The sequence below is a fragment of the Ixodes scapularis genome, unplaced genomic scaffold, assembly GCF_016920785.2.
Source record: "Ixodes scapularis isolate PalLabHiFi unplaced genomic scaffold, ASM1692078v2 PGA_scaffold6__148_contigs__length_123643588, whole genome shotgun sequence".
NCBI classification, from domain to species: Eukaryota; Metazoa; Arthropoda; class Arachnida; order Ixodida; family Ixodidae; genus Ixodes; species Ixodes scapularis.
In genome coordinates this window covers 77,566,627-77,812,286 of record NW_024609881.1, presented here as the reverse complement: position 1 = coordinate 77,812,286, position 245,660 = coordinate 77,566,627, and the positions used below count along the sequence as shown (strand labels likewise).

Genomic DNA, 245,660 nt, shown 5'->3' with positions numbered 1-245,660 from the left:
ATGTATCGCGATAGTTTTTCAGAAATACATTTTGTATCAGTATTTCTGTATCGCGATACCTTTTTTTCACCAGTATCTGTATTCCTGTATTGAAATACATTTTGAATGTTCCTTTGTATCGCGATACAATCAGAGTGAAATGTATTTCGTTAGATTTCTTGAGAAATAACCCCCCCCCCCCCCCCCCCCCCCCCCCCCCCCCCCCAAAAAAAAAAAAAATACAAATCCGATTTTTTTTTTTTTTTTACTTTTGAGGACATTAGGGACAAGGAGATGCTGGGGCATTGTTACCATGCTGACCAAGGTTCCTTCCGATTCTCCAAACTATTTTTCAGTGCGTACTCTTCTCTCTTCTGAGAAGTGTTGCGTAGTCGGGGACTCGAACCAGGTGGCGTGCCAGGAGTGGAGTCCGAGCATCTTGTGCCGGAGGTCCTTAGGTAGGGGTTTCTTGAGTCATTGTTTGCTGGCATCCAAAGCCCGCTGCTAACCGTCTCTTTTGCCTTAGCGTACACAGTACACCCAGCCGGCAAAGCTCATTCACAGTCCATTGCAGCACGAGCCGAGCGGTGGTTGACTTGAAATAGTAGGATGACCCACGCAGTGAAGTTCAACACATATTCGAATGCGTCTGCGGCTGCGCCCGTAATATTGCACGGCTCAATGGTACGTCATCAGCCGACGTGAAAATGACCCGCTGCTCTGGTGATCCGAAACCACCGTGTCCGAAACCCAGGACGGAGGTCAGACGTGGCCTCGCTGTGCCGACCCAGACTTCGTACACCTGCGACTTGCCTCGAGCGCACTGTTTCTCGGAGAGCTCGCACCTGTGCCGGCAATATCAGGTCGCAATCCACGAGGTCTCTATCTGGAGTATGCAAGACGAAACTTGAGGACTGCAATCCATGCGTCGGTGGCGGAGGTTCGGTAGGAAGGACCTTCACAACAGGGATGCCACCGTATCATTTTATCAACCGTAACGGAAGACATGTGTTCCAGGATGCTTCAGGTGGTCCACTATTCTCTAAAATTCCAAATGACACTGCCTGGATGATCTTCAGCGAAGGTAACCTACAACGAAAGCACGTATTGTCCTTTCATACAACAGCGAAGTAAAGTTTCATGTTCAAGGCCACACCTACAGACAAAGAATACCAGTTCATTCCGCCGTGACGTCATATGATAAATGTTGACAGGGGCGTCCTTATTAGACAGGGGCATGGTGACATTTTGATGGAATTTAGGATGACATAGAATTTATATAGAAGTCGAAGTCTTTTCGCATCCCTCGTCAGACAGACAGGATGTCAGGGAAGGGACCGCGGTCAGTCTTTGATGGAACGTTTTTTTGAGTCCCCTGAGGACTACTCGTCGTCCGAAATCACTACCTTCAAGGCAAAGTGCCAAGCCTACGGGAAAGTAATTTCAGAATCAAAAACTTCCACTTCCAACTTCAAGCTTCATCTCATTTGGCATCTCAAACAAATTTGAATGATGTATTGCTGTATCAGTATTTCTGTATTTGTATTTCTGCCCTCCCCTAAAATGTATTCCTGTATTTGTATTTCCAAATACTTTTTGCCTCTATTTAAAATGTATTTCCAATACGTATCGCGATACACTTTTATAGATATATTTCAGTATCAGTATTTTAGCTACCATTTTAATGTATCCCAGTATTTGTATTTCCAAATGCATTTTTGCATTTGGAAATACAATACCTCTTCTCCTCGAGCAAAACAAAAATATTTATTATTAACCGACTTTGCTATTGATAAGTAGAAAGAAAGGGAAATGGTACAAATATATAAAGAGTGTTTCACGAAAGGTGGACAAAATTCGACATTGCGAAAACTATGCGTCGCAAAAAAAAAGGGTTGTGTTGTTTTAGTTTTGCGCCAGGGGGGCCTATTTAGGAAAATTATTAAAGTCCGGGATAATTAAGTTGTTAATTATCTTTGCGTAATGTAACCTTTTTAATATTGTGTTGTTTCAATTATAAAATTGCTCAGCATCATCGAAAAACACTAAATCAACAAATTGCAGAACGATAGAAGGCACGCGAAGCATTTTACTGCTTTCTGAAAAACCGCACAAATTCGACGGGTTTCAAGTTTCGGTTTGCTATCGGAGCGCATCTCGGCCCCGACGGCACCGTGCCCCATGGAGAAACACAATATTAAAGAAGTTAATTACGCAAAAAATAATCAACAATCCAATTATCCGGACTTGTATAATTTTCCTAAATTGGACCCTGACCCAGGACCAAAACGACACAAGTCCTTTTTTTTTGTTGCGACGCGTAGTTTTCGCAATATCGAATTTGTCCAACTTGCGTGAAACACCCTGAATATTTCACAGCGTCCCTACTCACCGTATACTCTGTTTCATTTTACTTGGGTCAGAGCACAGTCGAAGACTCTAACACAGGCACGTAGCCAGGCCCCCCCCCCCCCCCCCCCCCCCCCCCCCCCCCCCCCCCATTTTTTTCTTTTTGCTGGGACCTCCTCTCCCCCCTCTCCCTCATACAGCATTTTTTTTTTTTTTATTGGCGGGCCCCTTTTCGAGACAAAATCCTGGCTACGTGCAACTACGAACACGCATAGTAAAAGCATAAGTCACGGGCCATTCGTTGTACTTGATCGCTTTAGTCGATGAAAGAACACGCACAGGAAGATAGACGAATGCCATGATGTCGCGCTTTGACGCCGTTTGGTTGGTCTCATTGACTCGCAGCGTCGGCTGCGCTTCGAATTAAGGTGGAAAAAAAGGTTTAGATACTGCCCGCCAACTGCGCGGAAGGGCGGGGTGCGCATTTTGATTGATATACATATTTTAGCTGATATGCTGGTTTGAGGGGGGGGGGCGCGCATTTTTATTGATAGACATACTTTAGCTGATATGTTGGTTTTCGCAGTTTTTTTTACAGAAATTATATTTGCCGGCTAAGTAAACTGTCTGGTGTAAAAATAAGAGGGGACCGAGGCTTTATACCAGCTGAAGTGGTTCGCCATATCATTCATGTTGCAACAATTTTTTGAGTACCCATTTCAAATGGAACCTACTCTGACTAAAGCCTTATTTCTAAAAAAAAAAAAAAAAAAAAAATAAGGTTCTGTGTTCCTCTCGTACCCTATCATAGATGGACTTTGCGATGCTATCACTTTTTCATTTTCGAGTGATGTGCTAACAGATTTTGGCTTCCTCTCCAAAAGCGTCGGCGGCTGTTCCAAACTAGTATCTTGCCTGTTACAGAACCTGCTACAAAAAATCAAATGCCGCTTCCATCAGGAAAAAAAAAAAAAAAAAAATGGCAAAGAACATATATTTCGCGGCGTCTCTACTTACCATAGGTACCATTCGCTCGTCTACCTCGCTGGCCACTTCATAGTCTGAACTTCCAGATGATAATGTTGGCGATGTCACGTCATAAAGCTAAAAGTCGCGAGAAATAAAAACAAATAATAATATATAAGACGGTGATATGGCAGTTAATTGCTGTGGTGAGACAGAACCAGGCCGGGTCTTATACTCCTGATGAGATAGGTTGATTTGCATCCCAGCCGTATGCCTCCACGCCGTGGCACCATCGCCGCTGGGTGTCGCCCTTTACCACCTCGTACTGGCGCGTGCGCGTGGAGCTTCACCGCGTTGCACCGGTGTGTTAGGAGTAGTGGCTTTCGCGGGGGATCACTTATGGATGAGCGCGGTCGGCTCGGAAATTATGCTCAGTGTAACAAAATAAAAAGGCGGAACTATATTTGACCGAAGAGTCAAGGAAGTTCCCGCGCAACAGTCGATCGAAAAGGCTACGAACTAACTTTAATTTTTGTTAATAGCTTAATATCGGGGGGGGGGGGGGGGGGGGGGGGGGGGGGGTTGCAGTATATGATATTCGATGTTCGAGTTTTGTAGGCTCTTAAATCTTGGTGGAACATATTTTTCATTGGTCGACGCTTCAACGGATGTGCTAGTTTTTTTTTGGGTTTTTTTTTCGTAATCCTAAGTATAAACGAAACGAACTTCCCCCAGTCTTATTTCACAAAAACAGTTGTGTGTCATGTACGTTTTTATGAGTATTTATACTATGTCATGTAATTACAAAAGGTAATAAGTTATATACTTCAATATTGCAATATGACCACTAACTTGTTATCAAAGTTTGTCTCCTTTAGTGACGCAATCACCGTTTAAGTTTCAAGTGATGTGCTAACACATTCGGGCTCTGCTCCGAAAGGGTCAATATGGCTGCTCTAAACCAACATTATGCCTGCTACAAAAAGTCAAATGCCGCTTCCATCACTGTTTTTATTACCCTTGTGCAAAACGGTTACTTCAACTTTCTGCGCCTTGACAGGAAAAACACATCTTTTTAAACACAGATTAAAAATGTACCATAAACATGGTAAAATAAATGTTTCGTAAACGATAACATATTTAACCGGTCATATTTGCAAATGATTGACTTATATTTTAAAATTAAATTCACAGAATACTTTTGTGTGTTTGAAATCAGCAACGATGTACGAAAAAATCTCTTGCAACTTTTTCTTATATATATATAAAAAGTACTTATCAAAGTAACGTAATCTCGAGGGAAACTTTGATCACAATAGGCATGTTCGCAACATCCGCAACAACAAACGAATGTCTAAAGCTCAGTTTCGTACAATTTCTATAACAAAACTTTTCCGACTTTTTTTTTTTTTTCCTGCCAGAGCCATTTTGGTAGCCCATTTTTTTCAGCATACGTAATCACACGGTATGACGAAAACGGGCAGAAAAAAAAAAAAGAATATTATTTGGAGAATGCCGATAAGGCTATTTTCCGCATCGTTTCGGACTTCCTCAAAATGGTTGCCACGCCGAAAATAAAACAGATAAACAAAAATATTCCTTCAGCACCGCATTCTCTTATCTCGGCAATTGCTGTTCTTCATTTCCTCAAAGAGCCAAGCATTTGATGCGTTTGTCTGTGTACGTTTTTTTTTTTTTGTTTAAGTTGCTAAATTTAGAATTACGGCCAAGACGTCTTTTTTATTTTTTTTTATTTTTTCTTTTACATTTTGTCGTTTGGTTAAGCGTCGAAATGGCTTTTTTGGCGTACTAAACTGAACGCAAACCATTCTTTTCAGAAGCAACGGTGAGGGTCGAGGCTTACTGGTGTAACTTGAGCATAGTTGTGAACCCAAGATTTGGTTTTCGATGTTTCCTTGTTTTTGTTTTCTTTTGTTTTACACAAAGCCCTTTAAAGCTAAGGTTTCATAAAAAGAAATAATTTATTAGCTTCCCCGCTTGTAGATTTGACAGGCAAATTGACGTCACGTGATCCGACGTAACGTGACATCAAGGTAACACATGACACCAGGACTTGACGTAACGGTGACACATGACCTGACATCAGGTCACGTGATATTGATTTCCTAGCAAAGATTTGCGGGAAAATTAACGTCATGTGATCCGACGTCATGTGGCGTGACGTCGTCAAGTCGTCTTTCGCGTGGTACCATGGCATTGCGTGTCTCTTGATTAAATCCATATGATTAAGATTATTAAAATGTATTTAAGGTTGCGATCCTTCCCAGTGGCGTCAACAAAGCAGCACCACGCCTGCGCCTTTCGTATAAATCATAGACCGCCTATGTTCATCTCCAACTTGAGTGCATTGCCCTACTCTACACACTATTAGGAATGGTTTGAGACAGAACAGTATAAATATAAAAGTTGCTGGAGAAAACAAACAAACAAACAATAAAAAAAGCCGCTAACGCGTTTGTGCTAGTTCTGTCCTGGTCTGTACAATTAGATACGTTATCTCTTGATACGCAAAAATTCTTTTTGCGGCCATTTGGGCGCGAAGTATATCACACGAAGGAGTAATTAAATAACAAATAAGAAAACATTTCTCAAAAAAATTTATATAGCGTATTTCGTTTATGTTTTTATAATTAATATTTTAGTTGCTTTATTAAATTACTGGTTTCATGCATGTTCTCACATAGTATACATTATTTTCGGGACCTGTTTTACTTTACAAACTCTTTCGAAATATTAAAAATCGAGAAATCGTCTGTGACAACCTTGTGGCACGTCAACCATTCCTGGCACTTCTAGCCATTGCAAATTCGGAATGTATTGTTATCTTGATGGGGGACACTCCGGCCTCAAGAAGGCGTAACTTCGTTTTCGAGAAAGTAAACAACAACTTACCACCTCATTCGGTAAGCAGAGTAGCTGGCAAACGCTCAGTTATAAAACCCCGAAAGAAAGAAAAAAAAAGGGTGTGTGTGTGTGTGTGTGGGGGGGGGGGGGGGGGGGGGGGGGGGAGGGGAGGAGTTAAGGGACAACCCAAAGAAATCTTTTCGTCGTTGTGTTGTCCTTTTTTTTGTGCTTGTCTCGGGGTTTTTTAAGTATGATCGACATACCTCCTGTAATAAGTCCACATTACTCAACTTAACGTACATTCGTTTTTTTTTTATAAAAAGTTGTGCACGAAACAATTTGGGGAAAAAAATTAACAAGTGCCGGAGAAGGAAACACAATTTCAGCTATAGTATTGTCATATATACAAGTTAAGAATGCTCCAGAAGCTCCTCCCACACCCTGATTACCGCCAACCAGTGTTACTCCGCGATGCGCAAATAGTCCATGAAAGCGCCGCGCTGACGTCATAACTCGTCGTGGCGGCCACAGCCTTTCCTGGTTGGTCCGCGGAGCGATTCGATGCTGCGGGTTGTAAGTGGTGGGATTTACTTGGTGCATTCTTATTTTGTATCCGATTATATAACAAAAAGAACGAGTTTACGCTTGTTCGGCTTCTTTTATTGCTCTTTCGCGCACTCCACTCTTTAGCACACACGGACAAAAAAAGATCACGCCACGCAATTCGTTTTGCCGACGCTGAGTATACAAGCGTCATTACGTGCATCTGGAGCGGAAAGCTGAAACGCGCTGCAGTGCGTCGAACCAAAACCGCTGAGAAGACGAGGCCGGCTCGTGACGTCATTAGTAGTGGACCCCCGATTTCCGCCTCGTGACGTCACAGGAGTGTCGTGCCGTCGCCGGTCGCGATCCTGGCGGCGTGTCCCAGCAGCGGTGGTGGACGCTGCAGAGACGCCAAGTTTCGCTGCGGTTCACCTTAGCTGCGGGTCGCTCTCCAGTGTGACAGTCCACGGAGGCTTCGGCAGCCGGGAGTTGGGACGCCGTGACGACAGCGACACTCTCGTTCGCTCGTGCTTTTCTTCGACTGCATTCTACGACCAACCGACAGGATCGCGAGACATCCGGCAGCATTGCCACTCCGGCTTCTATGACGTCATTTGTTGCCACTTTGGGACCACTTTCGATGCACGGGCTGCAGGGGACGCTAAACACACCAGTCGGAGACGCGCTCCAGGTACCATAGCGTTGCTTTCCATGTGAGACGCTGCAAGACACGCTGGTGGCGACGCTGCGTTGTCCACTAGCGATGATGTGTAAGGGCCAAGGCGAAGCCTCGTCTTCTAGGGGATATTGGTCGAGCGCGTGCGTGTTCATCACGCACACCATGGACAAAACACCTCTTCTCATCCGCTCATCTCCACATAGTAGACCACTTACCAAATAGAGATTAGCAAATATACCCTTCACTTAACAACGAACGATTGTTGCTGGCTCGATTAATCGGTCTCTGGAGTAATGATTCGAAAAGTTCGCACGAGGAAGAGACCCGCGACCCGGTGTCGTCTGCTTCGGTCTTTGGAAGCAGACGACGCGTAACGGAGCAGAGATGCGTATACGCTTATCTGAATCTGGGCATCGAGGAAGAGATCGGGTTGTGTCGCACGCCTGGAGAGTTATTTTTGAAAGTCCCGTAAGCCATTGCCGTATCGCGCTTTTTCCCTCGGGGTGGTTGTTGTTGGATGGACGGCTGTGCTCTTTCACGTTTGAACGTGGCGGGCGCTACTATTTTAGAAACATTAAATAAGTTATCGCCACTCCACATTCTCCGATTACCTGGTGGGTGCTCCGCCATTTTGGTGTTCCTGAGCTCTACATACCATGTCAAAGAGCTTAGGCGATACCGTTCTTTTTTTTTATGTCCCGGATTGTTTTAAACTTTCTGGAGGACGGAAAAGTGTTTCATGCGATTTCAGATAAGGCTTCAGATAAGTGTCAACAATGACTTTAAGCAACAAGATGGCTGTCGTTACATCGAAGCGTAGGTTATGTTCTGGCTCTCTGTCACCAGACTAACAAACAATGACTCTGAAGGCATTTTAGCATTCGTCATGATTCGGCAGTCGCGGAACGCTAATGCCATGAATCATGTCTTCATAGCCTCGCAACGCTGAAATAACGGCGTTCTAAATACTCTAAATTCAGCTATAAGGAGCATATGTAGAGATCAACTAATGTCCGACATATACGTTCAACGTCCGGTTAGCAATATACAGACACAAGGTAAAAAGATAAACTGGCTTTCTCGACGAACCGCACGTGTGGCTTGCAAGTGACGTCATTATACTGCGATGATACATGGCCATTCTCATTTGGTTCTTGGCAAGAAAAAAAATATTGGGTGTTCCAAAATGTCTGTTGCAGAAGGAACGCGCTCCGCAGTAAGGCCCATCACAATGGCTGCTTGTGTGACGTCAATGCAAGCCTCGTACAAAACGAATCGTCGACGTACGCCACACCGCGAGTCAGTTAATCACTGCATTAATAGCAATTATCCTGATTAGGGGGAAAAACACTGCTTAATTGTGGACTCAAAATTGAAATTAGAAAAACAAGAGGGAAATGTCACAGGGGCACTCTTCCAGCTGGATAATGTCCTTTCATGTCTTTGAGAGCATCACTCCACGGCGTGGCAGCTGTCACAGCATGGCTCATAAGTCACAAGGTCACACTTTCGGGGAGGAAAAAATAGCCGCCTCGCGCGTGTCCTCCCGAGTTTTGATCAATGCCTGATGTGTGAACATGTACTCCAAGAGAAAATAAAAACGCCCACCAAGTTCACATCTTGCCAAACAGTTTTTTTTCTTCTTAAGGACATTAACATAAAAATGTGAATGTCCTTAAGAAAATTTAAACAGCATCCACGATCACGTATAATCTCGAATAGACCTTCCTTTGCCTGTATCCTGATATCCGCACACGCTGATGACCGGTTTGGTAAGTGTCTCCACATTTTGCTACAAATCAATTGTGAAAAGGTTATTTTCCGGCGTCCTCCGACTTATGAAAGATTTAAATAACCTGGGGACTGCCTAAACATCACCGCAGCCGCCCGCGCCAACCTTAAAAAAATACTGTCTCAATGGTTGTCAGTGACCGTCCCCAGGACAACCATCAGAGTAAAGCAGTTAATTGTAATTGTTATTGGTGCTATATATCGTCATGGGCCTTACACAAACCCTGAGAACGAACGTCTTGGGTAAAGTCTTGAGGGTACACTACGCGTGAGCTGCCAGTCCATTCACATAACACGAAGCTCCGAAAGCCATCTTGGGATTACCCTGGTGAGCCTTTATGGTGCCCTTGACCAAAGCCTGTCAACAGCACTGACAACAGCTTTGAAGGTCTTAAGGCTCCATGTGCTTCGAGCAGTGGCGTCACAAGTAGGGTGCGGGGAGGGGGGAAGGGGGGGCGGGCCGCCACGGGTGCAGCACTCAGGGGTGTGTCGCGGCGGGCGACGAGAGGAGGTGGGGGGGGGGGGGGGCTCACTGCGGGCCACGCGAGAGCAGGTGGTGGGCGGGGGGGGGGGGGGGGGGGAGGGGGAGTCGCAACGGGGCACGCGAGAGAGGGGGAGGGGGGTGTCTCGGCAGGCCACCGCCCCGGGTGCCGCTGACCCTAGTAACACCACTGGCTTTGAGGGCTGTCTTATAGATGAGTCTTGATGAGGAAAGTCATGAACGCTGTCTCTTTGAGACTCGAGAAAATCCGCGGAACGAGCTGCCTCGATGAGTCTTATCTGGTGACCTTGAGGACGACAGACCTCAAACCAAAGAAAAGATTGGAACGGTGATGTTGGCCAGCATCTCCCTGCCAAACGTGATGGCCTGCGCCTCGGCCACAGGAATGACGTTCCACGGGTCATGATTTAGTATAGTGGTTAATAACATGGACAAGGCAGCGGTGTAATTGCCCAGGCCTTTGAGTAAGACCTGGGCCTTGCCCATCCTCCAGATGCGCACCACGTCGAGCCTGTTGTTGCCGTTGGCCAACTGACTGATCTGAATCCAGACCACGGTGCCGGAGAGTTTGATGTCTGCGTCGCCGTTGAAGAGCAGGTGGGTGTGGTCGGTGATGACGCGGTACTTGGCTGTGGCCAGGATGTTGTCGATGTTGATGACCAGACCCACGGTGACGTCGCCGTGATGGCAAATGACGTAGGCGGGCTTGCGCCGAGAAAGCGTGTAGACGTTCCGCGCCTGTACGTCGTACAGGAAAACCTGCGTGGAAATGTTGAAGCGGGAAGACTCGTAAATAGAGAAAATTGGCAGTATATATATATATCACTTTCATCAGCTATCGTTCAATTTGTTTCGAAGACATTAAACACTCGTTTGAGGAAGTGGGGAACATATCGTTTATTAATTGACGTCGGGTGGCCCGACATGAAGCGACGTCGAAGTGTCACGTGATATTGTGACGTCATGCAGCAAAATCCCGCGTGACTTCACGTTCCGTGACACCACGACATCAGGTACAAACCCAGATTAAGAGATTTCGGGCCCTAATCTAAGGTTGCTTCTGAGGCCCATCAGGATGATAATCACCATGACGACAACAACGACGATGATGAATATGACTGGCTAACAGTGCTTTTTTGGAAAGTCTAAGTTATTTTTATATTTTAGGGGCGAAGCTCCTTAGGCTCTAGCCTTTTCCGTCTATCCGTCCTGCGTCCGTGCTCACACAAAAAGAAAAAATGTTTGCGAAGTCGACAGGATTCGAACCTGTGCGGGGAGACCCCAATAGATTTCTAGTCCATCGCCTTCACCACTCGGCCACGACTGCGGGACGAGTAGGGGGCTCTGAGATGTGGTAGTAACTCAAGAGCTGGGGTTTCTGTCATGGATGAAACGTTGCATGTAGCCGCTGAACGTCTATACAGGAGAGGGCGCTGCGGTCAAATGCGTATATAATCGCGTTAAACTTTGCATGCATTGCGGTCAAATGCTCAAAATGCGTATATAACCACGTTCCATACCACACATTCTCTTTCTGGCATGGACTGTTGACTTAAGCGGTGGAGATGCGTTCCCACGGCTTCTAGCGGATCCAAGCTGATCCGCCAGAAGAACCACTGGCTCTGCATTTCACCGACCATAAATCAGTAACAATGAAGTCGAAACGCAACCCGGAACTCAGCACTATCTATGAGCAATAAAATTAGTATCATCAGCACCACCAGAGCTTCGCCCCAATCAACATCATTCACCACGTGGAGATGCGGTCATTATTTTTTTTTTTTATTATTATGCCTTGAGCAATGCCATCGCTCAAAAAAGGGTCCAATTTTGTGGTCACTTCAAGTAGATTACTATATATAGACGATTGCAAGCTGGGCGACTGGCCGCCGCCATGTCGCTGCTCGAGCAGGCACGCCCGTGCGATTACGAGCTTGCCAAAGCCACGTTCATCCGCGCGTTGCACGCGCTTGCACGCATGGGGCACCACTTGTGGCGCCATGCTTGCAATTGTCTATAGGCTAACAAAACGCGGTTACCTAATGACTGTCACGACTCGCTCGGTCTTCGGTAAGCGCTTTGGGTTAGAAGTGTTGAACTATTTTTTTTTTTGCCATTCTCCGTGGCTATGACGGCGGATTGTAAGGGGACCCGTGGCAGGCGCTCACACATAGTAGTTAGCGGGAAGGACATAGCAGACGGACCATCATCTAGACCAGTCTCTCTGGCATGATCGATGGATTGCACTCGGTAGTCATTGTCTATTGATTCACTTGACAGTGTTCACAACAGATCTGCACGCTTCATACTGGTCAATTAGAACCGCACCGCAAGCGTAACATCAATGAAAAATAGTTCGTTGCCCCCAAGCCTCGCACATTGTAGCAGTTTCTCATATTTGTCTTTTTCATAAAATCTATCACCAAATAGCTCAGCTCAAATCACAACTAATCATCCCCCCTATCTTGTTTAAGCACACCTTGCTCATCGCCACGAAGTCAGTGCCCCATTTTGCCACTCTAACGTTTATTATGACTTTTATTCCCAGAACTTCCAAAGACTGGAACCGCTTACCCGCATCACTCACGTCAATTAATGAGCACGCACTTGTTCGCACCTCTCTTACCAATTTCATGTTCCCTTTTGTTTAACTATTGCATATATTGTTCCTTTTGTATTATAATTTCTATTGTTCACACTACCATCTGTAATGCCTTGTGCCCTGAGTGTAAAATAAATTACTAAATAAACAAATGGATTTTTTTATGACCCAGGTGGCAGTCCTCATTGAATGTCTTGTGACAACTCGTTGCATATTTAGTCAGCTGCGGCAGCGTTCCTCGCTTCCTTCTTTTTTGAACTCGGTTCACCACTTAAAACCTCCCCCCCCCCCCTTCCCCGCCCCCCCTTCCTCCAATCAGATGCGTATGACCGACATTCAAACTAAAAATGAAAAATAACTGCGCGACCGGAAGTGCAAGGCCTTGTCATATTGCCCGTTTTCGTGACTCTAACCAAAGCACTAAGATGGATACGAGTGAAGTGACCTGGTTGGCTACCTTTTACTTTCACTCTCTGGTTCGACAAGATCAGCCACTCAGAGGCAGAAAGATGAAACCCAGTAAATAGAAATGTCCATTTGTTGTTTCTTGTGCAGTCTCCTCTTCATTTTTATTTTTGTTGTAAATTTTAAGAAGTAATTTAATATGTGTCTTCTTTTTTCTTTTTCTTTTTTTCCTAGAAGGCCGAAGACATCTTTTCTGGCTCGTAATAGTCAGGAACATTCTGAACTCATTGTTATAGAGAAAGCGTTCTCCATAATGCTCACAGGTTTAATACGAATACAGTGAGTATATCGAGAAGCTTTCAGCGTAAACAGACAGGCCCACTAGTGTTCCTGGAACGGAGGCGAAAAATTACACCATAAAAAAGGAGAAAGGTTCAGGTCTCCTTTCTACTTCATTTTGGGCATACTTCACTGAGACTACCGCGGAGGCGGCAACTCCGATCTTTTCGCTAGGGAGCATCGAAGGCCGCGCTTCATAAATATGTGTTTGCACGCAGTATAACACTTGCCACAAGCTTCAGTAGGACAGAGAAAGAAGACATTGACGATATTTCCCTCTTCCTTCTGTAAAAAGGAATGAAAAACTCCAGAAGGCTGAGGGCCCCTCCGCGTTTTGTTTTGCTCAAGGCCATTTTGAAAAGAACGCGAAGGAGTAGCATAAGGTGCCGGTCCCATGTCACATTTTTCGAGCCATTCTTTACACTGGCCAAAGAAGCTCGCCGCGCAGTGTGTCTTTTGGATTCGCTTGCACTGCCATTATCTTTGTCATGCCTCTCTTCTCGAATGCTGTGGAAATATTTTCAAAAATATTTTGTTTTGTACATATATCGGAAAATATATTTTTCTGTTTCATTTTCGCTATAAAACATTTTTTGTTAGCCCGTTAGCCCTTAGCCCGTACCTTAATCCGACCCTGTATGCAGCCTTGTATGTTTCACATGCCCAATTTTTACGGTTGAACTGGAAACCTCAAAGATTATTTTTCGGTTTCACTATATGTTTGAGGGACCGAGCGGTTGTCCGGGGACTCTGGGGACGGCAGGGAGCCGAGCCAGGGCAGGAACCCATGTAACCCCCCATTCACACTGGAAGCGGATCCGCGTTCGCGAAGCGGTTGCGAAAGCGGTTGTATAAAGATCCAGTGCAATTGCACGCGCATTTGATGTCATCGTGTGCGCGTGCAATTGTACTGAATCCTTATACAACCGCGTTTGCAACCGCTTTGCGAACGCGGATCCGCTTTCAGTGTGAATGAGCCCTAAAGGCCGTACTCGGGAAGGACCAGGGAGCAGGAGGTTACATCATTTGACGGGCGAGCGCTTCAGAGCGCTCGAGAACACTGTCGAGAACACTGTTGAGAACACACGCTAGCAGCGGCCTGCTGCTCATTTTATAAGGTCACCTTTCCCCACAATATACACCATTTAAGTTTTCTTACGCTAAGTTTAACGGAAAACGTTTTTCGCCTGGCCAGTAGCGCGTAACACGAATTAAATTGGTGAATTTATACACCACTTTGGCGTGGAAATACATTGACGGGCGGACGGACGGACACGTTTTTTTTTTTATTAGGGGTAATGCGAGGATGTATTTCATGTTTTAAAAACTTAACGGTACTAAAGAGAACGTCAGTAGCACTAATCGCTTTGTTTGTCTCGTGTTGCTTGTCCTTGAGGCTAGTACGCCTCGACGGGTGACTTGTCTCTTAGCTGCAGATGAGAAATTTAGCCATTGCGAGACAACGGCTAACCTGGGGTCTTTAACGAGCACCACGCTGTAGCGATTACACGAACGCGTGCCGATACGAAACTCATCCAGACGGAAACGGGCAGGGGGCGGGGATCGAGTCCAGGAAGTTGTGCAACGCAAGCTCTCGCTCCAGGCTCCGAGCGGAGACGCGTTAGCCCACTCGGCCACCGATCCCCCATCGCTTTACCTGTCCCGTTCCCTGGCGCTTTTATTTTCGTTTCATTGTCCCTTCCCGCCTCTCCTCCCCCGCCCCCTTTTTTCGAAAATAAAGAAAGTGTTGTGCTGATTCGCCACAAACCAAGGCCGGGCGTGTCGCCGATAGCTCGCACCCTATTCACGCCGCGAAATTATGATTTTTTTTTCTATCAAAAGGTGATTCAGGAAGACTTTGGATAATGTCGCGCTCAAGCCCTACGTCTTGTAAAGTGCTTTCCGTGCTTCATTCTACCTCACGCAGTTTAAATTTGAACTTTTATGGCACAAAGTTGGTTCTGGGAAGGGGCAGTAAGAAAGGAAAGTAGAGTAATGCTACAGCTGTAGTTTTAAACACACGATCGAACTTGTCGTTCACAGATAATAACTGTGGTCGTGACGTCATAGCTAAGAACCATAAGAGGGCGCCACCGAAAGCCCCAGAGCAGTGTACAGGAGGCGCCTCGGTCGGTTGCTGCACCCTGTTCACCCTAGCGGAGACTGCGGCCTATGGCACAAGCACGAGGGCTCGAGGTCGCAGCTTTGAAGCGTTCTTCCGCAGAACGAGCACCCACCTGTAGGTGTTCTTCAATGTAGATGGTGAAGTTGGGTCCCTGGATGGGTTCCATGGCACGGATGAGCCTGGTGGCAAAGCGGAACAAATAGTCCACGTAGTCGTCCAGCTCGGTGCCGTTGTTGCACGGCACCTGGCGCTTGCTCAGCCGGTGGCTGTGCGGGGAGTAGGTGCGCGGGACCTCCGAGTGTGGGCTCGGAGCCACCATGGCCTCCAGCAGGTCGTGCATCTCGCCGTGGGCGCTGGACACCGCCTGGAAAGTATCGCATCTTCGTTTGATCGCATAGGTTTGTCGTGGCATCTTTCAATATGGTGACGCCTAACAAGCCTCAAGTGCCATCATTAATACATAGGCTTCCATGTGACGCCCTTCTGCACTGCATGTCTTGAGGTAACAGTCTAATAGCGTAAAATTGGCATGCTAAAGAGTACGTTGGTCGTAGCACAAAATCGCGTCAATGCGACTTATATTCAAAATGTTAGATAGGTTGCATCGACGGTGCAACCTCTCTATGTTATCCATTGGTTCCTGTGGGACACGTGGCAGTTATTTTGTACTCACGAAGATCAGACATTTACACTGAGATAAAACGTATATAAACTTGTGAGCACGAGAAATTATCCGCGCAAGCCTAGTTATCTCGGTGCGCAAGTAAAAACTTTGGAAGCGTCTTCCAAGGCTTTGACTTTGTATTTTTAACCTTGGCTGGAGTGCGAGCACTAAAACGAATCGTAATAGGTTCTGAATTTCACCGCAGCACGCGTGGCGGTCAAACTTAGGGGTTCAAGCGGAAGCATCCAGATGACGTCAATCTGACATCTGGTATGGCACGATTTCTTACGATACTACGAGTAACGGCGCCTGGAACGCGTCTTCGACTGGTGTGTTTAGCTTCCTATACGGGTAGAAACTGGGAGAGAGGAGGCGATGAGAACGCACGAAGACTCCAGTGCGCCTAGCTCTGGTTGGAACGATTAGTGAGAAGACGCAAAGCTCGACTCACTGTTCAAACTCGATCGAAAGCTAAACGCCGGCGTCCGGCGTCCGGTGGTCGCTTTCGAACAGTGAGATAGAGACAAAAGCACCTATAGTTTATGTCTATCCACCATCTTTCCATTCAGAACTCCGCGCGCTGGCGTCCCCGCACCACTCTCATTTCCTTTTCTCCCTCAGTTGCTACCGGCATTCCGCCAATGCATCAAAAGTGGTCTTGCGAAGTGCCAAGAAATGACGTCACAAAAACCGGGGTGTCATGCTTACGGATGTCGCGATCCTGGCGGAAAAACGTAAAAGTTTTGTAGAAAAAAAAAAAAACACGGGAAAGCGCTGTCGTCACGACGTCCCGACTCCTGGCTGCCGGAGCTTCCGTGAACTGTCACGCTAGAAGGCGACCTGCGGCAGAACAGACATCTGCCAGATTAACCCTTGCTGTTGTGACGCCGCCAGGATCGCGACAGGCGACAGCAGGACACTTCTATGACGTCATCAGGCGAGAAGCGAGGGACCTCTTCTGAGAACGCGGTACACACACCAGACAGAGACGCGTTCGGGCAGCCCACCTTCCCAGTTAACTTACCTTAGTGATGACGCGGTCGAGTTTCTCTTCCACCATATGTCGGACGTGGTCCACGATGCTGGCGCCGATGACGTCCAGAACTTCGTGGTCCAACGCCCGTGACGCGTTCTTCCGGGACGAGCGGAAGCTCCTCTTGGCCACGTCGTCCACGTGGGTCCTCAGTCCCGTCTGCGCGACCAGGAGGTCGTCCTTGTCGACGTGCAAGACCCGAGCGTACCAGGACATGGCGGCGCGTTCCAGGACAGCCTCGAACTGACCGCTGTCTTCGAGAACCCGCGATTCTTTCTGGTCGTCGCTGTTCAGGTAGCCCTGCAGAACAAACACGAAAGTCATAACTTAGGACAATCGTCTTGAACACCCGAGACTTAGTGAGAAAAAGAAAAGTGGACAACAGACACACAGGTCTAAAAAAATTGGGTTGTGTGTATGTTTATACAGCCTAGAACTTGGTCTGCCTCAACGGGCGACGAGTCTCCCAGCTGTAGATGAGAAATTTAGCCAGTGCAGTACAACCGCTAGCCTGGTGTCCTTAACGTGCACCACGCAGTAGTGATACACGACCGCACGCCGGTACGATGCTCATCCAGATCGAAACGGGCAGGGATGGGGATTGAGCCCAGGATACTGGGTTCTGCAGCGTGAGCTTTCGCTCCACGTGCTCTGAGCTGGTGTGCGCTAGACCACTCGACCACCGATCCCCCACCCACAGGTCTCGAGACACTTGTGTGTGTGTGTGTGTTGTCCACTGTTTTGTTCCTAACTCTCGGGCGTTCAAGATGTTGAAACTTCACAGCTCGCCCGCATGTTCTCTGTTATTTTGATCTCTATAACATACGGGAAGAGATTCAACCGTCGCAACCCTAGCGGCTAAGCTGAGAACTAAACTCATGGGGACAGGACAACAACGACATGAATTATTCGTTTCTGTTTCTGACGCAAACGGATCGGCTGACGTATACATGAACGCTGCGTCAGCCTTCGGCATTGGGGGGGAGGGAGGGGGGGGGGGGTCGTGAACAATCAGTGAAGCAGCAATTGAAGACGAATCCCAGCCAAGCGCTGAAGCAGCACTCGCATCCAATCAGTGCCCTGCACTCGATCGAGGTAGATGACGTAAAGAATTAAGTCCATGGGCCTTGTATAGGTAAAATCATTGGATCATGGGAAAGTAACGTTATTGCCGTCCCCGTCTGCTAATCGGACAGAGGCATATGTACTAACTTACAGACGACCGAAATTTCGCAATGCGACTGACTTATCCGCCTCTGTTGCCATGGCAATCGCCATTTCAGTTCTTTTCAAATCCACGAGGGAGAAATCCCAGGGATTTCTCCCCGGCGCGCGCGCACCACGAGACGAAAACGCGAGGCTTTTGCACATCGCAAAGCCTGACGTTTTCGTCGCGGGATGCGCGTGCCGTGGAGAAATCCCCGGGATTTCTCCCTCGTGTGAATACCCCTTCAGCTTCCAAATGTCATCGTACTAAAAGCGTTCCTGCCATGATACGTGTCTTTGGCACTGTGTATGTGATCAGCCTACCAATCGTGATTATCTCCATAGATCTCTTACAGTGATATTGTTCTTTCTTATTTTAAAACAGGGAAATCATTTTAAAGCGATATTAAAGCGATAGCTTTATGGGCGACACTTTGCAAAGATTTCGTCCTCGTCGCTTGTCGTCGCGGCGCGCGCGGGGAAAATGGGAAAACCCTTGTTCTCTTCCCTCTCGCCGCGAGGAGGGGGAAGTCAGGACTTCCCGTGCGCGGTGCCGCGCGCAGAGAGCGAAGAGGGCAGCCCTGGTGCCCTGGCGTCCCGCCAAAAAATTGAACAACGAAGGGAGATTCGTCGTGTCGTCTGCTTGAAAGACTCGCTTTCCAACATTACTCGCGTTATGCCTAACTCCGCTTTCGCAGTATCCAGTTTCTACGCGTAATGTCGGATGGTTTTAGAAACTTCCACCGTGCTTACCTACTTCACGGATCACTGGTGGCAGTCGTCAGTGGCATCCACGACGTTAACCACGACGGCTATGGGAATTAACCATGTCGCACCTCCATCTAGCAGGTACCTGACGGCACCCTTCCACCCGCATTGCGCGACCGTGCTACTGCTATAGCTTTCGTTTCTTCGCACATTGTGGGAAAAGAAATACGATTTTCTTTTTCATTGCCGGCAAGGATTGACGCCGCAAGTGGTGGAGGTGCGGCATGTGCGCTTGGCGAATTTGGATCGTCTCACCGAGAATTGAGAGCTCAGAAAGGAACTGCTCGTTCCATGTACCGAAATGGCGACCACAAGGGATCTTGGCGCCACTGTCCCAGTATCCGGTGACTTCATAGATCGGTTAGCACTGAGCTGGTGGGAAACCAGGCCTGGTCAGATCTCCTCTCCAATACTTCTGGGTAAACTGGGACTCCGAAGTTCGAACCGACGGAGCCTAAAAACCACTGTAAATATATCGGCTTTCTGTCTAAGTGCCTTTATAGTTCCACTGTGTCATAATAGCTGATATTCACTGGCGGACATAGCTGAGCCCGTTGCAGCGAAATGTTCCCAACTCATGCCGACGGAGAGCTATTGCTACGCAATATGCTGTGAGCAACCTTTGAGATAGTTATCGCGCCTTCGCAGTTAATACACGACAGCAAAACTAAAGTTACACATAGTTACGAGGAAAACAACGCTTGCCTTGATTCTGTAAGAACAGATGACTTCGACCCGGGGTAGCCTGAGGAGTACACTGGCCCGCATGGCTGCGTTGTTGCTCGCCACATCCCGCACTGTGAAGTCGGACAGGCCCTTGACGACCACCTGCAAGTCGAAATGGCGTCGAAAAGTCGGTCCACATACAGAAAGGCGTACGAGTTTGGTTCTTATTCAAATCTCAGACTGGCACGGCACACACTTCTAAAAGTACGGGCTCATATCTAAAGCCAGACACCACCGTATTTCGAAGCAACGCGGGTGAATAGATGGTTTTGAAGCGTCAATATATTAGTCTTATATGATCCAGATATGAACCTTGTATACAGCCTTATAGGAAAAATCTTTCTTCTTTGACTAGCACCGACTGGATAAAAAAGAAATGATCTAACCCATTTTTGTCCAGTTTAGCTGTTGCGATGCAGATTTGAATGGATGTATGTCGCAAATAAAAGAAGCGAAGTCTTCGGATATTCTGGCCGGAGGCTGTCCTGCGCATTATCCCCCGCCACCTGCACACTACACGGCAATCCCGTGTAGTGTGCAGGTAGCGCTCGCTTTCAATAAAGTCAGGGCGAGAGTTGCTGGTACTATGAGTAACTCAGTAATTTCCGATCGGAGTTTTACAAGAAGGGTCAAGCATTTAACTACCTCGTGAGGTTTATGTTTGGCCGTACGTTTAAGAAACATGATACACGTTTGCGTTCCCTACACGGGGAGTCATTCAGGGAACGCTATACTCGGTGACAGGTTAAGGGTTTAGGGGAAGCTTCTCCCACCTCTTTTCGCTTTAGCAGCTTGCACTTTACTCTGAACCTGTCACCGACTATAGCGCGAAACAAAGTGGCCATCAAGGTTTGTACCTTGAGCTGGTTGTATAATCTTGCATTCATATATAGTTTTCTGTTTAACTGGACATCGATGAGCCGTGGAAGCGTATTTTCCATCACATAGAGTTTGCCACTATACCACGAAGAAAAACCTTTTTCTTTCCTCGAGAGCCCAAGTCCATTTCATAAAATTCATATCTGTTCGCGTAAACTTGGTGGCCTGATCCGTTTGTAGTGTAAGTTTCAATCCTCCATAGGCAATATAATGACTGTTCCAGACGAAATGGTGTGTTAAAGCTAAAAACGTACATTTGAAAGCATATCTTGTACTCCGGTCATCCCTGGGCTGAGACTGAGGTGGAGGCTACACACTTGCCCATTTAAAATGATATCACATTTAAAATAGACGTATGACTTGTTTAACGAGCACATGTCTTCCACCTCATTGTCAGGCTAGGGGTGAACGGAGTATAGTATCGACGCTTACAGTGCCTATCACCAAGGCGAATAGTGATGCCTGCAGTCACTCGGGTTGTGGACGCAGGTGGGCGTACGCAATATTTCGCATATGCCTGGAACACAATCCAGAGCCCAGTAAACAAACATGGCTCCATGCAGAAGGGAGTATTGCAATGATCTGATAACCTTTTCGCAGACCCGATTTGGAGCACTTTACTCTATACTTCGCTTCACCTTAAAGTGGCCCTGCAATCCTACTTAAGCGTCTATCTTTTTGCGGTTTCCGCGTCTCTTGTGGTTCAGGGAACCCAGCGGGCACGGAGAGAGTAACTAAATATCAGTGCGTCATATTTTAACCGGACGACGCGGAAACCTCGTCCTCCTACGGGGGCCCCCCGTGGTGTCGAACGCGCGCGGCATGTGACGAAATCGTGACGTTGTTGGTTCTGGTCAGCCTATTAGAGAGAAAGCTGCCCCGTTCCCGGGCAGCTCTCTCACCTCGGCCGCACCTCCTTTCTCCGTCTTCCCCTCCCCCTATTTTTTTGCTTGTTTTTGTAATTTTATTATGCCTATAACTTTTAAAATAAAACGAATTTCGAGAAAGGAAAAAAAAAAATCACTAAGTTACTACGTTCGGTGCGCTCAGGTCCGGTGCAAGCTAAAAACACAGCAAAAAAGTCGTTGCGGGGCCCCTGTAAAGTCTGCAAGAAGTGTAGCGAAAAGAGCGACGAATTTCGCCCGGCGGCTTTCACTTTGCACGTGGAATCAAAACAGTGGCTGCCGCGCCGCGCGAAATTCGTGAACTTTTCGACGCATTTTCGCTTAAGTGAGTTCAGCCTTTAGTCCAAACACAACCGACGCTACGAGCTGCTGACAAATCAAACAGCGTTAAAAACGCACATATTTCTTTACGTGATTTATCATCGCTGAACCAATCATAAACAAACAAAACAAAAAATTGTAGAGACCATCCACTTCACGTGAAGATGAAGGACCAGCGAAGCCGTTATCTTTCCGACAACTTTCCGACATCTATGCAATTTACACGTGATTGCAATGAAGGCACGTACCCGACTTCGTTGTTTAATTTTCTCTATTTAGTTCTTAGCGACTAAAGTGATCATTGCCTTATGGTCACTATAAGTAAACCGCCATTGGTTGTATCAATTGACTTCGGATACGTTCTTGCTAAACGTGAGGTCGATACACGCTCTGTTGTTGGTCGTTCGCACATCCGCTCGTTCCAACATGAACGATGTTATCATCCTTCCCTCGGGTCTACCGATATCGATATTAAAGTCTCCCACCACGACGATTGGCGCGTCGTTATCGAACGCAGCCCAACCAAAGACGTCGGTCACAAACGTTTCTCTCGATTCGGTGTCGCCGGATGAATGTATACACCATAGCAAAGACTGTGCCACCATGTAGCCTGACGGCGCAAACATCAGCACAATCCGACACGGTAGGGGGCATGTCAAACGATGCGGCGTCAATTTTTTTTTTTTTTTTTTTGGGGGGGGGGGGGGGGGGGAGGAAGGGGCTGAAGAGATGCTCCGGCACGCAATCGTTAACGCAAGCGAACCGGAGCACAACACCTTTGAGCAAAGACTCTCGACACGTTCCCCGTATACGGGCACTCGCTCCACGCTTTCAGTTGGCACTCACTGCCGCAGGACCGTGGCGGCGCATTCACGCTGAACATCGTAACGCAAGCCGGAGATGGTGGATAGGTGTCCGGCGAACCACAGGCGATCGCAAACACCACACGGGTAACCGACCAAACGGGGTTCCGACAAACTCTCGTTGAAATCTTGCCGCAGCTCCGGGAAAGCGCTCGTCTGAGTTGTATCCAAGCCGACAGACGTTTTCGGCCTCCCGATACTGAAGATTCTGACGGGCAATGCGTTTCCGCTTGGCATCGGCGGCCCGATCTTCGTCGGTCATTTTCACCCGGTGACGATGTTCACACTCCCGCTTCTGTTGCCGCTGACGCTCTAGACGGGCACGTTCTTCGGAGGTGAGTGGAGGATCAATCAAACGAAACCTAAGGACCCACACCATCGGCCGCACCACGATGGGCCGCTGCGTGTTCGGCTTCTCGACGTTTTCGCACACATTCGCGCTGTTGAGCGTGCTAACGATCCCCGCAGGCGCGCTCTCCCTCTTCAGAACGAGCAACACGCGGCCTGCCCATGCATGGCGAGTCCAAAGGGCAACTGATAACGTCGCTATAGGAAATGGCTACGTCAAGAGACAAAGGAACACAGCCATTGGTTGATAGCAATTTTAGGTTTTACAGCGACGTTACAGCGAATTGCTATATTGATATAGACACATACATACCATAAAGGTGATGACCTCTTTCAATACACGACGTTGTAAGTTCTAACCCCAATTTTTCGAGGTACACCTCGAGGGCAGTTTTTTTCTGATTGAGCCCGAGTCTCTTTATCAGCATCGCGGAAGCGAAAGAAAAGTTAGATCGTCGCGTTCTGCCCCCAGCCTCGTCACAGCGCACTCTCAGCTGAGATAAGTCGGTGACCGTAGATGACCACGAGGGATCAGGACCTCATTATCTAATAATGCCAAATTAGGCTGACTCACGCGGGTCGCCCTCTCCTTTTATTTATACTTGCCACGACCAATCGGAACGAAGGAGCGCCGTTTAAACGGGAGTTTTTTGTTAACATCCATGGACGCATATTCTTCCAGATCCTAGCACCTAACAGCTTGGCTGTAAAAAGGCCTCGTGACCTGCACTTTTGACGCTGCTTGAGTGGCCCCATTACCTCGTAACGTCGGCTGCGTCTGGACTTAAGCTGAAACGAAGTTATAGATCGTCTATTCCACACTTCGATTGCCAAGCAGCCCGTTATTGCTGCGCATGTGGTCATGCGTCAGCTTCCCGTTTCTTTCCGTCGCGTCATCTCTGCTGGGTGGCATCGCACGCTCTAGAGTCGCCTATGACACGAGTGCAAGTCGTCTGCTTCCTGTGCAGGACTTCGGTGACGTCATAACGACGCCGAGTTCTGATTGGCTTTAATCGGAAAGATAGTGGGTAGACCTCAAAGCTAGATGCATTGAAGTACGTTTACCTACTATTTCTTTGTCAATCAGCCAATAAGAGCTCGGCGTTCTGACATCATCGCAACCCCTGTGCAAGAAGCAGATGAACTTGCGCTCCCCATAGGACCTAAATTTTAAGAGAGGGTGCAACCTCAAACCACGGAGAGCGTTTGCAATTTAATGGCCTTGCGCAGATTTGTTGCTCGTGCGCATGCGTAAGGTGGCCGTGTGGCGAGGTAAGATGGTGGGCAAAGAGGCTAAGCAAAGCTTCGAGGCAGTCGCAGACAGTCGACGCTTTCGCCCGCCCCTCGCAGCTTGCATTGCGAACGTGACCCACGGACCCCGATCGAGCAGTTGGAAACGTTCTGAAATCTAGGTGCACTAGGAGCATCCTGTTCATCAGTCGGTATACATCGATAAACCCCGAAAATTAAAACGCCCATGCCGGGTATTTTCCAAAATCGAAAGAAACCGCGAAAAAGGGGAAAAGGAAAGAAAAAATAATTGGGCTGTCTTTCAAAGAAAAACTCAAGATACCAGAAGAAGAAAAAAGAATTGTTCAACTACAAGCTTATTTTGTGTTTACTTTGAACACAGCCGCACTGAACTGTCAGCGAGGCTTCTTTCTTCCAGAACCAGACCCTCATCTTTTTTTCTTTTTTTTTGATATTGGGACGTTTCTCAGGTATTCAGATCACGCACCAGTTCTCTGGAGGTTGAGAAATTCAACGCCCCTGTCGTGTTGTTTAAGACCCGACAAACACCGATTTCTTGTCCGACCGTCGAGAATCACCGACTCTATGGGGAAAAAAAATGGACCGAAATCGCTGCTGCCGCTACGTCGATTCTCAAAGAAATGCGCTAGCATTTCGCGCAGCGATTACATATAACTAAGCATGGTCAATGCAGCCTCTCAACACTCTTCCGCGGGTTGAACGTTCCCGAAACCCCTCCTCTCCCTGGTGCAAGAAATCAGTTCACTAAGCGTGTACATGAAGGACGTGAGCGCGATCCGCGGAAAATGACAGAGCCATTTCGTTGTGCGCATTTATTCACCCCCAACGTGCGTTTTATCCTGCGGCGGACAGATCATGCACATGAGCGGCCTGTGCAACGTGAAGTATGAGACATATGCCGCCGTTTGAATGTTATGTACGTGGCGACTGGGGAAGATCAAATCTATAGACGCTTTCGGGAAGCTGTGCATAGGAGCCGCCATAACCGACGTTCAGTTTTTGTTTCCTGTTATTCCGTTCGCTTCACTTCATCATTGCCACAGCAGGACAGGTTATCGCCACTTTAGAAGCTACTGCGTCCTTCTCCCCAGCATCGGCCCCTGTGGAGGCTCATTAACGCCCGCTTCAGTGGCTCGGCATTTCGGTAGAACAAGAGAAGGTCGGCTATGGCGGCTCAATTTGGCGCGTTTTTAAAGCGTCTATAGTGGTACCGTTGTGCGATGTGGCTTCGTTAGCGTTTGTGCACAACGTTAGTCCGCACTGAGACAGCATGTGCTCTAGCAGCCACTGGTTGTGTCAGCTTCTAACGTTAACGCTGAAGTTTCCCATCACGACGAGCGGCATTGCATGCTGTCCTACATAAGTTTGGCTGACAGACATCCGTTGGATCGAAGAACGGAACCGCAGCCCGTGTACGCCCACAGGTGTCCAAAGCCGACGGCAGGAGCTTCCGAGGACGTCCAAAGCGCGCACCCGCAACCCTCCCGCCATCTCTCGGTTCTTGCAGAAGTTGCTTCCTGGCCAGTTGCCACAGCCGGTGCAGCCGTGGCGCCATCCCGTGGCGACGTTGCGAACTTTGGTTAGTCGAAACCCGTCAGAGGTCAGCGCTTGTACCAGGGCACTAATGCTAACGCATTAAAAACTAAACCCCGAAAACACAAAACCCTCATCATGGCCCATGGGTCATGATTAGGACAAGAAGCTACCTGAGCTTGACTGCAGTCAAGCAAGCTTCTGGTAGCTTCTTGTCTGGTGTCCTCAGCACACGAGTGAAAGAAACAGGTTGAAGATGTGGTGGTCTAGTACGACTCAGTTACCTTGGTGAGGGACACGTTGACGTAGGCTCCCGGCTCCTGGATCAGGATTCCTAAGGCTCCGGCCCGGAAAGGGTCCAAGTCCTTCCGTATCAGCTCCCTGGCCTTCTCCAGCTTCCTCTTGAGCAGGGCGTGCAGAGCCCGCACCTGGACCTCGTCCATAGACCGCATGTTTCCTGCGCCAGGAACCGCACCACCCACCATTGCGCATCGGGTGCAGATGGCGCTGTCTAGTGCTCACTTCTCGCAGCACATCTGCTAACAGGAGCACATAGCAAAACAAAAAGTCAGATTAACTGTACGGAGGTTTAGAGAACGGGAAGTTACCTAGTTTGCCTTAATATGGTGTTTGGTACCTCCGCTGTAGATGGGCAATGTAGACAGTGCAGCAGCGCGATTGCTGGTTAATTTGGTATGTTAAAGTGCATCACTCTGAAGTGATTACTGATGCTGAAAAGGGGGAATGGCCGAGACCAGATTCCTACTAGAGGCTGTGAAGTTGCGAGTCTGAAGAAACAAAATGGCATTGCTGTCGCTGTGTTCTTTGTCTGGAATTCATTCCATTGACATTTTTCACCTATACAGACGACCGCAAGCGGCAACAACGCAAACTACGTTTGGCGTCCGGAACGAGAGCTGCGCTACCTCTCCTGCCTCGTCCGCAACATATGCTCCTTCTTTAAAAAAAAAAAAAAGGTATATTTTTTTGGTGCGGCGGCGCGTTTTCGAGCGTCGGGCTAAGCCAATAAACGTATATAAACAAACATACATTTTTAGCCTCAAAATGAGGAATAATGTAGTTGTAAAAGTCCGCCTGGGGGCCTCAATCGGTGCGGCACATGACTTAATTGTCATTTTGTACGTAATACGTTAACATCACGAACCTCGGCCCAAACTTTATGCGTTCTAGCGGCAGGAATGTCTAAAAGAGTTCCACAGGACACTGTGGAACGTTAAGCCATGGTCGCGCTGCTGGCAGCACGCGCGTGACCTAACGGTTATCGTACCAGGCTCCCACGCGAAAAGCCAGGGCTCAATTCCTGGGAGCGGCGCATCTTTTTGTTTATTCCTGCAGACTAGTATTCTGATAAATTCGAGAATCCTGTTGCTTCTTCGAGGTCCGAATGTTCTACGCGTCGAACTTTCTACGCCGATTATTCCAGAAGACCACGCATGTACATAAGGGGCTCCGCGTGGCGAGCCACGGTCAGTTTCGCCTCAGCGTTCGATCTATAGCTGCTTCGCCGCCTTCGACGCCCACGACGCTCTGTTGTTATCTTTCTTTCCCTTTTTATTTTTGGGCACAAGTTCGCCCCATTAAACGTTCCGTTTACTCAGTCCTTCGCCGCCTCGTCACTTGTCATCCGTGACAATATACACTACATTGTTTTAGGGAACCAGAATAAAACACGGCTGATAGACCAAACGAACGGTACCTCGGATCGGGAGCTCGAACCGATCGTTTTCCATAAAACGGCATTTAGAGAACCACGTTTTTAGGAGTTTTAGAGAACCGTGTCTGCACATCTGATACGGCACGGCGGGCCCTCCGGTACGAACAGCGCACAAGGGAGTCTTCTGTGGTAGCGCGCATGCGCAGTTCGTACCTGAATGCCCATCGTACCGCACCGGGTGTGCAAGAACGGTTCCCTGAAACTCCCTAACTTTGTGATCATGTCCGCTGCGAACACCTTGTCCTTTGTACGGTGTATGAGCAGGCTGACTGCGGCTTTAGGACATCAGGAGAATCGTATCGGGGCTCCCAGGGTAAGCAAGGATATATGAGGACTCGTTTTCTTCTTACCTGTACGCAAACAAGAAAGCATGAGAATCTCTTGACAAAATATTAGAATACTGCAAACCCCAACGTGTGTCCCAGTGAAGATTATGGTTACAGCTCGAGCTATGACCGGAAAATGTTTCGTTGCTGGAGGTCTACACACGTCATATATATGACCGGAAAATGTTTCGGAATACTCGATAACAAGGCTACATAACATATTCATTTTTAGCTTATTCCTATTTTGTTCACTTATAAGCTGAACACATTTAGAAGCTGAACACATATAAAAACAGAACTCTTTGCCGGGCGTTTTATTTTAAGTTCAGCTTTACGCTTGTTTATGGACGCTAATTTGCACACGCGTCAGATTACAGCCGCCATTGCTGACCTTCTCTTGTCTTCACCGAGATATCGAGCCACTGAAGCGGGCTTTGACGGGCATCCACAAAGGCCAATGCTGGGGAAAAGGACACAGTCGGATCTAAAATGTCAATAACCTGTCCTGCTGTGGTAGTGATGGAGCAGAGCGATCAAAATAATAGGAAACAAAACTGAAGGTCCGTTATGGCGGCGCCCATGCACAGCGGCCGCACAGCGTCTATGAATCAGCACGCTGTTCACAAACACGTGCGTATTTGACCACACCAAACGTAACACTGTGCAGGCGCACTGAAACCAGATTCACGTCAGATGAATCGTCTCTGCACGCGGCGTGCTGACGGCCCCGCGTTGGTGCACAAGGATGTGACGTTTCCTCTGTTGTAAAACACAAATCCTTACCATATTGAAGAATTCCTATCGCCAAAAAAGGTAAAAGAAAAAAATTGATGTTTTTAAAGAAGAGTGGCACACTTTAACCGTCGATAGTCTTACCAAACGGTTCACTGCGCTCGAGGTTTTTTTTTTTTTTTTTTTTTTTTCCCTTCCTTTTGATTTTTGTTTGCTTATAAGCTCGTTCGAGGGACATATCTCTTGAAGCTCAGGAAAAAAAGCGTCGACTTGAGAGACCAGCAGCGCGATCCCAATCCCCTCCGCAAATAAAACCCCAAAAAGGGGGCGCCAAACCGATGGCCTGTTCGACCTAACCCCCGGCAACGCGTGACTAGAGATAAACCTCTCTTCCAGTCGGAATCGTACGCATAAGGACGACAGTTTACGCCAGGTAAGGCCCGGGAATATAACTCGGCTCCCGGAAAGAACCGGAAGTCTTCGCGTGCGCGTCGCGTTTACGTCTGCGACCGACTTCCGGCCCGGGTCGTCTGCCACGAAAAACACCTTCCAGCGGCGCAGCGTATCGTTATAGATTACCTGTCTCTTGGAGGAAGAACGTCGGGAAAGAAAAACGTCGGGCTCTCGAGCACGAGACCGGAATTAGTAGCAATGCCGCGGGCTGCTGGCTGCGACAGGCGACAAACTCGGATGTTGCTCGTTTCCGCCATCTTGCCACAAGCTCAGACTTCATTTTCGATCCTCCGCTCAATTTTGCGATATCCCGAAGCGAGACACTTCGCAAGACATCTGCGGCCATCGGTTCAGTTTATTTCCGATATTTAAAGCCAACTCCTACCGTCACAGGAGATCGGAGGCGCCATTTCCGGTGACTTAAAACTTCGTGTGAACTGCTGGACTCAGGGAGGTGTCCATCAGAGCCACTAAACAAGTCGCCTAGAGTGTCGGCCTGCCTTTCCTCAATTTTCTCATGGGCGCCGCCATTTGTTTTATCTTTAGTGCAGAGCGGGCGTAATCGGCGATCGCATGCGACTAAAAAAAAGCGATGTCCAGAGCTTTGGATTTATGGTGCCAGAAAACGCGGGCAATATATATAGCTTTGCTCTGTCACGGACTGTTTTACCTGCGATTTTAGATAACTGGCAAAAATGATTTTAAGCGCCAAGATACCTGATATGTAGTTGCATTAAAGCGCGTATAGCTTATTATGTGCCACCATACTGTCCACAATTAGGGATGTGCGATGTCGATGCTTTGTGACTCTTCTCCTAGTTCAGGCAACATCTATCAAATACTTTACTAAGGGAATACAGCTCAGTCCGTACAGCCTGTCTTGTCTGTTTGTCTTCAATTCCTCTCTTTCTTTATCGTACATTAGAAATCCAATGTCCTTTGTGCGAACAGGTTTTGCGCTATTGGAACGGCTGGATGCGCCGCAGTCTCGGGGTTTTCCACTAAATCAAATCGATTTACTTTCTGTCATATGGTTGAAAAAGGCACTTGACAACAGAGTACTGAGATAAGAAGCTGTTCCACGGCAATCTGACGAAGGTTCCGGCCCCCATGCAGTTGGTAACGGCGTCTAAAGCTTACGAAAAATAGAAAAAATAAAAACGCAATCATCGAATAATGAGAACAACACACATATACAGAGTGTTTGATTTCAATTCGAACAGACCCTTTTAAAAAGAAGGAGTGATTGTCACACGCTGGGGCCGCCCCACTATACTATATATGCATTGGCTCGGCGGATATTATACTCCGTTTCACCTTATGTTGTACCACAGCGAAGACTAGAAGCGTGAGCTCACTGCGTTGGCAGTTGCTCTTAATGGACGAGAGGTTGTGCCGCCAAGATGTGCCCTAGGGCAAGGAGCTCGTGGTACATCATAAGGTGAAACAGAGTATAGATGGGAAGATAACCGTCATAATGACGAAGGTAACCAACTAATATCTGCTAATCAATTAATTCAAATATTGGAGTCATGCAGAATATAAAAGTCATTTTTTACAAACAAAATAAATAAGATGTTTGATTTAAATTATAGCATCTAGGAAATAGTAATTATTTATTGCTAGATGTACTTTTAAACATGGCAGATTGTTTGGTAAATCCGTCCGATCACTGAAAAAAAAAACGCCAAAGAAAGAATAACTGTAAGTTTAAAGTACAGTCTAATTAAGTGCTTTCTATCCTTGTTGTCCCGCCATGCTAGAACAAAAATTTTATTTAAATTTTCCTTTGTGTTATGATATGCTTGCAATAGGGCATTATGTAACAGACCACCAACACAGTGAAAGATAGAAAAAAAGCTAAACGTTCCGATTTGCTAAAAAAAAAAAGCGTCGCCTCTTGCTTGTGTTCAGCATATATACATATTTCTGGATTCATTTTTTTTTTAAATTTTAAATGCAAAACGAATGCCAACAGAAAACGTAAAACGATAAACAAACAATAAATAAAAATATTCTTTTGGTTATTTCTGCGGCAAAAGTTTGATTTAAGAAGACGATCAAAATAATGTGCAGGCCAAATTAATATAGTTCAATGTTCAATAAATAAGTGTTGCTTTATTATCTCTGCGCATGCAGGGAGAATGCTTGTTTTGCGTTCAAAACATAACCACACGCTCAAAATCTTTGAAAATAAGGGGAATCCAGAAAACAGGTGTCTGATAAAAGCTGCCCGGCATAGGGAAAAATAAAAAGAAAAATTTCATAGCCCACATACTTTATTCTTTACGTTTTGAATATTTTTAACAGTTCGTAAAGATGCACGACGAGATCATTTTCATATATCTGACAGGGCTAGCAGATCATCAATATACAGTTTTTTTTTTTTAGTTTTTTTTTTTTTAAGCTTTACAGGTTTGTTTAAAAATGTCGTGAAAGCTACACTTGCGTGGTTTTCGCGGGTGAGTTATTCGGCCAGGGGGACATAAAATAGGGGGTTAATCATAACGATCAGTAAGCTAATGAAGTATAATTTGTTAATTAACTTTTTTTTAATTTGTGAAAATATACATCTGGTTCCAATTAGAAACTTGCTAAGCATCATCGAAAATCACTAAATCAACTCTTTTTAAAACTGTAAAGATAAAAAAAAAAAAAACTTGTATAAGCGTTTTTGGATTGCTGCTGAACCATAAACATACTCTACATTCCTTTCGATCGTTATTTTGCTCAGAATCGTCGCTATTCTTTACACACCTTCTGTGGAACACGGGTTTTGGCCTGAAATGTGGCGCAGTTTACCATTGTTAGTGACGAATAAAAATGCTGTCACTAAAGCAAATACACTTTTACAATGTTAATAAAAGTACATACTATTGGTTAAGATCCAAATCCCAAAAGTGATGCATGTTATTTTCCGGCGAAGAGACAAAATGCACGCACGTTTTCCCTTAGGAATGCACAAGAGGACCGCAAAAGTAGACTGGTTGCTTATCATGTTGCAACCTAACCCGAGACCGGAGTATGAAATAGAAACTTAAAGGTAGAAGGGACAGAAACAGGGATGTATCGGGTTAAGTTGCAGCATGACAAACGTCCACCAGCTCGCCTGTACTTTAACTGTTTGTGGTTGCTGTCTGCTGTCTGCTTTTGTTTGCTGTCTGCATCTCGGAAGTTGCAGAGACTATAGCGCCAGTAGAACCTCTAGCGTACGTTATAATAATTCTGTGGATGCGAATGGACGGAGTAGAATTTATTTTCTCTACTAAAGTATTTGTATCTATGATGGACGAACGTTACACTGGCATCCTCATCCTGTCTTGCCGGTCCGCTTTTAACAAACTCGTAGCAGACCGCGGCCGCGGTAACGGTCACTTTGTGACTGTTTGTAGATCTTTGGGCTCCAGTTAATTTTGTAGGGACGAAATTTCGTCTGCTAATTGCATCTGCAGATCAGACCAGACATTCCGGCAATAAGCACATGTGGCACCTGCACTGTCCGCTTGATGCGTTATGACGATCCGATCCACGACACGTGAAAGATTTACCCAGAAAGAGACGTTTATGTTGGTATACTAGTTTGTGATTTCAAAACGCAAAAAAAGGCACAAAAAAACAGAGTCTACGTTAGTGCTTTCCGAACTCTTCTGCCCTGTGACTCGTCCAATATATCAAATATCGAGTCAACCCCCACACCACCGCACCCCCGGCTGTTCGCGATGCCGCAGGCTTTTCCATTTTAATGTATGACCAGTAACGCACAAAATTCAAGCTGAAATTTTATTTGCCTGTAATATAGTCAAGGCACATCAACCGAACTAAAAACTCGCGCAAACAATAATAAAAAACGCGTGCCAGCAGGAATTACTGTTTCTAATGACTAAAATGAGGTTATATATCTTAGAGCGCTCCTGTCAAAAGCGCCTTCCAAGAAATTAGAGCAGAGAGGCAACGCGAATGCATGCTGTATCAGATCCGATACATGTTTTTTTTTTTGTTTTTTTTGCCATCTGTCTCAAAGATACTCCTCCAGATGGAGCCATTTGGCTTCCATCTGGAGGAGCCATTTGGCTTCCACCTTTTCTTCCTCTTTTTTTTAACAATCGCTTCGCGACTCGTCACTGAACCTGTCGCGACACACATCTTCGGAAACACTGGAGTGCGTGTTAACTTTCTGCTGGTTCTGTTTTGCTTGTGCTTTGAACTCCAAGGGATAAAAGAGAATGGATGGAAAAAAAAATGGTTTGCTCTTTATGTTTATACAGCCTTGATGGAGATGCGCCTCAACGGGTAATCGGTCTCTTAGCTGTAGATGAGAAATTTGGCCAGTGCGGTACAACCGCTAACCTGGGGTTTTTAACGTGCATCACGCAGTAGTGATCACACGAACGTGTGCCGGTACGAAACTCATCCAGATCGAAACGGGCGGCAGCGGCGGGGATCGAACCCAGAAGGTTCCCAGCGGAAGCTTTCGCTCCACGCTCCGAGCTGAGACGCGTTAGCCCACTCGACCACTTCCTCCCCTTAAGATAATGGATTGTGCCGCTTCCAGGGTATATACGAAGCGTCTGAACTGGCTCGAGCGTACCTCGCAGAACAAACCCCACTACTCCCTTCGCTGCGCAGTGCAATGCGGAGATAACCGCGAGGTTTCCGGGGATTCTCCGGAAAGTTCCATTCACAATGTTGACGTGCGTACCCATCAAAAAGTATTCCCCGACCGACTACAGAGTAACCGTTATACGCAGAGCGCAAGTTCGTCTGGTTGTTGCACAGGGGCTGCGATGATGTCAGAACGTCCAACTGTTATTGGCTAAATGAAAAAAAAAAAAAGAAAAATAGTGGGTAGGTTTCGAGGCATCTAGCACTGAGGTCTACCCAGCATCCTTCCAATCAAAGCCATTCAGAACTTGGCGTAGTTTTGACGTCACTGCAACCCCTGCGCAAGAAGCAGATGACTTGCTCTCCGTATACAGTCACTGAGAGCTTGACAAACGCAGGGCGTGGCGAATCCCAAGCATTTCATCGTGGCCTCGCAGCCATTGAGGATGCGACTCTAGCCGACGGGAACGCCGGACAACCAATCAGCACGATGCAAGAAGCGTAAACAAAATAAGTCACACCCCCGCGTATATCACGCTGTCAGCGATCAGGATTGTTTCCTGCCCTCTAATAAATCTTGCGCGCCTATACGTTCCCACAAAGCACTCGGGGAGAGCCAATAGAAACTTTTCAAAAGTTCGCCCCATCGCCCGTCTGTTATTGCTTTATCACTCATTCTGAGCACGCATTGGACACGAGCGCTGGCGTCAGCGTTCGGCAGGAACTCGGATCCAATCACGCGCTTCGTGTCCAAGCAATGGCGACGGCCAATGTTGCTCGATGGACTTTCGAAAAAAATCTATCGAACGACGAGGCTGAAAAAAAAAATGTTTCGACCTATAAAATAACAGTACGCGTTGTGGCACTGAGCATCGCGTGAGCAAGTGAAGCGTCATGCGCATATGTCACTGCGTAGACAGTTTTTTTTTCTTCAAATATTTTTTCAGCATCACCGAGTTCCCTCCATAGATTGCCGCAATAGACCCCTTTCGAAACCCAATCTGGCAACATTGGGCGGTTGCCATTTCTCGGGCACGAAGCGTGTGATTGGATGATTTGGATCCGAGTCTCAGCCGAACGCCGACGAGACCCTCGTGCCCAAGGCATGCTCAGAGTATACCTGCCCCCAAACTATGGCGAACTCGGATTGTTAGCGCCGAAAAGCGGCGCTCCCTCTGGATCTAGAGCTGTGTGGTAAACAAACCCTCTGACCGATGTCATTAGTGCATTCACTGCCATGGAAGACGATGACGCAAGGCTCATAAAAGGCATCTAACACTATTCTTTTCTAATAAACGCAAATATATATAGAAGTAATCTAGTTCCCTCTTGCGTTCAATGTCACCGAAGTCCTCTTGAAAGGCAAAACAAGCGCATGTGTGGTCATGCGCGGGCGTGCCGGGCCAGCCGCGCCGTGTCGGCCGCGCGCGCTGAATCGTGCGTGGTCGGCGCAGCGTCCATGTCTTTTTTAATGATTCACGAAACACGCACTTCTACTTTTCAGTTAGCCTGTCTCTCGTGACAATCATAGGCCACATAGGCGAAAGCAAGGATGTCTCATTGAGGGAGAGGACGTGCTCAACTACGATCATATCATCGAGTGAAGCGGTGCTTAGAGTCGACGTTCGAAGCTTGCTGCCGACAGAAAACCCAGGAAAACTTATACCCGGTTCAAAAGCATGCTTCGATCACTGTGGTACGCAGCAAGTTCGCACCATATCGCTATAAAACAAATATGCAGCGAGTCCATAAACGATGCGACGATACGCTAGGTGAGTGTTGACGTCGGAGTTGTTTGCCACACAGCGATTGTGTGTGGTGATGATGATGATAATGAAATTGCGCCCCCTATAGTTCGATCTCCTCGCCAATACTATACTCGTTTTCATCTCAAAAACCATAAAAAAAATTAAAAAAATTGTGTTCTTTGCGTCGCATTTTTAATTTCCCTGCTAGATACATGTTATCGCATCAACACGTACACCTTTCAGACGCCAAAAATATCTCTTGTTCCTTTGATGACCAAATCTTTTAAGAATTACTTCGCGCGGCATATAAATAATGCGCAAAACTCTTTTTTTTTTTCTTCTTTTGGTGAAAACGATTATAGATGGCGCGCACTTGTGAAAATGGTCTATGCCCTCCCGAGTGCATTGCAAAAATGTAACCACAACATATTTTTTTATATATATATTAGGATGTATAACGTTGCATTAGTGTCAGGCCACCGCTCAATTAATAATTTTTACCTGCAGGATTTATGGAGTCGGCCTTCGTAATACTTACGCTTCGTGGATTCTGTTGCTTTTATTGAGGAAAATATTCTGGGTTTTGTGTGTCCTCATGGCACGTGACCAAGGAAACGATTTTTTTTAAGAAAAAAAAAAAACTGAATTTTGAATAGCAAATATTTCCTCTTCATTACTGGGCCCTTACGCATGCATAAGTGCCTTGTCCGAAAACGTACGATTCCAATTTTTATGTACCTTCGAAAAATCAAAATGTTAATATTTCCGTTCAAAAAAAAAAAAAGGAAAAACCTTTTATTACAAATCGTAACTATGGCGAAACTTCGATCGTTATCGCTTCATAAGATGCAATGAATGCACACAGGCATACCATATCCGATATGCGAGCGTACGTTTCCAAGGTACACAAGAAGTGGAGTTAGATTTGCGAGTCCATCAGCCACCGCGCATTATGGTAATCGGGAACACGTCTATCGAGCAAGAATCAATGTTTTAGGACGCATGCCAGGTGCTTGAACGTACCGGCGAACCCCCATACAAGCTAAAACACACAATTCAACCTTTTTTTTTTTTTTTGCGTTCTGCGGTTTTTAAATGTTTTAAAATCTTTCGACGTGTAAGTCCGAAGAACGAGACCCCAACTTTGCATTCCATTCGCACGAAGCACGAAGGACTTCTTCAGCCCATATTGTCCACGATATCGGTTAGGTGTATGTTACCCTAACAGCTTTTTTTTTTAGTCGCTCTATGCAGTTTTTTAGGCGTGGTGTTAAAAAAGCGCGCAAAAATGGCAGCTGAAATTAGCCCAGAAGTTTCCCGCTAAAAATACTGGAAAAAAAAAAAAAAACATTCGAGAGCTTCTGTTGACGAAAAGACGCCGAAACTGCGCATGCGCGCTTGCCCAATGCAGAGTTCTGGATCTCCTATAGCGGGCAGCCCGCTAGGAAATCCGTCAGAACGTCGCGATGTCATGTGACAACACGTGACGTGATGTCGCACCGTGACGCGACCTCAAGGTGACCGACGTCATGTCACGTGAACCATCGTGGCAAAAATCACGTGACCTTTGTACGTGTTCTAGCTCAGAAGGATGGTCAGATATCACACGACAGAAAGTGCTGCCTATATTTTAACGAGTATAAACCAAGCAAAAACATTAAAGCGGAAGTCACGCACATCATGCGAAAGTTGGCTGCGGACATGATGCAAGAATAATTTGCGCACACACCTCGAGCATCTTCGAAGTATGCTAGCTCCGTGCATATATAAGCTTCCAACATACAGATATATAGACTTCTGAAACAGCGTCATAAGCCAACGAAACACAACCGTCGAGTCTATATGTCCTTATCGTTCTACGTATATATGCCGACGGGATTCATCGAGTCGCCGAAGAAGTAAAATAAAGTCTTTGGGTTTTTTGGGCAAAGAGGAGCGCGCGGCTTCCGGTGAAATAAAAACGCCGGCGCGGGGGGCTTCGTCGATTGGCATCGGCCCTTCCGCGTTCTGCTTGGTCCACCTCATCGATAGGGGGAAGCAAAATCAAAAGAAACAAAGACGGCAAAAGAAAAACTGGTTTGCAGCGATTTCTGTCTTGTGACAGCTATCGGAACTTCCCGCAGCTCGGGGACGTGCGTGTAGACGCGTTTACGCGCGCTCAATTCATTGGTCTTCAGGTATGCGAGTGTGGACCCCACTCCAGTTTTAAACCAAGGATGACGTCACGCGCGTGATCGTTGTCAAAAACTAAGCTACGATCGGATGGAGAACCAAATCAGGCAGTGCCAAAAGTGCGTCGTCAAGGCGCTCAACTTCTTCGTGCGTTATATATGCTACAGAGATATCTATCCAGCATAAATAACGCAGTGCTGTGACATCAGAGAGTTGAGACCAACTCAACTCTCTGACGCCACACCACTGCGGTGGCGCTGCTGTCGGTACTGGGCATGCGCAGATGCTTCGCCTTGCGCGAATCTGGTTTCTGTGCCCGCGCAGTGCCCACACCGGGGATGTTCAAACGCTGTCTTGTTTGTAAACAGTGTTCATGGTCGATAACCTATTAAACCTATCAGACACAATAAATGCTCCGTGACCCTGCGCATTTTTTTTTTAATTCTTGCGCGCTATTGGTTTAGGCGGAGGTATATGGTGTACTCAAATTCTTGGACACCATATATACTCAATTTTGGGTAAGTTATTTTCAAAAAAAAAAAATTACTTATAGTTACTTTCAGATACAAGTAGCGAAGTTATTACCGTTACAGTTACCGCAACGAGAAATTAATTCGTTACAGCTACAGTTACTCTTAATGATGAAAGGCGTTAGATTTGTTACATTTCTTAAGATTACATATAGAGGTAAAAAGTATAACATGACCCCCTTTCTCCACAAGTTTATTACAGGAAGCGCAAGTATAAAATTGACGCAACTCGGCACGAGGTGAGTATGACACAAAAAATATCGAAACACGTAATTAAAAAAAAAAAAGGTATAAGGAGTGGCTATTGCCCAAGAAACCGCGAAAAGTAACGACAAGAGGTAACGTCGTCACTCTCGCCGTTACTTGAGAAAAACAGTTACGTTTCGAAAAGGTAGCGCGTCACACTTAAACGTTCCTAAAAAAAGTAACAAAGTTGACGTAACGCGTTACTTCTAACGTGCTTACATATTCAAGACCGGCGATTACAAACCCACAAAAAACGAGCGCCGTGACGATGCACTTTTGGTGCTGCTTGATTGACTACATCAGACCGTATACCGTCTCGGCTGCGGACGGAGCATACGGCGGGCAAGTGTCCCAAAAAGGCGTCTTTGGCGCACGAGAACACAATGGAGGGGCAGGCCAATCAAACAGCAAACCTAGAGAACAGGCGACGACAAGGCAGCCGAGCGCGTGCAGTCCTTGGTCAAGGTCGCGGGGAAACAAAATAACGTGGAGACATCAGGGGGGGGGGGGGGGGACGAACGCACGAAGTGCGCAGGAGGCAGAGCCCCTAAATATGCTGCGCATGGAGCATTGACACTCTGTATCCCTATTATCTTGTGCGTCTCGCCATTTTGTAGCGTATAGTCGGTTACAGGTTAATTAAAACACGACCGTGCTAGAAGGAAGATGCGCCCTCTTTTTCGCTGTCTAACCTGGCCACGGTTGAGAGGTGCTCCGCCCACAGCGCCAGCTTTCCGGCTTTGATAACACGTCTGCGCAAGCGCATCCAAAGCTCGGCGGAAGGCAAGGAGGGAGTACTGGAGCCAGAGCTATATACTCTAGAATTATACGCATCATCCCGCTTTGTGTTTTGATTTATGCTCCGCGGCTTCCACTGGTCGTGTTTTCTTTTAGTTGAGTGTATGAAAGGTAATGCACTCAAGTGCGCCATTCACTAATATTGTATGCTGTGACTGCTGTAGCGTTGGAAAGGGGGTGGGAGCCTCGTCAGGTGACATGGGCCACCTTTTGATTCACCCATCGAGGCACGGTTGTCTAAAATAAACGTAATTCGCGCACTGGCTAGAGTGCCTATTAAGAACAACTCAAACCTCGTGATAACGTTTGAAATTTATTGGGTCGCAATTCTCGTGATGACTGATGGCTCATGCGCCTGTGTGTGTTGTCGTATGGCGAGGGCCTGACGAAATCAGATACTTTACTGGGTTATCTGTCCAAAGCTTTAATATTTAATATGGTATTTCTCTAAATACTGCACTAGGACATCTGTCCAAAGCTTTAATATCGTGTTTTTCTAAATATTGAACTAGTGCATCTGTCCAAGGCTTTAATGTGGTATTTCTCTTAATACTTCACTAGGGCATCTGTAGAAAGATTCACTATGGTATTTGTATAAATACCTCACTGGGGCATCTGTCTAAAGTTCTATATTTGTCTAAATACTTTACTAGAGTCTGTCTAAAGCATTACTAGAGTATTTCTTTAAATACTATGCTATCCAAACCTTTGCTGTAGTATTTGTCCAAATACTTCACTATGGTATCTGTCAAAAACTTTAGTGCGTTATTTGTCGAAATATTTCGCTAGGGTATTTAACGAAACCATATCTTTACTGTGATATTTGTTTAAATACTTCACTGGGGTATCTGTCCGAAGCTTTACAGGGGTATTTGTTCAAATACTTTACACATGTGGAAAGTCTTACTATGGTACTTGTCTAAATACTTCACTAGAATATCTGTCCAAAGCTTTACCGAGGTATTTGTCTAAATACTTCACAAGGATACTATGTCCAAGGTATTTGTCTAATTACTTCACTAAGCTCTTTGTCTAAATACTTCACGAGAGTACCTTTCCAAAGGTTTACTAGGGTATTTGTCTAAATACGTCCCCATGGTATTTGTTCTAAGCTTTACTGGAGTATTTATTTGAATGCCCCAGTAGGGTTAATGTCCAAAGCTTTACTGTGGTATTTTTCTAAGTACCTCACTAGGGTATCTGTCCAAAGATTTACTAGAATACTTTTCTAAATACTTCCCCAAATTATCTATCCAACGCTTCATATAGTATTTGCCTAAATACTTCACTAGGCTATATGTCCAAATATGTATTAGAGTATTTGTCCAAATACTTCTCTAGGATATTTGACCAAAGAGTAGCTAGGATAATTGTCTAAATACCTCTCTAGGGTACCTGTCTGAACCTTTACTAAGGTATTTGTCCAAATACTTTACTAGAGTATACAATTGCAAAGCTTTACTAGGGTATTTGTCCAAATACTTCACCGGGATACCAGTCCAAACCTGTACTAGGCCGTTTGTCTAAATATTTCACGAGGCTATCCATCCAAAACTTTACTCGGGGATTTTTGTAACTGCTTCACTATGCTATCTATCCAAAGCTTTACTAGGATATTTGATCAAACACTTTACTAGGGTATCTGTCCAAATACTTCACAAATATGTATTAGGGTATTTGTACATATACTTTACTAGAGTATACATGTGCAAAGCTTTACAAGGGTATTTGTCTAAATACTTCACTAGGATACCTGTCCAGAGCTTTACTAGGATATTTGATCAATCACTTCACTAGGGTATCTGTCCAAATATGTATTAGAGTATTTGTCCAAATACTTGTCTAGGGTATTTGACCAAAAAGTAGCTAGGATAATTGTCTAAATACTTCTCTAGGGTACCTCTCTGAACCTTTACTAGGGTATTTGTCCTAATACTTTACTAGAGTATACATGTGCAAAGCTTTACTATGGTATTTGTCCAAACTGTTTCACCGGGATACCATTCCAAACCTTTACTAGGCCGTTTGTCTAAATACTCCACGAGGCTATCAGTCCAAAGTTTTACTTGGGAATTTTTGCAACTACTTCACTATGCTATCTATCCAAAGCTTTACTAGGATATTTGTTCAAACACTTTACTAGGGTATTTGTCCAAATACTTCAAAAATATTTATTAGGGTATTTGTCCATATACTTTACTAGAGTATACATGTGCAAAGCTTTACTAGGGTATTTGTCTAAATACTTCACTAGGATACCTGTCCAAAGATTTACTAGAGTATTTGATCAAACACTTCACTAGGGTATCTGTCCAAATATGTATTAGGGTATTTGTCGAAATGCTTCTTTAGGGTATTTGACCAAAGAGTAACTAGGATAATTGTCAAAATATTTCTCTAGGGTATCTGTCTAAACCTTTACTACAGTATTTTATTCAAATACTTTACTAGAGTATACATGTGCAAAGCTTTACTAGGGTATTTGTCTAAATACTTGACTAGGATACCTGTCCAAAGCTTTACTAGGATATTTGATCAATCACTTCACTAGGGTATCTGTCCAAATATGTATTAGAGTATTTGTCCAAATACTTCTCTAGGGTATTTGACCAAAGAGTAGCTAGGATAATAGTCTAAATACTTCTCTAGGGTATCTGCCTAAACCTTTACTAGGGTATATGTCCAAATACTTTAAAGTATACATGTGCAAAGCTTTACTAGGGTACTTGTCCAAATACTTCACTGGGATACCTATCCAAAGCTTTACTATGATATTTGATCAATCACTTCACTAGGGTATCTGTCCAAATACTTCTCTAGCGTATTTGACCAAAGCGTAGCTAGGATATTGTCTAAATACTTCTCTAGGGTATCTGTCTAAACTTTTACTAGGGTATTTGTCCAAATGCTTTACTAGAGTATACATGTGTAAAGCTTTACTGGGATACCTGTTGAAACCTTTATTAGGCCGTTTGTCTAAATACTTCACGAGGCTATCCGTCCAAAGCTTTACTCGGGTATTTTTGTAACTACTTCATTATGCTACCTATCTAAAGCTTTACTAGGATATTTGATCAAACACTTTACTAGGGTATCTGTCCAAATGCTCCACAAATATGTGTTAGGGTATTTGTCCATATACTTTCTAGAGTATACATGTGCAAAGCTTTACAAGGGTATTTGCTTAAATACTTCACTGGGATACCTGTCCAAAGCTTTACTAGGGTATTTGTCGAAATACCTCATGATGCTATCTGTCCAAAGCGTTACTAGGGTTATGATTATAATGCAATTAAATGCAAAGGTGCAAGCGAGCTGGAGAAGAATGATGAAAATAATCTCTGGAGAAGGGGAACAAGAGGGACAAAGGACAAACACAAATCTCCAAACACAGCTAGGGGACTGGTGCGCGACCCGGACCAGGCGAATTTTTTTCGATCGCGCACCAGTCACCTAGCTGTGTTTGGAGATTTGTGTTTGTCCTTTGTCCCTCTTGTTCCCCTTCTCCAGAGATTATTTTCATCGTTACTAGGGTATTTTTTAACTACTTCTCTATATTATCTGCACACAGCTTTATTATAGTATTTGTCTAAATGTGGTCTAAATACTTCACCAGGGTATCTATCCAGAGCTTTACGAGTGTATTTTCCTAGATGCTTTACAAGGGTATCTGTCCAAAGCTTTAGGACATTTATCCAAATTCTTCACTAAGGTATCTGACCAAAGCATGGAGACGGTTGCAGACGATCGACACGTGATCGAGCAGTCGGAAACACTCTCAAATCTAAGCACGCTAGAACTTTAGTACAGATGGCATATTATTAGCGCCGTTTGTTTATAGCCGCGGTAAAGGAAAACGCACTCGTTACGAATTTCTAACCAGAACGTCGGTTTCGTCGAATGTTTACATGTAATTTGTGGAGAAAGGCACATTTACAAATTGTAGGGGGAAAAGAGGGCAGCATATTGACTCCCCATAGGATAAAACAGATGACGTAAACGAACGAAAACAACAATCGAAGTAGGTTCTCTGTTCGTGAATAAAAGATGTGACAACGTACCCTCAAAAACAGCACACACACAAAAACAAACCAGGTTCTTTGCCGTGTTTGCAAATGAGCAGAGGCGACAGCCGAAGCGCTGAATGCTCCGCTGCACACGGACTATACGTACAATCATTCTCCACCACCATTCAACATTTGGCAGAGGTGCAGAAATTGCATTGTCCCGTGACGTTATAAGTTTCCCGCTAAACGTAGCGCGGAATTTTCTCCAAGCTTAACGGGGAAACGCTTCGCGATGGTGTAGCTTCGCAACACGTCACAGTGTCGTACGCCACTGTGATTGCCCGCTAAATTTAGGGGGGAGCGTTTTCCCCTAAATTTAGCGGGCCACAGCATACACACACGCCTGATCCGCTGCGAAACTTCGCCAATAACGGCTATCGACGAAAAAAAAAAAAGGGAAAGAGTTGCGCACAATTTAAAATAAAAGAATTCCAAGTAGAAATCAGACGTCCTGAAACTCGAGCGACAAGTCGACCGTCTGCATGGGGATAATGCGGAAGTTTCAGATACGGAAGACGCATGCCTCGTCGCATTTGAATAAACGGATGATTCGCTGTCCGAGACCGCGATGCCTTCCTCCTGACCTCTGCAGAGGTCGTACTTTCTTCTTTGGAGGTTATATAGAAGACACTCTTGACAGAGGCGCCCGATTGCCATCGACGTCTTCCGTCTTGTAACAACCACTTGTGACGCCCCGTTTGTTTTAGTTCTTCTCTCCGAGTCGCTCCTCGTGTTCTTGTTGGCTTTGTTACAAGTAACAATGAATTTTTAAGGAAGTACTTTATATTGTATATGCACGTTTTGATTTTCTAAGCTCGTGCGAAGGGTACTGTGTTTTCGGAGTTCATTTTATTCTCGCTGTTGAAACTCGGAGGGTCTCTTTGTTTTGTTTTCGGAGGTCACTTTTATCGCAAATCCTATCGGCGCTAATTGAAGTTTACATTTGTTGAATACAATCGAAAAACCTTCGGCATTTGTAAAAAGTCTACACCTGTTCAATTATGAAATACCAGAGGTCGTAGTTTATAGAACTTTTACCCTGCCATATTCTGAATTCACCAAAAATATGAATAAAGAAGAAGTTATACCCACAAATAAACACATAAAAAACATGAAAAAATAATTTTAATTGTGAGCAAAATTTACAAAAAATCTGCGACTAGTGACTTCCACTGTTATAAAACATCGTTTCCACAGTAAGAGACACAAAATGGTATTAGACTGAACTCAAAACAGTCACATACTAGATTGGGTTCTTCTAATCTAGCAATAAGGCAACCTCGATCCGTTCTTTCTGAACGTACGTTGACGGCGAACCCTCATTTGTTTACCGTGCAAGGTTAGAAAGGAGGACTGACCTGTTCTCAGGACCAGACGCTATGACACTAATAGGACGTGTCATCAAGCTCTCGAAGAACCAAGTTTTTCCGATAAATCCTATAGTGGATAAAAAGTTCCCCGGCTAATGTTTGTCGATTTTTTTTTCCTTTAGTTTTATCCAAAAACCATACAGGGCGGCGCCTCCATTTTCCTGCTGTTTCGTATACACCAACTCGACTCTATGACGTCACGCCACACCGGTGGCGCTGCAGCAGGCACAGCGCACGCGCACACGCTTCACTTCTCCCGAATCTGGTTTCCACAGCTGGTGTGGGCAAAGACTGACTTGTTTGTTAACAATGGTCTATCTGGTGAGACACTGAGGGCGCACAGACGTCAGAGCTCCGAGCTCTGATATTGGAAGGACAGACCAAAGGCTCCTGTTTTTTGCCGTAAGGCATTTTACCTCGGCCGTTAGTACGTCCAACTTGACGACTAATTTGTCTATAGCACACTCGCCCAACCAGGAGATAAATCCGGCGCTGCATTCATATTGGGGAGTTCCGTTTCGTTACCCGACTCAGAATCTTCTGATGTTGCATCCAAAGCAGGCACATCTTCAGTCAATTTATACAGTGACGACGAGTACACCCACTGCATTTGTAGGCGCTCTTTTCTCGGTTTCATTAGGGCGTTGTATTCTTCCAGGCCCACCTTGATGCATCTGCAGTGAAATCGCTTCTTGCAGCCACCTGAGCAGGCGATAAATTGCTGCTTGCCGACAATTTGACTGGAGCAGCTGCCACACTCAACGTTTTTCTTCGGTGGCATGACGACGAACGATATCGTCCGATGATAGCAAGGGAGCGCGTGAGCATGCGACTGCCCTCATTCAGTGCGCAGCGCTGAATGAGGGCAGTTGAACCGCGACGGACGCTATCACCCATCAGAGCCAATCCAATACCGTGTAAGTGTCACGTGCCCTTGAGGAGGGGCGCAGCCAAGCTGGCCAAGCGCGGTACATTGATAGCGCTAGATTGGCTGGTCTTGCTGCTGCGGTCCATCGGAATTTGAAACGGAGTATATATAGTTTGAAGCATCATTCAGAGGCACATCCGCGGAGGCCTCGGCCAAACGACGTTTCGCTAGGTCTGCTGGTGAGATGTCGTCAGTCACACTGGGGCCTAATTTCATTTCATTTATAATACCCTTAAGCGCCCCCGAGGACTTAACGATGAAGGTTATTATTCGACTCCTGCATTTTCGAGAATTCCCGCCATATAGAAAAGAACTAGATGAAACACCTTTTTCATTAATTTGGCTAAGAATACGCTCTTAGCGTAAAGCATATGGCGCAGGAATGCCACACAGATGGGCCGGGCCGTACGACAGACGACAACATCGAGAGTGTGTGGAGTGCCACATACACGCTGAGAAAGACAGTTATATATCGTGGTACCATTGTGGAAACCGTTTGGTAGACGTCTGCCGCCTTATCAGTAATTTCTTATTTATTTACGTAACACCTACAGCGCCTCGTAGGCATTATCGTAAAGAGGGCAGGAAAAACAGGACATTTCAACTGACGTGACAAAGTTCACAAACGGAACAAAAAATACATCGTTGCCCGTAATGGTGACCTAACTCTTGTGGTAACGTGTTCCAATCTCTTGTTTTCTTTAGAAGAATAGAAGGAATTACCAGGATAGTTTTTCGTGCAGTTTTTATAAACTTCAAGGTCACTCGATTTGATGTCCCCTTGCCCAGCATCTTGCGTTGCAAACATATGAACCATTTTCCTTTAAAAGAAGGTTTTTGTGTGTCTGTGTGTGTGTGTGTGTGTGTGTGTGCGTGCGTGCGTGTGTGTGGGGGGGGGGGGGAGCGTCTAGTTGCTACCGTCGCATGTTGGTGCGTTTGGGCCGAGTGCTACGCTCAACTATATTGAGGCTACAGATTAAGGCACCCTGAATGAGTGTTGCACAGGACGGCGTTCCAAGGAATGACGTTCGTGGAACGCGTTCCCTTTAGGAGGAACCAAAAAACGAGAACGCGTCCGTTCCTATTTTCGAAACGTTACCGGAACGCGTTCCTTTCGAACCTTTGGAACTCGTAACGCGAACTCGTTCCAAGATTGAGAAAAAACAAACTTTCGTTCCTGTTGTGGGGGGAACGTGGACAACACTTCAATCGATCAATCCTGTTTACGCTCTCAAACCAAGGCGGATAGCTCGTCCCCTGGTGGGCTGCGACTTCGAAAATTTCGTCCGCCATGTTACCCTGCGCGGCATTAAGTTCGCGTGCTAAGAGCGCGAGTTCCGTCGAATTCTCACCATAATTTGTCGTCCGCCTCAGCAGAAAATGAGTGGCGTCGATGAAAAACGTACATCAAGAGGGCGGAGTCGACGTCACGTGACGTACTGCTCGTTCTAACGCTCCGCGTTTATGGCAAGGACCATCCGCCTATCGGTGGCGCGGCGACTCTCAATAGACCCGATGATGACGATGACCCTTTCCAGGCGGGGCGCGCCATCTAGTAGGTGCAGCTGCGTCAATTTATACGAGTCACGCCATTGTTTAAGCACGTACTCTGAGCATGTATAGACGGAGGCTCCGAAAGCGTTCGGCGAGGACTCGGATCCAATCACAAGCTTCGTGCACCCCAAATATGGCGACCGCCAATGTTGCTAGATGGGGTCTTTAAAAAATCTAATAGGCCTTTTTTTTTCTTTTTTTTTTTTTTAACGACTTGCACTTTTGGTATTCTGTGTTAATTGCAAGTAGCAAAATTGTAGCGGCCGGCTGGTTAGGAAACATCGGCGTCTAAATCATAGCATAACGGACACCAGGACACAAAATCTCAAAATTTTGTGTCGTGTCGTTCGCTATTTTATTTATCCGTGTCCCAGATCTTACATTGTGCCGTTTTCTTTGTCATTATGAGTAGCCACTCAAAAGCGCGCTTGCCGCTTCCTTCCCTCCCTCGAGATCGATATACAGACATTACGAATTACGCTATCAAAAACACCCCTCGGCGGCGGAGAGGGGGGGGGGGGGGGGGGGGGACGTGTGTACACGCACACGGAAAAACCTACCGACGACGGGTTCCACTTGTCCCACCTTGTCCTCCTAGCCTGTCATTGACAATAAAGTTCTGCTACACCGGCTGGCGGTTTGTAAGTACAATGCTCAGCCACCCTAATAATGCATCGTAGAAATCGGAGGACGATGATGATTTTGCTTCTACTTAATAATAGTTTAACGGAATTTAAAAAAAAAAAAAAACTATTTTGGCTATGTTTTTGAGGTGTTTCACTGCAGGCTACTTGACTGCTTGTCTTCTATGAAGGTTTGCTTTATCCCTCATACTCAGCAATTCGTCGCTTCTGTTCAACTAATTCCTCTCCAATCCGTTTCTTTCTCTTAGCGTTTGCGCGGGACAGTGACGTTATTCTCCCGCGCATGCGCCTCGATGTGACGAGCAATGTTTTTCAGTGAAAAAAAAATGGCTTAAAAAATTTAAAAAAAATTTCAACGACCAGCGTGGGCATTGCTGAAACTTCAACAGTAGAAAGAACGAAAAGAGAGCGAGAAAAATTATGTTAGCTTTTATTGTGACATGCGAGGAAGAGAAGGATGAGGTATTGAGCAGTATTCAGTCGGAATTAAAACCATTATCAGTCATTGTCAGGTTATGTGTTTTCTCCTGGCCATGACAATGAACCCTGACATTATTTAACAGGCATCCTTGAGGTATTCGTTCTGGTATGGTTGTGGAATATATTTTAAACAGGTACAGTTTTGCTCTTCAAATTAGTTTAAAGAAAAGCGTCAGTTAAAAACAACCTCGATGATCACAAATAGGAAAACGTATTTTCCTCTCGTACAAAGAATGAAAAAAGCAACAAAAAAAAAGTGTTGCGTGGTTTGAGCTTTTAACAAAGTGAGGTTAGTCGGTCTTCAAATGGACTGGTGTATTTTGTTGTTAATGGGTAATTTGACCAGCAAGTGAGACCGCTAGCAATCTATTTCGTGCGTCACGCCTGAGAGGTTGCACGCGACCGCAAGCCGCAACGATGCTCATCGGACCAAAAACGCCACGGGCAGTAAAAAGATAAAGAAGAAAGTGCGGCTATTTATGTTTTCTCTAGAAATGCATAAGAACTGACAGACCACATTTTCATTACGGTGAATACGTTTTCGCAACCTATTGAACCCGACAGTCTACTGACGATAGCAAGAAATATTAAAAATGCTTACGTGTATATACACTAAAATTGAGCAGGAATAAAAGAAATGTATACCTACTAAATCTGATATGTCCTTTCCTCGTCTGAAGCGTCTTTCTTTCAAAGCCTGACCCAAGACTTTAACGGTCTGACTTAATTAAACGAATTAGGCGCTGTTTTGTCCGCTAGCTCCATTTTGTCTCTTCTAGGCTTGGCCTTCCTTCCAAAGTGTTCTCCGCTGCGTAGGTGGAGCTGCCTTCTGCCGGTCGGCAGAAGGCAGCTCCACCTTTCAGGGCAACGGCATACAGATTGGACCTATGAGAGCCTAACTAGGCTTTTTTCTCTAGAACTAGACAAAGTTAAGAGTAAACGTAAGGGGAAGCAAGGACATAGACCAAAAAGTTGGTGGGACAAAGAAGTGAAGCAAGCGATACAAAAACGTCAGGAAGCCTCTAGAGAACACAGGTATTCCAAGCGTAGTGGGGAGTCCGAAACGGAAGTAAAAAGAAAATGGGACAATTTTGTAACATGTCGCCGAGAGGCATCCAGTTTGATCAATGCGAAAATTCAGAGAAAGGGTGAGGAATGGATGAGTAATGTAAGTAAGAAAGATAGAAATGCTGCCAAGAAGTTTTGGGAGCACTTGAACTCACTCGGTGAAACAACGCAAGCTAGACAGAGGTTCATACTCTCGCATCAGGGAGATCAATTAGAGGGAGATGATGCGATACAATATATAGGAGCAGTGATGGAGGAGAAATTTCGGGAACGGGTACATGTGGAAGATAGGAGAACCGAAGGAAGTAGCAGTCCAGTTTGTGACATCGCGGATTTTGGACAAAGAGAATGGGAAAAGGCGGAACGAAGAGTCCCTAGTGGCACGTCGACAGGCACAGATGGTATCCCTATCAAGCTGGTGAAGAATTTGGGTCCTAAATCTAAGGCAAAACTAAGGGAGGTAGTGAGTACCATGATAACAAAAGGAAATATTCCAGATGAATGGAGGCTTAGTAGGATGAGTATGATATATAAGGGAAAGGGAGATAAGTCTGATATTAGGAATTATCGTCCTATAACCGTGACACCGGTTATTTACAGGTAGGTAATGCAGATTATAAAGAACAGACTGGAGGAATGGGTAGATTGCGAGGGCATACTGGGCGAGTTACAGAACGGGTTTCGAAAACAAAGAAGGTTGGAGGACAACTTATTTTCTCTAACACAGTGTATAGAAATAGCGCAAAAAGAAAACAGACAGCTCTGGCTGGCATTTCTGGATATCAAGGGTGCCTATGACAATGTGAACCAAAGAAACCTGTGGGACATAATGGAGAACTTAAATCTAGATGAAGGACTAACAGCACTATTAAGGAACATTTACAAAGATAACAAGGTGATTATAACATGGGAAGGAAAGGCGACAGGGAAAATAGAGATAAGACGAGGCCTTAGGCAGGGGTGCCCGTTATCGCCTTTGCTGTTTATGTTGTATCTGAGAGGATTGGAGGATAGACTAGAGAAGAGTGGGCTTGGGTTCAACCTTTCTTACAGTAAGCTAGGCCAAAAAATTCAGCAATCCTTACCGGGATTGATGTATGCGGATGATATTGTACTAATGGCTAACAACAGGACAGAGTTGCAAGAATTAATGAGCATCTGTGGTAGGGAAGGAGAGGAATTAGGTATAGAATTCAGTAGCGAAAAATCGGCAGTCATGATTTTTAACGAGGATGAAGTTGAGAGGCTGAAGATACAGAATATTACAGTTGAGAGAGCTAGTAAATACAAGTACCTAGGAGTATGGATATGTGATGGTGCAGAATATCTCAGAGACCATGAAAAGTATATAATAGGTAAGGGCAACAGAAATGCAGCTGTAATGAAAAATAGAGCACTTTGGAATTACAACAGGTATGAGGTGGTGAGAGAGATTTGGAAAGGGGTCATGGTGCCTGGCTTGACTTTTGGAAACGCAGTGCTATGCATGAAATCCGAAGTGCATGCGAAACTAGAAATAAAACAGCGCGGAGTAGGTAGACTGGCTTTGGGGGCGCATTGCAAAACGCCAAACCAGGGAGTACAAGGAGACATGGGATGGGCATCATTTGAGAGCAGGGAAGCGGTGAGCAAGGTAGAATTTGAGGATAGGTTGAGGCTAATGGATGGGGAGCAATGGGCGCGAAAGGTTTTCAGCTATTTATACATGAGGAGTGTTGACACAAAGTGGAGACAGCGCACTAGGAAATTAAGAGGAAAGTTTTTGGGCTATAGCGAAGATACGGAAGAGCAAGTCTCAGTTAAGAAGAAAGTTAAGGCCACAGAAAGAGATCGGTGGCTAGAGGGAATGCAGACAAAGACTGCTCTGGAAAGCTATAGATTAAACAAAAGAGTTATTGCCAAAGAAAGCATTTATGACAATTCTAGGGGAAGCTCATTGCTGTTTGAGGCAAGAACGGGTGTTCTGCGAACCACACTCTAAGAAAAAAGGGAGGAGAAAGGTAGCAAAAGCGACTGTTCCTCCTTGTTGCGGACAAGTTGCCCAGAGAAGGGAGGAACGGCAGTTCAGATGAAAGGAGGAGGGTGAGTTCCTCCTTGTTCAGTTGGCGCAGGGGTAGAACATCGCGCTACTGACCAAGTGGTCAACGGTTCAATCCCCAGGAAAGTGTTTTTTTTTTTTTTTATTTTTGTTTACCAAAACACACATAAACAAACCCAGACCGATGAAAGGAAAATTAAAGTCCTTATTATTCTCCGAGACGTTTTCCTCCTCCAGGCAGACCGGAGAAAGCTTTCGCCCTCCCGACCAATCTTCTTTCGGTTTCGTTTTTCGAGCACATCGCGCACGTTGTTTAATAAATTAATGTTGAGTTGATTGAGCTTCAGCGGCAGCGAAGGCCGCCTGTAATTTCGTCTTCTAGTCCAAACGTGCAGAACATTTCGGTTGCATTGACGTTTTTACCACTAATTTGATCAAATGAGCTAACGAAGCCGCTAGAAACAGCGAAGTTCCGGAGCAGTGCCAGCAGTGCTACATACACTGGGTAAGACGGCCGTCTCCAATTTGCGGGACACACGCGGAACTACAGAAGTGAAACCACGAGGAACTGTGTCGACGTTTTCGACGTTATGGAAATCGCGGGAACTGCGTCCAAGGAAGGCAGGTTTCCCTGCCGGCTGCCTGGGTGCCTTCCGTGCTGAGTTCGGTTCCGTTGTCCCGTGCCGAGTGCCAACCGGCGTTCAACGTGATTCTTCTGCGTGTCAGCAACATCGTCAACGTGGTTCTGTATTTCTTCGTGTCAGCGACATCGTGATGGCAGTGTTGTGGGTTGTGAACAGAAGACTGGAATTATCGCCGATGTGACCGTGTGTTCGCGTATCAGTGGTGTAACCAGTGTAACAACAAGATGAGATGACGTAAACTGTCGGGCATTGATGCCGCTGGTCGGGCCGTTATCGGAGGGGCCGGGGTGTCGCAGGATGACATTCCGCTTTACATTAAAGAGTTTAAAACCACTTGAGGGATTAGGTGCAGTCGATCGACGTGTGGATAGTCATGTTGGAACGCTGGTCTGAACGGTAAGCTCCTATCGTACAGTGGCCAATGTGACTGTCGGTCCCCGAGAGCGATTGCGCTCTGGGGAAAAGACAACACTACGAAAGTATGACGGAAAGTACGTATATTTATAATGGAAGTTTAGCATAAAAAAAAAGACAGGCAAAAATCGAAAAAAAAAAAACGCTATCCTTTATTTTACTGTTTAAATATATTACGGTTCCTGTAGAAACTGCCCTCTAAGTGGCGCGCTGGGATGAGCGCTAGAAGTTTTCGAGCTCGCAACGTCGCAGCTCCGTACACTTAACAGTTGTCGGAAGTCGCGGCTTTGACTGCATTCAAGTTGATCGAAAAGCGATTTCTGTGCCCGTGAAGCATCACTTCCAGCTGAGTGGATATCCGCTCTACAGAGATTAATTCAAGACGGCAATTGCAGCTTTGCGCGAACAGCACAAATAGAAAAACGAACACTACAATATAAATACTGGCTACGAAGGGCCATGCGGGAAAACAAACTCATGGCTTGGAACCACATTGGAGCGGCTCGATTTATTGGCTTTCAAATAATTATGGCATGATTGAGCGTCTTCTTTTTAATAAGAGATTCATCCCCTGAGCCATTAAAAATAGCCTCAGATGTATGACATTGCTGGAAAAGAATGAATATGTTCGGAATATTTTTTTTTGCTTAGGGAGTCACCGAAAAATTCCGCACGTTCAAAACGACCACTATAAAACACGGAAACGCAGGGATCGCTAGTAGTGATCGGGGTAGTGTGCTGTTGTATTGATGTTTGTATGTGCGATGCCTGTGTATGCGTTCAATATATGTTGACCTGATGTTTGTAGTGTGCGCAACGTGTCTACATGTGTTAGAGATTCCGAAGAAAAGGAAACGCAATTGTGGCGTAAGAAAATAAAAATATTTTTTTGTAAAACATGAATTGGGCGGTGCCTAGCGCCACCTAGCCTAGCTACGTGCGATTACTCTGCTTGACCCTGCCATCTGGTGGCAAGCGATTTAACATCCTTTTACGCTACGCGGCTACGCCATAATTTCGTGTTACCGTGCTGAGATAAGCCAAGAGGTTGCTTCGGATTTGCTTTTTTTTGAGAGCGGCTTTTGGTTTTGCGGGCGAATGATTTTCACTCCTCCGTGATGTGCGGTTGACGCTACGGTTGACGAAGGAATTGTGGCTCGAGGAATAGCAAAGGTAGGACATAAAGTGCGCGAACTGAGTGCCGGTTGTCTCCGTTGAACATCGCAGTGCTGACGATGAGAAGACTGAGTGACTGCATGCTTTCGAAACGCAAGTTTCTTTACCTGCAGGGGTAAAGAAACTTCGGAAATAAATACAGTTCGCGGAAAGCTCGTGTCACGTTTTTATTTCCTGCTCCTCTCGCTTCGTGCAATAGACTTAGTGTTCTCGTTAAGCCTTACCGAGCTCGATTTGCTCGATTCGTGGCCGCCATAATGCGATGCAGTCGACGGAGGAACTTTTCCTCCCCTGCTTAAGGGACGAAAGTTTCTCCCTTTCTGAAGGAACATATGTGTCAAGAGCGTTCCTCCCTTTAGGGAGGACTATACTGACCCTTTTTTCTAAGAGTGTAGAACATACAGAGTGAAGTACCAGGAAATTGATACAGTGTGCACTGCTTGTGGAGAGGAGGACGAGACGGCTGAGCACTTGATACTCTACTGTAAAGGGCTTCACCCCATGCCTACCGAAGACAACATAGATTTAATAAAGTCATTGGGTTTTAGAGACAGCGAAGGGAGAGTGGATTTCAAGACTGTAGAGATTACCAAGCAAAGATTAAGTGAATGGTGGCAGAAATCGAGAGAAAACTAGGTATTTTCTTATTCACTGATGGCAAGGGGGTTTCATAGCCTCACTTTCTTTGCACTGCGGAGTGAATATATTTCACATTTAAATATTCTAAGCTTAAATGGTAAAACAAAATGGCTAGGTGGCGTAAGCTACCGCCCGATCCAAAGGGCTCAGCCGTATTCATCCATCATCCATCCATCCGGCGACACTAAAGTCACTGACAGCCTAAAACACGCAAGGCGCGGTGAGTCGCGTACATCTTCTAATCACTCCGCAGGTGCTGAAATTGCGGCATTGACCTGTAAGAACGCCGCAAGGCGAATCCCGAAGCAGGGCACGTAAATATAAGAAGCCACGCCCCGAGCTTCTTAGACTCTCGGCAGTTCAGTTGGGAAACTGCCCCTTCTCTGAAAAAGTGGCACCGATCCGTACTCGAGAACCGGGCTAATGGCGATCGCAACGCCGCCTTTCCTCCCGCAAAGGCCACTCGGGGAACTGAACGGCTGCTTGTATTGGTTCTGAGGTATCGCATTCGATAACGTCCACTGTGTCAGTTCTATTTTGGCTTTAATCGGCCACTTTGGCGCCGAAACATATACGGTGGACGTAGTTTAAGGAATGCTAACCCCCGACTCCCAAGCGGACGCACCGCGTATTACTACTGAAGTTAGGACGCGCCCAAGTCGGGACGCGCAACCTGAAATCCCAGGTGAGACATGGTTGTATAAAAACAATATTAATTGCGCCAGAAAACCTTGTAAACTAAAGATTTTAGAAAACATCACGCGCCTGTTATTTTGTACTAATCTCCAATACAAGTTCCTACAAACAGAATATTTTCTGTTTGTTTTTACGCAAAAACATACTTTCTAAAATCTCCAGGTGACCACAGTAAAGAAAAAGGATTGAGCCGCCATCTTGGCACCTCGAGCGTGGGAGCATTCAGTGACTCTAGTAGTAGCCATAATAGGCAACTTTCGTGTTTCAACTCGTCGCTAAAGGGTGGCGCTGTTATCGTATTAAGCTCGGTCTCGGTGGAGGCCAGCGGCCCATGTTTCGAAGGTGACTTTCTCAACTGAGTGTTCTAGTAACATTCGCTGTCGGTGGCCTTAGAACATAGCGGGTCGTGTGGTGAACGCATGAATAGGCCGCTTACCAAACTTGCAACCATGCAAAAAAAAAAAAAATATATATACAGGGCGTTCCCGAGTAAAGAAAACCGTGTTCTTCGGCACGTCTAAATAAACTATGACTCGTAGAAAGGTCAAACTGCGTGAGAATGTGACGCTAGCGGTTGTGATAGAACGCGAATGGTTGAGGACATGACGTATTCCTCGATGAAAATATAAGTGAGAAAGACGAAATTTCTTTCTATGAGCCGACGCCCACCTAAGCGTAATATCGTCAAAACGGGAAATTACATTGTGGGCGCTATCGCAATGAAAGAAACTTGTCAGTAAGAAAGAAAACAGTATTCTATTTCTTGCCGACAAGTGTTTTTCACTGGAACAGGTACTTCAGGCAACCACGATGTCATTACCTGTTTTGACGACATTTGGCTTATGTGGACGTCGTCGACTCATGGGGAAATTTTATCTTTCTCACTTATATTTTGATCCAGAGAACGTCATGTCCTCAAACTTTCGCGTTCTATCCCAATCGCTAGTGTAACATTGTCACGGAGTTTGAGCCTTTTGTGATGCATAATTTATTTACCCGGACCAAAAAAAAAAAAAAAAGCACTGTTCTCTTTTCTTGGGAACTCCCTGTACATCACTTGCACGTGACGCCATCGCGCCATACTCGTAGTCATTCGTACTGTTTCTTGCCAAGAGAAACAAATTTGGTTGTGCAAAATGTATGTTCCAGAAGGTAAACTCGTTCAGCAGCAAAGCCACCACGATGACTGCTGGTGTGACGGACCAGTGCTTCATGTATGGTTTCCCGAAAAGTGTGTCAATGCCACTTTGCGCCAATGTCAATGGCGCAAAACTGGAAGAGGACGTATATGTTTGAGCGAGAGATGGTTAACAAGCAATGACTCACCTGTCACATTGTGGATAGCAGGTGGAACAACCGGGGGTTCGTCAGCGGCAGCCTCAGGAGCAACTGGAGGTACGGCTTTAGGAGTAGTCGGTACGACGTCTTCACCGGAGGTGGCGATCTTGACGATGCACACCGCAATAACCGCTAGGCACAGTTCCTTGGCAATCATCGTGCTGGCCGAAGGCTAGCTGCTAGTCATTCAAAACCTTTTTTTTTTCAACACTTCAATTTGTCTCGTGGACGGTCTGTTTGCCGTTTTCTCGCTTGTCGATTTACTAATGACGTAACGGTGTGTTACTACCTCCTGCTAATTGTAACTACCTGCTACTGTTCTTCTTTGGGGTTATGCCCTTCTTTTGTAGTAAATCTGGTTTTGTGAGCCGTCTTATTGGCAAACGCGTTTGATATGTCTATCAGAAATTAGTCAGAGCGCGTGTCCTTCAAATTACTATGTTCCGAGTTTTCACTACGGTAGCACCTGTGAGTAAAAATTAGAAAATCTAAGAAAACAAATGCTGGGCTTCCGATGCTGATATCAGATATCTAGTCGCAGTAGCCAACACATAAAGTAGTTAAGCTCTATGACAGCGGATCGGATAACGTGTGACGAATCGTAAAGAAGCTATCTAGACTTCTAGTCTGTTTAGCTCTCCTAGTCAAGGTTAAGGGAGACAAAAAACGCCGTTGCGTTATTTCTATCCTATCAATGAACACGGTATGTTTGGCCAGTATTTTACAATCCAAGTAGGCCAATGAGACACTATGCTTACATTTTAAAGAAAGTCCCTCAAACACCAGGAGCTAACGTTTATATACTAAAAGTCGGGCAGGGTCCTAGCTTTTAGAGGGGTACCAATCACGCACGTACCGCGCAGGCAACTGTCTGGGCATCAGTCACGTGCGGCAGCTTTTCAAATGCACGACAGACGAACACAGGTGACTGACGAGCGATCACACTTCTTCACCCGAGTTTACGATGCTCTTGGCGATTCTTGGAAACGGTACAAGCACTTGAGGAAGTTTGCTCTTTGCCGCACCGGGACACTGCGCGGACACTTCCTGGGGGTTATTGAATAATGCAGAATCACGTGCTGGTACCTTGGTCTCGTGGTCTTCTTGCTGTCTGAACTTAGGTCGCGCTGTAGCTTCCCAAACGGAAGACAACAAACAGTCTGGAAGACTTGAACCTTCACCTTATTCCTCCACTATAAAAGATGCGCGTCTTGAAGTCAGGGTGACATTCTGAAGTCGACAAGCTGTCCGGCGATCACAATCTCCATGTTCTTGTCGGCGGTCATCCGGTAGTCCCACAGCCGAAGAGCAAAAAGCGACAAGCGGCCGGCGACGTCCTTCCACGAGGGACACGACGAGGAGGAGCGAGTTCAGAGTCCGCGGACGACTTCTGGATCCGACGGTGTCACTGACGCTCCCGCTACTCGCGCGGACCGACCACGGTATGGTGACCACTTTTGCCGTGGCTCCGCACACAGAAAGAAGAAAAACAACTAAATGTGGGCTAGGAAACTAACGCTGGCACGAGGCGAGGAGGCCAGGTCCGGAAGAAAGCTGCCGCTTGCCTCAGATGTAGGTCAGACGTTTCGGCTTTCTGCACATCGCTCCCCTCCCCCTCTTTTCCTTTCCCTTTCGTTCTCCTCTCCAGGAGCCACTTTCCCTGGCTCTCAGCGTCACAGACTTTACTTTTGGTTGATGGGGGGCCCCCCGATCATTTGGAAGGAGTGTCTTCGAGCAACCACGGACTGGGGAAATGGCGTTCCTCCTACAACACAGACATTTTTTAGTTACTGTAACGAGTTTCTACCCTTAAGCTTTTGAGCAATAATGGAAAAAAAAAAAAGAACTAAGCAGTAAGATTTCTAAGAAAGCTAATTTTAACGAAAGATTCATCCTGGTCGGCGCATTCCTTGCACACAAAAAAACTCTGCGGCTTGATTTGGCTCCAAGAGGTGTTAGGAGCGCTTTCTGCGTCCGTTTGGAGGCGCATGCACGTCTGCTCGGAATGGTTATTGACCTGGCCTGGGTCTTCGCCCTTCTTTTTCAGCCTTTTAAAATGTTTTTACTTCTTTTCCTCGTGTCGAAATTGGCTCGGCCCGTCGTGAGGAGGGATTGCGCCACACTTTCCTTTTGAAAATTGCTGTGCCGTTAAAGTCAACGCACGCGCGTAATATAATTAGATTTATGAGTTTCCGCGCGTCCAACGATCGCTCCGAGCGTCAATGATCGCCCTGAGCGTGATCCGTGAGTGCCATAAAGCAAATATGTAAAAGTTACTCTTAAAAAGTAATTAAGTTGCACATTGTTATTCCGAGCTACAGCGTAATTATAGGTTACAAACATGGCTGTAGAATCAATCGACTAGCCAACCGAATAATCGACTGATATATTAATCGCTGACAAATTCCTTGGGCGATTATTCGGACAAAAGTGGGCTGTTTTATGGGTTTGTCATGGACACCATTTTGTCATGATTATACATGGCTTGCACTGACGTCACATCGCGTATTTTAGCCACCATAAAAGAGAGAGAGAGAGAGAGACGAAAGCTGCTTTTGTAGAAATTCTGAGGGACGGGTTAATCTTCTATAATCTTCTGGCGGGAGAATAGCGACGTCTAGGCTAGTGCCACTAAATAAGCTAAGCAGGCTAGTACCACTAAATAAGTGCCACTAAATAAGCTAAGCGCAGCTCATTTAGTGGCCCTAGTCTAGGCAAATCTGGGAGACACAAAAGATGGTAAGAGGGAAGCTCCTTCTGCCTCTCTTCTCTGGCCATCGGAGCGCTCTTTGGATGAAGTCTTGTGCAAGCCCTGTTTGTTATATTTGTAAAAGGAAATCAGTGAAATGTAATTTATTATTTTTTTAACCGGCGTTTTTTTTTTTTTTTTTTTTTTTTTTGCTATTTATATATATTATATATATATTCGGAATAATCGGGCTTTACGCTTCCCGGCACGCCATCTATTACCTCTAAATTAAAAATAGCCATTGAGATAACGGCAAATAAAGGTTATGCTAAAAATAACATTCAAATTTTCTCGTGGCCGTCCAGTGACTGTTTTGAATTCTTTTTCTTTTAGACAGGTCATTTAGAAAAAAAAATAAAAAAAACGAGTATTTTTCGGATTTTGTGTTGTTTCGCTGGCACGAGTTTTTTTAGCTTTCATTTCACACCATCAAACTTCCCGTCGGGAAGACGCTGTAGTGCCCGTTCTCAGTGCTGCCAGTAAAGGCTCTCGAACCAAATTTGAAACTTCAGTAACTTCGCGAGAGAAAAGAAAATATTGTGACTTGTAATGGCTGTACCTAACATCAGGCTGGAGTTCAAACTCGGTTTAAAATCGCGACATTTTGGAAATTTCAAGCGCAAATGCGCGGATTGTGATATCCAAGTTATCGTGTAACGCTATGCCCGACAAAAAAGACCAACCGGGCCCAACTGCGCTGTTACTTGCGTACAAAAAAAAAAAAAAAAAAAAAACTAAGGGTAAACTTTGTCAGAATGGCCGGTCTCTCCATAGCTTTTTTTCTTTTTTTTTCTTTTCTTATTATACAAAGTTTGTACTGGTGTAGGCCTTTAGCGAAAATGAGGGACGGTCTCGAATAATAAATAAAAACGTGCTCTCCTGAAGGCAATAGACGCGGTGGTTGAGGGCAGTACTGCCGGCTGACCGCAATAGGGAGTTTTCGTGGACCGTTTTCGCCGTCCCGCAAGGCCCTCCGCAACCCGCTACGATAGCGGGAACTCCACAGTCAAGGCTATCGGCGCGCAGGCGCAGTAGCAACTTCTTCGTTGCGGACACCGTAGCGGAGGGGGCAACGCGGTCTACGAAAACTCCCTAATGATATTGAAGTAACGGAACAAAGATACGCTAGTTGATCATTTACTGAAATAAAACCACAAAGCACTATAGGCTGATATTGGAGTAGCCATAAATATTCTAAGAACGCGAACCGTTTCACAACGGCAGCCACGAGCCACGGTGCCACGAGCGAGAGCTCGATGTTGAGTACAGCCCGCCGGTATCAGCTCAAAGATGGAGAACGGCAACCTCCCGGTTTGTCGTTTGCTAACGGAATTGGGCGCGTGCCCTCTCTCTCGCTTTACCCCGCCGAACCTGCTGAACTTCCCGGATATATGGAGAGGGCGCTGCGGTCAAACAAAATGGCGGCGCCCTGAGAGCGCTAAATGGAATGAATGAACAGGAGGCGCATTGGTCGGTTGCTAAAGTCAGCGCGGCTGGTGGCCAAAAAGGACAACTTTACGAAGTCCATGTCACCGAGCGATTGGACACGAACTCTTCGTCACAGTTCGAAACGGCGCTCGTAGATTCGAGCTCAAGATCGGGTCCAACGATCGCGGCTGCGAGCCGTCTCAGAGTTGCGAAAATTCCCCGTAAGATGGCGTCATTTGTCAAACCAAACTTTATTGCCCAGTGTGCATTAAAGGAACACTGACACCTCCCCAAGAACTTTTTTTTATTATTTTTTTGTCAGGTGTTTTATTATGGTGTCAGAAATGACACCCCCCAAAAAACCTTTTGTTCTATCTTTTTGCCAGGCGATTCGATATGGTTGTCAGAAGACTACCCAATCAATATTTTGCTAGAGCGTCACGTATATGTTTTTAGTAAAGTTTAAAAAACTTAACTGCTCTCAATCGAAGCTGGGCTGGGGAGGAAGAAGAAATATAAAGATACCGACATTGCACGTCGCTGTGCAACTTTTTTTTTCTTCAATCAATAAATTTGCGTCTCTTCAGAAACTGCAAAAGCTGGGTATTATATGTTTCCCTATTTTCAATATTGGGTGTGTGCCTTCGATGACCGACGACTTTGATTAAATTTGGTGGTCGCGTCGAAACCTTAGAAAACGGCCCGTGACCACGGAAAAGAGAGTGAGGGCGACTCAGACCGGCCAGTTCTCGATCGGCGGTTTTCGGGCGGAAAGAAACCGAATTTCGAACCGCAAATTCTCTTCTGGGTAATTGGGCTCTCATATGTCACGTACAACTAAAAACCTCGGCGAGCATGAATACCCTGTCGGTGTCCCTTCAATGGGAGGCGAGCAGGAGGGGCATAGCCCCCTCTACTTACCTTCCCCTCCTCCTCCTCAAGGGCTGCGCTCTAATTCGACGTTACAGGGAGTTGTAAAAGGCTTTCATTTTTTCTCTCCAACGAAATTGCAGCTTTTTAGAAGCCACAAAAAATGGGTATCATATTTCTTTTCCATTCTTAAAGGGACCATGAAAAGACCTTTTTACTTTTTCCAGATAACTTTTACATTAACCCGTCAATGTTCACTGAATGTCGAACAGGCATCCGTTTTCGTCTCGGTTTATTAACTTCTACACAAAAAATTAATGAAATATCGACTTTTTCTTTCTCTCCAACTGACCGCAAAACAAGCCGTGACGTACGCTGTTTCCGGAACCGGAAGTTTTCTCGGCAGTAGGAGAATGGGAGCGTTAGCGGCGACGAGTTGGGGTGCGCCGGTAGGTTTTACTGCGCTGATGTCGCCGACGTATTTTCTGAATCGGCGCCTCTCATCGCCGCATCGCAGCTGAGGGAAATTCAATGAGATATGTTGCGCTACAGCGACAGCATGGGACTATACTCCGCGACAACTTTTCTTGGGAGGAGAGCCTGCGTACACTCAAAATGGGAGAGGGGACGCGGGCCTGTACCTTCCACTGCATTGCCAAGAAAAGTTGTCGCGGAGTATAGTCCCATACGCCGGTATGCCTGTTGGGAAGTGCAGCGAGTCTTCCGGTGAAGACTCCAGAAGTCAACCCAACTGTCATTGTTGGTAAAAGGCGGCCCGTGTCAGTCGTTTGCAAAGCGACGTAGATGGAAACAAATTGCCGCGGCGTTTTTCGCGGCCTCGGAGATGCAGGAGCGAGCCGACGTTAGAAAAGATACGTTTGAACTACGAGTGTCAGCAAGAGCCACGTAAATACCTGCCCAAACTCGGAGCGGACGCGCGCGTTTGATGGAAGTGCCGTATTCGCGCTGTTGGTAAGCGCTTCGGGACCGATCTTTTACGATTGCAACTCGTTACTGACGCGACACTCGGCAAAGAAAGGTTGGACCGGCATTGCACGTATACCTCCCACGAACTGTTATAGCTCGACAGTGACGTGCAGTCTGTCAGAATAAAAATGGCATACCAATAACAAAGTGTACATACAGTGTTACGAAGGTAATCCATACGGCGTTTATTTCAGCTCTATATCACACAAACAAGAAGATAGAATCGACGAGAGTCCCTTTTCGACGAGTGTTCGTCAACACTGCCTCGGAAAACAAGGGGAAGAGATTGACCTCACCTCTTAATCTAAAATTGAGGTCAGCGATCAAACTATAATACGGGAAGGGTCCACAAGGGTAGCGCGGGCATATTCCATTCAGCACGCCAGCCGGTCGTAGGCAGACGGTCTTGCGACGAAGCAACGCTGCGCCGAGTCGGAGTGCCTGCTAGGCCTATATTCTGAGCAGCTCGCTTCGTCGGAGTCGGTGGATTCGTCGCCGTTGTCGCTTTTCTCGGGTGTTTGTGGATCCAGCGTTCTTGTTCGTCGTGGTCTGTTTTAAGTACTTTTTTTCTTGCTGCTTGAAGTCGGCACGCGCGAGAAGAACACGTAGAAAAATAAACGTTCAGTCAGTCAGAGTTTTGAGAGGAAGGAAACCAAAGGAAATAACCGTTCGTCGGTCGTCGCGACCCAAGCAACTGAAGTCGGCCCTGCCCTAGTGCGCACGCGCAGTAGTTGCTTCGTTTACCACACGATAGATGGCGCTTGGCACTCAGCATTATTAAATTAGACAATTTTCGCCACACATCTCTAATTATATATGCTACAAAATGTGGATCTGAATATTATTTAACAAAACTTTTAGGAAACATTCGCCGGCTATTTACTGTTTACGATCACGGTGCTGGTGAGGTAGGCTCTTACCCAATAGGCGACGTGGATTCGGCTGACGTGCCCCGTTTCCGCGGATGCATCGTAGTGAAAAGGCAGCGAGCTTTCGAAGGAAAGAAGGCGCAGAAGAGTCCAGTTTTCTTTTAAAAGTTCTATAGCAAATAATTTTTTTTAGCTCCCTATTTTTGTGTTTCTTTTCACACCTTTTACGACGAGCGGTGGATGAAATTCGATTTTAAAATCATTTCATGGTCCCTTTAATATCGTGTGTGTGCCTACGATGACCAACGACTTTGATTACATTTGGTGGTTGTGTCTAAACCATAGATACGGCTCGTGACCACGAAGAAGAGAGTGAGCGTGTCTCAAACCGGTCAGTTCTCGATCGGCGGTTTTCGGGCGGAAAGAAACCGAATTTCGAGCCACGAATTGTTTTCTGTGTACTTGGGCTCTTACATGTCATGTACACATAAAACTCTTGGCGAGCATAAATACACTCTCAGTGTCCCTTAAAGGGTCAAACTACAGCGCGGACCAAGATTAACTTCCTGAAACTCGCGAAAAGCGTCGTTTGTGGTTTCGCGACCTTCCCCCCTTCTCTTCTGTGAAAAAAACGCCCGCCAAATCTTGTGATTACGCCCGCTGAAACGCGCGTAAATTCGTCGAGAATACGCCCATGTGGGTCGGCCATTAGTCGCCTGTTTCCGGCTTGAGCGGCGTCGCCGTCGGCCTAACCGCGCGTTACATTAGAGAGTTTTAGCAGATCGTTTTTTCGCCCCGATAACGATACCTCCTCTCCCCTCCGGCCTTCGATGACCAACGACTTTGATTACATTTGGTGGTTGTGTCTAAACCATAGAAAACTGCTTGTGACCACGGAGAAGAGAGTGAGCGTGACTCGAATCGCCCAGTTCTCGATCGGGGGTTTCCGGGCGAAATGAAAACGAATTTTGAGCCGCAAATTGTTTTCTGGGAAGTTGGGCTCTCGTATGTCATGTACAAATAAAAACCTTGGCGAGCATAAATACCCCCTCAGTGTCCGTTTTAGATGAACTAAATAATCACGGTGCCGCAACAACATGATGAATGAATGAGGACGTGAAAATATCTTACTGATGTGCAATTTACCTCGTCAAAAAAAAAAACTGAACGCAAAACATGTTTTTGTGCGAGACTTGTAGTGAGACCCCCGGACTGGAATAAATTTATAAAATAAAAAATTGCCACAAGTCACCTAAGGAAAGCTGTCTATTGCTGTTTAATTTTTATTTGTTAATAAAAAAAAAAGCTTATCCAAATCTCATAACACACATCGAATTTGATTACTATGGCGCGATGGTCCACAAAATTCATTCTCACGCCTGCCAAATACTAATCTACGCTCATCGCCTACCACTCGAAAACAAAAAAAAAAAAAAAAATATTCATAGCAAATCACTGGGCTTCAAGCGTTGCACTTGAAGCATGTGGTTAGAGTCCCAATTCCTCTCGGATTGACATCTACGCTTTCGGCGCTCTTCATCGCATAGTTTCGCTACTGGCTTAACGCGTTGCATGTACACTCGATAGCAATTCCTAGAGTGGAGGACACCGGCGCTAACCCGGGTTTTAAACCCCTAGAGCTCTTCCAGAACCTGAATCAGCCATGAGTGTCGAGCTAGGGTGTGACGTCATCACCTGGTTCAGTCAATCAGCGGCTTTACGAATTTCCATACTCCTTTTCACCTCCAGAACCGCAGTAAAAAGTCCGGCTCCTGGCCGGACTTTCCCCTTTTACGTGGAGAATAAGATGAATGCAGGTGCATTTTAGATTAGATATATGTTATCTTATCAAGACGTAAACGTTTCTAAAGCCAATGGCATCTCTTCTTCCTTCGACAACCAAATCTCGTAAGAACTAGTTTGCGCGGCGTATCAACAATGCGCAACACTTGCTTTTTTCTTGAGGTGAAAACTAGCATAGGCACCCCCTTGACGAGACAAAGCACGTTTCACGTGAAAACTTTGGTCGCGCTAACAAGTCGGGCAAAACGTCAATATTGCGCAAACAGTATCGAGGTTCTGTTCAGCAGAAGTTCAAATTCCCCCAAAACACAAATTGATAAGATTTCCGCGTAGGTTCTCCACCAATAACATCTTAAAAGTATAACAAGCCATTTGTCCGAACACACGCCCACCTGAACAACTTTATTCCGTGCCTTCGCCGACATTCCTTGCTGAAGTGTAGTAGGGTCGCACTTCGCCTTCACGCTTTCGAGGCTTCTCAACATAACTGATACATTTATGCTTTCGCCTGCTAAAAAAAAAAAAAAAAAATTCACAGATTGCGGATTCTGCGGATCCGGTGCAACCTGGGCACGGCAGCCTGATTGCAACCAGGCGCAATGCCCCGATCCTCTATTTTAGATGAAGGAAGGAATGCGAGCACGACGTTCAAGGCACCAGCTTTTCAGGGGTCTTCGACGTCGTTGATGGGCAACGAGGGCGCGGCTGGCGCTGGCTGGCGTGCACCACCAGCATACCTCAGCCAGAGGATGTCAGGAGCTGTCGCCATTAGCGCCGCCCTCAGTTTCTCCAATTCTGTGGACGATGCAGGAGGAACCGACTCGCAGGGGTCGAAGGAGCGGAGGTCCCTCCTCTCAGTCCCAGGCTCGTCAACCGAGACCTGTGGCACCGAAGCAGCAGGCTTTTCCGCTGCAAAAACAGTTATAACATTGAATGCGCTTTGTCAGACGATTTCCCAGGGGTTCTGTAAAGTCTTATAATAATAATAATAATAATCATCTTTATTTTGGGATGCCCAAAAACAACCACATTGGTCTTCTTATTGGTGCACCAACACAACAAGCAAAATGAGCAAGCAAGTTACATAGGCTCTAAACATTTACTTAAAAAAAAATAATAAAACATCCAAGACAAACATAATGCTAAGGGGCTAGAATAATTTCCTTTAAATCGCGACGGTACATAGAAATTGATGCAGATATATCAAGGTGGGGTGGAGCGAAGGTATTATATAATGACTGAATCCGTAAGAGAGGTGAGGTGTTACACGGCGAGCGAACATCAAAACAAACAAAATGTCTAGTTACTCGGAATGGAATATGAAAGTTCACTTTTGCAGGGAGTTGAGCCGAATCAACAGCACCATCCGCAACCTTGTGCAGAAAAATTAAATCACGAACAGTCCTTCTTTTAGACAATAGAGAAAGAGATAACATGTTCATTATATATTCATACCTATAATAAAAGCGTCGCTCAAAGTATCTATCATAAACGATCCGGACAAGTCTTTTCTGAACATTTTCTATGCTCATAGCCTGTGTGTTAGAAATCGAGTTCCATACGACAGAAGCAAACTCCAGTCGTGACCTCACTAAAGAGTTAAAAAGGTTAACCATTGAATGAGGGTTTCTAAAATTACGCGTCAAACGAGAAATTACCCCTAACGCTCTAAAAGCATTGCCCACGACCAATGACACGTGATTTCTAAAAGATAAAGCACTGTCAAAACACACACCAAGGTACTTTAAGATTGATACACGCTGTATAGGCGATCCATCGAGATAATAAGTAGACTAAAAAACAGAATCCCTACGGCAAAAAGAAATCACTTTTGTTTTTTGGGGGTTTAACAGCAGTTGATTATTTTTACACCACTGAAGAACGCTGGTAACGTCACCTTGCAGGACATCGCAATCTTTAAGACTATTAATGCTTTTGAACAACTTAAAGGAGCTGTGCAACGATATTCGATTGGGATGTTTTTCTCTCTACACGAGCTTACTGGCACACCTGGGACTCAAGGATACTCACACGCAACGCCATTGGTGAAGAAACTCCTTTGTTGCGGTGTAATTTCAAGGACAAAAGCGATCATTTTCATTCAATCTCTCCTTTGCAAAATTTGATGACGTAACTCGGGGATCGCAGTACACCCAAGTGACGATATTTGAATGCGGTTCATAGATTGGAGCCGAGCATTGCGTGGGCACTCGACTTGGGCTCGTGACAATTGCTAGCTCGAGAAGCATTCGGGTTGTGACCCTTGTCCAATCGCTGCAACGACGACAACAGCCGAGCCATAACAATGTCTGGAACTCAGCGCGTGTCCTGCGCTTTGCCAACCCAGCGCGTGGCTATGATCAACACTGGCGGCATATAATCGGCTCCAGATCACGTGGCCGCTTGTTCTGGCTGCGAGTTGAGGGGGTGAACGCTGCTCGTTTTTCTTAAATTTTTTTCTGGGACTTCCATTGCGTGGGGTGAAAAACGAACGCGTGTTTCATAGGTCATTAACGTTAGGGATCCGTTTTAAGCGGTATTTGTGCACAGTACAAAAATTGTTGCATCGCTCCTTTAAGGTCATCAGCAAAAAGAAGTAGTTCGGAACTGTTTACGCAAGACACAATATCATTTATGAAGATCAAGAACAAAAGAGGGCCCAGTATTGATCCCAGGGGAACTCCGGACGACGAAAAAAAATTTTCAGAGAAACAGTCACCAATCCGAACAGAGTTTGGGCGCAGTGACAGATAGCTGTCAAACCATTCGCATAATTCAAGACACACTCCATATGAAGACAGTTTACGCAAGAGTAATTTATGGCTCACTTTGTCGAACGCTTTAGACATATCAAAACATATTGAGTCGACTTGTCCTCTGCTAGCCACAACTGGGGCAGAAAAGTCTAAAAATGTACATAAATTAGTCTCGACTGACCGACCACTCAAAAAACCATGCTGCAATGAAGTTATTTTTTGTCGGAAATAAAGTAGCATTCTCTTACGGATGACAAGCTCGAAAACTTTTGAAAAGCCACAAAGCAAGGAAATTGGGCGATAATTTGTAACAAGGGACGCATCGCCATTTTTTAGAACCGGAACGACCACCGATCTTTTCCAAAGAGACGGAAATGTTCTCGAACTAAGAGAAAGATTGAAGATATGCTTTCGAATCGGAACGAACAGTTCACTGCATCCTTTGATAATAAAACTTGGTATCCCATCCGCGCCACTGGAAAACTTCGGTTTCAGCTTTTTAATCGCTTCGGTGATTTCAGCTGAATCAACACGCACTGAAGACGAAGAATCATGACAGTATAGGAAATTGTCACCAGGATGATAAGATTGGTTATCGAAAGAAAAACAATTTTTAAAATAATCTGCGAACATATTTGCAACCTCAGAGGGTGCAGATTGATAACAAGGAGCATTATCTGATCCATCACGCAGGCAGATAGTGCGACTAGCCTCACGTGTATGAAGTTTCACAAACTTCCAAAACGTCTTCGGTCGACGATTTACACTATTTTCTACGTTGTCATGATGTAGGCGTTTATCACGCTTGAACCGTTTTTTCACTAAGGAACGATATATGCTAAATTTGGCGTACCAAAGATCAGAACCGGTCTTTTTATAAAGTCAGTGAAAGTGATCCTTTTTTCTTAGGTTAAGCCTTAATTCTTTAGAAAACCAGTTAGGAAATATCGACGGCTTGTTGTAGCACTTAGGAATAACTTTCTCGATGGCACTTTTTACAACTGTAGTAAGCGTTTCGGTGGCAAGATCAACATTTGACATAGAAAGAACACAACCCCAATCAAAATGTTCGATGTGTCTATAAAGACTTAAATAGTCACCTTTAGAAAAGCAGTAATTTGATGAGTAACACGGAACTCTCGCTTTGTACGGGAGAGAAAACTCAACAGTAAAAGGTGGATGGAAACCATCAATTTGAACCAAAGGATTCACAGCACGCTTTAGACTTAAAATTGGCATGTTACAAAGAGCAAGATCTAAAACGTTTCCGGCCTCATTTACGATCGTATTGTGTTGCTGAAGACCACAGAAGTTTATAAAAGATAACAAAGAATGCACCTTGGTACATGTGTTTGTGTTGCTTTTTACCGTTTCCGCAAACCAGACAACACCCGGTAGATTAAAATCGCCGTAGATTTGAACACGACACTTTTCGAAATTAATCTGCTTACTAATTGCATCAAAATACTCGATAAAAACTGTTTGGTCTGAAAGGGGCGGGAAGTAATAGGTACCTATTAGGTAACTGAAGCCATCACTGGCCTTAATTTCAACCCAAACACATTCAGAATAGGATTCGAGGTCAAATCTTCGATGCGAGACAAGGGAACATTCAACCGCCATAAGGACACCCCCGCCTAGCTTCTGTCCTGTACAGGAGTACTCTCTATCTCGGCGATATACATTGTACTTATGGCAAAAATAATTTTCATCTGGAATCCCGTTACAAAGCCACGTTTCAGACAGACAAATGATATCGTGATTGGAAACAATTAAATTCGACATGAACTCGTCGGCCTTCGTACGTAGGCCCCGTACGTTTTGATAAAACACTTTAACCTTGTTCACCATCTTCATTTCCAATCACGCTCACACATTTGCCACCCCTTAGGACCGAGTGCCTTGAAACTTCTTAAAATCTCTTATGACGAGAGAGACGAGAGGACATACTGGCACCACCAGTCGGGTAGCCATGGCATACTTGGCAATCGCAAAATTTCCTTTTTTTTTTTGCACAATTTTTCGGGGGTTTTGAAAAACTTTTGGCAATGTTATAAGTAGGGTTCCGCGTTTTCGGTTTTTATTTTATCGAAATTCGGCGTACTTTTTTCGGTGTTTATTTTAAAATTCAATTTTCGGTTTTTTTCGGCGTATATTTATTCCCAAAACAGTTTACCGGTTTCTTTCGGTGAATATAAAAAAAAGCACCATCGGCCCTTGTAGCTGTGATATTTGCTATTACTCAAAGAATAACGACACATACATACGTAGTCCTCGCTACAACTCCCGTCAGGACACACCTCAAAATCCCGGAATTCACGGGCATAATCTTCAGTGCGCTTATTTTTCCTTCCCACTCTGACGACGTGACCGTCTGAGGTGATGACCGTACAAAAACTAGCGGAATGTCAAAAAAAAAAAAAAAAAAAAAAAAATCCATGGTGTTTATGTTTTTAAGAACGGGGAGGTGTGAGAGAGTGTGTTAAGAAAGGTATTGACGGCTTTCCTCCATGTCCTTTGAAGTGCATGAAGCGAAAAACCTGATACTAGCCCACATCCGAACTTTTTTTTTTTTTTCGGGACCTGAAATTTGACACACTAAGCCCGATCACAGAAAAGACACAGATGTCCCGCGAAGGCCAATCCAAGACCTATTTGGTTGCATGTTGAACCTTGGAAGAGGGCAATCACGAAGACGTCACACAATGTCGAACCTCGCAAAGGTCTCTCTCTCTCTCTCCCTCCGCCAACCACCTCAGCGCGGCCCTAAAAAACGGAACTTTTTCGGTTAAAACCGAATTCTAGAAAACGGATTGGACGTACTTTTATCGGTTTAAACCGAAAACGCCGAATCTACAAACTGACCTTTTTCGGTTAAAACCGAATTTCCGAAAATGGATTCGGCGTACTTTTATCGGTGTTTATCGGTTTAAACCGAAAACTCCGAACCCTAGTTATAAGCAACTATTTCTCATAGGTATGTATGTAGACTTGACCTCGCAAATGGCACAAAACCTTTGTTCTATAGGGCCAGGGTAGAGCCACTAAATGAGCTAGAGTATCGGCACTCTGCTCCCCGGTATTGTTGTGGGTGCCGCCATCTTGGTGCTTAGTGCAGAGCAGACGCAAGTGCTGATCGTCGTGAATCAAAAGTGTGACTTCCTTGGCATTGGATTTGGTGTTGGGACGTTCACGTAATATTGCTTTGCTCTGTCGCGAACTGTTTAAACATTTCTGGAGGACGGCAAAGCGTTTTTCGTGATCTAAGATAAAGGTGCAGATAACTGGCAACCATGCTTTTAAGCCCCAAGATGGGTGAGTGTCGTTACTCTGAAGCGTAACTTATTTAGTGGCTCTAGTGCAGGGGTCTCCAAGCTTTTTTTGGCTAACGGGACGGATCGATCTATCGCGATCTCTAGGGCTGGAAAAGAGAGTAATTATAAAACAAAACTAAGTAAACCAACCTAGATAAACATTTCAACACAAAAATAAATGCTATAGAGACTATTAAAAAAAGCCTAAGGTGGATGAATACATGTACTTAAATTGAAATTTAATATTTAGCTAATTACGACATTACACGACAATTGGCCAAGAAAACACCCCAGACATGAAGCAAAGCGCATGGGATCTTTGGCACATTCGCGCAGGGCAAAAGTCTTATGAGAATGATAAAACTAATTCATCAATATGCGGCAGTTCTGACAGAGGACATGTACATGAGAGCACAATGGGATTTTAACATAATTACGCAGACATGAAGCCGGGGGCTAAGAATGGTAATGCTAGGGATGACAATGTTTGAGTAATAATATGGCGATAGGATCATGTTGCAATGCAATTTCTCTCGTTCTTTGTGGTATCTTAGCTTGCTCATTTAGAGCACATTGCGGCACCGTTTCTTTGCGTGCGCTTTTTGCACCGCTAGCACCGGGTCTGCTAGAAACGGGCCGAGAGCTGGGCTTCATTGGAAAGACCGCGGTTAGGCACGGGCTGGTTTAAAGACTTCCGCGGGCAAGATCTGACCCACGGGCCGGGGTTTGGACACCCGGCCCACGGTCCGAAGGAGTCGCAAGTTTGTGACCGGGCCTTAACATTTTACTGTAACGACCGGCTGCAACAGCCGGCTGTGACGGAAAACCGACACCGAAAAATGTTCCGCCCATGGGAAACCATATCAAGACTTCGGTTTCCGGCAGGATTTGAACTCACCACCCAAGCGCTATCAGTAAGGAATACCCCCTCGGGCAATTTAGCTATTCACTGCGATAGATGCCCTTGCACCCCAGAATTAGAAAAAAGCTAAATTCTGATAAAGCTAAGGAGCAAAATCTCGAGAGAGCTGTACGAGTCATTCAACATTAGATTGCAGGGGGATGACATACGCATAAGACCTTCGACAGTCCATCTAACGGAAAGGAGTTTGAATTCCTGTTTGAGAAGCCCGATTGGGTGTATAAATAGTGTGTATTGTTTCAATAAACATTTAGTTGAAAGTAGCGCTTCGAGTTATCTCCCTTACTCTGTCCCTGTCTTGCGGCGTATTTTGTCAAAAGAGATCATGTACCAACAGGCCCATCTGTCACTATTGATATTTCCTGCCTGCATGCCCTATAAATAGGATTTCGTAATTTCAGAGTTTATTTTTCACTGGAAATTCGAGGTTTATTAGAGTTTACTTTTGTTACATTCCCAATTCTCAAAAATGTGGGGCTTAATTTTACTCTGTTCTTTTTTTTTCTCTAAATAAAAATAATGTTTGGACAAAAATGTACACTAAATTAATAAAACAAGTCAATGGTCTCGAAAGATACTTCTGTGGCTGCATTCGGCATTGGTGCCCTTGCGATTGGCAATACTGTCCCATGACAAATCATAAAAACAAACACTTTGGCCCATTGTGCAAAATGGGCCTTGACGAGATAAATGGTAAACTCCCTTTTGTCAATAGTCCAAGATAAAAGAACTGAATTGGCCTTTTCCTAGAACTATCAGCTCTGTGCAATGAGAAACTTTATTCGTAAACTATTGTCTTTTTAGCTTTTTATTTTGCCATTGGGACCACAAAATTAAGTTTTCAGATAAATTCTAATTGTTTAAAATATTACTGGTGACTGTTTTTCAGAGTTTATCGAATTTATCCGAATACACGAGTCCATACCTACAAATTGTTAAAGCCGACTTCCCCTGCGTTTTCTCCTCCCATATCCCGCTCGTCCTCATATACAGGTATTTAGAGATTTAATGTACTCACCGTGTCTTCCATGTCTTTGGTCAAAATTGATTTTACTCAATACCTCTCTGCTCTCATACGATGAAGCGAAACATAGAAACTCTAACCAAAAATTTAATAAACATTTACCCGACGTTTCGGGACCAGTTCGGTCCCTTGTTCACGGGTGAGTGACCTCACCTAACCAGGCAGAGGGCTGCCGAACGTTTACCTTCAACTCTCAAACGATGGCCTGCACTCCCTTGTTCAAAGTATTCCCATACTTTACACTATCCTGCTATTCTGGCAATGCTCCTTTGTCCTACCTCTAAACTTGCCTGGACTTCAGAACTCATGCACAAGACTGCATTACCAAAGGTTAATCCTGGTACCCTTACCCCTTTCCATACACCCCTCACCACTTCATATCAACTAAAGTTCCATAGCACATTGTGTTTTATAATGTCCAAATTCATTTTACCTTTATGTATTCCTTCCCTCCATTAATCCACATTCCACATTCGTCTAAAGTTTCTACCATTCTACTTCTGACCCTGGACTTAGGGCCATTGAGCTTTAATAAAGTTTTCTCCTCCTTCTTCTCTATCTCAATGCTCTGTATTTTTAAAGGGTCCCTCTTGATGTTGTTAATTAACATGACCTCAATTTTTGTTCCACTGAACCTGAATCTGAGAACACACTCTTCCTCACCACGGATTCCAATCGATTTCTGCAACTCATCCCGGTCAGAGATACGGCTCTGATCCCGGTTATCTGCTAAGAGTAGAATGTCATCTACATGCACCAGACATGGTAGTTTCTGCCTCACTGTTGTCTCTCTCTCCATATATGAGACATTGAAACCTAATTCCCTCTGCTCTAGCCTCGGCAGCAGACAACCCTGCATAAGCACCTGCCTTATTGCTGCTGGCTGTGTGGTTTCAGCCTCCCATGTTATAGTTACTGTATTGTTCATGTACACTCCCTGTAAGAACTTCACCAATTTCACATTCAGACCCAATTTCTTTAGCTCTGCCTGAAGAATTTTGTGATTTACGTTGTCATACGCTCCCTGTATGTCCAAAAATGTCATCCACAACGGTTGTTGGCTTGTCTGCACTATTTCTATACATTTTGTGACTGTAAACTTTATCTAGTCTCCTTTTCTTAGGAAAACCATTCAGGAGCTCTCCCAACATTTCTTGTTTCTGCCAATTCTCCTAATCTATCCTTCACCACCTGCATAGCTGGTTTGTATAGGACAGAACTCAACATTAAGGCACAGTAGGACAAGCAGAGACGTAGCCGGGGGGGGGGGGGGGGGGGGGGGGGAGGGGGGGGGGGGGGCATAGAGCTCCCTTCTCCCTCCCTCCCTCTCTCCCCCCCCCCGAAACAAAATCCTGACTACGTGCCTGCGTACAAGTGAATAATTTTACAGGGTAGTGATAATGCAAACATACCTTCAGATGGTGCGATCCCAGCACCGGGTGCGTCGTCAGCGCAAAAGGTCCTATTGCCACTGCAGATTTCTTGTGCTTTCAGAAGCAATGCTGCAACATGTCGGCATCTCTGGCTTTTGCTGCATAGTGGAGAGAATACAATAATTTAAATAAATATATTTCTAGCAGTTTCACTTCTAACTGTTCACCATGTAACGCCCATTAAAATGTAAACAATTTTGAAAAAAAAAAAAAAATAAATATATATATATATCTTTTTTTTACAGCATTGTGTATGTGTTGCTGCAAAGTCGCTCACATTAAGATTCGACCGCATGACTCCGCAAAGATGAGACTCAATTAGACCTCATAATCTGAAAAAGTTGTATGCAGTGCTGTCAAATAGGGCACAAGTGCATAGCTTTATCACGGGTGGCTCTCGCTCATGATTAAGCTCCCGCGTGTTCAAGGGAGTGACGCACTATCAAAATGCACGCAGAAATAACACGGCCGATAGACACTGGTCAAATGCTGAGTGACTCACCCATCTTTGCACCCGCAATCGGCACCCTCCACCGAGCCGGTCCTCCAGTTGAACCACGCGGTCACGGTGTAGGGAATACCCTTATTCCAAGAAAGAACGATGGACCGAACAAGACACATGTTCGAGTCTGCTGGCCAGTTCCACATCACGTCCTTCACGTGCCCTGCATCTTTCATGGTCCATCCGAAATGCACTGGGCGCAACGACGCCTTGTCCCTCCGTAGGTAGGGCCACACATGGTCATGGCAAAGGTTCGCAACGTCGGGGGGACCTCGAAACCAGCGATCGGCCTCAAATGCGAACGGGATCTCCTCGTCACGAAACATCGCGACTCGAAAGCTTCGATATGCGGCGAATGAATGTATGCGCGAAAAGCTAATCGTACCGCTCAAACAAACGTTGTAAGCGCGTCGTTTTCAAGTCAAGAACTCTCGAACCCAGTGAGGAAACTGGATAGATGGATCGAATGGATATGGCTCTGGATATACGGCTCTGAAATGGATCACGGCTTTGGATTCTGGAATGGATCAGAGCAATGGATGGGCAGAGCTTCTGTGGGATGAGCGTAACGTCTATCCATTCGTAGAGGTAGTAAACGAAACTGAACGTGAGCAGAAAAGATAGGACGAGGATCATGCCGCCAACTTCCCTGTTGTGACTGTCGAAACGAAGTTATTAAATCAGTTACAAACATGAGCTCCCGGAAACGCGGTGCTGCCAAGAAGCTAGACGCCAGTGGGCCTGCGGTCGCGGCCACGAGCACCCAATTTGCGGATGAACCGTTTACGAAGACGCCGATCGTGTCCACGAGACGCATCGTGACCCGAGCTGCGCTGTCGCTGGCTCTGGTCGGCGTGCTGTACATCTCGGCCAAATGGAAACCTCAGTCCACGTCGGCGAGCTTGGCAGGCGTGGCAGAGAGCCTTACCCTGAGATCCCAAGCGGTGCCCTGTTCGGAGGACTACGTGGAAGAGCGAAAGCTTTTCAGCGGTAAGGAAGTTTATCCGTGTCTGCCGTTCATTTCTCAGCTGAGACTGCAGTGGAAACTACGTCCTCGTTGGACCAGTCACTGTGGGACCAGTTATACGCCTCTCTTCAGCCACGTCATCACACTCCCGGCCATACCCAGTGAACGGAGTACAATGACTCAGCATTTTCCTCTCGTCTCCCAGTCGGCTTGATAGCCCACTCGCAGCCACGCCTGAACAGCTGCATAATTGTGTTGCAAATAAGTTCAGCAAAATTACCAGGATTTTAGGAACATATATAATCCAAATTTCTCGAAAGTTTCATGCTTTTATTGTCAGTTGAATTGACCCTCACTGTTACTATAGATCAAAGTCCATTCACCCTTTAACTTGGCTGCTCAGAGCTTCTGAGTGTGAACGCGGTCATCCACACTATAGCGTATATGCCTATCCCCTTGAATGTTTCATGACCATTGTATACATTGTCCTATTCCAATTAAGTAAATTTCCGTTACTGGCATATTGGTTTTGGTTCTAACATTACAGTCATACACCGCCTACAAAATTTTGGTACAGTTCTCACACACACCTACTGCTTATAGAGCATCATACCAGGTGTCCAAAAAATGTTTTTCTCACAAAAAATAAAAGGCATTATTAAACTTCCAGTCTTTGTCCAAATGTAGTGCTAGCGAACGTCCATGTTTCAGAACCTGACCGTTATCTGATTAAAAAGTTATAAGCACATTTCGAAAATTTTTGCTGAGAAAACAGTAGCCCACGAAGTCCATGAATGAAGATTGTAGGCTTATAACTTCCTAATCAAATGGAAAGGTTTGAAATTGTGGCATCTACCGTAGTATCCCGAGAGATGTCCCACCCCCGAAAGATAACCCGCCCCTATTTTCAACTTGCTTTGCTATATTTCTTAAACACGGAAAGGTAGCTCGCTCTAGTAATCACAGTGTTTGAATCAATGATGGCTTTGACGTAAATGCGACTATTTAGCTATGGCGGGATATAAGCAAACGTTGCTGACTGGGAAGTCATCTTTGCTTCATTGCCCCTCACCATAATAACAAGTTTGGCAGATAGCGAGTTTGTTTTCCGGCACTCGTGCCCACGCGTGCCCACTTGCAGCGTAGAGCGGTTTCGTTTTTGGTCGGCACTCTATGAGCGGTTGCACTCTGAGTTTGTTTCAGTGCCACCACCCCACGCGTGCATGCACTCGCTGCACCGAAAAAAGAGAGCGTACCCCAAAATGCAATCCCGTCACGCCTCGTTCCAGCGAGGAGCGGGAGCAGACGACGAGGGTTCGTCTGCTACGATGTGTCATTCGTACAGCGGAACCAAAACGAAAAGAAAAAAAATATTTTCTGATGGAAATCGTGTCCCGCGGGTAACGAAATCAAACTCAAGCTTGAATTATGAGCGTCTACTATTTCATGAAGGAAGCAATTGACAACCCGTGCTTTATTTGCAAGATTTTAGTCGTTCTGTCGCTGTACAGACGCTGAAATATACCACTGTCTAAAGAAATGCTCAGAACATATGCATCAGCAACCCCCGAGATCTTTATCACCATCCGTGTGTGGGTGAAAAATTGGAACACTTGTCGACAAAGCTCTCTCAGCAGAAACCTGTGACTGCGCAATGCGCATCCGAGAAAGCTAAACATAGTTACTTTACCCGAGGCTTGGGCTACATCATCATGTTTAACATAATTACCTACGTCAGCTATATCGTGCGTAGTCGTATTTTGTTTGAGAATGCTCTTGTTCTCGACGCCCTCACCAAGGCTGAGATCTGATCCATCTGTTACGACGATCGAAATCGAAAGTCCCATGAAACATTTTTTTCCTGGATATTCCAACAGACTACGTTTTAAGCCGTACCCTTTCAGTGTTTAACGCATAACATCACATTCAAACGGATCAAGCTTCTGCGCGGACAGCATCATCAGTTTTCTCCAGTGTAAACGGTTATAAGAATTGAAAGATCGCAACCAGCTGCTTTGTAGTCAGCTGGTTGCAGAAATTTGCACTGTCTGTAAATATCTCTACAACAGCCGAGTTGCTTGAAGTCATCACAAATATACAATACAGGTTGCAGCGACCAACGTTTATAGATGAACGTTGACAGCGACTGCACTCTCGGATTCCCACCCATCACGTTGAACAGAAAGGCGCTAGTTTCGGTTTGAAGTCGGAAATCTTTCTACAACATAGATGGTGACAGCATCAGTCATGCACCATAGATTTATTATTATAATAACTCTATGATCTGCCCTCGGTGCATTTGGCAAGTTTGTTTGAGGCCAGTTCTCTGTGCGACACTCCGCGAGTGCGATGCATTCTAGAAGAGAACTCGAACGGTGCCAGTGCGTGTTAAACAAACTCGCTAAGAAACAGATAACCAAAAATTAGCATTTTTGTTTTTCAACTTTTCTTGGTCGCGATTTGAAATTCAGCCCTTGCCTTTTTTTAACCCGATTTGCTCTTTATTTGAGGTGGGCTATCTCTTGGAATATTACAATACTTTGGACCGCTATAGCACTACACTTAGGTGGAGGCTGAGCATTCGACGATGCATAGTTTAATTTTTCAGTGAAAAAAAAAAACATGACACTTTTTCTGAGCACCTAGTACTTTCGGGATGATTGAAACAGAGCCTTAACAGAGAAACATATGCGAGTTTAGATCACTCGCTGACTCATCTCATTGGCCAAGGTGCTTCGTCAGAATCTCAGGTTAGGTCTACTAAATGCTTGGAACTGGCTTCAGGTGTTGATAGAATAATGGAATCTGAGCTAAAACGGGAGGAATGTTTCTACCCTCTTTACCAATGCAGAATGTGCACCCAGGAAGTGCGGAAGGGTGGTTTCAGACAGCGTGGTGACAGCCAATGAAGTTCTTGTTCTCCTCAGGTAATAAAATCTTGTCCTCACTGGTCAAGTGGATGAACTCGTGGGACCTTTTTGATTCTTTGTGCTTTCTTTGTTCACATCAGGATTGCACAAAGGGGCCTTTCTCTGGGGCGATCCGACGGAGGTGCATCCATCTTGGATCTTCATTCTGGGTCTGTTTCGCGGGGAAAGAAATTTGCCAACGTTTATACGTATGTGTTGTTTGCTTCTTGTCCTCGACTAACTTTGCTGTGGTTAACGGAAACTTCCCTGCCGTTCTTATCCCGACTATAGTTTGCTACTTGTTGTATGCTACTTACCATATGCCATTGCCATATTCCTACTTTCCACATGCTTCGTACGCCACTTGTCATTTCCTAACCATGTGTTCCTTTTTGTTGGCTGCTATTTGTCTACCTTACTTACCATTGAGATGGCATGCTTTGTCAGAAGCAGTTTGCTTGTCTTGTGACTGACTCTGCTCATCTGATATGACTACAGCTGTCTGCTTCTTGTCTGCAGTGTATGCAACAATTAATTGTGTTGTGGCAGTGATGTCGTCTGCTAGCACTTGCTTTGAAGATTAATTCTGTCCACTGGCTTTGACTTTGCAACAACGTAGGTGCTGTCTCCTAGCTCAACTCTTGAAGCAAAAGCTGATTCTGCTGGAAAATTGACCTAGCCAATGCTTGCGGCAGTTATTTTGAGTCAGACCCACTGATTATCTGAACAGCCCTGGCCCACTTCCAGCTTTGGTCAAGCGACAAATGCAATTTTTTAGTTCCATCATCTGCCTCCATGGCCGCATGTGACTGCACCCAGCCTCGAAATGGCCTACTGTACTTTTAGTATACAGAATTTTTCTTTTTTTCTGCTAGCATTAAATTTAGTTAGCGTTATCACTGTTTCTTGTTAAATTACTTGAGCAGTGATGTCTTCACATACTTTTCGCTGTGCACACCAGCGCTGTAGCCATACATTTTTATTGGGGGGGTCAAAGTGCATCTTTATATTATAGGGTCGGCTGGATTTCGGTGGTGGGGCTGAAGCCCTATGAGCCTAGACGCTGGTTACGCCACTGGTACATGCTACTACACTGTTAATGTAAATGCCAAATCTCAACATCATTTACTTATACTCGTTATTTGGCATTGAATGCTAAAAGTTGTGATCCATTTACGAGTGTCGCAGAAACATAATTTGCTTCCCTAATATTTTTAGCAGTTACAGCTAAACAAGAACATTTAATACCTCACTGCCTGATTCACAGATTGCACGAGATCTTTTGCGGTCTCACAAGCAGTTAACCCGTACGCAGTAGCCTGGCTGGTTCAATATATAAAACAATAAATTGCTCAGAAAAGCCAGCAATAAACAGGACAAGCCTCAAGTGCAGGAGGCAATATTATATGAGGAATTGCTCCGCTTTAAAACATTGAACGCATAGTTTAAGTTACCATTCTATTTTCAGTCAGATGAGCCAAATGGAGCTAACAGGGAACTGCAAAATTGTGGAACTGACAGCATCTCTGGCAGCGTACAAGCTGCTGTAGCCCAGTCACTTTGTTTCTATAAATAAGCCATCAGGACAGCTTGGCAAACCTTGTTCTTTTAATGACTCCCCTTCCCCTAAAGGCTCCTCAAGCAGAAGGGCAAGTTACTGTTTACGGAGGAAGACATCAAGGTGTACAGGTGAGGTTTCATTCACAGAACTTTGCTTGTCAACCATGTCGCTCGAGAATTGAGAAAAAGAAAAATTTAAGTTGGCCTGAAATACTACCTGCAGCTTTTTCGCCTGTGGGATCTGCTGTCCCAGTTGACTGGATCCTGCCTGCTGAGAAATTCTCTCTTGCACTCTGCACAGGTTGTTTGGACTTGAGGAATCTTTGAACTGCCATGCTAATTAAAGTCTCATGAAACATGCTGATTTAAGTATATGCTACTCGTGAGAGAGCATGCCAGTGCAAGCCTGTTTTCATTATAAGTGGTTAATGAAAGAACAAAATGTTTGTGCAGGGAGGAGCCTCAGTTGAAAAATGTCTCTTGGGTTTCTGTACTTTCTTGCAGGCGTTGTTTTGCAGCTTCAAGGGTTTCCTCCCGATCATAACTGTTTTTAGTCATTTGTGGGCATTTGTAGATCCTTACATTTTTCAGGACTTATTATTCTTTGTACACTTCATGTATTCCTCACTTAAATGGCAAGCAGCACAGCAGCTATTCGTGTGTTTTTATAAATCGCCCTTTGTCACAGATTTTGAAACAATTATTTTGTGAAAAGGAAATCGCTCACTGTTTGATGGAACAAACTGTTTTACACGGTGCTTCCCCTATACCCAGCCTACACTGACCCATCGCCTATACGCTTCACAACAGTGTGGCCCGTTGTCTGTTAATGATTGTCCCCCCCCCCCCATCTTAACTGCCTAGGCGAGGTCAGTATGGCCTTGCCTAGCTTGCTGGCCAGTGGTCAGTATGTTGTCTGTTTTCATACTATCAACATACGAACAGCGAGAATCCGGTACTCCGGCCTTCGCTCCTTCAGAGAGGCGATGAGATGCTCAAGTGCTCTCTCGACGGTACAAACAGTATGGCACAAACGTTTGAGGGTATTCCTCCTTGTGTTGACACGACTGTACAACTCCGCTCGAGAAAAACTCAACCGTGGCAGCGCCTTGCATCCTTTGAACAATCTGCACTCGCTAAAGCGAAAGGGTGCAACGAAACGTCATCTTTATTTTTGAGACTTGAAAGTCTTTCGGTGCCGATCACGTCGGTGCCCCTCGAAGTCCACACATATCCGAGTTTACAGATGGTGGCGCATCCATGGTGTTTCTGCCTTGCAGGCAGGTGAAGATTAAGATCCGCAGCCTGATTGCGTTCCAGTTCGGAGCGACGCCCGAGAGCCTGCACCTGACGCATCCGACCTTCTTCTCCGAGATGACAGATCGTCCGGCCCTGACCGTTCATGACCAGTACTGGCACGTCCACGTCGACAAGGTAACCTCCCTCGCTCATTGAACACAAAGGTGTACGATAGACCAGACAGTTGCCCGCTGTACAATCTGTTTCACCTTACGATGGACTGCAGAAAATGCTACAGTTCATCCCAGCCAATCCACCACATTGACACAGGACTATGCTTCGCTGTGCCCCTCTCGAAGGTCATGTGACACTCACAGGGTATCACATGACCCTCTCTAAGATCACTTTACACTCACAGCATTGACTTCGACAGCTAGGAGAATCCTCTGCTGTCCCATAAGGTGAAATGAAGCCTCACTCCACTGTACCGGTTCCAAAAGAGGACACATTTCAGAATATTTGGGTATCCAGTCAGAGTGGCAAAAATTGCCACTCGCATTTGCTGGTACAGACCACACTACGAACCTGCTTATTTTTTGGCCTGTTCCAGAAAACATATGGGTCGTTCCATTACACGTCGTTGCTCTACCTGTCCGACTACGCTACGGACTTCGACGGCGGACGCCTGGTGTTTGTGGACGGAGCCTCCGGCAACGTCACCGTAGAACCGAAGAAAGGTGCTCCTGACTTCATATTCCAAGTCGGACCAGTACCTCGCTGTCTAAACATGCATGCAACAAATTTGGTATTGGTCTTTAAGGCCCGTTCACACTCTTGCGACCGAGTACGACTGAGAGAGACGAGATCTCTTACAATTTCTTAAATGTTTCTAGAATGAGGTGACCCACTGACATTGTGGCGCCATCTATGCGGTGACCCTAGAACTGCATTTCACAAAAGCGAAGGTTTTGCGGGATTTCCGAGGTCAAATGTGCGTAATACCCATAGAAAGGCTCGTTTATAACATTGACAAAAGTTTTTCGAGCCAAAAAAGAAAGGATATTGCGCGAGAAATAAAAAAAAATATGCCGGACCGCCGAGTTTACACTGCTTCCCAATAGATGGCGCCAGTGTGTTCTCTGGTTTAAGAAGTTTTAAGGAACCCAGGTTTAAGAGGTCGCAAGCAGTTGCAAGAGTGTGAACGGGCCTTTAGAGTGACAACTGCCATGGAGCATTGATCGGAGAGACAGATAGTCGGGAAGTGGCTCTTGTCTCGGGAACTAGACTGGAGGCAAGACACATGCAGTCTTTGCTTTGAGGAATTTTGTGGGAATGAGGGAAAAACATGTTTCCATCTTTATTAAAACGTGAAACACATAACAGAGGTGTCACGACGGTCTTGGAGAACGGGTTTAGGATCCTGACACCACCACTTTATGGTTTGACCGAGATGCTGGGCTCAGCACTTGACGACGAAGATTGTTTATGTCTTTAGGAAATGAAACAGCCATGGTTGTGTATTCTCTCAGGCTTGTTACTTCTTGCTTTTTCTAGGAATACGTTTAGAAAATAAAAATAAAATAATGTGTCCTAAATAAGACACGGCCATCATTACAGTGAAAAACGATGTGCACGTCGAGGTAACCTAACGCCACACTTTAAGCAACTCCGTGAGTGGTTAAGGCTGATTCACGCACTTGCACGAGTCCGGCCGAATGCGACTGCTACGATTGTATCGTTTTGCCATGTAGTGGTCAACGGAGTAGTTTAATTTGTCCTTCGAAATCTGAACCCCGAGACATGGAGACACATCTTGTCTGTTATTTTATTTCTTAGTGCCTTGGGGAGTACAATGTTTCCTAACCAGCTCTCGAGCATACTTTTGCTTCACTTAATTTGTTGTTTGCTTTTTCTTGTTCATTCCGCTACCCTCATCAGGTCGACTCTTGGCATTCACGTCTGGTTCCGAGAATCCCCACAGAGTGGAGCCAGTGGAGAGAGGTGTTCGGTACGCACTGACCGTGTCCTTCTCCTGTGATCCTTCAAAGGCCGTCGCCGACCCCGGAACGTCGTCAGCGGCACAGGCCCAAAATAAGCGACAGGAACTTTGATGCAAAAGGTTCCTCGAGGACTGTTCGTTGGCATCTTGCTGACGTTGTACTGTTTTTCAACTTTGCAATCGTATGTTTGCCGACGTGGAAGCCGGTAGTCCACTGTGGTGCTGGTGGTGTACCAGGGCACTCCAGATGTTACTGGGTGTCTCGTTCGGAAGAAAGCGACGGTTTGTTGAGCTATAAATTGTGTCGCGCGACGGAACATGCAGTAATTTTGTCAAAGTGTGCATCCTCTTGGTTGTCACAACATCCTAGGCTGGGAAAGAGCAGCTTGAAGGAAGCGTAAAGATAAGCTCAAAAGACTTCACCGATCTATGGATCGCTGGCACCAGAACAACATCATTAAAGTCCCCTAGGCTACAGCGCATAGGTTGTGCCGGGAGCTCACACGAAAACTGACAAACAAGTTCCTCTTGTGAGGGCAGAGTATTTTACAGAGAGTAATAATCAGTTCCGTTCATCCAGAATCTCCGTAACACAGATATGTACACTCAGCAATACTGTGATCAGGAACATGCCATCATCTATTTTTTCTTTTTTTTTATTAGTATTGAACGACTATCATCAAAACTACTATAGTGGTGGAAAGTGCTCGGTTAAAGTATTAACTGAAGTGGCAAGTTTTGATAGCCCCCAGTACCCTTTCAAAATAAAATGTGAAAAAAACGTCGAAGTCGTGTGCGCTAACAGTGCTATGCGGTGTACCTTTTTCATTGGCAGTTCAAATTCTCATTCTGCATCCTTTTACGGGCCAGGTATGCAAAAAAGTATAATGGTGGGGTCCCAATTTGGAAGTAGAAACTTAGCATACCTGTCACCAAGTGACGTAGCCAGGAATTGTTTTCAGGGGGAGCCGAGGTGGCTGGGATGTCCATGACGGGGGGTGCGGTGCGGGGGGGGGGGGGGGGGGTCAAATTGCACATTTTTTTATAGTCGGGTTGACTTCTGAAGGGGGCTGAAGGCCCCCCCCCCCCCCCCCAGAAATCCAGCAGACCCTATAAAAAGTTTAGTTTTAACCAAGGCAAAACTTCAGCCGTGACCAGACTTTGGCCGAAAAGGAACCGATGATGTGACTAACCAAATGGAAGTGTTGACCTGAACTGTGATACAACCAAAACTGCAGGCCCAACCGACCGGTGTGATATTTAAGCTGGGCTTAATCGGTCTGTTGAGAACTAGTCGGAATGGTGCTACTTATTCCCACCAGCCGTTGGGTTGTGGAAAAACAAATTTTTAAGATGAAGTCTAGCAAGTGATCAATGGGACCATATGCCTGCATTATTCTTTCTTTCAGCAACATATGTATTTACAACTCCTTCGACGGTATTATTCTAAATGTTGGGGGAGAAAGGCATCCTCACTATTGTCATGACCTCTGCACAAGTGTTGGTCGTACATTGTCACCACTCTACCTTTTGACTCGTGGCCTCTGCTTTTGACTTATTTTTGAAGCTTACCAAAGCCTGTACAAAATGTTGTGAACTGTTTTTTTTGGGGGGAATAAAGGTTTCTACTCGTTTTCAAAGTTTCCATTGCTTCTGAAATGGTTATTTAACTGAATGCCAGGTATCAACTTGCAAGGCATTGCCCGAGCATTTCATCCACGTTGATCCATGCGCTTCTCTGCATTTTGCATGCATACCCCAAAGAAACTCGCTTCTATATAAAATTGTGTGAATCCTGAAGATGAAGAAAAATGCAGCTGTGCACTACAAGGAGGCATATTCATAGCCACTCCCCTTATTTGTATTTGATGGGAACAAACTATATAGAGTATTTTCTGTCCATCAGCAAACGTTTGATTTCTAACTACCTATACAAATTGCAATATGTAGTGAAGATTGGGAGTGTTTATAAAAAGGTAATACAGTAAAACCTCGTTATAACAAAGTTGAAGGAGCGATCATAATTATTTCGTTATAACCATTAGTTTGTTATAGCTAGGGTTCCGCGTTTTCGGTTTCTATTTTTTCAAAATTCGGCGTACTTTTTTCGGTGTTTATTTTAATATACAATTTTCGTTTTTTTTCGGCGGATATTTATGCCCACAAAAGTTTATCGGCTTCTTTCGGTGAATATAAAATAAACACCAACGGACACCGGATCAGTTGATCCTTGTACGTAGCTCTGATGTTTGTGATCACTCAAAGAAGAACGGCACAGATACATTGAAAAAGAAATGGACACTTCGTTTGGCAAATATGTGCAACTGTAAAAGAAACAAGAAAAAAACCATAGAAGTACAAACAAGTCAGATATGAAGCCTATGCCCAATAAACATGGAACTTCACTTTCTGTACATCAGGATTACGCAATCTCATTATAGTACACACACATGTACTTGCCAAGGTTCTTCTCCTTAATCCGCACTATTTCTCTTTTTTTAATATGCCCCTGAGCTTCGAGAATGCCCTCTCAACGCTAACACCGGACACGGACAGGCTGAGGAGATGAAGCGCTGCCTGAGCCAGCATCGGCCCATCAACCAGTTGTGACCGCCGAAAAAGGCACGGTGCGACATTTTAAAGCACAACACAACATGCAGAGCTTGGATCACGTCAGTCTTCCTTACAACGAGTTTGAAAGCATGCTCGTACATGGCGAAGTCATGGGGCATTTCGGACTTCACGTTCCGATCAATGATGCGCACATTAAACCAAAACGTTGCGATGCCATTCGTGTATCCCATACTTTCTGACACGTTTCGATAGACACTGTCGTTCCACTTTTTTGCCACGGCTCTGTTGTACGACTGGAAGGTCAAAGTGACCTTTTCCGGTTAACACTGAATTTTAGAAAATGGACTGGACGAACTTTTATCGGTTTAAATCGAAAATGCCGAACCTAAAAACTGACCTTTTTCGGTTAAAACCGAATTTCCAAAAATGAATTCGGCATACTTTTATCGGTCTTTATCGGTTTAAACCGAAAACTCCGAACCCTAATTATAGCCAATGTCCATTTCTTCCCTAATAGCAAGCAAGGGGAATTATGATTGCTTTGTTATATCCATTAGTTTGTTATATCCCATTTTTTTATAACGAGGTTTTACTGTAATTGTAATTTTTTTTTTTTTTTTTCAGTTGGGATAGAAAAATGTAAAATAAGGAAACCACTAGCTTTTACATAGCATGTTTCCTAAAATATTCTCGAATATCAAAAAAAGTTATTGTAAAATCCATAACCTCATATTCTAAGTGGTTCACTCAGTTTCTACCCGACTCGTCTTCGAAGACCTCATATGGAATTTCAACTTCGTCAAAATAATAGCATTATGTCTCGACCCTGAGAAAGTCTAGGCATATAAAATATTTTCATACATATGCTCCGCCCTTCCTTGGGGTGGTTTGACAACAGATGTCTCGGTGCAAAGGCCGAGGAAATTGCTTTGTGGCAACAATACCAAAAAGCATTCTCATCATACCATAACAGGTGAAAGTAAATGTAAAAAAAAAAAAAGAACATGCACTTTTTTTTTCATACGCACTTTGTGTACAAAGAAAACCAATGCACCTAGGTTTCTTAGAGGGCCAGCATTAGTAATCAATTTTAACAAGGCTAAAATCCCATTTAGAAGCCTATGCTGAGTACCCATCAAATTATGATTTGAACCCATCAGCTGAACAGATCAATATTAAGAAAAACTTGAGGGACGCTGACGTATCACCCCCTAGCAACAAGCATGCGGGGAGAAAACATAGTTCGCTGGTTTTGGAGCGATAATTGCGGACTATGTTTCCCGCACCACAATCAGTTTGCGTTTTTCTCAAACTAATTTACAATAAGCTTAAAAAGTGTTGCAATAATAACGTTTGCATTCACCGCGAGATGCAGCATTTCCATTGGTCCAGTTTTAGCGATGGGCAGGGAATGGGGGATTGTCTTCCAAGAGAAAATAGTCCGGATATACTTCTGCCATCGGCTTAATAAACGGTTTTGTAATCTAAAACTTTGTATACATATTAACTTGCACCTACTACGCAATATAACAACATAAACAGACGATCGCAGAAAGCTCCGGAGGGCAATCCGACAGCATTATTGGGCCCCGCTCACATCGCCTTCCCATTCGCTGTGCAAGCGTGCCGAACGTGGGTTAGAATTCCACCTAAAATTCTCCATATTTTTCTTTAATTAAGGCAAACAAATTATTTTACAAAGCGAAATCATTTGAGACATGTGGCAACAATTAATTCACATTACATGTCATGTTCTTTTTTTAATTTTCTTTTCACGCGCGACGTCACGTTTCACGTGAGCATTGTTTGAAATTTCCGCGCGAGGTCATAGTGTGTGGCGTCGTGACCCTATCGACCAATGAGAATTCGTCACTGTAAAGCCACTAATGCCGGCTTTACAGCGACCAAGCTTATTAACGCTATCGCGTTAATAAGTTAATATGTGCCGCCCCCCATCAGGTCTGTTTTCCAACTTCCCGAAATCTGTACAGACACTGGACGGATGGCATAAATTGCATACTGTCGTTAACAGGACATGACCCAAAACAACAAGTACAGAGCAAGTAGTAAACTTTAATAATAATGAACATGGCAAACTGTGCCAACATCCACAATAAAAAGAAAGGCCAGCCCATCATTAGTCTCCAGCATGTGCACACTAATCAAGCAATAGTTTCCACCACCCCCGCTACAGCACTTAAAAATATAATGGATGCATACCAATCAACTGCAGAGTTGTCCACTTGGAACAAGGTTTCCACAAATGACCACTGAGAAAGTGCCCTCAAAGCAGACCACGCAACACAGTCACCTTCGTTTCACCAAGCAGCGAGCCAGTAGAAAGTAGTCGTATCAATCTCCATAATTTAGCGAAACTGCAATCACGGCTGGGTGATGATTCTCAGAACTACTTTTCTTTTCCTTTTGAATGATCTGCAGCAAAAGCTGGAAAAAAACCGGAGTTCGAAATATTCTTTGCCTGCAATGCTACCAAAGGAAACAACCAGCCTCAATAACATTGCACTTATCAATACGACCCAGCAGCTTTGGTCCTGGACCCAAATGGCGTTCCCAGTTTGACTCTTGGCATTATTACTTGCCACAAACAACTGCTATTCCATAAATAGTGACAAGAGCCATCATTGTTTTGAAGCCACTGCAACACCCTTTTACGTGGGACCAGACACCGTTGCAGACTGCCTCCAGTACTTTCTGCAACAATGTTCGGTAGAAATGTTTGCTAAAATTTTCTAAAACTGATTAGTGTTTGTGAAGAGCATATAGTGACAGATCCACCACAGGCCATCCGCAAACCAGAAGCCCGGCGGCAGACGACAGGCGGTCGTGGTATTTAGGCGTTTTTCGGGCGTTGTTGCACACTGATAGCATAAAAAAAAAAAGGAACAGCACAGCTTGCAAATGACTACGTTTTCACGAAAGACAGAACCACCGTTTAAAGAAAGGCTTCAAGAACACAAGGCCAATCGCCAAACAGCAGACGACAAAGCCTCCCTATCCATCGTATGCAGCGAAACGTCCTCTGGGCCCGTATGGCAGCAGCCTTTCAGCGTACTGTGGGCTAAAGCATGAAGCTGAAGGTCGGCTACGGATCGTCTGTGCGTCTGCTCCAAGTGGGCTGGAGTAGGTCACAGGCCAGGATCCAGACAAAGCACTTGAGTTTCCTCGAAGTCCATTGCAGGTTGGTCATCCCCTCAAATTGAACAGCATGCCGATAATCGCCCAGGAAGACTGCGGCCCTCTAATGCAGCAGCAACTAAATATCACTGACACGAGGGCATCAGACCGTCACCAAGTCGACCGGGTCAACCGCGCACTACTTCAGACTGGCTGGAAGTCGGCTCCAAAAAGGCAACCAACGCAAGTCCCAGGAAAAATCCAGTACTACATGCGGTGGTCACATTTAAGCCACCAGCAAATGGGCTCCAGGTCGGCCACACGATGGCACCAGACCGGTACCAAGCCGGCCCGGTGAACCACACACGGCATCAAACCGGCTGGAAGTCGGCTAAGAGGAGGCGACCAATGCAAGTCCAAGGAAAAATCCAGAGCCACATGCGGTGGTCAACTCTAGGCCACCACCAAGCTGACTGTAGGTCTGCTACATGTCAGGAGCAGGTCGGGGGGCCACTCTAAGTAAAGCACTGAGACTGTTTGCGGGGATCAGCTGGTCCACGATCCACACAAAACCCGGGTTCCATTGCTCGTGAAGGCTTGGAAGAATTCAATGCGGTAGGATCAGTCGAAACTGATGAGGGCAGCCTCCTGCACCGGTGGGGGCGCCACTGGCATTTGCTCGTGTGATGGCATGCTGGTGGGGACGTGGTGACCCTGCTGCTGTGGTGACGTCGGGTGTGCCATGTGGTTCGAATGGTGTTGCTGCATGCTCTGTGGCAGAGGTACTCCCAGGGGCATGGCTGCAAAGAATGAATCATACACTGCTTGTAGATAACATACAACTGACAAAAAGTGTTGACCACACCTGAAATTTATTATGTTAAAACCCCTGAAATTTCTTTTTATTCTGTTTCTTTTTTGAAAATTTCTAAATATAGAGGAAAGGCCGTTTAGAAATATCCGATTACTTGTGAAGTGAAAATATTGAATTTTGAGGTAGATTCTTATGCAAAGTTTGCATTGAGGTAGTACAGCTAGCATTTCCCAACTCTAATTTAAGCCAAGTTCCCTAACAAGAACAGCATTTCTTTTCACGATTCAATCATATTCTGCACATTGTGGAAGAATACTTACATAATAATCACTGAGACAGACAAACCAAAACAGAAAATTATTTAGGATTTGATTTTAAAGAATGAAACCAAATTTTTGTTTGGTACAGTCAAATCTCGCTAATTCAAACTCGAGGGGGACCGAAAATTTGTTTGAATAAAGCCAAGTTTAAATTACCGGGAGTTTCCTCCCATAGATATGCATAGGATGGGACCTGCATGTTAGTCTGAATTATCCGTATGTTTGAATGAAGAGAGTTTGAATTAATGAGGATCGACTGTACCAAGCCCAAACGAAAGAAAAAACTTGACCAGTAATGAATAAACAATAATTCAGCAACAAACCCACAAATAATAAGCGTACAGCTTGACACACTGCCTCCAAAGGCTATAGAAATCTGTAGGCTACACAGACCCCAGACAAGTGATGCCAACTGGACAAATAATTCGAGACTCCTGTCAAACTTCGCTGACCTCTTTTCAATGCTTCAGCTTTTCATCATCAGATGCTCTGAATTTCTGGGGAATGTTCCATGTGCTCCTCACTGGGCATTGTCTTAGCTTCATGGCAAAGCAAGATGATGTGACAATAAATACTGTCTAGGGCAGGTGTTCCCAAGCCTTCGAATCGTGAAGGCACCTGGCTATCATGTATCACAGCTGCAGCAACCCCTCCTACTTTCAGCATTGTTTGAATCAAGAGAGAGAAAGAGCCTGAACCATGGAAGTATATCACTTACACTGCAGGGCATATGCCTGAAACTCCATGGGATGTGGCAGCATGTGCGGCAGGGTCATGCTTCCGTACTGCGGCCCCCCGACCATGTTCTGGGGGGGCATCATGTACGGCATGCCTGCGGCATGTGTGGGAGACCGGTACGGTCCAGGTACGCCGGCCATGGAACCCATCTGCTGCGGCATCGGGCCTCGCTGCATCATGGGCCCTGGTTGTTGCTGTGGTGGTGGTGGTGCGTGTCCTTGCGGTAGGCGCATCCCTGCTGGAAGAGGTCCTTGATGCATCTGTCCTTGTTGAGGAAGCATTGTGCCAGGTGGCAGCCCTTGTCCTGGATGCACCACTTGTCCTGGCTGAGGATGCATGGTGCCTGGTTGCCCCGGATGAACCACTTGTCCATGCTGTGGATGCCCTGTTCCTTGCGGGACCTGGCCCGGTTGTGGCATTGGGACTTGGTGTGAATGTATCGTCAGTGGCGCTTGCTGGGGATGCACTTGTCCTTGCTGAGTATGCATCTGCCCTTGCTGAGGTGGCATCTGTCCTTGCTGAGGTGGCATCTGCCCTTGCTGGGGTGGCATCTGCCCTTGCTGGGGTGGCATCTGCCCTTGCTGAGGTGGCATCTGACCCGGCTGAGGTGGCATCTGACCCGGCTGAGGTGGCATCTGCCCCTGCTGAGGTGGCATCTGCCCCTGCTGAGGTGGCATATGTCCTTGTTGAGAAGGCATCTGCCCTTGCTGGGGGTGCATCTGAGGATGCACCTGTCCTGGTTGTGGAGGCACTGCTCCAGGATGATGTGGAATGGAATTTGGAGGCAGACTGCCTGGTTGGCCTGCCATGGAGACCATCTGGGGAGGCAGGCTTCCAGGCTGGCCTGGGAAGCCTGGTGTGGTGGTGTTAATGTGGTGGTACTGTAGCTGCTGCTTTTGCAGTTCATGCCGCATCTGCAGCTCCCTTTCTTGCTCTTGCATGCGTTGCAGTGCCAACTGGTGCTGGTACTGAAGATACTCCTGCGAGACATCAAGAGAATAAAATCTTGTCAGGACAACAACTACCATGCTGCATTAATGATCATGCTAATTAGCCCTATCTATTAGTCTTTCTGGATTGAATAATGTAGACAGTTATTAGAAAAAATGAATCAGCATGCAATAGACAAAAAATTCCAGTATCCAGTAACTACCATCCAAGGAATGGTGGTTACCACTAGATCCAAGGAATGACATGTAAACGACAAAGAGAAACACAAATACTGAATGGGCGGCATAACTTAGTGTTTGCTTTAAATCTAGTTTACAGGTATTGTAGTAAAAAGCAGAATGGAATGGCACAACACAAAAGCTGAATCCTAACATCCTCAATCCTCTCATTTCTTTTTTTTCTTCAAAGATGCAGTCTTAAAATTGGAACATCAAGCCCAACAGAGTGCCGAATGTAACGCCATTTTTCAATTGGTGTTTGCAATGAGGATAATCGTCAACTACAACGAGAGTCCGACAAGAAAACGGTTTGCTTTTACATTCTAGGCAGAATCTCATCTTGTCGTTGAAGCCCAGCTCTCAATACCCCAATTCTAGTTAAATCACATCTAACATAACCACAAGGATGTAACCTCACCAACATCCCTGTGACTTCGAACGATGCACATCACTTGCCACCGGTTGCAAGCGTTCAAACATTTGTGTGGGAGATGGCGGGCAGTGGTGGAACTACTGCAATCACTCAACTAATAGCCGCACTGTTTACAAGAACATCAGCAACCCTCAAAAAGTCCCAAACCCCCCCCCCCCCCCCCCCCCCTTTATTTCCGACTGAAAACGCGGGGCAATAAAGGCATTTAGACAGTGAACAAGAGTTCATTGCACAGACAGAATAAGGCAAAATGGAGGACTACAGACAGAATAAGAAGGCAGAGCTGTTAACTTGGGGCACAATGTAAAATATATATACATATTAGTGCGAAGGGTGAGGTTGCTTTGTCCGCAACACAAACTCAATCCATGGCTCAGTCCGTGGGAGGTTAAACTAGGAGGGGGCGGGGGGCACTGCAATTTCGTTGCTCGTTAAACCCATGCGACCAGCTCGCGAAACCCCTGTCTTTGCGGAACCCAGATTGGGAACCCCTCTTTAAAGCTACTATTTCTCATAATGCATAGATATGATCTTGCAAATACTGCAAAAATCCCCTCGTGACCAGGGTAAGTCACCCGAAATACGACGAATAGCTGCACGCGAGCTCTGCGGAAGAAACAAAACTGCACGGTGGACGAACGTTGACGGCTGTACCTTGTATAACGAGCGGTAGCTAGCGCCACCTGGCGCGCGCCCTGTTCGTGAACGGTAAGGCCGTCGCTCGAGCAAGCGCAGCAAAGTGTCCCACCTGCTTCTTCTGCCGCATGATGTGCAGCTTCTGGGCCATCTGGATCTGGCGCTGCCGCTCGGCCTCCTCGGCGTCCCTCCGGAGCTGTTCGCGGTGCTCCTCCCGGAGGGCGTCCAGGGCGCCACGCGCGTCCCGAATCTGCGCCAGCTTGTCCTGCAGGCCCTCGTAGTACTCTGCCCGAGAAATGGAGACCCAACAAAACGTCGGCACACATTCTCCTCGGCGGCGGCGCCCAAGAAGGCTACGGTAATTCGCTCCCGGAACGCGACAAGTCGTCAAAAACGTTGGGCAACTCCGGCTCCAAAGTCCCCTGTTTTTCGGACCACACGGGTAGAAATGGAGGGGAAGGAGTCGAAAGTGCGCAGACGTAAGTGCGCCGAGCTCTGGTTTGGAAGATGCAAAGCTGGCAGCCCTTGTCTCTACTCGCTGTTCGAACAGAAACGCCAAACGCTGCTGGCATTCAAACGCATTTGAATGGTGAGTAGAGAGAAAGGCAGTAAGTTCTGTGTCTACCCACCGGTCGCTCCAACCAAAGCCTTCCCCGCACGCTCTCATCTCCTCTCCCGCACTTTCTACCTGTGCACATGTACAGTGCTCAGCAAACTTATCTGGAACACATGCTAAGCCTACTCTTGGCTTGTTCTATTTTATTTGTTTTTTCATGCGAGCGTGCATAGCTGGCGCTAGCCCTAAGCTATTTCTCTTTGTGTCCCACTATGTCCGTAGCATACCTTCAGTTCACGTAAATATGCACAGTTCTCTCATATTTTATCTTTTTTCTGCATTCAATATTCCACAAGTGTTCCGTATAAGTTTGACAACTGTACATCGCAAGTTTGGTGCAATGGCGTACATATCGACCTCTCCTGTAATGGCCTTCGAAAAAAAAAAAAAACTGACAGTATTGATAAAAACAAATTTTTTTTTTATATTATACAAATTTAATTTTTTGCCGGTGCGGACTTCTATTTACAGGTGCAGACTACGGAAGAATTTGCTTTCCTAGCTAGTTCATTATGACGAGTTGCGACGAATTTCGTGAATAACAAAATATGTCAATGATGATTTATGTATAATACAAGCTTCTTTGTCAGGTAATAAAGCAGGCATTTGTTAAGTTCTCTGTATGTTCATTTTATATGTGCAGAGTAGGCAGCTCATGCGTACTGTGCACGGACTGTGCCGAGGGAGAGGGCTGCCACCGATGCAACAAAACACCGGATTCACAGAGACAGCTGAAACGGCAGCCACCACTCTTCATTCAAAGGGGAAAACGTTGAGGCTGTGTGCATCCAGCCGTTCTAACTGAGCAAAAGCTGTCAGCTTTTAGATCATTAGATATTCGCGAAGTAAGATGTGTTCCCTAGTGAAGTGCTTGGTAGAGACAAACAGACTAGAAGGAGACGGTAGAGAGAGAGAGAGAAAGAATTGAGAGAAGGCAGAGAGAGAGTTGAGGGAGAGGGAAGTGGAGAGAGTAGAAAGAAAAGGTAGAGGGAGAGTTGAGAGAGGGTAGAGTGAGAAGGTAGAGTCGAAGAGGAGAAAGAAAAAGTAAATAGGGTTGAGATATAGTAAAGTGGAGAGAGAGATTCATTAAATGCGGAAGGAAAGTTCGTCTGCTTTTTGCGCAGGGGGTAGTGGTGACGTCGGAACGCCGAGCCCTGATTGGCTGATCGCGACCCTCTATCTGAGCGTCGTCTGCTCCTTTGCAACGTCGTCTGCGTCTGTCTTACCTTTCCTACGACTTTCGGAAGCGCAGGTCTTTACAAGCGAGCTTGACTTCGCCTTTTCGAGAGGGCAGATGAAATAACTCGAGAGGTACGATGCATTTTTGTCTAACAACTAGCAGACGCGCACCAAGGAGAAATGTCAACAGACTCAATGGCGAGGTGTGCCGAGGCTTGTTTGCTAAGAATGGAGAGTGAGGGTGGCTAGCGTCCGCAAGTTCCCTCCCAAATACCTTTTCCCTCCTTTCGTGTGCGGCAAGACTCCTGCCTCTTTAACGGCGTTGGCGGGTTGGCACGGTTGGCACAGTTAACGTCGTCTGCTTTACGTCTGCTAGTCAAAGCGATGGCTGCTTTACCTTTCCTGCGTCTGTCGGAGATTCACCGCTCTCTGAAAGGCGAAGTCAAGCTCGCTCGTAAAGACCTGCACTTCCGGAAGTCGCAGGAAAGGTAAAACAGACGCAGAAGACGTTGCAAAGCAGCGGACGACGCTCAGATAGGGGGTCGCGATAAGCCAACCAGGGCTCGGCGTTCCGACATCACCGCTACCTCATGCGCAAAAAGCAGACGAAGTTGCCCTCCGCATAGGTAGAAAAAGTGAAGAGAGTCGAGAGAGAAAGTAGAGAATAGGGAGAAGATAATCGAGAAAGGGAGAAATTAAAAAGTAGAGAGAAGGTAGAGAGAGAGCTATAATCAGGGTGTCCAGCAAATTATTTTTTTTTAAATTCCCCGACTTTTCCAGGTTTTCCCTGACCACTCTAGAGGCGGTTAAATATATAAGACCATTACAACACAAGGCATTGAGCATTGAGAACAGCGAGGATTGTTTTGCACGGGCCTAATCTAACTTGCATATTCCGAAATATTTGGGTTTATCCAGTCCGAATTAAACAAACCCTTTCTCGCCGCTGACGTCGTCAGTGAAGAGGCCACTTCCGGAAACATGATGAAAACACGACGCTCAACCACACACGTCAATAACCAAATGGCAATATGGCCGCCAGATGCACTTTCGGATACTTTCGGCTTGGATTGGAGTCTGCGGCTTTCCCACTTGTTACTAAATCTAGTAGTTCTAACTGGATCTAGTTTAGTGTTGCACTCTCAATCCAATCCAATCCAAAGCTTGGACTGGATTTTTCGGCTGTTCCCTTTGCATCGAGTAGCACACTCTATATTGGGTGAGCAGAGCCCACAGTCTGCTCTAGGCAGAACTTATTGCATACATTTCTGCCCCTAAGTCCTCAAGTCTTTGCTCAGGGCACTCGGTGGCATTTCCGGCTCATTTTCTCCGACTGCGATCACTTTTCGACAATATCCCTGATAATTCCCCGATTTCTCCCGGTCATTAAAATTTCCCTGACAATTCCTGGTTTTCCCAGTCGCTAGACACCCTGTATAATAGAGGGAATGTAAAGAGAGTAGAAAGAGGGTAAAGTCGAGAAAGAGAGAGAGAAATCAAAGAGAGTAGTGCGAGAATGTAGACGAAGAGTCAAGAGAGAGAAAGTAAGGAGAGTCGAGAGAGGGAGAGAAATAAATTGGAGAGTTCAAAGAGAAGGTAGAAGAGTCGATAGAGATAGTAAAGGTAGTCGGGGGAGAGGATGTAAAGAGAGTAGAGAGAAGGTAGTCGAAAAACGGAGATCAAAAAGAATAGAAAGAAAAGGTGGCGGAAGAGTTGAAAGAGAAAAAGAGAGAAATTAAAGTACAGTGAGAAGGTAGAGGAAGAGTCAGTAGAGATAGAGAAATAAAGAGAGTCGAAAAAAAGAAAGTAAAGAAAGTAGAGAGAAGGCACAGTCGAAAAAAAAAGAAATTGGAGAGCAGAGAAACAAAGTAGAGGAACAGTCGATAGAGACAGAGAAAGGTAAGGGAGTAGAAAGAAGGTAGTCGAGAAACAAGAGAAAATAAAGTAGAGAGAAAAGGTTGAGGGAGAGTTGATAGAGAGAAAGCAAAGAGAGTAGAGAGACGTGTTAAAGAGAGTAGAGAGAGAGAGAGAGAGAGAGACATTAAACAGAGTAGAGAAGATAGAGGGAGAGTTGAGAGAGAGAAAAAGTAAAGAGAGTATATAGAGGGGGTGCACCCACCCCTGAGGTCCTCCTGGTGCTGGAGGTGCTGCACCAGCTGGGTGTGCATGCTGCTCACTGAGAGGAACAGGTTCTGCACATGCGAGTCATTGGCCACGGGGCGGCCCCGGGCCGCGTTGCTCTGCAGCCGGTTCACAAACACCTCCAGCGTCGTGCGCAGCTGGGCCACAAACTCCTCCAGCTGCGAGTCGGACTCCGTCGCCGAACCCAAGGACACGGACACCGTGACACCGCCGCTGTCTGCTTTCTGTGAGAACGACGTGGCGTTTTTCAGGCGGGGAGCGGCGAGGGTGTAACAATCTTAGTGATGTGGCTGGAAGCGTGTCCCACTACAGAGGGTAGTGCTTGAAGTCAGGGGGGTCTCGGACCCTTCACAGACTTGGATGAGGGGTGCGAGACGCTCGCACCCTAGCTTCAGCGTAACTGCGGCAAATGACACAGAAACGTGTTGTCTACACACATTTTTCCCTGGCGGACGATGAAAAAGCATGCCATCGTCCACACAAATGACACAGAAATGTGTAGTTGTCTACACACATTTTCTCCCGGCGGGCGAATCAAGAATGTGCCGTTGTCTGCACACCGTCATCCGCACGAACATTTCTGCAACATACGACAGAAATGTGTCGTTTGCACAAAAATTTCGATGGCAGATGGCGCGCAAGTACACTGCCCTGCACTTTTCTGCACCGTGCTACGCTTTGTGAACCGGTGTAGGCTAGGGCAGGTAAATCGAATGATCCCAGTGCATGCCACTACTGAAGCCGGTGGTTACCCCTCCAGGATTTTTACAAGAGTTCTGAAGCACCCTCGCCATAGCTCCAGCATAGCCGCGGCAGACGATGCAGAAATGTGCAGTCGTTCGCACACTTTTCCTCGGGAAGACGACACCCAAAAGGGACGTCAGCTGAACAAACATCTCTGTGGCAGACGATTTGGAAATACTCCATTGCCAGCCCAAACCTTTCTGTTGCAGACAGTGCAGGAATGAGCAATCATCTGCAAGCAGCTTTCTTCGGCAGACATGCCGTCATCTGCACAAACATTTTCATGGCAGACAACAAAAAAATGCGCCGTTGCCTACACAAACATTTCTGATTCAGACGAAGCGTAAATGCGCCGTCGTCTCCAGAAACATTTTTGTGGCAGATGACGCAGAAATGTGCCACTACACGCATCTTTTCTCGGCAGACGACACAACAGGTATGTCCCATGGCCCGCACCAACATTTCAGCGGCAGACAACGGCGCACTTGCCTCGATCGCCTTGACAGTGGAATAGGGCGACCCGGCCGACGTGGGTGCACTGGGGACAGGGCTGAGCCTCGAGGCCAGAGAAGGGTCCCCGTTCTGATCCGTCTGCTGCTGCTGCTGCCGCTGCTCCCAATAGGCGCGGTTCAGGTACCGCGCCAGCTCGGGGTCGCCGTCTGCCAAGTCCTTCTTGCGTGCTTTGTCCGAGCCGCTCTTGTCCAATGCCTGCATCATAGGCAACACAAGATATGCATGCAAGGTGCATTTTGACAGAACGCGTAGGCTGGTTTGCACGTTTGCGTTTGAATGTGATCCTACGACAAGAGAACCCCCGTGCGCCGAGGGACGGCGTTTGCAATACGATCCGCGAGGGGGCGATGAAAGCATTGGCTGTCTGCGAGTCTCCGATCCCCCGCCCGCTTTTCTACTCGTCCCTAGATGACGCATTGCACGTGCAACCAATTGGAGCAGGGCCCAGCCGGCATTAAATTCAAACGCTCTTTACGGTTTGTCAATCTCTAGAGAACACACTGGCCGTGCCTACTGGGATCTCTAGAGAACATTGATGCCATGTACCGGTAGCCTGGAAACGTTTCCGATCTTCAGTTTGACTGAAGGTTTCGTGGTATTTGTGAGAGTGCACTATCTACGAGAAATGGTGCCAATAACATTGGGAAAATCATTTTAAGCCCACGTGATAGGAACGATGAGCAAAAATGTTAAAAAATATAAACGCGGAATTGGATCGGTTACAGTGATACCGTGTAGATGGTGCCAGCGCATTCTCTCGTCGCGAGCAGTTGCAAGAGAGCACAAGACGCACAATCACACCAAACAAAAATCTTCAAAGAGCAGTTCCTCATTTTTCTTTTAGATGAGACAAGTAAAAAAGAGAAGTCTGCACTAAAGTGTCTACGGCTACGGCGTTCAAGAGTGTAGGATGAGGTACCATACTCGGGAACAGGTGGCAAAAGCGTGAAATTGATCGTCTAGACATGCAGACAAAAAAATGGGAAAAAAAAAAAAAAAAAGTAATAGACCCCAAAACAATATTGGGTTAGAATTATAGTAATTGCAGGTTGTCTAGTGGGACAAAACAGATCAAGCTCATAAGGACAAGAGAAACGAAATTTCTGCTGCAAAATTCTTACCATGTAAGCGGACTACTTTTTTTCTCTCCGTCAGAAAAGCTTGCTGACTTTATCCTGATTGGCTCATTTCCCTACGTTGCTGGGTGCGCCGCGGTTGAAGGTGAGTATTTGACTTTTGCTTGGCAACAATTAATCCGTCGGTTTCGAGTTTGGGACCAACTAGTGCAATAACAGAGATGGCCAATCCGTAATGATGCCCTGAGCAGAGCACCTGCTGTGAACATTGCTAAGCCAGGCATGAGGCTGAGATGAACATTAGTGGCATGGGCCAGTTTGACTACGAGTTGAGGAAGACAACGCTTCTCAATTTCAGTGATGTGATTGGCCTAAGCCGTTTTGGAGCACCTTTTGGAGCAGCCAAAAGAGTGTTTTGGAGCAGCAAAAGTGGCCTTTGGAGCAGCCGAAACAGTGTTTTGGAGCAGCAAAAGTGGCTTTTGGAGCAGCCAAAACAGTGTTTCGGAGCAGCAAAAAGTGGCTTTTGGAGCAGAGTTTTTTTATAAAAATAAAAGATATTTGTTTTAAGTGCTGGACAAAGGAAGGGCACTTTGCTCGCCACAATAAACAAATTATGGTCAAGTTAGACGACCTGGGAGTCTTTCAATTTGTTAACTGAAATGCCAATGACACAACATATTTTGCAATACTTCAGTTAAATGACATATATATATGTACCCACTATAGATAAATAAGAACCAAATTGCACATATTAAATTTATTTGGAAATGACCAGCTTAGCAGTAAATATGAAAACATAAACTTCACTAGTTATATAATATAATAAATTGAAGCAGTATCCAACTGATGAAACACGTAACTACTGCAATGCAATACGAAACTGTACACATGAAAAAGGTGCAGTATGACTGGTGGGCGCTTTTCCTCTTGCCTGTTAAAACTTTCTGCAAGGCTGTTGCAAGCCTCGCTTAGCTTTCGGCAAGTAATGAATGTCCACTTTCAATGTCTCCAAAGAGACGTTGAGACATCCCACAAGTGTATAGTGCTGTAGGCGTTGCCTAGCAATTCCAAAACGTCTCCCACTGTTTTACTGGTTCCCGACATGCCAGATTTTCGTCAGAAGCAAGCAAATGTAAAGCAATGGATTGCAAGCGTCCCGGCTGGTACCTCTGTCATGCAATCATGTTTGCATGCACGTGAGGGCAACTTCGGCAGCTTGCAGTTGCACGCGCTTTGTTATGCGAGCGGAGACGACTGTTCGATCAAAACCGAAACTCTGTCACTCTGCTCCGTCGCCATCTGGTCCCCAAAATTGAATGCAAAATGTAACAATCTAGCATAAAAAAAAACAGTACAGCGGCGCGTGCTTGCCAGGCCAGTATGCGAGGCACAAGCTAATTTAAAAGGTTAAAAAAAGCAAACAAAAAAAGGACAATATAGCTAATAAAAAAAAAAGAACCTGAGCGCATCAATGCAAGACATCGCGAGTCAGGGTCAAAAAGTTCTTGGAGCGCTTTGTGCAACAACTGAACTCAAGATAAACAAGCGCGCTGTGCGGGTTCAGCATGCAGACATTGTCTTTTTTTGCTTTAGCTAACTTGTCTTAAACTTTCGATTGCGACAGACTTTTCACGTACCGGGGTCCCTCTCAAAAGAAATCCCACCGAGAGAAACCTAGGTAAACAGTACTTCGACACAACAGTCTTTGAGCTAGAGGTATTTTTGTAGTAGCGTTTAATTTAAACAAGGACAGGATTGCTGATTACCCTGCAGCGGTCCTTACAATTCATTTTAAAAAGTGCCATATCTGCAGCAATGTGTGGACGGGAACACCCGACGTCATGACCACAATGACTGGTAGGCGGGACCAAAAATAGTTTTGCCACGGCCGTTTCTTTCAGAAGCGAGTGCTTCAGATCACAAGTAACTCCCAATGCGCAAAGACGTGGTTTCGTTTTACAACATGACGACATGGCTGGTACCCGGCAAGAAATATTTTCAAGAGGATGCGAGACGAGACCCACGAGAGCGTGAAATGAGGAACGGCGGGAATGATTGATGGATGGTTGATGCAGCATACTTTCTGTCGGGCGGTTGCTTGCGCCACCTAGCTCACGCATGCTCAATTACGATACTCAGTTTAGTTTCGGTTTTGAAAGGAGACCGAAACTGCTCTTTTGGCGCAGGCTCGGCGCAGATTACCTATATTTCGGCGAAATGTAGCAGGATGTAGCAGGGTTAGCCCCTTGGCACAGTTTGGCACAATTGGCGCAGCAATCACATCACTGCAATTCACTACGGTGTTTTCTCCAACAGTTAGTGCATGAAGCTAAAAACAAAGACCTACATTTTATTAACACTAGCAATTGCATCTAAGCAGCATATAGAGAAGTCAAGAAAGACATGAGGTCACAGAAGAGGCAAACAGGATTTTGAAAGCAAGGACGCGGTAAAGAAGATCCACGACTTTACCGTCGCATCCTTTCTTCCAGAGTCCTACAGCCAAACACGCCTTCTGGCATGTTTTGGCTATGCGTGCAACCAAGTGTTAACAAAGGCAGAAAACTCGTGTCCACCCGTAAGCGACACAAACATGCCGTGGAAAGAGATTTCGTGCACCAACTCACATCTCCCGATGTCGCGTTTGGAACGGTGGCGACCGCGCTGGGTACCGTGCTGGCGGGCTGCCACGTCCTCTGCATGCAACCGGAAAAAAAGAAAAAGAAAATATATAATGAGGAAGCAAATTTAGACCTAAAGCCTTATTAATTCCTCATATTTAACTTTAAAGGGGCCCGCAAGCACTTTTTTGCTGGTTTTTAATTTGAACCGAACCTGAGCACACTGACCGTAGCAACTTAATGTAACTTTTCTTTTCTCGAATTTCGCTTTATTTTAAAAGTTATAGGCAAATTAAAATTACAAAAACAAGCAAAAAATAACCTCCCTCATGACGTCCTTGGTTGCTTGAGTGGCTGTGAACTAGAGGAGGGATAGTGAGCTCAGCGAGCGCTCAAGGCTGCCGCACTCCGTGTCGACGGCGCGAGGGGGCGCCACTAAAGCCTGTTCTGGATAGGCTGTATACAGCGGGCAGCCAGAGCGACTCTCCTTGCATTTGCCGTGCGATTAAACACTAATTCGGTATGGCACTTCATTGGCCACAAACAACAGCTAACACGGGGTAAATATCAGTTCAGAATGGGAGTCACTTCGCACTGCAGTACCGCGAAATGGCCAAAATGCAAGACAAAGCTACTCGCTGAAGGCCTTCGGAACGCTCGTAGCCGGTCGGATCCTCCAGTCCGTAACGACCGCAGCGCCGTCGCGTACATCTGGGACCTTTCCGTGTCGGCACCTGATCCCATTACTCTTTTCTAGTATGCGCCGCCTTTTCCACCGCTTGGTGGCGGGTAAGTCGACGGGTCATTTCTTGTTTCCGTACTTTATAAACAGCATTTCTTTTCTGATCTAAAATACTGAACAAGAACTACTTTCATAAATAACTGAAACGGTTCGCGCCACTTATATTTTGTATTTCGACTAAAAAGAAGCTTTTAGCAGCTCTGACCAGCAGTAAGCCCAGGACCAAAGACGTCACATTTTGCGCGCTTTCGGTACCACGGGTTGCCCCCATTGGTGGAGGAGGTTTCCGCGTCGTCCGGTTAAAATATGATGCACTGATATTTAGTTACTCTCTCCGTGCCTGCTGGCTTGCCCGAACCCCAAGAGACGTGGAAACCGCAAAAAAGGTAGACGCTTAAATATGATTGCAGGGCCCCTTTAAGTAAAGAAGTCTAACTAGAGTAGATGGCACAAGTCACCACCTAACTCCTAAGAGTTCAATATTCACCCGTTCATCCGTTCGAACGTCGAGCCAAGAAAATGTCAGGTATCTACAAAAAGTACCTCCTCTAAATTTCCTAATGTTACCGAGTTTATTTGCACGAGCGTCTTAGTGAGACGGCCCAATTCGTCAGGTGGAACAAAGACATGCAGAAGTGTCAATGACAACAAGAATGGAGTTTCTTGAACACCGATGTCGAGTGCTTCGGAGCTTGCTCGAATAAATTTTGCCTCGCGTTTGTATCGCCCAATGTTCTTTGTATGGGATTGTACACCTTTCTAAGGCAGCCCCCAAATTTTTAAAAAGCAGAGGCTAGATTCTTTGCATGTTTGTGTCTGAAAAAACATCTGCCAGGAGGTCACTGTGGAACCCTCAATTTTCGCAAGCTACCAGTTTTCGTAGAAGGCCAAAACAATTTCAATAAAAAAGAGCCTGTTGAGCGAAAAAGGTGGCTGTCTCGACTTCAACACGGATGAGCAACACATTGTGTAGACGTCTCCGGCAAGGTGTCTCGACTGAGCTGGTATGTCGCTGCTTACGAGTAATTGCTTGAATCTAGTGAAAGCTACAGACGAGCACAGATACAGTGAGCAGACGACTGACAGTGAGCAGACGACGGCGCACTTACAGAAGCTCGCTGATTGGTCTCCACCTCGCTCTTGGAGAGAGCAATGGCCAGCTGAAGCTCCTCCTCTTCCTGAAGCTCTTGCTCCGACTTGCCGCCAGAGGGCTGCGCAAGCAAACCACTCCCCCATAAGGTCATGTAACCCCCTTGCTAGCTTGTGGCGAGTCCAAGACTGATCGCCTGTGATCAGTTCCTGGCCCGGCGCTCGGGCAAACGAGTTTAAATTAAGTTCTACACGGGTCTGCGTGAGAGCCCAACTGGTGTATTTGCACCTGTATGAGTTTGCATACAAAGTAATACAAACTCTTGAGCTTACACAGAGTTTTGTATGACTGCACACCAATTCCTGAGTTCACAATGGTTTTTACATAGGCTTACTGACATAAACTCACGAGTTTGCATGAGTCTTGTGTAAGATCGCTGGTGATCAGCCCCCTGCCCGGCCCCCTGCCCCGAGAGCTTGAAATTGCATTAGAACTTACTGTCAATTTTCGGAAGATCGCTCGTGAAAAGTGTCTTTCCATTTAATTTAAGGCCTTGCAATTTTTGAGACGGTGATTGCGTCTTCCCAATGGCTTTAATGTGCACTCGTTTGTAGAAACATTTTGTGGCGGATCACTCGTGGACAGCAAATTTTCTGATCCTTTGACATGTGAAACAATTAACAGAGAGCCATTGTAAGAAGCCACTTATGGTAAATGCCCTTTCAGAGATTTGCAGGAGAGCCGTTTCTAAGTGAGTGCTTTTAAGTCTCATAAGTAGTCGGGTCACATAATGAGCTATAGTAAACTGAACTTTAGGACCATCATTTGTGACATCTTATTAGATCTGCTCTAGCACTTTGATAGAATATGCCTCGATAGAGGCATACTTTCCTCTTTTCATACTGACATCACGAAACAAAAGAGTAACATCACAATTTCCAACAAACCTCACATTACCATAATTTCCCACGAAGCTTGGGAATATGTTCATCCCAACTCGCTCATAACTGTAACTTGACCTCCTAGTTACAGATTGAGAGTCCCTGCCACACGACTTTGTGACAGACGAGTTTTTAACCGACAGCCAGCTACTGCCTCGGCCACTCTTGCAGATACATACTTGCAAGTGCTCGAAACAACATGCTTTTCGTTACACGGCTCGAATTTCAAAGTTTGTCATTTAGCTGCGAGTCTTTCGGCTATTTGAACAGGAAGGGAATGAATGAAAATCGAAAAAGTTCTCACGGCAGACGATGACGTTTGGCTTGGCGAAGAGTGCTCAGATCCGCTCCCCTTCTGTGCCGCCTTTGCCGGCGCAGCCTTGGCTGCCCTGCGTCCGAACAAAGCTCCATTATTGCACACATCCTCTTCGGAGCTTGTACTACGATAAGAACACAGAAAATTGAGCCGTCCTGTATTACCCCGAGGTAGAGTCACGGCAACAGTTCTGAGAAGTCGCGGCAAAGTCATTGGTCATCGGCGTCGCGTTCGCGCACCGTGGAGCATGTGAACAAAAGTGTTAGAAACAAAAATAGACATCTGACCATTTTGTTCCAAACGTTTCTGTTTCTCTCGTGCTCCGGAGCACGTGAAAGTGTGTTTCCTGGCACGAGCTCTTGGCACTGACAGCGCCACAACGGCATTTTGCTGTCGGTTATTTATTTTTTTTCCAGAGAGCTTGTGCAGTGGGCGTGGGGTAGCAGAAAAATTCTAAGTATAAAGCGGATTGTTAACGCTGTGGCGCAGCCCTGTGGTAATGGCTCCACTTTGTACACAGCGGACCCAGGTTCGATTCCCGCAGGCGGTCGGCCATGCCCTTTTAAGGATTGGGCAATGTCGACAAAGGACACCCTACTATACCAGCTACGTCACCGACAACAACGGACATCATTTCCTGTAGGGAGAAGACCTCGTAGCCAGCTACCACCGTAAAAGAAACATCCATCCAAACTAAAGAAGGCATACCCCAAAATCTTATAATGACAGTAATGCTTAGCCAATATACTTGGTGTCTTTTGCATTGATTATCTTGGTGAAACGTCGGCTAGACGTCAGGCCACCGACCTGCTGCGTTGGGCTAGGTACAGTGCTCGTCAAACTTATACGGATCACTTGTGGAATATTGAACGCACAAAAAAGATAAAATATGAGAGAACTGCACATATTTATGTGAACTGAAGGTATGCTACGGACATAGTGGGACACAAAAAGAAATAGCTTGAGGCAAGCGCCAGCTATGCACGCACGCATTGAAAAAAATAAAATAGAACAAGCCAAGAGTAGGCTTAGCATGTGTTCCAGATAAGTTTGCTGAGCACTGTACATCGGCCAAACTTTGGCTGCCATTCTGAGTTTTCCCAGGAGGTTTCTTTCAGAGCTCCTCCTATCAGATTGTGCAACATTCCTGCTTCCTCAACCAAGCTGAAGTGGAACAGTAAGAATGTTGGCCCAGTAATCCCACAAGAGCAACAAGAAGAGCAACAAAATAACAAGAAGGCTGAGGAACGGGAGATGAACTAGTACTGCCATCTTTCAAGGACATGACATGATTGCGCGACGTTGTATTTCAATACATGCTAAAATGCCTCAATATGCACGCCCCTCATGCCAAGCGTGGTTCTTGTAGCAATACAGCATGCTAGAAGTAGCGTAGTATTTACTCGAGTTATAATGTACAGTTTATAAACTTAATAGGTGTCTCCTCGTTCTTGGAGAAATATGATCTTTACGGGGAACATTTTCGCACGTAATTGTTTTTTCTGTCCTAGAAGTCGCTGGGACAGAAACCCTCTCTCGGTCAACCGCAATGGTTCGCTATCCGCGCCTCTAGGCAAAAGCGGATGCACTTGGTTTGTTCATTACCAGTGCGTCCATCACTAGAGCAAATGCGACGGGGACAAACTTGCATCAGTAAGGTTTGCGAGGAGTACTTTTACAAGATGGACATTCTAGTACTTCGTCTGCTTCATGTGGTGTTGTAGGCCCTCCCCCTAAAATAATTCTTACAGGCAGTGAGGGGCTGCCAACGTTACTACAACAGATCAGTTGGGATAGTGCCAAAGAGCCTGCTTCGAAAAAGTGGCCTCGATCCATACTCGAGAACCAAACTAAAGGCGATTGCAATGCCGCCATTTCTCGCGCAGCGGTTACTCCAGGAACTGCAAGTCTGCACGTATCGGTTGAAGTTGAGTCATGCAAGGGTCGGTGGTGCCATCTCGTAGTGCCATTTCGCAGTAGCAATATAAATGAACTTTTATGTTTTGACTCGTTGCTGAAAAGCGGCGCTGTTATCATATTTTGTTTGGTCTTGGTGAACGCGAGCAGTCCGGGTTTCAAAGGTGAGTTTCCCAACTGAGCGTTTTAGTAACGTTGGGGGCTACCGTAATAAATAAATAAATGTATAAAGTGAGTCGACACCTCGTAGACCCTGAGATAGGGAACAATAAAAAAAATGGACGAAGATAACAAAATCTCCAACGCAGCTGAAATTTATTGATTTGAGCACCCCAATAAATAGACTTCCAAATACATGGAAAAAGAGAAAGAAGGAACTCAAACGCATAAACAAGACGATCAACGAGTTCTACCCAGACAGCATAAGCCACTCCTCGGTTCCACACTATTGGAAAAGGAACCGCCACCCGAACAACAACAACCCCAAGGTCCAACACACAAGGTGACCTCCCAAACCGCTAAAGCCTAAGTTCAATTTCCTACTTCCAAGCAACCGCTTCCCGTTCCCCCCCCCCTCAAGTTTACAAGCCCCCATCACACAAGCAAAAACTCTTTCATGCAATCACTGACTGTCTTACGGAACGCAAAAGAAGTGTAAAGAATAAGGTGCAGAGTTCTGAATTGGCAAATCACGTTGGTTCGTGTAATTTTTGTTCCCCTCTTTGGGATGAAACTTCCGTTCTGCGTAATGGAAAAGATTTGTTTAGAAGGCTGATTAAGGAGACCTTGTGCGTCCGTGAGCGGGGGAATCGTGTAAGCGAGCCGTCTTTGGTTATCAGTGATCGGATGAAAGAATTCTTGCTTGTGTGAGGGGGGCTTGTAGACTTTGGCGGGGGGGGGGGGAGGAAAATGAAAAGTGGTTGCTTGGAAGTGGGAAATTGAGCTTAGGCTTTAGTGGTTTGGAGGTCGCCTTGTGTGTTGGACCTTGGGGTTGTTGTTGTTCGGGTGGCGGCTCCTTTTCCAAAAGTGTGGAGCCAGGGAGTGGCTTAAGCTGTTTGGGTAGAACTCGTTGATTGTCTTGTTTATGCGTTCGAGTTCCTTCTTTCTCTTTTTCCATGTATTTGGAAGACTATTTATTGGGGTACTCAAATCAATAAATTTAGCTGCGTTTGAGGTTTTGTTGTCTTCGTTGATTTTTTTATTGTTCCACATCTCAGGGCCTACAAGATGTTGATTCATTACCAGCTCGCCTGCACTCTATCACCGCTTATGAAGTGGGGTTGGCTGAAGTGCACAATTAAAATGCCACTAAAGAAAAGGATCCGCAAAACTCACGCTGCTGAGAGCTTCTCGTAGCAGGCTTCACAGACACGCACTTCCTTCTCAATGCCGAAGCGGGGAATGGGTGCCATCTGAGATGAGCATTTCTGGCAGAAGATCTGCCCGCAATTCCTGCAGTGGTGCTGCAACGGGAAACAAGACAAAAGCAAACACTTATTATCACACTTGTGGAAGTCGTCCTCTCTTACAGTAACAATGTGCAAGACACACAACATGTGAAATGCAACATCTGAAAGTTGCAGCCTCATAGAGTGCATCTTTGTTTCTCATGACTTTAAGATGGTCACAACCTTGTGAGAGCTACCTTATGCTGATCACAATCTCGTAATGGACTAAACATTATAACATGTAAGGCTCATGGCCTTATGAGAGCCACAACCTTGTGGGGGTCACGTTATGCTGAATGCCACGTTGTGATGGTCACAACCTCACAACCTGTAAAGCCCATGGCTTTATGAGGGTCACGGCCTTGTGAAGGTCACCTTATGCTGATCATGATTTCGTCAGTGTCAACCTCATAACCTGTGAGGCTTACGGTTTTATTATGACCACAACCTCGTATGGGCAACTTCATGAAGATCGCAATCTCGTGAATATCACCCTCTGCAGGTGAAAACCTTGTGAGGGTCGACTTACACTGGCCAGACCCTGTGATGATCACACCCTTGTAACCTGCGAGGCTCAACTTCTAATGCATGCTGCCAATGTAACAAATCGCACCGTCGATAGCTGCTATGCGACGCCTTTCCAACACCTTGCTGGTTCTTATTTGTAAATTAAATGCTCACCTTTCGCTGCACGAGGGTGAACTGGACCCGACAGCGATGGCAGCACTCGCCGTCTGCCCAGTCGGGTGCCTGGTCTGCCGAGAACATGGCGTCGCTTTCTTTAAGTTGCGGGAATTTGTGTCCTAAAAGAGACGTAAAAAAAGTTCAACAATGTCCTATTCAAAGAATATTGCCTCTGCGCACAATCGACATGGCAGAGTCAACTCCTCTTTTCTACAAAGCATTGCAAGTCAAGTAACACGTGCTAAAGGCGACTTGCTGGGCATCATTCTCTGCCTTCATCTACTAAGACGGACTCGTCTGCTGGCATTTGTCCGATCTTCATCTACTCGCTGTCACCAAAAACATAGCCTGCAGGGCATTACTAAGTATAAACTCATTATACCAGACTTTGATAGCGATGAAGATTTTCGTCTGTTGTGAAAAAACTATATGCGGAATGCAGATACTCTTACTACAGACTTTGACATGTATGATGACTAAAGTCTGCTCTAACCAGCGAGGCTGGTGAAGTGTGAATGGATATTAGAAAAGAATCAAAGTCGAGCTATGTGAGAAAAATGACTGCTGTCAAAAGGTCCGCTATAATGAAATGGTACACTACGGGGTCCGGTCGAAAAAGGTGAACCCGGCTTTTTAGCCTGCATAAACAAAACATGCTTCGCAGAAAGCTGTAAGTTCACCAGAATGTGACGTCAGCGGTGGTGATAAAATGGGAAAGTTTGAGCACACGACGTTACCTGGATCAAAGGTACTAAAAAAAAAATCAAATTTCTCTGCGAGCCGAAGTCCACGTACAGTAAAATACCGCAGAAGCGACCACTTTGTTCGAGGGGAAATGAAGCAAAGATGACTGTACTTCACAATCAGCTTAATATCATGCCATAGCTAACTAGCTGCATTTATGCCAAGGTCATCATTGATTCAAACATTATGATTATTAGGAGTGGGCTTATCTTTCGGTGTCCAAAAGAAAATAGCAAATCAAACCAAAAATGGGGGTGGGTTATTTTCGGGGGTGGGGCATTTTTGGGATATTGCAGTAAGCTTAAGTAGATGTCAGCTCATCAAAAAAATTTTTTTTTTGTATATTTCAATTTAGGCAACGTCATGTGCTCAAACTTGCACATTTTATTGCCACCGCTAGCATCACATTCTCACGAAGTCTCAGCTTTCTCCAATGCCGGGCTCACCTTTCTCGATCGAACCCTATACTTTCAAACTTCCTAATATAGTCCATTACATCCAAATGTATGTTTTAACAGGGCCTGTAGGAAGCAAAGTATGCTCAATACCATAGTTAGAAAGACCGAATCAAACTTCACAAATCGGTATGTTATAACCGAATGTCTGCTGAAACCAGACCTGTTGTAACGAGGTTATACTGTACTACCATTGCCCCCCTCTGCCAAGGGCTCTCAACTGACAGTTCCAGAGATCAGCTTAAAGGGACCATGAAGGCAGTTTCGAAGTTTTATTCAACGATTGAAATGAATGTCAGGCATGTCTCGGACACTGTTGACCAAGTTCTAGCCCGAACAAAAGTTTGAGTGCCGCACCAATCGAGCAAACAGGCGCGGTAATAATAGCGCCGGGAACGATGCCTGAGACCCCACCGAGGCGGCGGCAGCAGAAAGGTGAACTAAAGTGCGCCGAAGCGTGACGACAACGGGCTCCTCGTCTGGCGATTGGTTCAAATGATTGACGTGCTCTTGGTTTCGATTTCGGTGGTGAGCTGTGATGAAAAAAGTTTATTTGAACGTTGGATAATATTTTGAAGTTGTAGTTGGGAACTAATAGGTTTCATACCGTGTATAAAAGCATAATCTGAAGCGATCCCTCCGTTTGTCACTGGTTTAACAGTTTAACGCATCCCACACTGCTACCTCGGGCGCGTAACAAGCATCGAGGAACCATGGACAAAAAAAAGGAAATGAGGTACGAGCGCCGGGGGTGGCGGACTTTTGGTTTTCGTTTCGTGCGTCGTCTCGTGTTCGCTTTGCGAACTGGTGTCTCACCAATCATGCCGCGTTTATGTGCAGTAGTAGGTTGCGCGAAAGGTCGGCTAAAGACGTGCGGTCGATCGGGCGACGTTAGTTTGCATAAACTGCCGACCGATGCAGCAATGCGCAGCATTGCTGCATCGGTCGCCAATCTAGAGTTCTGCATCCTTAGCAGCATCTCCCGTTCAGTCGGCGTGAGGTCCCTGAACGGGAGCTCGAACTCGTTGCGAGCGCGGCGTTGTCGTCCATTTCTTCCAGGTTTTCTTCACAGACCGCCGTGCACTAGAGCGAACCACGGGAACCACGCTGAGTGTGTACTAAATCCTACCGATGCCGACAGTGCTCCCTGACGTCACTTCTCTTTCCAGAGGCGAAAAAGGAAAGAAATCTGAATGTTCGTTTCGGTTTCACAAATTTATTTGCAGGTACAGAAATAAGAGTCACAACGTTTTAGAAAAAATTGTGTGGCATGCCAGGACCCCAATGCTTTCGAAAACACCTTCTTTTTAAAAAAAAAATTAAATTGCTTTCATGGTCCCTTTAACAATGCCTGCTGACCTAATCTCTCAAGCTACATTAGCTGAGCATAGTCTGACGTCTTTACCCGCCGACGTTTGGTTGTTGAACACCCTTTACTAAGCATACATCACATCGTTTGTTGGGCATCATCTAGCAGAATTTCTATTTCTTGAGACGTCGCATTACAATGCCTTTCAAATCTGCAAATTTTCAATCTGTGCAACGCCTCTGTCGGTCTGTTCTCTGCCCCCGACGAAAGTTCATTTTTATGACCAGGGGGCTGTAGACACCTTTCAACCTTGTCGACGTCGTTCTTGCATTGCTTCCCTTCACCGTACGTGGATAGAATCACCTTGATCGTGAAGTTGTAAATTCACCCGTGTTCTTTCCAGTTTTACAGGATGCTGGTCCACACACCTGCAATCGCTTATGACCATGTGCCTTGAAACCTCTTAAAAACACTGTTGCCACCCACCGGGTAGCCGTGGAATACATAACATTTTTGTATATTTTCTATTTTTTCAGTGCATCATTCCTTTTTATTGGCTCGAAAATCTTTTAACAATGTTACAAATGACCATATCTCGGACGGTATTTACACTTGATCTCGCAAAACCTTCACTCCAGCGAAATGCAGTTCAAAGGCCACATTATAGATGATGCAGGCTCGCCGCAAGAGATCATGAGATATCGGTCACAAGCAAACAAACGCAAGTGTGTGAATAAGCCTTTCAATCTACTGTGATACTTTTTTTGGCCGTATACTGTTTATTTTTTGTATAACGTCTATTCACTTCATGTAGCTTCCCTACAAGAATGCCCTCAAGGCAATGTAGGTATATCCGAATAAATAAAATAAATAAAAAACAAGGATAAGCCCGAAGCGGCAGACACGTGTGCGGGCGAAACGGCCGCCGCAAGCGCATTTGTTGCTTTGGGCGTTGGGACCTTCGGCGGCTGGTCCACTTTCGGGAATGGTGGGTGCCCTCCACTCACCCTCCACTTTCATGAGGTTCAGGGTGTCCTGCACCGCCCTGTAGTTGGGGTCGTTGCGGAACGCGTGGGCCCAGGCCTGGACCAGCTCCAACACCTTGTCACGCACTGCTTCGTTCGTATTTGCCTGCACACGGCAAGAGAAGACCAAAAGGAGGGTGTGAAGGCCCTGTTCGCAGAGAAGCTCATCGGGTGTGGTGAACAGGATCCCCCTTCCGTGTTGAAGGACAGACCGTAATATCCCAAAAGGACGCACACCTTTTCGCGGAAAATAATCAGAAAAGAAAGGCGGGTGGGCGAATCTCAAAGATTCCCCAACCCGCCTTTTCGAAAGGATGTTTTGCCGTCGCTACACCCGTTGCTTGCATACATGCAACGAACACTGCCGATTGGCATATGGCGAGAATGCTTGTTCCATGAAAGCATGTTTCTAAAGCCACCATGTTCCCTCCGTTAGGTTCCTTGCTGATCTGTAAGTTCAAAAATAAATAGGGTAAAAAAACAAAAGAAGTGGCCAGAAAGGAGAAACATTTAACCGGTGCAACGAGCGAGTGAGGAAGCTGGCGGAGGAGGCGAGAAAGAGCAATGCTGGGGAAGCGGGAAAGCTGACGATTTGGTCTGCAAATACTTCGGTGTCGAGCCAAGTCGGGTGGATTGTCAATCACAAGAGCAGGCTCTTGTGTAGCTTTTTTGTTTGGTGCTTACATGCGTGCCTCCGGGGACTTTTAAAAAGAAAAGTCTACGCAGGCGTCCCCAGTTCTTGTGAATTGTTATTTTTGGAGGATGGGTGATAGATTGGGATTTTTTTTTCTTTTTCAGATGTATACTTTGACATAAAAGAGGGGGTGGGCACAAATTTGAGTGGGTGTGCGTTCAGGGTACTACGGTATGTAGGGCAAACAGGGAGCCTTATTAATGACAGGCTTCATAAACATAACCTATCCCTCCAGCCCACAGTCGGGGATCACTTGCCCTTACGCTGCCAAGTGTGTTCCTGCAAGCCAACCCTGGCTAATACAACTATTATTGGTAGATATAGGGACACATCACGAGGGAGATCTATGAAGCCTCTATTATATTAGGTTGGGGAAACGCTATGCGAGTTAACTATCGGCACAATTATCCGAAAAGGTTTTAAATTTAAACATATACAAAATAGTGCTTGCACTTGGCTGTTTTGCGGGCGCCATGCGCCTCTTGTGACATGGACATCTCCCTTTTGATTTTTCCGTCATCTTGCTTCCTTTCATCTGCGTTCTGTGTTATGTGCTTCTTGTGTCATGGACATGTCGCCCTTAAATTTTTATAATCTTTCTTCCTCTCTTTTGTGTTCTATATCTGCAAATAACCACTTGTCCTGCCGGTTTTCTTCCACTGCGTCTGTCTCTTGGGCACTGTTTATCACTGTGTTCACTTTATTGCAAACTGAATTTTAACCTCGTAGCTTTGCACGAACCAAGATATTTAGCGAGCTCTCCTGCATCACCGCCAGGACTGGAATGTTAGGCGCAAATTTAGCAGTTTTCCGGGTTGTCTAGCGGGAGAAATGGCCGTTTGGGGAGCAAAGTTTTTTTTCTAGCGGTTTTCAAGTCACAACAGTCAACTCGAAATCGATTTCTCATCTCGATTTGCGAGTGCAAGAAGCATTCTTGCCAGGGACACGTGACGAGACGCTGCCTGGAGAGCGGTTCTCCTATTGGTTGGCATCCCGTCGCCTACCTTTACCAAGTCTCTCAGCTCCTCCATGAAGGGCTTCGTGGCCACTTCATTGTGAACCAGGGTGCCGCAGTTCTTCACGCAAGACTCCAGCACCTGCGGACACCAAGAGAATTCTCAGTTCCCCGCTTCCTACAAGAACACGATTCGCAGCAGCTCACACAAAATTGCATGCACCAAGCCGTACTACGAGAAGCTGCGAGCAGTAAAGTATGGGCCTCTAAACGACGATGCACGAGAGCACTAGTGCCTATGGCGCATCGGTTCTCAGACTGCGTTCCTAGAAACCCAGATCCAGGGTACCACTGCTAACACATAGCACAACAGACCATTTGCAGACGCCGTCCGAAGTGCGTCTCTTCCTCGTGGGATGGTCCTGTCACAATGGTTACATAAAAACTGTCTGCACAAGTGTTCAAAGCATACAATTGCATGAACCAAACGTGCTGCCCTGGGTGGCGTTCTGCCCGCTCACATGCCGTGTCGGGAAACCTGAGCCATCCATCGATGCATGTGTGCCAAACACCTCCACGTTAGGCGATATTTAACGAGCTCTCCTGCATCACTGCCAGGACCGGAAGGGGTTCCTCTGCTGCCGTTCGAGAGAAGTGGGCGGTCCTCGAGATTCGAAAGCTCGAGAAACCCCTGCTGTCGTGACACTTGGTGTACGTATTCATATTTTAGCGTGACAACAGAACAACCAGCTGCATCTTTGTCGGGAGCAACTTGGCAACATTCTTTTCCCTGCGCCGAAGGAGGAAGGGCTGCTGGCAATAATTGGCAAAGCTAACACTGCTCTCATTGGAACACAAGAGACAGCAGTGATGAGAAACTGAAAAACGTTTTTTTTTTAATGTGCCTTTTTTTTTTTTTTTTTTTATTAAAACACCACAGGTAACGTAACTGCCATCGTTTCGTGGAGCTCGACGAGAAACAGACCACCGCTTCGCAAGTTGACCCTCGTGATGCACAGTCCTTGATGATAATTTATATCGACGGGACTGCGGGATGACGTTTCCGGCCGACACTTTGGCCTTGCCTTATGAAGATGATCGCAAGCTTTTGTACTTTGAAAGCTTGTCGTACACACAACAAAGTGGCACCAGGGATCGTCCAATCACAAGGGGCCAGCTATTTATCCACTGACAAGAAACCGAATCCAGTTGTGTCGCACTACGGGAGCTCAGCTTGGGTAATGCAAGGTGCTCATCTCAACGGGAGCATGCAGCCGCTATGCAACCACCTGTGTTATGTTTCTTTGAATTGGTGGCACCAGGAACAGCCAACATTGATAGCTAAATAAAATTAATAAAAAATATGAACCAAATGTCCAGTATGCAGTTTAGTAAAACATGCAAAAAAAAAGGCAAAAATAAACTACCCAGATGCATTTTGGGTTAAACTCTTCTGACAGAAAGGCCGCATTAGAGCAAAGTTTCCTGAAAACTGATTAATTATGCGGCAGCTTGTGAGTCCCTGTGAATATCCCCAAACGTTGCTAAAAGCAAAGTCCGAATATGCCTGTTTTCACCAACTCGTCATAAAAAAGCTTCACGTGAAATTATGACCCTGCCCCAGTTAGGCTCAATTCTAAAAAAAAAGAATTAAAAAATAAACAAAAAAGAAAAAACAACCGCATCTCCACGTGGTGAATGATGTCGATTGGGGCGAAGTTCTGGTGGTGCTTGTCTGCGTAGACGCTGAGCCACAGCATGCCGAGCCTTTCGTTCGTTTTCATCCATGTCAAGCTGCAATCAAATGCTCAAATGCATATGTAACCATGTTCCATACCACACATTCTCTTTCTGACATGGATGAAAACGAACGAAAAGCTCGGCATGCTGCGGCTCACCGTCCACGCAGACAAGCACCACCAGAACTTCGCCCCAATCGACATCATTCACCACGTGGAGATGCGGTTGTTTGTTTTTTCCCTATACGAGCACAAGAGTACGTGCTCATGTGCTCGTTAGCATGTGTGCTCACGAGCAGGAGCGCGTGCACCCGACGGCAGACGGACATACGGACATGGTAGCCCCTAAGGAGCTTCGCCCCTAAAACAGCCCAGAGTTTTTTCGCTTTGAAAGAGATGTCCCATAGCCAGAAACAGCACACAACGAAATGACACCTCTCCCCAGTGTTGCTTATTTAGCGGTTTTTCTGCTGAATTTAGCAATTTTCCGGGTTGTCTAGCGGGAGAAATGGCCGTTAGGAGGGAGGTGTTTTTTTTTCTAGCGGTTTCACATTAGCATTTTTTCTGGCGGTCTTAAATGTTCTAGAACTTGCGTTTGTGCATCGTAAATAACTTGGTTTCTCTGGCAAGTTAGAGTCATGAGGTCATCATTTTTGCTTACTGGCAACAAAATTGTTGTCAGTGATAATTGAAATTCAACTACCAACAGTCAAGTGCTGGTGCAGAGCAGCCTACCTCAGTGAAAAAAAGAAGTAAAAGAAGCCGAGAGAAAGATATGGGAGGAATGAATGCAGGGAAAATCAGCTATAACTATGTATAGGGGACGAAAACAGAAAATAAGGAAGGAATATTGGTACGATAATTTACGGGGGAGCTCGTTGTTATTTGACGCTAGAACAAGAGTATTCAGGACTAGGACATATAGGAAGAAGTATGAGGAAATGGATACGTGCTGTGCCGTATGCCAAGGGGAAGACGAGACAATACCCGTTTGCAAGTCTGGCTTCAGGGCGCTGCCAACTTGCTCGCTGAGGTGCGCTTGGACGCATCCTGATCCGATTACGAAGCCTTGCTAAGGTGTCATAATCGGATTATGGCCGCGCCCAAGCGCACCCCACTGGGCAAGATGGCGGCGCCCTGAGACCGCAATTGCAAACGTGTATAGAATTCGCGACTCCAGCGACCTATAGGGGGCGCCACCACCAATCAAACATGGCGGCTGAGTCCAGGTCGCGTCGGCTCGGCCGGGCCGCCTGAACAGGTGGCGCGTTCAGTTTAACAGATTTTCTTTTGTTTAATGCCCAATTTTATAGGTATTTGAACTGAGACGGTTAAGTGTAGCCGGTGCATATAAACTTGCAGAGCATAGTTTTGTTTTCCAAGTGTGCTTTTCGTTCTTTTCATGTCAAACTTTCATTTCGGAGATTTCGTTCGAAACCGAAACTATGGGCTCTAGAGAAACGGCAATGTGCTAATCAGTTTTGATCATCTAAGGAAAGCGGCAATGACTGCAGAATTCTCCCACCGACAGTAATTTTCAGCCAACTCGCATGCCTCGACCACGAGACTTATCTGTCCGCGAAATCGAGCTTTTGTTCGTATCCGCGTTTAACAGCTTCAGTCGTCTGCTCGGTCAACAACACAGGCTGCAGGAAAATTACGAAAATTAAGCAAGCGCTTCTTGAGCCAAGGAGCATGTTAACCCGCCGGCACCCCACTAAGCAGCTGATACTCGTATTTCAATTCAGGTTTTAGTAGCAATCGAGAAGTCATTTTGACGAGCGGGTTATGTATTATATTACGTACTATGTCCCACTAAAGCGATATTAGTATATTCTTTGGTTTGATATATGAGCTTAGTCAACTAGCTATTAGGTGAACTGCTGAATAAAAGTATATTTGACAGACAGAGAGATACTAAGTTAAACTTAGCCAAATGGTTCTAGCCGGTAGCACGGAGACGAATGCGGACAAACTGAAGAGAGTCTGCATTGGAGATTCACGCAGAACCTCTCTGCATTGAACATGACTTCGAATCCTCAACGAAAAAAAATGAGTATTCTTGTGGCCGGTCAACCTAAGCAATGTAGACGTATATTGCTGTTGGCTTAATTCGACGGGGGTATAATATAAATATTGGAGGCGCGATAGATCATAATGCCGTGACAGCTTCTAACGTTGCGAGACACGTCCCCCACTTTTTGGAAACAGATAATTTCCTTCATTCATCATGTGCAGCGAGCAGGGTTTCCTGAATCAAGTAATTGCGAAACCAACCCAACTCCTTCAGAGTGATCCAGAGGATTTTTCGGCGAAAAGCAGCCAAGACAAATAGCCAAAGCACCGACCGGCGTGGGTGGCTCAAACCTAAAGCTAATCGAACACAAACAAACTCAAGAAAAGCAGCTATCGAACCTTCCCATTCACTTGACTGCAGCATTGGTGTGCCCTCCAGTGAAATGCCTCGTCTGTCGTCCTCCCACTGTTCTACATCCTTATAAAGAAACCCCTTATCAGTTACCAAGTAGTCGTCACTTTGAATGTGATTCGAGACAGACAAGAAATCAAAACGTTTTTCCGGGATTCCTCCCCATCCAAGAAATCGAAAAACTTGATGGAAGGAAACAATCTACTGAGGCTTCGCCACACTAATGAACACTCAGGCAAACTTAAGAAATTCTCGGACCTTCGTGAAATTACACTGTTCGCCATCGCGCCGACAACACGTGTCCGCGAAAGCTACCAGAGATGCGGAGGGGCGCAGAGCGACCTGGACCGGCTGGTTCCCGGTTTTCCCGCTTGGTGGCGTCTGTTTTGCTGGAGTCGCGAATATCTGGTGTTGAGGTGCACGGGGCTTGCCCCAGCCCTCCCGGAGGGGGCGACAGATTTAGCCGGACCGCTGGGGTTTGCAGACGAGAATGGAAGAATGGATGATAAGTGCATTTTAATAACAAAGACGAAATTGGAAGACTGGTGGAAATTATCTAGGAAGAATTGGATGACATACAACTAACTGACATAGCTGGGGACAGGTGGGACAGAGGAAAATTGGAGTTCCCTCCCGCGTGGCGCTGGCCCAAAGTCTCCCCTCTTTCGATTCACTTGCGCTCAACCGATTTTCATAAACTCTAAAATTTTCTTTGGAATGAACTGGACAGCAAGCTAAAGCTACTTTTATTGTGATATTTAGGTATATAGAACTGGCATTTCATTATTAGACATTCTTATAGCCTCTATTATATGACTGCTGTTCACTTTAATTTTTTTACATGATTATATTGTGCTAAAGAAATAAAAATAGCTTTAGCTTGTATGGCATTTCTTTAGGAAGAAAGTGATACCTTTTTTTGCATTAAAATTTTAATAAGGTTTTTTTTAAACCCATGCTCAAATTAGCTAATTAATATTTTATATTGTTGATAACTTTTGACAAAGAAGAAATATCTGAAATCTAATTACAGTTATGGAATCAGCATAGTAAACTGCGTGCCTATGCAAAAAATTACAGACATACCAATAAACAAAAAATATTTTTGGATAATCCAGTGTGACTTTATCAACATTTCACTAATTCTTTACTTTTTTCATATTTTCTTTTCTAATGTTCCCATAAATGGATTACTTAATTTTTTATGTCAAGTTGTTCAGGAAATCTTACACTACACCTTGATGGCAATTATTGTTTATCATTCTTCACACAATTTTCTATGTTCAGTGTCAAAACTTTAACTTCGATTTTCTATTCTTCGTGTTTTTTGTCAACATGCTTAGCCTTACGGGGGTTTTCATGAGGTTTTTATCGTAGCATTCTGGAAACTTTGGTACAGTTTTATTCAGAAAGGACTGGACAACGGAGTAAAGCTATTTTTTTACAATCTAGAGTTCCAAAAAAAAAAAATGATAAATAATGTGACCTTATTAATGTCATAATTGGCTAATTAGCCAATTTTTATATAATATTGTCATTTTGTGAAAATTTAAATAGCTTTATAATGCATGGCAGACCTTTAGCTATGCATCTACATTAATAAAAAAAAATATATTTTGTTGGAAATGGCCTTAACGATTCGTAAGAAATTACGAAATTAGGCAACGCTATTTTTTTATAACTTGAGATATTTTAAAACTGACTTCATATTTAAATTGAGGAACAAGAAGCCCATATACAGAGTGATTTTCATTAGAATAGCTGCCAAAATAAAATAGTCAATTTTAGAACCAGTGTCTCGCCTTAAAATGTCATATCTGGAAAAAAAAAAAAAAAAGTCGGCATTGAGTTGGATAGGTGTCGCAGTCTAAAAGGAGATTTGGCTACTGCTCACCTGCAGTGCAAACAGGGTCACGTGGGGGTTCCTGGTGTACAGTCGCTTCTTGATGGAGCTCACTGCATACTTAGGCCTGCAAAGCAGAGCACAAGCAATCTGTTTTGTCCCTCCACTACGCACACTTAGTGACTCTGTCATATTACCACCTTCCAATATCTAATAGAGCTTTTACAAGGGACACGTGCTGCACGCACTCGCCCTGTCAGTGCCAAAGATTCTAAGTAAATTAGTCGAAAGAATGCATTGACAAAGGTACATGCAAAGGTCACGCTTTTTAAGGTTTTGCTTTAGGACTGTTACTGCTGCAGATGCCAGCACATTGAGTGCATGTAACTATCTTACAGTACGCTCCTTGGTACTCAAGCAATAAAGCAAAATGTCTTAAGAAAACAAGGCCCCGGCTGCTGATCAATGCCTTACAAGAAAAAACACCCTGGCCCTTCCCAAACTCTTATCGCCACTCTACTCGCTCAGGACTATTATGACTCATCAGGGTATCAATGTATATAATTCTAAGCCTTAATAAACATGACGATAGATCAGGGTCAACGACAACACTGTCTGCACATTGTATGTTCCGACAGCTATGGAGGTCACACTGCCAGCGTAGGGTAAAGGATCAAGCTGCTACAGCAGCTGTTTTACAAAATGATAGCACCATTAAAACCAGGTATAAGGCTAGACCTAGTGAATGAGGTCAGATAGGACTAGAGGATGCTCTGCCAGTAAAGAGAGCAAGATAGAATAAAATTTGATGTAGCGAAAAAATTTGGAAAGGTGAGTACGACGTTCAGCTTCAAGTCCTGAACAGAGCCAGAGAATGTGCAAGATGCTAAGCTCCTCCCCACAGTGTACACAAGTGGCAGCTCACAGCCTCGGCTGGCAAATTTCTGTCACATATGCAAAACTTCGGCTTTCTTTATGTACAGGGTGCTGCTGAGCACTATGTGGCCATAAAAATATTTGTATAAACCAATTAACTGAGAGCAATTAAACTTCTCACAAAGGTGTTCTTTAGGTAGTACATTTATCATGCTCAAACTTCATGAGTCAGGGTTTTATAAAAGAAATGTAAGCCTAAAAAAACCCTTGCACTTCTGCTTTACCTTTCTTACTTTCTTCACTAAATGCCAGTTGTGAGTCAGCGCTTGTCTGTATGTTCCTCTACTTGTCTGCATCTCTTGTGCCAATTTTTTTTTTTTTTGTGTAATGTATCACTAACTAGTCCTTCATATGATTTTACTACCAAAATGTCTGTCAAAGTATTGTAAAAAAATGTCCCAATTTGATTACTCATGATTATCATTATTGTTTATTTGTCAATACTGTTCACCTGGTTCTGGGTGGTTACAGGAGTGAAAAGAAAAACAAAAAAACAAGCACGTTTCACATGTTTTATATGCAAAAAATAAAGCACAACCATGCAAGTATTAGTTGTCACATTGGACTAGGCACACAATCTGAGTGTGTTAAAAGAAAAAAAATCGATCACAAGATAACAAATCAATAACAATGTAAACTCGCCTCTCCAGCCTTTCTCGAAGGCGGCAACATTTCCTAACATTTTTAATGTTCACGATATCACCCGCCATTCTTTTACAGTTCTAACAAAAACAAGAGTACTACTCATAAGTGTCACTGTTTACACGTTGGATTTCGTTGGGTGCAGTCCATATTAGGTTTGTATTAACACAATGCCCAGAAATACATTTTTTATGTACCGCCTGGAAACAAATAAAAGTGTATAAAACACTCACTGGACATCTCCTTGACGGATGCAATCACATATCTGCAGGATGGCAGGCCAGTCAGGTTCCAGAAGCAAGTGACTGGTTGCTTTGTCTGGAACGAAAACGCCAACAATTAGTCTTTTTCACGCAGCAAAAAAAAACAACCTAGGTCATATCACAATGGCACCTGGAACAGGTCTTCGGCCGGTGTTCAGCAAAAGAGGTCCCAATGTGGCAACGAGTTACGTCGCACGACGCGGTGTGTCACGTTGTCAAACGTTAAAATCCCCGTGGTTGGTCATAGAAGTTGTGGGCAGCGTAGAAGTTTGCCGGTGTGTGCGGCTACCTCTCCCGGTGGCTAAAATACCTGCAAGGGGGACTTTCTGGTCACGCGACAGAGGGCAGGAAATACCTAGCATTGCAGCCGATTCTCCTCGGCAGACGCAAAACTTGCCCGTCGTTTTCTTTTCATTCTCGCTTAACGCCAACTTTCCCAGAAATAACTTTACATGCCGATCCTAAAGTACACAAATTCGGTTCATCTCGCACGTATCTCAACCTGTTCACTCTCTTGTGAGTGCAAAAGCGGACCCAAATAATCGAAGTAAGGACCGATTTACGGCATCCATTTGCCTGTCTCGGCATCAACTATTTTGTACTGCCTAGTCAAGGCCGACGCAGCTTCCACGGTGCTCCGATGCCGTAAAAGCTACTTCCTCGAGCACGTCGCTTCGTTTGGCATTTCTTTCACACGAGTGCACGTGCAAATGAGGTGCGAGATGAAGTCACGCGCTCTCGCAGCAGTGCTGAGCTGAAAATCTGTAGAAGCTACGATAGCCTTGACAATGTAGAAGACGGTAGTTTACGCCAAGATTTTTTTACGTGTAACTTGTGCTCATGAAGCCGATCGTGTGACCTAAAAATCCCCCTCGTGGGGTTTTTAGCCAACGGTGGAGATACCCACATTCACTAGCAAACTGCCCCTGCCTGCTGAAGCTTTTATGAATTGTCAAGCTGGGGGAGCACCTACTGCGTCTGCCACATACACCCCCACTGTTGTGACACTGCCAGGATTCTGGCAGGCAAGAGCATGACACGAGTGTGGCATCATCAGGCAGAAATCGAGGAATCACGAATGAGGGTATGGTAGACACATCAGTCAGAGATGCATTTCAGGAAACACTCATTGTAATCGGTTCTGTCCATTAGCAAAAGCAAGGCCCTACAGCCCTACCTTGACACTGACACCCCCCCTTCCCCCCCCTCAAGTTTGTTAAAATTTTTTGCTAGGCAATTTAATGTGGTGTTGAAAGACTACCCTATCGATATTTTGCTAGAGTCACATATATTTTTAATAAAGTAAATAAAAAAATGCAACTGCTTGAAACAGAAACGGGGCTGGGGAGGATGAAGAAATATAGAGGAGAGCGTTGCCAAAAAACACGTGGCTGTGCAATTTTTTTTTTCTTTTTTCAATTGACATATTTGTGTATTTTTAGAAGCCACAAAAAATGGGTATCATATTCCTTTTTACATTTTTTGTGATTCTGTCTAAATCAAAGACAACGGCACGTGACCAGAGAGAAGAGAGTGAGCGAGACTTAAACCGGCCAGTTCTCAATCGGCGGTTTACGGGCGGAAAGAAAATGAATTTCAAGCAGCAAATTGTGTTCTGGGTATGTGGGTTTTCATGTGTCATGTACAAATAAAAACCTTTGCAAGCAGAAATACCCCGTCAGTGTACCTTTAAGACAACTTTGTTTTTTTTGCGAGGATGACGATCCTTCAGCATCCTCATCTCCCAAACTGCTAGGGCCCTGAAGCAGCGGAAAGAAGGACAAGACTCGTCATGCCAAAGTAGGGTAAATGTGGCAAATTTACCCGATTTCTGGCAGTTAAAGGTTTAATGTCAAAATATTAGGTGACAAACAGTATAGACCCGACATGCTTCAAGGGGGATCGGTGACCAAGTGGGCTAGCGCACACCAGCTCGGAGCACGTGAAGCGAAAGCTCGCGCTGCAGAACCCAAGGATCTTGGGTTCAATCCCCACATATGTCCGTTTCGATTTGGATGAGCATCGTATTGGCGTGCGGCCGTGTATCATTACTGCGTAGTGCGCGTTAAAGACCCCAGGCTAGTGGTTGTACTGCACTTGCTAAATTGTTCATCTAGAGTTGAGAGACAAATCGCTCGTTGAAGGCAGACTAACTTCAAGGCGGAATCAACATACCCACAACCAAATCTTCACGGTGTTGGATATCTGAGACTACTTTAAACCGTTTATCATAAAATGTCTGTCTAGCATTCTAATAAAACAAATTATTGGAGAAACCGAAAAAAAAAAAAAAAAAAATGGTTTTTTGGAACATGGAATTGGTAACCGAAACCGTAAAAATTAAAACCATAGAAAACAAGAATGAATCCGATATCAACAGGAAACGGTAACCAAAACATATTTTTCGGTCCGAGTCCCTGCTTTGGACATGCATTTGCCAATGCCTTGTTTTGGTTATTTATTTTGAACAATTTATACAAATAAGGCAAACAGATGTGCAACCCTTGGTGACAAAAGCTGAAATGCGTCAGCGGCAACCAGACAGAAAAGACTATGCAGTCTAACGGGCAGTGGCTGAAGCTTCGGTGGCAGCTGCTCAAATTTGTAAACGCATCCCCTGTGAATGATACCTCCCGCCCTCTTCTGCGTGTATGATAGCATCTATCATGTGTCCCCAAATAAGAACACTGCCACTGTCGCTTATGCTTCGCTTGCTGCCTGCTGGTTTGCATGGCCTGTACTGCCTTGTCAACATTCGTGCATTCCAGCCCAAATGGCCAGTGACTGTACCTGCGTTCCTGGCATTCTCCTTGGTGCGTAAGCAACTTCGCAAAAGGTTTATTGAATAAGGCATGCCACTAAGAAAAAAATGTAGAACAGATGAAGGGCGGAGATGGGCATCTACGCACACTTCCATCATTCCACCTACATCACAGATCTGCAACAATGAACAGAAACTCCCAACTCACAAAGAGGAAGAAAGAAAACGCGCTTCGGTCGACCTTCGGCTAAACAGCCTCGGAAGCAAGAAATTGGGGGGGGGGGGGGGGGGGGGGGGGGGGGGGGAGTAGTCACTGCTTCACATGAATGCTGGCGATCTGACCTTGTACACTATCAGCTGCAGCTTTATCAACCAGGAATATCCACTTCCAAAACACACCAGGTCGCTATCAACAACACTTAGATGCATGTAACAGCTGTGGACAAGGCCTGACAAACAACATTTTGTCAAGAAACTCTGCTTCATTGATCTGAGGACGTGTTTTTTTTTCTGTTTTTGTTACAAAACAGATTGTTTATGGCTGTAGGTGAATGAACCAGCAGCATGTGCTTATCTATGCAGAGCTAACAGATAACCCTCCAGCCGTGCGACGTCAAACTACGTATGTACCACATTGAAGGCTGTGCATTCCTTTTTCCCCGAGCCTTTTAGTCTGCCAGCGCCACCAGGATCAACGAAGTTACTACCATGGACGAAGCTTGAGTAGTTCCGCTTCGACCGAGCAATCAGAGGACGCTGACTCACAGCTCTCAGACAAACGACGTGCTGTTTACCCAAGTTTGTTAGTCGCAATCACCCGCAGACGCTCTAAAGGGCAATCAACCAGCCCAAAACACACAAGACGAGACATCCAAATCAGGCACGTCAGAACGGGTGCAATACGTCTACGCAATGATGTAACGTTCGATTACCAGCCTTCGTAAGTCCATTTTTTAGGCGGTTCGTAGATAAGAGGGCAATGCGGGTTCGGGGGTGACTCATCGTCTGATGAGAGAAAGCAGACTTTGGGGGTGCTCGAACGGGGTTTGAAGGAGTACGTACCGAGCAGTTTATCGAATGCAGCGGTCGACCAGCTAAACATGGCCGATTTGGGGCTGCCCGTGGCTTGGGCGCTCGGGGCTCAACGCGACGTCGGCGTCACCGAGTTTGCGGACACCTCACTGGTAGAGGGCTCGCCTCCCGACGACAGTGTAGCGGCTACCACCCAGTAAATCGTCGTCACGGTTGCTTGTTGCACTTGTATTTTGTTTTCTTTTCACTGCTTCCTCGACGCACAGGAGGCTCAGCGCAATCAGGTGACAATGCGGAGGGCGGGGGGGACCCCAGAGAATATTCTCCCCCGCACCGCACCCTCCTCCTCCTCTGTTTGCGATCGCAGCGACTCTGAGCGACTCTATGACGCTTTCTAGTCATGTTCTAGTCAAAATGTATTTCATACTATAAATGTAGATATATTTTTGCGCGTGCGTTTAAGTCCTATGATTCAAACTAAAGCGACTAATATTAAAAATATTACTTTTGTGTTAGTTTTCGCGGCTTACCTTTAAATCAAGTACGCTTTAGGAGTGCATTTTTTTATGCGTACACGTATGTGACTACAGTGTACGTGACGGTCAATCAATGATAAAAGTCAATTTAAATAGACGCTGATTTGACGCTTCGTAACTTTTTTTTTTTAGTGAATTCTTATTATGACGTTTAAGATGGCGCAAGTCACCTCCCAACACTAAACCTCAACACAACGGTTTATCTATTCGTTCACTGTTATTGTTTTTGTTTTCTGACGCACGTGCTCAATGTCACGTTTGAAAGGTTTCTCACACTGCTGTTTCTCGTTTTCATTTCGCTTCCTCCCTTTTTATTTACAGTGCTTCGATTCAAGCTTAGCATGGACCATGTCAAAAGCGCGAGCGATTTGCTTTGGAGCCTTGGCAGCTTCTGCAGCCGCCAAGGCTACAGAAGGCAGCCACCAAGGCTGCGCTTCTGCAGCCTTGGCGGTGCAAAAGCGCTCGTGCAGCGAGTGCTCCTGTGAAAGGGTCTCAGGGCAGTCGAGGTCAAGGCAGGCCAAGGACGATGCAACGGCTCACGCTTGCAGAGCCTACGCAGTTACTATGCTGAGGCAGTGCTGAGGTGAGACGAGGTATAACTGATCTAGCTGCTAGATGGTCGGCCTTTGTCACTTTTGCTTTATTTTATTTGATATACCGCTAAAGAAAGGCCTGAACGGCTCTGCCGGACGGATTAGAGCATTATAATAATAATACAGCATCGTCCACACCGATAGGAATGGCATCCATGGCTGTTCTTCGACGCCAATCCTCGGGACCTGTGGGCTGGATTCGGAAACTGCGCGGGGTTTACGGACCCAGTCGCTGCCGTCGTCTGCACAACAGTCTGCAGCAGTCTCTCTTGTGAGTCAACGCGCTTTCGCTCTCACCTTACTGAAAGTCCGATCGGGTTGCGACATAATTATGAAATAAAAAAAAAAAAATGTAAGAGAGACAAACGTATGTTGGTCGTGATCGCGTGCATTGACTAATCGTGATTTGCAGAAATGGCACTGCGGAAGGTTACTGGAAAGTTCTGGCTGATCCACCGACCAGGTTCAATTTCCCTCGTGACGTCATCGACTTTTGGTCTACTCAAGAAAGGGTAAACGCATTTTGTGTATCCGTGACTGGGCAGCATGCTGAACATTACTCAGTCTATTCAGCTCAAGCAAAAAAAAAAAAAAAAAAGCCACCTTTATTTTTTTTTTTTTGCTGTTTTTAACGTTATATGATTACCTCAGTTACAGAACTGCTCATAGACACTGCTTGCACGAGCAGTATTCCCTTGCACTCACCACGACTCTCCTCCTGCCGTTCGACGCACCGAACGGCTGCAATAGAAAGTGCAGTGTATTCTACGGAATATGTTTTGAGGCATAGCGTCTAGAGGCGTTCCACCAAAATTTGAAACACCCAGTTTTGAAACGAAAATCTTGACGGCGCTTTAAACTACGGGCGGACTTCATACATCATGCTTTATTGCACTTGAAAAAAAAAAAAAGAATGGGATTACGACAGGCATGCTAGTTCGGTGGAAAGGGGGGGGCCCATGCATCTCGTGTGCCCACCGAACTAACCTATCATAGGCCTAAAGAAAAGAAAAAAAAGCAATTTCGCGGAAGGGGGGTAGCCTCTTCTGCAAGAGTTCCGCAGCTGAGGTAATCTGTAGCATTGGCTGTCTCACACACTCACTCACAACATGGCACTCTGCTCCAAACAAACCTTCGCTAGGGCCGTTGTTATGAACAAATGCGTAAGAACTCGATGTGAGGTTAGAAATTGTCTGATAAAAAAAGTAAATAATTTTTTGTAAGCATTGCGTCTCCTCAATATCTAATCATGAAGACTTTTTCAATTGTCCGTACCATAAAGCGATGACAAAAGCCCGTAATAAACTTTCACAACCAGTTTTGCCTTGCTAGCAGACGACTCAATGGCTTCGCGGGTTCTGTGGTTCTTTCTGACGAAGTACAAGACCACGTTGAATGAGGTTGGTGACGATTGACAAATCTTCTGTTCTCGGGGTCAACTTTCTGTGGGATTTCGGAAGTCAAGAGTGCGTGAGCTTGCGAATGCCTTCCCGTGGAGCTTACTTTCATAATATTTGAAAAGGTGAAAACACTGTGAAGCCGAATGATGTATGACGACGACGTGAAGTGTATCAAGTTCTAAGTGCAGGCCAGCACACATTTCAAGGATTTCTGACAGCAAAGCTGCTTCACTGCACATCTGTGTGTTCAAACGAACTGTACGTCTGTAACAGATACTGTAAACGACTTAATTTTCGCGAATCGGGCCAAAGCTGTAAATTTTAAATTATTTGCGAGTTCTAATTTTTGCGAATCGAGTGTAGCTTCCGTAGCGTTCACATATTGCCCGAATTGTTCGTGGGACGTAATTTTCGTGAATTGTAGGCGATTTGCGAAAATTAGGTCCTTGCGAAAATTTTGTCGTTTACAGTAGATATATATATTGTTGCAGATGGAAACAGATTGACAAGCATAAAACAGAAAATAAAGATTTAATCGGCGAAGTTGTGCCTATAAACAAAAGAAAGGATGAGCGTCAACGGCGCCAGCAGTGAGCAACAATGCGTCGGCGTGACAGCTGGCTGTGGGTCGACAAGGCTGCGTTCGGCTCCTTATTTGTATACACTCTGTGTCTTGAGCATTTGACCAAGTATGCTCGTTAGTGAGCTAGGACGAGACTGACTAGGCAAGGTCACTCTGACCTCCTTATTTTTTACACTCGGTTTAAGGGTAAACTCAAATCTTCTAGAGGCACGGAGAAGCATTCCTTCTCAGTCATGCACGCTTGGGGTTTATGTTAAAGCAGAAGAATCAGTAGGATTTTTTCTTAGTTTGATGATTATAAGGCAGGGACAAAACACACACCCGTATTGCGAGCCTGAGGAATGAAGTTAGGGGTCTCGAACCACTAGTATGTTTCTTTGACTACAGTGCATGTTAACTGCAAAATCGGAAAGAGCTGCTTTGATACTGCTTTGATATCATGTTCTGAACAGATGCTTTTCTCGCTATATTTTTAGCAGTTCTCCGTACGTGTAACGATTTCCGTCGCACAGTATTCCTTGTCACACGCGAATACAACTCGTTTTTACAAACCTGATTAGTTTTCTCAATAAATCAATTCCAAATAAATACAAAATCAAAATTGTATCATTGTGCAAACGATTCAAGCTGTTGTAGACGGCATACTTCAGCCATTCCGTCTGTGTTTGTCATCCATTCTTCATCTGCAACAGGCATCTCAAAATGTCTTGAGGACCTGAAGTTGTCGTAGCAAATATTCTCGGCAAACTTCTGTCATGGTAAGTGTGAAATCGAGGCTTCCCTTATCTATTATTTTAGACGCTTAAATTCCATGTGCGACTTTTGACTGATAATTTTTTCGGAGATTGATCTAGTCTTATGTATTCATTCATTACAGCGCCCCTAGCAACAGTTTGTTTTGGAGTGGTGACGTCACACTTACGGGGTCGATTTGCTGAATCATGTATCCCCGCTTGGTGGCTGCAGCTAAGTTCGGCCACTGGACGGCCATCTTGCATGTACTACAATCGTCCTTTTGGAGCATTGCAGAGGCTGGACGGCAGCGTGCCGAAGACACGTTTTCTGCTCGCTTGTCGTCATTTGTTGAAGAAGTTTTCTAAAACTTTGTGAAGACGGTCATAGTTGCCTTTGAGAACACAAAAAATGTTTTATAAAAGCGCAGCACCTTAGGAAAAAGTGCTGCGTCTCTGCGCCATCGCACTCTTGGATACATATCGAGAATCGACGCTGTGTGGATCTGTTTTGCAAGTGCAACGTGCGTGAAGATTTATGGGCCTCTGGAACAGCGTTTTCATTTACTCTGGCGGCTGCATTTGTAACTTGCGACACTCGCAGTCCCAAAACGAGCTTGATCCAGTAGTGACGGAAAAGGGGTTACGGAAAGGGCGACAGATTGCACACGACCATACGGGCCGCGTTTCAAAAAATGTTCGATCTCACCGTTTTATACTTTTTTTGCATTCGAAAACATATTTTGCTCCAGAGCATTGCTCAATTTCTGCTGCCATGTGATCCATTCAAGTAGATTTAGAACATAGCCATGGTTAATAGTGCATATCAGCAACCACTTATTTTTTTTTCCTTTATTGATAGCAACTCACCGGAACAGTAGGACGATCTAGGACTCCGTGGTGGATATATGATGCAAAGACATCTATGCTCGACAATCCTTCAAAACTTTGCCACGGCATCGATTCTTGATCGGTATCCAAGCATGCAAAAGCAGACGCACAACTCTTCGGTGTGCTGGCAAGCTTTGTGTTCAACGAGTTGTGTCTTTTTCCTGCGGTGCTGCACTTTCATTAAAATTTCCACGTGTTCTCAAAGGCAACTACAACATTTATTCGAGGTTTTAAAAACATCTCCAGCGAATGATGGCGAACAAGCGCAAGACATGTCTTCAGCACAGTGCCGCCCAGGCTCTCCAATGCTCCAAATGGTAGACTTTGGTACATGCAAGATGGCCGTCCGATGGCCGACTCCGCGGAGCGGGGAAGTGCGATCCAGCAACTGTCGTAGAGAACAGTGGTCTCACATATGTTCACACAGTTTTCCTTTCCTTACTTGTACCATCTTTGCCCTTTCCCTCACCATCTTGCCTGTTTTGTCTCGTCTGCTACAACCGGTTCTGCACCTACCGTTCCCGACATTCACTGCTTGTTGGAAAGGGTAAAGTTTCCATTTTTCCATTTCCACCTGTAGCTCTCTGTGCAGTTGAGATAGGTACGAGATGGCAGTTAAGTATTGCAGCATCCCCCCCCCCCCCCGTTTTAAAAAAAACAAACAGAAAAACTTCTTTTGTTGCAAAAATAAATTGCCAAATGCTCATTCTCCATCCAAGTGTAGCGCTAGCGGTTTGAACCAGGTGCCAGTTTCTGAACTAACCTTTATCGTATTCAAAAGTTATATACTGTATTTTACAGACTATAAGTCGCACCCTTGTATAAGTCGCACATCAATATAGTCAGCCGTTTTCGCAAAAACATTGGTATTTAAATCGCACCTCTTTCACGGTTGACGTGATGAGTTTTTTGTTTTACATGTATTTTTATCGCAAAATCTGAGTTTTGCGCAATCGGCTAGATTGCATGTACCATTTGACGTGCACCTTTGACGTTTTAACTCTCGAAAAATGCCCATAGCATGGCACTCCCTGGCGAAAGCAATCAAGTTTTGTTTTGCAAGAAACGGATGTGAAATGTGCAAAATGAGAAGGCTGTCTGCTTTATTCGAGCATACACATGCCAAGCGGACGAATGTTTAACATGTCAGACTTTCATGAACCAAACTTTGGACCACTAGGCCTAGCCTTGGCCAAGTCACGGAGACGACACGAGCATCGATGCTCAGGCAGATAAATTAATCTCGACACACTTCTTTGGATATCGCTGGAAAAATTGGCTGGGCACAATCCTTTTAAATGTAGCAGCACGGCTGGAGCATGGCAGATAAAAACTGCTCATCAAACGGCAACTAAGAATGATGCGAGAAAACTTTCTGCAATACGTGCATACCAGCCTACTTACCTTTCAATGTAACTGGACTGAAGCAAAAAAATAAAGAACCATGGCTGAATTAGGCAACATCGATCACATGCTGTGTAAATTTTATTGTCACTGTCTTGCTTGTCCACATTGAGCAGCTTTGGAGAAACCTAAAATTTCTCGCTTTCCGTTTCGGTTACAAAAAGTGTAGAAGAGTGCGACTGCAGCAGTGTTTCCTGGAAGGGGCAACACCACCTATGGCTACGTGGTTGCAATGCTCTACAATAGATGGCGCGAGGAGCATAAAAAAATTGCTTCGCAGTGAATTAAAAAAAGCAAACAATGCATATATGTTGCAATGTTATGTCAAACGCACCAAGAAAAATATTCTGAAAAAAATGCGACTTATACACCGAAAAATATGGTATGTGACTTCTTTAACAATTCAATGAAAAAACGGGACCCATTTTTCAAAAGGAAACGGGAAGCCCCATTCGGCCTCTGGTTTCCCTTTGAAATTGTCAGCAAATCGTGTAACTTTTGAAGATGATAACGTTTTGTTATGATACTTTGGCATCTTGTTCGGAATGCTAGCACTACATTTGGGCGGAGAATGAGCGTTCAACCATGCATCGTGTATTTTTTCGGTAGAGAAAAAACAACAAAAAATACTGTACATTTATGGGGGGGACACACTGTAACACATAAATTTACATGTCGTTGCAGGGTGCCAGCCTGAGCAATCCTGCATTTTGCTTTGCGGTGGAAGATAATCCTAAGGCAGACGTGAACTTCTCTTACACGGAACTGTCGTCCCTTTCAAAAAGGCAAGGCATTTTTTGCACCCAGAACACTCTGTCAATATTTCTCAAAAACGTTTGGTGGGCTGTCCACAATTTTTCTGACAGCCAGTCATTGTTCATCACTTTGTATCTGTACCATCAGTAGAAGCAGGAATTAATTCCAAATAATGGTTTTATGATTAGGGTTAGCGGTGTTCTTAAGGATCAGCTGGGCCTCAGCAAAGGAGACAGGCTCATGGTCATCCTCCCAAAGACACCAGAATTTTGGCTTATCAAACTGGCGGCACTTCGATGTGGTGAGAACAATAATTTGTTTTCTTTGCTTATAACGTTCTGTTATACCTGTTACAAAAAAAGTTTACAGACTAAAATGGCTTGCAAAATCAGCAACTCGATGTATCAAGCAGTAAGTTTTCTCGAACATGTCTTTTATTGGTCTAATCGATTAACGTCTTAAACCTAAAAAAATCTTAACTCGGTACAAAAATATAAATAAAGAATAATATTTTCAATGGCAGAGTGACAGTTCTAGGGAAGAGATAGAATGACGGCCATGTTTGTTAACGTTGTATACATAGATGGCACCACTAATGCCAACAAACATGCATTTTCATGGGCAATATTTGTCAGGAAGAAGTTCCCAGTAAGAATTTTTATTTTATACACTTTTGAAACATATATTGAACCAGCAGTATATTCATTCGAGAAAGAGTTGTCCGGCCTGATATGCCAAGTTGACGATTGTTTTGGGCCATCTTAGTGCGTAAAGATTTCTTGGGGACATGATGCACAATGCACGACACAGTGCAAACATGCGATTAATATTTACTATATGTTTTTCACATTTTATTTGTGTATCTCATTGTTGGATAGGAAACTATGCTGCCTAAGCTGGTATCCTACCGCACTAGTAGTTTTCATTGCAGCAATTCAGCTGTGAAAGAGAACCAAAAAAACGTTGGAGATTGCTTGTTTGCTAAGCGCGCATGGCACTCCACGAGGTTTGGTGATAAAAGCACTCATGTTTGGTACAGTGCAATCCACTTATGACGATACCACATATAATGACATACTCCTTTTAACTATCAGTTTCTAGCAGACCATGCGATTTTGCGTGGGGTAGCCTGTCCAGATACAACGATAATCGGTTATAACGACTGCATTTTCGGGTTTTGTCATTATCGTTATAAGTGAATTGCAGTGTATATATAGGTCACAAAACCCGATTCCCATACAGCGAGTGCATTGTTCTGTAAGTGGACGAAGCAATCAATATGTGGTATTTTGCACAGTATTCTGATTGGGGAAGAGCGCTATTGAATCATTATCTGTGTCAGAGACTAATTTTTAGTGAGGCCTAACATATAATAACATAGCCGCAGGAAAGAGTGACGACGCTGAAACAAGGGCCGACTAGTTAACCTTTTTTACGATTTTGTGTTTTGTTTTTAGGCCAATTCTTGCAGCTTCTTTATGCACTCCACTTGTGAGAAATTAAAGCTTCACAACGCTGCTGCCATAGTCGCGTATCGCCATTTCATGCCTCCATTTATCTACTCTTGTCGGTGCGCACCGAACCTTGTTGAGAGTGCGACCGCTTAGTTCGTCGGCTTTAGGAGGTTGAATGCATCCCATCAAATACATTGAGTTTATTCTGGGAGATTTTGTGTCTGCATAATCAAAGAAAATCTTAAAGAAACTTCCAATGCAGTTTAAACTGCCCACAAAATAATTACAGGGTGAAACAAGGAGACGCCAGGCTCTTTAAATCGACCGGAAAATTTGGTTTCTTAACCTATTACGCTACGACTTTGTGCAGCGTTGCCCACAGATGGTGCATTTTTTTTTTGTAAAATTTGCAAAGAGCGAACTTACCTGAGGAAAAAGTAAAGAAAGAAAAAGGCTTAGCTCCTATGGAAACGCATTGACGCCTCCAGTCTGCAAACAACACGGTGCCGTTTCGCACGGGAGACAAGAGATGGTGCAAGCGGTCGCGACGCCAACTGCTGCCAACGAACGAGCAGACGATGCCACGAGCCGGCCCTTTTGCAGACAAGGAACTGCAGTTCCTTGCTGTTACTGTGCCTGTCTTTTTTGTTTCTGCGACTGTCGCCACCTGCGGAATGCGCACCGCTTTTGAGTCGAAAAGATTGTCTGCTAAAAAGGCCTGCTCTCGGCGCCGTATGCTCGTTCGTTGGCGGCGTTTGTTGCGCCTCCAACGCCGCCAACTGTCCGGTGACCGTGCTCACATCGATTGCCATCCCATCTGTCTTCTTAAAGAAAGAAAAAATGTTTGCGCAGTCGACAGGATTCAAACCTGTGCGGGGAGACCCCAATGGATTTCTAGTCCATCCCCTTAACCACTCAGCCACGACTGCAAGACGAGTAGGGGGCTCTGAGATGTGGTAGTAACTGAAGAGCCGGTGATGTCATGGATGAAGCGTTGCATGTAGCCGCTCAACGTCTATACAGGAGAGGGCGCTGCGGTCAAATGCTTATATAATCGCGTTAAACTTTGCATGCATTGGCTCAACGTTTATAGACGAGAGGGTGCTGAGGTCATGTGCTCAAAAAATCAGTATCATCAGCACCACCAGAGCTTCGCCCCAATCAACATCATTCACCACGTGGAGATGCGGTCATTTTTTTATAAAGTTTTGCTGTGGCATCCCCAAAGATAGCCCACCCCATGTTTTTCATCATTTATCTCTTCATTTTCGGTGGGCGTCCTTACGGGATTTTACGGTACATAGGAATACTATACTATTGACAAAACACTTCATAATAAATAAATGTATAGTGCATATTTCTATACCAGCTGTTCTTTTTTTTTTTTTTTGTTGACTCGTGCCAAATCTGCATGCTTACGTGTATAATGAGCTAAAATATAATTAGGAGTGAGTATCTAATTCCGAAAACGACATCATGCCGCAGGCATCATTCTGACGGCCTGCACGACAATGCTGACGTCCAAGGACATTGGGCTTCGGCTGACGAAATTTGCACCACACTGCGTGGTGGCAGGGGAAGGACAGGCGGACGCAGTGGACCAGGTCTGTGGAACCCGCCGATGCTCCGGTAAACTTTTGCGTGCTATAGTCGCCGACAGGGCGAAAGCGGCAAGTAAGAGCTTCAGTTGTACCGCCTCCAGTGCGAGCTTCCCGCCTTCGACAACGCTTAGGTGTCTCGCACACCTCAAACACGTGCGCGCAGCCAAAACACGGCAGAAGGTACGAAGCACGCTTTTGAAACCGGCAGACATGCCTTGACGTTCTCGCTCTGTTGGTGGCTCTACAGTGACACCATTTGCAGGGTTGGGCAGTATTGCAATACAAATGTATCGTGGTAGTATTTTAGAAATACTTTAAGTATTTATATTTCTGCATGCAACTTTTCAATCAGTATCTGTATTTCAGTATCGGAATACATTTTTGGTGTATTCCTCATATGGCAACACAATCCGGGGCCAATGTATCTCGTTACAATATTCAAGAAATCGGTGACCCCCATGCAGAGGGTCAAGAGACTGGTTCTCTTCTTCTTTTGTACTTAGAGGAATAGAAGGTACAGTAAATGGGACCTTGAGGCTTTGTTATCAAGCAGACCGAGGTTTGTTTCGAACATTATGGCCCCGACATTGGTGCCTATCTTCACTGTTTCCTAAAGATATAATATGTCTTTCGGAGTAATTCAGTTGAGCAACTTTTTGTGTAAATTTAAAACGTTGAAGGCACTGTCAGTACAAGCTTTACAACTGTACATTGCTCTCCCAGCCCCATTTACTAGGGCGAGCATACATTTTCTTCCTTCTGATCATCAAGTCAAAGAACATCATTTCATTTCAATGCTACATCTTGAAGTGACCATGGAAAAGGTACCGACATGGGGCTAGAAGATGCTGACCTTTCAGGGACGTTTGGGTAGATATGAAAGGAATTTAGAGGTTCATGTGATATTGCTTCGAAGGCGCACAATATATCTAAAGAAGAACTTTACCACATTATGGACGGAAAGTATTTCCAACCTACTGAAAACTCACTTAGTTCTTACAGCATTGCATTAACAGGAAAATGGCAGTTCCATGATAAAATAATTTTGGGCTCGAGAACACTTATGTTTAACTTTAACCTTTACCTCACAGTTAGTATGAGGCTTGGTTTTCACTGGAGGGTTCATTTCTCGTCTAGAAGTACAAACCCTGTCGACGAAGCCTACCTATTATTACCTCCAAGCGTGGACTTCGTATATAATGAAAGCTAAAAAATATATATATTTGCTTGGTTTAAAGCTTTCCCAGTGTGAAAGTGGTCTTAGTTAGTTTTAATATGAGCACATTTTTTTTTTACATTTGTGGAACGCTTAATCTTGTTCACTAACAGGCCTCTTTGCCCAAATTAGCAGCAGCTGATCGACAAGATATTTAAAAAGCTACTTCTCATCATATAAAAAAAAAAATATGTCGCACAAAGTTGTTTCATTTCTGTTCTATAAATAGTAACTTTTTGCTTGTTATTTAAAAGTTCACATCACAAAAAAGCTTTTTTTTTTTTGCGGAAAATGTATGAGTGTTAGTGCCCCGGCAAAGTGTATTCCTGTATTTTGTATTTTTAAATACTTTTTTTATTATTTTTCAAATGTAATTTCTGATAGGTATTGGATACTTTTGTACGGATGTATTTGAGTATGACTATTCTAGCTGTATTTGTCACGTATCCCAATATTTGTGTTACAAATACATTTTAGAGTAGCTCTGCCCAATTCTGTCGCTCTGTCCATGATTATAGGGTGGTGCCATTTTCACTCTGCCAGTGACTATAGATTGATGCTGTCCTCACTCTGTCTTTCACTATAGAGTAAGGCTGCTCATACTGTGTTAGTGACTGTAGAGTGACACCATTCTCACTTTGTCCGTGACTATAAAGTGCCCTTCTCACTACCAGTGACTATAGATTGATGCCAGTCTATGTCTGCAAGTGTGGAGTGAGAACTTTTTCATTCTGTTAGTGACTATAGAGTGACACCATTCTCACTCTGTCTATGATTATAGAGTAGTGCCATTCTCACTCTGCCAGTGACTAAATTGATGCCATTTTGCTGACCATAAAGTGAGGCTGTTTTCACTCTATTGGTGAGTATAAAGTGACACTGTTTTCACTTTGTTGGTAACTGTAGAGTGATTCTCTCACTTTGTCGGTGACTATAGGACCGAAGCGCTCAAGTTTCGCCGCCGACTACAGCGCCATTCCAGCCCCTGGCGGGACGCCCGAGTCCGAGTGGCTCGTTGGTTTTCGCCTCGCTTCTCCGTCGTAGGCGGTCGGACATAACATTCATTGCGATAGAGACGATATAAAAGCCCGGCTAGCACGAATATTTCGTCGTTGATCGCAGCAACCATCTCCGATGTTGTTGTAGTCGATCCTTAAAATTCTACCGCTTCCCTGAAAAGCCGTGCGAGACTCGAACGGCGCCAAGCCTGGACCACGTCGGTGCTCCGACAAAAGTAAGTTTCTCGTTCGTTGGAAGATCAGTTTTGCTAAATACGCGGGAAAAACTAAATAGAATTGGTGTCAGAATAGAAGCAGAATCACTACCGAACGCGGGAAAGTCAGTTGGCAGTGCCTGCGTGACGGAATATCTGATTTTTGTGCGCGTCTGTCGCTTCCCTCGAGGTGTTTGACGGGGCTTCGGTCGCGATGTTGGATCCCTTTGGCACGAATATTTCAACTACAATCACTGGCAGGGTGAGAACGGCAGGGAGAAGCTTCAGTTCCTCCAGCACTAGCTTCCAACCGTCGACAGGGTTTCTATCTCGCGACCGTCGCGCGTTCACGTGCAGCCACATCGCAACGAAGGGCAACGAAGACGTGCTGGAGATCGGCCGTTCACAAGAGACGCCCTGCCTGCCGTTCTGACTTTGTCAGAACACTTCTAGCTAGGGGAGGGGCTTTTGGGGGTTGCGATTGCAGCTTTCTTCTGCCGTGTGTGTTTCTTAATCGCTGTTCCCGTTTTTTTTAGCTGTTTATGGCCATCATGTACGACGCTATAATATACACATGCATCCCCCCCCCCCCCCTCCCAAACAACACACACAAGGAATGCACTTCCAAACAGCCTCAACCAGCCAGCCCCCCCCCCCCCCCCCCTTTCCTTTTTAAAACAAAAAGAAAGCCTGATTATGTTTACATAATCGTAATCATAATAATTTACAATAACAGTTTCTATTATTTCGTGTCGATTTTCTGCTGATCACACCAGAGATCTTATATTATTGACTTATTTTTCAGTGGGGGCGGTTCAGTTTTGATTCCGCCAACGTCAGCGAGGATCTGCAGCGTGCACTTCGTGAACACCTGCAAGGACAACGATGAGGCTCATCCTGCAACAAGTCACTAGACGAGATGCCAGCTGAGGTGTTTAATAAAGACTAATTGCAGGAAACCTACCAACTCTGTAATTGCTCGTGAAAGATTCTTAGTTAATTTAAATTAATTTTCACTCCCTCGCTCGAAGATGCAGGTGACCTTTCCTCATCTATGTTGCATTATCTATGTGTGCCCGGTTCTTAGCCAGTTAAAAGTATTGTTAGTTCATTGGCAACTTCTGTAGTCTCTTTCGTCTTCGAGTTGCACGTTTTGGTTTAGTCTGTACCCCAAGATTCAATATAGCTTGGCTAAAGATGGATAAGCTTAGATGACTACTGCTTTCTCACGAACTGGGAGACATCTTTCGTGAGATCTGGAATATCTTGAACAGCTGATCTGCCGTGCAAGATCTCTGAAATAGTCGGGGTTCTCGGCCCTACAATTTCTTGGACAGTCCTTGCTTCTCGAGATGTGTACATCATCTGCAAGTGTCCTGCCAGCCATACTTCGAGTCTGCGCCAATGTCACCGTGTTAAGAGCACGAGAAGAATTTTTATATTGTCCCAAGGTTGTGTGTTTACCTACTCGTGGTTGTGACAAAACTCAATAAAAATCGTTTTCACTGTCAACAAAACATTTCTGAAAGTGATGCATTATGCTGCTGTACCATATTTTTCAGACTATAGTCCACAGGGGCAAATTTGGGGTAAAAAAAAGATTTTGCTTACATTGTACACATACAGTGCATCGTCTGCACCTGGTGCTTAGTTGTCACGAATATCATCTCATAGACAGCACACCTTGAGAAATGTCTGCTTTCTTAGCGCAAAAAGAAGCTGGTATTTTACATAAATTATCATTAACATACCCTTTCATTCACAAAATCCGTCTCGTCATAATCAACGATATTGAAAAACAAAAATCCCGCATAGTCCGCACAGCCTAAAATTTTCATTTTTAAAAGCATAGCCCGGAAAATACGGTACATTCCTGGAAACGCTTGAAAACATGCCAACATGCCACAAAAGAAACTTTATTCAGTGAAGCAGCAATGAAACACTGACAGGCATGGATTATTTTTCCAGAAAATAAAAATTGTTCTACTAATGACAACCTATCATGTGTCACTGGTGTTTTCTTTGCTACACAACATTTTCCTCCTAAAATGTCCCACACAGTAAAGTATGAATCAAGCCCCCACCCAATATTTGAAAATCTTGCATGTGGACTGGACAACTTGAACCTGAAAGAGAAATTAAGTTTTTTTTATAAATCCATCCAACTGAACATTGTCATGAAAATTCGACTAAAATTATGTGCAGTCATATGCATAGCAGACATTTATGCTGGAGATTTAGTCTAGGCTAGCCTCTTTTCGTTTTCAACTGTTTTGCCCCCCTTTCTAACAGAATCTCGCGGCACATTATTGTTCAAACTCGCAGAAAAAGTACCATTAATCAGCAGGAGCAGGTCCCCAGTAACTGCAACCTACTGCCTCAGTGAAGTGGGACAAGAAAACCTGGTAATAAATCTACGAGGCCTTTGTTCAGGTCGTGCCCTGGCGTTTTAGTTCCCTACTGCTGAGGCAGGCTGATGAGGACGCGTGTTCAACAATACTAATAAAATTACGAGCGTCGGCACAATGCTCGCACCGGTCCGCGACTCCAGCCCAGCGAGGACCTGCAGTCTCAACTGTACGCGAGGGACTTATCTCTTCCCGGAATTATCACCCTATGCCCGCACGATCCCCGACACGTTAATATTTCTTCGACGTGGGCGAGCCCGAAAAGCTATCCCACTCGTAGCCTCTAGTGCGAGAACGTAGTCTGCCGGTGGTTCAGCGACCGAAAAATAGTATCCCGACGTCGTCTAACAGGACTCACGAGAACAGTGGTTCATTGTGATCAGTAATCTTTAAGGCACAATGTTATTACAGCGCAAAATTTAAACAAGTGCCGCTCACCTGTAAAGTTATCTCGTAGACGCCGCACGGCCGGCACGGCCGTACTTGCGATGCGGACCCGACTCGTTGGCGGGGAAATCAACCGCTTTCTCGGTGGAAGATGCGTGTTATTGAAGCTTTTCTATCGTTTCTTGACTCACCATGAGAAACATTTCTCGCACGCTTTCTATCCTTCTCAAAATTTTCACCGTACGCTCGAAATACCTGCGACGCCAAAGCAACGCTACGAGCACGACCGGCGCGACACGACCATGTGTTGTACTGCGGTGGCGCTACCGTCGCAATTTCGAAGCGCCCCCTGGTTGGGCGAATCGATTCTATAGTGTTGGTGATCTCACTTTGTTGATGACTATAGAGTGACACCATTCTTACTCTGTGACTAGAGTGGTGTCATTTTGATTCTACCTGTAACTATACACCGACACGCGGGCTTGACGTCTCGGAGCTGCGGCGGCGCTGCGATCGCGCCGGAGCCGGGGGGTGTGGGCAAAAGCGCGCACATTTCGCATGGGTGTCATAGCATTTCAGCATGCCGCGAAGCTGTGTTGCCGTTAATTGCACCGAAATGTACAAGAAAAGCAGCGGGGTGAGTTTCCACAAGTTCCCGGCAGACTATGAAAGGCATAAAAGGCGGATAATATCCGTGGATCGAAAAGAATGGTCGCCTCGCGCGAACGACCGTTTGTGCGGCAAACACTTTCTTGAAGGCAAGTGCGGCTTTCATTTCAATCTCCGTCCCGAGGCTTGCTTATGCGCAGGAAAACCGTCGTCTGATCGAGACCACCCGGATTTTGTTCCCATGATTTTCTCGCACAAAGCACCTTCCAAGCGCTCGTCGGAGGCTCGTTACGCACGCGCTACCCAGCAGGAGGGGATCGGCGACAGAACGGCAGTGTTGTAGGCGTTACCGAAAAAAAGTAACGAAATACGTTACTCGTTACTTGCAAATAGAAGGTACGCGTTACTGAGCTGCATTACTTCTTTAAATTATGATTTAACACATTTTATGGTTTTGAAGGTACAGCTCATATATCAAGAAACATTATGTTCATACAGAGACTGAACATAATTACTTTATCTTTTTTACGGCTTCACCTAAATACTTACGAGAAAAAACGCAAAGAAAAACATGGCTTGACGCCTAAAACACGGAAAAAATTGAAGTGTAATTTCTTTAAGACTTGTGAAGTAGTAATGAGTAACGTAACTATGTTACTTGAAATAGTAACATAGGTATGTTACCCGTTACTGTGTCGAAAACGTAACGGGTGGGTTACTACGTTACTGAAAAAGTAACGCGTTACCAACAACGCCGTTACTTGTAACCTGTTACCGCCAAGACTGCAGAACGGACAAAGCGTTACTGCTTGTCATGCCTTGTGGTCATGAGGGAAGGAAAAATATCGCACCTTGACTTGAAGACGCTGTGTATATTTAATCAATTAATGAATACACACACTTCCGCAGACCCACAGTCTGCTGATCCCGCCGGCAGTGCGGAAACCGACTCGAAGTAATCGTAGACCCCGAGAGACTTGTACGCCTGCACCGTGTCGGCCGTGAACTAGCTTGGCGAAAAAACTAAATAAACAACGACGTGAGTTGTCGACTTCCGTGGCAGCAACTTTACTTCGAAAGTCCAGCAGGCCTTGTTTACGGCGTAAGAATCCTCGCAGGCCACGCCGTCCACTTACAGTTTGTTTCGATACCGCTGCCGTTCTGGCTCGGGCAACGAGCTCAAATAGTCGGGCATAGCATACGACATACGTTGTGAGGAAATACGACGCACAAATAAAGCTAAAAGCGTTCCTACAACGTCAACAACGAGCGCACGCCATAGAACGCAATGGCGAAAACACGGAGAGCCGGTATGCTTTCGCCCACGTAGCTACCGCACATGCGCGGCCGTCCGGCCGTGTTGGTAAACAAAGCCGCTCCGCGCGTCGGTCTATAGATTGATGTCATTCTCACTTTGACACTAGAGTTATGCTGTTCTAAATTGGTTGTCAACTTTAGATTGATTCCATTCTTACTCTGCCAGTGACAATAGATTGATGCCATTCTCACTCTGTCAGTCACTATAGAGTGACACCATTCTCACTTTGTTGGTCACTATAGAGTGAGACCATTCTCACTTTGTTGGTCACTATAGAGTGAAACCAATCTCACTTTGTTGGTCACTATATAGTGAGTCAATTCTCACTTTGTCGGTGACTAAAGAGAGATGTTCTCACTATGTAGGGGACTGTAGAGTGACAGCCCTTTCATGCTGTCAGTGACCATAGTGTCACTGATCTCACTCTGTTGGGGACTAGAGTGACACCATTCTTCCTTTGTAATATAGAATGGTACCATTCTCACTCTACTGGTAACTATAGATTAATGCCATTCTCACTGTTTGTTACTATAGAGGAAGGCTGTTCTTCCTCTGTTGGTAACTATAAAGTTGCACTATTCTCACTGTCATAACTAAAGTGGTATGATTCTGACTCTGCTAGTGACTAGATTGATGCTGTTCTCACTCTGTCTGTAAGTATAGACTGATATTGTTATTTCTGTCGGGGACTATCGAGTGACACTGTTTTTACTCTGTCAGTGACTATTGAGACCATTCTCACTTTGTCAGTGGCTAGAATGATGTTACTATCAGTGACTATAGAGTAACACCAGTTCTCACTCTTTTTGCAACGATAAAGTGTTGCTGATGTCACTCTGTTGGTGACTATAGAGTGACACCATTTTCACTCTATGACTATAGGGTGGTGCCATTCTTGCTCTATGGGTCGATATAGATTGATGCAGTTCCTACTCTGTTGGTGACTGTAAATAATGTTGTTCTCACTTTGTTGGCAAATATATTGTGAGGCCGTTATTACTCTGTTCGTGATAATAGAGTGGTGCCATTCTCACTCTACTGGTGACTATATAGATTGATGATGCTCCCACTCTGCAATTATAGAAAGAGGCCATTCTCACTCTTTCTATGACTATAGCTTGGTCCCATTCTAACTCTACCCCATTCTCACTCTGTTGGTGACTAGAGTGGTGCCATTCTCACTCTACTGGTGACTACAGAGTGGTGTCATTCTCACTCTACTGGTGACTATAGATTTATGCCATTTTCACTTTTCTGGTGACAATAGATTGATGCCCTTTTCACTCTGTCGGTGAGTATACCGTGACTATGGAGTCATGCCACTCTCTCTACCGGTGACGATAGATTGATGCTGTTTGCACTCTGTTGGCAACTATAGAGTGATGCCGTTTTCACTCTGTTGGTGACTATAGACATCATTCTCACTACGATTGTGACTATAGAATGGTGCCATTCTCTCTCTACCAGTGATGATAGATTGATGCTGTTTGCAGTCTGTTGACTACTATAGAGTAATGCCGTTCTTACTCTGTCGGTGACTATAAAGTGACACAAGAAATAGGAGACTTCAGAAGTCGTATTGATCATTGCAGCACACATACCACTAAATGCCGAGCATTTGCACGTCACAATAAGCATACACCAGCTACTTTTAAAAAGTTAAAAATAAATTGGCAGCAGCATTTATCTCCAAAGTTCCATGATGCATGAAATGCTGTATCTAAGGTACAATCATTTAAAATTATTTAGATGGCATTAAACCTTTGTTTCGGGGAGTGAAGAACCTGTGTTACATGGTGTCGATTTCCCTGCAGACTCCCGCGGGGTAACTAAAGGTGTATAGGTCATGTGACCTCGATTTCTTTGCCAAATTTAGTGGGAAAACTGAATTGGTGTCTAGGTCCCATGACATCAGGCCATATAACGTCAATTTTTCTGTCAATTTATTTGGGGAACTAAATTGGTATGTAGGTCTTTTGACATCAGGTCACCTGACATCAAATTTCCCGCTAAAATTTGCAGTGAAAGGGAATTGCTGTACGTCATGCGACATCAGTTTCCCCACCGACTTTGCCGGGGAAACTTTGGTATATAGATCACATGATGTCAAGTCACTTGACATCAATTAACATCACATGTAACCTAAACACCAGTCCAGTTTCCTAGCTAAACTTAGTGAGAAATGCACGTACGGACAAACTTTTGGGATTGGGGGTTTCGTTACAAAGCATTTAATGCTTTAATAAGCAAAGAACCTCTCAGACACCCAACCCATACATCTGAGCATGCCTGGATAATGGAGATGCTCCTAAGTGTCAGCCGCTGCTCCAACACGCCAGTGCAATGCAGTGAAGTTTGACGTTAACACACTCGTTGTAGGTGGTAAAGCCCACCCTACCTTGTACCATTTCTGCATTTGTCCTCTTGGATCTTAACAACTGCCCATCCTCCAATTTTTCAAAGATTTGTCTCCTAGGGTGGGTACTTGCTCGGTATGATATAGTAATAGCAAAAATTGTGAGCTATTCGAGGTTTCGAGTATTCCTAAATTTCTACCTATAGTACATACAAAGGATTTTTTTCTAGGGGGGGGGGGGGGGGGAAGAAGTGGGTTGGGGGTTATATTAGCAGTCATGCCACGTTGTACTATGCTGTAGCTTAGGAGCTATTTATGCTGTGAAAAACTTATTTTTTGTTATCTCGTTAAGCACATGGTGAATGATATGTTCCAGCGTACTCCCTGGTTGACTTCTATCTTGGCAGGTGATTGGAGAATTTCCAGGGGTAAGGAACAAGGTGGTGGTCTCAAGCTCTTCTGGAAGGTAAGATTTCACTTTCATTGGTCCCTTCTTTACCTAATAAATGCTGCTGCTGTTGATGATGGATGATTTAAAAGTAGTGCAAAAGCAATGGCCGTGTGCCATACAGATGTCATTTGCATTTGAATGACAACATTTGTATACATGTATACATGTGCACACATGTACATTTGAACCCAGATATATTGAATTCAAAGGGGATCGTAAAATAGTTTGATATATGAATAATTTGATATACATAAATAGGTTAAATTAAGTTCAAGTTGAAATTTTCTGGCATCTCTGTTAATATTGAAGGTCGCGAAGAACGGAAGCTTACCGAATAGAACATCCAAAGGCCGCTAAAGACAGTAGAGCTTAGTTGGCGGAGACCGCAAACACCTGCGGAGACCGCAAACACCTGCCCGGAGACCACAAACATCGGCGCGCTTACATGCTCCTGGCCGGGACCTCCGCAGAGCATAAGCGACATAACACAAAAAAAAACAAAAAAAACCCGGGAAAAGCAAGACACGCAAAAAATATCTTTTGCTCTATTATAGAAAAACCTTAAGCAAACAACAAAAAAGAAAACTCACTAAATTTAAGCAGCAAAAAAAAAAAAGAAGCAAAAAGCAAAAAACGAACAAGCAAGCAATAAAGGCAAAGCAAAAAGGTAAACAAAGATAAAGCGTTCAAAGTGCGATTGCACAACCGATGTTGTCAACACACGCGACTTGCCGAAGACTTTTTTGCGCTTATTTTGGGACTAGGGAGTCATGCAGCATCAGCAGTGTTTGGGGAAAGGGCGCAGGCTACTGTTCCAACACTCCCTACTCTCCCTACGTGCGTGCACGCCTGTGCTGTTCCCCTTGCATTTGCCATCCTCCACTTCTTTTTAATTTTTTTTTACTGTTTATTTATTTTTTTTTTTACAACTGCTTTTTTGCTGCGTATCTTTTCGCGTGCAAACTGGCTTGGCGTACTGCCAGCCACACTATGGAAGCGATGTGCTCTCCACCAGCGCAATCGCGCAATCGGATCGGGAAGAGCAACGGGTGGCCCGGGCTTCTATATCGCTATATCGAGTGTCCCCGCTATGGGAGTTGGATACAAAAAGACAATGCTCCTATATAATTACATGTGATTTTCAAGGGGGTGTTTGTACTGTTTGATATATACAATAATTAGAAATACCCAAGTGTGATATAATCGGGCTTGACTGTGTACATGTGTGTATGTATGTCTATTGTATAGACACATAGGCAAAAAGTTCTCAACTTCCCGGGGGTCCCACGACCCCCCGGGAAATCTTAGGGACTTCTCTTGAAAAAGACGTCCCAAATGTGTGGAATCCCCTGGATATCATAGGATATGCATGCTGATGGCATGATACCTAAACAAATGTCTGCTTTTCTGACACTATAATTGAGCTGTCATTGCAGTTGTGATCAGTGAATTCCGTGGTTCAAGCACACTGACCGTAATGAATTGTTTCAACGTTTGGGAAAACAAAATGGGGCTTACAAAACATATTATGTTGGCTACTTCCATTGGCTGCATGTTTGCTAGAGGTGCCACTGTCGTCATTCGCGACTACTTCCAATGGCATTTGAAGAAATTTCCGGCACTAACCTTTATTGTATTTCTGATTCTACGTAGGGTTTTCGAACAGGACTCAGCGAATACAGTGAAACCCGTTTAGAACGAACCCACGTACAGCGAATTATTGTCGATATCGAACTCACAGAAAATGTGTATGAAAATGCGTGTAAAAAGTACTTTTTATAACAAACAACATATTGGTTATATCAAACTTTTTCCCCTTGCGAAGGCTTCCGAAAACGTGCAAACAATCGACTTTTAGCCTGTCCCTTCCCCTCAAAAAGAAGTACATAGGAAATAAAGAAAATTCCAAAAACTCAAGTTGTGAACAAAATTTAGCGAAGAGAAGCGATTCAGAAGGGGAGAGAGCTAAGAAAATACAATCTGCACACATGCACAGAAAAACGCACACCTTTTATCCCAAAGCATTTGCCGACGAAGAGAAGCGATTCAGAAAAGGAGATAAAATAAAAAAACAAAAGCAAAAAAACTCTGCACGCATGCAAAAAAAAAAAAAATCTTTTCAGCGCATTGTTTTAAGGCTAAAGTGTAGAGATGAGAAAGAAAGAGAAGCTTTCGCCATACAACTAACGCAACGCGGAAGTTCATTGCAAATGTTTTTTGCTATATCGAACTACTTGCTATATCGAACTGATCGTAGAGTTTCCTGCTGTTCGTTATAAACGGGTTTGACTGTAGTTAGAAAAATTTATCCACTCACCAGCTCTGGTCATTTAGTGACCAGAGCTGGTGAGTGGATAAATTTTTATTTGTCCACTGGGCACCGGCTATCGATATGTGCGGGCACCAGGGCGCACAGATGAGATTAATAAGGTGTATCCAGAGGTTCCGAAGGCGATGGTATTCGCTTTTTTGAAGAGCTTGGGAGAGGGGGGGAGTGCGACATCGCCGGTGGGGGGGCTCCCCCCCCCTTCCCCCCCCCCCCCCTCCCCCCCCCTCTGTAGTCGACGACTAAGTATAGACATGTATGTATATGGCCGTGTACATGGTCGGAAAGCTACTCCATACTTCTAGAAGACTTGCATTTACCGTATTTACTCGCATAATGAATGCACTTGCATAATGAATGTACCCCCCACAACAAGCATCAATATTTGGACTTTTTCTTTTGCCTCGCGTTATGAATGCATTTCTAATTTTCGGTTCCATGAGTCTTGAACTGGCATCCAACCAATACCACCTAGAAGACAAGGCCTGCTCATGACGTTTCGTTTGTAGATCCCCGACCCGCCCCAAACGGCTGAAGCTTGACGAGAGTAGGGGCTGCGTCGCAACTACGTCGCATTCACTGGCGGCCACAGCTGTGTGCGCGAGTGCTGAGCGCGAGCTTCCGAAGTTCATTTGCAACGTGCATGCGAGCACTCCCTCGGCCAGGAGTGTGAGCCAGCACACGCTCCTGGCTTTGAGACGTGCATTTCTAGCGCACGCGCTCGTTCTGCGGAAGTACCCTTCAAAGCAGCAACCTGGAGTACAAACAGCACCCTTAAATATGGCGTCCAGTGCCAGTGTCCAGCAAAGGGCTTTGCAGCCCTTCGCACAGTAGTAAGACATTTTCATTCATGCATTTGACGCTCCACGTGAACGTCTAACTTCATTCTATGCTATAGCAACAGACATTCGGCGTGAGCATCCGTTTCATTATCTGCTACACAGACAACTGAAGCAGGCGATGGAGCAAACAATGTCGCAGACGACGTAGCAGACGATGATGCTTATCAAGGCTAGCTAGGGGGCGCTGAGGGGATCTACTAGTGATGACGTTTAGAAGAGAAAATTCGCAGGCCTTGTGTTCTAAATGGTGTTGGTCCAACACAGCTAGCCACCGAGCCGATTTTCTTTTACCGCCAAGCGGCCAGGACAAGTCAAGCCAAGCCAATCTGCTCTCGTAATGGCTGCACGTGCATAGTTGCGGCAGTGATTAACCGTGAAACCGAGCAGCATGCACATCTAACGAAGCTGGGGTCGAGGAATTGCCCAGCCCCGGACATGCTTCGCCCAACAGGTGCATTGATGTCAACAAACACGCTGTCGTCTGTGGTCCGCTTTCAGACAGTGAAATCGTGAAAGTGGTTAGGCCTAAGAACGGTCGCTTCTCTCTTCGTGCTGAGTGAGCTTCATAGGTCGCTTTTCCTTCCGTTAAAGGTTAGCAATTTAGAGAGCATGGTTACTGTGGCACGCTTACAGTCACTTGCGGTTGTGCCTTTGTCAGTGGAGACGTGCCACAGTACGCTGCCATCTCATATTGGTACCTAAAATAACATTTGTGCAAAGTATGTAAATGCAAAAATTTTACCCCTTGCAATGAGCGCACCTTAAACATGTGTTGAACTTTTTGGGAAAAAAAGTATGTTCATTACGCGAGTAAATACGGTACTCTTACCCCAAATGTTTGACGCTCTAACATTCTAGGTCAAGATACCGAGCGTAATAGGCAAGGAGGCCAACACGGCTTTGCCAAGTCAGTCTCGCCCTAGCACGACGCTTGAAACATTTCAGGTCATATGTTCGAGATACCAAGGGTAGTGGATAAGGTGCCCAGCGTGGCCTTGCCGACTGACTCTTGCATTAGCCAGCTGTCATGCCGACACCTCGACGCTCGCTGCTGCTGCTGTCGACACTCGCCGCTGTTTTTTTTTTTATGCTCGTTCTTTCTTTTGTTTGTGGCACAAGTTCACCAATTAAGCATTTATTTTCAGTTTTACACTTGTCAATCCTTTTCTGTCTGCAACAATGTGTATACATAGTATATATTTTTATGTATGTATCTACATGCACACATGTATACATAAATGTATGTGTGCACATATACATGTATCTGTGTTCACACATACATGCGCACATATATGTGTACATGTCTACCTACATCGATACACACGCATGTATACACATGCCGACATCCCCACATATGTATGGCACATGGCACACATGCCGTTAAGGGTCATTTACATTTGTTCCATGTTATTTTAATACTGGAGGCAGATATTATGACAGCTCTCAATTTGATTGTGATCATGTTACGGATGTTAATCTAGGGAAAAAAGAAAACTAAGAGCTAAACTTATGCATTTGTTTTTTTCTTCCAAAAAGGACCAGGCTCCAATGTCTCGGTGAGCATTATTCATGGTCTTCACCCTGGGTTGCTTTGAGATTAAAACAAACTTAATTTCTGGCACATCTTTTTTTCTCAGCACCTGGTGTTATGATTTAAAGATTCATTGTCACATGAGCTCGAAAAAGCATAAGATAAGCTTGTGAGATATGCTCTAATAGAAAGCTAAATGAAAGCTGCATGATTGCTTCGATGGCAGTTTGTATCTGAGTGTCAGAGCATAAAACTGAGCGTGTGCAGTGATACCCATTTATAATTAACTGTGCAGCTATTTGTAAATCTTTCATTTTTAAGGGGACACACTCCCTTGGAGGGTCTACTTTCTAAGTATTGGTGCTAATTCAATGAAATTGGCAGGGTATACTAGGCATGCAATCTTGGAGTGCTATACCACCTTTCAGCTGCAAAGGTCAATTTTGTGCAAAGTTACAGCCTCATATGTCAAATACATTATACAACTAGTAGTGCCGAGAGAAAACAAAAACTCGTTTCAAAACAGTACCGAAATGTCACAGTTTGTTTGCTTGGATATAAGGAAATGTGACTAGACTAATCGGTAGTGGGTTTGAAATAATTTTCAAGTGCCATATTTAGCGTTAAAGTAAACTTAGAAAAAGGGGTAAATTTCATTCCTTTTTTACTGTTGCAAAAGTCGACATTTTCTCGCTAAAGAAATAACAATCTTGATAAAGTAAGCACTTAGTTGAGTTTCCAGTAAATTTCACTTCAGAAAAACTGCACAGCAGTTACGAAGGTACTTCAGTCCTTGAACGATAGTTTTTGAGCAATGAAAAAATGGTAAAAAAACATGAAGCTGAGAAAACCGCATTTGAAAATTCATGGCACTTGCCACTGGACCTAAAATGCTCCAGGAGTGCACGTCAGTCTCTCCTCTGCATTGTCCTTCTGTGCTTTGGCCAGAGCTTCCATCTTTTGTCTCTTGCGCAATGCCTCGGAGGACTCAAGTGCGTTCACTTGAGCCTTTGCAATCTTTGTCCGAGTGACCTTCCCGGCCTGTGATATCTGGTGGCTCCCTGGCTCAATGCCCATCTCCAGAAGAACTTTCTCAAAGCCTTGAGGACCCAGGTTGAAGACTGCGAGAGCCACGGCACACTCGACATTACTTAGAGAAGCGAATTTTGAGTACCTCTTCCAAATCAAGGCAATGAAAGAATCATTTGCGTTCTGGGTTTTCATCTGGGAACATCTTTCAAGCGAATCCCTCCGTGACAGGCGGTTGTACAAGCACACTAGCTTTTCCACTAACCCCTTGGAGAAGGCTGGCTTATGTGGCAGGGATGCTGGTGATTCTCCTGCGTCCTCGAGGACCTTGCTTCGATTCAAGTGGCACCAGGAGTCCATCCCAGTGGAACAAGCGATATGAACTGGCCCCTCGTCGGTGGGGTATGAAAGCAGGAGACTGGCATGGAGTATGGGGTCGCGTGGCAGGTTTGAGCGAATCAGAGTTCCTTCTTCACCAGTGTGGCCAATAAGAGAGCGTGCAGTGCTGTTTTCTATGGGGTTTCATGTTTGGTGCGCACAATGTCTCGCAAGGAGCTCTATACCGAAAGAAGGAGGGTTAAGCACTCTTTCCAATGAGTGGTGCCTGTCTGTGCTAAGCCTAATGAGTGCGGAGCGAGCGCGCTTTGGGAATGAAAATTTGTGCGACCGCAAGTGTTTTTATGAAGCGTGCTCAGCCGCCGGTACGTCAAAAATAATTTATTTCGGAGTAAATACTTCACCTACAGGAATAAAACATTTTGACACCATTCTTCAGGAGTTATACAAGCTAATAGGACTATTTTTCAAAAACATAACTTTTTAAAAAGAATGTGATTTTAAAGGACACATGCAAAGGAAAAAAACTTTTTTTTAGACAGCTTAGATGGAAAAAAGATGTCATAAAACGATTTTACAATGAAGAAAAACAATTTTTAGAGCTATATTTACGGCGCTATACAAATTTGTAGTTGGCGCTCGGGGAGCCGCCGCTGGTCACATGGTAGGCCCGCGCGCCGCTGCGCTGCGTCGCTGCCGCACGCTGAGCGTTGTGCGAACGCCGCTTCAACGCGTTTCTCCACGCCGCCGTCGCCGCCGCCGCACAAGTCCGTCTGCTTCGGGGCGCCGCCGCCGCCGTCTGACCGGCGCACAGGTCTACCACGTCTGCTTGCGCTTTTTCAGGAGTTTCCTTTGGGCTCTAAAAGTTACTTATTCATCTTAGTTTTTTGTTATACTTCAAACAAAGATGAATAAGTTACTTTTAGAGGCCATAGGAAGCTTCCGAAAGAACGCAAGCACCACGTGATAAATAAGGACCAGTCACGTGATAAATACGGACCACTTTTCCGCGGGGCCCGCGGGCGCCAACTAAAATTCGTTTTGCGCCGTAAATATAGCTCTAAAATTTTTTTCCTTCGTTGTAAAATTGTTTTATGGCGTCCTTTTTCCATCTAAGCCATTTAAAAAAAATGTTTTTTTCCTTTGCATGTGTCCTTTAAGGCCGTGCCCCCCTTAACACCTTTTGACAGAATTTTTGATTTTCTTACAACCTAGACTGCGCATAAATGTTGATTCAAAACTGTTATATGACATAAAAAAAAAAAATTTTTTTTCTAGGCCGAACGCGGTACTGCAGAAGAGGTTATTACTTTTGTTAATGATACCCTTTTTTTAGGAGATTTTTTTCAACCGACTTTTTAATTGACATCTCTGGAAGTGGGCTAAAGTTCTTGTAATTTCTAGAATTGCTTATTGCTAATTTTTTCTTGCTTTGTCTTCTAGGAGCGGCTGGAAAAGCTTCTGTGACCTTTTGAAAGGTGCTCAAGAATTTGAGGTGCGTTTCACAATCTCGGATGATTTCACTCGCTTGTCAGCAGATAATAAAGTCTGTCCCTTTTAAGGTTTGGATATACCTTCATATCTCGCTAATGTGGACAACCCACTGTAGTGGAACCTCGATTACGCGTCCCCGGTTCAGGCGACATCCCACATTTTAAGACGAGTTTTCCCGGTCCCGACGAACTCCCCGTAGAAATAACGTATTGAAGGTTTGGTTTGCACGACGTGTGATTCCACGCATCCCGTGTCGTATGACGTCGAATTCGTTGCGCGGGAAGCGCGCAAATTTGACAGCTGCAGGAGGGGGGTGGCGGCGCAGCAACGTGGAAGAGTTCCACGCGCCGTTTTAGGGTAATAAGACAAGGCGCCGGCAACCCAAGACAGCCACAGCGCCGGTAGGGAACAGGAAACAGCGCTTTCCCTTCTCCTCCCTGGGTTGCGAAATGCCTCGGCGTTTTCGCATTGCGTCTTTGTTCCGCTCATCCCATCGTTCTCTCGCCTCTTGTTTACCCTCACTCTTCTCTGCATGCCACATTCTCCAACTTGTTGCTTCTCTCAGGACTGAGCACGCTTCCGCTGGTTCCCGCCTTTCCCGCTTTCGGAAAGCATGAAAAGCAACAAGGATCCCATCGTTACAATTGTGCACGCTGGCGAACGATGTCTCACAAACGGACAGGAGAAAAGCGTCAATGTTCTGCTTCCAGCTTGCGGCCTTCGAAAGGAAGCTGATTTTGCACGTCCGAAAGGAAGTTTAGCAGGCGATTACTAATTTCTTTTGAGGGGAGAATGAAGTTACTCACGCCTTCACCGCACAAATCTACGGCTTTGTTTCAATTTGTTTCGACGGATTTTTCTTCATTAAAGTACAGCAGTTTATTAGCTTAGACATCGATGAAAACCTCCACTTGTCTTTTTCATGCGAGACTGATCACTGCACCCATAATTATTGTTTTCTCGGATCATATGACTCATGGATTATGCAGTGATTTCGCACAGTCCCGCAAAAGTCGTATATAATCGGGGTTCTACTGTATATATAGACAAAATTTTCATAAACCAATTTATCCCCGTACAATTCAGTCTGCCTCGTTAATGTAGATACCCGCAGTCCGGACTATGGACAGCTAGTTTGAGAACGAACTGTGTAAATACTGCATGCTTTTTTGTCTCATTATTATGGTTTCAATGCTTTCAAATAACTCATTTGTTTGTTTGCTAAACAAATGTGATTAATTCTTTTTTTCTGTTACGACTTGTCTTTCCCTGATAGGTAGTCGAGTTTATGAATGCTTGTATATTTTTGTGTATAATGCATATTGGTATATCTGTACCTCTACCACTTTTGTGCAGTAATGCTCTTGAGGCACTGGAGGTTAAACAAGATAAAAAAATACTAATAGTGGTGCTTGCACTAACATATGTATTTCACAAGCCTATTCCTGAAATGCTCAATGATATCGTTGCATATCCAAGCCTACATATTTATTCAGGCTTATTTAGTTTATAAATGTTTATTTAGTGTTATATGTTTGATATCTTAACTATTACTACTGCTTTTCTTTTGTTTTCACGTGGTCAATAAAAACACTCTTGGAAATTTTTATTTAAGCGTTTACTTCGCCTACAAGGGCACGCCTAAGAGCGCCATAAAAAAAAAGTTTGAATGCACAGCTTCTTTATCCTTATCAAAACGGACCAACCAAGAGACAGCAATGATGGTGTCTTTACCAGGGCGTGGAAACACTGAGGGACGACCCTGCATTTGTCTTCTTCACGAGTGGCACCACGGGACCTCCCAAGATGGTGGAGCACAGCCAGGGCTATTGTCTGGCACACCTCGCCACAGCCACGTAAGAATATGTATAATGTTTATTGCACTGGTGGAGTTGTATTCCAGTAGAAACTTTCCAACTGGGATCGAACTGTTCTTAGTTAACTTGTTTATCACCCACATCCCTAGCTGGTCCTAATTGCCGTGGTTTCCAGTTGTAGCTGGGAATGCCAGTCGAGTCCAAATGTCTTGTTTTCTAACACGCGAGATATTTATTCAGGCAGGGATCCCAAATTAGGCCAATAAGCCAGGTAAACTGGGACCAATTATAATTGGTCCCAGTTGTAAAAAGGACCAGATGCGGCTGGTTCCAGCTGTAGCCAGAACACCCAACACAACAAAGAAGTTTTATCAGCCTTTATTACCCTAAAAAAGAAATGAAAGAAAGTGTAGTGCAGTTCTGTGACGAATGCTTCAGCTGTCTCATTCGCCTCTTGCTTGTGAATATAAAATAGACCCTTTGCAAAACGTACAGTGCCACGACGGCAGGAAATTTCGGGAACCCTCGGTACAGATCACGCGCTTGTTGCACCTCCTCAACTGCGCGCGCATCTCGGCAGCTACCACCAGCAGCCGTTGTAGCCATCCGCCATCCCGCTCATCCGCCGAGTCGTACGTCGTTGGCGGCATATCGTATCTGTGGTAGTGTAAAGGCATTGCAACAGGTGAACTTATTTCAATATGTTATTCGTCGTAACTTACCTTCACAGATTGAAGTGTCACCAAATCCATTTAGTTTGCACTGCAACCGTGGCAGGTTTCGACCAGGTTCGACAAAGCGTTGGTGCAGCAGACGACAGAGCCGGTACAAAAGAGAGGGGTGAGAAAGGGGCAACCGTTGGCTTGTCGCTCTCCCGACGCGGCTGCTCAAAAGTCGTTGCAGTGGTAACCTGCGCCTGCTCGCGTATGCCACGTGGTTACATGGTAGCAAGAGGAGGGGCGTACCGAGGACTCCTATTATTTGTTGCGCGGCGCGCACGGGCTTTTGGGATTTTACAAAGGGTTTATTTCCCCTTGGAGGTTTTTTGACAAATCTGTAATGTTCCGCAAAAAAAAAGAAGAGAGTAGAAAGGAGGATCTGGCTACGCTGACATGCATGGTGGCGCGTGCCGGGAAGGCCGAAAGTGGACGTCAAAATTTGCTGCTCTCCTCATAGAAATGACCGTTTGACCAGTAATTCAAAATGCAGCTGCAAACTTTTTTTTTCCCCTCTACTTATTTGCTTTTTGCAGCTGCCTCTACCAGCTGTGTAAGAGCGACATGCTCTGGTGCATTTCGGACACCGGGTGGGCCTTGGAGTCGTTCGGCACTTTCCCCACCTGGCTCACGGGGGCCTGCGTGTTCCAGGCACGCATGCCCAGGTTCTCAGCCGAGACCACCCTCTCGGCAAGTCGCTTTTGTACGTGCCGTTCCTCCAAAAGGGCTGTCCGCGCGCAGGCTTCGAATATTAGGGCTGGTGCACCCACTTGCCACTGCTCACGACCGTGTGCCTTAATGACTTCTGAAATCTTTTAACGAGGGAATACATTGGCGTCATCTATTGGGCAGCTGTGGAACACTTGGGTTTTTTTTTTTACAGCGGAGCTGTTAAGGGCTAGGTTCCCCAGGATTGTGTCCGGTATGTCAACACAAACCTACCTAGACAGCTACCGCCATCTATAAGTGACAGTATGGTTTACGGCGGAAACCAGTATGGTTTCCGCCGTCACTTGTAGATGGCGGCAACCTTTCCAGCTATCATAGGAAAATGGATAGTTGGGCGCGCACTAGCACCACCAGAGCTTCGCCCCAATCAACATCATTCACCACGTGGAGATGCGGTTTTCTTTTTTTGCCCTACATGAGCACGGGAGCATGTGCTCTTGTAGGGGAAAAAAAAAAAAAATCGTATCTCCTCGTGGGAAATGATGTTGATTTGGGCAAAGCTCTGGTGGTGCTTGTCTGCGTAGACGCTGAGCCGCAGCATGCCGAGCCTTTCGTTCGTTTTCATCCATGTCAGAAAGAGAATGTGTGGTATGGAATGTGGTTATGTACGCATTTGAGCATTTGACCGCAGCGTGACATGGATGGAAAAGAACGAAAGGCTCGGCATGCTGCGTCTCAGCGTCTACGCAGAGAAGCATTACCAGAGCTTCGCCCCAATCAACATCATTCACCACGTGGAGATGCGGTTGTTTTTTTCTTAGTGAGAGAGTACATCTGAATAGTGTCCACGCCTCTATTCAGTTCACCTGCAAACATGAAACTGACAGCACCTTGCCGTTTTTAGGTGTATGTGTCCATAGAAAGAGTGAACCTTTCTTTAAGATGAAGACATCCGTACATCGTAAGCCATGTGACACACAAAACTTTCTTGTCTACCACTCTCATCACCCTACTCAGCACAAAAGCTCAGTTGTGAGATCGTTACTTCATCGTTCAGAAACAGTCCCATTTAACTCATCACTTAGCAATCAAGAACTTAGCCATGTGCAGGAGGCTTTGAAGGAACGTAACTACCCCGACTGATTTATCAACTTTGTAAGAAACAAATGTCCCTTCAGCGCGCGGATCGAGCTGAACGGACATGTGACGTCGTATGCATCCTATACATTTAGAAGGTTTCGAAGGTACGTGGGCCGATAAGGGTATGGACTGTTTACAAACCCTACAGAACAATTGCCCACGTTATCTCGAGGCCAAAAGACCCCATCCCTTCAGAGACAGAAAGGGGCACGATCTACCAGATGCAGCGCAAGGAATGGGACGCTTCCTACATTGGAGAGAAGGGACGAAAAAGAAAAACTAGACCAAAAATTAGCGGAAAACAAACAGCGCAAGGACAAGGACAGAGTAGAAGGCGGTAGACACACACAGCGCTGACTTACAACTGAGTTGTAAGTCAGCGCTGTGTGTGTCTACCGCCTTCTACTCTGTCCTTGTCCTTGCGCTGTTTGTTTTCCGCTAATATGAATGACCAACTAGCCCAATCGTCGACACTACTGAAGACCAAAAAACACGCACGAAACGTCGCCAAGGCCACGAACGCCGCCCGCTTCAAATCTGAACTCGTCGACCACGCATGGATGTCAGTCCACCAATTTGACTTTGACTTTGGTGAGGGAGAAAAGGTGGGTACCGAGAAAGCTGCTGGAACCTTGGTTCATCCAAAACGACAAATGCGGAAGTGACTCTTCGCTGGTCAACAAGAACCAAGGCGCCCTGCCGGATGTGTACACAAACTTCATGCCTAAATAGCCAAACTTTCCGTTTGACTCGTTTGCTCCTTCCGTTACGGAAGATGTCTCCCACATGGGAGGCGAAACGTTTAATTAAATTGTAATTTTTGTTGTGTCAAGCCGTTTTTGTTATTACAATTATCATAGTTTATCTTGAGGCCATAAACATTTGTTTAGTTCCTTTTTGGTTTGTATAGTTTGCACAGCTATGGTTTTTACCAGCTCTTTAACCTGGAAGAAGCTTTCCAATATCGGTGCATATGCATAGCAGTGCAAAAGGCATAGTCCTGATACAACCATTCACACTAGGTGCTGCTACTTAGGGAGCTCAACCATTTAAGCCCCGTTTTGTAATGACTTGCATTCTTTCTTGGGATGTGTGTGTGAACTCCTCCTTCTTCAACAGATGCTGTGTGACTATCCAATCACCAAGCTGTCCGCACCACCCACAGTGTACCGTGCTCTGCTGCAACTGGACCCATCACTCTTCAAGTTTAGGTCTTTGAATGGCTGCGTCTCCGCCGGAGAGCCCATGGTGAGAAGTTGAAGAGCACGGCCACAGTTTATTTTTATTTAGCGTGAAAGGTGCTAGTACATTTCAAACATTTCGTGTCAACTAATCTTGAATAGCTCTGGCATTCCAATGTTGGTCATTGCATGTCCCAACTTGCATCCTTTTTTTTTTTGGGTGCATGAGCTAGGATTTGGGAAAAAAATGCGTACCCGGATGTTGACAGAAAACTCTCTATTGGTAATGGCAACTATGAATAAACAAAAATAAAAATGAAAGCCGTTTACAACCTCCTGTAACACCGAATTAGAGCGCAGCTCCTGATGAGGAGGAGGGAAGGGTACTGAGGGTCACTTGTTCTCAACGAAGAGGGGGGGGGGGGGGGGGGGTCACGTGGCCCCCAGAAAAATATTTTGATAGATTTAGCGGGGAATTTTTTTTCCTCTAGATTTAGCGGGAAACTTTTTCCACTAAATCTAGCGGGAAACTTTTTCCGCTAGATTTAGCGGGGAATTTTTTCCACTAGATTTAGCAGGTAAATTTTTCCGCGGGGAGTTTTTTCTGCTAGATTTAGAGGGGAAATTTTTCCGCTAGATTTAGCGGGGAAATTTTTCCGCTAGATTTACTGGGGAAATTTTTCCGCTAGATTTTGCGGGAAATTTTTTCCGCTAGATTTAGCGGGGAAATTTTTCCGCTAGATTTACTGGGGAAATTTTTCCGCTAGATTTAGCGGGAAAATTTTTCCGCTAGATTCAGCAGGGAAATTTTTCCGCTAGATTTAGCAGGGAAATTTTTCTGCTAGACTTAGCAGGGAAATTTTTCCGCTAGATTTAGCGGGAAAATTTTTCTGCTAGATTTAGTGGGGAAATTTTTCCGCTAGATTTAGCGGTGAAATTTTTCCGCTAGATTTAGTGGGGAAATTTTTCCGCTAGATTTAGTGGTGAAATTTTTCCTCTAGATTTAGCGGGGAAATTTTTCCGCTAGATTTAGCAGGAAAATTTTTCCGCTAGATTTAGCGGGAAAAGTTTTCTGCTAGATTTAGTGGGGAAATTTTTCCGCTAGATTTAGTGGTGAAATATTTCCGCTAGATTTAGTGGGGAAATTTTTCCGCTAGATTTAGCGGTGAAATTTTTCCGCTAGATTTAGCGGGGAAATTTTTCTGCTAGATTTAGCAGGGAAATTTTTCCGCTAGATTGAGCGGGAAAATTTTTCTGCTAGATTTAGTGGGGAAATTTTTCCGCTAGATTTAGTGGTGAAATTTTTCCGCTAGATTTAGTGGGGAAATTTTTCCGCTAGATTTAGCGGTGAAATTTTTCCGCTAGATTTAGCGGGGAAATTTTTCCGCTAGATTTAGCAGGAAAATTTTTCCGCTAGACTTAGCGGGGAAATTTTTCCGCTAGATTTAGCGGGAAAAGTTTTCTGCTATATTTAGTGGGGAAATTTTTCTGCTAGATTTAGCGGGCAAATTTTTCCGCTAGATTTAGCGGGCAAATTTTTTCGCTAGATTTAGCGGCGTATTTTTTCCGCTGGATTTAGCGGGGAAATATTTTCCGCTAAATCTAGTGGGAAAATTCATCCGCTGGATTTAGCGGGGAAATTTTTGCGCTAAACTTAGCAGGGAATTTTTTCCGCTAGATATAGCGGGGAAATTTTTTCGCTAGATTTAGCGGGGAAATTTATCTATAATGCACCGTGCGGTTACGCCGACGGCAACGCCGCTCATACCGGAAACGGGCGCCTAAGAGCTGCGCTCTAAAAGAGGGGGCAACCAGTGTGAATCAGCCTTCCTTGGCATTATTAGACAGTGAGCTCCTGATCTCTTGTTATCATCTCTAGGCACCGTCCTCGAGGTCGTCCTAGAAGCGACCTTGAGGTCGTCTTAGGCGTCGTCCTTGAGGTCGTCTTAGAAGTCAACCCTAAGGTTGTCTTAGAAGTCCGTGAGGTCGTTCTCTAGGCGTCGTCCTCAAGGTCATCTTAGAAGTAGTCCTTGAGGTCATCCTAGATGTCGTCCTCTAGGCGTCCTTGAGGTCGTCCTAGACGTCATCCTCGAGGTCATCCTAGAAGTCGTCCTCTAGGCGTCGTCCTTGAGGTCGTCCTAGACGTCGTCCTTGAGCTCGTCCTAGATGTCGTCCTCTAGGTGTCGTCCTAGAAGTCATCCTGGATGTTGTCCTAAACGTCGTCCTCTAGCCATCGTCCTAGACATCATAATAATACCAGCTTTGCTGGTCCTCCATCATCACGTGAAGCGGAAGGGCTCTTCAATTTTTATTGTTTTGTCTATTCATTTTACCCCTATAGGCCCTTTCGGGCATTACATAAGGGGGGACATAATACAAAGATTGGTACAACTGAACCAAGTGGCAACAAAAAAAGACTGCAAAGATAAAAAATAAAGGTACAAAGCATAAATGGACAGTACAGAGCATTTGGTGCAAGTTTGTCTTTCAAACATAAGATATAAAAAAGTTTGCACACAATAAAAACATGTACATCAGAAACAGGGCGCTGACAACAACAAATATTGCCTGGATACGAGACCATTTGAGGTTTAACATGTTTAGAGCGGAGACGAAGGACTGATGGTAGCAATTTCTTTGGGTAGGGTGTTCCAGTCCGATATAGCGAGCAGTAGTAGAAATAATAATTGGGGTTGTGTGGATATTTAGACATGTCAGTCATTTCAAAATTGCGACGAGTCACTCACTGTACATGAAAAATTTAGCCAGTGCAGTACAATTGCTAGCCTGGAGTCTTTAAAGTGCACCACACAGTAGTGGTACATGACTGCACGCCGGTACGATGCTCATCCAGATCGAAGAAACGGGCAGGGGTAAAAATTGAACCCAGGATCTCTGGGTTCCGCAGTGCAAGCTTCCGCTCGACATACTCTGAGCTGGTGTACGCTAGCCCACTCAGCCACCAATCCCACCCAAGCAGTAGCGGAGAGTTTTTAAACATGTTGGTTCGTTCAAATATGGGGTTAATTTTGAAAGGGTGGTCTAAGTGTGACAACATATGGTGAGCTGGTAGTAGGAAGGAGTCACTAAAAGGCGAGGGACTGTAATGAAGTTTATGAATAAATGATAAGCATGTGCGATGCCTTCTTGTATGAAGAGGTGACAAGTTAAGTCAATGTTTTGAACTGCTTACACTTGTGAATTGGGAGCAGTCACAAGCTATAAATCTAGCAGCTTTGTTTTGAAGAAATTCAATCTTCTGTACTACTTTTCAATCAACTGCACTACCATTGTAGTAGAAGTTGCTTGCTGCAGCTGCTTTGTCACAATGTGTTACGCTATAATGATACATGGCAGCGTTGCATGGGTACAGTATCTCATGGCGCATAGCTCCAACATTTCAGTGTTGTTAGTAGCATGTCCCAATTTGTAACCTTTCACACAATCTTGCGACTGCTCTATTCCAGTGTCGCGTGGCAGCTATTTTGTTGCGACATGTCGCACCGCACTGATACATGGCAGTGTTGCATGGGTGCAGTATATCAAAGCATTGCATTTCTTCAACATTGCAGTGTTGTTAAGGGGGGACACTACCCAGAAAAAACAATTTTGGCAAAAAAAGTTGATTTTAAACAGTGTCATATTTACATCCACCAACACCTAGAGAGTATTCCCAGAAAGTTTCATTAGTTTACACTGCATAGTTAATTTTTTATAAATTATTTTCGGTCCTCCGATGCTAAAGAAAATGCAGGGGTTGGAACACTTTGAACACATTTTTCTCCGTTCCACTTTTTGGCTTAAATTTCACTTTAGGAAAACTATCATTTGTTTTTACGTAACTTGGATTCATTTTTATGAGTTCGTCTAGAGTGAAATTTAAAGGGGAAGATAGCTATGAGCTTGTATTTTTTTTTATTTTTGTCATTTTTCATGCTCAAGAATGAAAATTTTGGTCAAAGAATGGAAATCTAAGAAACAGTATTTGAGTTTATCTGGCTTTTTTGTCATGAAAGATGGTATAATATAGAAATATAGCTTCATACCTATCTGCTCTGGACTGTCCTAAAGCAATATAACACATGAAAACGCCAAATTTGTTAGTATTTTGAAAACAATAGTTTTTCTACACAGACATGCCCACTTTCATCTTTAAACATACATTTGCAATTTTTTGTACTTCACGCAGGTTAACAACATTTGGCAGAAATGTTCTCAACATCAACAGAAACAAGCCCTGTAAATGTCATTTAAATCAGACAAGTGGTTCAAAAATTCACTTTTTTGGGTAGTGTCCCCCCTTAAAACCATGTCAGGGTTTGCAATGTTTCATGCACATTGCAGAAACACATAGACTGGCTTCTATGAAACGTGCAATGTTGGAAGTTATGTGCAACGGTTTTGTAAAATCAGGCAAGTGGGTATGTGGTAATTGGCACGACCGTCCTGTCATGCCACACACGTGTGCGTTGTCCAGCATGTCATATGTCTTTCTGTCCTTGCAGCATCCTGAAACGGTGCTTCAGTGGTTTGACAGAACAGGACTTCAAGTCAGAGAAGGCTATGGTCAGACCGAATCGGTACGTCTCTTCGGCTTGAATCGCATCAGCATTTATTTTTTTATGCTATAGGGAGTTTCCAAACTTTGACTTCAAGACCACATTTACAGTCCTTTGCGTGTCACTGTTCTGCTTTCTCAGTTTCATGAAACTGACTGGCACATCATTTACCAGGTAGCCCTGGAACTGCACATAAAAGGTTGCGAAAATGAGAGCTTTTGGAGTATTTGGATATCAACGCTACGGCACTATTTATAAGAAATAGACATTTATAACATTGTCAGAATTATTTTGATGCCATGATGAGAAAATGATGTGTGAAAAATGATAAAAATATATAAGCAGATTGCGAGTTTCTAAGGATGGGCGCCAGTGTGGCGGGGTGTTCTCTCGTCATGAACGGCTGCAACAAATCGCAATACACTCGAACACAAACATGTGAACTGGTTTTAATTAGGTGCTTGGCCTTACCGACATATATTAGGACGGTCTTTAACTGTAAAGTGTTCTTGCTGAACCTTGACTGCACCACAGGTGGTTCTTAGCGCCAGCCCTGTTGACAAAGTCAAGCCAGGCTCGATGGGTCTTCCAGCACCAAATGTCACAATACAAGTGAGCATTATGGCCTTTTTGTCTACGAGTCGTTCAGGTTTGCTAATCGTAAAAAGTACTGGCGTACGGTGGCATAGCCAGGGGAGAAACTTATTAAACCTCATTCCCCCCCCCCCCCCCGAAAAAAAGAAAATCCTGGCTACGTTATTGCTAGCATATAGACTACAAGTGCAAAGGTTGCAGAGGAAAGGGGGGTATGTTGTTTGAACAATGACTGATGCACCCCTTTCTCAAGTAGCTTAACCTGAGTTGAGCACATAGATGTTGTTTTCTTAAAGGGAAACTCGCTTCTCTTAAAAAATGAGATAGAGGTTGATTCTTTGCATAGTTTTATCTGTGAATCATGTTAATGTTTTTGCCCCGAAGATGTAACTAAACGCGAGAAAACACAAGAAACCTTCAACCAGTCGTAATGTCATAAGAGAATCTTTCGACCGCCAACTTGCCACTCGAGTGACAACGACTTGTCACTCGAGGGCCGCGCGTGCGATTACAACCTTGCCAGGTATATTCCCCGCACTGGTACCAGTCATGACGTCTTCTGCCCCTTTTAGAAATGGCAAGAGTGCGCGTGCATGGCTTTGAGAGGCGCTGAAGATGTACAGTAGTAGAGATTATGAAAACCCCTTTTGTGACGTCACGCTTTGGGAAAAGGAGGGCCTTCAGCGATACTTTGAAAATCATTTTCTGCAGCCTCAATGCACCAAATATTTTTAAAAAAATTTTGTTATTCGAGATTTTGGTGGTTGAATGAAGACAATTTAAGTGTGTTTCCTCAAATACAAAACCGCTTCAGCTTCGCTTTCAGCAGGACTTTGGGAATCTAGTTGTAGGCGGAGCCAGCAGATGGCGGTGGTTCTCGGGAAGAATGTTGACGGTGCTCTTTGTTGACATTCTGCAGATTCATGACGACGAAGGGCTAGAGCTTGGCCCTAGCGAAATTGGTCACATAGCTGTGGCTACGACTCCGAGAAAGCCTTTTGGCCTGTTCACCTGCTACAGGGTAAGGTTTGCTGGTCTCATATTGCACAATATGAAAAGAGATGAAAAGTTCTCTATCAAAAGGAAGTCATTTTAATGCTCAATTGTATTTTTTGTCTGCTGCCAGCTTGCTTGTACCGCCTCGTCCGCAAGTTATTTGTTATCTTGTGCTTCTGTCGCTTTAGTTGCAACTGGCTCAAAAGTTATATATGCTGCAAGGCTACTGTCTCGTGCATCTACTGTGTGTTGAAATACAGATTTTTTTTTTACAAGCACCAGATGGTCCTTATTGTTTTGCAATAGTAGCAGGTGACCTCATTGGCTGCAGGTCATATTAATTTTCTTCGTATCACTCATATGTACGCAGTTTTCTTTTTTCAATTCATGGACTGGGATCACATCAAGCCACATCAAACCGGGTTATGTCAGACCGCATCACGCCAGCACGCAAAAGCACACCAGACCCCGCATCTGAATTTCCAGTCTGATGTAAACGTCAAAAAAAACACCAGAACCCGTAGACGCAAGGACCTAACAGAACCTGCATCTGAATTTCCGTTCTGGTGTAAATGTAAAAAGAACACCAGAACCCAGTCACACCAGAAAACAACAGCATATGCAGAACCCGCATCTAAATTTCCATTCTGATTTAAACATAAAAAAACTCTAGAACCCAGTCTGGTGGATATTTTGATAGGGATGTGTAAGTGGTTGAATTTTAGCTGCACTCGCAGGATTATGTAATCATTCTCACAGTGTTTATACCAGAGCAAAACAGTTGCTTTTATTCTTGAGGAAGTGCAGTCTGTGATTGCTGTGCTCTTTGGTAGTCTGACCCAGTGGTTTAGTGGGGGACATATGGCACCAAAACAATTACTAAAAAATAAGGTTTTATTTTTAAAACAAAGCTGTTATGGTCTAGGATCTGGGAAAAAATGTGTCTGCTGATGTTGACAGAAAACTCCCATTGGTCGTAACAAGTATGAATAAATAAAAATAAGAAAAGGGGGCAACCAGTGTGGGTCAGCCTTCCTTGGCATTAATATATTGTGAGGTCCTGATCCCTTGTTATCATCTCTAAGCATCATCCTCGAGGTTGTCCTAGAAGCCGTCCTTGAGGTCGTCCGAAAGGTCGTCCGAGAGGTCGTCTTTTAGGTGTCATCCTTCAGATCGTCCTCAAGTTCGTCCTAGAAGTCGTCCTCGAGGTTGTCCTAGAAGTTGTCCTTGAGGTCGTCCTAGATGTCCTCTAGGTGGCGTCCTTGAGGTCGTCCTAGAAGTCGGGGTATCTGAGCAGTAATTAAGAATGAGCGTGTTCGAGAGTAGATATGGGTGGTGTGAATATTGGTCAATAGATGTGAATATGAAAGAGGTTGAAAAGAAGTTCTTGTTTCTGTCCCCGTCCTCGGTGTTTTATCCTTTCATGTATTGGTATCTAAGTTTCTATACTCGTTTTCCCCTCAAGAGAAAAGGAGGTTTTGCGTATTGTTCATACGCCACACAAAGTAGTTCTTACAAGATTTGGTTCTCAGAGGAAGAAGGGGTACTTTTGGCATTTGAAACGTGTATGTCTTGATAACATGTATCTAGTTCAAAATGCACCTACATATATCTGAATTCTCTACATATGGGGTGTCCCAAGTCACCAGGCTTGATATAAAATGGACAGTAAAAATCGACGCCTGCACGTAGCAATCAGCTTTTCGTCAAAGGTGTATTTCACATGTCAGTTTTTTCTTGTAAAATTAAAAAGGGTAGCTCTCTTTCTGTAATAAATAGGGCCAACAAACTTGCCAGGGTCAATGGCGGGCAGCGAGGCAGACGACCAAGTCGAGTGGCGGGGCGTGCTTGGCACTCGTATTGATAGATGGCGCTACATCCTTGTCGAGATGGCTCGCGACCACCGTGGTTTATTAAAGGGGCACTGACACCTCAAAGGTTGTATATTTTTTTTTGTTGTATAAAACGATGCAAGTTGTAGTTCTAGACATGCAAAAAGATACCGCAACGCCAAAAAAAAAAATTTCCTCACGCCCGAGCTTTTTTATTTTTGGCGTTTTTCTCTTCCGCCCCTCACCTCCTCGCTTCTTTCGATTTGTGACGTCAAATATTATGAAACTTGGAAGCTTTGTAAGCGACATTTCTCGAACATTTAATAACGGCATTCATAAGACATGTCTTTTTAACACTATTGCGAACACACTACGGCCCTTCTTTTTGAAATACCGAAGATCGAAGTCCGAGGTGATGTCGCCTCCTGGCTTTTCCTCGTCACTCGAAAAGCATGGTAGCACTCTATGCATATAGCAGAGAATGATAGGTGACTCGGGGAATCGGATGAAGTTCTCTTTTTTATGTGCCCGACGACCTCTCAGACTTCGAAAAGGAAATCATCAAATGGTCAAAACAACTGGGTCTGGTGTATGTGTATGGTAGTTTCGGTTATGGCTCCGCCGGGCAGCCTTTCTTGCAGAACCGGGGCAACATGGCCCTTCACATCGCTCACAAAAGTCAACTGCGCGGTCTCCTTGACCTCACGCCGTTTTAAAGAATTTGAGATCGCTGAAAGGGCCCTAAAAGAACTTCAAACTCAAAAGTCAAGTGTTGTCTGCTCGCAGCGATTGGCGGCACGCCCGGAGAAGGGTGGTTGATTGCGGGACGCGGGAGAACACGACACTTTCTTCGGCGTTTCGGCGGAGGCGTCGGAAAAATTTTACTTGCAGGACGGCTCTATATTTTATGTCACTGCACTGGCGCGGATTGCGCAGGAACTTCAAATTCGGCATTTGGAAAAATTGTTTTTTTACTTCGCAAATACTGAATTCCCAAATTTCTAATTTTGAAGTTAATGTCCAGGCATGCTTTTCAATTGTTTCAGATAGTGAAAAAAAAATGATTTTGACATGTCAGTGCTTTTTTAAAATGAACATAACTGTTTTGTAATGTACCTTTGGATAAAAAATAAACGCAAACAATAAAAGCAAAACTTAAATTTAAAAAAAAAAAGTGTCTGCATAATGACGACGCTCTCGCTGCCAACGGATTTTGTGTGCGTGTCGTCTGCTTTCTTTCGCTGGTTGGCTGCACCTTTCGACGCTGCTCCCGACGCCATCTATCAATACGCGCGCCAAATGCGCCCCACAACTCGACTCAGTCGTCTGCGTCGCCTCCTGCCGTTGACTTTGGCAAGTTCTTTACTGTGGAGCTGTTAAGGGCTAGTTTCCCCAGTTTCGTGTCCGTCACCAAATAAATGTCGACACAAAACTTTGTACAGCTGGTTTTTACCAGAGGGGAAAGGCTGAATTTCTCTAGACGTCGTCGTCGAGGTTGTCCTAGAAGTCATCCTAGACATTGGCCTTGAGGTCGTCCTTGAGGTCGTTCTGGACATCGTCTTAGGCGTCGTCCTTGAGGTCGTCCCTGAGGTCATTCTAGGCGTCATCCTCTAGGCTCTAGGCATCGCCCTCAAGGTCGTCCTAGAAGTCGTCCTTGAGGTCGTCCTAGACGTCGTTCTTGAGGGTTTCCTAGACATTGTCCTAGATGTTGTCCTCTAGGCGTCCTACTTGAGGTCATGTAAGAAGTCGTCCTTGAGTCTGTCCCATCATAGTACAGCTTCGCTCGTCTTCCTTCTTCACCAGAGTGGAAAGGCTAAAAGCTTTTTGTCCCCATTTTAACAGAAAGGGAGCTACGCTTTGTAATTTTACAAGAAAAAACTGACTTGTGAAATACACTTCTGACGAAAAGTTTAGACTGCTACGTGCAGGCCTCGATTTTTACAGCGTAGCTGTTAAGGGCTAGTTTCCCCAGGATCATGTCCGCCAGCAAACAAATGACGACACAAAACTCTAGACAGCTACCGCCATCTATGAGCGACGGTGGCAACCAGAAAACTGGCTTGCCGGTTGTCTGGTTGCCGCCATCGCTCATAAATGGCGGCTATTTTTCCAGCCTTTCCGCTCTGACTTGCCAACTTGCGGCAAGCCATTTACTTCATTCCCACCATAGTACAGCTTCGCTGGTCTTCCTTCTTCACCAAAGGGGAAAGGCTGAACGTTTTTACGGTCTATTTTAGATAGAACCTGGTGACTTGGGTCACCCTTTATAAGGGGAAATTAATGGTGCACTGCGAGGAGCCGGACGTTTTTTACTTCGGTTCTTGAAGTGAAAACAAGTATAGTGCAGATAGAAATAGTATAACTTTTTGTCAATATCCAGTTTAATACGTAAAGTGTACAATGTCAAGAGCAGATTGAAAAAAATTAAATAAATAATTGCGTTGCGTGTATGTGCAGACAACTGGAAGTTAGTCAGGCCCGATGGGCGTCTAATGTCTCAGTTGTAGACGAGAAATTTAGCCAGCGCAATCAAACCGCTAGCCAGGGGTCTTTAACGTGCACCATGCAGTAGTGATGCACGACCGCGCGCCAGTACGACGCTCATCCAGACGGAAGCGGGCAGAGGTGGGGATTGAACCGCCGGAGCTTTCGGTCCACACACTACGAGCCATGGTGCGTTAACACCCTCGGCCACCGACTCCTCCAAGACCAATTCTGGAAAGGTATAACTTAAAAGCTTGCTTTAATAAATGAGCCAAATCCAAACTCCAGCTAGTTCAAGGAAGCAACCCACAAGTTCAGTTAAGAGTGCACTACCGAACCTTGCCCAGTCCAAAACGAACCAAAACAAAGTCCTCAGAACACCCAAGAACCTCCGCCAGCATAGTTTATGCACATTCTTGCATTGTCGAAGAGGGTGAGACCTTTCTAGAAACAAAAATAACTCCTCACTGCCTATGTAGAAAGACAGAAGAAAAATGGTTTCCGAAATCGAGCAGAAGCACCTTTCCTCCAGGATGAACCAAGCAAAACTGAGAAGGCATTTCGGAACGGCTTCTACTACACGGGCGACAAGGGCTACAAGGACAATGATGGCTACCTCTGGTTCTATGCTCGAGCAGACGACGTCATCATCTCAGCAGGGTATGCTCCTTAATTTTCAGATCAGCAAAAGTTGATTCAGGAGAAAAAAAAAAAAAAAACGAAACTTGATTTCTTGGGTAGTTTTGCATTTGCCTCGAAGAAACATGTGACATGTAATTACAACTGTGGTATGATATTGAAATCATTGCTTACACAATATAAGGAGATCCATAAACCTGAATTTCACAATTTTTTGAAAAAAATAATTTTTTTAAATTTTAGGTTTTTAGTTTTAGAAATTAATTATACAGTAAAACCTCGTTATAACAAAACAGGATATAGCAAACTAATGGATATAACAAAGCAATCATAATTCCCCTTGCTTGCTAATAGTGGGAAGAAATGGACATTGGCTATAACAAACTAATGGTTATAACGAAATAATTACGACCGCTCCTTCAACTTTGTTATAACAAGGTTTTACTGTACACCCTAACACTAAATTTGATAGTCATATACCAAATAGTTAAATCGATATAAAATATTTTCAACACATTGTGAAGCAGTAACAAAGAATGCATTTTTCTCAGTTCCATTTTTTGATGCAAAGTTCATACAAAGCAATCTCTTGTTTAAAGGTAAAAGTATTCTGGTACCACAATCAAGATGTTTCTGAACTGAAATTTGCTGGAGAATTGAGCTATCTACTTTATTTTGTTTTAAGTTGAAGTCCTCATTGAGAAAGAACTATGTTTTAAAAGATTGACTTAGGACAGATATGCATCTCATATTGCATGTTATTACTTCTCCGGGCAAGCATAATGGGTGACGTCAGCAACGTTTCCTCTCGGCGCACCTGCGCAGCGCGCTTCTTAGGAGCCGTCCGGCCGCCTCGCTGTAATCCCGCCGTTAATGCCGTCTTTCGCGTCACAACTGCTGTCGTCGTCTCACCGTTTGTGATTATTGTCTTTCGGAGTTTCACCCACACTATGATTACTATATGCGCAGACTTATGCCGCAGTTGTTCAGATGTCGTCAAATGTCGTAGCCACCAAAACGTGCTGAAGAGTGCGATACAGACGACACTTGCGCCTGGCAGACGCCCACCCCAATCCCTCCCGTTGTTGCGTAGAGAGTCACATGACATCTCGTACCACGTGATGGCCATGTTCTTGGCTGCCCGAGGCCAATGTTGCCTGACAGAGCCGAGTTTCGTTTTCGATTCCTGCTCGTGTTTAAAATTTGATTTAAAGATATATATCCCATTTTTCGCGAAGCAAATGATGTAGTGTCTTTTACTAGGGCTTTTTATTGCGAAACCACTCATTATCCCGAGTTCTTTGGAATTGAGTGGGGTTGCCCTTTAAAAGGACACTGGCACACCCCAATATTTTTATTTTTATTTTTTTCAGGTGATTCATTATGGGTGTCCGAAGGCTACCCAGCCAATATTTTGCTACGGCGTCACATACAGCTTTGATAAGGGCAAAATATGCCACTGCTCGAAACCATAACTGAAACTGAACGGGGAAGGAAGAAGATAGAGGAGGAGAAAGTTACCTAAAGTCACGTGGCTGTGCAACTTTTTTTTTTCATTCAACATATTCATTTATTTATTTATCCAATGCCCGCAGCGTCTTTCGGCATTACCGCGGGGGGGGGGGATTTGGGTTGGGTTAGGTTGGGTATGCCAAACGTTACTTGAATACACACAAGCAGGCTTTTTGTGAAGTGTAGTTAGGTTAAATGACGACAAGAGTAGTACTTATACACACGGAAGCAAATCACAACTTCGCAACACGCAGCATTCCTCTTTATCAACAAATGACGGCTGGATTGTTTATGTACATCGAAGCAGATTTCGAATCCGCTACACACACTGCACAACTTTTATTTTAGCAACTTAACCGATTCCAAGGCATTGTTTGACAAAATTTATACTGCAGCAGAAGGTAACCGGTTCCATTGGCAAATTCTTTTCGAGAAGAAAGCACTACTAAAAACTGCAGTCCTACATCTGTACTCACGAACCTTATGAACATGATCCATTCAGGTGGATTGATAATGTGGTGAAAAAAGATAGGTGTCACATGGGATTCCGGTTTGGGAATGATATATAGTACTATGAAAAAACTTCAAGCAAAGCTTTGTTTTAAGGTTTTCAAGTGTATCCCACTGTAGAGTCTGTTTTGCATCTGACACACTAAAATCTCTATCTTTTATAGAACTTCCCAATACATAGCGGGCCGCAAAGTTTTGCATCTTTTCTAGTTTATCAGTGATATAAAGTAAGAAGAGTAAAGTTTGCAGCTTTTTAAAAGCCGCAAAGAAAGGGTGTCATATTTTTTGTATATTTTTAGTATTGGGTGTGTGCCTTCAATGATTCATGACTGATTATCTTCAGTGGTTGTCTCTAAACCATAGAAAACGGCACGTGACCACGTTGAAGAGAGTAAGCGCGACTCAAACTGGCCAGTTTTCGTTTGGTGGTTTTCGGGTGGAAAGAAAACGAATTTCGAGCTGCAAGTTGTGTTCTTGGAAGTTGGGCCCTCATATGCAGCGTTGTAACTATTGTTACAAGCAACGACATTACTGGTAACACGTTAGTTGTTTTTATTAACATACTAACTTAATCGTTAGAATCCAAAATAACTAACGAGTAAAGTAATGTTATTATTTTACGGTATCTCCTATCAGATTACGTTACCCGTTACTCGTTACTTTTGATTAAAAGTGGCCGCAGGATTGTTTAAAAACAAAATAATTTTCTGTACACTACGTAAAAGTGGCAAAGAAACCCGAACAAAGCTATGTATAAGCGGCGTCATTTCAAACTTCTTCGGAATACACTTTTAACGTTCCCACGACCAGGACCAAAAAGCACGAGATTATCGCTGCGCAGAACCCCTAAGCGTCCTTGGTGCAGTCTTTGTATAGAAGCTGCTAAGACCACCGTCGCTGTAGCCTGAGCAGCCGTCTCGCTGGAAAGAGACATCCTTTCAGAAGGCAACAGTCTGCCGCCGCTCGAAGGATTTTCCTCAGCGTCACTCCGGCTGGTCACATCCTTCTCTTCAAAACAAATAAGTTCTCGTTCTGTAAACAACAGAGAGGATGAACTCTAACTTTGGAAGTGTTGACGTTCCCGTGCTTTGAACCAAAAGAAATCTGTCAGTGGTGGCCGAGTGCTGATGTGTCGTTAATTGGAAATGCGACGTTGGTCTGTGAAAGAATAAAATATTGTTTATTTTACCGGATTAGCTTTGATTACAACTTTGATTACATAAAGAGGTCTATTTTCAGAGTGGTTTCTTCTTCCCAGGCAGGTGCTATGGGCAAGGTGCAATTCTCGGAATCGCGCTTAAGAAGCGTCAAGCGTCCGTGAATGTACATTACAGATTCTGCCAAGGCCAGAAAAACAAGCTGGCCCAGTTAATAAGTGGCAATGTTATTGCAGCATTGAATGGCGACCATCACCAGAAAGACGTCACCATCTTTTAGAATCCCTGCCTGCCTGTGCTGTTTGTGCGAGTTTCCAACGTAGAAATGCGATCTGTACCTGCTGTAATGCACCAGCACTGCAGAGTACAAATAAATAAATAAATGATCACTCTAACAATTGTATTGTTGCCGAAGTTTATAGAGGTGGGTTATTACAAACAGCTGTCATATACTATCGGTGAAACACAAAGTAGCGACAAACTAATGTAAAAGTGACGTCCGTTAGTCATGGCAAGTAACGACACCGGTGTTTCGTTACATTTGCAAAATGGTAACGCAGCTCTGTAACGCGTTAGTCTTTTTTCCAAGCTAACGAGTAACGCTATTTCGGTTCTCATTCTCGGTAACTGGCACAACACTGCTCATATGTCATGTGAAAATAAAAACCTTGGCCACCATAAACACCCTGTCAGTGTCCCTTTAAATGTGAACATCTTTGGCAGAGATCTGTCTAATTTAATTAGGAATAGACTGATTAAGGTTTAAAGATCTCACCAAAATATTAATACAAAAATATTATGATTTTCTATGGTCAAGCCAGTCACACTCAAAAGGAGAACTGAACTGGTTGCTTGATGCTAAGGATTTCACTGAACCGTGCCATTTATGTGAGGGCTGTGATCATACTTGGCTTCTCGGTCCCCACGTGTGTTGTCCTCAGACTGCAGTCTCGGAAATGGGGTATGTTTCTCCGGGACAATGCGTTTCACAGGGACAATGTTCTTTCTAAACATTGTTATATTGACATTGGTCAAATTCAAATACTTTCAGCCTTGGACGGTAACAGGAGGGGCCATTTTTGCAGGTATCGCATCGGACCGTTCGAAGTGGAAAGCGTCCTGGCCGAGCACCCAGCCGTTGCAGAATGCGCCGTCGTTGGCAGTCCGGATCCACACAGGGGAGAGGTTAGTTTTAGCCATCTTTTATTTTGTTTGTATTGTTACGTTGTGTAATTAATATTACAATGATGTTGCACAGGTCTGTGGAATTGAGACATTGGCTGAGACGGTTAAAATAGTTCCTACCAGCCTACCCAACATACTTTAAATGATTCACAAAAATAAAAATAATTGAATGTGTACACTGAACCAATTCATAATCTGGGTAGGTTCATGGAAGGAAAAACTTGGCCAATTTAGAATGTGCACCGACAGTCCACTTTCTGAATTATGACTAAAAAAATTAATTTTATTCTACAGTAAACAAATATTTTCCTCAATTCAGAAAGTGGACGATGGGTCGCTGTGGCGCTTGGTTTGACAAGAACAAAGGAAGGGGAGCCAGGCAAGCAGAAGGGCTTCTGACATTTTTTTTTCATTTAAGTATTTTCCCTTGACTTGATAATTACACTGGATCGCATCCTCTGTCGCATTTTGCATTTAAGAAGTGCTGAACCGGAATTTGGATTTCGCAAAATAAAGCCACGGAAGCGCTGAATGGGATGCTACAAACTCCAAAACACCACCCACACATAGATATCTCAAACGGACTTGCCGTATTTTTGGAAGGAAGGACGCGATCCAACGAAAACTATGACATCACGATCCTCCTGGAACAGTCGAGAATGGGGGGAAGCGGCATCGCTTCTTTCCTCTTCGCTTCGGTTCACCTGCTCGAGGAGACGAAGCGAAGAGGAGAGGGAATGAGAATTGCTATGTCACACGTCTCGTCGACCCTGTTGGCCGTGTTCAATCGTGCACATCTTTTCCAAGAATATGACCATCCATTAGAGGTGTTGCTGCATAAGTGATGTTTCTGGATTTTGCAGCATCGTGTCTATCGCTCCAGCCTTGTTTCGTGGGCTCCAAATTTTGGTTCAGTATCCTTTTAAAGGCGTGCTGTCACAAAATACAGTATAGACCACTTACAACGTAACCGCTTATAGTGCAGGACCGGGTATAACGCGGTTTTTTTAAACCACCGGTTCACCTCCCATAGAACTCCATGTATTTACATACCGCTTAAAATGCAGGCGCGCGAAGGGAAATACCGGTTATAGTGCGGTTTTTGGCACAGCCCGCCGACCGCGCCGACGACCGGAGCAGCGAGCTCGCTTCCCTGTGCGACACTAGATAACGGCGCTGACGGCGCGAGCCGCAAACTGCACTCGCGGGGCATGGAGGTTGCTCGAAAACTCGGGGAGAAGCGAAGAGAGAGGCTTCTGTTGCCATAGCGACGGAGGGACGCACGCACGAGTCGTTCACGTGCGTGCGTCTCCGCTGCGTTGGAAACAAAGAAACAAACAACCGCAACGACAGACCAATCGCAGGTCGAGGAGAAGTGTTCGCGCGCGTTGCATGCCATTCCGCGAACATGGCGTCGGTTGTGATCGTCGTCGTAGACGGCGTACATCTCATCGTTCAACGTAAAAGCGCTATCCTTGACTCTGAATTTTCGTTGTGTGTCGCTATGATAACCCAGCACCTACTAGAAGGGAAGATCCACCTACTCGTGCGGCGATGTCGTGGCGGCGCTCTCAAGACGGCAGAAACGCCCGTGTCGTCGTGTTTGTTTACTTCGACTACAGTGGTGATTTCTAAGCATTTGTGTCCTCGAACATCGCCCGGATTTCTTATTTGGCGCATTTCATGCGTGTGCTCAAGTTCAAGGTATTACTGGCGCGTACCGTATGAAGGATGCGAATTTTCATGCGTTTTCATCGCAGAAGAAAAGTGATTAGGGTTAGCAATCCTGAACGCTCGCAACGTCCGTCCGCAACCCGCGACGCCGTTAAAAGGCTGCGCCAGGCAAAAGCCGCTAATTTCTTTTAAAATGTGTAACACACTTGAGACATAACTGTACTCGTCTATTGAAATAAAGACTTTCCTCAAACTAAGCTTATTTTTTCATCTAACATAAAATAAATTCTTTTACAAAGGTAAGTTGTCTCATGGCATGTATTTTGGCCTGAAAAATTGATGTTTTGGTTATAGTGCGGTACCGCTTATAGTGCGGATTTTCGCGACTCCCGAGACATACGTTATATGCGGTCTACACTGTAGTAAGTGCATTGATGTACACCGAATGTTGTTTGGAATGTTGTTTGAACTAGCATTTCGTGGCATTCAAGAGCATCGCATGCCGGAATTCGGTTGTTTGACAACCAGTTTACCCACATTGTTTGTCACTTTCAGGTGGTGAAAGCTTTTGTAGTGCTTCGAGCAAGTCATAGAAGCATTGGGGACCTGGACGGGCTTGCTGTGGAACTGCAGGAATTTGTCAAGAAGAACACGGCGCCTTACAAGTACCCCCGAAAGGTAATCTAGGGTACCTAGCAGTGTGTGCGAGATGGAAGAACCATCTCTTTTGCTGAGATATATTGCTACTGACAAGTGGTGCAATCAAAATAAACAACCAGAAGGCTTATTTTATGTAAATATTTAGTTACACTCTTGAAGAACCATATCAATGTATTGAGCACAATCACACTTTCCTAAGGTTGTGGGATCTAAGTGGTTTGTGTGGTCTGTGTCTGACAGATAGCCACCAACAACATTTAATTTCAGACTTGTTATTATTAGCAATAGTGATGCCTCAGTAAAAACAACAGCACACGCACAAAAGAAATTGGTTTGGTGATGAACTGGGAACACCAATAATTCGAGGGAATTCGTCAACCCAAAAAAGGTGTGGGTTTATCAGGGAACCAACTACCGTATTTACTCGCACAATGAACGCCACCCGCGTAATAAACGCACCTCCCAAGTCGGCTCTCAAAATTTCGACTTTTTTTTTCACTCGCGTAATAAACGCACCCCTAACTCAGACATGAAAATTTTGACCCCCTCCCCCCCACGCGCGCGATATGAACGACTTTTCTATCCTGGTGCAGCGATGTTGCGAATGCATAGGCAGCATGGGCGAAAGATAAAAAAAAGATCCAACGGAAGCAAGAAAAAAAAGCATGGAGAGGAGCTTTTCTTTTTTTCTTTTTTGCACAGCCTAGCCTGGACTTTGGGGTCGCGCGCTGTGTGCAAGGAGATAAGGAAGATAAGCGGAGAAGCCCTCGCCTAAGCAACGCCTAAGCAAATGAAACAGCTTGTGATAGGCGGCAAAGAAAAAAAAACACGGAACGAAAAGAAAAAAACAAAACAAAGAGGAGCTTTTTTTTTCTTTTTTGCACAGCGCAGTTTGGTTACGGGGTCGATCGCGCGCCGCGGCAAGGAGGTAAGAAAGAGAAGCGGAGAAGCCCTCGCCTGAGCAACGGCTAAGCAAACGAAACAGCTTGCGGAAAGGCGGCAAAAAAAAAAAAAAAAAACCCACCAAACTAAGAGAAAAAAAAAACAACAAAAAAAAAAGCTTTTTTCTTCTTTTTTTTTTTTTTTTTTTTTTTTGCACAGCGCAGTTTGGTTAGGGGGTCGCGCGCAAGGAGATAAGAAAATATTAGCCCCGAGAGCGAGCACGAGCACGAGCACAAGCGTCACTGAGGTCGCCGCGCCCGGATTGGGTGAGGTGTACTGTGACGTCAGGGGGAGTACTCCGCTCCGCGATCTCGCATCTGCTCGCTTCCCAGCACCGGTTTCCTGGTTTGGCGTTGTGTGCCGCAAGCTCTGCGAGGAGCTGGACTTCGTTTACCCGGTGTACAAGACGTTGAGTTAGGCCGGTATTGACGTGCTTCCATATATTTTATAAGCCTGCTTGTCCCTTTTACCTTAAAAATTGGGTTACAAATCCCGAAAGCTTTCGGCGGAGGCAATTCCGCCGATGAACCTCCCCGTCCGTCCACACAACACAAGGCAATCTTGCGAGGGGTCGGTGAAGCAATGGCGCAAGCGTTTCAGACGCTGGAATTCTGTTCCTTGCACGTGCATGACTTAAAATGATATTAGATACCGCTTTCAAGGCATTTGAAGTGGCATTTATATCATGGGCCTTTGGGTGGTCGGCAAAGTAGCTCGCGACCCTGACTCTGCGCTGCCACTCTGCATGCGCTGGTTCGCAGATGTTTTAAAGGCCGTGCGTCTGATGATCTTGAAAGTGCTCATGGAACAGGGTTGTGTTACATAAATGTAGCTTCTTCGCGAATTAATTATATAGTTTATACATGTATGCAGGCATATTTTTTAGAAGCTGCACAATTACTGGAAATTAGTTTGTATGGTAGCAGCAAAAACGGCCGAGTTGCCCCCAGTTGTCTGTATGATATGTATTGAACTGCCAAACTATGCACGGCAATAGTGCCGTAATATGGAATGTTTATACTTTTTCCTGACATTCTTTATTCCAGCCTATTCCGAAAATACACCGCTTATTCTGAATTGTCATTTCCAATTAAAAGAGACACTGCTGCAGGTCCCCAAAAGCTACCTCAGTCTCCAAACTCCCTACAGCTGGACTCTGACATCAGAGGAAAACAGGAGTAAAACCAAGCATTCGAACGTCTGTCCAGTGGTAAATGCAGCACTAGCAGCAGAAAATGTGGAACCTGTGAAGGGCGACAGTCTGCGTGAGAAAAGCTTCTGGTATTTTAGCTTCAGGACAATTCGATTTAAGTAAAATCTCAATTTTAGGGCTTAAGGGGCTAATAACGAGCTAGACACCTTCGCTTACGTTAGTTATACATTAGTTGAGGGTTGATATAAACAAGTCCACACATACCACCCGTGTAGTCCATTGAGATACTATCCGAATCCAGCAATGGTCAAATGCCAGCAATGTATATAATAAATGTTCCTTGTTTGTTTTTTTACTTTTCCCCTGCACTTGGGCTGTCTTACTTGTGATTTTTTCTTGATGGCCCAGACTGTATTTAACATGTTGCTCGAGCAGCATGCAGCTTTTCTGGTTCGGCGATCTTGTTTAAAAACAGAGATACAAAAAAAAAATAATAAACATAACCTGCCAATTCATTCAGACCATCAGCAGCATTTATTGTGCGAGATGTAAATCTATAGTGATGCTCCTGCAATTGTGGCCATATTTCTTTATTTTCATATACCAGCTGCGATTCATGCGTTGCCTGTCCTGTCATGCATGCTTAAAATGTTGGTCGAAGTTTCGCCTGTAGCTACAGGCCATACCTCAATAAAAGCGCATATAAAAATTTACACTTCCTACGAAAAACACGCAAAAAAAAAAATTAAATAGAAACGAGCGCGCCGACAGCTAGCGTCGTCACAGCCTCCACAGGGCGAGCGGGGCGAGCAGGGGAAAAATTCTCTCCTCGCCGTGACGTCACCCCGGTTCACCTTAAGGGGGCGCCACGCAAACTTCTCGGGGCTAATAAGCGGAGAAGCCCTGGCCTAAGCAACGGCTAAGCAAACAAAACAGCTTAAAAAAGGCAAAAAAAAACACGGAACTAAGAGAAAAAAAAACAAAAACAAAGAGGAGCTTTTTTTTTTCTTTTTTGGTTACGGGTCGCGCGCTGCACCCTAAGAGGTACAAAGTTACCTCGATTTTTCCGAATAAAAGGTCCGTTCATTATGCGAGTAAATACGGACGCAAAAATTTTACTTTGCATACCTAACTTTGCATTGATTTTTTTGAAAAAAAAAAGTGTGTTCATTCTTCGTGTAAATACGGTATGTCATGGGCGTATCGGGAAAATTGGAAGAAACTAAAATGCGGCAGTACTTTAGTTGTACTTGACAAAATTGTCGTACATGGGATATCTGTTTGGGTCGGTAAACCTCGGTACCGGTGCTCATGCAACGACTTCTGACGAGTGTGCCATTGGTTGTTGCGGTCACGTGACTGATTACGCCAGCCAGTGGGAGCGAAGTGCTACCTATGAGGGAGCAATGCTGCAGCGGCGGCACCATTGCAATGGCCACCAAGGTTTGTGATGTTATTAGTCAATGAAGTCCACAAAATTTGGCGGTGAAGACATTGCAGATGTTATGTGTCACCCTATTTTGTTAAACTGTAATGTGCCAAAGTCCTCTCATATAATGTATTCAATATTAAAAATTCTACTTTTATACTGCACTGTTTTAATCACAGGTGCCATATACTCGAAAGACTTAAACGCTACCTTTCGTTGCATAACTCGAAATCAGTGAAAAGTATCCATGGAGGCTTTATGCTCTCCTTGAACACGGTTCACAGTTTCACGCGACTCTCATCATTTCAACGGCTTCGTGCCTTTTGTACCTCCAAATTAGGAAATAAGGGGGGGAGAACCTCGATGGAAAGTTGTTTAATTTGAAAACGGCTACTTTGCGAACGTCCACGTCGGCCATTTTGATGCCACATCCTCCGCACGACGCTATTACGCAGGTGGAATTCGTCGAAGAGCTGCCGAAGACCATCAGCGGCAAAGTTTTGCGCAGTTTGCTGAGGGAAAGGGAAAAGCCAATCAAGAAGGCCTAAAGCCCGCCTCCCCCCCCCCCCCTCCCAAGTGGATTACAGGACGTTGGCATCGGCTCTTTCGAGCCTTCGTTCCGGCCTCGGATGTTATTGGTGGTGGCCTGCAGCATGCTCTGTGCGATGCGATCCATTTATAACGATACCAGATATAACGATGTACTGCTTATAATGATCAGTTTCGAGAGTTTTTAGACTAGAAATGCTCAGTTTCTAGTCCAGATACAACGATAATTGGTTATAACGATAAAATTTTTGTGTTGTCTCATTATTGTTATAAGTGGTTTGCACTTAGTCACAGATGGGATGAAAACGGCGCAGAGGTGTTTTAGTTGTCCTACCTCCAGCTCAAGCTTCCTGTTTGATAACACTTGGGCGTTAAGTGAGCCTCCAGTATGCACGCGCAGCCAGAGCCGTTTATACTGAGAGAGTTCAGCGGGTAGGTAGAGCTTGTGACCCGCTAAATTTAGCTAGAACTAGCCGACCTCGCGATAATGCAAGATGGATGTACGCCACTCCACTCTCGGCGATCCCCCTCAAATTTGCGGTTACAAGTGGCGTTATGCAAACATTTCTGATACATCTGTATTCCGTCCCACCTGTAATTGATCACTGCATTCAAAGGCCGCTTGTTTTTTATTGATCTCCAATAACAAAACTTACAAATAACCATGCGCACAACCAAAGAATTGAAGAAGGTAATGAGTGCGTGCTGGAAGTTGAGCTTCATGAGATGCCCTGCTGTTCTTACCTTGCCACTATGACCTACTAAACATTCTTAATGTACAAGGCGTTCCTGAGAAAAGAGAAGTGCAATATGTTTTGGCGGGTAAATAAACTATGCATCGCAGAAAGTTCAAACTCTATGGGAATGTGATGCTAGCGGTGGGGATAGAACGCGAAATGTTTGAGAACATATGTTACCCGAACATTTAGATAATTGAGAGAGACAAAATTTCTCTACGAGCAGACGCCCACCTAAGCCTTATATAGTCGAAACAAAAAATGACACTGTGGCCGCATGTAGCATCTATTTCACCGGAAAGAAAACTTGTTAACAGGAAAAAAACATTGTCCTTTTTCTTGCCGACAAGTGTTTTTCACCGACATAAAGTCCACATGCTTCCACGATGTCAGTCCTTGTTTTGACGATATGCGAAGAGCAAGTCATCTACTTCTTGCGCAGGAGTTGTGGTGACATCAGAATGACACCGTGCTCTGATTGGCATTGATTGAAAGGATAGCGGGTAGACCTCAATGCTGGATACCTTGAGGTCTACCCACTATTTTATTTTCAAAGAACCAATAAGAGCTCAGCATTGTGATACCATTGCGACACCTGTGCAAGAAGCAGACAAAGCAGACAAACTTGCGCTCGGCGTTGGGCTTACCGTAGAATATCGCGTATCCGCCCATTCCACATTAAGCGCCCACCCACAAATTTGTAAGATCTGAGAAAATATGCATAGTACATTGATATGTAAAATTGATGACCGGACAAGTGCTCATCCCCCATTTTTTTGCGATTATATCTCAATTTTGAGCGGGCGCTTGCCCGGTATTTTACGGTACCACCTACCGTAAAATACCGGGCAAGTGCCCACTCAAAATTGAGAGATAATCGCAAAAAAATGGGGGATGAGCACTTGTTTATCTTCGTTGGCTCACAGAGAAATTTGATCTTTCTCAGCTATTTTTTGATCCAGGTATTATCATGTTCTTTAAAGTTTTTGCGTTTTATTCCAACCGCTCGCATCACATTCTCATGGAGAGTGAGCCATCTGCGATGCATGCTTTATTTGCGTGAGCCAAAGAATACGCTTCTTTTTCTCAGGAGCGCTCAGCACTTTTTTTACATAATTTGCAATCTGTGATCCTTTTTATCACGTGTTTATCGATCAAATTCAATGAGCACCGAACAAAGCTGCGAAATGTTTTTCTGTACTGTGGGTGTATGTGCATTGTGTTTATATGCTTACAGAGGGGGAAAGGAATCTGATGTCTCCGCCGTTCATGAAACATTTTGCCATTGGAGTACCACCGCTAGTCTAGAATTTTTATTGTGCACCACGCAGTAGTGATATACAATCCCGAAGCCAGTACGATGCTCATTCAGATAGAGATGGGCAGGGGTGGGGATTGAACCCAGGATCCCTGGATTCTACAGCGAGAGCTGGTGCTCCACTCTCTCCGAGCTGTGGTGCATCAACGCATTCGACCACCTATCCCTCATTTGTTTCTGGAAAGTATCGGTGTGATGAAAGCGTCAGCGCTGTCAAAAAAAGACCCTCAATTTGAAAAAAAAAGTAGCCACTGTGTTTTTTTATATAGAATGTCTTCAGTTGGAACTGATGCACAACCAATTTTTTAATGAAAAAAGACGACGAGTGGGTTACTTGTCTGCAATGTTTTAATTCACATAGTCCCGATCGTGTTTGCAGGATTAAAAAAAAATATCATTGTGTTTTTCCACGTACAGTTGAAGGCTAGAATCGGCTGCCTGCAGTAATATTGTTTAAATGCTTTTAAATTACCTGTTTTTCTATTCCCCCCCCCCCCCCCCCCCCAAAAAAAAAAAAAAAAGAAATTCTTGTTCACTTTATGATAAAGACCAGGATTCTCAAACTCATTTGAGCGTTAGGGCCAGATAGCCCACCCACAAAATGTCGAGGGCCAGCATAGGGCGGGGTTAATATATATTGGGGAGCTTTCATAGACAGCGTTTCCCCGTCCGCTGAGGCCTCCGCAATGAGGAAGCCGCTACTGCGCCTGCGCTTCGATGGCCTTGTAGAAACCAAGCACCGAATCATTACTGCATCGCTCAATTCCCTACGGAAGTATCAGAGTTCAGTATGTCTAGAGATAAATTCTTTTCGTACGTTGGTTCTTGCTTTCCTGACGATTTTTATAGCAGAATTACAACAACATACTTTCATCTTAACGGTATGTAAAACGAAACAATCCTCGATCTGAAAGAAAACAGATCAGTGGTAGATATGTTAAAATGTCATAAGTGCAGAGCTACGTTTTCGGTGGAAATGAATGTACGACAAGATGTCATTATGGCGCATGTAGCGCTCGAGGGAACGAGTGCCCGCAGCCACGGGACACTTGCGGGCCGCGTCCCAAAGAGTCGCGGGCCACGTGTTTGATTGAGATTCCTGATATGGACTGACGCACTGTTTACAAACAAGTCAGCATTTGCCCACACAAGGTGTGGGCGAGACGTCACGGCCACTTGTTGATCTGCCTGCTATAATGCCCTTTTGATTCTGTAAAATGCCCTGAATAAATCATTAATAAATACAATTTTTTTGAGAGTCTGGCCAATTTTACTCTGTGAGATGCTATTAGAATGCTACAATTTTTATATGTATTTAAGTTATTGGCTCATACCATTTCTCTTATTTGTGAATGCAGGCAAGAAGTAATTTTGCTCCTCTTTGTTTTTATTTGTGCTATCTGTCATAAAATCGGTCTTTGCAAAGCCACGGGTCCATATCGCATGTGCGAATGACGTTTTAGCGAATGGCGACATTTGATCGAATCGACGTTTTACCAAATAACGGGGGCGCGCGTTAACCCACCCGCCGCGCTGCGCAGCCCTGCGCTTACGCCCTCCGCTTTGCGGCGACAGTCTGCGGTGGCTTATTACAAAAATGTGAACCCACATGGCCCACAGAAAACGCCGCTTCGCGGTGTCCGACTATACGCTAAAGTGTCATCCGGTGAAACGTGGGCGTTCATTCAAATGTCATTTGATCAAGTGAGTGCCTCCCCATTCTAAGTACTACACCCAGGAAGTGGACATTTATATACTGGGTGATTCAAGGAGCGGCCAGGCTCTTCAAATCGACCGGAAAATTCGGTTTCTTAACCTATCGCACTATGACTTTGTGCAGCGTTGTCCACAGATGGTGCATTTTTTTTTTTGTAAAATTTGCAAAGAGCGAATTTATTTGAGGAAAAAATAAAGAAAGAAAAAGACTTAGCTTCTATGGAAATGCAGCGAAGCCGCCGGTCTTCAAACAATACGGTGCCGTTTGGCACGGGAAACGAGATGGCGCAAGCGGTCGCGACGCCAACTGCCGCCGACGAACGAGCATCCGGCGCTGAGAGCCGGCGTCTTTAGCAGATGATCTTTTCGACTCAAAAGCGGAGCGCGTTCTGCAAGCGGCGACAGAACCAAAGACAGACGCGGTAACAAAAAGGAACTGCAAAGTAGACGACATCAGTACCCCGAAAAAAAACTGTCAAAATATCTGACAAACCATTTTTTTAATCGATTATGTGTCCATTCAATATGTTTTATTAGTAAGGATGATAAAATAATGCATTGGCATCTAATATCAGAAAAGCTCGCGCCGCTTTTGAGTCGAAAAGATTGTCTGCTAATCGCAACTCCAACGCCCTATAGGTGGCGGGGCGGTAGTTCCAAGATGTCGGAAGAGACGGGGATCAAGGCAAGAAGGTTATAAGTATTGGGAGGGGGCACGTTGCAATATTCGTGAAGTCTAGTCATAAAAAAAATTGTGGTGGCTTAGCTCGGCTATGTCAGGATATACGTAGCGTGAGCTTATACGCACAAAATGAGAGGCGCTATCAAGCGGCTCCGGTGCAGCGTCAGACTTGGCTATAGGCTCCTTGCACTGACATCACATCGCATACTTTTGAACACCTCATAAAAGGAGGAGAGGGAAGCTGCTCTTGTAAGAATTTTCTATAATCTTTTGGGAGGAGAATAGCGACGCCTGTGCAAATCCGGGAGGCTCCTGATAAGAGGGGAGCTCCTCCTTCCTCTTTTCTCTGGAGGTTATCGGAAACGACGTCATGTGAAAGCTACGTATACTGCGTAACAGAGGCGCACAGCTGGGCACGCGGCGGTGCCAATGGGTTTGCTGCGGCTATTATGTCGCTCTGGACATAATAGCCGCAGCAGACGAGGCACGCCCGGCAGCGGCGGCTCCGGCGCGCCAGGTGTGCGCCGTGTGACGTCACTGCTCCTCGCGCTTGCGCAGCACGGCTCTTTGGGAGCCACGCGAAACTGCTCAACCTCAACCAGTGTAGCTCAAAGCTACAAAAAAAAAACAAAAAAAAAAACGGCGTCGTATTGTTTGAAGACCGATGGCTTGCTGCGTTTCCGCAGGAGCTAAGCCTTTTTCTTTCTTTACTTTTTCCTCAATTAAGTTCGCTCTTTGCAAATAAAAAAATTCACCATTTGTGGGCAATGCTGCACAAAGTCGTAGTGGTCGTAGCGCAATAGGTTAAATGGGCCCTGCAATCATATTTAAAGGGATTGTCTGGTCAAATTTTGTATTCAAGAAAACAATGGAATATCATTGTTATTGCCTCGAGACGGATCGTACGTGCAATATCTGAATTTTATATGCCCCTCTGCGTAAGTAATTGAATTTATGTTGCTCCAATCGCATTCTAGCGTAAACGCTGCGTTCGTTGGCAACATTGAAGCTCTGACGTCACAAAACACAAAGCGAGCATTTTTGTCTGCCTCAGCGTGCTTCGTCTTTGTTGTTGTGCTCGATTTGTTTCGTATTTGGGTGAGACTTTTGTTGCGCGGTTGGGTGCCACAACGACCGGGCAGCACGTGCGAGCCAAGACATGACGTTCCACACTTTTCCGCGACACGTGCATTGTCGAGCGAAGTAGATCGTCGCCGTGGGTAGGGACTAGGTTCCAGTCAAGATCGAGATTCCGCTTATGCAGCAATCATCTCACAGAAGAGAGCTACGAGCTCAGCTCTAAGCGGACAGAAGCTTGTAAGCTGTGGTGTGATGCTGTGCCAACGATATTAAACAACGTCCATCCACTCCTTGCCCAAATTAATCAATTTGATTATGCAGCGAAACCGAAACCAACAGCTAGGCCATCTGGAAATGATACCAGAAGTTGTATTTAGCACGCGTGCAGCTCGATTCTGTTTGACCCGCGTGTGAAAATGGAGCGTGACTATGATTCACCTAGCTCGTCCAAGTCAAGTGACGACATGCATTTGAACGATTCGCCGTTTGTCTTCGACCCGCGGACATCACCTCTGAGGGAACAACCCGCAGCCTCATCACCGACCCAGTGGATCCGCTGACATGTGTACCCAGATGCCGCTTCGTGTACTTAGGTGTACGCTTCAGAGGCGAAATCTGCATCCTTTGCTTTGCGAGGGCCTTTGTTCGATCGGTAGCCGTCGCAGTTGTATTTGCTCGAAAAGGCATACCTTTTTGAAGCTTATGGCTGTCTGCGAGTAACTTCCTGCTGCCAAATCAGGACCAACAGGGTGTCAGTCGTGAAAGAGAAAATAATGTCCTACCCCTCAACCCAGACGCATTTCTGTCCCTGAAAAGGAAGCATCGAAGGGAAACTCTCGCTGCCCAAATACCACCAGACCCTCACGGAACCCTACCGACACGGTTCAGTCGGGTCGATAGGGTAATCCTGCGGCATATTAGAACGCGCACCGCCATGACTCCGGCTCTTCAGTATAAGTTTGGCCTCACAAGACGACGAGGACACTCAGACGACCCGCCTCCCGTTGTCGCAGGAGAGTGCGACCGGTGTAAGTCCGGACAGCAAGCTACGCCGGGGGGGAGGAGTACCTTGTCTGAGGATGCACAGCGACAGAGCGTATTCGCCGAAGTGTCCTCCGCGGACTATCACATCAGCTTCGTCCTACAAACTTCCAAGAATGGACGAGTCCCGAAGGCGAACAAGCGGACAGAGAGGCAGTGCTTGAGTCCCTCCTGAAATTCATTCGGGAGGCAGGCTTTCGCCACCTATTTTAACATATTTTCATCCGACATCATCCCCATCGCTCATCTCCTCCCACAAATGATCTGAGATCATGGTGGTGAGGGCATCAATAAAAACAAAACTTGCCGTGAACAACAACAACCCGCTAAAAGGCGTGACTTTTTTTGCACATGCTTGGGAACTGCATTAAAAGAACCATATTTAAGTAGGGTACAGCCCAGGAGACTACATAATTCGAAACAAAATACAAGACATCCATTGACCAACGCTATGGTATCCCGACCATCCGACAAACCTTTGCGTTTTGTGACGTCATGCAGCACCTACGGATGTCAACCATTGACACTAGCAAAATTTGGGGCGCAGTTTCGTACATAGGCTCATGAAAGGTTTAATTAATAACGGGAGATCATATATCAAAAGAAAAATGACATTTGTCTACATGAAGGCTCCCTCGATGTAACGAGTGCAAGAACTTAAGTACTTCCGGTTTGCTTAAATAATTTGGGAGTTGGTGTCTCGACCTTTCTAAAGTAAAGAGCAAAAAAAAAAAAACGCTTTTGCCTGCATTTTTTAGTTTTTATTTTAAAAATGGACAAAGATTGAGGTTTTCGGCACCTTTCACTCTACCATCTTCCGAGTCACGTGCGCTGTGACGTCAATGGGGGTCGAGCGGGATTCCGGTGAAGCTATCCAAGAGCGATCTCTTTAGAGCCATCAGTGAGCAGCGAGAACTCATCCCCTCGCGACCGCGTGACCACATGCTGGCGGGCGCAGCACGAACAATATGGCGAAAGGAGGAAAGTCTCAACCGGGTCCGGCCTTACCCGTTCGGCTCTGTCCCCTTCCCCCTCCGGCTTCTGGCGGCTGTTCGCCGTAGCAGATAGAGCTGACGGTTTTGTGGACCTAAGATAGATGGCGCTACTAAAACTCCCTAATTAAAAAAAAAAAAAGTTTAGTTGATAATACCAGGTTTTTGACGCATTTATATTTATGTTGGAACGAAAATATTTATAGAAAAGTTACCTTTTATCGAGCAGGCATTCGCACAACTTGCTATATTTCTAAAAGACCCCCATTGACGTCATGCCGCGTGCTTCTCATGGTCGCCGCTCGCGGCTGCAGGTCGGGGAATATTTTAATTTTTGCCTCGCGATTACGCGGCGGAATCGCAACATTTCGAAGGAAGGAGGTGTGTTTTCTGTCCTTTGTGACAAGATGAACAATGTCAAAAGTAGAAGATGCCAAATCTTTCAACGTTAAAATCGTTGCGCAGCTCCTTTAACCATGAAATGATTTTAAAATCGAATTTCATCCACCGCACGTCGTAAAAGGTGTGAAAAGAAACAGAAACACAGAAATAGGGAGCCAAAAAAAATTATTTGCTATAGAACTTTTAAAAGAAAACTGGACTCTTTTGCGCCTTCTTTCCTTCGAAACTCTCTGCCTTTTCACTACGATGCATCCGCGGAAACGGAGCACGTCAGCCGAAACCGGCACCGCGATCGTAAACAATAAATAGCCGGCGAATGTTTCCTGAAAGTTTTGTTAAATAATATTCAGATCCACATTTTGTAGCATAATTAGAGACGTGTGGCGAAAATTGCCAAATTTGATAATGCTGAGAGCCAAGCGCCATCTATCGTGTGGTAAACGAAGCAACTACAGCGCGTGCGCAGTAGGAGGGCAGGGCCGACTTCAGTTGCTTGGGTCGCGACGACCGACGACGGTTATTTCCTTTTATTTCCTTCCTCTCAAAACTCTGACTGACTGAACGTTTATTTTTCTACGTGTTCAAGCAGCAAGTAAAAAAGGGTGGTTATCATTTGAGCCCGTTCTCGTTTTGACCTTCTCAGTTGGCCCTTCTCAAAACAACCATTTTCAAAAAGATCTTCTTTCTTGGACCGGTCGCATTTGGTCCTTTCCCGTTTCGCCTTTCGCATTCCAACCCTCCTCATTTGGGCCCGTTCTCATTTCGCCCTTTCCATCTGGCCCTTTTCAAAACAGCCATTCTCAAAAATATCTCGCTTTGACCCGTCGCACTTGACTCTTTCCATACCAAAATCGTCTCTAGGGTAATATTAATACATTGAAATAATTTGTGTGTGTGTGTGTGTTTTCCACACGACAGGCATACTCTCCATGCTAAGGATTTTAGCAGTGCGTCGAGGTCGTCGTGAAAAGCTACTAGCTGACAATAAAACAGACCAACTATTTATCACGGCCAGATCATATTCCGAAATGTCACGTTGTTTGAGGTCTCTCGACTTGGGGCAATGCCACGACTTCTATAATGCAGTGGTTCTCAAATGGGGGTCTGCGAAGGCATCCTAGGGGTCCGCGAAGCCCTGTCTCAGCAGTCAGGCACGGCAATATTAGTTGTCGTTCTTCACGTTGAAAAGAAACGTTCCAATTTTCGGGAGAGTACTCTCGTGTGTATGTCAATGAGATACGTCTACTTTACACTAGCAATTAGTTATATCCATTTATTAAATAATTATCATAATAATCTATACCTTTCTATTCCCCTCACCCCGAATGGGGTCCTCCATCATCTCCGCCTTTCTACAAGGCGTCCGCGAAACATGAATGGCTAAGAACCACTGCTATTATGTATGCCATTTCTGTTCAAACAAAGTTTCGAAGTTAAATGTTCATCGCTTTTTTTTCTCGTTTGCTTAGAGGAAGGGAAGCCGGCGTCAATGTACGATTCTCAGTGCGTGCCTCTGCACATAACATATATCTGATGGTATGTTGGGGGTCCAAGCAAGGTAAGGCTCATCAACAAAGCCGCGAAGGCATAACGACGTTAGAAGCATGCCGAACTAGTGCCACTCGGTCGTAGCGCGAACGGGCGAAATGAGAATGAGCCCAGTTGCGAAAAACACGATTCGGATCTTATGAGAAGGTTCAAACGAGAAGGACCAAATGAGAATGGGCCGAAATGCGCAAGGTTCAAATGCGAATGGGACGTTTTGAGATACACCCGTAAAAGAAGTACTTAAAAGTTGAAACAGGCCACGACGAACGAGAACGCTGGGTCCACAAACACCCGAAAAAAGCGACAACGGCGACGAATCCACCGACTCCAACGAAGCGAGCTGCTCAGAATATAGGCCTAGCAGGCACTCCGACTCGGCGCAGCGTTGCTTCGTCGCAAGACCGTTTGCCTACGACCGGCTGGCGTGCTGAATGGAATATGCCCGCGCTACCCTTGTGGACCCTTCCCGTATTATACAGGGTGAAACAAGGAGGCGGCAGGCTCTTCAAATCGACCGGAAAATTCGGTTTCTTAATTTATCGCGCTACGACTTTGTGCAGCGTTGCCCACAGATGGTGCATTTTTTTTTTTTTTTGTAAAATTTGCGAAAAGTGAACTTACCTGAGGAAAAAGTAAAGAAAGAAAAAGGCTTAGCTCCTATGGAAACGCAGCGACGCCACAGGTCTGCAAACAACACGGCGCCGTTTCGCACGGGTGACAGGAGATGGCACAAGCGGTCGCGACGCCAACTGCCGCCAACGAACGAGCAGACGGCGCCGAAAGCCGGCGTGTTTAGCAGACAAGGAACTGCAGTTCCTTGTTGTTACCGCGCCTGTTTTTGTTTCTGCGACTGTCGCCGCCTGCGGAATGCGAGCCGCTTTTGAGTCGAAAAGATCGTCTGCTAAAGTGCCGGCTCTCGGCGCCGTATGCTCGTTCGTTTTCGTTGGCGGCGTTCGTTGCGCCATCTCTTGTCTCCCGTGCGAAACGGCGCCGTGTTGTTTGAAGCGTTTGAAGACCGGTGGCGTCGCTGCGTTTCCATAGGGTCCATAGGAGCTAAGCCTTTTTCTTTCTTTACTTTTTCCTCAGGTAAGTTCGTTCTTTGTAAATTTTACAAAAAAAAAAAAAGTGCACCATTTGTGGGCAACGCTGCACTAAGTCGTAGCGCGATAGGTTAAGAAACCGAATATTCCGGTCGATTTAAAGAGCCTGCCGTCTCCTTGTTTCACCCTGTAGTTTGATCGCTGACCTCAATTTTAGATTAAGAGGTGAGGTCAATCTCTTCCCCTTGTTTTCCGAGGCATGCAGTGTTGACGAACACTCGTCGAAAAGGGACTCGTCGATTCTATCTTCTTGTTTTGTGTGATAGAGCTGAAATAAACGCCGTATGGATTACCGTCGTAACACGGTATGTAGACTTTGTTATTGGTATGCCATTTTTATTCTGACAGACTGCACGTCATTGTCGAGCTATAACAGTTCGTGGGAGGTATACGTGCAATGCCGGTCCAACCTTTCTTTGCCGAGTGTCGCGTCAGCATCGAGTTGCAATCGTAAAAGATAGGTCCCGAAGCGCTTACCAACAGCGCGAATACAGCACTTCCATCAAACGCGCGCGTCCGCTCCGAGTGTGAACAGTGCGCTTTTTGGACTCCCAGGAGACTAGGGAGAAGGAAGTGACGTCAACGACACAGCAAACGCAGATTGGATGTTGACAGAAGAAAACGAAATCAACACCCAATCTGCGTTTGCTGTGTCGTTGACGTCATTTCCTTCTACCTATTCGCGACTCCAGCGACCTATAGGGGGCGCCACCACAAAACAAACATGGCGGCTGGGTCCAGGTCGCGTCGGCTCGGCCGGGCCACCTGAACAGGTGGCGCGTTCAATTTAACATATTTTCTTTTGTTTAATGCCCAATTTTATGGGTATTCGAACTGAGGCGGCTAAGTGTAGCCGGTGCGCATAAATTTGCCGAGCACAGTTTTGTTTTGCCGGTGTTTTTTGTTCTTTTCATGTTAAACTTTCGTTTCGGAGACTTCGTTCAAAACCGAAACTATGGGCTCCGGAGAAACGGTAATAGACTCTAATTAGTTTTGATCATCTAAGGAAAGCGGCGAGGGCTACAAAATTGTTCCACCGAGAGTAATTTTTAGCTAACTCGCATGCCTCGACCATGCGACTTATCTGTCCGCGAAATTGAGCTTTTGTGCGTGTCCGCGTTTCAAGAAACAGCTCCAGTCGTCTGCTCGGTCAAGAACACAGGCTGCAGGAAAATTACGAAAATTAAGCAAGCGCTTCTTCAGCCAAGGAGATTTTAACCCGCTGGCGCTTCACTAAGCAGCTGATACTCGTCTTTCAATTAAGGTTTTAGTAGCAATCAGGAAGTAATTTTGACGAATATGCGGATTATGTATTATATTACGTACTATGGTCCCACTAAAACGATATTAGTATATTCTTTCGGTTGAAATATGAACTTAGTTGACTAACTATTAGGTGAACTGCTGAATAAAAGTATAATTGACAGACATAGAGATACTACTTAAACTTAGCCAAATGGTTCTAGCCGGTAGAACGGAGACGAATGCGGAAAAACTGAGGAGAGTCTTTGGAGATTCACTCAGAACTCTCTGTATTGAACTTGACTTCGAATCCTAAACGGATAAAATATTTTTTTTTTTTTTTGTGGCCGGTCAACTTGAGCAATGTAGGCGTATATTGCTGCTGGCTTCGACAGGGGTTATAATACAAATATTGAAGGCGCGATAGATCCTAATGACGTGACAGCTTCTAACTTTGCGAGACGCGTCCCGCACCTTATGAAAGCAGATAATTTCCCTCATTAATCATATGCAGCGATCAGGTTTTCTGAATGAAGTAATTTCGAAATTAGCCCAGCTCCTTCAGTGTGGTCTTTTTTGCCGAAAAGCAGCCAAGATGAATAGCCAACGGACCGGCCGGCGTTAGTGGCTCAAATTAACTTGAAGCTAATCGAGCACAACCAAACTCAATGAAAGCAGCTATCGAACCTTCCCATTCACTTGACTGCGACATTGGTGTTCCCTCCAGTGAAACACTTCGTCTGTCGACCTCAGTCCACTGTTCTACATCCTTATAAAGAAACCACTTATCAGTTACCAAGCAGTCGTCACTTTGAATGAGATTAGAGACAGACAAGAAATCAACGTTTTTCCGTGATTCCTCCCCATCGAAAAACTTGAAAGCACGCGCCCGTGTGTTGTGAAGTAAACGGGCTTTCAAACATGTGATGGAAAAAAAACAATCTACTGAGGCTTCACCACACTAATGAACACTCAGGCAAACTTAAGAAATTTTCGGACCTTCTCCAAATTACATTGCTCGCTCCCGCGCCGACAGCACGTGTCCGTGAAAGCCACCAGAGACGCGGCGGGGCGCGGAGCGACCTGGACCGACTGGTTCCCGGTTTTCCCGCTTGGCGGCGTCCGTTTTGCTGGAGTCGCGAATAGTCTCCTGGGAGTCCAAAAAGCGCAACATAGCACCCCAGGTATTTACGTGGCTCTTGCTGACACTCGTAGTTCAAACGTATCCCCTTTAACGTCGGCTCGCTCCTGCCTCTCCGAGGCCGCAAAAAACGTCGCGGCAATTTGTTTCCATCTACGTCGCTTTGCAAACGACTGACACAAGCCGCCTTTTACCAACAATGACGGGTTGACTTCTGGAGTCTTCACCGGAAGACTCGCCGCACTTCCCAACAGGCATACCGGCGCGTATGGGACTAGTTCCATGCTGTCGCTGTAGCGCAACATATCTTATAGCATCTTCGATCAACTCGCACCGGAATCGCCCTGAAACCAGCACAGTGCACAGCGCTCCTCGGTCGTGCAGCGCGATGCCGGTGCAACATCGAGGACAAACTGCGCCGCGCCGGTGCACCGCGGCGAGCTCCACCTTGCGTCACTTCGCGTTTTGTTCGTTTATTTTGCGTAGGTCAGCGCACGGTGCCCGTCTGCTGTCAATTTCTTCTATTTTTTTACTCGCGGATTTGACGGTCCCACAGAAATAAACATCGTGGACGTGATTGTCGATGGGGTCACGAAGCGGGTGACAATTCCACATGTATATGTTGGCCATCATTATTAGTTCAAGAAAACGAAACACCAGATAATAGCCGTACCTCGCTGTCATCGAAACGCCTCGCGCCGCTTTCCACGAAGTTCGTGCTTTTCGGGCGCTCCTTGCCACCGCAGCAATCGCCAGTAATCGCGGCGATGGTGAGAAGCTCGTCGTCTCGTCGTCAGAAGACCCGAGGAAATCATCTAGTGCAGCTGCGAGGCGTGTTCGTTTTTGCAAGATCGCCATCTCGATAGTCTGCGCGTCTGCTACTCCCGCCATCTTCTCGATTCCCGCTCCTGGCCGCAATGCCTGATGGGACTGCCCCCCGGCGCACCGCCGATTTTCTTAGTGCGCGTTGGGGCACGGTATACCTTTTTCAAGAAGAAACTTTCCAACTGACATTTTAATGGGTATGTAAGTGGGCTAAAGCTCTCGTGATCTACAGAAACCCTTATAGCTGCTTTTGTTTCTTGTTTTGTCTTCTAGGGGTTGCTGGAAAAGCTTTAGTGACCTTTTGAAAGGTGCTCAAGAATTTGAGGTACGTTTCACAATCTTAGATGATTTCACTCGCTTGTCAGCACATAATAAAGTCGGTTCCTTTAATGTTTTGGATATACCTCTATGTCTCGCTAATGTGGACAACCCACTATATATATAGCGGGAGGCACTCACTTGATCGAATGACGTTTTAGCGAACGCCCACGTTTCATCGAACGACACTTTCGCGAATAGTCGGACGCCGCGAAGCGGCGTTTTCGGGTGGGCCAAGTGAGTTCATATTTTTGTAATGAGTTGCCGCAGACTGTCGCCGCGAAGCGGCGTAAAGCGCAGCGCGACGGATGGGTTAACGCGCGTCCCCGTTATTCGCTAAAACGACCATTCGCTCAAATGTCGCCGTTCGCTAAAATGTCATTCGCTCTTGTGATATGGACCCATATATAGCAGACAACATTTTCATAAACCAATTCATCGCCATACAATTCATTTTGCCTTGTTAATATGGAGGTCAGCAGTCCGGACTATGGACAGTAAGTTTAAGAATCAACTGTGTAAATACTGCATGCATTTTGTCTCGTTATTACTGTTTGAATGCTTTCGAATAACTCGGTTTTTAATGTTTGCTAAACAAATGTGATGAATGCTTCTTTTTTCTGTTACGACTTTTTTTTCGGATAGTCGAGTATATTATGCTTGTATATTTTTGTGTATGATGCATAACGTTTTTCGTGCGATATTACGCTCAAAACGATGCAGGCTAAACAAGACAAAAAAAAAAAAAAACTAAAAATAGCGCTTCCTCTAACAGATGTAGTTCTCAAGCCTATTCCTGAAATGCTCTAGGATGTCGTTGCATATCTCAGCCTAGACATTTATTCAGGCCCATCAGATGTTTATTCAGTGTTATATTGTCACGGGTGGTGACAAAAAAAAATAAATAAATAAACAGGAAGAAATAAACGTTTAATGTGGCGAACTTGTGCCAAAAATAAAAGGGTACAAAAGAAAACAGCAGAGCGTCGCGGGCGTCGATGTCGGCGAAACCGCAGGATCGAGCGCAGGGGCGAAACTGACTCCGCTTGCCTTGCGGAATCCCTATGTAACCCGTGGGTTTCTGGATCGTTCGGCGTAGAAGGTTCGGCGCGCAGAACACTCCAACCTCGAATCAGCCAAGACGGTTCTCGAATTCACCAGAACGCCAGCTGCGCGCGCGGCAATATGTTTGATACATTAACTATTACTACTGCTTTTTTTTTTTGTCCTCACGTGGTAAAAAGAAAAGAAATTGGGAAATTTTTATTTAGGCATTTACTTTGCTTACAAGAGCACACCTGAGAGCGTCAGAAAAAAACAGTTTGAATGCACAGCTTCTTCATCCTTATACCATAACGGACCAACCGAGAGAGAGCAATGATGGTATCTTTACCAGGGCGTGGAAACGCTGAGGGATGACCCTGCGTTTGTCTTCTTCACGAGCGGCACCACGGGACCTCCCAAGATGGTGGAGCACAGCCAGGGATATTGCTTGGCTCACCTCGCCACAGCCACGTAAGAATACGTAGAATGTTTGTTGCACTGGTGGAGTTGTATTCCAGTAGGAACTTTCCAACTGGGATTAAACGTTTCCTAGTTAACTTGTTTATCACCCACATTACCAGTTGCAACTGGTCGCAGTCGCAGAGAGTTCCAGTTGGTATCTGGGAATGTGAGTCGAGTCCAAGTGTCTTTTGTTTTCAAATAAATAAGATATTCATTCAGGCAGAGATTCTAAATATGGCCAATAAACCAGCTGACCTGGGACCAGTTGCAGTTGGGTTCGGTTGTAACAAGGACCAGTTCCAGCTGGTTCCAGCTGTGGCCGGAAGAATATCCAACTCAAGAATGAAGGTCTATCAGCCTTTATTACCCAAAAAAGGTATGAAAGAAAGTGTGGTGTAGTTCGGTGATAAACGCTTCAGCCGTCTCATTCGTCTTCTGCGAATTAAGAATCGCCCTTTCGGAAGTTTTACGACAAATCTGTAGTGTCCTGCATTTAAAAGAAAAGAGGGCACAAAAGGAGAGTCTGGCTATGCTAACACGCACGGCCCCGGAAGGCCCACAGTGGACGTCGGCATTCCTTGCGTTCCTCATGAAAACGACGATTTGATCAATAATTGGAAATACAGCTACAAATCCCTTTTTCTATTCTCAGCCTTTTGATTTTTGCAGCTACTTCCAGTCGCTGCGTAGGAGTGACGTGTTCTGGTGCATTTCGGACACCGGGTGGGCCAAGGTGGCCTGGGGCACTTTCCCCGCCTGGCTCACGGGGGCCTGCTTGTTCCAGGCACGCATGCCCAGGTTCTCCCCCGAGACCACCCTCTCGGCAAGTCGCTTTTGCACGTGGCGTTCCTATCGTCGAACGTCGTCCGTCGAACATTAAAGCTGGTGCACTTACATGCTACCGCTGACGACCGTGTGCCTTACCACCGAATTCAGAAACCTCGCTCAAACCACACTCAAACTGAAGGGCCCCTCCACTTCCACGAGGAAGGCGCGAGGGCCGGCGCTGGCCAATCGCGAGGAAGGATCCGCCATCGCGATTGGCCAGCGCCGGCCCTCGCGCCTTCCTCGAGGAAGTGGAGGGGCCCTTCAGTTTGAGTGTAGTTTGAGTGAGGTTTCTGAATTCGGCGGTTAATGACTCTTAAACTCTCTTACAACGAGAGTTGATTAACTATATAGATTTAAAAGGTTAAAAAGCGCAGCACAACAAGGACAATAAAGACACGAAGACGACAGGACGGGCGCTAACTCACAACTGATTTATTAGAAACAACACTGTCACTTTTATACACAAGATCGTATGCCAAACCCACACTGCAGCCAATCACCACTTTTACAAGCAACTATCTAGAAACATTACTTCTTTCTGAAGCAAAAAGAGAGCGCCCGTCCTGTCGTCTTCGTGTCTTTATTGTCCTTGTTGTGTTGCGCTTTTTAACCTTTTAAATCAGTATGAACCAACTCGCCCAAACACAAGTTTTAATTTAACTATATAGGCTCTGCTTGCAGAGCCAGAGCATCGCGTTCCTTTCCCTTGCACCGCCAGCTTCGTAATGGTGGAGAAGCTGTCACGTGCGCCAAGGTGGATTAAAGCTCGTGAGGGAAAGCGACCTTGTAGGCGCCGAGTTTCGAGCGAATCACGTTTCTCGCTTTGCGTTTGCGAGATATACGTCCTACACGAAAATCGAACGAGCTGGAAGGCTGACCACTGAACATTATGAGCCAATGAGTACAGTATAATCGCGTTGTTCTATAATGCGAGCGATCTGTTAAAACGTGTTTTCAAAGTCCAAAAGGGAGATATTGGACGATTACAATGGCAAAGGGGTAAAAAAAAGAAAACACAATTCCTGCAAACCAACTGTCAAAAGTATGAAACTTGAGAATAATGAACCCTACTCATTTGACACACATGGTTTCGTCTATTTACCTTCGTGAGGCAAGCATCAAGAAAAAAGAAACTTTTGTTGCTCGGTTTCACCGATGGTCGAGGGCTTCGGAGACCCAAAGAATGCGTTTGAAAACGTTCACCGCGGGAAAAAATTAATTTTAAAAAATCCTAAATTTGTTTGAAGAACAGCTACCCAAAAAGAAAACAAATGCTACATTCGAACTGGTGATATCCCACACTGCCTGGTGATAGGGGGAGAAAATTGGCTTAGAAGGGCGGAAGAAATCACACGGTTATCTTTAGACTTAGGTTAGTTGGCGTAAGTTACCGCCCGTTACATCCAATCATCCATCCTTGGGGCCAACCCTAAAGCGTTCACGAACCCCCATTTGAGAACCAAGGCCGACGTAGAACCATCGATTTTCTGCATGGAAGACAATCCTCTTAGCGCTTCCCCTCTCCTTAGCTGCGAGGGGAGCGAAGTTGGGGCAAGGTAAAAAGTGGGGAAGATACAGGAAAGGAGGAGGCGGGCAAAAGTGGAAAGCGCGAAGTGTCATCGGCCTTTAAAAGTCTACATTTTCTGAAAACTGATCTTAACACATGGGCCGCCAGGCTTGGCTGATTGACGCGCAATCAAATACCTTTGTAAATAGCTGATCGTGTCCAGCTTTTACACTTTTTGTTATAAGACTGAGCGTTCCGCATTTACTTTTTATGTCTGGGCAGTCTTTTACGATGAATGTATCCCTAAAAGTTCTCCTTGCTTGCTTGAAACATTTTATGACAAATGTAAAATATATCGGTATGTGCTTTAGCTGATAACTTTCACTACTACTTCAATTATTTTTGTTTACTTTCTTACTTAGATTCAAATTATGATTCCTAGCTGTTGGCCAATTTTACGTTTGACAGCAGTATGACTGAGTTTTTATGTTAATTTTGGATTTCATAGTTTATTTTGAGGTCATAAATAATTGTTTAATTCCTTTTTGGTTCATAGAGTTCACCCATCTGTAGTTTTTGCTAGCTTTTTTACCTAGAAGAAAATTTGCAATGTCATTACATATACATAGCAATTCCATAAGCATAGTCCTGATACTCAAGTAGCTCAACCATTTAAGCTCTGCTTCGTGATGACTTCCTTTTTTTGGAATGTGGGTGTGAACACTTCCTTCTTCAACAGATACTATGTGACTATCCAATCACCAAGCTGTGTGCGCCACCCACCGTGTACCGTGCTCTGTTGCAACTGGACCCATCACTCTTCAAGTTTAGGTCTCTAAATGACTGCGTTGCAGCCGGAGAGGCCATGGTGAGAAGCTGAAGAGCACGGTCGCAGTCTATTTTTATTTAGCGCGAAAAGTGCCTGTACATTTCAAACATTTCGTGTCAACTAATCTTGCATAGCTCTGGCATTCCAATGTTGCTCGTTGCACGTCATAATTTGAATCCTTTGAAAATGTTGCAACTGCACTATCATTGCAGTAGAAGTTGGCAGCTACTTTGTCACGACATGCCACGCTATAGGAATACATGGCAGCGTTGCATGGGTGCATTGTCTTATGTTGCATAGCTCCAACATTCCAATGTTGTTAGTTGTATGCCAGAATCTGCAACTTGTCACATAATCTTGCGATTGCTTTGTTCCAGTGTTGCCTGTGGCAGCTATTTCGTTGCAACGTGTCACACTTCACTGGTACATGGCAGTGTCGCATGGGTGCAGTATATCGTGCGTTTCATTGCTTCAACGTTGAGGTGTCGTTAAAGGAAAGGTAAACCGAAATGTGGATTAAAAAAAAAAAAAAAAACAATGCTGGAGATGTAGGCGGGACGCTACAATCCTTACAACACTACTAGTAAGGCGATATCTCCAATGGATGGCCGTATTTTTGGAAAAAGAAGTCGAGATTGAACCAGGCCGACGAGGCGCGTGACCGTCAAGATACCTAGTTTCCTCCTCTCTTCGCTTCGCTCCCTCAAGACGGCGAGGCGGAGAAGACGCGAGGCCGTTCCCTCTCGTTGTCGGAGAAACATGACGTCAACATTTCTGCCAAACGCGCCTCTTTTTTTTAAAAAAATACTTTCATCCGTTCGAGATATCGCTGTATGAGTGATGTTTTGGTGTTTGTAGCATCCCGTTGCACGCTTTTGCCGCGTGTTTTGGGAAATCCAGATTTTGGTTCAGCATCCCTTTAACAGCATGTCACATTTTGCAGTGTTTCGCGCAGCATTGCAGAAGCACATGGACCACCTTGTATGAAACGTGCAATGTTAGAAGTTATGTGCTACTGTTTCGTAAAATCACACAAGTGTGTGTGGTAATTGGCACGGCTGTTCTGTCATGCAACACAGGTGTACGCATACGTTTTTTAGGAAGTCGTACGTCGCATGGTCTTTCCCTCTTTGCAGCATCCTGAAGTGGCGCTTCAGTGGTTTGACAGAACAGGACTTCAAATCAGGGAAGGCTATGGTCAGACCGAATCAGTACGTCACTTCTGCTTGAATCGCATTAGCATTTATTTTGTTTACTATAAGGAGTTGCGGATTTTTGACTTCCAGACTACATTTGCAGTCCTTCGAGTGTCAGTGTTCCGCTTTCCCAGTCTCCCGAAATAGACGCCATTTACCAGGTAGCCCTGCAACTGCACATAAAAGGTTGCGAAAACGAGAGCTTTAGGAGTATTTGGGATATAAACCCTACGGTCATTATCTATGAGAAATAGACGTTTATAGCATTGCCAGAATTATTTCGATACAACGGTAATAAAATGATGGGTAAAAATTATAAAAATATATAAGCAGATTCAGAGTTTCTAAGGCTACTGCTGATGGATGGCGCCAGTGTGGCGGGGTGTCCTCTCGTCGTAAACGGCTACAAGGAATCGCAATACACTCGAACACAAACACATGAATCAGCTCTAATTAGGTCCTTGAGTTCACTGACATATATTAGGACGGTCTTTAACTGCCGAGTCATTCTCCTTGCTGACCTTTGATTGCACCGTCGTTGCCCCACAGGTGGCTCTTTGTGCCAGCCCCGTTGACAAAGTAGTCAAGCCAGGCTCGATGGGTCTTCCAGTACCGAATGTCACGATACAAGTGAGCATTAGGACCTCTTTGTCTACAAGTCGTTCAGGTTTCATGATCGAAAAAAACACTGGCATACAATGGCGTAACCAAGGAGGGGGCTTATGGGGCCTCAGCCCCCACCCCCCACCCCCGAAATCCATCCGACCCTAGAATGTACAGTCGGCAGCAAAAATTTGCGGGACACGGAAGTGTCAGCCGAAAAGACAGGCTGCGCCTCTTCACGGCGCGTTGCCGCTCTCAAGACTCACGTTTTGCGCATGCGCTTCCTTTCTTGTTCAGGGTTGTTTTTTTTGTTTGTTTTTTTTCGCTCGCTTCTGCTCGACGTCAGTGAAATAACAAGGACTGGCGCAAAATGCCGCGAAATCTTATCTGTAACATGCGCGAGCTCTGCCACCCATCCGGCGGCTGAGGCAGACGCGCTACATAATGCTGACAAAGCGGCACCTTGCGCCAGTTTAAGTTATCTTGTTCACTTAGGGCGGACGCCAGTAAAAAAGACACGACTGCGAGCACGAAAGGAAGCGCATTCTCGAAGCGTTAACATTGAGGGCGGCCGCTCGCCGTCAGAAGGTGCAACGAATAATTTCGGCTGACGCTGCCGCGCCTCAATAACGTTTGCTGCCGATTGTACGCATGCATTTTGGTGACCCCGCCCCCACCACCTCACCCGATGTCATCAACATTTCCTGGTTACCCCAATGCTTGCACACAGGTTTTTTTTTTTTTTTTTTTTTTAAGCTTAACAGATTTGTTTAAAAATAGCCGTGAATGCGACACTTATGCAGTTTGTGCGGGTAAGTTATACGGTCAGTGCAACATAGTATAGGGGGCTAATTGTAACAATCAGTAGGCTAATTAGGTAAACTTTGTTGATTAGCTTTTTAATTAGTGAAAATGAACATTTGGTTCCAATCGGAAACTTGCTGAACGTCTCCCAAAACCACTGAATGAGGTTTTTGTCGGAAAGATATAAGGCAGGTGCAGCATTTCACGCCGTTCCTTAAAAATGCTAAATTTGGACCCTTTTCTAGGCTTCGGTTTATTATTGGAGCGCATCTTTGCGCCCGCGGTCCTGCTCCCCAGTGGCCGAGACGCATAACACACGAGCGCCTAACTTACCTCCATCCTACGTGGGGGGTGGGGGGTTTCGCGCCGTGACCACCAGGGAGCAGGACCGCGGACGCAAAGATGCCCTCCGTTAAGAAACCAAAACCTAGAAACTCGTCCAAACTGCGCGTTTCTTCAGAACGCCATGAAATGCTGTTACAGCTTTATATCTTTCTACAAAGAGTGAATTCGGTTTTCGATGACGCTCAGCAAGTTTCTAACTGGAACCGTACGTCTATTTTTACTAATTACATAGTTAAGTAGCAAATTTTACCTGATTATCCCACTGATCGTTACGATTAACCCCCTGTATTATTTCCCCCTGGCCGTATAATTCACCTGCACAAACCGCATGAATGTAGCTGTCATGGCTTTTTTAAAGAAAATTTGTTGAGATTAAGAGAAACACCCTGTATATACCGCAAGTAGAAGGGTTGGAGATGATACGGGAGTATGATGTTTGAGCAGTAACTGATGCATCCCTTTCTCAAGTAGCTGAACCGAAGTTGAGCACAGCAAGTCTACGTAGATGTTGTTTTCTTAGCACGGCTTTGGGAATCTAGTTGTACGCAGAGCCAGCAGGTGGCGGCGGTTCTCGGAAAGAATATTTACGGCGTTTTTTTTCGACATTCTCCAGATTCACGATGACGAAGGACGAGAGCTTGGCCCTAGCCAAATTGGTCACATGGCTGTGGCTATGACTCCGAGGAAGCCTTTAGGGCTGTTCACCTGCTACAGGGTAAGGTTTGCTGCTCTCATATTGCACGATGGGTCTGTTGTTACCGTGAGGTGGCGCTGAAAAGAGATGAAAAGTTCTCCATCAAAATGAAGTCGTGTTAATGCTCACTTGTGTCATTGTCTCCTGCCAGCTTGCTTGTATCGCATCGGCTCCAAGATCTTTGTTATCTTGTGCTTCTGACACTTTAGTTGCAACTGACTAAAAACATATATAAGTATTAGGTATGCTGCAAAGCTTGTCACATGTGTTGAAATATTGTTGTCGTTTTTTTCAAACACCAACTGCTTTTTTTATTGTTTTGCAGTAGCAGCGAGTGACTCATCGGCTACGGGTCATTAATTTCCTTTGTGTCACTCATATTGCCGCGCGCAGCTGTCCAAGTAGACAGCGCGCGCGTGGCCTAACGGTTATCGCGCCTTCCTCTCACGGGGAAAACTAGGGTTCGATTCCTGGGAGCGACGTGTCTTTTGTTTATTCCTGCAATTTAGTATTCTGGAAAATTTGAGAATGATGTTGCGCTTGTTCTAGGTCCGAATGTTCTAACCAAAATGTCACGAATGACAAGTGAGACAAAGAAAAGAACTGAAAAGTTTAATGGGGCAAACTTGTGCCCAAAAATGAAAGAAAAGACAAAGAAAACAACAGAGCGTCGCGGGCGTCGAAGCAGCAGGATCTAACGCTGAGGCGAAACTGACTTTGGCTCACCACGCGAAACCCCTTATGCAGACTTGTACGTAATCCGTTACAAGTAACGCAATTACTTGTAATCCCTTACATTTATCAGTAATTTAGTAAGGGAATAATTACATATTTTCTAGAGTAATTTTAAAGTAATTCCCTTACATTTTTTACGTAACGGATTCCTTGTAATCCGTTACTTTTTTTTTGGACCAACCTTCCCCCCCCCCCCCCCCTTTTCTAAAGGAAGGGTTGTTTTTATTTTGGTAAAGTCGAGCGCAGTGACACTGTCACGCGCATAGCGAGGCTTGGCACCCTTCAGTTCCGCAAAGCCTTTTTTGTTTGCAACACCAAGCCCCTTAATCTATTTTTTAAGACCCTAACAACCATGTCAAAAAACCCAAAGAAACATTTCTACAAAAAAGAAATAAAGAGGGGCGGGGGGCGGCAAGTCATATCCGCTTTTTTAGTCCTTTTTTTGTGATCGAAAATGGGGAGAGGAGGACGCGAAGGGATTGTGTAGCTCTTCGAGAAGCTCCAGACGGTAAGTACACAGACAAGAATTAAAAATGTCCCTCTCGTTTACAATGACTACGACCATTTTCATTATGTCACCACACCAGACAACGCTCCGTATACCCTAAAATCCACTAAAAGAGATGTTATAATATGTGACATCCTCGTTCGTTGCTGCACACTTATAATCTCGAAAACAGGATGCATTTTTTTGTTTCTTTCACCTTATTTTACCCTGCTTTAAATGCGACTTACTTTTTTGTAATCCAACTTCTAGAGTTGGCCCACTTTATTTGTGAATTCCAGCCAAGTTATCTGCGTCTCAGTCACCCTTTTTGTGAGTCAGCTTTCTGCGAATACTTTTAAAATGGTAATAGTCTTCCTTTCTTCCTGTTTTTCCCCCGCCAGGACGTATCTTATCTGAAGCAGATATTTTTACAAATAAACATAGTAATAGTGGCTGACGTAGACGATATTCTGGGCTTCGGGAGAGACTGTAGCTCGTCAGCGGGGCCATAGCGCGGCTTACTTAGTTCTCTACCCTTTGCTGCCCGTGGCATCAGCGGACGTCTATCTGGAGAACACCGGAGTAAACTGCAGTCGATTCGTGCTCCGTGCGTTTTTGAACGGCACCAAGAAAGGTACACACCGCAAACGTGCGTTTACATTTCATTTTTTTAACCGACGTTCTAATTAATTGTTGTTATGAGTGTCCTTTTTTTTCTCGATTACTTATATTTATTTACTGGAAACTTTTTTTTTATTCACCAACGCCTCAACCGAGGCTCGACCTGTTCAGAACCAAAGGAAGAAGAATATTGAGCCAAACCCTATTTCCTACTTAATTATCACTTTACTGTTACAACTATGTTTTGCTACTGTATGGCAATATATGCCGGTATAGCAAGAGGGACATGAATCAATTCTTATTCTAGTTTTGGCTAGATGTGTGATGACTTCAACAGCTTTGCGATTTCGAAAATGTAAAATTTTAGTCGATCGGTCCGATGACTCCATTAACGATACCCGATACTCCGCCGCCGCCTGTGCGCAAATGGAACAGGTTGCAACAATAAGAACCTGAATAACCCTCTTCCCTTTGTTTCTTGATTGAAGACAATATTGTTGAAAGTAACGCCACGAAAGTAACGGATTACTTTTTGGGGTAACAGTCAGTTACTTTTATGGGAGGGCAATTGTAATTGTAATAAATTACAATTTAGCCTTGAGTAATTGTAAATGTAATTCCTTACTATTTTTCAGTAACGTGTACAAGTCTGCCCTTATGTACGCGCGTGGGCTTCTGGAATAATCGGCGCAGAAGGTTCGACGCGTAGAACATTCGGACCTGGAACACTAAATTGCAGGAATAAACGAAGGACACGTCGCTCCCAGGAATCGAACCCCGGTTTTCCGCGTGGGAGGAAGGCGCGATAACCGTTAGGCCACGCGCGCGCTGTCTACATGGCCAGCTGCGCGCGGCAATATGTAAACAGTTATCTTTTTTTTAATTCATGGACTGGGATCGCACCAAGTCACATCAAACCGGGCCATGTCAAACCGCACCATGCCAGGACACAACAGCACACCAGAACCCGCTTCTGAATTAACGTTCTGAAGTAAACGTCAATGAACACCAAAACCCAGTCACTTTAGGACACAAGAGAACGCCAGAACCCGCGTATGAATGTACGCTCTGGTGTAGACGACGGAAAACACCAGAACTCTATTGAAAAATCTCATTTGTTTGAGAACTTTTCGTGTTCAAGAAACATATATGACTCATACAATATATATAAGAACCATATAAGAAACTTGTGAGAAGTTTCTTATAAGTTTCTTATATGGTTTTTACATGTTCTTATAACCCTTATATAGTTCTTTCATGGTTCTTAGACGTTCTAATATACCTTGTGTGATTCATATGTGTTTATCGGACACAAGAAATTTCTCATACGAATGGCTTTTTCACTAGGAACTCGGTCACGCCAGGACAAACATCACAACAGTGCCCGCGTCTGAACTTCCGCGATTCCGAAAAGCATCTATAGCGCAGATAGAAAAAGTATAACTTTTTTCCAGCATGTAGTTGAATATGTAAAGCCTACAATGACAAGAGCAGATTGAAAGAGCCAAATAAATAATAATTGCGTTGCGTGAATGTGTAGACGACCGGAAGTTAGTCAGCCCCATTGGGCGTCTGGTGTCTCAGCTGTAAACGAGAAATTTAGCCAGCGCAGTACAACCGCTAGCCAGGGGTCTTTAACGTGCACCACGCAGTATTGATGCACCACCGCACGCCGGTACGACGCTCATCCAGATGGAAATGGGCAGGGGTGGGGATCGAACCTAGGATCCCTGGATTCTGCAGCCCGAGCTTTCAATCCACGCGGTACAAGCCTTGGTGCGTTAACACCGTTGGCCATCTAACTCCTCCAGGACCAATTCTTAAGAATTACGAATTAAAAGCTTCTTTTCATTAAAAGGGCGGTGCAACAATTTGCGGACATTGGCTAATTAATTGTTGGAATTGATCCCGGCCACATACAAAACGAAGGACCGAAAACTATTTTTTCCTGCTTGCCCTAGTTCCCATTAAAAAATATAAAAGAAATTGATATCTCTGGCACCCCTCAACTCAACATTGAAGCGGCACCAGCTTCGCCTGTGACGTCATTCGGAGTGGTGTTGGTTTCCGGTTGGGTTCTTCTGGCTTCCGTTTCCCCAGCGCACGCCGGCTCGCCAGGCTCGTCGCTCTCCCGCTCTCCCGCTGATCCCCGACCAACATGGCGGCATGGGCGGACGGCCTGAGCGACGTCGAGCGCGAGATGCTTGCGACGCGGCGGGCAGTCGAAGTCAAAGTCGAGACACCAGGAACAATAACGATACCACGATACTACGGACCACGACCAACGCACTCCGTCGAGCGAGGGAAAGACAAAACGTCCGGGTTGCTCGTGTAGCCGCCGTAGGCGCCACGGGCGTCGACGGATGACGGCGACTGCAGGTTTTGTTGACTTGCGGTAGATGGCGCCACAAATTATTCATACCCTTTTAGCGGCAATATTAGGCTTTTGAAGCGTTTCTGCATGCCTAAACAACAAGATTTTTTAAACTTAACCTTAAATCAAACTTACAATTGCCTAACACTATCACTTACAAAAAACACTCCGAATGACGTCACACCACAGGTTCCATTTGCGGCCACCATGTGGCCGCCGGTTGGGAAAAAAAGTGTTTTTATTTTACGATTACGCAGCGAAATAGAGGTATTTCGGGGTATGGTGGCACTTTTTCTCTTACTTATGCCGAAGTAAACAATATCAAAAATACAAGCTGCACATTCGTTCAGTGTTAAAATCATTGCACCGCCCCTTTAACGAGCCAAATCCAAACGCCAACAAGGAAACAATTGCAACTTCAATTAATAGTGCACTACTGAACCTTGCACCGTCCAAAACGAACCAAAACATAGTACAAAGCATAGGCGTAGACTTCGGGGGGTGGGGCATCGGTGCTCGTGCTTTTCCATGTAAAATCCGGGGGGGGGGGGGGGGGGGGGAAGCAGAGCCTCCTCCCCCCCCCCCCCCCACCCGGGCACGGGCCATGATCCCTACCGCGACGCTGTTTACGCGCCATATAACGAGCTTCTAGTAGTGGCATGTAAACAAAATAACGCCCACGTTGCCTTTATTGACAAAATACATGGGAAATAGAATCCCAGTTGCTTTCCTTAGCTTCATTGTCTAGTTCTGGCGAAAAGGTAACGCTCAGCACCCCCCCCCCCCCCCTCCCCCCGGGGAAAATGGAAAGTCTACGCCGCTGGTCCACAGAACATCAAGAACCGTCGCTGCATGTCAGTCAAAGTGGATACGACTTCTCTAAAAACAAAAAAACTCACTGCAAACTAGAAAGGCTGAGGAAGGATTATTTTTAGATGCAGTAGAAACATTTTTCTTCCAGGATGAACCGAGCAAAACTGAGACGGTTTTTCGGAACGGCTTCTACTACGCGGGCGACAAGGCCTACAAGGACAATGATGGCTACCTCTGGTTCTACGCTCGGGCAGACGACGTCATAATCTCTGCAGGGTATGCTCCTTAATTTTCAGATCCACAAAAATTATTTAAGAAGAAAAAAGAAACAAAAAAAAAAAAGAAACTTTCTTTCCTTGACACTTTGCAATTAGTGTGTGCTCCGCACTTTAAGAAAATATATGCTAAGTGGTTACAAATGTTGCGTCATACTGAAATCATTGCTTACATAATGTAGATGTAAACATCTTCGGCAGAGATCTGTCTTGTTATGAAAAGACTGACAAAAATTTCCAAATCTAATCATATTTTTTATTATAAAAATATGGCAACCTTTACCTCCAAAGTTCTATAATGCTTAAAAATGCAGTATTAGAGAAGCAATCTTTAAAGGGGCGACGCAACAATATTAGCTTCGAAAATATTTCGCAGTTTTAAATTTTTGCGTTGTTTATCTTACCAAAAGGAATGAAGAAATCGCCTCATTTTTTTTTACTAGAAATATCGCCATTCCGTTGCGCAATGAACCATTTCCGAAATTCAGTACCACCTGGCGGCTGAAATGATTGTTCAACCTCTGCCGTATTAATGGCGGCAATGAACCTGTAGTAATATTTGGAGGTGGGCTAGTCGGGGGTGCATTGTAAACATGTAATTAAAATATCGGAAATTAACACAAGGACAAGTAGAAGAAGGGGCACAGACACAGCGGTGACTCACGACTTTTTCTCTTTTTCGTCTTTTAAAACAGATCAACATAGAAAGACAAAAAATAAAAAAATAAGAAAAATCCCACATGTAGGATATCTTCACTGGCATGTGCCATCCGAAAAATTGCTAACAGAAAGTACCATTGCAAAAAAACAAATGAAAACGGAAATAAATTAGTAGAGAAATATATAACTATATAGTGTTTTACCTCAGGTGTGAGCGAAGCCAAAACTACGACGCGAGCCATAATGCTCTGTGCGTATACCTGTCTCGCACCCGGCCTTGTGGTGTGTGGGCACCGTTTTAAGGCTGCATCTACGCGCTTGTAGCTATAGGATCGCTCCCACGGAAGTTGAAACAAAGTATTAAACAAACGTGCCCAGACTCCGAACAAACTCGAACTCTTCACTGGATAACGTATACCATGCTGTGAATATATGCATAGATCGGGACCGTGTTGCCGAATGTAAAATGCTTCATGAGTTTACCTAGCCATTTTTTGTGGATGTTTAGCCAAAATTTTAATGTCACCTAACCGAGGTCAACACCCACACCTATTGCAATAAACGGCTAGGTGACCCGAAGGTGAAGACCTCAAGGACAAAGAATGCTCCCGAGCTCTAACATTAATACATCTGCCCATCTGCCCAATATACAATTTACCACAGGAAAAGGGTATTTTATAAACGACCCCCACAGTCAAGCTACATATTTGATGCGATGGTTTATCCCACACCCTACACGTTGAAGTCCTGCTTTCTCAAGGGAAGCACACAAATGAGGTTACTTGAAAGGTGCTGAAAAGCCTATAGGGACTTCTATTTTACAGCCCCTTTTTTAATCCTGTGGAAGAAGCTGTGCAAATATGGTATTACGACCGGTCGAGGAGCAGGTTTTTGTCTAAAGTTGTCAAGTATATGCTAAGGGGATCCCTGAATAATTTTGAAAGTGACTACTCTACCCCAACTATGACAAGTTTCGGGAAACCCGCTTTTGTTAACCTATCGACTTGAACCAAAAGGCTGTTGAAACTTTGGTAAACACAGGATTTTATTAAAGAAGCTCTCAAACAGGATTTTGCAATACCTCTTTTTACAGCTTTTGAGAGCGTACATTCATAGATAAGGAGGGACTTTTTTGTTCTAGGCTCATGAGCCCAGCACAAGTGACTCGGCTCAAGACGAATGTTTAGGTCCAAAAATTGCAAAGCATTTTTTTTGGAACTTTATTCGTGAACAGCAGACATCCAGAGCACTCCCAAAAGGTCTCTAATAACTCTGAGACCAAGTCAGCACTTCTTGAGCCATGCTTAGGGTTAAGCACAACCAGGTAATCATCAACACATCTGAAGACTTTCAAAAAATTATCATCTAACGTGCTTTCTGCAATAGCACAATCACAACCTGCTAGGTAGATATCACTTAATATCGGAGCAACAATAGACCCAGTGCAGATTCCGGGTTTTTGCAGAAACGTGTTGCCCTCGAAAGCAATAAAAGTTGAATTTAAGTAAAAGCGTAGAAGATCCAAAAACTTTTACACTGAAATACCAGTCGAATTCTGGAAGACAGCAGAACCGTTTAAGTCAATGCAAAGTTGGACTGCTTGAATGAGACCCCCATGTTGAATAGAAGAGAAAAAGGTCTTCCACGTCAATCGAAACCAGATCAACAGTTCCAGGTTTGATAATAACCCTGATAAGATAATCAACCAATTCTTCAAAGTTCCGAATTAAAAAAAGGATCAGTTAACTTTAAAGACGATAGGTGATGCTGGAGATACTTCGAGACATGCAACTGCGATGACTCTCTCTGCGTAACCATCGCCCTGAACGGCATAGTGCCCTATGGGTCTTCGCCGAGAAGACAACCTCCAAATTGAGACCACGAGCCGCCTGGACAGGTATTTCGAATGGTATTTCAGTGGAAAAGCTTTTGGATCTTCTCCACTTTTACTTAAATTCAACATTTATTGCTTTCGAGGGCAAAGCGCTTCTGCCAAAATCCGGAATCTGCATTGGGTTTAGTGTTGCTCCGATATTAAATGATATCTACCTAGCAGGTTGTGATTGTGCTATTGCAGAAAGATTAGATTATCGTTTTTTGAAAGTCTTCAGATGTGTTGATGATTACCTGGTGGTACTTAACCCTAAGCAGAGCTTAAGAAGTGCTGACTTGATCTCAGAGTTATTGGAGACCTTTGGGGAGTGCTTTGGAGGTCTGCGGTGAACGAATAAGGTTCCAACTAAAAATGCGTTGCAATTTTTAGACCTAAACATTCGTCTTGAACCGAGTCACCTCTGCTGGGCTTATGAGCCTAAAACAAAAGGGTCTCTTCTTAGTTTTGAATATACACTTTTTTCAAAAGTTGTAAAAAGAGGTATTGCAAAATCGTGTTTGAGAGCTTCTTTATTGAAATCTTGTGTTCACAGAAGTTTCAACAGCTTTCTGGTTCAAGTCGATAGTTAAAAAAAAAAAACGGGTTTCCCGAAACCTCTCATAGGGGGGTAGCGGAGTCACTTTTAAAATTATTCAGGAATCCCCTTAGCGTACTTGACTACGTTAGACAAAAACCTGCTTCTCGGCCGGTGGTAATACCATATTTGCACAGCTTCTCCTAGAGGATTAAAAAAGTGGCTGTAAAATAGAAGTCCCTATAGACTTTTCAGCACCTTTAAAGTTCCCTCATTTGTGTGCTTCTATTGAGAGATCAGGACTTCAACGTGTAGGGTGTGAGATAAACCATTGCATCAAATATGTAGCTTGTGCTGTGGGGGTCGTTTATAAAATACCCTTCTCCTGTAGTAAACTGTATATCGGGCAGACGGGCATGTGTATTAATGTTAGAGCCAGGAAGCATTCTCTGTCTTTGAGGTTTTCACTTTCAAGTCACCTAGCCGTTCATTGCGATAGGTGTGGCTGTTCACCTCGGATAGTTGACATTGAAATTTTGGCTTAACATTCATAAAAAATGGCTAGGGAAGTCCATGAAGCATTTTACATTCGGCAACACGGTCCCGATCTGTGCGTAAGTTCAGAGTCAGTTACGTTATCCAGTGAAGAGTTCGAGTTTGTTCGGAGTTTCGGCACGTTTGTTTAATACTTTGTTTCTGCTTCCGTGGGAGCGATCCTACAGCTACAAGTGCGTACATGCAGCCTAAAGACAGTGCTCACACACCATGAGGCCGCGTGCGAGACAGGTACGCACAGAGCATTAGGGCTCGCGGTGTAGTTTTGGCTTCGCTCAGACCTGAGGTGGGCAATGTATAGTTATATATTCCTCTGTTATTTCATTTCCTTTTTTATTTGTTTTTTGCAATGGTACTTTCTGTTGGAAACTTTTCGGATGGCACATGACAATAAAGATATTCTACATGCGGGATTCTTCTTCTCTTTTTTTTTTTCTTTCTTTGTCTTCCTATGTTGATGTGTTTTATAAAGACGAAAAACAGAATAAGTCGTGAGTCAGCGCTGTGTCTGTGTTCCTTCTTCCACTTGTCTTCGTGTTCGTTTGCGCTGTTCCAATTATATGTTCACAATAAAGCTGTAGCCTGCAGTATTTTATCGGGCGTTGTCACTTTCTCGATCACCTCCTTCAGTGTCGATGGCCACAAAAATGCTACCAGTCAGAACGAAGCGCCAACCAAGATGGACGCCTTGATAAAGTTCTATCCGTCAAGGGGCTTTTAAGTCGATTCTGTGCTAATAACGTATTGACTGGGCCCAAGGTATAGAAATGAACGCTTACGCAGCTCTTGCATTCAATTCCTGCTTTGCATCGTACTAACGTCTCGAATGTATAGACCTTGAATCCTCAGCTTAGGAGTATCTTCAACATGTCCCTTCATCAATAAACAGAGGGCAACCATTAGTACGGCCCATATTCCATTTTTCAACTGATGATGACTGTGATCAAAGTTGCCAGACTGAATTTCGGAAAAGGTCTATAGCAAAGAAGAGGCCCGTAGACGGTCGTATGTTTATACGATTGCAGATTGAAGTTGATGATGATGATGATGCGGGAGCCAGACTTGACGTGTCGATTCGCAGTGAGATTGGCTTAAGGAAGGGTGGCATCTCTTCAAATATAAGCCGGTTTCATGTGTAGGTCCAGTCCAGCGATTGTGACGAGGGGGTTACGTTGCCGAAGACCAACTTGTGCTGGCCCGAAACGGAAGAGGCACCAAGATGCGGCAAGAGCTGCATAGACATCAGATGCGGGTTTAGAAACATCTTGTTGGCGGCCCTGCCGCTGCGCCCCGCTGCCTTGAAAAAAGTACTTTACCGTTGTCATGCCAGTTGCAATCAAAAGTAGAACTGAGTTGGTTATTAAGAATTAGACTTACTTTGCCAGTTATGTGAGGGTGGCAGTAAAGCGGTGTCACTCGTTGTGATGCAACTTGGCGCCAGCCTTCTTGGTCCTCACGTGTGTAGTTTAGTCTGCAATCATAGCGACAAAGCATGTTCTCTTTAAACTGTGTTATTCGACATTGGTTAAATACTTTCAGTCTCTTACGATAACAGGAGAAGCCGCCTTGCAGGTATCGAATCGGACCATTCGAAGTGGAAAGCGTCCTGGCCAAGCATCCAGCCGTCGCAGAGTGTGCCGTCGTCGGCAGTCCGGATCCAAACAGGGGAGAAGTTAGTTTTAGCAATCTTTTATTTTGTTTGTATCATTATGTAGTGTAATTAATATTACAATGATTTTGTGCAGATCAGTAGAATTAAGGCATAGGCTAAAAGAACACAAAAGGGACGTGACGAAGGCCACGCATGCGACAAGAGCGAAGACGGAACTCGTAGACCATTGTTGGAGCACGGGTCACAGTTTCGACTTTGAGAATGCGTCCACTCTGGCGCGTGAACAAAGGTGGGGTCCACGCTGGTTCGTGGAATCATGGTTCATCCGAAGTGACTCGTCGGCTTGCAACTCCAACCGCGGCCCCCTCCCCGATGTGTACGCGGACTTGCTTAAATAGGACTGTCGAAGTTTTTTCGCTCATTCCTGCTTGAAGGTTTCACTGATGATGTTTCCCGCATGGGAGACGAAACGTTTGATTAAATTGTTTATCTTGTTATGTAAAGTCGGCGCGTTATTTTTTTATCATTATGATTACCGGCTCTTGGAATATTTTTGGAGGCTGAGTACATTTCGGATATTTCTACCAGCCTCTTAATACTGGTTCAAGAACACATATGTAGGCCTTTGGCTATCTTTGACGCTGCGGAAATGGACCCAACATACTTTAAAGGAATCACAAAAATAAATTAATTGGAAGTGTGCACACGAATGGTTCATAATCCGGGTGGGACCATGGATGAAAAAACTTACCCCATTCAGAAAGTAGAACCATAGTCCACCTTCTGAATTAGACCGCCCCCCCCCCCTCCCCCAATCTCCCAACAAAAAAATATTCTACAGTGAAAATTTTTTTTTGTCGTAATCCAGGAAGTGGACTATGGGTCGCTGTAGTCCTTGGTTTGATAAGAATAAAGGAAGGGAAGCCAGCTAGGCGATCAGTATGGCTTTTGATTTTCTCATTTTAATATTCTTCCTCGACATTTCTCGTTTGATCCTTACACTGGATCGCATTATCCGTCGAATTCTGAATGAAAGGGAATGTCCGGTCTAAACCGGAAGTACTTAAGTCTTTGCGCTCGTTATGTCTAGGGAGCCTTCATATAGAAGAATGTTATTTTTATTTTGATATATAATGCCCGGATATTAATTAAACTAGTCCTGAGCGTGTGCACGAAACTTTACCCCGAATTTCGCCAGTGTCAATGTTACGCGTGACGTAACATCAGCCAAGGGATCGTCGGCTATGCAGGTACTTCGTGCATGCGGGGGTTACAATATGTTCTTCGATGAGTTGTTTCTTCTTATTCTCTATTTTAGGTTGTTCTCGGTTCGATTGCGTCAGAAACATAGACAGCCTCGGGAATCTTCTTCGCAAAGGTGTGGTAACTCGTTGCAAAGAATGATATATGTCAATTCGAGGAATGCACAAAGGTGTGGTAACTCTTTGCAAAGAATGATACTTCAATCACAGAAACGCATGGATAGTTGTTCCAGGCTCACGGCCGTCTTGGAATGATATACCAATAAAAGTCGCGTTTTGCTTGTTGTCGGGATTTTTTTTTTTTTTTTTTGTAAAAAAAAATAAGACAAAAATAAATTGCGGTTTTTATTGAGATAACATTTCAAGACGGCCGTGAGCTTGGAGCAACTATCCGTGCGTTCCTCGGATTCACATATCATTATTTGGAAAGAGTTACCACACCTTTGTGAAGAGGAATTCCCGAGGCTGGTCTAGGTTTCTGAGGGTATCTGTAACCGAGCATTGCCATGAATAGTAAATATAATTCGTAATTCCAAGACATTATATGTCTGGCAGTCTCAACGCTGCAGCAAGTGTTCAGGAGAAATTCTGTGACTATGTCGTGGAACATGTGGCCTCCGGACGTGCGTGTACCCGCCTTTTATTATTTTTGGTTTCTGAAACATGGTTTGAGAACCGGTAACCTCCAGGGGAACCTCATTTTTGCAAAGTACACGTTATTGACGCGGCACTTGTGTGATGTCCACCGTCGCACCAACCCACTGCATCGTTTACACGGTGATGTCGCTGATTGACTCTGGATTGAGGAGGGTGACTTCTTGGCTTGTAGCTTTTGGGCAATGTTCACCGATTAACACTTTTACTTTTCTTAGGAACTGAAACTTTCAAAACGTTACAATGGGAAGTGCTCTCCAGGTCTCCGGAGAGCACTTCCCTTACTGTCCTTTGGAAGATGAAAATAATCGTTCCACGAGCCAGTCCTGAAAGAAACTTTGTCTGTACATATTCACGAGGTTGGAGGACTTCATATTTTAGTTGTAAAGTTAGACAGGATAGTGATCCTAAAATGTTCAGCTCAAATGTGCAATGTTCCAGCCCTGATGTGTTCTATCAAAAACAAAAGTGTTGAAACTTAACAAATATGGGGCTCCCTGCTGGATGGTTCCCAAGACGTCTGAAATGTGGGATAACTATAAACACCTAGTTGTTATAGGAACATCAGAACGCTTTAAAAAAGTAAGAAATATAAAAAAAGGACACCAATCCATGGAGAATATAAATTTCAGAAAACCATGTCAGCCAGGCAGGGGTCATGATCCTTCAAGCGCATTGGCGGGTAAATAAACGCACGAGATGCTCGAAAAATATTTTCTTCGCCGCTTGCTTACTAGCAGGCGTACTTGGACGCCATATAAATTAGTGTTGAGGACAAAGCTGCAGTCCACGAGATCAATCACAGGGATTGGAGTCATTACTGTGGGAGACAGAGGATTAAAAAAAATGCTCTACTGTCAACGTAGACATTTGAAGGCAATGTCTTGCGAGATCATGAGGAATTGAGCGTAGAGCAATAATTACACGGAAAAAAAAACAAAAAAAAAAAAACAATGTCTATGCGGCGCAACCGAAACTGAAACCATTTTGCATACGAATAGCATTAAATATGAGCTGTATCGTGAATTTAGGCGTTTAGACCTTTTAAATGTATTGCAAGATCGTGAAATATTGATGCTAGAGGAACAGCTGCATTTTCAATATATATTTATGCGGCGGAACCGAAACCAATCTGGAGCTTGACGGGTCGCGGCCACATTCGCACGCGGATAGCTCGATTCTATTTCGCACGGCGACAAGACATCATTTGTCTGCAGTCCGAGGGTTGTTTCAACCAACTGCACAACAGAAGTCCCCTTAAATTCACGATGATCTAGTCTAACAGAGCAACAAGGTTAAAAGAATAAAAAACGAAGAGCTTTTCAGTACAGCAGTCGGGAGGCACTCCAACGCAGCTCTTTACCTGATGTTACGTCAGAGCTTCGGCGGTTGCCGATGTTGCCGACAAAAATGCCGTTTTTTGAGGACGCGCTTTGGGAAAAGTTTAAAATCCAATTGTCCCCGTAAGTGATGACGTCACAACATGGCGTCTGGATCCAAACAAACCGTTGCTAGGGACGTTGCTATGGGCTAGTGCACGGAGACTCCACATGAGGCTAGATCTTTGCTTAAGTAAGTAAATAATTTTTTGTAAGCAACCTAACTTCTTAATATCCAATAATGAAGATGTTCTTGTCGTTTCAGTGTCGTATTTCAACAATGAAAGCCATTTCTGAAGTATTACACTCCGCTTTGCTTTGGTAGCAGACGACACGATAGATTTGCTGGCCTCTGTTGCAGCGGGCGTCTTCATTGAAATGGGTCGGTAAACAAGCGACAAAAACAAGTGGATTGCCGTGGCCGTAGAGGCCTCCGTAATGTGCGTTTTTTTCTGTGAAGAACCTAGCTTAGTTCAGGAGGTGAACATGCCGTAAAATCAAGCCACGTCATGCAGGTCATTTACGACGACGAACTGAAGTGCATTACCGGCGTAGTGCAGGCCAGTATGAGGAACAAATCGTACGCCGTCAAGGTAATTCGTTTATTATTATTATTATTATTATTATTAACGAGGTTGTCAGGTTATTAAAAATATTGCATGTCTATCGCGATTTTTCAGTAACCATTGCAGCGATGCAATGGTTACTAGATACGACGCACCCTCCCATAGCGCGAGTCCCCAAACAAAATTTGGGATCTCGACCGATCGCCTGAAGTGCTTTTCTCGGGGGTTCAATGCAATCTTTTAGCAGACGATCATCTCGATCGAAGCCCGGACTTTCGATAAACCATATTTTGCATTTCACCCCACTATGAATTATTTTAAGTTGCTGAAAATCATTATATTTCAAACAAATGCAATGTTAGAATATCGTCCTTATTCACACGATTCAAACGACGGCGCCGGCTTGGCCGGCCGGCGTGTGGCAGACGGCATAGTTCTTGCATTCGTCGTCTGCTGCAGGCATCTTGATGACCGGAAGTTGCAGTCGTAAATATTTCAGAAACAAGCGATTACCGGCACACTTCTGTCGAAACATATATGACATTCAAGCTTTCTATATTTGTGATCTTTAGAGGTTTTAATCCTACTCCTGATTTTTGAACGGTTGGGTTTTTGTAGCGAAACCTAGCCAAATGTAGTATTTGTCCATAACAACGACCCTAGGAACGGTTTGTTTGTTTCCCTGACGTCACAACTACGGAGTCAATTTCTCGCGTGGAGGAAGATGAAAAATTTAGATATTGCGCAGAGGGTGTTCCTAAACACAGTTAAAACAAGATTTATTCATTTTCTTGAAGACAAGAGTTAACCGGGCAATGCCTTTAAGAGCTTGCTGCTATAAAATGGCGGACGCGTTGATGTACACTGAACGTTGTTAGAACTACCATTTCGTGGCATTTAAGCAAATCGCATGCCAGTATTTGGTTGTTTGACGACCAGGTTACCCATATTGTTTGTCACTTTCAGGTGGTGAAAGCGTTTGTAGTGCTCCAAGCGAGTCATAGAAACATTGAGGACCTGGACGGACTTGCCGTGGAACTGCAGGAATTCGTTAAGAAGAACACGGCGCCTTACAAGTACCCCCGAAAGGTAATCTAGGGTACCTGACAGTGCGTGTCGGATGGGAGAATCCTTTCGCTTGCAGAGATAGATTGGTACTGACAAATGGTGCAATCTAACTAACAGACACAAGGCTTATTTTATGTGAATAAGGAACCACCAATGTATTGAGCACAATTGCACTTTCTCAGCTTGTTCGTTCTATGTTGTCCTTGTCTGACAGATAGCCACCAACAATGTTTAATTTTAGACTTGCCATTATTAGCAATAGTGACGCCTCAATCAAAACGACAGCACACGCACAAACAAAAAATTAGGGTGGCGACGAACCGGGAACACTAATCATTCTAAGGAATTTGTCAACCCGAAAAAGGTTGGGGTTTATCAGGGAACCAACTACGTCGTGGAGTATAAAAAAAAATTGTAAGAAAAAAATAATTAGCAGTACTTTGGTTGTACTTGACAAAATTACCATATAAGGAATATATCTGTTGGAGTCAGAGAAACCTCGGTCTCAATGCTCGTGCAAGGACATCCAACAAGTGTGCCATTGGTTGTCTCTGCAATTACGTGATTCCTTTCGCCAGTCAATGCGAGCGAGGTGCTACCGCCGAGGAAGCAATGCTGCCACGGCTACACTATTGCAATGGCCCCCAAAGTTTGAGATGTTATTAGTCAATGAAATCTACAACATTTGGCAGGCCAGACATTGCGAATGTTGTGCGTGGCCCTATTTTGTAACACTGGAAATTTCTTAAGTCCTCCCCTATAACGTATTCCATGATAAAAATTCAACTTTTATATTACACTCTTTTCATCACAAGTACAAGAAGAAGACTTGAACACAATATTTCGTTGGGGTGGTATAGTTCTATCAATAACTCGAAGTCAATAGAAAGTATCCATGGACGCTTCATGCTCTTTTTGAACACGGTTTGCAGTGTTACGCCACTCTCCCCGATTTTCAAACGGCTTCGTGCCTTTCGTGCTTCCAAATCGGCGGCAGAAAACCTTGACGGAAAGTTGTGTAGTTTGGGAACGACTACCGGCGAACGCTTTGCAAACGCCCATGTCGGCCATTTTGACTCAACATCCTTCGCGCGACGCGATTACGCAGGTGGAATTCGTCGGAGAGCTGCCGAAGACCATCAGCGGCAAAGTTTTGCGCACATCGCTGAGGGAAAGAGAAAATCCAACCAAGGGTGCCTAAAGCTATAGTCCCCCTCCCCCAAGTGGATTAAACGTTGGCATCGGATCTTCGAGCTATCGTTCCGGCCTCGCATGTTATTGTTGGTTACCTGGAGCATGCTCCATAGTCACAGACGGGATGACAATGGCACAGAGGAGTTTTAGTTGTCCTACCTCGAGCGCACGCTTCCTGTTTGATGACACTTAGGTGTTACGTTAGCCCAGTGGCGGATCCAAAGGGGGGGGGCGGTGGGGGCGATCGCCCTCCCCCCCCCCCCCCCCAAACGCCTCGCCAGGCAACCTCCCCACCCCCGGGGTTCTTCGTTAGCTCGAAGAAAAAAAGTGGAAGCCGTTTACAACTCCCTGTAACGCCGAATTAGAGCGCAGCTCTTGAGGAGGAGGAGGGAAGGGTACTGGGGGGGTCAAGTGACCTTGAGTGGGGGTCACGTGACCTAGGGGGTCACGTGACGATGACGATGCCGATGACGTCATTAGTAACGATGACGATGCTGATACCGATGACGTCATCAGTGACGTCACTGATGACGTCATCAGTGATGATGACGATGCGGATGCCGGTGACGTCATCAGTGACGTCACTGATGACATCATCAGCGATGATGACGATGACGATGCGGATGGTGATGATGACGATGCGGATGCCGGTGACGTCATCAGTGACGTCACTGATGACGTCATCAGTGGTGATGACAATGACGATGCGGATGCCGGTGACGTCATCAGTGATGATGACGATGACGATGCTGATGCCGGTAACGTCATCAGTGACGTCACTGATGACGTCACTGATGACGTCATCAGTGATAATGACGATGACGATGCGGATGCCGTTGACGTCATCAGTGACGTCACTGATGACGTCATCAGTGATGATGACGCTTGCGATGCGGATGCCGGTGACGTCATCAGTGACGTCACTGATGACGTCATCGGGGGTCACGTGACCCCGGGGGTCACGTGACTTGGGGAGCCACGTGACTTTACCCTTGTGGAGAGGTCACGTGACCTTGGGGTCACGTGACCTTGGGATGACCTTGGGGGGCAAGTGACCTTGGTATGACCTTGGTTACGCCGACGGCGACGGCGACGCCGCTCAAGCCGGGAACGGGCCCCTAAGAGCTGCGCTCTAAAAACGTAAGGAATCGACGCGAGAAACAAAAGATTAAAACAGCGGTGGGTGGACGCGCGCGCTTCCAAAGTGGGGTTTATCTCCGTCAAGGTCACGGTACGTCTTCCCGACAGGGACGGCGCCAGGAGTTTCGAAGTGGAGAGACAGTGGGGAGGCGCACCAAATATCAGGGTCCTCGACTGCAGGCACACTTCCAAACAAGGCCAGCACGTCGAGCACGGGGAGAAAATACCTTCAACATATCTAGACCCCTTTCTCTCTCTCTCTGTCTCCCTTTCTCTCTTTGGGGGCTGTCTGCGAAAAAATTGTGCCCTGAAAGCTCCCAAACGCAGACGTCAAGCAGCCTTCCTCAAGGGTAGCGGATTATCCTTCCTCTCTAGCGGCCGCCTTTTCATCACTTTTCGTTTGATGGTTTCTTCCTGGTTCTGGGCTTGTCTTTTGGCACGTCTTTTTTGGCTTGCTTTGAGATGCTGTCGCCCACGGGCTCACTAAAGGTATCTTATTGGCACTATGTGCTCATTGCCAAGGGAAGTGCGGAGGGGACGTACCGGGAGGAGACGTTCCAGGAGGGGGGGGGGGGGGGGGATGCAGCTTGTACAACCAGGAGACCAATTGCTTTTCTTCTCAACTGAGAGAGGAAGCAAATGCTCTGGGTACAGTGTAGTCTGGGTCTGAGCTTCTCCTAAAGACGCTCCGCACTTCCCCACGACCTTGGCTTAAACATAAGCCCACTTTCGCCCTCGCCTCTATCCCTCACTGAGGATCAGCGCCGCTGCGCGGAATACAGAAAGAAGCCGACGAGCGCCAGAAGGGGGAGATGTTTCCCCTAATGGGCTTCATACTGCCTGCGGTACGACTTCTCGTGGCGGGAAGCTAATAAAAGAAAGATAAACGGTACGAGCACTCTAAAGGCTGGAGGCTGCTTACACGGGGTCCTCAAGCCGACGCCGTAGGCATTTATTTGTATACAATGCCGTTTCAACTTAGGGTGGCGGGACATATCTTAGGAAAGGCGCCCGCTACCCCTTGTCTCCCCTTGGCGCCGTCTTTTCCAGTTCAACGCGGCTTCTGTGAATTGACGGCAGAGCTTTCGCGCGGCTTTGCAGGAACGAATATGTGTGTGTCGAACGGACTTGGGGAAAACAAGGCCCTTTCAAAGATGCGGCTATACATAAATTAAATAGACAGTGTCTGTGCCCGTTCGAGTGAACACCGACTCCAGTCGTGATCGGCCTTTAGCCCATTTGAGATTCGCCGACCTTGCAACCGCTCTGCCCCATCATATCTCTGCACCTGTCCTCTCGACCCTGACGAATGAGCTAACTACCCAGAAACAAGTAAGTGTTCCTTTGATACAGAAAATATCCAGACGAAGTGCAATTGAATATAATTTGGAAGGATCCCTTGCTGGTTTAAGGTCTTGTCTAAGTTCAAAAGTTATAGTTGACGAACTGCAACATGCTTTCAAAAATATTCAACAATTATTCGCTTTCGTTCTCTCGAGTTGCATCCAGAACACGTGAAAACACGAGTTTGGGTTTGCAATGCCGCATGTGCTGCGCTCTGGACATTCCAAGTATACGGCGAACAACCGACGAACTTGCCTGGCAGCGTTCGTTTCGCTCGCTGCGTCAACAGTGTTTTGACGCCGCGAGCAGCGTCGAAGCCGCCGGGCCATTTTTGTCGCTTGTTTGCAACATACTCGCTCCGCTGATTTAAGCCGCTCTTCCCGTTGCCGCAGCAGTTGAGCACTAGCTCCAACCAGAATGTCTGCCAAGGCAATGTCTTTAAGCTGCCCTAAATCGACTGCTCACGTAATGTCGGTCTGAAACCCAAGTTTCAGAAAGGATAGTGTCACCACAATTTTTGAGATACTTACCTCTAGCGTGGTCACCCGAAAGGTTTTAATTCAAAGATTTTTAATTCAAAGATTTAGTTCAAAGAAAAAGTTTTAATTCAAAGACCCCGACAGGTAAACCGATACAAAAGCTCTCAAGATCTATATTATGTTATCAGAGTTTAGTAAAAACGATAACTCCACAAAAAATATAAACACCCCCCCCCCCCCCCCCCCCCCCCGCCGTTTTACACCGAGGAACCGCCCGCCCCTAAAATGGAGGTCTGGATCCGCCCCTGCGTTAGCCTCCAGCATGCTGGCGCAGCCAGAGCTATTTATTCTAAGGGCTCATTCACACTGGAAGCAGATCCGCGTTCGCAAAGCGGTTGCGAACGCGGTTGTATAAGGATTCAGTACAATTGCACGCGCACACGATGACATCAAATGCGCGTGCAATTGCACTGGATCTTTATACAACCGCTTTCGCAACCGCTTCGCGAACGCGGATCCGCTTCCAGTGTGAATGGGGGGTAAGAGAGTTCGGCGGATGGGTGGAGCTTGTGACCCACTGAATCTAGCTAGAACTAGCCGACCTTGCGATTATGCAAGATGGATGTGGTTTTTCGTTTCGCCACTTCCCTCTGAGTAAGCCCCCTCAAATTCGCGGTTACAAGTAGCCTTATGAAAACATTTCTCGTTCATCGGTATTCTGTTCCACCTCTAATTGATCATTCCATCCGAAGACCGCGCACCTTTTATCGATCTCCAATAACAAAACTTACAAATAAGCATTTTTTTGTTTGTTTTCGGACAAAAAACATGCTGAACAAAAGTTCGGCCATTTAGAGCACGGGTTTGCAGTTCCTGCGTCGCGAACACTTTTCGCGGTGTTGGATTGTGGCGGTGGTGAGAATGCAGAAAGTTAAATTTCTAGACGACAGAAGGGAATGAGAGCCGGTAATATTCTTAGAGATCGCTGCAGATAAGGAACTGTGAGCAATAGACCGATCTCAGAGCCAGTTTTATTATATATACGCCACCGCTGCCGCCATGCATCGTGGGACGCGCGACAACCCCGCTAAAGGCCTGCGCGAGCAGAGCACGAGGCGGCACGAGCTGCCTCGTGAACTGGCGCCTGCCTCATATGGACTACAGTGATGGCGACGTTACGCATGCGTGACACACCCTTAGCGAGATCGGTCTATTGATTCCGTGGAAAGTGCCAAATGTGCTTACTTTAAAGAGAGAACCTTTTGGTGCGATGACACATTAGTGCAGACGTGGGGTGGCTAATCCAAGGTGGGTCATGAATTAGTAACACAATAGGAGGCTCCACTCAAACTGAAGGGCCCCTCCATTTCCTCGAGGAAGGCGCGAGGACAGGCGCTGGCCAATCGCGAGGACGGATCCGCCGTCGCGATTGGCCAGCGCCGGCCCTCGCGCCTTCCTCGAGGAAGTGGAGGGGCCCTTCAGTTTGAGTGTAGTTTGAGTGAGGTTTCTGAATTCGGCGTAGGACGGGGAAAGCATTTGGTTGCCAGATCTCTGGTCGTGGTTGCTAGGCTGTCCGCATGTTCGAAAGAATGCCCAAGTCTCCAGAATAAACGGCTCTGCGCGCAGTCAAATTATGGACGAAGGGAATGAGTACGTGCTGGAAATTGGGCTCCGTGAGACTCCTGCTGTTCTTACCTTCTCAGTGACTACGACTTAGTAAAACATTCTTAATGTAAGGGGCGTTCCTTAAAAAAAAAGAACTGCGTTTTTTTTTTGTCCGAGTATATAAATTACGCATTGCAGAAAGTTAAAACTCCATGGGAGTGTGACACCAGCGGTTGGGATGGAACGCGAAATGTTTGAGAACATGATGTTACCCCGATCAAAAGATAATTGAGAAGGACGAAATTTCCCTATGGGAGCCGTCGCTCACCTAAGCTTAATTTCGTCGAAACAAGAAATGAGATTGTGGGTACATATGTAGTATCTAGGAAAAAAAACGATTACAATTTTAGAGCGCAGCTCTTAGGGGCCCGTTTCCGGCTTGAGCGGCGTCGGCGTCGCCGTCGGCGTCGGCGTCGGCGTAACCGCGCGGTGCATCATGGGAAATGTCCCATAATGCACCGCGCGAGCCCCCCACCGGGGTCACGTTACCTCGTGGGGGCACGTGACCCCCCGAGGTCACGTGACCCCCCGAAGTCACGTGACTCCCCTGAGGTCACGTGACCCCCGCCGATGTCGCGTGACCCCCAATGACGTCATCGTCACTGATGACGTCACCGGCATCCACATCGTCATCGTCATCATTACTGATGACGTCACAGGCATCCACATCGTCATCGTCACTGATGACGTCACCGGCATCCACATCGTCATCGTCATCATCACTGATGACGTCACCGGCATCCGCATCGTCATCGTCATCATCACTGATGACGTTACGGACATCCGCATCATCATCGTCATCATCACTGATGACGTCATCAGTGACATCACTGATGTCGTCACCGGCATCCACATCGTCATCGTCATCGTCACTGATGACGTCACCGGCATCCGCATCGTCATCGTCATCATCACTGATGACGTCAGCGGCATCCGCATCGTCATCGTCATCATCACTGATGACGTTACCGACATCCGCATCGTCATCGTCATCATCACTGATGACGTCATCAACGACGTCACTGATGACGTCACCGACATTCGCATCGTCATCGTCATCATCACTGGTGAAGTCATCAGTGACGTCACTAATGACGTCATCGGTACCCGCATCGTCATCGTCACTGATGACGTCATCAGTGACGTCAGTGATGACATCATCGGCATTGGGGGTGACGTGGTCACGTGACCCTCAAAGGTCACGTGACCCCCTGGTTAGTTTAACCCCCCCCCCAGTGCCCTTCCCTCCTCCTCCTCCTCAAGAGCTGCGCTCTAATTCGGCGTTACAGGGAGTTGTAAGCAGCTTTCACTTTTTTTTTGCCGACAAGCGTTTTTCACCAATATAAGGCCCATTAGCGTGCACAATGTCTTGTTCTGACGATATTGGGCTTGGGCTCGTAGACAGAAATTTCGTGTTTTTTTTTCAATTATCTCATATTACAGGTAAAGTCATGTTCTCAAAATTGTGCGCTGTATCCTAACCACTATAGTCGGCGACAGGTTAAGAACGAAGTGGAGGCTCCTCCCACCTCTTTCCACTTCAGTGGAGCGAACGCTGGAGAGGAGGTCGCCTCCTCTCCACCGTTCGCTCCGCTGAAGGGGAAAGGGTGGGAGGAGCCTCCACTTCGTTCTTGACCCGTCACCGGCTATAGTGTCACATTCACACGGAGTTAAAGATTTCTGCGATGCATACTTTACTTCTGCGGGCCGAGAAACACGGTTCTATTTTCTCAGGAGCGCCCCGTACCTATGAAACGCGCAATCTGAGATCCTTTTTATCACATGCTTATGCATCAAATTAAATAAGCGCAAAACAAAGCTGCGAGATTTTTTTTCTGTACTGTGTATGCGTGTGTGTGTGTGTGTGTGTGTGTGTGTATGTCTCTGCTTACAGATGGGGAAGTCAACCACTATGAGCGTCCGTCGTCTCCGCTGTTCACAACAAATCTTGCCATTGGAGTACCACCGATAGCGTGCATCACCCGTAGTAATACACGACCGCTTGCCGGAACGAAGCTCATCCAGATGGAAACGGGCAGGGTTGGGGATTGAACCCAGGATCCCTACTTTCTGCAGTGCCAGCTTTCGGTCCACGTGCTCCGAGCTGCGGTGCGTAAACAGACTCGGCTGCCAGTCCTTCATTTGTTTCCGAAAGGAGTCGGTGTGACAAAAGCATCAGTTCTGTTAAAAAAAAAAAAAAAAACTAAATAAAAAAAAAAGGAAAATGAGAAACGATATCAAGCGGCTCCGGTGCAGCGTCAGGCTTAGCTACTGCGCAACGGAGGCGCACAGTAGCTAAGCCCGTCCTGTCGTCTTCGTGTCTTCATTGTCCTTGTTGTGTCGCGCTTTTTAACCTTTTAAATCAGTATGAACCAAATCGCCCAAACACAAGTTTTAAGCGCACAGCTGGGCACGCGGCGGCGCCAGTGCGTCTGCCGCGGCTATGACGTCACTCCTCTGGAATGCGCAGACCGGTGAGGCGCGCGCGGTGGCTGCGGAGCGCGCGGCGGCGGTGGCTCCGGCGCGCCAGCTGTGAGCCGTGTGACGTTACTGCTCCTCGCGCGTGCGCAGCACGGCTGTCCAGGAGCCACGTGAAGCTACTCAGCCTCGGCCAGTGTAGCTCACGCTACAAAAAAATGCCAGTGCGTTTTCGTAGAAAATGTCTTCAGTTTGGACTAAAGCGCAACAGATTCTCAAACAAAGGAACACGAGTAGGTTACAGTATGTGAAATGCTTTTTAGAAGAATTGTTAGTGTTTTTTTTTTTTCACGTACAGTTGAAGACTAGAATCGTCTAGCCACAAATATTGTTTCAAGATTTTATATGACCAGTATTTTTAATGTCTGTTTAACGGATGTGATTAATGCTTGCTTTCCTATATTAGTAGATATACCATTTGTCTTTCCCATGATGGTCGAGTTTATTAATGCTTGTAATATCTCCGTGCGTTTGTGTAGAATATATTTCTTGCAAAGCCCTATTATGTATTTTACCACTCCTCTATCACTGCGGAGCGCAAGTTCGTCTGCTTCTTGCACATGAGTTTCCAAGATGCCAGAACTCCGAGTTCTTATTGGCTAATTGAAAACAGATAGTGGGTAGACCTCGGAGCATCTAGCATTGAGCTCTATCCGCTACCCTTTCATCCAAAGCCAATCGGAGCTCAGCGCCGTTCTGACGGCACCGCAACTCCTGGCAAGAAGCAGGCGACTTGCTCGCCGCATAGCATAGTCACAAAGACCCTCCCCCTCCCCCTCCTAAAAAAAAAGCCAGCCAACGATTTAACGTACACCAACAAACAAATCAGTGTTTGCCCAATCAGGGCAGCATGTTAATGTATACAGATACATCTTGACCCCCCCCCCCCCCCTCCCCCCGTTCTGCACCCCAAAACATCTCAGCTCTCTCTCCCCACCACCGTACAAAATTTCTGGTTGTGCCACTGCCCTCTTGTTTCTGCAGGATGCTCCGAATAAATAAATATTAAATACTAATTTATTTTGACAGTCTGGCCAATTTTACTTTGTAAGATGCTATCAAAATGCTGCAATTTTTGTAGGCATTTAAGTAATTGACTCATACCATTTCTTATGTTTGTGAGCGCAGGCCACAAGTAATTTCTCTCTTCTCTGCTTTTATTGGTGCAATCAGTCAAAAATCCTTCCTTGCAAAGCCACGTGGACGGGAGGAATTTATGGTTTCTTTTGTACTCATGATAGAAAATCTATGAGCTAACCACTCAAATAAAAGCTCGGCGTTCTGACGTCCAAGCGTGCTCTGGTCTCATCCTCCTCTCTCTCTCTCTCTCTCTATCTCCCCCCCCCCCCCCCTTTCTCGGCGCATAGCTCTAAACATTTGGGGTTAGCTTTGAATTTCGCGTAAGCTAGCGAAAGCACGTTCCTCAGTCGACCACCACACCCCAATTGGGTACGTACACGGCAGCATGGCGAAGGCAGAAAGGTTTCTTCGGCTGCGGTGCAACTAAACAGGCGGCAGTGTGGTGGTTCCAACAGTTCAAAGGCGAGACACAGACAAAGGCACTCTTGGGATCGAACGGCCGCGGTTTGGGTAGCGGGGGTTCGTATATTGTTTTGTGGAAACACGTTCGATAGGGAACCCGTTTCGTAAGCAATGATCTTTCGTGGAAACTCGCTTCGTGAACCCTGCGCTCCCGCAACGTCTGGGTGGCTTCACTTCGCTCGCTGCCGTATAGTGGTGGCTGTGATTGGGGGTTCTAGCGGCCGTGGGTTGCATCTCGGAGGCGCCCGTAGGTTGCGGTGCTCGTCCTGGCCAGCACCATAAATGGTCTAATACCCCATTCACACGGTTGCTAACAGCAAATCAGCCCGTGCTCTTGGGTCGCGAGCACACGCCACGCGCGGAAGATCGTTAATTGATTGGCCGCAAAGAATAAAGGTCCCTTAGCTAAAGGTACATACCTTTACGGTCGTGTGAATAGGGTATTAGATCGGCTTACAACAGACCGCGGTGTGCGCAGTTATCCCTCGCTTCACCACGCGCTCGAGAAGTTCTACTGTAAGGACGGACCCGAGCTGATGGCAAGCGGTCGCGAGACCCTCAGAGTTCGGTATGCAATCATTTAGAAAAAAAGGTCCATGAAATTTTGCGGGCTCTACGATGAAACGGGCGGACTCGTTTTGGTTAGACAATTTTTTTTTTTCGTGGAAATTGTAGCAGGATCGACGAAAGCATCTGTCAAGTAAATGTGTTTTGATGAACAGATTGCCACTAGAAATTCATGCTCATTTTTATGCCTCACTTTTAATGCTCCCTGCAGACTCGGCGACCGGGAGTATGTTACTTTGTCTCGGTCGTCGATCGCTATTTACGGAATAGTTGGTCGTGACTTCGGCATGAGGGAAGGGATTTTAGGGTACGCAGAAAAAACTGCCGTAGTTGCTTTCGCGTACGTCGAAACTACAGGGTGTCACAAAAGAAAATTTACGCGGTCTTTTTTACCGCAAAAATAAACTAGACATAGCCGAACGCTCATTCTCCGCCCAAAAGTAGCGCTAGAGGTCACAACCAGATGCCAAAGTTTGAGCCAGATGCGATAACTTAATAAAAAGTTATAAGCGATTTTCTGAAATTTTCGATGGGAAAATGGCGGCCGACGGAGTTTTCAGACACGCGGGGCTCTATACGGCACCAGAAACCGAAAACGGGCAAAAATGGGCTCCATTTTCCCATTGAAATTTTCAGAAAATCACTTACACCTTTTGATTAAGATATCGGATCGGGCTGAAACTTTGGCATCTGGTTGTGACCAGACTTGTACACGTTACTGAAAAATAGTAAGGAATTACATTTACAATTACTCAAGGCTAAATTGTAATTTTTTACAATTACAATTACCCTCTCATAAAAGTAAGTGGCCGTTACCCCAAAAAGTAATTCGTTACTTTCGTGGCGTTACTTTCAACATTTTCGTCCTCAATTAAGAAACAAAGGAAAGAGGATTATTTAAGTTCTTATTGTTGCCACCTGCTCCATTCATTGAACTTCAGTATTTTGGGCAACAGCTGGCTCTCGAAAGTCTCGTCAGACATTTTCCGTCATTTCTTACTGAAGATGTCGACTGCTACGCTGAACATCCATTGAACTGAGGCACTGGATGGGAGTGCCATATTGTGCCTCACGAACATTTAATGCTCTGCAGTGAGCTTCTTCAGTGAAGCGATGGAAGTGCTATCTAGCTCGAAGATAGAGCAAGTCTTCATCTTTGCAGCCGCTGCCTGATATTCGAGTTTTAGTAGGGTTGGTAAAAGTAAGGTGATAATTAAATAATAAATAAGGTTTGGCTCGATATTCTTCTTTCTTTGTCTATGAACACGTCGAGCCTCGGTTGAGATGTTGGTGAATAAGAGTTTCTAATATATAAATATAAGTAATCGAGAAAAAAAAAGGACACTCGTAACAATTAATTAGAACGTTGGTTAAAACAAATAAATGTAAACGCACGTTTGCTGTATGTACCTTTATTTGTGCCTTTCAGAATCGCACAGAGCGCGAGCCGACTGCAGTTTACTCCGGTGTTCTCCAGATAGACATCCGCTGATGCCACGGGCAGTGAAAGGTAGAGTACTAAGTAAGACACACTATGGCCCCACTCGCGAGTTTCACTCGCTCCTCCAGCCCAGAATGTCAAGTCTACGTCAGCCATCATTATGTTTTATTTATAAAAATATCTGCTTGCGATAAGATGCGTCGTGCGGGGTAGAAACAGTTAAGAAAAAAGGAAAATTATTACCATTTTCGAAGTGCTCGTGAAAAGTTGACTCGAAAAAGGGTGACTGAGATGCAGATAACCTGGCTGGAGTTCACAAATAAAGTGGGCCAACCCTAGAAGTTAGACTACAAAGAAGTAAGTAGCTTTTGAAACAGGGTCAAATAAAGTGAAAGAAGCAGAAAAAAAAAACATCATGTTAAGAGAAGATAAGTGTGCAGCAACGAACGAGGATGGTTGTGGCAATAACACCTTCACATATCATCACATCTCTTTTAGTGAATTTTAGGGTAGACGGAGCGTTGTCTCGTGTTGTGACATTATGAAAATGGTCGTAGTCACTATAACCGAGAAGGACATTGTTAATTCTTGTCTGTGCACTTACCGCCTCGAGCTTCTCGAAAAGGCACACAATCACTAGGTGTCCTCCTCTCCCCGTCTTCGATCGCAAAGACAGAAAACAGGCACTAAAAAAATCGGATATAACTTGCCCCCCCCCCCCTCTCCCTCTTTTTTTTTTTTTTTGTAGAAATGTTTATTTGGATTTTTGACATCGTTGTTAGGGTGTAAAAGAATAGATGCAGGGGCTTGGTGTTCCAAAAAAAGACTTTGCGGAACTGGAATGCCAAGCCTCCCTTTGCGCTGGTCAATTCGCGTGACAGTGTCACTGCCGTTCAACTTTACCAAAATGAAAACAACCTTTTCTTTAGAGAAGGGGGGGGGGGGGGGGGGGGGGAGAAGCTGGTCCTGAAAAAAAAAGTAACGGATTACAAGGAATCCGTTACGTAAAAATTGTAAGGGAATCACTTTAAAATTAGTCTAGAAAATATGTAATTTTTCCGTTACTAAATTACCGATAAATGTAAGGGATTACAAGTAATTTCGTTACTTGTAACGGATTACGTACAAGTCTGGTTGTGACCTCTAGCGCTACATTTGGGCGGAGAATGAGCGTTTGGCGATGCCTAGTTTATTTTTGCGGTAAAAAAGACCGTGTAAATTTCATTTACACGGTCTTTCGTAGAGTGGACGCGACCAGGGGGCGACATAAAGCACAGGGAGATTGTGCTGGACTCTCTGCTTAAGTTCATTCGAGAAGCCGGTATCCGGCACTATTTTTAAACATTTCATCCTCATCGTATTCCCCAACTCTCACCCCTCATCTTCCCCACAAATGACGTAAGGTCAAGGTGGTGGAAAAATCATTAAAATACGTCTCAAACAAAAACTACATTCACAAAATAACACACAACTTGAAGAGGATGGCTTCCAGGTTTGGAGTCAATGTACCCTCGCCAGGGGCGGTGGTGTTATCATTGTGGTCAAAAAAGCTATATCATGCTTCCAAATGTGACGCTTATCTGACCTTCAAGTGCTGTGGATTCGTGTCAAGTTGGATTACCGCAGTGTCTTAATCGGTGTCTGTTACCGCCCGCCTCATGTTAATCGAACTGAATTCAATATATTATATCATGTCATTGGAACTGTAACCAAAAATTTTCCCAATGATCACTGTTTCTTTGCTGGCGATTTTAACTATCCTGAAATAAACTGGTCTACATTACTGCCCCTTCCCAACAATGCAAAATCTCGTCAGTGTAGGGTTCCTTTCGATAATCACTGTGTTTGGACTTCACCAGCTGATAACCACAGCAACCCGTAATGATGCTATACTAGATTTATTTCTTACTACTAATCCAGAATGTGTAACGTCTATCAGTACTATGAAAAGTGTTAGTGACCCACGCTCTGATTCATATTCAAACTTCACAAAACGTTAACCGCTCCGCAAACATTCCTAAGCAAATATTCGTGTTTTCGCGTGCTAATATTGATGGGATGACGCAGCCATACTAAACTTCGAAATATATTACATGTCATCTCATGACGAGAAAACCGCAAGTGAAAACTGGCTGCTCAATAAAAACATGTTCATAGAATTAACTCACAATTTTGTGCCCAAAACTGCTGTTCCATCTGACATTGCCATCTCCTTGGTTTACCAACAGTCTAAAACGTATGCTAAAAAAAAGGAAGACTTCTTAAAACCAAAAACAATGGACGACTTCGCTGCTTGGCCATCATATCGCTCCCGTTCAAATTTGTGTAAATCCGAAGTAAAAAAAAGCGAAATTAACTTTTTTTTTTCCGTCACTCTACCTAACAATCTTTCCAGGGACCCCAAGAAGTTTTGGAAAATAGTTAATCCAAAAGAAACTAAGAATAGCTCTTCGTTTGTAAATGACAAGTGGGAGGCACTTAGTGATGACCAGACGGCCAATTTGTTAAATTCATTATTTTCCAGCGTCTCTACACGTGAAATATTTCCACTGCCATCTAACTCTCTATCTTATCAGGAAACATGCTTGCCTCCAAACTTATTTATCCCGGAAGGAATCCACAAGGCAATTCAAAATCTGTCTTCCAATAGCGCCCCTGGAAACGATGGTATCTCGGCCAAACTGCTAAAAATGACACAGCACTCAGCATCAAAAATACTCAGCGTTTTTTTTTTCAACGAAGTCTAAATTCTGCTGATGTACCAGCTGACTGGCGATTCGCCCGAGTTCAACCCCTTTTCGGGCAACAAATCAAATCCATCAAACTACAGACCTATCTCGCTCACCAGTGTGCCGTGTAAGCTCATGGAACACGTTATTTATTCTAATATTATCTCATACCTGGATCAACGCAACTTTTTTCCCCAACCAGCATGGTTTTAGAAAGCGCCACTCATGTAGTAGTCAACTGTTTGAGTTTGTCACGGATCTTCATTTTAATAGTCATTCCTCACTACAAACAGACGTTATATTTATAGAGTTTGCCAAAGTATTCCATACCGTCCCCCACCAACGACTACTCCTAAAACTTTCTCTCCTCCAGATTAACCCTGTAGTAAAAGAAATGGATAGCTTCGTTTCTAACAAGTAGACAACAGTCAGCTTCGGTGAATGGTTCTTCATCTAACTCAGTCCCAGTATCTTCAGGCGTCCGCCAAGGTTGCGTTCTCGGCCCTCTTCTTTTTTTCATTTATATAACGACCTTGCCTCTTCGATTACCTCAACTATCCGCCTATTCGCAGATGAATTGTGTTATTGATAGAAAAATCTTAGACCCGGCAGACCATCACGTCCTCCAAAATGACCTTGATGCTATTTCTTCCCGGTGCTCAGAATGGCAGATGACCGTTAACCCCGAAAATATAAACAAATGGCCGTTACTACGATTTCAAACAAATCATACAGCCAATATACATTACTCATGCAGCAACTTGAATGTGTTTCACTATACAAGTACTTAGGAGTGAACATCTCTGAAACTTTCTAATGGAAACAACATATCGACAACTTGGTCACCAACTCATTTAAATATGTAGGTTTCTTAAGGCGCACCCTACACCTGGCCCCCACTTCAACAAAACTGCTAGCATATAAAACAATTATTCTCCCAGAACTAGAATATGCAAGAATCATATGGCATCCAAATCAAAATTATCTTTCTTCTAAATTAGAATCTGTCCAAAGTAAATCAGCCCGGTTCATGTCAAATGATGTTTTGTCTCAAACTAGTGTCTCAGCTTTAAAAACTAATTTGGGTCTCACTTCATTGTCTACTCGGCGCAATATCAACCGCATATGTTTCTTGCATAACTTATACTACAGTAACTCGTGATTTAAAAACATCTATTGTCATTCCGCACATTATGTTTCTCCTCGAACCGATAATTCCTGTAAGGTACAGCAATACCAGTCACACACTAATTCTTTTCTGTTTTCACCCTTAGTATTATCGATTACAGAATGGAATAACTTGCCAGACGAGATGATTACTAACACAAATCCTGTTGAATTTAAAGCAATGTGCGATCACCTATGGTATGAATAGTACACGTACATGCTTATTTGTTGTTTTCATAGTGGCTTTTTGTTTCCCCATATTGAAATTTTTGTTTTATGCGTAGTTACGACCAGTTGAAAGTTGCAGTTGTGTACGTACAATGTCACTCTCCTTTGGTAAACTGTGTTGGGCTGATTGCGATTGTTTTATTATATCAATGACTGTGTTTGGAAAATTGTGTGATTATGTTGTTACAAAGGCATGCACTACCTACCCCCCCCCCCTCATGTAATGCGTCCTCAAAGACGCCCTTGAGGTAAATAAATGAAATAAGATGAAATATTTGCTGCGGACATGCTCAAGAGGTTGTGTCCCAAGGTCAATTCTGAAAAACATCTCCAAGACCAATCCAGGGTTCAGCACACGCACAAGTATGTTACCTGCCGTATAGGGCACGTCTATGAGATTCCGCTCTCCTGTGGGAAGGAGTATGTGGGCCAACCTGGGCCGGTGCGTCAACATCAGGCTACGTGAACACGCCCTTTCACTAAAATCATCTCCGGCAGGACACCTCGCCCTACATATCCGAGACTGCAAATGCATCCCTGGGTTTGCTAATACCAGAATCTTCAAGCAACACCACAACCCGAGATCCAAGGAGATCTATGAGGCTCAAATAATCAAAGCCAGAGGGGATGCTTGCATTAGCGCACCGTCAGTAGCCTTATCTGACATAGAACTCCAATACCTCGATTGGTTTTCTTAAAACGCAACGATATTTTTTTTTATTTATCTTTTAGAATTTTCTGTAAAATTCTTACTTTTTCTCTAATCTTTATTCCTAATTGTTTTTTTTCTTCTTATTTTCCTTCTCCAGTCTCATTTCCTCAGTCCTGTTTTTATTTATAGCTGTTCATCAAAAGTATTTTTTTCCTTCCTTTAGATTCCTTGCTTTGACAGCAACCTCTATTTCCTTTTCTATCAATAAAAATCTTCAGGTTTGTTCTCCTCTTCCACATTAAAAAACGCCAATTGATAGTAGCGCTTTGTCCTGTCCTGTTGTTGTACTTGTCCGTGTCTTTTGCGCTCTTGTCCTTTATAATATTATGCAATCACATTTATTTTACAGATCTTTCATATGCCGAGAAAGTTTCTATGTTTCAAATGCAACAGTGCATCAAAAAAAAAAAAACTCCTGCTATAAATAAATGTATTACTGTGCTGAATCCCTACAACGACAGTCAGGTTGGAAAAAGCTGTGCAAATCACAAGATTGACCACGAGTAGTATCACAAGGGGATTTAATATAATTCACACTTGTACCATTAGAGATAGGGTTTGACAAATAAAATACGCCCACGGTTGAAAAGAAATGAGTTCGGACAGCATGACAGTTTAATCCCTTGGGCAATCTACTTTTTCATGAGTTGGAGGTTACAGCTTGTAAAAGAAATACTTTCCAGTAAGTTTGTTTCCAGATATTTATTCTAGAAAATGATTCTTTTATATTATTTGGTCCAGATTAGAAATATTATTTTCAATAAGCTCAATAAACTTGATGGGTTTGGCAATGGGGCTTCACTGATGCTCACCCTACTTTAAAGGGGTCACGGAAACAAAATGTATCTGATCTGTCTTATCTTAATTTTGTTTCATTTATTAAACCACGAGGATGTTGATAGTAAGTGTAACGGCAAAATATTGCGGCTGCATTTTAAAAGCTGTGTTTAAAATGAATGTTTTTGGGGCTGTGAACCAACCATCCAATACGCTTGGGCATCATGAGCTGCAAAGTTCATAAAAGCTACGCTAAAAGGTTAAATAGATATTCAATTTTATTTAATCTTCAAACAATAAAATAAGACAAATAAAAATAGCAAGTTATAATCTTCGGAGACAGGCGACCTCAAGGCCTACAGATCTAACTAGCCTGGAAATTCCTCCAACTCGACACCGGAGCGAAGGGGCCAACACAGTGAGTTTGGGGTGTCTCCTAGGAAAGAGACAACCGAGTTGCGCTGGAAGGGAGAAACTACCCCCATTTGAAGGCTTTGAGAATAAAAAGTAAGTAAACAGGTGAGCTGGTTGATGTTGTTGGTACGCGGTACTTAACTCTTCAATACTCTATCTACAATACTTTACAATATTTGCATTAGATCTGCGGAATTCATGACCGGTAGCTGCGATCGCAGACAGTTTTTATGTCCCGCCGATCGTTCCGTCTCCCGAGCTATCAACATATATCTAATCTACAATTCACCTACGTATATCTTAATCCTCTACATAAAAGGGGAAATCAGTAATGCTCCGCGAGAAGCCGGACTTTTTTTACTGTGGTTCTTGAGGTGAAAACGGGTATAGAATGTTCCAGGCAAAAATATGGATAGAAATCAGGCTGGAAAGCATCACAAGTTGTCACAGGCACTTAGAAGCCAGTCTGCCTGTGAGCGTCGATTTCGTCACTATTGTTGCCCTGGACTAGCACCGTAATCACAAAGTCACTAAACGCTTGTGCTTGATTGATAGACACTGCATTCGGTGCAGAACGTAGTTTTCTTCCTGCTCTGGACAGTACCTTTAAAATAAAGCCGGAGGAGAAAAGGAAAAAAAGCCCCATGGCCGAATAAAGGATGGAGATTATATGTTACTACCACATGGATAAAAACAAGAATTGTCGTGACAATAAATTTGAGGGATGTATTTTCGCCCACAAAATTGTATTTAATTACAATTGTATTTGAAATACCCACGTTTTAGTATTTAAATACACGTCAAATACAGTACCCAATTTGTAATTAAATACAAATGCAAAATACACGAAGTATTTGAAATACTCATTTCAAATACTTGTATTTGATATACTGCCCATCCCTGATATATATATATATATATATATAGCACTCGTGTCTCAGGCAGGGATATTCTAAAAAGGTCGTATGTATATATATAAAGAAAAATAACAAAATAAAAAATAACAAAAAACAATATTTGATGGAAACAACAACGGAAGTTTAATTTGACGTTTCTACCTAATTTCTTCTTCAGTAAAATAAACAATGGGCTAGCAAAAATGAGCAAGAGAGGCGTTTGTAATGTAAGATTATATACCAGAGCTCAATACGATGCATAAAGATTTCAACGAACTTTAAGAGAGCTCAAACAGATGTTCACTCAAGACTTCGTTTACGCGTGCAGATAGGAGCTTGCTTGAAGAAAACTAAATAAAGCTTGTGGCGAAAAGAGAGGAGCTGGGACATGAACCCCATCGGCTGAACCTCGCCCCTCATCGATTCTTGCCAACGATTAAGCCCAAAGAGTTAAACAGGTTTGCAAAAGGAAAAACAAATTATTCATCCCTAGTCGAGGAAATAGGCAGAACACAGCATTTCCTTGTGTTATGCAACAGTGCAGGCCTCACTACAAAGACACATAAAACAGATCATAGATCTTTTTTGTGTAGAAGATTAAGATCACGAAATTCCCTATATATATATATATATATATATATATATATATATATATATATGTCAAAGATGTGTACTGTCGGAGTTACCAATTAGACGTTTATTACGACGATTATTATATATATATATATATATTATATAACGAAGTGGAGAACTCACGGTGAAAAACAACAAACAGAGGAAGTTTAATCGACAGTTTCGCCGAGAGACTCGGCTTCGTCAGCGAGTCTCTCGGCGAAACTGTCGATTAAACTTCCTCTGTTTGTTGTTTTTCACCGTGAGTTCTCCACTTCGTTATATATACGCCTTCGGCCCCTTGGCTCCTATGCCACCATGCCCACTATATATTATATATATATATATATATATATATATATATATATATATATATATATATATATATATATATATATATATCACTTGTCATTTATGACTATGAGTAATAACATAAAATGAAGCAAAACAACGGTGTACCACGATACTTTGACTGCGTGTCAGAGTGTTACAGTATGTCGTTTGTACTAGAGACACTGTATATGGCAGCGTAGCTGCCAGATAACGCTACTTCCAGCGAGATGAAAGGGCTTAGAGCGATAAGCTAGCAGCTGAAAGTGACCCCCACCCGGCCGCCGCCATGTTCTACATTTTTAACCATTAGACATCTGACCTTATAGTTTTAGCCTAGATTTTAACAAAGTACCGCGCATAGACAATTGCTTATTGATCTTTAATAACAGTACCGACGAGATAAGTTATGTTTCCTTTGTTTTCAGTCCAAAATGTTCTTCCAAAATGTTCTGAAGGCATCTAGCTTCGCAATGGCTCCGCTAGATGCCTTCAGCCGCGGTGCTGTATTTCGGTTTTTTTATCGGAGTTAGTCACTGATCTCTGGGGCTATCAGTATTGAAAAATAGTTTATCATGTTTTTAGAGCGATCGCAATACAAATCTCGGCTTCGCAGAAAGAACTAGACATATGATATTAGAAGCAGAGATGGTAAAATCTACCTTGTTTCTGGAAATCACCTTGGCAACGAAGTTCATCGCTCCATTCATTCGAGCACGTTGATTGTTGAACTTGGACAGAGAAAAAGTTCGGGGCGAAAGTCCGTGCGGCGAAAAGACCTGCCGACGATAAAAGCGTCAAGCCCGAGCGCGCTCGGTGAATCTCGGTACTGACGGTTGTCATAGAAACTGTTCCAACTTGCACCGCCTTCATGGTAACGAGGCGGGCAAGGGGCGTCACAAAGAAAAGAGTGACGTTACTTTGGCAGCCATGCAGCCATATACAGTGGCTCCCCCTACGAAAATGGCATATCTGAACATATATATTAAAAAAAAATATGGTTATATAAAAAATTGGGCAGATCTGGCCATATCAAGGACATCAGTTTATATAAGGCTTATCTAGCCAGATCTGCCCAATTTTTTATATATCCCTATCTGGGTCTGCCAAGTAGGGGTATATCTGCCTCTCATATTAGGCCAGATATGTCCCAATCAAGTAAGGCAACCTGGATATACAGGTTTTTTTTTTTTATTCTTGCAGATATGTTTAAAAAAAAAGCCATGAAAGCTACACTTATGCGGTTTGTGCGAGTGAGTTATACGCCCAGGGGGACAATGTGGGTGGCTAATGTTTGCGATAAGTCGGCGAATTATTTAAAATTCACTACTTAACTTTTCAATAAGTGAAAATAGACATATGATTCCAATTAGAAACTTGCTGAGCGTCGTCCAAAACCCCTAAATCAGTCATTTTTAGAAAGTCTTCCAGCGCGTGAGAAGCGTAGTAGTGCACTAAAGTTACCACTCGTGGAGCAGGTACTACAAGCCTGGCGGTTTCGGCAAGGCGCCCGCGCAATTTTTCCGTCTCTTATCTAGCCCCAGCATTGTACCTGCTCCAGGTGTGGTAACTCCAGCGCACTACTGAGCTTCACACGCGCTTAAAGTCTTTCTAAATGTTACTGATTTAGGGTTTTGAATGACTCTCAGCAAGTTTTAACTGAAACCATATGTGTATTTTCACTAATTAAAAGTTAATTAGTGAATTTTAATTAATTAGCCGACTTATCGCAAAGATTAGCAAACCACATACATGTCCCCCTGGGCGTATAACTCACTCGCACAAACCGAGTGATGTAGCTTTAACAGCTTCTTCTAAAACAAATCTGCAAGAATAAAATAAAAAACCCGGTATATTGTTGTTTTCTACAAATAACTACCAAAAGTGACTTCTCATCTGTATAAGAAAATACCGATTGGATACTGAGCATGTACCAACTTTTATTAATTTTTTACATGAGCTGCGCTTTACGCCACTCCTGATTTCGCTCAACTTAATTCCCAGGGAAAGCAGGATTATCGACATTCGCTTAACGAATGTAGATGAAACATTAATGTCGACGAAACGTGTGTCCATGAAACGTGTATCCACGAGAAGGTGGCCGTGGAATGTGTTATCACGAAACGCATGGAGAATACAAAAATCAGTATTCTACCTGCAGTTGTGACATGATTTTAGAATTTCGCAGAAATTAATCTCCCGGCTGCCAGGAGATAGACACGGCCTAATTCTAGAGGTAATCTGGAAGGGAACCTTTAGGAAAATGATCAATTGTCGCGAAGTATGTTGCAGCACACTTACGTTGGCAAGACGGAACTTGAAAGGTGTAATCCAAGATACATGTCGACACGGGCACAGCAGAACCACCACTCAAACACAAAAACGAGAAGGAAGGTGTCCATGATGATTCAACATGATGTAGCACAAGCTGTCATTTGTAGAACCAAACACTAAACGCATCACAAAAAACATTTTTGGGCTTCTTTGAAGAAATCGCTTGCAGAAGCAGAAATCCGCAGCAGCCACGCCAGGGCCACACGCCAAACAATATTCGGCAGAACGCATTCCGAGGTAGCCAACGGATAATGCGTCATCTGTCAAACCACGTGACCACTCACCTTCTATCACGCTTTCAGGTTGGGGAGAGAGAAAAAAGGAGAGAAGGAAAGGCCAAAACGGGAGTGCACAAACGAAAGGCTTATGGGGTATCAACGACCACAACGAGCGGATTTGTCACTTGTACCCAAGGTTGATAGTGCAGTGAATACTATATGTGGCCTTGGGCTCCAGGTAGGTGCCGTGTTCTGCTTTATCACCAGCTTCTAGATTGTAGTCACGTGACCCTAACCGGAGACACGATTGGCCTAAAACATGCATAGCGTTTACCCTGTTGTCAATCATACCTCGGCAAACCTCACTCATGAGGGCCCTCACTCACCCTCACCCACCCTCATCTTCACAGGTGAGGTGAGGGTGAGTGAGTTTCTGAACCAGGAAAATTCATGAGTGTGAGGGTGAGTGAGGGCTGTGAGGGCGGTGAAGGCCGTGAGGGCCGTGAGGGCTGTGAGGGCAATGAGGGCGGTGAGGGCGGTGAGGGCCGTGAGGGCCGTGAGGGCCATGAGGGCGGTGAGGGCCATGAGTGCGTGAGGGCGGTGAATGGCGCGAGGGCCATGAGTGCGTGAGTGGTGTGAGGGCGGTGAGTGCGTCAGGGGTGTGAGGGCCATGAGTGCGTGAGGGCAGTGAGTGGCATGAGAGGCGTGAGGGCCGTGAGGGCGGTGAGTGCATGAGGTGGGGTGTGACGGCCATGAGTGCGTGAGGGCGGTGAGTACGTGAAGCCCCCTTCAGATCGAGCATCTTTCTCAGCAATTTTGGTGTTAATGGCGGGTTGTTCTCTAGCTTTCCCTAGATCGACACGAATCGCTGAGATCGGGTCCGGCTCGAAATAAGCAAGCAACTCGGAGCAATTCGAGTACGTTTAAAGCGGCTGCATCCAATCAGGGGCGCAAAATTTTCACGTGATACCTCGTGCCGGTGATGATGACACCGAAAGACTTGGTTCTGGTGTGAAATCGATCGTTTTTTGGAAATAAACTGTTTCAGAAAGGTGCATTAGTATTCTTAACGAGATTTAAATGCACAAAAACACGTTTATAACGCGTAATTGTGTCTAAATAGTGCAAGAAAAATAAAATTTTATGATGAAAATGGCAAATTGCAGCAATTGGTTGCTGCGTGTGATCGCGGGCGGCCCGTGTTGCTGGTGTTGCGACGTAAAGTTTCTGGGCGAAATTGCCCCATCTGAAGCTGGCCTGAGTGGCGTGAGGGCCATCAGTGCGTGAGGGGCGTGAGGGGTGTAAGGGCCGCAAGAGCGGTGAGGGGCGTGAGGGCGGTGAGTGGTGTAAGGGCGGTGATTGGCGTGAGGGCGGTGAGCGGCGTGAGGGCGGTGAGGGCCGTGAGGGCTATGAGTGCGTGAGGGCCGTGAGGGCGGTGAGGGCCGTGAGGGCGGTGAGGGCCGTGAGGGCCGTGAGGGCGGTGAGGGCGGTGAGTGGCGTGAGGGCTATGAGTGCGTGAGGGCGGTGAGGGCCGTGAGGGCGGTGAGGGCCGTGAGGGCGGTGAGGGCCTTGACGGCGGTGAGTGGCGTGAGGGCGGTGAGTGGCGTGAGGGCGGTGAGTGGCGTGAGGCCATGAGTGAGTGAGGGGCTGAGGGCGGTGAGGGGCGTGAGGGCCGTGAGGGCGGTGAGTGCGTGAGGGCCATGAGGTTCAGTGAGGGTGAGTGAAGGGCTGAAGGTGAGTGTGACTGTGAGGGTGAGGGTGAGTGAGGGGCTGAAGGTGAGTGTAGCTGTGAGGGTGAGGGTGAGTGAGGGGTTTAGGTGAGTGTGGCTGTGAGGGTGAGGGTGAGTGAGGGCGACCTAAAATGCCGACCTCTGCTGTCAATACCGAGTGAACATAGAGCTCTATGAAGTCCAGTTTTTGAACTTCCAAAGAAGCTGTCCAGATCGAAAGTGACCCAAAACGATGCGACTTTGAAGATACTATGTTTTACGCTGTATAACCCATATTATAATTCTAAATGAAAAAATAGGCGCAGCTATTTTTTCGTGCACGATGTCCACAAATAAATAGATAAATAAATATGTATATATATTTTTACAAATAAATTTAAAACTATGTGTACACTGTTAGGTTTGCGTTTTTAAATTTAAAATTTTTTTACGAAAGAGTTACACATAAAAGACACCACGGACAGCACATCTTTCAACTTTCAACACACGATGAATCGCAGCGCTCGTTAACGGAAGGTTGCGATGCTGCGCGAACGGTTTTCGAAAGATGCTGCGTAGGGTACTCCGGGCGCAACGGCTTCGCAGCCGTTCGAAGGGAAAAGGATTCGGGACGATGAAGTAGCGTCTTGCATCTTCAGTAAGCTAACGGTTCGTGTTTCCCCGCTCAATTTAGCAGGGAAGCATGAACAAAATTAGTTTCACTGCTAGATTTAGCGGGAAAATTGATGTCACGTGACATACGTACCAATTCAATTTATCGCTAAATATAGCCGGCCGGTTACACCGACGGCGACGCCGACACCGCTTAACTCGCAAACGGGCGCTTAAGAGCTGCGATCTAAAATTCATTATTTGATTAACTCGCTTTCCGATCTTATGCACTTCGTCATATAGTCACACGTCAAACATAAGACCAAATTTAATTTGTCTTTTAATCTTCAAAAGGCGCGATTGATTAATTGGTCCAAATACCTGGAATAACTTCACTTTAAGGATGTTAACAATAGTTAACCAATTACATGAGACTCATGCAATATAGATCAACTAGTGTCTTGGCGAGTACATATGTCTTATTGCTTGCACGACCGAAACGGGCCCATATATCATTATCAGGGGCTATATTTGCACGCGTATACCGTTAGAAATGACCGTATTTACGCACTTATATGGCCACATCTGGCAGTATTTGCCCACTTATATCGCGGAATATGACCGTATTTGCTTGCATATATGGCAGAATATGGCCATATTTGACTTTTTGTATTATCATATATAAAATATATGATAATATAAAATATATCAGGGCCATATCTTACATTTTCGTACGGGTCTAGCCGCTAGCATCTTTCATGCGCATTGAGCAGGCAGGTATAAAGCCACCGGAAGTAAGCGGCTTGTCCCGGAAGTAAGCGCTTGACAGGCTTTTCAACTCTTCCAGGAGCTGGTTCGAACAGCGTTCAGGGCGCTGGATTTTTCTTGTGATCCCAAGAGATTTAAAACGTACAGCAAAAAAGACGGGACGGAAGAGAGGAGACAAACAACCGCTGAACTTACAACTGCTTGTCTCCTTTCTTCCGTCCCGTCTTTTTCGCGGTACATTTTAAATAATCATGCCTTACCAACAAGCCCAAACTTTCATTTTGAACATCCCAAGAGAGCCTGCTTGTTGCGGACTGCATGCGCACCCGTGAAGTCTCCTGGGAAGCCATTCGGTGTGAAAATTTTGAGATTCTAGTATCAAGTGCGCGTATGTCCCACGTTCAAATGCCTTATTCTTGGGGTTTAATCCAGAACGGGACTATTAAAACCCAATGAAAGACACAAAAGGCGTAGACCGAAATATCGACTGAATGCACTAGGAAGCCCAGCGCACGCCCAACTTCCGGGACAAGCATCGAACTTCCGGTGGCTTCACTTGCGCCAGGCTCGGAGATTTCGCGGCCGTGGAGAACGTGCTCATTCGTATGCTTGACGTGCTAATGAATTCGGCCGTGACTTCAATCAAATATATGTTGCGTGAAAGCTCTTTGTGTTTGTGCAGAAGATCCCGGGCTCTTTTACCGCTTTTTTGTCATCTCTATTTTTTTTTTTTAAAGGGGGGGGGGGAGGGGGGGGGGACAGCAGGAACGCCGCAACGATTGCCGTCGCCGAGGGGGCTTTTTCCTACGTATTTTCTGTCGTCTGCAGGCTTGTTTTCTTTTTATTGCTTTTTTTTTCACCTGGAATTGACTTTCCTAAAACGTCACGTATAGTTATGTTTGGAAGTGTTTTCAGTTCATTAATCTCGTTCCTCTGACTCATGGGCGACACCTGTCTGTCGATTTGCGCAAGCACCGGCCACGGCGCATACATGAGGTGAATGAGGCGTAGGCCCTGGAGGCGAGTGTACTTGTACCAAAATTCTGTACAACGAACTTCAACGAACTTCAAGGCAGCTAAAACAAGTGTTCGCTCAAGGGTTCGTTCACGCGTGCATATCGGAGTTTGCTAGACGAAAGCTTGTGGCGAAAACAAGGGAGGAGCTGGGACATCGACCCCGCCGACTGAACCTCGCCCTCGACAATTAAGCTGGAATTAAGCGCACACAGTAGAGCAGGTTTGCGAAAAATATAATTCGTTCATCTCTAGCCGAGGAAATAGGCATACGAATTAAACAACCTTAAACAGCATTTCAATGTGTGCATATGGTTATTTCTTCAAAGTGCAGGCTTCACTACAAAGGCACAAAATACAGATCATAGATCATTTTTGCGAGGAAGATTAAGATCACAAAATACCATATTTCATGTATGTAACATTCTACAATATATC

General features: G+C 45.0%; 6 protein-coding genes across 9 annotated transcripts; 3 read left to right on the top strand and 3 right to left on the bottom strand.

The window, feature by feature from the left end:
- Positions 1 to 6,739: 6,739 nt before the first annotated feature.
- Positions 6,740 to 56,641, bottom strand: LOC8028061. The gene is made up of 6 exons (XM_029968250.4): positions 56,050 to 56,641; positions 25,948 to 26,120; positions 19,522 to 19,644; positions 16,834 to 17,142; positions 15,258 to 15,509; positions 6,740 to 10,433 (listed from the first exon to the last, which is right to left on the bottom strand). The coding sequence occupies exons 1-6, from the start codon at positions 56,216 to 56,218 to the stop codon at positions 9,978 to 9,980; spliced, it is 1,482 nt and encodes a 493-aa protein (XP_029824110.3). The 5' UTR covers positions 56,219 to 56,641; the 3' UTR covers positions 6,740 to 9,977.
- Positions 56,642 to 65,284: 8,643 nt separating this feature from the next.
- LOC115309985 lies at positions 65,285 to 75,262 on the bottom strand. Its single transcript, XM_029968253.4, has 3 exons — positions 74,719 to 75,262; positions 74,196 to 74,314; positions 65,285 to 65,676 (listed from the first exon to the last, which is right to left on the bottom strand). The coding sequence occupies exons 1-3, from the start codon at positions 75,042 to 75,044 to the stop codon at positions 65,432 to 65,434; spliced, it is 690 nt and encodes a 229-aa protein (XP_029824113.3). The 5' UTR covers positions 75,045 to 75,262; the 3' UTR covers positions 65,285 to 65,431.
- Positions 75,263 to 75,299: 37 nt separating this feature from the next.
- Positions 75,300 to 85,037, top strand: LOC115309984 (2-oxoglutarate and iron-dependent oxygenase domain-containing protein 3). Of its 2 annotated transcripts, none has more exons than XM_029968252.4 (7): positions 75,300 to 75,708; positions 78,537 to 78,612; positions 78,696 to 78,764; positions 80,227 to 80,283; positions 81,435 to 81,588; positions 82,004 to 82,130; positions 83,332 to 85,037. In XM_029968252.4, the coding sequence occupies exons 1-7, from the start codon at positions 75,411 to 75,413 to the stop codon at positions 83,502 to 83,504; spliced, it is 954 nt and encodes a 317-aa protein (XP_029824112.2). In that variant the 5' UTR covers positions 75,300 to 75,410; the 3' UTR covers positions 83,505 to 85,037. The 2 variants fall into 2 exon arrangements, with proteins under 2 accessions (XP_029824112.2, XP_029824111.2); XM_029968251.4 differs by having other exon boundaries at positions 75,411 to 75,708; positions 78,696 to 78,803.
- Positions 85,038 to 88,019: 2,982 nt separating this feature from the next.
- Positions 88,020 to 126,425, bottom strand: LOC8028067 (hepatocyte growth factor-regulated tyrosine kinase substrate). Of its 2 annotated transcripts, none has more exons than XM_029968261.3 (15): positions 126,097 to 126,425; positions 122,244 to 122,328; positions 120,484 to 120,559; positions 114,472 to 114,564; positions 112,756 to 112,879; positions 109,238 to 109,359; positions 108,444 to 108,571; positions 105,180 to 105,264; positions 103,954 to 104,055; positions 102,109 to 102,177; positions 98,382 to 98,600; positions 97,126 to 97,372; positions 93,324 to 93,496; positions 90,954 to 91,953; positions 88,020 to 89,901 (listed from the first exon to the last, which is right to left on the bottom strand). In XM_029968261.3, exons 1-15 carry the CDS (start codon positions 126,134 to 126,136, stop codon positions 89,723 to 89,725), a joined length of 2,742 nt encoding a protein of 913 aa, XP_029824121.2. In that variant the 5' UTR covers positions 126,137 to 126,425; the 3' UTR covers positions 88,020 to 89,722. The 2 variants fall into 2 exon arrangements, with proteins under 2 accessions (XP_029824121.2, XP_040075493.1); XM_040219559.3 differs by having other exon boundaries at positions 114,478 to 114,564; positions 126,097 to 126,392.
- A 318-nt stretch (positions 126,426 to 126,743) lies between these two features.
- Positions 126,744 to 182,125, top strand: LOC115309967 (acyl-coenzyme A synthetase ACSM3, mitochondrial). 2 transcript variants are annotated; one of them, XM_040219558.1, is made up of 18 exons: positions 126,866 to 127,185; positions 127,340 to 127,466; positions 127,608 to 127,707; positions 132,889 to 132,989; positions 133,149 to 133,261; positions 135,900 to 136,018; positions 145,930 to 145,988; positions 153,481 to 153,532; positions 155,269 to 155,387; positions 156,601 to 156,754; positions 158,993 to 159,121; positions 163,560 to 163,634; positions 164,148 to 164,225; positions 165,127 to 165,228; positions 170,052 to 170,179; positions 174,423 to 174,522; positions 176,752 to 176,874; positions 180,836 to 182,125. In XM_040219558.1, exons 2-18 carry the CDS (start codon positions 127,342 to 127,344, stop codon positions 180,926 to 180,928), a joined length of 1,770 nt encoding a protein of 589 aa, XP_040075492.1. In that variant the 5' UTR covers positions 126,866 to 127,185; positions 127,340 to 127,341; the 3' UTR covers positions 180,929 to 182,125. The 2 variants fall into 2 exon arrangements, with proteins under 2 accessions (XP_029824094.2, XP_040075492.1); XM_029968234.3 differs by having other exon boundaries at positions 126,744 to 127,466.
- A 12,905-nt stretch (positions 182,126 to 195,030) lies between these two features.
- On the top strand, positions 195,031 to 220,111 carry LOC115309989 (acyl-coenzyme A synthetase ACSM3, mitochondrial). The gene is made up of 11 exons (XM_040219557.1): positions 195,031 to 195,078; positions 196,468 to 196,586; positions 197,247 to 197,400; positions 199,652 to 199,780; positions 200,878 to 200,952; positions 201,487 to 201,567; positions 203,303 to 203,404; positions 208,562 to 208,689; positions 213,884 to 213,983; positions 218,751 to 218,873; positions 219,961 to 220,111. Exons 2-11 carry the CDS (start codon positions 196,537 to 196,539, stop codon positions 220,051 to 220,053), a joined length of 1,035 nt encoding a protein of 344 aa, XP_040075491.1. The 5' UTR covers positions 195,031 to 195,078; positions 196,468 to 196,536; the 3' UTR covers positions 220,054 to 220,111.
- The last annotated feature ends 25,549 nt before the right edge of the window (positions 220,112 to 245,660 follow it).

What these genes read in the sequence shown, in the direction of transcription:
- LOC8028061 (XM_029968250.4), bottom strand. Translation starts at nt 56,218, where the DNA reads ATGATTGCCAAGGAACTGTGCCTAGCGGTTATTGCGGTGTGCATCGTC. An exon ending in TCGACCGCGTCATCACTAAG is followed by an intron (nt 15,510 to 16,833) that starts GTAAGTTAACTG and finishes GATACTTTCCAG; the next exon opens with GCGGTGTCCAGCGCCCACGG. An exon ending in ACATTGAAGAACACCTACAG is followed by an intron (nt 10,434 to 15,257) that starts GTGGGTGCTCGT and finishes ATTTCCACGCAG; the next exon opens with GTTTTCCTGTACGACGTACA.
- LOC115309985 (XM_029968253.4), bottom strand. Translation starts at nt 75,044, where the DNA reads ATGTTTCGTGACGAGGAGATCCCGTTCGCATTTGAGGCCGATCGCTGG. An exon ending in GATTGCGGGTGCAAAGATGG is followed by an intron (nt 74,315 to 74,718) that starts GTGAGTCACTCA and finishes TCCACTATGCAG; the next exon opens with CAAAAGCCAGAGATGCCGAC. An exon ending in TGGGATCGCACCATCTGAAG is followed by an intron (nt 65,677 to 74,195) that starts GTATGTTTGCAT and finishes CTGTTTTTGCAG; the next exon opens with CGGAAAAGCCTGCTGCTTCG.
- LOC115309984 (XM_029968251.4), top strand. Translation starts at nt 75,411, where the DNA reads ATGAGCTCCCGGAAACGCGGTGCTGCCAAGAAGCTAGACGCCAGTGGG. An exon ending in AAATTTGCCAACGTTTATAC is followed by an intron (nt 78,804 to 80,226) that starts GTATGTGTTGTT and finishes CTTCCCCTAAAG; the next exon opens with GCTCCTCAAGCAGAAGGGCA. An exon ending in GGCACGTCCACGTCGACAAG is followed by an intron (nt 81,589 to 82,003) that starts GTAACCTCCCTC and finishes GGCCTGTTCCAG; the next exon opens with AAAACATATGGGTCGTTCCA.
- LOC8028067 (XM_029968261.3), bottom strand. Translation starts at nt 126,136, where the DNA reads ATGTTTAGCTGGTCGACCGCTGCATTCGATAAACTGCTCG. An exon ending in CCACTGTCAAGGCGATCGAG is followed by an intron (nt 97,373 to 98,381) that starts GCAAGTGCGCCG and finishes TCGTTCTCACAG; the next exon opens with AAAGCAGACAGCGGCGGTGT. An exon ending in GCACCAGGAGGACCTCAGGG is followed by an intron (nt 93,497 to 97,125) that starts GTGGGTGCACCC and finishes TTTCTCGGGCAG; the next exon opens with AGTACTACGAGGGCCTGCAG.
- LOC115309967 (XM_029968234.3), top strand. Translation starts at nt 127,342, where the DNA reads ATGGCATCCATGGCTGTTCTTCGACGCCAATCCTCGGGACCTGTGGGC. An exon ending in AGTCTGCAGCAGTCTCTCTT is followed by an intron (nt 127,467 to 127,607) that starts GTGAGTCAACGC and finishes CGTGATTTGCAG; the next exon opens with AAATGGCACTGCGGAAGGTT. An exon ending in TCTCCGCCGGAGAGCCCATG is followed by an intron (nt 159,122 to 163,559) that starts GTGAGAAGTTGA and finishes CTGTCCTTGCAG; the next exon opens with CATCCTGAAACGGTGCTTCA.
- LOC115309989 (XM_040219557.1), top strand. Translation starts at nt 196,537, where the DNA reads ATGGTGGAGCACAGCCAGGGATATTGCTTGGCTCACCTCGCCACAGCC. An exon ending in TACCGAATGTCACGATACAA is followed by an intron (nt 201,568 to 203,302) that starts GTGAGCATTAGG and finishes GACATTCTCCAG; the next exon opens with ATTCACGATGACGAAGGACG. An exon ending in CGGATCCAAACAGGGGAGAA is followed by an intron (nt 213,984 to 218,750) that starts GTTAGTTTTAGC and finishes TGTCACTTTCAG; the next exon opens with GTGGTGAAAGCGTTTGTAGT.